Consider the following 232244-nt stretch of genomic DNA (forward strand, 5'->3'; position numbering starts at 1 on the left):
TCGATCAGCCACTTCAATCATCAGAATCCGGCTCGAATTGGTAAGTTACAATAGATACCATCTTTTCTATGTATTGACCAGTCTCCAAGGCTGTCGTTCCGTTATGGCAATGGGCGTTTCGTTTCCTACATGTGCTGTACGCGGTAGACCAATCACAAAGGACAGCGCCAGGGATCTACCAGGGTGGCATGGGGTGGCAACTACCACCCTAAGAAAAAGCTGTGCCACCCCACCTGCCACCCCAGAATTATCACAGAATAAAATATAAATGTAAGCAGTGTTTCATGTGCTACTTTTCAGCTGCGGCGATGACAGCGCGCGATGGTTGCACGCGCACGCAGCGCGCCCAGCGTAGTCGGCTTCATTATCAAATGACTCTTATGAACTGGTTCTTTTTGAGTCAAAAATACAAAGCGCAGCCCATTCACTAACGAATTGTTTGTACATTTGTTCGTGAATCAGATACTGCTTCTCGGTTTATTCAGAAGTCCTCTGATAAATCTAATCCCGACCGGATATGTCTGATATTCATCCCGTAATTGTTTGGTGATCGATTCTCCGACCGCACACTCCACTTTCATCAGATATAGAGGCCTTTCCGCCATATCGGACGAAACAATAACACAAGTCGATCACGAAAACTAATAGCAGAGTTAGGTAAGAAGAATCTTGTATTGCAGTTTTCTCTATTGTTAATTTAATACAGTATAAGTGATTTTAGTTGGCCCATTTTCCCAAACCATTAATTCAGTTCTCAAAACAAAGACACATTTCTCAAAAAGTTTAACAATGAGATTAGGCAGCAAAACTGATGACACCAATCAGAATCTCTGCATCCTAACAACTGAGAGAGGAGAGAGCTGAACGAATAATATACATGGGTTCCTCTTCAGGAACTCGAGCTGCGTCCAAGAACGCTAGGGGAACACCTCCAGCGTGACCGCGCTCTGATACAAATGTAATCTGTCCAAAGGATGGGCGAGACGTCACGGGCGGGTGACGTAACGGCCAGGAAGCATAAAAGCACGTGCGGTGGAACCGGCGTCAGCTTTTGTCATTCAGCAACCGCTACACTGTGTGTGTCTGTCGATCTGTGTTGTGAGTCTTATTTAGTGTTGTTTGTCACTTGAAATAAGCTCCACAATGTCTAAAGTGCACAGAAAACTAGCACTTGGGCGAGAGCAGATCGCATTACAGGCTGTGTGTTTTTCACTAACAGTCCGTGTGTGGTCTGCTTGAGAGCAGAGCACGCAGAAGTCAGCTCTCAAGGGAGCTGACTGCCCGCTTGTGAGCGTTTGTCGCTGCGTATGCTTACTCTCAGAGGGTTCTCTTTGAGGAGGGAGTTTTCACCTGCGTTCCTTGCGTTACCGGCCCGCTTTCGCCGAGGCGGAGCAGCGGCTGCGCTAGTGGGGATCGCATTTGGATCAGGTGGAGGGAATGAAGACGGGCGATCCCCTATCTTCTTCCTTCCCATCAGATCCAGCGCCCACTCTCTGGGTTCGGAAGCCCCGCGGGTTCTTCCCCCCAGAGAGAGGGCGTGAAGCTCCGCCTGTCTTTCTCTGAGGAGGTGGACGTGAAGGGCATCGATGAGCTTTGTAAAATCGCAGTGTTTGCATGAGCATTGCTTGCACAAGCTTATTATGAACGAGGTTGTCATTATAGCAGTGTCTCTGCATAGGAACGGAGTTCGCGCTGTCAGCTCGAAAAAAAGAAAAAAAGTGGCTGATCGTGCTTCTCCCCGCTATATGATCTTGCGGTTCCGGTCCACCACTGCTGAGGCACGGCGGCGAATGAGATCGTGGGGATCGCACATAGATCTGGCGGACGGGTTGGAGATGGGTTCGCCCTCTCTCCACCTGCAATCCCCAGATCTAGCGCTCTTGCTCGGGGCTGGAAGCCCGCGGTGCGGTTCTTCACCCTTTGAGTGAGAGCTCACTGCTGTAACGCGTGCATTATGTCATTCTCGTTCGTTTCATGAATCCTTGTCATATCAGACCGTGTTTACTTGTCTGGTTGTTTTTCTTCATTTAATTTTGAGGAATTAAATGATCTATTTCATCTAACTAGGAGCAGCCCCAACTGTGTTCCAGCTCCTCATATAGGGAGCGTCACTTCTCGTACTCCCCAGTATGTTAGAATCTGCGCACCGTCACTCTCGCTGGATAGTATTTGGCTAAAACATCCTGCTGCCTATGGCCCAGGACTTCTGAGGGCCAGCCCCTCTGGGGAAGAGCGGCATACACTGTGCCCGTCTCTCCTCAGTGCCCTCAGGAGATAGGTCTGCCAACCCTGCCACGTACGGTGTTCCAGGGTGCAGCGATCTCCAGCGAGCACACATCTCAGTTTCTTCCGCCCGGAAACGTAGCGGAGCTGGGATGCTCGCCACCCCTTCGGGGGTCTCTAGAGCAGCTAGTTTGGCTTTCTCCTGCCGGTGTGCCGGACACCAGCACCGAGCCGCCCTGGTTATACCAGAGGCCAGTCTTGAGAGACTGGTTCCCTTAGTAGACTATTTGGCAGCGTGAAAACTACTGCCAAATGTGTCTCCATGGGACCTGCATACTGTAGAGAGAGGCTACAGAATCCAGTTTGGTTCTCCTCCGCCTCGTTTCAATGGGGTGAATCCCACTCTGGTGGGCCCCGAGCAGGTTCTGGTAATGGAACGAGAAGTAGAGTACTCTCTTGAGGAAGGAGGCCATCGAGGTGGTCCCTCCTCACGAAAGAGATTCCGGGTTTTACAGCCAGTACTTCATAGTTCCCAGGAAGGATGGAGGGTTGGCGTCCCATTTTAGATCTGCATCAGTTGAACCGCTCAGTCAGCAGACTGAAGTTCAAGATGCTCAAACAGGTCGTGTCTCAGATCAGGTCCGAGGACGGGTTTGTCACGATCAATCTAAAAGACGCATACTTCCATATCTCCATCCTTCTCACTCACAGGGAGTTCCTGAGGTTTGCTTTCAAGGGCGAAGGTCACCAATATCGGGTTCTTCCCTTCAGCCTAGCACTCACCCTGCACTTTAACAAAGTGTGTGGATGCCGCGTTAGCTCCGTTGTGGCTACAAGGCATCCGCATATCCACAATTGGTTGATTCTCGCTCAATCAGAGCAGATGGCGGCTCAACATCGAGATGTTGTTCTTGCTCACATGAAAGTGTTGGGGTTAAGACTGAACGCCAGGAAGAGTGTGCTTTCTCCATTACAGAGAACCACTTATCTTGGTGTGGTGTGGGATTCGACCACGATGCAGGCACGTGTGTCCCCTGCTCGGATCGAGTCGATCCTCACGGCAGTCAGGAGAGTGAAAGAAGGCCAGTCACTCACTGTCAAGCAGTTTCAGAGACTACTGGGTCTGATTGCAGCTGCATCCAACGTGATACCTCTTGGCCTGCTGTACATGAGATCCTACAGTGGTGGCTCAAGACCAAGGGGAAACCCACTTCGCATGATCAAGGTCACGCGGCAGTACCTACGTGCCTTAGACATGTGGAGACATCCTTGGTTCTTGTCTCAGGGCCCGGTGCTGGGAGCTCCGTGTCGCTGCGTACGCTAGCGACGGACGCATCCCTCACCCTGCCCGCGGTCTGTGGAGTACTCGCCGTCTCATGTGGCACATCAACTGCCTGGAGATGCTGGCGGTGTTTCACCGAAACACTTTCTCCCAGACCTAAGAGATCGCTTGGTGCGATAGCACCGACAACACAGCGGTGGTCTCTTACATTAACTACCGAGGAGGTCTGCGTTCACGCCCCCTGTACAGGCTGGCGTACCAGATCCTTGGGTGGTCCCAGGACAAACTCCTCTCGCTGAGAGCAGTTCACATGCCTGGGCATCTCAGTGTGGGAGCAGACATCACGTTGAGGCAGGGGCTGAGGCCCGGGGAATGGTTGCTTCACCCCGAGGGGGTGAGAGAGTGTTTGGAGAGTTTTTGGCCAGGCTCAGGTGGACCTCTTCGCTACTCAGGTAAGTGCACAGCGCATGTCCCCTCTGGTACTCTCTAAATTCATCCAGCTCCACTGGGGCTGGTTGCCATGGTACAGATGTGGCCGAGGCTTCATCTGTACGTTTTTTCCCCGATCGCTCTGCTCTGCTCGGGAGTTCTGGCGAGAGTGCGCTGGGACGAGGTCAGTCTACTTCTGGTAGCACCGTTCTGGCCGGGCCGAGCAGGGTTCTCGGACCTGATTTCTCTCCTCGACGGCTCTCCATGGGAGATTCCCGTCAGGAGGGATCTCCTCTCACAAGCGGGGGTCTGTCACCCCCACCCGGAGCTTTGGAAGTTGTAGGTGTGGCCCCTGAGGGGGCACAGCCCATAGCTTCCGGTCTCCCAACCGAGGTTGTTGAGACCTTCCTCCAATCCAGAGCTCCCTCAACGAGGAAACTGTACGCCTTGAAGTGGGACTTTTCACTTCTTGGTGAGGAGACCGCCAGATCGATCCAGTCAACTGCCCGATTGGTACAGTTCTGGAGTTCATGCGGGCCTGTTCCTCCGCAGGGTTAACCCACTCCACCCTGAGGGTTTACGTGGCGGCTATACTGGCCTACCGCGCCCTTCTCGGTGGCCTCTCAGTGGGTAGGCACCCCTTAGTTACATGTTTTCTCCACAACACAAGGGACTTGTACACCCTGAAGTGAAGTGTTACTTCATGCTGCAGAGGTTGCCAGCTCGACCCAGCCAACTGCCCGATTGGTACAGTTCTGGAGTTTGTGCGGGCCTGTTCCTCCGAGGGTTAACCCACTCCACCCTGAGGGTTTACGTGGCGGCTATACTGGCCTACCGCGCCTTTCTCGGTGGCCTCTCAGTGGGTAGGCACCCCTTAGTTACATGTTTTCTCCACAACACAAGGGACTTGTACACCCTGAAGTGAAGTGTTACTTCATGCTGCAGAGGTTGCCAGCTCGACCCAGCCAACTGCCCGATTGGTACAGTTCTGGAGTTTGTGCGGGCCTGTTCCTCCGCAGGGTTAACCCACTCCACCCTGAGGGTTTACGTGGCGGCTATACTGGCCTACCGCGCCTTTCTCGGTGGCCTTTCAGTGGGTAGACGCCCCCTAGTACATGTTTCCTCCAGAGGCTGAGGCCTCCGGCCAGAGAGCGTTTGCTATGTGGTGGATCAGGATGCTATTCCATAGCCTCGAGTCCTCTGCTCTCCCCTCTTGGGGATCAAGACTCACTCTTCAGAAGTTGGCCTTCGGGACGCAGGCCCCGCTCACCTTAGCCACCTGTGGCCTTTTTTCTCTCACCCTAGCTGTGCTCCTCCACACTAGGCAGGAATTTGTCAGTCTGGCGGCGTGGGGATCTCGTTCCCCTAGCGTTCTTGGACGCAGCTCGAGTTCGTGAAGAGGAACGTCTTAGGTTACGTATGTAACCCCAGTTCCTCGAGGAACGAGACGCCGCGCTCGGCCATACTTCCGGCATCCCTACGAGCGGATGCTTCATTCCTGAAGCTGACGCCGGTTCCACCGCACGTGCTTTTATGCTTCCTGGCCGTTACGTCACCCGCCCGTGACGTCTCGCCCATCCTTTGGACAGATTACATTTGTATCAGAGCGTGGTCACGCTGGAGGCGTTCCCCTAGCGTTCTTGGACGCAGCGTCTCGTTCCCTCGAGGAACTGGGGTTACATACGTAACCTAAGACGTTTTATACTTTCACATTCAGTATAATTACAGTACAGTACCAGTACATGATGGAAATTTCACTATTCTATATGTACAGTAAACTGTAGAACATGTTGTACACCTTCAAACGTGTGACTGTCGAATTTTATCTGTAACCATCTTTTATGTGTACTGCATGTTTGCAGAACTGAGAAATGACTGCCTAGAGATATAGTCTTGTGTCAGGAGACCAGGAAACCGCTATAGTACTGTACACTGTAATGAAATTTGACCAAATGCGCAGAGGATGCTGAATTTACTTTTTTTAATTTAATTTTGTACTGTACTGTATTATGGTGCATACCAAGTTCATATACAATTCTTTGGTATTTGAACTTTTTTAGTGTTTTTCATCTACTGCAAGATTACTTTCCAGTAGTAAAATGAAAATGATCTGTTCCCAAAAGTTCATTGCTGAATTATTATTATTATCTGTAATTTAATTTATGTTGTATACTGTAATAGACATGATTAAGCTGCAAAAATAATTCCTGAATCCTAATAAGAGCTTTTTGTTAAGTTTTATTGATCTCATGAGTGTTCACCGGGCAGGAAAGTCACCTGTGTATTTAAATTGTAAGCATTTAAGAATACCTGTAATATTCTAACTAGATTGAAAAGTTTGAAAGACAATTTTATGCTGGCTTGTCTTAAAGTCTTGTTTAAGAAACATAAATAGTTTGGTCAGGTAGATGTTCTAGATGTTTGCTAAAGTGTTGCTAGGATATTCTGGATGGTTGCTAGGCTTTTGCTATGCAGTTGCTGGGGTGTTGCTAGACTATTGATAGTGTTCTGGGTGATTACAGACATTCCCACCTCTGGTAATAACAGAATGTCTTCTTTAATGATACAAGCTCAGAAACATTTATAACCTCTTGAAGTTTTTAATATTGTGTATTGACTTGGTGCCATGATGGATATTGAAATGTTGTTATTTATTTTTCATTTTAAACAGTATAGATGATTACTTAATGGTAATGCAATATTTGTGAACATAACTGTGCATGTCAGACAATAAATCCCCAAAATCTATGCATGCTTGCTTTGGTGTTGCCATCCCTCATAGACCCCATGCCACCCCTTCGCCACCCTAAATATTATTTTCTAGATCCGCCCCTGGACAGCGCCATCTGACCAATCACAGTAGTGAGGGCTCACGGAAAGGAGGGGTTTAGAAAGACTTATTCTTTTAACTGCTTCGCACGAGTCGTTTACGAATCATTTAGAAATTAGGTCAAATTAAATTGATTTTTTGAGAAAACTAAAGTGTTTTTTGACCTGGATGCATGTAAACCTGTTTTAGGAGACTCATAAAACAATATTAGCAACCTTAAAAATGGCATAATGGGGGCACCTTAAAACAAACTCCAAACAAACCTTTTATTGTTCGACAAACCAGTTCATTCTTTGATTTTGCTTTAAGTATACTGGAGCATTTATAGTCCAACCCATGTATTAAAAAACCTTTTCTGTAAATAAATTCATGAGTGGGCATAATTTATATTTGTCTCACATCCAACACCCGCACCATCAGCACTGGAGCTCCTCAGGGCTGCGTTCTCTCCCCACTACTCTTCTCCCTCTACACAAATGACTGCACCTCTAAAGACCCCTCTGTCAAACTCCTGAAGTTTGCAGATGACACTACAGTCATCGGCCTCATCCAGGACGGTGACGAGTCTGCTTACAGACAGGAGGTTAAGGAGCTGGCTGTCTGGTGCAGTCACAACAACCTGGAGCTAAACATGCTCAAAACTGTGGAGATGATCGTGGACTTCAGGAGAAACCCCTCTGCTCTCCCCCCACTCACCATCATGAACAGCACTGTGGCTGCAGTGGAGTCATTCAGGTTCCTGGGCACCACCATCTCTCAGGACCTGAAGTGGGACAATCACATTGACTCCATCGTGAAAAAGGCCCAGCAGAGGTTGTACTTCCTTCGTCAGCTAAAAAAGTTCAACCTGCCACAGGAGCTGCTGAAACCGTTGTACTCAGCTGTTATTGAGTCAGTTCTGTGCTCCTCTATATCTGTCTGGTTTGGGTCAGCCAGCAAATCAGATTTAAAAAGACTTCAGCGGACTGTTAGGACAGCAGAAAAGATCATTGGTGTGCACCTGCCCAGCCTTCAGGACTTGTACAACTCCAGAGTGAAGAAACGGGCAGGTAACATCATAAAAGACCCCTCTCACCCTGGACACAACCTGTTTGCACTTCTCCCTTCAGGCAGACACTACAGATCTCTGTGCACTAGAATATCTAGGCATAAAAACATTTTTTTTCCCCCATGCCATCTCCAGCTTAAATAGCTAACACATGGATCATTACCTGTGTTCTGTAATTCATTCTGTAATTCATTCTCCATCTTTAATTATTGCCTCTTTCTCAAGTATTATGTATGTACAGTATATAGAGTAAATAATGCACAAATCTGTACATAAATCTACTGTTCCAGACTCATACTTATTATTATTATTATCTATTGTTAAGTCTTACTATTTAAATGTTTTTTCTGTTCTCATGTCAGATGTGTGTGTATGTATGTATGTACAGGTGCTGGTCATATAATTAGAATATCATCAAAAAGTTGATTTATTTCACTAATTCCATTCAAAAAGTGAAACTTGTATATTATATTCATTCATTACACACAGACTGGTATATTTCAAATGTTTATTTCTTTTAATTTTGATAATTAGAGCTTACAGCTCATGAAAGTCAAAAATCAGCATCTCAAAATATTAGAATATTTACATTTGAGTTTCAATAAATGACCATCCCTACAGTATAAATTCCGGGTATCCCTTGTTCTTTGAAACCACAATAATGGAGAAGACTGCTGCCTTGGCAATGATCCAGAAGACGAACATTGACGCCCTCCACAAAGAGGGTAAGTCACAGAGGGTCATTACTGAAAGGTGTGGCTGTTTACAGAGTGCTGTATCAAAGCATATTAAATGCAAAGTTGACTGGAAGGAAGAATTTGGGTAGGAAAAGGTGCACAAGCAACAGGGATGACTGCAAGCTTGAGAATACTGTCAAGCAAAGCTGATTCAAACACTTGGGAGAGATTCACAAGGAGAGAACTGAAGCTGGAGTCAGTGCATCAAGAGTCACCACGCTCAGACGTCTTCAGGAAAAGGGCTACCAAGCCACTTCTGAACCAGAGACAGCGTCTTACCTGGGCTGTGGAGAAAAAGAACTGGACTGTTGTTCAGTGGTCCAAAGTCCTCTTTTCAGATGAAAGTAAATTTTGCATTTAATTTGGAAATCAAGGTCCCAGAGTCTGAAGGAAGAGTGGAGAGGCACAGAATCCATGTTGCTTGAAGTCCAGTGTGAAGTTTCCACAGTCAGTGATGATTTGGGCTGCCATGTCATCTGCTGGTGTTGGTCCACTGTGTTTTCTGAAGTCCACAGTCAACGCAGCCATCTACCAGGAAGTTTTAGAGCACATCATGCTTCCTTCTGTTGACAAGCTTTTTAAAGATGCTGATTTCATTTTCCAGCAGGACTTGGCACCTGCCCACACTGCCAAAGGTACCAAAAGCTGGTTCAATTACCATAGTGTTACTGTGCTTGATTGGCCAGCAAACTCGCCTGACCTGAACCCCATAGAAAATCTATGGGGTATTGTCAAGAGGAAGATGAGAGACACCAGACCCAACAATGCAGATGACCTGAAGGCCACTGTCAAAGAAACCTGGGCTTCCATACCACCTCAGCAGTGCCACAAACTGATCACCTCCATGCCACGCCGAATTGAGGCAGTAATTCAGGCAAAAGGAGTCCCAACTAAGTATTGAGTGCTGTACATGCTCATACTTTTCATGTTCATACTTTTCAGTTGGCCAAGATTTCTAAAAATCCTTTCTTTGTATTGGTCTTAAGTAATGTTCTAATTTTCTGAGATACTGAATTTGGGATTTTCCTTAGTTGTCAGTTATAATCATCAAAATTAAAAGAAATAAACATTTGAAATATATCAGTCTGTGTGTAATGAATGAATATAATATACAAGTTTCACTTTTTGAATGGAATTAGTGAAATATATCAACTTTTTGATGATATTCTAATTATATGACCAGCACCTGTATGTATGTACCAGGAGCACCTTAAAAAAAAACACAACAAATTCCTTGTGTGTTTGCGCACACCTGGCGAATAAAGCTAATTCTGATTCTAAAAAACTAATTTCAAGCATTTAAGCATAAGCCTTTTAGATCAAAGCGTTTTTATGATCATGAGAAGCATAAATTTAATCGAGTGGGTCCAAATTTTCACTGGTAATGTAAGTCATTGGTGGTAATAGTAATAAATGATGTTTTATATGTTCTCCTCATCTCCTTCTCTCTCTGGCATAAGATTAAGTCAAGTTAACAAGCACTATCAGTGCAGATCAGGGTGAATGATTAGCTAACTCTTAATTTTCTCTCCTCTAATGATCTTTCATCCCACCTCTCTCTCACACACACACTTTCTCTCAATCAGGCCAGCATGCCATACTCACACACTCACAATTTAATGAATGGTGAGCGGAACCACTTCCAAAACTTCAATTAGTGTACAAATAATTCAAACATTTGGAAATTTATCAGCATACAGAAAGTGTCCAGTTTCATTCTTCACATAAAGGTTTTCCTTCAGTTTCAGGCACTCAATTATTTTTCATTTAACATTTGAAGGTCACGGTAAAACTGATTTGGAAACTAGGCATAACTAAACTGTACTGCAGCTGTGCTGTTAGTTAACACGCAACCCCAAACAAGAACAAATATGTTCATATTCTAAATGTAGATGTTACACACACTGTATACATAAGAGGTATTTATAGCTTTTCATATGTTTTAAGGTAAAGTAAAATGAATTTTAAAAGGGCATATTTTCAGTCTAGGATGTGGAAGGAAATTTTTTTTTAACATGACAGCACCAAAGAGTTCAATCTGTTCGATTCTAGTGACTTCAGCGGCAGCATTTTCTTCAGTACTATTGTGTATCATGAATGTAACAATGGGGTACAAAGACCTCACATGACAAAGCACTAGCTGAACTTTCTCAAAATTACTTTTCAAAAAGTTGCCTACTGTGACAGTGCCATATACACTATAGTGGTAGAGATGGTATCAGATGGTAATACTACTACTGCATACTCTGATATATATATACTCAATCGGAACTGAATGATTACACTAGCCTTATCAGGACTCAAAAATAAGGATTTTTTCCCCCAACCTTTATTTGCCCCACCACAAAAAAAGTAATCTTTTGCTGGGAAAGGGTGGCACAGGAGACAAAACATTACAGATTGGTTTGTCATGATGTTTTAAAGACTATTGCAAGCAATTTCATGTTTTATAAAACTTAATCTATATTAGCTACCTAAATAACGTTATCAGCTGAAGTAGCGATATCAAAGAACATAATATTTTCAATGCAATTAACGATCCACTGGCCAAAAATGTTACAGTTCTGTCATTTGACCAAGATGAAACTCTTACACCAAGCCATGCATCAAGACATCCTTAATATTGAGCCAATCACATATCGCTGTATTTACAGAACATTGTACTCAATATACCTGTCCGAAAGTGCTCTACGTGCATTCTTGTATTTGTGTTTTGATTGTAAATGGCCTTTACCTTCATTACAGAGTTCACAGCCTTCGCATGCAGTTGTTGTAAATAATAACAATGGTTTTTTGATTGTATGTAAATTTTCCACTTCCTTCTGCGCTTTTGTTGTTTTCTTTATTCCAAAGCATTTTGCAGACACGTTTTGGGTTCCACTGCGCTGTGTAAACATCCATTTCTCAATGCAAACATGCGATAAATTGACGTCTTTTTAAGACACAATGTCTAGTTAAAATAAGTTCACACTTTTCAAATGTGACTAGAAAAAGCAGGCAGCACAAGATCTGTGTGAACAAAGAATTTTGCAGCTAATAAAGCTTTCTCAAAAGTAACTTTTATGGCCAATGAGACAACAGAGATATGTGATGCGTAAAGAACATCAAAGTAAATATTTATCCAAATCCTAGTTAAGTAAGTTTTCATTCCATTCCATTTCATTCCAAAAATGTCATCCTCATCACGGTGTGCTGTTAAACACAAAACATAATTTCAGAAATGGAAATGACTGTGTTGGAAATGTTCGCAATGTTTCAGAAAAATTAGCCTACAGTATACACTGATGGATGTTGTTAGTGGATAAATTAAACAAACTAGTGAAAGTTTGAGAGTTTATTTTTCTAAAAGTCCACAAGGCCAAAAGTGCCCACAGAAGAAACACCAATAAACAACCTGTGTCTAATTAGCCAGCTGGTAAAAGTAGGCCTTAGATTTGAGCAATTTGTGAATTATTTATTTGTGCTAATAATAAATATACTTCCAAGCCACTTGCAAAAATAGATTTCTCAGTGCTTTTTATCAACTGTTTATCAAATGCAGAGGCATAGCATGGGCTGTAACATGGAAAGGCATGTCGAAGTTCAATGTGTGTCTTTCAGCAAATCAGTACTGGGTGAGCCTCACATCCCTTTATTAATATTTATGAGCAAATCTGATGAAACCTGTTGTGAGTTTACTGTATTATTTTACACAAAAGGTTTGTAAGTGTTTTTTCTCCTCGTTTCAATTCCCTGAGTTTGTTTGTGCTTCAATACATCCTACAAAAGAGCACAAAATTGAGGCTCTGTGTGGACAGTAATAAAATCAGTGGATTTTGAGTTCAACTTATGTACCTGGGAACTTTTCCAGAGTTCAAAGCACTGGAGGAGGTGATGAAAACATTACTAACCCAGATAATGATGAGTAATATTTTCAGCGGCTGCACGTCCCCATGTGTGCAAATAGCCTCAGGTTGATAGCCGATTTTGGACACAAAGTTCAAGATGTTATTGAATATATAACTAATTTTGTGTATTGCACACTATTTTTTACAAGCTGCCCTGTGGATATGAAGTGCAATATGAACATTTTCTAAAAGCATTTGTCAACCGTGACACAGATCTGCTGATTAATAACATTTTGCATTAAGCACCAAACTGTGATTTTCAGATTCCAGATATTAAAGATTATTCTAGAACATAAAAACGGATAACAACTCCAGAGTAGGCTACTACAGTAATGCAAAACTCCAACTATGTAAAGTCGTGACTTTAGCATGCCAGATGAACAGTTTATTCCGACTGAATATGTTGTGTGTCTCTCGTTAACAATCATGACCATATTCTACATTTGAAAAAGCACTGAGAAGCTTCCACTCCAGTCTGCTTCTTGCAAATGCTAGTTGCCTAGCAATGCAATTGCTGATTTTATGGTCTGTGAAGTTCGCAAGAGCCAGAGAGAAAGACACAGACTGAGAGAGAGAGATATCGAGAGATAGCAAAAAGAGAGAGAGACTAAATGGATAAAGAAAGACAGAGAGAGACGGGGGTGGGAAAGCATTTGAATATTATTTCAAGCGATTTTCTTTCAAATCTGATACTGATAAATCCAGAGAACACAGTATGACGATGACTGTATGATATGGGAAACATGTAACATATTGATCTGTTTATTTGCACATATGGAGATAAGGTATGCTGCGGGAGCCGATCCGTCTTCATCTATAGGCTACATCAGGCTATAATATACGCGCTACCGGTTTAGATGATTATGAGACACACATGATTTAATAGAGAGATCTAGAATCTGCTGCGTTCCAGGTCTGAGTTTTTGTCTTTACAACACATGAGACCTTACATTTCTTCTTTCTGCACATACTCAGAGTGAGTGAGAGACAGCCAGGGCTCATCTTAGATCCTAATCTCCCAAGGCTCGCCTCCACGAGGAAGTTCTCTTTAACCATCCTGCGATTTTCCTCTCTTATCATTTCAGCCTCCCTGTACCACCTCAGAGAAGAGCCAAGTTCAAAGCGCCATTCAAAAGCCGCCGCTGTAAAAGAGGAGCAGGAAATCTAATTAGTATGAGCGACAAAGAAATTAAAATAACCTGAGCTGTATTCGTGGCACTGAGGTTATGAACATCGTCACGCTGCAGGCTGAATATTAAAACAGGCCTTTTCTGTATGTGACAGAAGAGTTCTGACTCAGGTGACAGAAATCACGGCCAGTGGTTTGTCCAAAAGGGCTGTATCATTCATCTTTCATTTAGTTTAATGAAGTACTATAACCCAGGGCTTATTACATAGAGGAATAATGAGGAATCTTGGCTTTGGTTATGTAGTTATTAGACTATGAGCTGGTTTCTTACCAGGACACAACTGTTTTGCAATTTACACTGCTCATACACTTTACCTGGGTTAACAATTAATCCTTAGTATTCATTAACTGACGTTTCACTTTGTACATTCATAAATCCTTGATGTTCTTATTTGCATATTTGTCAGTGTCACTGATTGGTCGAATGCGGGACCTGGCTCTAGCACTGAATGGACTTTTCGGTGGACTATATATGCAAGAATAAAACAGACTCTTCTTCACTTCAATTCCCATTTTCCGTCATCATTTGGCATTTTTCCCCTCAAATGCTTATTTTCTACAAACAAATTATGTTGCTGCAAGCTCAAACCAAATATACTCTGTGCCATCTTATTTGAAACATAAATGTAAGTCCAAATTTACACTTGTTTTCTCTGCTGATTCTGTGAGTCGTTTGTTTGTGAATTATTGACGTTTCCTTTTTGACAGCCCACAATTTCCAGTCAGCACTTAGTGAGACTGTAAAATCTCAGCAAGTACTGGAACAACCACTCCAACACTTCAGTTACAGACTCTCTAGGATCTCCTCAAATGCACAAGCAGTGATGAGTTTTCTGAGTTACAAAAAATGTTGTGAAATTCCAACAATATTTAAAAAAATACAAAAAAAAAAAAGTTTAGTCTCATGTGAAAAATTTGAAACGTGTAGCATGTATTTGGGGTTTTGCATAAATGTATGCCTGGTAACATTCTTCTTATGAGATCAGGTTTACAAATATGTCAGCAAGCAAGCAAAGATGAGAAGAGAAGGGGCTCTCATGTCACATGACCTCATAGGTGTTTTGAGCAAAAGTGGCTGGCAAAAGTGGGATGTTGTTCATTTCCATATTTAATTTGCATCCTTTTTCTTCCTTAGACTCGGGCTGGAAGAAAACATCAAAATAAACGAACAATGCTGCCACATTACAGGCTCGCACACAGCAGGAGTGTCATACACGCATGAATGCGTTTACAAAACTGAACAGTAATTTGAGAACTGCTACCATAGTCAAGAGAGATTCAAGAGACTGAGCAATTAAAAATGAAGGAATGAAAAAAAATAAACTTCCATTTGGACTCCTGTCTTATCTCACTTTCCTCCTCCACTCTTACCTTGTCTCACTCTTTATCTCCATTGCTGTCATGTCTCCATCTCCCTCCCCACTTTTGTCCAGTTTCACTGTCCTTCTTCACTCTTGCCAAGTCTCATTCTCATCCTGCGCTCAACACGCCTTTTCACTATTTATGACAAACGACAGACAAAATCATGCATTTTCAATGAGTTCTAACCCACTGTGGTTGTCAGATCAAAAGTGAATCAGTCATTTTGGATAGAAGCATCTGCCAAATGCATAAATATAATAGATCCAGTTTGACTACAAGAATTGCACCATCCTCCAAGTTTTGAGATAGAAATTAATAAATATATTTAAAAATATATATATTTTGATCCTAAACACTCAATACTTACTTAGAATGGACAGTTATGAATTGGTAAGCCATAAATATTGATTTATATTGTTAAACACTTTACTCACTGTAGGATATCCCATCATAGTCATACACTATAGGAAAAAAAAGGTACGAAAGCTGTCACTGGGGCTTTGCCCACTACTAAAATTTACCGTTTGGGTACTATGTACCATCTATGTGTAAATTAGGTACAAATAGTGTACCTTTTGTAAATCAAGAATTTGGTGGGCATTTGTTCTGTAATCATCTAACCATGATCATTTATGTTTTTTAGCCATTTAGAGGATTTTATTTATTTATTTATTTTTCCAAAGCAACCCAATAAATATAGGGCAAATGCTCTTTGTTTTAATCCTTTACTGAAGGCATAAACAGAATCATGGCAGCTTCACAGCAAAACGTTCATAAGACTGCCACTAGGGGGCGAATTGCAACAGCTGTTTTCAGGGGTCATAAATCGTGAAAAAGTGACTTCACAATCCCACTTCAATCTTGTCCTGTCTAACTTCCCTTAACAAGATTCTGCACTGATTCACCATCCCTTTCAAACCCTCTTTCCAACTCTGTTTTACTGCTTGAGCACAAACAGAAAGCTAAAATTAGCAACTGCAAAGCAAATCTGCAAAAAGCAACCTTTTAAAGATTGCATCCAGTAAAGTTAAATCATTAACCACCTAGTTCAGGATGGCGTGATGATATTTAAATCATAAGATTTGCTTTTAATAAAATGTATCATGTAAAAGTGAAACCCGACAATGAAGGTTTCTCAGTGGCAAAGGAAAAACTGCAGCTATCAGCTGTGATTTATTTCTGTCACAAGATTAAACACTGCACTTTGAAAAAGTGTGTCATTGCCAGCTGGTGATTTCAGACTGATCTGCAGTTTAGATGGTGCATTAGTCACCTATGACCTTCACACACCATCTAACATCTTCAGATCAACAAGTGTTCTTTGGTGGCTGATTCCATCTTTCTGTCTGCGTTTGCCTGAGGTTTTTTTCTATATATGCAGCAGACTGAAGTATACTCAGGGAAACACAGTACTACTTATCAATCAGAGAATGTGAACAAACTCAATCTCCTGAACATCAAAACATAGCACACGCACCTGTGTTTGATCTTTTCTGGCATCCTGATGTTGCTCAAATCATTTCATGTCTAACAAGAAAGATCAAGTCTGACATTCAAAAATCTTTTTAACACACATTTATGATGTGTAACATAAAAAAATTTGCATTTAAGGTTTTGTCTTTGAAAAGTTAATTGATGGCAAAAAGCATCAACAATGAGAAGCATTTTGTCAGCTGTAAAAAAGCATTTGACACCATTCAACATTTAATAGCAGGAAGACCCAGAAGACCCCAAAGTTTCTTTCCAAAGCACAATATTTCTGTAATGAATTTGTGAGCAGTCTGCCGAACCCCAGCTAAGAGGATGTGGGACATGAATGTTTTATCGTCGTGAGCTTGAAATCACATCACATGCCAGCGATGCGTGCCGCCACTTTGGAGAATTACATAAATGCAGTAAAAACATCTTCATGCTAGCAAGTGCAGGATGAAGCAAAAATGAAGAACATTTCACCAAAATGTAGTCTCTGCTCTGTAATGACATGTTCCCGTCTGAGTGGGTCATTATATATTTAAAACGCAGGGAGCTGTTTTTTCTTCATCTTGCTTATTTTTAGGGGAGGTTCTCGTCCTAATGACATTTCGAGGTGGGTTAGGAGCTGTTAAATTCTAATCCTGTGAACTGGAGCAGATTAAGACATCCTACAGATTGCCAAAGCGAACAAACACTATTGGTTTTAGCAATTAAGGATCGCAAGGATGCTTGTTGTCATGGATATAAATGGGAATGAAGTCAATGTTCCTCCAGGAAGGATACATAATAGCATTAGCATTATTACAACAGGTTCCAGGCAAAGCTTCACTTAGATAACTTTATGAAACCCTGTCACTGTCAGCACAAATAACGTGGAGCTGCCAGTTTGCAATCCTGTTGACTGTTCTTTGATCCTCAACACCTGGAAGTCATTGTTATTCGGATGTTACACCTGTGACACATTCTGTCTGGTTCAAATAGATGTGTTGTAACACAAAAGTTGGAGTGAGCCCTTCTCCGTCACATCAGCAGTTGCCATGGTGACAGTGCACCTGCAGGTTGAGGGTGAATCTGAGGCCTTTACATGTGTCGTTTTCTCTTACAGAACATGTAAGTGATTGGTCAAAAGAGGCTTACAGCTGACCTCAGACGTTCTCATAGACTTTCTAGCAGTGTTGTGGGAATTATGACGTCACTGGGATTTACTAGAATCTTCCGCAGATGTTACAATGCCAGGAAAGCAGCAAGGCAAAGGCGATTTTTGCTGTAACTGCATCCAGACATCATCAACTTCATTGTTTTTCTCAGACTCATCTGTGGCAGATGTTCTACAGAATCCGATGTGGAACGAGTCTCAGACGACATGCACACGGACCACCAACTGTCTGTTCGCTCACTGTCTGATGCATATGGAACACAAAAGTGGCAAGTGCTGACTAAAATATCTGTTTGGCTGGCTTTCCATTTCAGATTTTATTACTTAGTTATATATTGCTATATAAATATTATTACCATTTAAAATAACTGTTTTCTACCTCAATATATTTTAAAATGTAATGTATTTCTGTGAAGAAACATTTTATATTATCATCACAGTTGAAAACAGTGCCGTGTAATATTTTTGTGGAAACCTTGATACATTTTTCTTTCATGAATAGAAAATTTAAAAGAACAGGATTTATTTAAAATAGAATTGATTTGTAACCAAGTAAGAATCTTAACTGAATAAAAGGAAAGAATCTTAACTGAAATCCTTGCTGAATAAATAAAAATAAAAAATAAAAAAAGTTTGAACCCTGAAAAACTGTTTTCAAACTCTATTCAAATGATCCACACTGTATATTATTTATTATTAATAATTCTTTATAGATTTTTATATTTAATATTATATTCATTTTAGTATTTGTATTACTAAATAGTATCATTTTTGATTGGTCGCTGTATTTCTGTCAAACTTAAAATTAATTAGTCAATAAACAGAAATAAGTAAAAGTCTGGCTATTCATTTGTATAAGAATAAATGGTACCCATCTGAATCCACTGCTTTTAATAAGATTTTGATTAGAAATGGGTGAGATTCATACCTGAATTTCACATATGGGCCCCGAGGCTTAGCATGTCAGAGCACATGTTAACTGCCAGAGCCAAACACTGACATTTGAATCCATCTTGATTGGAATTCTCAGAACTGAAGTCAAGCTTTTCAGGTTGTGCTTCACTGTCACACCACATTAAAATTACATAGGAGAGTTTAATTATTTTCCTGAATTTTTAAAACTAGCTGTCATATTGTATTACTGGGCCTTATTATATTCATGTTATAGTGTAACATATATAATTCACAGGTATTCACTGAGGTCCTAGACTCCACTTACAGCGAGTTACATATCAGACATCACCAGAATCAAAGCTGGCAATATCAAAATGGGTCAGCCAATCATAAATTACCTCTCCAGTAGAGCTCCTGAAGCTTTTCCGTTACAGGTGTATCTGAGGAAACCGTATGGGCCTCAAAATATGTTCCTTAATGATGTGTTGGAAAATCCACAAGAGGAAATGGTTTGTGTTGAGTGTAGAAATGGGAATTGGGAAGAATGATTTTGGTTCCAATTATTCGGTTCCATAATTGTAGAGTAGAGTAGTAAAGCAGGCTACCTGCAATTACAGAAATGCAATTTCATTGTTACAATAACATTAATGTATGTTTTATTACAAATGACAAAACCATAATCTACATTTTTATATGCATATGTTGTCATATGAACAACCAGTCAAACCTGGCTCAGTTGGAGTGTTGATTTCGGAACTTGGCGCGTTTTCTTCCTTCGTTTTCTTTCCCTGCACCTAAATAATTAGCCCGAGATCGCCTGAACAAGGTGGTCTCAGCCAGATTGAAAACAAACTCTGGAGCGTTTCGATTGTGGTGAGAAAGCAATCCAGCCCAACGGACCAACAAATCAAGCTGTATCATAATCCATAATGGGAAATGTGTTACGTAAAATGCTGCAGTGTTTGATTCTGTGGGTGAGCACATTAGTTATCGCAGTTGAAATCCAAAGAGAGCCTCTTCATCTTAAACTGTTGTGTAATTACTCTTCTCCGAAACAGGTGCATTACAAGAATGTTGTCCCGAAGAAGCCTTGTTTCCTGCTCTAGCTGGTTAGTCAGTTAGAGCGGGAATAAAGACTTTGTCAGGACAGCATTCTTGTAATGATGCCTACATTCACAATAAGCCCACAGAGCTAACTTCTTGATGGATGAAGCTATGAAGAACAGGTGTACTCTGACCAATTGAGAGCACAGTTTTATTCATATGCAAGATGCATCTTAATAATAATCAGTTCCAAACCCTACTCAAAATAACTATTTTTGGTTATTCTTTTATGAAGACTAATTAACACAGGTAAATAGGATACAATTTGTAACATCAATAATACTTTTCCATATTTCTTTCACATTTCCTATACCTATATGCAGAGGTGTGTGATGAGAAGCGAGTGAGAAGACAAGACAATTTATCACTGTTCATTATACCTCAGTACCTTTTTTAGTACAGAAAAATTTGGATAGACTGAAAAGTTGGACTTAACTTTAGAAATCTGGGTTATTTAGATTTAGCGTTGTTTTCCACTTTGAAAGTAACATTTGGAAACGTATTTATGTCAATTTAATTTCTTCTTAAATTCCATCATTCATTCTTAGTGAATCCCCCCTGAAAGATGAATGTACTAATCTGCCAATTTCTGCAAATAAATATAGAAAAGCAATAAAATTGTCAGGGTTTGTAAGAGCCTTTTCCTCTTAATCCAAATGCTTACATTCTTCTTTACATTGTATATTCTGTCTGTTGCTCTCTTTCTTTGTCTCTAGATCCAGTGACCTAAAAAAAATTAAGGGCAAACGGGACAGATCGATAGTGTTTTATGTGTTTTCACCTCAGCAGGACACCCCACGGTGTAGAAAATACTTTTTCTAATTAGACTTAGACCCTTAATGGCTCTGATTTTGGCCTGAGAAAAGAAAAAGCGATGCCAGTCTAATTGTCTGGTGATGCAATGTTTTAATTAGATAAGTTAACAGGCAGGCAGTATTCTCCACTGGCGTCCCCGTCATTAACTATATTCATTATCCCTACGGCTGTAGTAGCGATTGATCATGACAGATCACACGGCAGAGACTCAGGCCGGAATCCAATAAGATCCAACGTCCTGAACCAGAGGAGCAGAATTAAACGACTGTTAGAGCAGACGAAGGAAGACTGATAATGCACAACAGCCAGCGACCCCAGATAAACTGAGCTCGGTTTAACAGATTTACATGATATCCCATCTAAATACTTCTGCGGCTCTGAGATGCTATCATCCCATCAAAATATTTTATGCCAAAATATTTTATCTGCAGGGGAAAAGATCAAAGCTCTTAATCATAATGTCAGTATTTAAAGGATAAAAAAAATGGTGTTGTTTTTGTTTATTTATGTACTTTTGAAGTATGCAAAAATCGAAATGTAACTTTCCTCTCAGGCAAACCCATACATCTTTTGATCTGTAAATCATAAGAACTCTATTTTAATTATGCATCATGAGTAATGCTGATAAAAGACAACATAATCAGCTTCAATGTATTATTTTTATGATGGATGTCTGGATTCAGTGCTGGGGTCAATACAGCCACTTCACTTTGGATTGTGGGTAAATTGTGTTTCTAACGAGCCCAATAAACCAATTAGGAGATTTCATGCTAAAGCACACACGTGTCAATAAGCAATTAATGAAGACAGAGGAGGAGAAAGAAACAAAGCAACAGGTGCCACATAAAATATTACCAATTCTTCAGTTCTTTCAAAAGGAACTGGCTTAAAGTCTTTAAGCGTTAGTACTTATACTCAAAAAGTCTACAAGCTGCCATATTTGCTCATGACACTCATGTTCTACATCTAAGTTTCACCTGAGCTAGAAATGACATGTCACTAATCAGTCTGGAGAAAGCAGAGAAAAAATAAAAAAAATAAAATAAATCGCAAAACATACTGTAATAAAAAATAATTAATTATTTGATATTATTTTAAATTAATATTTCAATAATTATTTTGAGTTTTTGCAACTCAGATAACTGAGACATGCTATTCTGCAAAACTTGTTTCTTCCACAAAAAAAATAATAAAGTACTTCTCTCGCAATTTGGGAGGGGGGGGCAGAATGGTGAGATATTGTATAAACTCAGAATTGCAAGATATAAACTCACAATTTATTTAGAAATAATAAGTGCAAGATGGTTACTTGCACCTGCAAAATATAGATTTGCACCAAAAAAGGCAGAACTGTGAGTTCAGCAATAACTGGTTTTATTTTTTTATTCTGTGGCAGAAACTGACCTCTTGCACTACAAAACTATTTGCTTCCTGCAAAAAAAACAAATAGTTATCGTTAAAAATAATAAAATCTATAATAGCATGTCCCCTCGTTAACAACTCAATTAACAACCATTCTATATTTAATGTTATGTGTCAGACTCTATGAAATGATACCATGCATTTAGATGAGTGTTCTGAATCACAGATCCTAGCCTGATGTTGACAGTTACTGATGTTGTTGTTGCAGTTCTCAGTGTTCTGGATGGTGCCTTTAATGTTCTTGTTAAAACCTTGCTTGTTTTTAAATGTGGTAGAGAATGCTTGTCTGTGTTAAAGATAAAAATACAGAGGGGGTCAGGTAAGGGAAAAGATTAAAGGTAATTGTTTTCAGTTTGACGAAAGATGTATATATATAATCAACCGAATCAATGGAAGCTCCAGGCTCCTGGTTACTCTAAAGTATTGGCCAAATGAATCGATGGGAACTGCTTATGCACAGCATTGAGATTTAATCAGGCTGTCCAGCGGTATTCAATATTCACTGCTAATAAAAATGCTGCAGATGAATCTCTGTGACAGAAAAGTATTAACAAGGTTGGACATACAGTAATATTGAAGGAACAGAGCTGTTACGTTTTTTGTAATTATAAAAATTATTTTGGCCTGATTGAAGCATTTAGCCATCATTTCTCACCCTTGTGTAATTCTGAACTTGACCATTTTTGTCTGTGGAACACAAATAGATTTTTTTAATAATGTACTGTTTTTTTATTATGCAGTCACAATTATTGGTGACTGGAGCTTCTCAAGCTTCCAAAGGTATTCCAAAAGTATCCTAAAAAGTATCAAATTAGTTCACAGTGATTTGTGCAAAAATTCACCTTTTTTGTTGCACAGAAGAAATAAATCATATGGAATTGAGACGACATGAGGGAGAGTAAATAATGACAGAAGTTTGATTTTTGAGTGAACTTTTCATTTAAATGATCTGCCACAGTCTTTACTCGTAATCTTCCTTCCCACTATAGAGTCTTTTCACAAATTGCTGTGTCAATAAAACTGACTGTATCTTGGAAAGAGACTGTAACAGACTCATTAAATTGCAGAAAAGCAGAGCAAGACGGTGCTACGTGACCAGAAATGTCTGATGTGAGTCAGTGGGTCGGTATATGCACACATTTCATACTTTGTTCATTTCTTGTTCTGAATATGCATGTGATCGCAAGCTGTCACAGAAATGTATGAAACAGATCATTGGCATTCATCAAGCAGAAATGAACAGTGTTAATAAATGTTCAACAGTGTGAGCATCTCTACTTTTCATGGTTTGTAACCGCTTCCATAGTGTAACCATCTTTGCCTGTCAACATTAATCAATGTTTTGTAGGCTTTTTGAAAATATCTATAAAAAATATTCAGTAATGAGGGCAACTGTTTATTTTCTCGGCAGAGTAAATGATGTTTTTTAGTGTTTGACAGTTTTGTTTTTACATGGTATTAGGAGAAAAAGCTATCAAAATATAATATTCATACATCTAAGGGTTATTATAGTTTACTATAAAACTAAAACCATTAAACCATTTTATTTCATGAAATATTATTAACATTATTATGGAGGGCCAAATTATTCAAAATGAAATAATTAAATAAATGTTGAAATATATAAATAAATCGTTAAATACATAATGAAATAATTAAATACATAAATAAATGCAGAAATAAATATATAAATATTTATTGATTCATTCATTTATTTATTTATGTATTTATTTATTTATTCGTTCGTTCATTTATTTATTTATTTTATTTGTTCATTTATTTATTTATTCATTCATTCATTTATTTCCTCCCTCCACATTTTAATTTCAGGGTTACGGTTGTCGGCACGTCACTCAGTGGGCGGCGTCACCTTTCAAATTCGATTTCTTTGGTCTTTTTAATTTAGGCGCCTTTTTCTTGTTTTTCGCATCAGCTATGGCTGAGTATGGTACAGTAAAAGATCTGTTGTTGACTCTTGCAGATTAAGTTGTCAATCAAAACGTTGACTACACTGTAAAAAATGACTGATTTTAACGGTAAAAAACTGAGAAAATGCTACAGTGAATGGTTAACGGTAAGTTCCTGTAAAATTTACAGGGAAAAACCATAAACTGACGTTCACAGAATTCCCTGCATTGCATTTCAAATTTTGTTTGAATTTGATGTTTTTTCTTTGAAATAACTGTTTCTTCTTAGTTTTTTCTTAGCAGTTATGTTTCTGGTATTTAACATCTAATGTTGTTAAATTAATGTTTATTGCATATTTCAGTTTAATGAGTCTCACCATGATGGTGTTTAGAGTTTGTGTGAATGACACTGTGCACCATCTATATATGTTATTATTTAAAAGCTGCTTGTGATGGGCTTTGGTTCATCATGTGACTTTCTCATCACCACCACCAAATGTAGGTGGTGGTGACTTTCTCATCACCACCTGCATTTGGTGGTTATCAGTGTATTACAAAGGTACAAAACAGATTTCAGTACTTTACATCAGTTAATGAAATTACGGTATTTAACTGTAAATTTAAGTCAAAACTGTAAAACCTAAAGTGTTGTTACCGTATTTTTTACGGTAGAATTCCGGCAACCACAGCTGCCGGTTTTTTACCGTAAATTTTACAGATTTCTTTTTACAGTGTATGACTTTTAATTCAAGTAGAAAATATCCGGGAGATGTTGGCTGCACGTTTACAGTGTAAGCAGCGCGTATATTTTTTCGGCGCCCACATGCGTGTGCAGAGTATTACTCTACTAATTAGAGTAATTACTCTACTAGAGTATTACTACAATACTCTGCAGAGTATTCACACCGCACGCAGAGGCAGAGCAGAAGCGGCAGTGCCGCGATCGATTCAACGCTGAGTCTATTTTTGCTGCACCGCTTAGGCTGAATTAAAGCCACAGTGTATTGTTCTTGATCAAAATTGACCTGATTAACTTGAAAAATAACACATTTTCATGTAATAAATACATTTGTGATGCACAATCACCATATGAAAAAATAAAATGCATGAAAACACATCACTTCCAGGAGGTTTTGCCCAAACTTCAAAGGCCTGTTTAAATTAATGAAACTAGAAGCATTTGTTACTTGTACTTTTTATCATGTAAACTACCTATATGAAGCATGTTATTTACATATGTGTGTGGGACAGAGGGTAGGGTGACCATACGTGCCATTTTTCCACGTCTATGTCAGGATTAGTTTTGGCTTTGTTTTCATGCTTGCTGAAGGTAATGATCGAAAAGTAGTTTGACCAATAGCATGCAAGCATTGTACATAATTGACCAGTCATGGTGTGTGTGTGTATGTGTGCATCTAAGGCAGGCATCCTCAAATCTGGCCCACTCCTGCAGAGTTTAGCTCTAACCCTAATCAAAACACACTGAGCATGCTAATCAGAGTCTTCAAGATCATTAGAAAATCACAGGTAGGTGAGTTTGATCAGGGTTGGAGCTAAACTCTGCAGCAGATTGGCCCTCCAGGGAAAGATTTGAGGAACCCTGATCTACGGTCAAAGCGATGCAAATACGCGTACATATTAAACTGTGTTTGACTTAAAGCGGCGTGGCTCAGACCGATCAGTGTTTGACATCAAAGTACCTCAAGAGCGTTTTGAAAGCATAAGGAACCATATGGTACTTTGATGTCATACACCGATGGGTCTGCACATGCAAAAAAAAGCCCAAACTTAGATATTTTAGGCAGTGGCGCAAATTATTAAATAAAACGTCATGAATAATCAAAAGCTTAGTTGTTAAAAATAATGTAATGAAACATTTTTATTCAACGTTTTTTTGCATTTTTAATGAGTTCAAAAATGTGTTTATTATAAACTAATTAAGACGCGGAACCGCCATATCTCTTTACGACCACAACAAACGGGAGATTTTTCTGACGCGCACTTCCGCTTGCCCTCAGCACCAGGCGCGAGTAAAACGAGCGCGGAAAAGGTACAGGTGCCAAATGAGCTTCATTAGAACAACAGTGAACTGCGGTCTGATGAGATGTTGTTACGTCAGTAAAACAAACTTTCCTGTTCTGTCAGAGGTTTTACTGTGCTCACGGCGCACGCTCTTCACTGTACGCGAATATGAGGCGCACGCTCTCAATTTATCATAAATAACCAGCACAAGAAACTATACGAGCATACATCGTCAATTAAGTCATGAAATTACCAAAATTGCAATTAAAGCTGCAAAACTGTGCATGCATGTATATATGATGCATCACATTTAAGAAAGTCTCTCAAATGCATGTAGCTACTGAAATATTCTGCAATTCGAGATCACAATAGGGCGCAAGATAATAGCCTATGTAATTTCTTTTTTTTTTTTGTAATTTAATGCACAGGTTGGCTAAATATGAGCACAGTGCAGTTGTACTTTGTAATTTGTAAAGTACGAAAATGAAATGATATTTAAATGCCTAAAATAAACATTTTACATTCTGACATTTATGTGCCCTTTTTCACATTATTGCAGATGGGGAACTTTTTTATTTTCCTTTGTACAGAGCTCGATTTAGGTTTGACAAAACTGTTGCAATGAATTCATTTTGACAACTAATAGTGTTAAACAATGACTGTTTTTTTTTCAAAGTTCATTGATTATATAAAATTCAGTGAAGGTTGACTAAACTTTGAACTATCTTGTCTTATCCATGAATAGGCCTGTGCAATGATGGAGGACAAGCTTTTGGGGTGTTGAGACCCAGAACCAAGCTGACTGAACAATAAATCTATAGTGAGCCCTTTTATTAAAATAAATACCTGGAGGTAATACAAAAATTGTCATATTCACTCAATTACCTGATCTAATTCACAACTCCACAAATTCTCAATTACAATTACGTACAAATTAATTGTATTCAGTTGTGCGATTTGGCTAGGAACTATACTCTCATTCCGGCGTAATAATCAAGGAACTTTGCTGCCGTACCCCCTCACTGCAGAACAAAGATCCAGGGGGCGGGGTTGGATCCACATCCAGGGGGTGGAGATTGGTATGTTTAGGGGTGGGGACAGGTAGGTTTAGGGGTGGGGATGGGTGGGTTTAGGGATCAGGGGGTGGAGACGGGTAGGTTTAGGTAAATGTAAGGTGGGAGGAGTTGGATCTAGATCCAACCACACCCCCTGGATCTTGTGTTCTGCAGTGAGGACCATCTCGCCGTACCTGGCTGCAGCAGGCGCAATGATATTACGCAGCGCCTGAATGAGAGTATAGTTCCTAGCCAAATCGGCCTAGAAAATCACAACTTTTCATTTTCCGTCAGTCTTAGTTAACGATGTAACTACAGAAGAGTCAAGCTTTAAATAGGAAAAATATCAAAACTCTTTGGTCATTTTTGAGCGAGATGCTAATGGTCTAATCAGATTGTTTTCAGATTTCAGACTCAGATAGCCAAAGAAAAAACATTAAATATAAATCTCACTCTAGCGCTCTCTCAGCGGTTTCATATTAGCGGTCGGCAGCGCGGCAAAAACATTCCCTTCATATTATTGATACTAAAATGAATATAGCAAAACTCTTGCTTAATTCAAATTCAATTAATATTCGATTGTATGAAATGCAAGTGCATATATTATAAAGACTATCTTAAAGAGACTTTGATATTACGTGACCAAAACTTCACTGGTTCTAGCATGCACATTTGAGCTTACTGTATCACACCTGTATGTGAGTTGATCAGTTGTAAATAAAAGTTCAAATTAAATCTGAATTTATGAATGATGCACTCACCTGTCGATCTCTTAATAAGATCAGGATGAGCAAGCGACAAATGCTTAAAAAGGCTTCCTGTGGCAACACATGTTCCCTTTCAGTCGGTCAGTCCGAGTCACGTCGAATTGGGATCTCGCTTAGAGAGACCAATCCACTTCGAGTGTAACTAAACGAGCCAATGCACATTGGCATGCGATTATTGCATCCAGCTGCCGCTGATCACAGCGTGAGTATAAGTAGGCAGCAGGTGCAGCGCATTTTCAGCTTTTCGCTTCGGAGCCGAGCGGTTACATCGTTCTGCTCCTGACTTCTGCTGACAAGTGAATTCAACAAGTTGAGCACGCTCTTTGGAAGACTCTTGTGTTGGCGGTACGGCGCTACAGCGGCGGTGGTTCTTCCCGTGTCGAGTGGATTGCACACATCAGGTTGCACTACCCCTGTTTGTGTTGCAGGCGACCATCTCTCCTGTGTGCTTCGGCACACTAAAAGAGCTTTTTCCCTAAAAGAGCATTCAAGGGTGCGTCTTTTTAAAGACGACGTCGCATCTGGCAAACTTGACATTACGTCTTTGTAAAGACGAGTTGGGTCTTGCTACAGACAACGTGTCATCCGTGCGTTTCTGGATGCGGTTGTTACCTGGCAGTAAGCACACTGAGGTGGCGTTCGTGGATGAGTCATCTTCTCATTGGGAAGGTGATCATCTCGGAGTTGCAGGCCAGGCTCCGTTACCTTGACAAAGGGGTGGAGCCCTGTTGCCTCTGCCTCGATCTAGCTCTCGTTCTGGCTGCAGACAGGCGAGGACTACTTCAGGCGGTGGCACGGGTGGTCTGAGGATTACAGTGGTGGCAAACCCTCCAGGGAACCAACCCTCGAGGGACCATCGCTCCTCTTGCGCTCTGAAACCAGTGAGCTGCTAATGGAACATGCTGGCGGAGCGTACCAGCAGTATCCTTGGCGCTCCTTCCGACGACCGGATGTCGATCGCTACATCGGAGGGTGAGCTGGAGCTTCCTGGGGAATAAGATTCGGTTGCGCAGCTTCTCCGGCAGTGGCAATGCCTGAATCAAACCCGGAAACGACGCTATGCTTTCCCGGGCTGCTGAGAAGGTAGGGCTCGAGTGGAGACCTCCACCGTGTCCCGAGCCCTCGAGGTTGGACGACTGGTTCTCGGGGTAGCTTGTCCTGGTTCTCAGCACCCTGCCCCTCTCTTCCCGGAGGTGCATGGGGAGCTTACCAGGTCGTGAATGGCAACTTTTACTGCCAGAAACCGACCTGTTAGATCCTCCTCCCTCACCACCCTCGATGGGGGTGCAGCTAGGGGGTATATGGGGTCCACTCGGTGGAGCGGTTGGTTGCGATGCAGTTGTGTCCTAATATCGCTTCCACCCAGCAGGGCAAACCGTGCCTCCTCTTCCGGGCCTGTAGGTATTCGTCTGGTCTGTCCGGCGATGCTTATGTGGCCTGTGGAGAAGCTGCCTCCACCTTACGCTACGGCGTTACTGCAGGTTCTTCAGGCTAAAAGCACTGAGGGACATGCACGAGGGTGGAAACTATCTGGAAGTTCTGAAAGAGCTTTGTACCGCTACTGACCTCGCGTTACGAGCGATGAAGGTCACTGCACGGTCTCTGGGTCATGCGATGTCCACACTTGTGGTCCAGGAGCGCCACCTCTGGCTGTGTCTGGTTGACATAGGGACGCAGACAAAGTTCGGTTCCTCAAGGTACCTGTGTCCCAGACTGGCCTCTTCGGCGACGCAGTCGAGAACGTGGCCCAGCAGTTCTCGGCTGCACAGGAGCAGACTGAGGCGATCCAACATGTCCTGCCCCGGCAGCTGCTGCTGCCTTCACCTGTCCACCGGCTGCAGCGCCCCAGCCTGCTCGTCGCCGAGGGCGGCCCCCTGCGTCAGCCTCCGCTCCCGCACCGCATCCGTAGCAGCCTCGAGAAGCGGCACCGTGGAGCTTGGCGTAGGCAGGCCGCCCTGGACCCCGTCAAACCTGGCGATGCTCTGAAGAGCAAGAGGCCCGGGACGGGCGACCCAGAGAGAGGAACTGCTTCGGGAGATGGTGGATGCACCTCTCCCTCCCCCGAAGGAGGGACGGGTGGAGAAATCTTTTGTTTCAAAAAAAAAAAAAAGACAAACCTCGACAAGAGGCATTTGTCTCTGTTTCTGGGTCCCAAAAGGGCATGGAGAGTTATGGACGGACCAACACCGTACCACACTCATCCCACTCTCTCGCCAGAGAGCAGCTGTGGGCAGTTCGAGAGTGCGACCAATCGTACTACTCACGCACCCTCTGCCAGAACGCAGGTTGGTGTTGCACACACACTGACCCCGCTTCGGACCGGCAACTAGATGCCTGGGCCGGGTCCCTGCGTTCCCCTCGCTGCCCCACCGCGGGTACGTTGGTGGCTCCGTCGGTGCCACTTGTGCGGTTTCTGGGAGCCTGGCTAGCGCTTCCCAGTCCGTCTCGTTGGCTCCATCAGACCATCAGACTTGGCTATGCGAATCAGTTCGCCCGGCGTCCTCCCAAGTTCAGGGGCGTCCACTTCACTTCAGTGAAGGCGGCAGATGCTCCTGTCTTGCGTGCAGAGATCGCAGTCCTATTGGCAAAGGATGCGATAGAGCCGGTCCCTCCAGCCGATATCAGGACGGGGTTTTACAGCCCTTACTTCATTGTACCCAAGAAAGGCGGTGGGTTGAGACCAATCTTGGATCTGCGCGTCTTGAACAGGGCCCTTCACAAACTTCCGTTCAAGATGCTCACGCAGAAACGCATCTTCGGGTGCGTCCATCCCAGAGATTGGTTTGCAGCGATCGACCTGAAGGACGCGTACTTCCATGTGTCGATCCTTCCGCGCCACAGGCCATTCCTGCGGTTTGCGTTCAAGGGACAGGCATATCAGTACAAGGTCCTGCCCTTCGGGCTGTCCCTGTCGCCCCATGTCTTCACGAAATTTACGGAGGCAGCCCTTGTTCCCCTGAGAGAACAGGGCGTTCGCATTCTCAACTACCTCGACGACTGGCTCATACTGGCTCAGTCTCAGGACCAGTGCGAACACAGGGACTTGGTGCTCTGGCACCTCAGCCAGTTGGGCCTTCGGGTCAACTGGGAAAAGAGCAAACTCTCCCCGACGCAGAGGATCTCTTTTCTCGGTATGGAATTGGATTCGCTCAACCACACAGGAACGTGCTCAGTCGGTGTTGAACTGCTTGAATACGTTCAAGAGCAGGACGGCGGTCCCACTGAAACAATTTCAGAGGCTCCTGGGGCATATGGCAGCTGCAGCCACACCGCTGGGGCTGCTTCATATGAGACCGCTTCAACACTGGCTCCATGGCCGAGTCCCGAGGTAGGCGTGGCAACGCGGCACTCACCGGGTCCGAGTCACACCGGCCTGCCGCCAAACCTTCACCCTGTGGTCAGACCTCTCGTTTCTCCGGGCAGGAGTGCCCCTGGAACAGGTCTCCAGGCATGATATGGTTTACATGGATGCCTCCACCACCGGCTGGGGGGCCACGTTCGATGGGCATGCAGTGTCGGGGGTTTGGACGGGCCCCCAACTGCACTGGCACATCAATTGCCTAGAGTTGCTGGCAGTACGCCTGGCCTTGAATCATCTCAAGAGGCGCTTACGAGGCAAGCACGTGCTCGTTCACTTGGACAACACTGCGACCGTTGCGTACATCAACCGACAAGGTGGTCTGCGCTCCCGTCGCATGTCGCAACTCGCCCGCCACCTCCTCCTCTGGAGTCAGAAGCATCTGAGGTCGCTTCGGGCCATTCACATTCCGGGCTTGCTCAACCGGGCAGCCGACGAGCTGTCACAAGCTGCGCTCCCCGGAGAGTGGAGACTCCATCCCCAGACGGTCCAGCTGATTTGGAGACGCTCAGGTAGACCTGTTTGCTTCTCTAGAGACCTCTCATTGCCAGTTGTTTTACTCCCTGACCGAGGGAACACTCGGCACGGACGCACTGGCACACAGCTGGCCGCGGGGGCCTTCGCAAGTATGCGTTTCCCCCAGTGAGCCTTCTCGCACAGACACTGTGCAATATCAGGGAGGACGAGGAGCAGGTCCTGCTAGTGGCGCCATACTGGCCCACTCTGACTTGGTTCCCGGAAATGATGCTCCTCGTGACAGCCCCTCCTTGGCAGATTCCTCTGAGGAAGGATCTACTGACTCAGAGACGGGGCACCTTATGGCACCCGCGTCCAGACCTCTGGAAACTTCATGTCTGGTCCCTGGACAGGACGCAGAGGTTCTAGGTGACCTACCCCAGGAGGTAGTTGACACCATCACTTCGGCGAGAGCGCCGTCTACAAGACATGTTTACGCCTTGAAGTGGAACCTGTTCGTCAAATGGTGTTCTTCTCACCAAGAAGACCCCCGGAAGTGCCCGATCAGAGTCGTGCTGTCCTTCTTGCAGCAAGGGTTGGAGCGAAGGCTGTCTCCCTCCACCCTTAAAGTCTATGTGGCTGCGATTGCTGCCAACCACGACCCCGTGGAAGGGAAGTCGGTGGGGAAGCATGACTTGGTCATCAGGTTCCTTAGGGGGGCGAGAAGGTTAAATCCCCCACGGCCCCCCTCTATACCCTCTTGGGACCTGTCTCTAGTGCTCAGAGCACTACAGCAGGGCCCATTTGAGCCTTTGCAGACAGTCGAGCTGAAGTTTCTTTCAATGAAGACTCTGCTTCTGCTTGCATTGGCCTCCATCAAGAGGATAGGGGACCTGCACGCATTTTCGGTCGATGATTCGTGCCTAGAGTTTGGGCCAGCGTACGCCCAGGTAACCCTGAGGCCCCGGCCTGGCTATGTGCCCAAGGTTCCCACTACTCCCTTCAGGGACCAGGTGGCGAGCCTGCAAGCGCTGCCCTCGGAGGAGGCAGACCCAGCCCTAGCTTTACTTTGTCCCGTCCGGGCATTGAGATGCTACGTTGACAAGACGCAAAGCTTCAGGACCTCAGACCAGCTCTTTGTTTGTCACGGAGGTCGGCAGAAGGGGAATGCCGTCTCTAAGCAGAGGATGGCCCACTGCATAGTGGACGCCATCACCCTGGCTTATCAGGCACAGGGTGTGCCCTGCCCGTTCAGGTTGAGAGCTCACTCTACTAGAGGTGTTGCATCCTCCTGGGTGCTGGCTCGTGGCGCCTCGCTGGCAGACATTTGTAGAGCTGCGGGCTGGGCGACCCCTAACACGTTCGCTAGATTCTATGGCCTCCGTGTGGAACCGGTTTCCTCCTCTGTTCTCACCTCAAACGGGTAGAAGCACTGAGAGGCCCCGGTTTTGGGTCGGCTTGCTAAAACTGCTCCAGAGAGTCCGTTGGTAGACCCTGTCGAGCTCCTCCGTCCCCTCGGTAGAATCTCGATGAATCCGTGAGAACCGGTAGAGGGCTGGGTTCCATATGTAGAGACCTAATCGGATCCCATATGTGTAAGTCCACGGTATAGCCTCAGAGCCTGTGTTTCCCCGGCAGACTTCCTGCCATTACCCAAGAGGCTACAGTCACCTCTAATCTTCCATATTCACCTAAACGGTTGTTATATGTGTAAGTGCTTCTGAACCTCCTTGGGAAGGTTGGGCTTCCATAGCGTTCCTGTTCGAGTGGAGCAGTGCGTTTTCCCAGTGTTATCCAGTCTTACTGAGAGGGTAGTGCCATAGCAACAGTAGCTGGTCTTCTTATGGTGAGCCCTAACCTACGCCAAAAAGTAGGGGCGCAGGAGGCTTCCACAAGACACTGGAAGGGGCAGTATCCGTGGCCCTTTGGTAGGGATCCCAGTTCGTCGGTCACCCGACGTGACTCGGAGTGACCGACTGAAAGGGAACGTCTCGGTTACGTATGTAACCCTCGTTCCCTGAAGGAGGGAACGGAGACGTCCCGTCCCGTCGCCACGGCTGCTGTGCGGCCAGGTCACCGGCTCGGCTCCTCAGCGAAAACCTGAATGTGCGCTGCACCTGCTGCCTACTTATACTCACGCTGTGATCAGCGGCAGCTGGATGCAATAATCGCATGCCAATGTGCATTGGCTCGTTTAGTTACACTCGAAGTGGATTCATCTCTCTAAGCGAGATCCCAATTCGTCGGTCACCCGACGTGACGTCTCCGTTCCCTCCTTCAGGGAACGAGGGTTACATACGTAACCGAGACGATTTATAGCAGCACTTGCATACAGGTGCAGTAAGGTCAGTTCGTTCACCTTTGTCATCTGTTTTGTATGCAGAGTAATGCCATATTTCACTTCTACTGTTCTCTTTATTTATTAATTTCGGGTGCGTTGATAAGAGTTTCATCTGTTTGATCCATAGACTGTAAAAAAAGATGGACAACGTGTCTCCGCTTCCTTCCACTATAGAAAAGTGAAGCGAATACATCTCAGTATGGCCGCTGCCATCTTGAGTAAATGACATCATTTGGAGCCCGAGTGGAGCCGCGGAATTAAACTCCCGCAAACCCAATCAACCATAACGACACGTCCCGTTTTTATAGCATCAAATTACTAGCTAAAATCAAACATATCACAAAAACGAACAATTGAACATATATCAGTGTGATAACAACTACCTTAAATGACCAAAAGCATATTTCGGAATATTGTATTAGAAGTGTAATTACATTTTTTATTTTGACTGAAGTCCCATTCGTTTACATGGAGAAGGTGGGGTTTATGACCTGTACTGCAGCCAGCCCCCAGGGGGCGATCTAAGAGCCCGCAGCTTCACTTTTAAGGACAAGTGAGACACACCCGGTTTGATCCATAGACTGTAAAAAAGATGGACGACGCATCTCCGCTTCCTTCCATTATAGAAAAGTGAAGCGAATACATCTCGGTATGGCCGCTGCCATCTTGAGTAAATGACGTCATTTGGAGCCCGAGTCTGCGCAGTAGAGATTCGTTTGGAGCCCGAGTCTGCGCAGTAGAGTCGTGAGGTGGAGCCGCGGAATCAAACTCCTGCAGACCCAATCAACCATAACGACACGCCCCATTTTTATAGCATCAAATTACTAGCTAAAATCAAACTTATCACAAAAACGAACAATTGAACATATATCAGCGTGATAACAACTACCTTAAATTACTAAAACCATATTTCGGAAAATTGTATTGGAAGTGTAATTTATTTTTTTATTTTGACTGAAGTCCCATTCGTTTACATGAGAGGGCGGGGTTTATGTCCTGTACTGCAGCCAGCCACCAGGGGGCGATCAAAGAGCCCGCAGCTTCACTTTTAAGGACGAGTGAGACACACCCGGTTTGATCCATCGCCTTGTTCTGTTGTCACATTTACCGGTTGCGCAGCAATTTGGGAAGCACTGCCACCTACAGGTGCACTTCCCAACAGCAGCGTATGAAATACCGAATCGAGCAAAATTATGATATCGTACCGTTTGAAATATAATATATACCGGTATTTTTCCAGTAACGGTATACCGCGCATCCCTAATAGGCTACATTATGCTTCGCATGATCGTTCATATCTAGCCTATAAATACACTACTTTAGCGACAAGACAAAGGGATGTAGTTGTTGTGAGAACAGAATTGACAGCAGCAATGGTTGTTCCCTTCACCATGTTTAAAGTTTATGACCCGCCCAACTCGGAAACTCTGGTATCAAAATCATTTCCGAATTTCCCAGTAGTAAATACAACTTGAGAGGCCGTTCACGTCCAATTTCCGATTAGCAAACTCGTATTTACGATAATTCCAATACCACGTGAAGGCAGCATAAGTCATTATTACGAGAAATCTTCTCATTATTACGAGAAACTAAGTCATTACTATGAGAAACTAAGTCATTATTACAAGGAAGTTTCTCATTATTACGAGAAACTATACTGTAAAAAGTGATAAGTTAACTTAACTTAAAAAAATTGAGGAAACCTGTTGCCTTAAAATTAAGTAAATGATAATTAAAAAAAATAAGTTAAGGGAATTGTCAACTTTTTTTTTTTTCAACGGGTTTCCTCAATTTTTTTAAGTTAAGTTAACTTATCACTTTTTACAGTGCATTATTACGAGATATAATATAACGAGATACTAAGTCACAATTATGAGAAAGTTCCTCATTATTACGAGAAAGGCTACTAAGTCATAATTATGATAAAGTATCTCATTATTATGACTTACAGAATTATATTTTTTCTCAAGGTGGCGGAAATGGGCTTCCATAAATATTACTAAAACCTAAAATTAACTAAAATTAAAATGAAAACTGGAAATATAAACTATAATAGTATCTCAGTGATTTTTAAAATGAGTAGATGCATAAATCAGTTATGCAAGTCAATGCAGCTGATCAGGGTTATATTTCAGTATCATTTTTTTAGATTAGTTTTTTTTATATATACACTGTAAAAAGTGACAAGTTGACCTAACTTAAAAGTGAAACCCGTTACAAGTAAATGATCATTAAAAAAATAAGTTAATTGAATTGTCAAGTTCACTTAACTTTTTTTATTTTTTATTATTATTATGTACTTAATAATTTTAAGGCAACGGGTTTCCTAAATTTTTTTAAGTTAAGTCAACTTTCACTTTTTACAGTGTATATATTAGTTATTATTAGTTTTATATTTTAGTTTTAATTTCAGTTAAAATGTTTGTATTTTTGAAGTGTGTTTGTTATTTTTATTAGTTTTTGTATTTTAAATTTGTATGCATATTTGTCATTAATTTTTATTTCAAGTTTTTGTTTTAATTATTTTAGAGGTCACACTTTATTTCTCGCAATTAACAAACCATTAACTACAACTTTTGCCTCAATAAACTCCTAATTTGCTTCTTATTAATAGTTAGTAATGTAGTTGCTAAGTTTAGGTATTGGGTAGGGCTAGGGATGTAGTATATGTGCTTTTTAAGTACTAATAAACAGCCAATATGTTAATAATATAGGCATGCTAATAAGCAATAGTTAATAGTGAGAATTGGTGCCTAAAGTGTTACCATTTTAGTACATAAAAATAAACTAAATAAAATACTTCAGTTAAAGTTTATTTGAAGTACCACAAATTGTTTTATGGTTTTAGTTTTAGTTTAGTAACCCTGCAGCTGACTGTACATTATCTCTTGCATGATTCCAAATGTTATTAGGCTAATTATTATTTCTACCTCATCTTGTTTGGCCCGTACCTTAAAAACCTCCATTTCAGTGCTTCCTCATAATCCAAACACTTCCAGATCAGCATGTTTGATATTATATATTGGCATTGTCCCCTATCACCTCTAAAACGGAGAAGTGCCAGATCATATGTTTTGATGAGCTGGGACTGATTTAGAAGGAAGATATAATAATTATCTGTCTGTCAACAGAAAAAGAAATATTTTAAAACCCAATTTTCTCACTTTCAATTACCGGCCCATGAAGGGGAGGCAGAGAGGGGTTTGAAGAAATGAGCCGTGTGACTTCAGTCCACTGCAGAACTGTCTGAGTGAGTGAATGAGGTACTTAGCCTCAGTGAGCCTCCCATTCTCGTGGCTCATTTTCAGCATTCTTTTATGTTGACGAATGATGGCTTCATGAATATTTATATTTGATCTATTTAGCCAAAAATGAGCAGTAGGCTAATTTATTGCAAATGCACACATTTTATAAATTTCTATCTTAACTGTTCAATACATAAGTACCACAAAAGTCATTTCACATGGAGAGTAGATTGTGAAAAATTATGCTTAATATTCAGTTGCCATGCAAAATGTGATTGCGGCTATAAGTGATGGGGTTTTAAAGATTTTTGAAAATTTAAAATGAGTATTCCATTATTAAAATTTCTTTTGAGGTCTGGTTTTGCCAAAGGCAGATTGCAAATGTTCGTGAGCAATCATAAACTCAAATCCATCTGTGACATCACATCCTTTCTGTGTGGGCCTTTATCAGGTGCTTGGCTTTGCTGTCAGTTATCAGTTTTCTATAAGCCTGTATGTTTTTTCTGTTTTTTTTCTTTCATTTGGGTCTGTTTCCTCTCCTCCTCATCTTTCGAGTTTACATAATGGCATAATGTAGGACACTGGCCGCCAGAAGCAATATCTCTCCTTGGAACACTTGCAAGTGTGAATGGGGAGGATCTATTTCAGGAAGTGGGTTAATGGTAAAAGGAAGTAGATTAATTTTTATGAATAAACAGTATTATTTGTGTCATAAGCTGTGTCCAAATTCCTGTACTGAATTCGATGGTTCTCGACCGCTGATGAAGTACCTTCGTTCTGCAGGTGTGTAGAATAAATACTTTCCTGGATATACTACATTTGCCATATTGCCAATCAGTGTCCTTTGACAGTCTATGTCTTTTTACCTATGATTGACCAACGGCAAAAAAATTTATATACTTGAAAGATATTTGATAAAAAAGCTGCTTACCTGATTTTTCAGCTTTCATATCTGTTGTCTCCTCAGCTTGTCTCTGTTGATTACTTCAGAATCTCAGCGTATACACACTGTAAAAAAGATTTTTTTGAAGTTGTGAAACTGAACTGTTTTACAAAAAAATACAAGTCTTTACACTTAAAGTGTCATGTTTAATTCAATGTGTCACTTGCCATTTCATTGCAATTGTTTTTTAAATTTACTAGTAATTTCTGAGTGAAAGCCTTACACCCATTTTGTTTGTTTTTTTATCCCCAGTGGGTTATCAGGTATTTTTGCATGCTGTTGATAGTGTTGCCTACAGGTGAGAAAACCACAATAAGGAAATTTATAATTTTATTTATATCTAAAAATGACAGAAATACTTTCACCATGATTCATATAATAGCTGAGGGCCTTGATTTTTTATTTACTCATTTATTTATTTATTTATTACCCCAAAGTGATTTTTTTTATTACGTGTGCAATATTTAAAAGATCTTTTCCCAGCGGGATCTACTAGAGAAGCAAATACCAACACATTTAATCGCAATCTCCTGCCCCTGATACAAATGTCATCCTTATTTTTCATGGCTGAAAATCCAATTATCAAACCAGCTGAAGTTATCCTACAAAGTTCATCCTGGCAACACAACAACTTGTCTGGGTCAGAGCGAGAATGGGATTTTTCAACATGCTGCTCATAATTGAATTTGCTCCTCTGATTGTCGGCTCGGGAGATCTCATCCCACTTTCGAGCCCAGAGTTGTTTGAATTTATGGAAAAACAAGTGTGACTGTTAGCGTGCGTGTGAACTGCATGATGAATTGGTAATGGTGGAGGGACACCGGGAGCATCTGAATGTCTTTATCAGATTGTCTTGGGTGTGACTTGAAAATGCATAACTGAATTATATTATGCAGCTCAAATGAAGTTATAGTCATGCTGTAAATGTTGATTTTGAAATAAGAAAAATATGTTTTGTTATTTTTTTAATTTGTGGTTCAGCCTCTTATCACTCATTAGCAGTTTTTCCATTCCATAATTTTTCACATTATTTTCCCAATAAATATGCACTTTTTTTCTAAGTAAATTAAAGATCAGCTTAAAAATTTTTGCTAATTAAAAAGCACATGAAAAATCAAACAGCAATTTTGGAAAATATGAATACAATTACAGAGTGAGTGCAAATAGCCTGCCTTGTTGGCAGAGGCTATTTGCACTAAGTCCACCCACCAACATGTGGCTGGGCTGGACAACATTACAAATGACGGCTGTCAATCAATGGCTTCAGGGAAGTAGATGATAAACAGCATGATATATTCTTTGTGAAGAGAGCAACCAGAGTTCGAATCCGCCTTTTGCCGAACTCATTCTTCTACCTTTACACATCTCTTATCACATCAGAAAGGCATTTGTTTTCATTAAATATGAAGAAAATGATCAAAAAGTTTAAAATAGTATCAGTTAGGGTAGGTGTAGGGAGGGCTATATTGTCCCAATAAGGCAGCATCCATTTAATAATTTTAATAAAAACAATCATTTACACTCAATACATTATTTATGCATACGGTTTTACAATGTACTACAATACTGAGGTGCAGATATTTGCAATTAGTAGTATAAATAGCAGAAAATACTGCTATGTTTATATAGTGTAAATAAAATCTGTCGCTATTTGCAGTTTTTGTAAATAGAATCCATCGCTATTTGCACTTAACGTTAGTGTAAATAGCATCTATCGCTAATGCAAATAGCCGCTGCTATAAAATTATGTACACTCACCTGAGATGAAGAATCCAGCCACGTCATAAATTAATATTAACAACAGAAATATATTTACCTCGTATCACTTTTAGAATAAATACAGGGACATCAAGCACCGAACACGGACACAAAATGTTGCAATGATGGCAATCCAATCATGTTTCCAGACACACGAAAAATGCATGAAAATGTATTATGATTGAATCCAAGAATGTCCATTTTGTTGATGTTTCTGAGACAGAGAAAAACAAAAATGAACAAAAACATTTAGTATACAACTTTGGAGACAGCAGTTCACAAACAAATCTCATACATCCATGACAATAGGTGTCGCTATCAAGTCCAAATCACTGGAATGAAGAACAGCCTCATTTAAAGAAAATAGTTTGACATTATTTTGAATTTTTTTTTTTTTTATGGTGAGTTTCTGATGTTAAAGTTTTGATGCTGATACATATCTTCCAATTACTTTTTCCATTTATGGGAAAACCACATCAGAAAGTCACCACAGGTCATGAGAAAGCAGTACCGGCAAAGATAAAAGCAAATGAGCAGCGACTTTGAAGTGGTAGTTTGGGGGATGAGGCTATTCTGATTATGCTCTTTGGTAAGTCACTGTTCTGTATAATTCATGTTACACCTTTAAAATGAAAATGCAATTTAAAGGCTTTCTGTCAGAATCAGTAATGATCAGATGGCTAGATAGAGGAAAAGGTCTGTTTTTGCACTAGAAAACTGGCCAGATTTACATACTGTACAGTCAACTGACAGGAATGGAAATATGAGTTTGTTGAGCAGGGAGACTCCAGTATTCCGTAAAAGATTTGTTTCTTGCTTCTTTGACTTTCTTGTCAGACTTGACAGGGTCAGGCTATCTCAGAAAAGCTGCTTGCATACAATGTGAAGGCTGAGTTTAAAGATAAATAACCTTACCTATACAATTTTGTGCTGTTGTTTTCCCTCACTTTCAACCAAGCAAATTTCAGGGTACAAATATAGATAGCCTGCAGAAGCGATGTGGCCTCGATATATTTCCTGTAATCTTGTGAAAGTGTAACTTTTTCAAAGTTTGTTTTAAATATTTAAAGGCACTTACAGATGATCTTTAGTCTGAAAAATTGACCACAATCTTTTACCAAGCAGCTATGGTATCGACAGAATATTTTTTCTGTGATCTAACAACCTATTCTGATACCCTGGTATGCATCTCATATATGTGTATTTGTGTGCATAATGCTATTATTGATTCCCTATTTGTATAGTTTGTGTAGTTCTGTAAATTCACACAGGCGAGCGGTGCTTATTAATGCACCACATGTACTTCTGAGAGCTCAGATTCAGGCCTGCCACAGATATTTCCACTCGTTTCTGGAAGCGGAATGTTTTTAAAGTCAAATTATCACACACATCTTCCTGTTTGCCAGTGAAGATGTTTGAACTCAGTGTGCAAGTTTGTGTGTGTGTGTGTGTGTGTGTGTGTGTATGTGTGTGTGTGTGTGTGTGTGTGTGTGTGTAAGAGAGAGAGAGAGAACGCACATATATATATATATATATATCTCAAGCTGCACTCCTTCCTTAAGAAAACTCCAGAGCGCTGCTCACAGATAGCTTCATCCCCGACTCGACACCCCTGAAAAGGCTTCAGTAAGCCCTTCCGCACTCAGTCTGAGACTGACTGACTGACTCTGTCTGGAGGCAGGGTGCAGGGTGCAGATAACACTTCCTCTCTCGGTATAGGAGCTGAACATACTCTGTAACTCTTGAGAAGAGGAAATGAAGCTGTTTCCAACTGGATTCTCAGTGTGACAGACTCAACCACAATCAGGGGTTAAACTGAGAAAATCTGACTAATTAATGCAACTAATGAATCATATTTATATGATATATATTACAGCGTTCAAAAGTTTGGGACCGGTATGATTTTAAATTTTTTTTAGCATAAATTTTTAACTTTTGATCATTTTACAATTTGATCATAAATACAGTAAAAACTTTATTGTGAAATATTATTACCATTAAAATAACTTCTCTTTTGTAATATATATTTAAAGTGTGATTTATTCCTGTCATGTGAAAGCTGAATTTTCATCAGCTATGGCTCCGGTCTTCAGTGTCAAATGATCATTCTAATATTTCTTCTTATCACAGTTGAAAGATGCGCAAATATTTTTGTGGAAAGCTTGATGCATTTTTTCACCATTCTTTGATTAAAGTTCAAAAGAACATTTGAAATAGAAATCTTTTGTAACGTAAATGTCTTTACTGTCACTTTTGATTAATTCAATGCATCCTTGCTGAATAAAAGCATTAATTTCTTAAAAAAAAAACTGAAATCAAACTTTTGAATGTTATATATGAATATTTATATATACACCACGCACTGCATGCTATTGTAATTACAGCTAACAGGGAACATTGTTTAGAAATTTAGCTAATGTTCTGGCAAGGTAGCTATGCACAAAAAGTTCTTTGTCGGTAAATGTTATGTGGTGTTTTAAAAATGTTCTCAAAACAGCACAAAAGTATTATTTATACACTGTTCATGGAATGCTCTTTTTGAAACCTTTTAGCTGGACGTTTGACATGATTCAAAACATTCAAAACTAACTTTTTCATAACTTGATGGGAACGTTAGCAAAATATTCTTAGAATATATTTTTGTTAACTGTGCTATTGCACTGTAAAAAAAAAAAAAAGTTGAGCCAACTTACAATTTTAAGGCAACCAGCTTCAGCAGATTTTTGAGTTTGCTCAACTTATTTTTGTGGGAGATTCTCAAATTTTTGTTGTATAAACTTAAAATGACAAGTTGAGAAAACTCAAAAATCTGCTGAAACTGGTTGCCTTAAAAATTTGAAGTTGGCTCAACTTTTCTTTTTTTTTTTTTTTTTTTACAGTGTGCTTGAGGGAAATAAAAGAGCAGATCGTTTAGTTTCTAAATCCAACATAAAGTGCAGTGTGTTTCATTTCACAAAAGCACACATTCAGCATACAAGTCACTGTCAACAACTCCAAACTCTCTCTGTGATGGACAGAGTGGATGAGCAATTACACAAATGAATCACAGGATATTACGCTCCACTGTGCCACTTTGGCTCAAATTAAAACCCTCTCTGCCCTCTTTCGCCTCCAGAACTGATGCAAATAAGCCGAGTATAATGGATCCAACAAGTAAATGTGTCAAACTTATTTCTAGAATCAGTGTTCGGGCTCTTAATACACATACAGAGAGAAGTTGTTCACAGTAGACTACCGCAGCTACAGAATATGAGGTTTATCATTATGAACTGTGTTTTCTGTCATCTCATGACAGAATGGCGTCTCATTCTTATGATTGCATGTAAAGCATTGCTAAATATATTTTGTCAATTATGGTGACAAATTTCTCAGCGGGTATGTCACAAAGTCATCTCATCATTATTCTTGGATGATCTTATTGAAGCGTCATCAGGTTGATGACTTCAATAAGCTCTGTGTTTTCTGAGTAATTCATGTGAAAAGATTCAGAAAAATGTCCACCCACGAGTCTGCCCTCTACCCGGAAATTATAGACCTTAGACACATGAGCTTGAGCCATGAAAACGTGTGGAAAGACTGTGGGAGTTTTGGGGAAATGCTTTATGCTGAATGTGAAAGTGCATGCCCGGAGCAAAATTGCTCATGGATGTTCATTCATATATCAGGAGACTTAAATGACCTCTCAATTTTCATATCAATCAAAAAATAAAGGGTGTTGGGAGCGACCTCCACTGGTACTTTTGATGAGAGTTCATATTGAAATCTCTGACTGATGATTGCAGACTTTGATATCTAAAACTCTAGAGGACACTCGTGCAAAGTCACTGGGGTATTTTACTCAAGAGAAAAATCTGAGAAGCAGGAGAATTAAGTTCATGCGTTTTATCTTATGGCTGTCTAAAGGAGATTGAGACATTAATTTTTTTATTATTGATGAATTCCGCATGCAACCGTTGAATGATCTTGACATTGATAGCAATTTGCAGTGGCAAAACAACCAGAAACATATTCTCAATGAAAATAGAAATTCCAAAATGTTGATTTTTAGTAACGAGCTTGATTTGTTGTCAAAAAAGAATGATAATTTTATTTAATTTTTTTACATTATAATCATTCTAATTTTATTTTAAAAAAAGCAGCAAGCTGTTAAAATGTTCTGATTGAGTAAGTGCTGTTTACAACATTTCTGCATCACATGCTCCTTCACATATGTGGATATTTTATAAGGCGTAAGACAATTTCAACATGGTTGAATCAGAAATAGTATTTCAAAGTAGACTTTTGGATCACACTTTATATTAGGTGGCCTTAACTACTATGTACTTACATAAAAAAAATTTTTTTTTGCTGCTATTGCGGTGGGATACAGGTATAAGGTTAGGGACAGGTTTGGTAGTATGGGAAGGTTTAAGGGTGGGTTAAGATGTAAGGGATGGGTCAACAGTGTAATTATAAATGTAATTACAGAAATTAATTACAGATGTAATTACATATAGGTATTTTTAAAAATATAAGTACAATGTAAAAACATGTATGTACACTAAGTACCAAATGATTAATTTAAATGTACGTACATAGTAGTTAAGGCCACCTAATATAAAGTGGGACCGACTTTTTTTTTGTATTAATGATTTATTTTGGAAAGTTAAAGCAGTTTTAATTTATGAGGTGGTCTTCTGAAGCTCTGGATTTCACCTTCATCTTTCTAAGAAGCCACATTGACACAGCAGCAGAATACAGTTGTAAAAACGTGCTCATAGGAACGGTCTGTTTATAGCCTGTTAAATATGGTTGTCAATCCCACACACAGACTGCATGAACATAGCCAGAGTCAAAGTTTTCTGTTTAAAAAAACGGGTATTTTTATTTTATTTAAAATCTGTTAATTGTTAGCCGTGGCAGCGGGTGAGTGCAGTGCAGTGGGTGAGCAGCAGAGGGGGCGGAAAAAGAGAGTTAATGCCGTCATATGTTGAATCATCTGATAAAAGCCCCAGGGAAAGTGATGGACAGCTCATGATGTATGAGCCTTAAATTATGCAAAATACACGTGTGATGACTGCAGACGATTTAGATCAGCTCGAGGGGGGAAATAGGCAGAAAGTTGAATTTGATTTTATACGAGAGAAATAAATGTATTTTATAAATGTACTACAAAACAGTGGCATTTACTGTCAGATTCCTTATAGATTGTAATGTATAGCTGTCACATTGCACCACTCTGGTGCTTTGTGCTCCCTGTCGCTAACATGCAGCTTCAATCATTTATAAATACGCCATAAAATAGTTCAAGTTAAGTGCTATTACTCTATATCTTGGTAAAAAGGACTGACAGTAACAAGAGCTGATCAAATTTCTTAGCACAGATGGAGTTTTGAGGCAGCGAGTGGATGTTTAAGGCCTGTTTCACATTGACAGCACAATGTGAGCCTGCTGTTGCAGTTCCAAGCCACGTTTTTCACATATGTGCTGCTTATGTATGCGTTGTGAATTAGAGGAAAAGTTAGTCATGTGATTCTTGTCAAGTGTTGTTCTACAGGTATGCACCTGTTCATTTAAAGTTAGTCATTACTTGAGAATATGTGTTTTAAAGGAAAGAATATTAAGATACAAGTATTTATGTGTGAGTTTGTGTGTTTTCTCTATTTGTTCACCCAAAATGAAAATACTGTCATCATTTACTCACTCTAATGTGATTCCATCCAAACTTGTATGACTTTCTCCTGCAGAACACAAAAATGATATTTTGTCCATACAGTGGAAGTTTACAGGGTTTTGAATGTTGTTTGAGCTCCATTTCATAAGGTGCACAAATGTGTTAAAACATCCATCAAAATATCTTCTTTTGTGTCCTGAAAAAGAAAGTTATGAGGAAAGTTTTGAGGGTGTTTAAATTATCCATTTTACGTTTCTTAAATATTCTATCTTGAACCTTTCCGAACCTTTCCAAACTGGAAATCCCTGCATACTTTCCTGTCTGAACCTTTTCATACCTTTTGAACAAAAAGGAACTTTCTTCCATTTTGGATCTGAACCTTTCCAAACCATTCATAGCTGCACACTTTCCTTTTCTCCTCTCTTCTCTTCTGTCTATCTAGGGCAGGTCGTTGTTTAACCGTTTGATCAGCTGACTGCATGTCTCCTCCCACGAGTTCAAATCTCATTAAAGCATGCAGTTCATCTCTCTCCTCCAACAATCTGCTCTTCACTCTCCTTTACCTTTTTCTTTTTCCTTTTCTCACTCTCTCGCGTTCTCCATCCTGGCTGTATCCAGCACATTACAGTATCCACAGAGCATGCGATTTTGGGTAGAGGACTTTGAAAATGAGAATGTGCATTTTGGGAACCCGAGGGGTGGCAGGAAAAGATGCAGGACAGTTTCATTGTGTTACGTTGTTCTCAGGGGACTTTTAATTGTTTCTGATTTATTTTAATGGAGAGCCGACTACAGATAGAGAGAGAGAGAGAGAGAAAACACAAGAAAGACTGTTGCCCTGTTTTTGTCTGGTTCTTTTGTCACAGGCACTGTCAGCCATCACAGGAATGAAAGATTTTGTGACAGAACAGCGCTAATGACAGAGCTCTCTTTGAGGTGTTTCCCTCTCTGTCTTCCTCTATTCACGTCTGTCAGGTTTCTTTCTCTCTTTTAGTTTGGCCAGCTATCTGAGAGCTTGTCAAAACAAACAATAATCATGACGTTACATGATATGTGTTTTTACTCTTACTGATATCATAATTAACTGCCATTCTAATAAACCACATATGTGTTTCCTGATTTTAATCGCATGATTGACAGGAGCCGTGTATTCCAATCTCACAGATTTTTTAGCATGCTATTTTGGTCTTCATGACAGTACTTCAATCAAACATGTCACCGTCAAAAAGATTCAAGAGTTCTGAGCAAGAAGGAAAGCTTGAACTTTGAGTAATGAGACAGCCGTGGACAGATCCTTCACAAACATCAGGAAGCACTCAGGAACTGATTTGTTACCTATTGATCTGATGTTAGATGCTAAAATGTCACAGGTTGTGGTGTGTGCGGAGGGTGTGCGTCAGGGTACAGTTGAAGAGGCGTCGTGATCTCCAGAGCAATTTCCGAATTTCATCAGAGCTGTACCTGCCCCTTACATTGAGTTTGTTCACACTACCATCTGCTGGCCTCAAGTGGTACAGCAGCTGCTACCAATTGTTCTGTCCATGCTGGTGGTCAGATTTTGAAATAATACAATTTCAGAATCTAAAGCTTTGAATCTAATTGACAAGAATAAATTTTGAGTAAGTTTAAACTTCCAAAACTTTTAACCATACAAGGCACTTTTTTTACATTCTGTAATTTAAGACAGATTGATAGGTAGACTGAGACAGACATACAGGTAGATAGATAGATAGATAGATAGATAGATAGATAGATAGATAGATAGATAGATAGATAGATAGATAGATAGATAGATAGATAGATAGATACAGTAGAAAGACAGACAGACAGATAGACAGAGGAAAGATAGATATACAGAAAGACAGACAGACTGATAGATAAAGACAGACAGACAGCTAGACAGAGGAAAGATAGATATACAGACAGACTGATAGATACAGACAGACAGACCGATAGATAGACAGACAGACAGACAGACAGAGTAAAGAAAGAAATACAGAAAGACAGACAGACTGATAGATAAAGACAGACAGACAGCTAGACAGAGGAAAGATAGATATACAGACAGACCGATAGATAGACAGACAGACAGACAGAGGAAAGAAAGATATACAGACTGATAGATAAAGACAGACAGAGAGAAAGAGGAAAGATAGATATGCAGAAAGACAGACTGATAGATAAAGACAGACAGACAGATAGACAGAGGAAAGATAGATAGACAGACAGACTGATAGACAGATAGAAAGAGGAAAGATAGATATGCAGAAAGACAGACAAACTGATAGATACAGTAGACAGCCAGATAGATAGATAGTATTTTCAGTAAGTGTAAATCTAATCTATTCCAGACAGCTGGATTCCATCAGTCCATTCTGAGTGTTCATGAGAAGGGTCACATGACTCAGTTCTGCTCCCTGGATTGCTCTGCTCAAAGTGGACAACACAGATCCTGTAGACCTCCAGCAAAACAATGAGAATGTTCTTGCATGTGAAGAAGATCATCAGCTGGTTCAGAACATTCTCACGTATCATGAGGTACAGACGGTAAATCAGGAATGGTCCATCCTGCAGACCCACCGTTAGCAGAAGGCTCCAGACTTCACTAGAGCAACAGGAAACGGTCCAGCCAGCTCGCCCAGGCTGGGCGGTCTCTGACTGATCCTCCACCTGGAGCTTGGGATGGCTGGTTTGGGTAAGAACAAGAGGAAATTGCATCAAGGCCCACGAGAACAAACTTAGTCCAACAATGATCACGGCCTGCTTGGTCTTCACTTGTGGCTCCTTAAACGTGTCAAAGATGTCCAGGATATCAGCTCCAAGCCCCACGTAAACCATGAGGAGCTGGGATAGCTGGTCACGTGACATGTCGCCCTTCGGCATCAGCCAGCGGCCCAGAACCAAAACAATCAACATGGTCTGCTCCAGAGCCTCCACCCAGTTCTCAGGATCAAGTTCTGCCAATCCCTGTCTCACACACACACAAATAGGCTAATCACCATGGTAACAGACCAGACAGTGAGAGCACACAGCAAGACTGTGATCATTTGAATGGATGAATCAAAATTGTTGTTAAGATGTTATTATTGTAGAACCAGATTAAAAAGGTTCAAACAGTTTATACAGAAAAATGATTGCTTTGACTCATTGGAGTGCCTGAACAAAAGATCCATTGGAGGATTAACTTAATGAAAGAAGACAACTGAGATGATATGGTTTCAAAAAAGCTTTTCAGTAAAGTCACTGATTAGCTTTTGCAGCATATTCTTACAAAATACTCAGCGTTCCTCCCACACAAAGTCACGACAAAAAACAATTATCACAGTCATCAATATTTAAAATTCTGAATATTCAGATACAAAGCTGTCAGAAGAAGAAGGTAAAGTCTAAACCTTTAAAAACCCCAGACAGGATCAAGTTACAATGTGTAACCATTTTATGTAACTATATAAAAACACCGGAGCTTGGATATAAATCTAAAGGAATAGTTCAGCCAAAAATTGACGTTTTGTCATCATTTACTCACCCTCATATTGTTCCAAACCTGTATAAGTTTCTGCCTTATGTTGAACACAAAAAAAATATATTTTGCATAATTTGGAAGAACCAAACATTTGTTGGTCCCCATTGACTTCCCCATAGTAGGAAAAGAAATACTATGGAAGTCATGGGGACCACCAACTATTTGATTACCAGCATTCTTCGACGTTCAACATAAGAAAAAAACTCATACGTGTTTGGAATGACATGAGGGTGAGTAAATGATGACAAAATTTTCATTTTTGGGTGAACTACTGTACCTCTAAACTTAAGAAGTTACTAATATTTTGTATTTCCAAATATACTTCTTAAGAATGTTCTTAGTATTTTTCTTAAGATTGTTTAATAGAAAAACTTTAATTAATTTAATTAAAATTTGTGGGGGGGGAAATGTCAGTTAAAATTATATTAAATTTAAACCAATTTATTGTTAAGATTTACCAGTGTTTAAGTAGAATTAGTTGTATTAGACAACTTTTAGTTAGACAACATTAAAGCCTGTCATTTTATTCTTAAGACAAAAGAGAAGATAAAATTAAGAAAATATTTGAGAACTTCATTCTTAATGAAATTTTTAATGCTAAGAAATGTCTTAATTTTTTTCTTAAAAAGATTATAATCTGGTCTAATTTTTAGAGGAAACTATTGGACATTTTTCCGTATTTTTATTGTCAAATTTTGCAATAAAGGCTTCTATGCCTGAATCTACAGGCCCTGATAACTGCTGTAGACGTTGGGCAGTGTTACAGGAAACCGGCATGTTCCGATCCATGGTGCTGTGATTATTAGTGTGTGGGTTTGTGCTTTTTGTAAAAGGCCCACGGGTCAAAGGTGAACCTGAGCTTTCTACCACTCCTAATCTATTAATCTTCCATATTCATTTTTTCCCAGAATTGCAGACATTTTACAGAAACCAGTCTGCTTTCTATGCATTCATCAATTTCCATCTGAGCATTTTATGTTTATTGCTTTCCCAGAAATATGAGTACTAAAACACCCAACACAGCAAAGAGAGACAGAGATCCTGAGTGATTTTGTTCAAAGCTGAACTTCTTTTTTCTGGTCAAGTCAGAGTTTTATTGTTAACGATTGTTTTCCACCCACCATTGTTAGCGGGATCCGGGAGAAGAATTGTTGGTCAGAGTTTGTGCTCGAGTTGACGGGCAGATTGGATTGTAGGAGGTTCAGTTCCAGGAACCAGACCGAGGGAATCACAGTGCTCAGATATAGAAACACCATAGGTGAGAACCTGCAGAAGAGTGGAACATCACATTAACGGATGGATGGATGGATGGATGAGCATGCCTATACTTTACTTTCTACTTGGTAAAGCCACTAAACTGTGTATGTGTGTCAGATTCTTCTGATTGGGTGGTAAAGCTGGATCACACCACAGAGTCCGGTGCTGCAGGCACATCAGCCCAACGCAGACTGCAAATTACTCCCATTAGCTATGCAAATCCCCACTGACACAGGCAAGCCTCTCTAAAGAGCACAGAGACTTCAAAGTGTAGAGTGCAGGAGAGAGATAGTATGCATAGAAAGGTTCAGATGGAGATCATGGTAGAGCAGAGGCAAGGAGGATGTTCTCGGCAGGTCCTCTGTCCATGTCAGTGGGAGGGCAGAGTCTCATTAATAAATTTCCTAGCACAGCGATCTCGATGTACATACCTTTTTAAAGTCTGACTGAATGTGATGATGTGCTGCTCTGTGTGAATGCAAAGGTTGTTTTTTCTGTGTCGAGAGAAGGGGTTATTATTATCACCCGTCCCCGCAAGACAGACTGAAGTGTTGAGCTTGAAGAAAAGAGTGTAATTTCCCACATTCTCGTTAGCGTTAATCATTATTATGGCACCCTGCTTCTGAGCCCTACATCTTTTTGTACCAGAACGTTTGGAGTAACTTAGTAAAGTTATTTTAAAAAGGTAAAACGGATTCTCTTTTTTCTGAGACTGTTGAGAAAATTGGTAAAGCTATTTTTGCCAAACACAACACGTCCTACACAGTCAGTGAAAACAGTCCTTATTAGTTCACCAAAAAAGGAAAATTCTGCCATTGTTTACTCACCCACTTGTCATTCCAAACTAATATTATATTCTTTACAAAAGAATTACAAATTGTAATAATATTTCACAATATTACTGTTTTTACTTTATTTTTGATCAAATAAATGCAGGCTTGGTAAGCATAAGAGACTTCTTTGAAAAACATTTTAAAAAATCGGTTACACTTTATTTTAAGGACCAACTCTCACTATTATCTAGTTGTTTATTAGCATGTATGCTACTAGCACATTGACCATTTATTAGTTCTTATGAAGTACATATTAATGATTTATTCTGCATGACTGTATTATAACCCTTAATCCGACTCCATACCTAAATTTAACAACTACCTTACTAACTAATTATCACGACTTCAAGGAGAGGAGCGAGGAATGAGGAGTAAACTCAAACGGCAGTCTTTGATAAACAAAAATGGAAACACAACTCAGAAACACATTCACATAGACATTAGAGACCCGACAAGGAAACATGGGGCAGACTACACTTTAAATACAGTGAAACGACGGAAATTGACGAGACACACCTGGATTCAATGAACACAATCAACACGAGGGAAACTAGGTCACGGGAGCACATGGGGAGCAAAACACACACAGATGCCTTGTCCAAAAACCCACACTTGCAGTCGCACGTGCGCAAGACTGTTGAAGGGATAGTTCACCCAAAAATGAAAATTCTGTCATCGTTTACTCACCCTCAAGTAGTTCCAAACCTGTACAAATGTATTTGTTCTGCTGAACACAAAGGAAGATATTTTGAAGAATGTGGGAAACAGAGCAGTTTTGGGGCACCATTGACTTCCATGGTATTTTTTTCCTACTATGGAAGTCAATGGTGCCCCAAAACAGCCTGGTTACAAACTTTCTTCAAAATATCTTCCTTTGTGTTCGGCAGAACGAAGACATTCATACAGGTTTGGAACTACTTGACAGTGAGTAAACGATGACAGAATTTTCATTTTTGGGTGAACTATCCCTTTAAGTTCCAAAGTGCAGTGCTCTTAATGGTTACTGAACCTACACTATCTAGAATACCGCTTCGGAGCGGTATTCGAGGCTTAGTGTATCCCATCATGCATCATGTTCTGGAAATAAATCATGAGACTTTTTGCCGAGATCTCGCGAGAGGTCACGGAAACCTTTCCAATGTAAGTTAAATATTAACATAATAATTAGATATTACATATAATTTGGTAGAAAAACAGTGTTTTTACGTTTTATTGGTGCAAAGAAGAGTAGTGGTAATATCTATTTTGTACAACATTTGCAACTGTTTTTTATCACTTAATTAGAAGCACCACAAATTAACTTGTCATGTTATAGGCTACTGAACAGACATTTAGAAGTAAAATAAAGCTATGCAAACACTTGCATTTTTACAACACTATAAGTGTGTCCCATCAGGTAATGAAAAGTTGGACACACACTTGTGGCCTTCATCCTCACTTGAACACTTGGGCCAAATACAGGAAATGTGAGTCATGTATATAAGTTGTGAAGTAGTCAAGTGCAAAGACCGCAAGTGTGAGTATTTGGACAAGGCAAGAGACTCCATATTCCTGACATTAATAAGCAACAAATTAGGAGTTAATTGAGGGAAATCTCCTAGTTAATAGGTGTTCCCTATTCTAAAGTGTTATCAAAAAATCTGGTAACACTTTAGAATAGGGAACACATATTCACTATTAACTACGACTTTTCCCTCAATAAATTCCTAATTTTCTGCATATTAATAGTTAGTAAGGTAGTTGTTAAGTTTAGGTATTGGGTAGGATTAGGGATGAAGAATAAGGTCATGTAGAATAAGGCCTTAATATGTGCTTAATTAGTACTAATAAATGGCTAATATTCTAGTAATATGCATGCTAATAAGCAACTAGTTAAGAGACCCTAAAATAAAGTGTTACCAAAAATCTTAACATCCCCAGACTTTTAAACTGTAGTGTGCTATATATCTGGACTCCATGATAAAAATATCTATTTTATAAGAGTTCTATATTATTATTATTTTTTATATTATTAGAGAATACAATTTTGCAACAGACAGGATTCATTTACAGCACTATGCACTACTTTTATGTATAATTCAGTGAGTCGGGGTCTAATATTTATGTTTATGATAGCATAGCCTCACCATTTCCATTCAGCGTTGCGTGTGTATTTGATAGTGATGGCCATCTCCACCCCCAGCAGTGCCACACCCGTCAGCAGCAGCCAATAGCAGGGCTGGCCTGTCACCTCCACCACACGCCACACCGTCAGAATGCCATGCACCGCAAACAGGAAGCGACTCAGAAGAGCCAACAGGATGTTCATAACCCGGCACATTGTCCAATTAACGCAGTCTGACAAACAGAACTGAAGGGCAAAGAAAAATTTGGGTTTTTTAATACAATGCATTTGTTTTTGTTTATAAATTGAGTATTTAAAATACTACACATGCATGTCCACCTAAAACATAGCTTAAAGTAACAGATCAATAAATACATAATCCACACTATTAATCATTGGATAAATAGTTCATAAAACAATGCAAATATATGCTGTCTTATTTAATAAATAAAATACTCATCTGATAGTCTCCTATGAAAGATTAAAACTTGATAAACAAATGCTTAGTAGCCTATTATACTCGTGAGACTCTACCGCTAAGACAACTTACTTAGAATTTCCTTAAATCTCAATACAACAGTATAAATTTATACCAGACTTACTTTCAGTGGGTTCAGCCAAAGGATCCAGATTCAAATACTCAAGTGACTGTTATAAAATATATTCCACTTGTTTTCATAGATTAACAAAACAAAAGCTTCTACCATATCCACAACCCTCTGTCTACCCCTGAGTTGGAGACAGTCCTTTTTAACTGCAAACACAACTTATCCCCCCTGAGATTTCAGGGACTGCTTCTGGATATGAATGGGTGTGTGTGTCTTGTGTAGATAAAAAGCAGTCTTTTGAGAAAGAGTAGGATGGAGTGTGTGTGTGTGTGTGCATTTGAGGTTATTGTGACTGAACATGTCACAGATAACACTTCCTGCTGCCGTATGATCATCCATTATGATGTCATCCTTAAGGGCCCAAAGAACAAAGTTATCTGCAAAGAGGAGCCAGTCTTTCAGACGGCATTTTCAGACACATTTTACACATACACACCCTGATTCCACCGTGCCACAGTAGTACCACCCAGAAACATGGGCCTTGATAAGACACCACCACAGAAAAACACAGGCAATGCAACCTCTACAGCTGACATGGGATCATATGCTATTAAAAATACAATTCAGAATCGGTGCTTTTGATTTTCGTTATAGGTTCTCGGACATGACAAGAAAAAAAAAATCATTAAAAAATGAATCAACACTGTCGAAATTGGCAGTCTTGTAATGTTTTGCACTGTTTAACTCACATTTATACTATAGGTATAAAACATGCTTTTTTAATGGTCGCAAAGCCAGTTGGAAAGCCAACGTACTTTGCCTATATCATGTATACGATTTAGAAAGTAGCAACAGATTTACCCACATTTTGAATGATTCTGTTGAGTAAACGATTCAGTGAGAGTAACTTGTTTCATTAATGAATGAATCGCCTATCGGCAAAATGATGCGCAGAAAGATTCACAGAAAAATCCCCACCGCTAATGCACAGACTGACTCTATATCAGTACTCTGATGAAGAGACACATAGAATCATAATGAAATTACATAATTATGAAATGTTATAAACCATATGAAATCTTTTGGCAAAAGAGATAAAAATCCCTAATCTCAAATGTGAATTAATGCAAGTGTACCCAAATGTGAATAAATGCTACCACAATTCACAACCCCTGATAACACACGTACATCATGGAGACGTCTATTTGACGTATTTTTTAGAATGTTTGCTCATCTGCAATACATCTATAGGACGTCTCCTATCTGATGTCAAATGGACGTCTATTAGATGTCTTTAAGATGTTTATGGTTTAGAAGAATGTATGTAAAACTGACATCTTACAGACATCTGTCAGATGTTAGTACACAGCAGATGCTGTCCAGATCAAATGACCTTTAACAGACATCTTACAGACGTACGTGTGCTATCTGGGAAATGATTTAGATCAGGGGTGTCAAACTCAGTTCCTGGAGGGCCGCAGCCCTGCAGAGTTTAGCTCCAACCCTGCTCCAACACACAAACCATGTAGTCTTCAATTTAGCCTGAAGGACTTGATTGACTGGATCAGGTGTGTTTAATTAGGGTTGGAGCTAAACTCTGCAGGGCTGTGGCCCTCCAGGAATTGAGTTTGACACCCCTGATTTAGATGGTTCTTTTTAATTAATCACAAACATGCAGCACAACCACTGATCTATAATAGAGAACATTTATATAGTTCAGTGAGCACAACCAGTAGTCCAATTCCCTAATGAATGACTCCTATGAGCCGATTCTCTTTAGTGAATTTTAGTGAATCAAAAAATGCAGTGTACCTTGATTCCCGATGAACTGGGACTTTCTAGTAAATCGGAGCTGTTTATGAAATAATTTGACTCACAGTTATTACTTTTACATTACGTCCAACTCTAAATGAACCAAAAAATGTGCCATATGTGTAGCAAGATGTGCTTGAGGCTCGTGACACAAAGCAGAATTGGCACTGGTGGAGTGAATGACTGAAATATATAACACGTTTAGAATCCAAAATCAAACGTATTCAGTAGAATTAATATGAAGTAGAATAAATTACATTCACTTTTCAGAGTTTTTCACATTAAGAGTGTCAGTGACATCTATGTGTTACTGTATATGGCGCCACCTGCAGGAATGATACGTCTATGACAGACTAACTCCACACCGCACAATAAATCTAGAGTGTGGCACACTACATCAGAAGTGAACATTTGTTTAGGGAGGACAGGCTGTCAGAGGGGAATTCAGGTGAAGACAAACTGTGTTTGTGGATGGATTGAGTGGCCATTTATTTTGGTCATTAAGGAATCTATCCCTACTCCTAGCTAGGCCCATCAACCTCACTACCCACTGCTATTTATGGACCCTCTCAGAGTGCTTTTGTCATTCTCCTTCATGAAATCATCAGCATTTTCATGAGAGGATAGGATGGGAAAATGCCTACACTTCCCGATATCTCTCAGGGGAGCGCCAGATATCTGTGAATGATAGAATAGCTTTTGATGAAATGGTCCATCAGCACTCAGTTGCCTTTATAGTCTCCTCAGCAGAGGCTATCTGTGATGTAGGATGCTGTCAGTGTCTTTATATAGGCTATGCGATAAAAACATCAGACGTTAGACTTTTGGGTGTACATGAATGTATGAATGCACAGAACACCCAGTCAATGAAACACAGCCAACAATGGATAACAATGACAAAAACAGATGATGCCTTATAATATCATTTTTCCAGTGCTTAACCTACCCTGACTTGACCAAAAAGTAACAGTAAATATATTTATAATGTTGCAAAATCTTTCTATTTCTGCTAATTTTCTATTCATCAAAGCATACTGAAAAAAATATTTTGACATTGATAATAATAAATGCTTCTTGAGCTGCAAATCAGCATATTAGAATGACTTCTGAAGGATCATGTGATACTGAAGACTGGAGTAATGATGCTGAAGATTCAGCTTTGCCATCAGAGGAATAAATTGCATTTAAAATTATATTTAAATAGAAAACGGTTATTTTAAAGTGTAAAAAAAATGTATAAAATAAAAATTACAGTATTACAGTTTTTGATGTATTTTGAATCAAATAAATGCAGCCTTGGCGAGCAGAACAGACTTCTTTTAAAAACATTTTAAAATCCTACTGATTTAAAACATTTAAATGTGCAAACACGTACAGTGACCTCAAAAACTACATTTAAGTGAGCCTTAAAATACATAAACTGCTCTGCAATTGTAGGGAAATCAAACTGTTAACCATTTAGTCCCAAGATAAACTATAAAGTCTCACTATATTTGACACTATTATTGTGCTTTTTGGGCCACTGTATTTACAGTTACAGGCATCAAACTCTGTAATACCAGCTGATAATGCAATACCAACATTTTGCCACAGGGAAGCAGTCTCTAATCGAAGGAGACAGTTTGGGGAGCATAGCATAGCTTGTACTATTTGAATTACCATGAACAAAGAATTGGACCCTGTTTCAATAATTGAACTGATTTTTCTCTCTTGATCTTCTAATGGGCTGGATTGATGCCAGTCTGAATGGAGCAGATGCCAGCTGGAATTCATCCACCCACTTCATATAGTGATCAACACAAATGAGGAAGATGAGGATCATTTCAAATATTACGTGGGGCCACTGGTATTTTGCTGATAATCTGATTCTACGTTCAAAGAAAAAAAGTCAACAAATATAGATAATGTAAATTGGGTACTTCAGATGGATTCATGTGATCCTATCTGCTTGTATAATGAAATTTAATGATCACTTCCAGGAGCCTTCCTTTATTGAAAACTGTCCATTATGTTGTTCTATTCTCCTCTTCCCACAACAAGCAAACAGAGTTGTGTGACAGTAATTCAGACAAAACGATGAGGAGAGACTTAGCCTTGATGCCTGTCTACACAGCACTGAGTGTATTTAATTAACGTAATACATCACCGTTTTTTCTGAATCTCTACCCTGTTGTCAGATGGCTCTGTAAATGAGGAACAGATGTGAGGAACAAAAAGCACTAAGGTAATTCTTCCTTAGAAAAGAGACTATGTGTGGAGAACAGTTGGGAAATGATCCCACACAATGGATTAATGTAGAATCCGAAGGCATGTTTGTTGTTAAACACCAGATTTTTGCACTCTTTCATATAACGGAACAGGAATAATACCTCAGATATTGTGTCTTTAAAATGAGAAATGTAGTGATTTACTGGTGGTGACATATTGATATAATTGCAAACCACCATATAGTTGCCAATGTTGAGTGATATAAATATTAATTAAATGTATCTTTAATGAAACTCAGGTTTGTTACACTGGAATCTGGAAGTGGGTGCAGACTAGCTGAGGACATACTGCTTGGTTTGTATGGCTGTGCATAAGCTACAGTATCTCACAGAAGTGAGTACACCCCTCACATTTTTGTAAATATTTTATTATATCTTTTCATGTGACAACACTGAAGAAATGACACTTTGTTATACAAGCTGCACACTCACTACTTTACAATTGTAGCAGTGTAAATCTGCTGTCCCCTCAAAATAACTCAACACACAGCCATTAATGTCTAAACTGCTGGCCACAAAAGTGAGTACACCCCTAAGTGAAAATGTCCAAATTGGGCCCAAAGTGTCATTATTTAGTGTGGCTACCATTATTTTCCAGCACTGCCTTAACCCTCTTGGGCATGGAGTTCACCAGAGCTTCACAGGTTGCCACCGGAGTCCTCTTCCACTCCTCCATGTTGACATCACGGAGCTGGTGGATGTTAGAGACCTTGCGTTCCACCATCTTCCGTTTGAGGATGCCCCACAGATGCTCAATAGGGTTTAGGTCTGGAGACATGCTTGGCCAGTCCATCACCTTTACCCTCAGCTTCTTTAGCAAGGCAGTGGTCGTCTTGGAGGTGTGTTTGGGGTCGTTATCATTTTGGAATAGAAGGGAGAGGGATCATGCTCTGCTTCAGTATGTCACAGTGCATGTTGGCATTCATGGTTCCCTCAATGAACTGTAGCTCCCCAGTGCCAGCAGCACTCATGCAGCCCCAGACCATGACACTCCCACCACCATGCTTGACTGTAGGCAAGACACACTTGTCTTTGTACTCCTCACCTGGCTGCCGCCACACACGCGCGACACCATCTGAACCAAATAAGTTTATCTTGGTCTCATCAGACCACAGGACATGGTTCCAGTAATCCATGTCCTTAGTCTGCTTGTCTTCAGCAAACTGTTTGCGGGCTTTCTTGTGCATCATCTTTAGAAGAGGCTTCCTTCTGGGACGACAGCCATGCAGACCAATTTGATGCAGTGTGCGGCATATGGTCTGAGCACTGACAGGCTGACCCCCCCCCACGTGCACTCAACTTTTTTGGTCGACCATGGCGAGGCCTATTCTGAGTGGAACCTGTCCTGTTAAAACGCTGTATGGTCTTGGCCACTGTGCTGCAGCTCAGTCTCGGGGTCTTGGCAATCTTCTTATAGCCTACGCCATCTTTATGTAGAGCAACAATTATTTTTTACAGATCCTCAGAGAGTTCTTTGCCATGAGGTGCCATGTTGAACTTGAACTATGAGAGAGTGAGAGCGATAACACCAAATTTAACACACCTGCTCCCCATTCACACCTGAGTCCTTGTAACACTAACGACTCACATGACACCGGGGAGAGAAAATGGCTAATTGGGCCCAATTTGGACATTTTCACTTAGGGTGTACTTACTTTTGTGGCCAGCGGTTTAGACATTAATGGCTGTGTGTTGAGTTATTTTGAGGGGACAGCAAATTTACACTGTTATACAAGCTGTACACTCACTACTTTACGTTGTAGCAAAGTGTCATTTCTTCAGTGTTGTCACATGAAAAGATATAATAAAATATTTACAAAAATGTGAGGGGTGTACTCTCTTCTGTGAGATACTGTATGTGTTTGTATTTATACAACAGCTCAATAAACAATAAGTTAATATTGAGTAAATTATATTTTAGACACTTGTCTGTTTTTCCTCTGTCAACGAAAAGTGTCAAAGCAACAGCAATCCTTACTTGTCTCTTTCACCACACAGTAAATGTGTTTACTTCCTGAATGAATTAGCATTTTTGAACCAGAATGATTTAATGACTCGCTCATAAACACAGGCATGTTTTAGTCAGGGATTAATCTGCATTTTTGAACGAATCGGTTGAGGAAATGATTCGGTGGCTCACTCATAAAGGCAGCGGTTACTTATTTCGTTCATGAATGAATTCATGTTTGTGAATGAATCGGTCAAATGAATAATTCAAATGACTCACTCATAAAAACAGTTACAGTCACTTCTAACGAAATATAACCTGCAGAAAGATTATTTATATATATATATATATATATATATATATATATATATATGAAGAGTTCAGATGCAAAAGCCTGTGAGTGCCGTTTGAAAATTCTTCTAAAATTAGCATTTTATCAGGCTCCTATGTGTAGGTTCAGAACTTTTACTTAAATGGCAATGAATAGGTTATTTTCATATATATAGGTTCTTTATATATATATAGAAAGAGAGAGAGAATGAGAGAGAGATATTTATATGATATATATATAATGAAATGACAAGAATTAAGAAATATTATAACATTTATTATTATTATTATTTTAACATAATTCAACACGCTCTTTAGTTGTGTTCATGTCAGTGGGCCTCAGTGAGCAGAGGGTGTTGGGAGCTCTCGGGAGCTTGCAGAGGATTGGCCAAATCAGAGACCATTGAACAGATCTGCTGTTTCTGCCCCATTTCTTTCTTTAGATTATCCAGATCACTCTCTCTCCTTTTCAGTCTCATCTGTGAGGTCCGTTTCTTCACTGCTGGGGTCTACAAACACACACACAGTAAAAAATAGGGCTGTCAATAGGGCTCATTTCAATCAAATTAATTATGCATGACATATCAATTTATTTAATGAATATTTGCTAAGAAAAGGCCCTGAATGAAGATAATTCAAATTCATAACATTATTGTGGCAGACGAAAGTATTAAAAAGATGCATTCTTGTATTTTGTCTGTGCTGTTTTTTAATAGGTCTAACATCAAACGAACAGGAACAGATTCATGCTCCATTTATAGCAGTGAGATTACGAGCTCAGAAAAGAACAAATTTGGTGGTGCTGCTGAAAAATCTATTAATTGCACAGTGTGGAGTTTCTCTGTAAAACCCCAGGCAGCCTGTGGCAGACAGCATGGATTTAGACCTTACATATGTTCTGAAGATCAAACACACACACTCTTGCATCGGGGCACTGATTCAAAACCAAACCACTGTTGCCACTGCCACGTACCTTTTCATAGCTTTCATTTGGTATACAGTTATGATGGCCCACTCTTCCACTCTTTCTGTCCGTTCTCTCCGTACTAAGGCTCTGTAGAGAAAGTGTTTATTATAGACGGCACTGGGTGAATTACGATCCCTATGAAGGTAGCTCTCTATAGAGAGACAGGAGACAGTATGTCTGAAATGTTAAAAATGCTGACTTATCATGTCTTTAAATAGCCAAAGAAATCAGTTAATTTGTGAGTAAAAGCATCATGGTTCTATAGACTTTCGTAACTGGCGATGTATTTTGCCCGATTTTTTGTTTTTACCAACTAAGGGACAAGTCAGAATTGTTTGTCTGCAAGTCAGAATTGCAAGCCACATGCAAGTTTGTTCATGGAAAGTTTGTTCATGTTTTATTTTTTCTCTCTATCACAAAGTTGGTGTCAGTCAGACTTTCTCACTTTCTACGTGAGCTTGTATGTGTGATACCCTATTATTTCTGTTGGTAACACTGCGTTCCTGCTGGTTTCTCTGCAGCTGGTTGATGCTATCCTGTAGAGCCTGCTGAAGCTGTTCTGTCTCTTGTCTCTGAGTCTCCAGTTCTGCCTTCACACTCTCAAACTCGGCCTGCATCTGGAACCCCAGCACCTGGCTCTCTCTTAAAGATAGTTGTTAGATAGTTGTCATCATCAATAAAATATCATATCATATCATATAATGCAATGCAATACAATATAATATAATATGCATTATTTGTTATTTTTTTGAACATGTAACAATAAAAATATTATAATATAAAATAATAATTGTATGCTATATTATTATACTGTTAAAACTCTAAAATTGTATTGAACATGTACAATAAATATAATATAATATATTAACATGCATTGTTTTTAACAGCAAACACTAAAAATGTATTGAAAATCCACTGAATACTGAGAAAGAGAGGTAGTATTTTTCTTAGTATCTTATTAACATTATAATATAAAATAATATTATGCATCATTTTATGTTATATTATTGTTAATTTAACATAATACAACTATAAAAATGTATATACAAATGTATATTAAATATAATATGCATACTTTTTTGACATGAAACACTCTAAATAGGAAGAGATGCAGTTTATAGTGTCTTTTCTTAATATCTTAATATAAAATTATGAAACATTGAGAAAGAGGAATGGAATTATTTGTCATGAGTGTGTGCTTTTTTTTTTGTTGTTTGCACCTGAGTTTGTGTATCTCTCTCTGGTTCTCCTGCAGCAGTAGTTCTTGTTGTTGGCTTTGTCTGTTCTGTAGATCAAGGCGGGTTCTCACAAACTCCAGGTCTGTTTGTCTCATAGAGACTATGTGCTGTCTCTCGTCAGGAGGTAGGTGTTTTAAACTAGCACAGCCTGACAGCTCACCATCGCTGAGCTCCAGAGCCTCATGCAGCACTCGCGCTAGCTTCAGGTACTAAACCAAAGACCAAAAATAATGATTCATTAATGATTCACTAAAACAGACTCAAAATAGAGCACAATCTCAGGGCCACAGATGCATGTTTCACTCAATTTATTTTGAGTGCGTACTGCACTTACTGTTCTTTCGCTGAGCTCCAGAGCATCAGACATGTCCAGTCTGGCTGTACGCTCTCGTGCTGCCTCGGTCAGAGCTTCAGGGAACGCAAAACCACTCTGTGTGAATCGAATAAGCACATGAATAACACACTTCACAGTACAAAAGTCTGAGACCATTTATATATTTATAAGTTTATGAAACATTTGATAATGTTCTTGTTCTTGCTCTTCAGTGCTTTTCTTTATGGTTTCACGAAAGATATAAAGAATATTTTTTCCTCTGCTGTCATAAGTGTTAACCGATACGTTTATTCTAATTTTGCAATAAGATATTCTTATTCAGTATGTAAATCTGAATGTGTAAAGCGAATACCACAGAACTGACGGATTCTCTCCGAGCTGCAGATCTCTGAAGTCTCTGAGTCTTCATCTGACCCTGTTTCTCTGGCTCCCCCTGCTGGGACAGACGCTCTGTAAACAGTACAAAAGAAAAGTGATAATGTAGGTTAATGTTGGCCTGAATTTGATCACATGAGGATCGCCAGATTCAAAGGTTTGATCATTAGTTATAAGGGATTATAAGACTCACTGCTAGGCCACTTCTGTTCAAGAGCTCTGATTCGCTCTCGCATGTCACGCAAACCTTCCTGCTGTTGAAGAATTGCTTCGTCGCGGCGATGACCTTTGTGTTTTGACCCCTGATTGATGACATCATTAGGAGCTGTCATGAGTGCCACATCCTGAGAAAACAACATTCATATAACAGTTAGCAAAGTGTCCGCTTGTAATTTTTGAGTGTGTGTGTTTGTGTGACTCCTTGCTTTCTTTGCTGTCCATTTTTTCTTATGAATGTACACTACTGTTCAAAAAATTGGGGGTCGGTATGACTTAAGACTTTTTTTGTTTGTTTTTGAGAGAAGCTACTTACAAAGGCTACATTTTTTTAAGCAAAAACAGCAATATTGTGGAATATTATTACTATTTAGAATGACTGTTTTCTATTTTAATACTGTATATTCTAAACTGTAATTTATTCCTGTGATGGCAAAGCTCAGTTTTCAGCATCATTACTCCAGTCTTCAGTCACATGATCCTTCAGAAATCATTCAGATATGCTGATTTTGGTGCTCATGTTTCTTATGATTCATGATGAAAAAAGTTGTGCTGGTAAATATTATTTTCAGGATTCTTTGATCAATAGAAATTTCAAAAAAGCTAATATCAGGCACATTTTGTGCCTCAATGGGACTCAATCAGCGAATATGTTTCAATATCCTGTTATCATTCAAAAAACAAAAAAAGTGTATCCATCCTCTACATGTCAAAAGTGATAAATCATTTAGATAAATGACTGTCCGGTTTGGTGGCAAACTCACTTTAGTGTTTCTTGAGATTTGAAGTGGAACAAGGCTTGTGTTCTCCATCTCTCTGTATACTGCTGCTTTACTTTTCAAATCCTCTTCAGTTTGTCTAACAAAAATAATTTCATGCATTAATTTATGTCAGTTTTTTTGTGAGCCCATTGCACTGTGTCATACCTCAGTTTTTCTCCCAATTTCTTTGTCTCTTCATCTTTCTGTTGCACTAGTTGTGACATCATGGTTAGCTTCTGTGTGAGCATGCTCAGTTGAATCTTCTGGTCTACCACCAAAGCTTTATGACTTTCCAACTCTAACTTCTGCTGTTCACTAAGTTCTCCTACACAGAGAGGCACACACTCAGAAACACAAAAACTACAACATATTGATCTCGTATTGTGTTAATTGTGCAGCACCTGTCATATCAGAGAGCCGAGCATGAACCTGGGCCAAGTCACGACTTAGAGCATTGATGATCCCACTCTGACTGGCCACTTCCTGTTGGGATGAGACTAGAGATGCCCTGCAGGACCAATTAAAACATTCTTATTCTGAATACAGTAGATTCGGATTTTGAGTATGGTATAGATTGTTTAATGAAAGTAATGACATTCATGAACACTCTGGACAATTTTTAATTAAAAATATCACTAAATGAATAATTTAAAAAAGCATGTATACATTGTCTGTGGTTATCATTATAATTTAGATTTTAGCATTTTGACAGTAATTGTATAGTAAAAATGAAAGGAAGTAGAAAAAGAGACATATTTGCATCTACAATTTAACAGTGCCTGATCTATGAGATGACTTAAAGAGAGAGACATGGACTGTGTAATTAGTTATTAAGCAAGAGGTTCATAAATAATGCATGAATAAATAATGAAGCTCATGCATTATTCATTAACAAGAGCACAGTGTATGGATATTATACTTCTCACAGTGAATGTAATGACAGAGTAAGGGAATCGGTTTACACAGTAACTTATGCAATATATAAATCGCTAAGCTACAATCTTATATATGCCAAGAGCTGTTGCAACTGGTTTCCGAAGCAGGCCCACTGGCTAAATGGGTGAAATATTTACCATAAAAATATATAACATAGATTTTGAATGATGGGTAATGCAGTGATGGTATTCATGAGAGCTTTATTATACCGGAGGGATGTTAAGGTTTCATCCGGTTCCTGTTGTTTTTCTGATGTGTAGGATGTGCTGTTGCTTTCAAAGCCCTCCAGCCTAACAAGTGCCTCTGTGGGACAAGTACAACAAGTACAACAAGGATAAACATGATAATGAACATAGAACACATGTAGGACACATACTATCTGTTGCACAAATTAGTTTTAATTAGGAACCTAAGGCTGTTGAGAAGCTGCCCTCAACAGGTAACATATGAAACTGCAGTATAAAAAAAAAAGTAAAACTGGTTTCTATATAAGCTAATTTCTTATATTTCTTGTATAAGCTAATACTTCTTCGTTTTAAATCATAATGTTTCTTTGTTTTAAATTTATTTATTTAAATTTAGTTATTTTTGGACGTTTATGAGAGGCTGTGCTCACCTTTGAGTTGCTTCTTCAATGAGTCTCTCTCCTCCTCCATCTCTTTCCATCTTTCCTCACTCTGCTGAGCTTTGTTTATTCGTGTCTCCATGGCAACAATGGTGTATGCATGTTGTCGCACCTGCTCCCTGTACTCCTCTACCTCAACCCTGTGTTTCTTTCTCTCCTCTTCAGCTCCTCTCTGAAGGGCCTTGGCCTCTCTTTCTTCACACTGCTTCATCTTCTCGCTCCTCTCGTCCTCTTTGAGATGTAATTCACGCAGTGTTTCTTTCAGCTCTGCCTCTCGTATCTTGGCTTCTTCCATCTTGGTTTGCCACTCAGTCTTGCGTGTCTCAATCTCCCTGCGCAAGGCACTCTTGGAAGGTAATAAAGTGACAGTCATGGAATTGAACGACTTACATTGTGTGGTTCTGTATCCTATGGAAGCCCATTTCCACCACATAAGAAAAAACACATCATGCTTTGGTAAATCATAATTATGAGATAAAATGTCAAAATTGTGACATAAAAAGAAATCATTAGTTACTATTAGTTACTATATATTTATGAAAAAATATATATAATTAGAACACAAAAAAGACAAATTTTGTTATGACTTATCTCATAATTAAGACTTTTTATGCCATAATTTGACTTTTATCTCATAATATCAGATATAACCAATATGGCCATGTGCTGGAAACTGGGAAAAAAGTAAAAATTATGAGATAAAAATTTTAATTTACACAAACGTCATAATTATGATATAAAAGTCACAAAAATGAGATAACTGTCTTTAAAAGTCATATTTATTATATAAAATGTGACTTTTATGTCATAATTATGACTATGTCTTAGTCAACTTATTTTGTCATCATTATGATTCACCAAACCATTTTTTTCATATGTGGCAGAAATGGACTTTCTAATGTGTCAAAAGGGTAGAAGCAAATAAACAATATGGTTATGTGCTGGGAACTAACACATATGGGTAAATACTTGGCAACTAGGACCTTAGAAACCAGATCGAATATAGATATGGAGCATGTGTTGTGAGTTGAGGTCAACTGTATTTCATTTAAGAAGATAAATTCAATTCTTAGTTTTAACTCGCCTCAGTTTGTCTCACTGACTGTAGATCAGCCATGACCTCTTCCAGCTGTCGCGTTAGTGTGTTTTTCATCTCTCTCTGTCCCTCTGCTGCCTGAATCAATAACAGGTCAAAGGTCAGGAGAAACTTTAGTGAAACAAAATTTTATAGTGAGCTCAATTCATGAAATGAATCTAGTCCATCAGCTTGGAATCAGTTCTCTGAAATACTTTCATTAATATACAAATTTCCATCAGAACTAGAATGAGTTATATCTATAATTATAAAAACTGAAAAAGCTAAATGACAATCTAATTGAGACCATCCCTCAAGAGGTCTATTCCTCAGAGACTAAATGAAATGAGTTTAATTTGACTTGGTGTTTTTTAGAAAGACAACAGCACCTGAAGTTTCTCCAACTCAAACTGCTTTTGCATGAACTCCAGCCTGCTGTGAAGATCTCTGCTCTGAATCACTGTCTCCTGAACCTTCTCCCTCTCTGACTTCAGTGCAGGAAAGAAAGACATGTTTCTTTAGAATCACTTTCTGATTCTTCAACTGATATTGAAATACTTTGCTGCAATACCTTTAGTTTTCTTAGCTCAGATTGGACATCCATGTGGTCTTGGCACAAAATCTGTAAGGCACCTGATAATCCTAGACAAAACAAATAATAACAATAATTCAGACTACTTTTCTGTAAAATGCGCTGAAATTTAATAACATTTCAACTTAATTTGTAATCCTGTACTACTGAAAGCAGTATCACTTCTATTTCTTGTCAAACCCAGTTCTCCTAAATCTCTCTAAACTTTCTATTTCTTACCTCCAGTCTTCAATGACACATCAACCCCTGCTGTCTGTAAGCTCTGAGCAGCATTCTGCAGTACTCTGTACAGGAGGTTCAGTATAGAAAGTGAATGCTCCTGAATCCAGCTGAGTGCAGGACTCAATTTCATGTCCTGCAGCCCAGATATTTCCATCAGAACTTTGTCTGCAATGCATGCATCTTGTACTCGTCTCTATATACAAATGGAAACAGATATTGTATAGCTGTGCAACATGCTGTGCAATGCTGAAACACAAACATACGACGACATTACATGGCATAATCAATGATTCCACCTACTAATACCTGACATTCTTGCAGTCTGGCTCTAAATGTCTGGGTCTCATCCAACATTTCCCTCTGTGTGTGAGCTTCCGTTTTGAGTTTCATTTCAAAGTTATGCACTTTTGTTTTGTACATCTCCATCTGTTCCATTACCTCAGTTAAACAGTCCAACACCTGCAAAATAAAAACAAATATAAAAAAGTACATCCAACAATTACATTTTGGCAGTTTTCTCACCAGCACGTCTGTCCAAACCAGTGAATTTTTGAATATCCTGGCAACTCTTTTCAATATAATGACAGAATATGGACTGAAGCTGGCAAGCTATAAAATGACAAAAGAAAAGCACCACAAAGATATCATAAATGTGGTCCACCTGACTATATCTAATTGTCGAGTTCAAGTTAAGTCACATTCATTTATGTAACACTTTATACAACACAGATGTTCAAAGCAGCTTCACATTAATAAAACTAATTATTTCAAAGCAGCAACATTAATCAAACAGGAAAATAACAGCTAATGCTGTAAAATTCTTCAATCAAGAAATGAATTTAAATGAAGCTGTAAAGCAGCTCTACAGAAGATAACAGTGTCATTATTCAGCTCAAGTCGGTTTAATGCTGATTTAATTCAGTTCAGTAACAGTTTTGATTTTGTAAAGCTAGTGTCATTATCTAGCTCAATTATGTTCAAATTTTGTTCTCATCTGATAGTGTCAGTGCCATTAATATTAAAGATCTTCAGGTGACAGTAAAGGAGAAAAAAATCTTTGGAGAAACAAGGCTCAGTCTGCGTTTAGTGGTGCTTAAAACGTGCTTCCAAACTAGTTTTCCGCAACATATAATTTGTCTAAATTTAAATGAAAAAGATTTTGTTGACACTTGTAACAATGTATTGAGAATTATCATTTCCATCACCTATACTGTAAACACATTGACACCTTTTTTGCAAAACAATCCCTGGATGTAAACTTGGCCTCTGATTGGCTTGAAATATTTTCTTACCTTTTGGTCTGATTCTTTGTCAGAAACATGCACAGTCTTGACAATCCGGTCACGAAAACTGTCAAACTTTGAAGAAATTTCAGATACGTTAGCGTAATAGATACCAGAGTAGTCATCTTACCAGACTGTTGTTGCTGTCTTGTGCTCACTCACCCTTGACTGGGTGTGTTTGAGTTCTTCTTGAACTCTCTGTTCTTTCTGCTGCGTCTGCTGATGAAGCTGCTTCAGTCTGTCTGTCTCTGTCAGCAGAGAAGCCTGTTCCTACAGCACACATCGCACATGAAGAACAGACACATGACACCAGATTTCATAAGCTGCATTTGCCTGGCCCAGTGGCCTAATGGATAAGGCATCAGCCTCCGGAGCTGGGGATTGTGGGTTCAAGTCCCACCTGGGTCGTGGTGTCTAAGAGGCCGTATGTTTATTAAATCATGTGGAGATCAGGACAAAACATACTCACTTTCTTGAGCGATTCTACTTCACTCTGTCTGGCAAGTAGCTCATTCTGATGCTTCTGGGTGTCCTTCAGCTTTTTAAACAACACCAAACAAAAGGAATAGTTATCTTTTATTGATAAAACATTTTAAAACCGCATCATTAAAACATTACAGAGCTCAACAGCTGTAGAAAGAGAGGGATGCTGGAACCTTGTCCACCATGCTTGTGAGCTTGGCATCTTTGTGTCTGACATCTTGTCTGAGCTTGTCCACCTCAGCAGCTAGTTTAAGAGCTTGTTTCTCTCGAGCAGACACATCTTTCTTCAAACTGCCAACCAACGCTAAATAAAGAAAAAAATAAAATAAAACACGAAATAACTAACTGCTCAGATCTAAAAGGATGGTGCCAGTATGCAATATGCTATTGATAATCCCACTACAACAATATAATAATTCATCTCAATATTACACAAATTATCAAAAGTTTGGAGCAGGTAAGTTTTTTTTTTACTATTTTTGAAAGAACTCACCAAGGCTACATTTATTTGATCATAAATACAGTAAAACAGTAATATTGAGAAATGTTATTTCAATTTAAAATAACTATTTTAAATCCTGGATGATAAAGCTGAATTTTCAACAGCCATTACTCCAGTCTTCAGTGCCACATGATCCTTCAGAAATCTTTCTAATATGCTGATTTGGTGTGCAAGAAACTGTTGATTTTTTCCCCGCAAAAATGTGGTGTTTTTTTTTTTTTAGAATTATTTGATGAATATAAAGCTAAATTAATAAGTTAATATAATAAATTATATTATATTATATTATACATTTTGATTAATTTTGATTAATATAATGCATTCTTGCTGTGTAGCATTCTTTTTTTTAATAAAAAATCTTACACACTCCAAACGTTTGAACTGTATATTAAAGGAAGTATAAAAATAATACTATAGGCCTATATGCTTAAAATTGTACTTTTATACAAACGTATACATAATAATATCATATTATATCTCAAAGTAAATTATCAATATAATTTATCATTTTTCTAAATTACAGTAATGTGAATAACATCTCTCTCTCTCTCTCTCTCTCTCTCTATAGATAGATAGATAGATATTATCATCCTCATACCTGCAGATGAATTCTTTTCATTCCTTAATTTATCCATCTGTTCTAAAAGATTGCTGATCTTCTGATCTCTCTCTGTCACAGCCTGTCCGAGCATCTCTCCAGAACATCTCTGAAGTTCCAGCATCTACATCCATTAAAGAGACAAAGTAGTTATGGTATTAATTCATTAGCATGTGAAAGATTTCCAAAGAATTTCCAAGAGAGAAGAAACATCATCAAAATAAATAATGAAACTTTAATCACTGTGCTACTTTTCCATCAACTTTTTAAAAATATGTCTCTATACCTTGCATTTTTTCCCCGTTACACATTTTGCATAAACGGCCCCTAAGACTTCAGCCTGTAGCACTCTAGATTGTGAGTCCAAGTCCTACCTGAGCCATTGCAGTATGTAAATGAAATTTTGTTTCTTTTCTGAGATGGAGACAACACATTGTTTCTTCATCACAGATTTACCATATGTAAATTTATACTGTGCTGCAATATGAACTATGTTGTAAAAATACAACAAAAAAAAATTGCAAGAAAAAGTGCACTTTATTTGGGTTGTATCATGAAATCAGACCTGCAACTTTAGTATTTGTGCATGACAATAAATCTGCTGCTAGCACAAGGTTGCAGAAGGTCTCTTCATACACCCCTTCAAGATGACCCAGGTAGGACTTGAAGCTACAGTCTTCAGCTCCTGAGGCTGTTTCCTTACCCATCACAGTCACCAAACTGTAAATAATGTAAAATGTAAAGTAACAAAGGAGACTGTAATACCACACCTGCTCCTTTAGCTGTTGTATCTGATCTTTCTTCTCTTTGATGTCATTCTCCAGGCAGCGAAGTCTATGTGTGACATCTGGATCACCCTGCTTCTTCTGAGACAGCTGGAGCCTGAGAGCTGACACTTCCTCCTTCAGGGCCACGATCGCGTCATCCTTCCTTTGGGACTCATCCTCAAAGCACACAGACACACGAAGGTGTCCATCTCCTAGCCGATGCAACCTCTCCTCCTGAGAAAGAACACAGTTGTTAGTGTATTGTTTAAACCTTTTAGCTCTACAAGATGGCATAACAATAGCATGAATGGTCCAGCAAAGGGAGACTAGGGTGTTTTTAACAGGATGTTGAACTCACCTCCTCCACTGGCAAGACGTGAATGCTTTGAGAATTGTTAGGTTGAGTCTTATTTCTAAGATAACATGCTCTCCCTGTGTTACCACTCCAGCTTCCTGCAAAAAATAAAAATTCACAAAAATAATTTAAAATCAATTATATTATATTATTATATATTATTCACTTTCCCATCAGTTTGGTACAGTGTTATTTTAGAATTAGCAATATATTGAACTATTATAGCTTTTCTTAATATTTTGAGCTTTTATTTGAATATAATGCAAGGATATTATAGTTTTGAATTTTTAAATTAGTTTTTATTTTGATATCGTTTTCAAATTTCCTATAATTTCAGTTTAGTTTTAGTTAGTTTCATTAATGGTTTTGTTAGTTTTAGTTTAGTTTTTATTTTGTGAACGCATTTCTATTTAGTTTTTATATATTTTAGTTTTAGTAATTATAGTTTAACAGAGTTAATGGAACACTTTTCCAGTGTAGACCAAACCAACACATTTAATTTTAGCAAAGTTGAATGTTTGCAGTTTACAGTTAACTCGTACAAACCTCTTAATAATGAAAATAAAATAATTATTTTCAATTCAACAAAAAACTAAAATATGCAACTTATATGTATACAATTTATTAATTCATATTCATGTTCATATTCCATATTAAAGATGTAATCTTGTTTAATATGCCAATAGTTTACAAACAACAAGCTAATCAAGGTTTTCAGAGTTACTAGACATCATCAGGCAGTTGAGTATTTATCAGGGTTGGAGCTAAATTCTGCAGATCAATGGCCCTCCAGTGCTGGATTTGAGGAAACATGCCCTGCGTCCCAATGTGCATACTATCCACCCTATCTGCCCTAAATAATGTTAAAAATGACTAATATCACATAGAATTTAGCATGGACAGTGTGCACATTGGGAAGCAGGCTTGTTCTTTGCAATCGTCATTGAAACTCTGTAAACTTTATTTTTGTCCATTTGTGTTTTCAATGCATTTTTTGCACATATATGAGCCACCGGTGCACACTACTGTGTGTCCCGTCTCCCTCTATGAACGTACACAATAAGAAGAAACAATCTAAAATGCTTTGAAACCTCATACTACTCAAAAATGAATGCGATATGGTGATTTAAATGATGTTTGCACTTTACTTTGACGAGCCGCACCAGCGCGCACGCGCTTCAGATGAGGAACGCAATCAATCCCAGTTCTAAAGCCCCTTTTACACAGAAACACAGCGCGGCTATCGCTTTCTCTCATTTCGGATGCGTTTTATACAGTCGAGGCGGTGCTCGTGTCATGGACTAGAGGCGGACGTTACCATAGTAATCGCAAAGCGTGACAAAATGACTATTCACTAAAGTCAGCTCATCCAAAACTTTTAATTCTGTGTCTGTTAACTCACATGTTGTACTCATGTTGTTCTCTCACGTCAAGCACGCTTTTAAACGTTCGTGCGCTGTAAAGTGTGCATTATTATTATTTCCCATTTCATATTTTATAGTTATTTCCTATTTCATAGCCCGCGTCTTGTTTTTTAAATGCGAAAACGCATTCTCTGTGAAATAGCCGCTTAGGACGCAGCTCACGTGCATGAAGCGTCAGCTATTTCCCTAAACCACCACAGGTCCGATTTTCTGGCACAGAATGAGAGCTTATTAAATAACGAACACGATTATTTATTTTTGCTAATTATTATTTTATTTTCGTTAGTTTTTCAGTTACTGTTGTTAGTTTCATTTAGTTTTAGTTTTTCATTTATTTAGAAATTTAAATTTTATTTCAGTTTATGTTTTTTGACCAATAGTTTTAGTCTTAGTTTCAGTTTTCGTTTACGAAAATAACCTTGATATAATGAGCTTTTATTTTTATATTTACATTTTTTATTTACTTTTCATTTCATTTAATGTATTTTTTAATATAAAAGTTTTATTTCCGTTTTAGTTTGTATTTATTGTCAGTTAATCACCTTAGTGTTTCATCCTAACATTTTTTCAGTTACAAGACAACATTTCTCATTTTTGTTTACAGTATGTTTTTGTATGTTTTGTTTTATTTCAGTTTTACTTCTGTTAACGAAATTATTTGAAAAGTTTTTGTTAAAGATAACCTTGTTTGGGATTTCTCTAATAAATCTAATAAACTTTTCAAAACCTGCATTTTTTTCATGGTTTATTTTGCCCATTTTCTTTCTACTGGGATAATAAAAAAAGGTAATAATGAGGTAATATTCAATTTTGACTGACTAAAAAAAAAATTGTGTGCTGAAAAAGTCTTTACCAGGTCTGTAAGATTGGGTTTTGCGATCAGGTGCATTTGGCCCCCGTTTAGATCCGGCACTCATGGGGCGAGGTCTGGTGGGAGGATGGGGTGAAACAGAAGGGGTCCGAGCTCGTACCCAGGCCTGGGGAATGGGAGACTGGGCAGCCAGAAGAGGAAACTGTTTGGGAGTGAGACAAAACCTTTTGTATATTTTATATAAAGGTTAGATTGATCATCTGAAATGGTCTACAGAGGATAATATCATATAATTTCATATCAATTTGAATCTGTGCATTGCAGGTCTCATTTATGATAATTAATTACCATATTTTCTGTGTCTTTGAACTTAAGTCAATAAAAAAATGCTACTGAAAAAATATCAACGAATAGACACAATATCATTTATCTGTTGCAACACATTTTACTGATTTCTCGCTGTCAATGCAGAGCTCATAGGTTGATCCTCCGTAGCCAAAGTGAAGCTGGTCTCCCGGAGAGAGACGCACAGTGGCATTGTGTATCCGGCAGTCATTGACGTAGGTCCCGTGGGCAGAGTTTAAGTCACAGATAACATAGCAGCCGTCTGCTTCACACCAGTCAATAGTAGCGTGACATTCATCCACCCCACTATTCTGAGCAGATGAGATGAGAAACACAATGAATGTGTGAAACACTTGTGTGAATGTCATCTCTAGTGACATGTCTAGTAGGAGTCCATATGGCATAGGCTACTCAGTATAAGATCATCATCTCATCATGATGAATAACTAAAAGTTGAATCAATAACTGAGTACATAATGAGTGGACACACTGGGAAGGAATAAGGCTTAATACCTGTAGACAGAGGTCAGAGTCTTTGTGTCTTCCTACAGTGGTGCTTTTAGGCTGGAGTTTAAATACCCAGTTTAAAGTTTTGAGGAAACCCCTCATTTCAACCTGCTGACAAAATACAAATTGTAATCTGGTAAATAATAGGCTATATATAGCGCTGAATGTAAGGACACTGACGCTTTCTGTTAAATTGGCAGTCATGTCGCCATATTCGTGTCTTTTTTATAACCTTAAGTGCAAGAAATATAATAGGTACCAGCATATTTATAGATTGCGATGATTTTCTTGACAACTCACCAGTATGAGTTTTCATCTGTCTGAACTGTGTACAACCCGGCTGCTCATAGGCATGTTACTTGCTGTCTACATAGGTTGTGTACAAGTGTCATGGTAACGTCAAGGAACTTGCAAGCACCGCCTTCAACCCACAGCGTGCAGTCCGTTCTGTCTGGGTGAACAGACGTCAATCTCCCGCCGTGGAAACCTGGCTCGCGGCGCGTTGTCAAAATAAATGAAAGAATTCAAGTTCTCTATTTAAAATAGGCAGTTTCAGCACTTATTATTTGATCTCGTTCAATTAAAAAAACTTTTTTCGAGAGGAATTTCTGTCAATAATTTTCTGTCGCCCGAAAGTCAGTGTATTTTGGTGGTGCGCGGTAACACCCTTACGAAAATTAACCGTTTTTACCAGAAATTAAACCAAAAATTCATGCTTAAGCTACTATAGTTAAACTGTGGTTTTGCTATAGTTTAACCATGCATATTTGTAGTAAAACAGTGCTTATACAAATGGTAATCAATACGCCAAAAAGCATGGTTATTAGACTTTTACTGTTGTAAAACCATGGTTAATTTTTGTAAGGGTAGTTTTAAACACAATGGGCCTCATTTATCAATCCAACATAGAAACGAGCGCAGATCCGAGAGCACAAATCAATTTACGACAGAGCTCACATGTGATTTATGAAACATTCGTATGCCGCCAATCTCATCGTACGAAAGATCGCACGTTGATAAATGTGGCGGAAGAAAACAATCGTCGTTTGAATATCACGCCCCTAAAGACCGTATATTATGGCCGTTTCTCAAACGGAAGGCTGCATCCTCCGGAGGTCGCATTTGTAGGCTGCATACGCCATCAAGCCTGGTTTATTTCAGTTAACTGAGCATTACATTTGCGAGTCAAAAGCATATTACAACAATTTACACTTAACTAAGAATAATGGTCAAATTTAGAACTGTTAATATACTCACAACCGGCGCAACGTCATAGAATGTCTCTGAACAGGTTCACGCCCACTTTTGGGGGAAAACAAACCGCCATACAGCATCGGATGGAGGAAGTGGACTAACCTTACAATATGCCAAAGAGTTGTTGTGTGGTTGGGTGCACCAATAATGTTTGTAAAAACCCAAATTTAGCCCAGGCTACCTGCCACCATCATCCATATCTTGCTGTTATGGAAATATTATGTATTACGGATGATGCTATCGAAAGCGAAGCCAGGCTAGTTGTATGGCTGGACAGAAAAGTGCACTCAGTACTCTAAATATAAGGACATAATATATACATTTAAAGATGTTTACTTTCAAATGAAGTAAAATCATTCACTGGTTTACCTGGTGATTAGATTAGGTATGAGTAAATGTCCGGCAAGACACCTCTGGCCACTGGGTGGGGTTGTTACACCAATTTGACGCTGGGATAATGAGTTTTTAAATTGCCCAAATTAAGTTTATGGATGTATCTTTCACGCTCTATGGCAGGCAGGGTGGACATATAATTACTTGACATGATTAATCCTAGTGATTACTTAAGTTATTCACGTCTGTCGGCTGTGTATGGACTTTGCTTTTTGCCGCTATTTTGTATTGAAGCCTATGGGAAGTCTAGTTTGTTTTCCCCCAAAAAGGGGCGGTAACGAAATTGACAGTTAAGTTCCCGGATGTGCCGGTAGTGCGTATTCTAAGATAAGATCTTCTTTATGACGTATGCAGCCTACAAATGCGACCTCCGGAGGATGCAACCTTTCCGTTTGAGAAACGGCCTATGTCTATGCTAAAGACACCCCGGTTTAGAAGCCTCGCCCCTAGAGTTTACGACACGGAGAAACGTAACCCGGCCAAAAGGAGGAAGTAATCTCATGAAAGATAAATTGATTTTAACACCCGTTTGTAATTGCAAACAATGGCATATGTATATTAAATACCAGTAAATATAAGGAAACATTTATAAACACTATAGATTATTTAGTTCTGCCTAATCCACAACAAACCCTTCAAATTTAACGGTATTACAGAACAACAATGAAAAAATGAGTAGCTATAAAATGTTATAGCTATTAAACTATGAAGTAAAGCACAAATTAGGCTATAGTGGCATTCGTTATAAACAGAATACAACGTCAAGCTAAATTTAATTTATTAAAGTGAAACTAAACGGCATCGGGCTCACAAGCCTCTCTCATTCGACATCCAAATGTTTCCATTTTTGCCATGTAACATTTGGTTGCTAAACTATTATCGTACTTCACTTGTGTTGCGATAACATCATCCTTCACATGCGCAATAAATGTTTGTTTCGGCGCTGCACGCTGATTTTACAGTGGACCTTGTAAATTGTGCAGTGTAACTTTTATGTTTGGTTGACTGCATTTTAGTTTGATTAATGGCTGAAATGAAAGTGGCCTATACTTAAAGCACTGTTGTTGTTGTTGGGTTTTTTTTTTCAGATATTCAGCATAAAAGAACTGTCTAAAATAGATATAATTGGGAAAATATCTAAACAAATGATAATACAAACACAACCATAACAAAAAGTGGAAAAATAATGCTTTTTAATGTTTTTTTTCTTTTAGGCCAAGAGCAGACAAAAATAGTTGTTGAATAAATTTGTTTATTGATTCCACATTTATTTTGTTGTTGTTGTTGTTGTTGATTTTGAGGTAACCACACCTTTCACACTTTAATAAGAGGTCATCACCTGAAAAAGAAGAGGCTTGTTTAAATATCTGAATATGTCTTAAATTTATGTCAACAGGATATGTGAAAAGATGGCATGTGTTCAGAAAAATACCAACAGGTTTATAAAGTATACTCACATTGTTGATCCAGGAGATGTAGCCGGACACACGGGTGAAGACGGAGGGCTTCTTGGGGTAGTTGCAGCCCATGCTGGAGCCAAAACTCACAATACCGTGAACATCCCAGGTGCCGTCACTTCTCTGGCAGTTCAGAGGGCCACCAGAATCACCCTGTACAAGTGAGGTAACATCATTAGTGTGCATTTTCACACATACTGGTTATTAATAATGGAATATCAAAATATAAACACTTATAAGTAAAAAGCATGCATCAAACCCACATTGCAGCTGGACACGACTCCGTCTCCACCAGCGCACACCATGAGGTTGGTCACAAGGTTGCCCCACCAGTCAGACCTAGTGCAGGTATTGTAATCCACAACAGGGAGCAGAGCCTGCTGCATGATATCAGCAATGGGGCCATTGGCTGAGGAGAGAGAAAGACAAAAGGGACCACTTTAAGAAAAAATATTTTTTGCTTGAAAATATGTAAATAGCAGTGGAAAGGCACCTACTCCAGAGGCGTCCCCAGCCAGTGACGTAACAGGAGAAGTTGTGAGGCAGAATATTTCCGGAATTAGGCAGGCAAGCAGGTGAAATCTTGTCAGTGAAAGTCACTGGACTCGACAACTTGATCAGGGCAATGTCATTGCTGGAAAATACACAAATATATCAAAAACACACTCTCAGATTAGACTTTTTGTTCCTCTACATTGAAATGAGATGAGAACCAACCGGATATTGTAGGAATCCCAGTTCTCATGCACTATAATCCTGGAAGGAGAGATGGCGAGAGAGCCGGACTCGCTGCTGAGTTCCAGGTTGTGCTTGCCCAGGTAGACTCTGTAAGTGCGGCTGCTGCTTGGCAGAAGATTAAGACATAGTTTGAGTCCATCTCATAATGTAGATCAACTTATGGAAACATTCATTGCATTCTTTTGATTATTTTGACTGTACCCAATGCAGTGAGCAGCAGTCAAAACCCACTGCTTATCGATCAGGGTGCCACCACAAGTGTGGTAAAAGCTGGAGCCGCTCTGGTACTGGAGAGACACCTGAAATTGAGAAGGTGGAGAGTGTTGAATTGAAGCTCCTTTCAGTGCATTTAGTAATACAGTCGAAATGATTTCAGAATTGTCATTACATATTTCTGTTTGCAAGACAAAATGGTGTAGACAGAGTTTTCACTCAGAAATTGCTAGTAAATTTCACAATTATTTACAATAATTGTAACATATTCACAATACCTGCCATGGCCAGCTGTTTGGTCTAACATCAGTTCCACCCACCACCCTTGAGGCGATAGGTTTATTGGTGGGCCGCCCACAACCGTAGGCTGTTTCAAGACAACAAACATGCAGACACAATGATAAATTATATGTCTATGTGAAATATATTCCTGCTCATTCCACAGCTTAGGAGCCAAAGTATAAGAAAACGGCTCTTTTTAGAGTTTGAAGTAGACAAATGTTCATCTTACCGCCAGCAATGAACAGAGCCAAGATCACAAATTTCATGATGCCTGATTGCAGTGGTTTCAGGCAAACACCTGTCATTTATATAACTAACCTGGACAGCAACACAGACCAGTTACATTTCCTAAAACACTGATAGCATTCCCAGTATCATTTAGCCTTGTAGATAAACATCCCAAAATATCAGTTATCTTAGAGGTTTTATTATGCAGCCTGTGAAATGCACAGATGACATGCTGATATGAAGAGTAATCTCTTGCCAAAGCCAGATGGCTTTTTGTGCTTCTGCATATTTGATGTTTATATTTTTTTTAGGGTTGTGAAGTTTCAGGATTTAAATAAATTTGTGAAAGAAAAAACTAAAAATGTAGAGTGCCATGTAGTACATGTGAATGTACACACTTTAATCATAATTTTCAAAAAAGTATTAAATATATTTTTCAAGGTAACAAGCATTTTTATTAAATATAAGGAACTATTAATAAAATTTTCATTTTTTAAAAAAGGGTTTTTTCTTCACTATTGAAGGATCATGAGGATCCTCAAATGCAAACTGTGTGTTTTGCTTCAAGAGAGCAACCATATATTTGTGTTGTTTTACTTTCATTTATAATCATTTTATTATAAGGACAGTTGTATCAACCTGATATTTTTGAGTTTGACTCTTTGATTTTTTAACCAAAAAATACTCAAATGAGCTTTAATACAAAAATAAAAATGCTCATCATAGTATATATATATATATATATATATATATATATATATATATATATATATATATATATATATATATATATATATATATATATATATATATATATATATATATATATATATATATATATATACACACACACACACACACACACACACAGTGGGGCAAAAACTATTTAGTCAGCCACCAATTGTGTAAGTTCTCCCACTTAAAAAGATGAGAGAGGCCTGTAATTTTCATCATAGGTATACCTCAACTATGAGAGACAAAATGAGAAAAAAATCCAGAAAATCACATTGTAGGATTTTTAAAGAATTAATTGGTAAATTCCTCGGTAAAATAAGTATTTGGTCACCTACAAACAAGCAAGATTTCTGGCTCTCACAGACCTGTAACTTCTTCTTTAAGAGGCTCCTCTGTCCTCCACTCGTTACCTGTATTAATGGCATCTGTTTGAACTCGTTATCAGTATAAAAGACACCTGTCCACAACCTCAAACAGTCCAACTCCAAACTCCACCATGGCCAAGACCAAAGAGCTGTCAAAGGACACCAGAAACAAAATTGTAGACCTGCACCAGGCTGGGAAGACTGAATCTGCAATAGGTAAGCAGCTTGGTGTGAAGAAATCAACTGTGGGAGCAATTATTAGAAAATGGAAGACATACAAGACCACTGATAATCTCCCTCGATCTGGGGCTCCACCCAAGATCTCACCCCGTGGGGTCAAAATGATCACAAGAACTGTGAGCAAAATCCCAGAACCACACGGGGGACCTAGTGAATGACCTGCAGAGAGCTGGGACCAAAGTAACAAAGGCTACCATCAGTAACACACTGCGCCGCCAGGGACTCAAATCCTGCAGTGCCAGGCGTGTCCCCTGCTTAAGCCAGTACATGTCCGGCCCGTCTGAAGTTTGCTAGAGAGCATTTGGATGATCCAGAAGAGGATTGGGAGAATGTCATATGGTCAGATGAAACCAAAATAGAACTTTTTGGTAAAAACTCAAAGAATGCTGAGTTGCATCCAAAGAACACCATACCTACTGTGAAGCATGGGGTGGAAACATCATGCTTTGGGGCTGTTTTCTGCAAAGGGACCAGGACGACTGATCCGTGTAAGCGAAAGAATGAATGGGGCCATATATTGTGAGATTTTGAGTGAAAACCTCCTTCCATCAGCAAGGGCATTGAATATGAAACGTGACTGGGTCTTTCAGCATGACAATGATCACAAACACACCGCCCGGGCAACGAAGGAGTGGCTTCGTAAGAAGCATTTTAAGGTCCTGGAGTGGCCTAGCCAGTCTCCAGATCTCAACCTCATCAAAAATCTTTGGAGGGAGTGTTGCCCAGCGACAGCCCCAAAACATTACTGCTCTAGAGGAGATCTGCATGGAGGAATGGGCCAAAATACCAGCAACAGTGTGTGAAAACCTTGTGAAGACTTACAGAAAACGTTTGACCTCTGTCATTGCCAACAAAGGGTATATAACAAAGTATTGAGATGAAATTTTGTTATTGACCAAATACTTATTTTCCACCATAATTTGCAAATAAATTCTTTAAAAATCCTACAATGTGATTTTTCTGGATTTTTTTTTTCTCATTTTGTCTCTCATAGTTGAGGTATACCTATGATGAAAATTACAGGCCTCTCTCATCTTTTTAAGTGGGAGAACTTGCACAATTGATGGCTGACTAAATACTTTTTTGCCCCACTGTGTGTGTGCATATATATATATATATATATATATATATATATATATATATATATATATATATATATATATATATATATATATATATATATATATATATATTTTTTTTTTTTTTTTTTTTACCTCAGCTTATGGATGTGGGCAGCCCACCTATCCTACTGTTCTATCGAGGGTCATGGGGAGTAAGGATGCACGCCCACACAGCTGGCCCTAGCTAGGTAGATGCACATGTATTATTTTAAATGGTGTACAATAACTGTGTAACTATTAGCCCACCTGCAAAAAAAAAGCAGTACAGAAGTGTACCACCATTGCAGTGGCACCCTCATTTCCAAAGAGTGGGTTTTGACTGCTGCTCACTGCCTCTAAGTCTTGCTTTGTGGGTTAGGGTGACTTAATTTGTCTGATGCACTTTAAGAGTTGACTAAAGATCAGTTTACCGAGGAAATTCTCTACTGGAAAACTACTTTAGAGATGTTAAGGTATATGCTGAGGATCTTAAAAGGAAGCTATAGTTAAAAATAAAATAATACTATGGTATTCTTTTAAGTACCTTACCGTGCCATGTAAATATGTATGATATATACCAAAGTACCATGGTGTTATGAGTTTTTTAAGATTACTACACATTGGGCCCACCGCAGTACTTTTGTCAATGACTTGTTGATACTTGCTTGGTTTGTCTTTCCTGCAGTAATTTCCTAAATTACAGAATGCATCTGGGAAAACATAACATGTATGAGGAAGAGAGTGGATCTATCATCATCTACATTAGCAAGATTGTTCTCCATCCTGGCTGGAATTCTAAAAATTTACAGTGTGGAGAATAGTACTTAACCAGGGGTGTAGAAATCATTTCACAAGTGAGAAGGTTGCAGGGTTACATATATAAATAATATTAATTAAACTATAATTGTCTGCGTTCGCTCAAAATGATTTTCTGAAATCAAAACAGGGACGATAATAGGTGAGCGCCAGCCAATGAGATTGTCGTTTCCGCATTAGCTCCGCCCACTTTCAGAGAACCCAGCAGTTCTTAAAAGCTGAAGAATTCCAAAGGAACTCCGTTATTTTGACAGGAAAATACAAGAAAGAATATCGTTTACATGTAGCGCGTCAATTCTGCATGTTATGAAAGACTCTCTTGCTCTGTATCTTTCTTTGCGTGCGTGTATGTAAGAGAAAGCGACGGCGAGCCGTGCGCTTCACACCAGAGTTTATGGCATGTCAAATACAGCTACACTGCGCATCCATTCAGATGAACTGAAAAATTAAATTCTAATAATATAATATAGTAACGCCACATTTTATTGTCAGTAACGGTAACGGCGTTGTAACGGGGGAAACAGTAATTCGTTTGATTACTCGTTACTGAAAAAAATAACGCCATTAGTAACGCCGTTTATTTATAACGCCGTTATTCCCATCACTGCTTTTAAGTACAAAATTAGTGCGCGAAAATAGAGCACTTTAAGTACATTATGGAAGTGTACTTGTTTTTCACCTGGGAATTACAGTCCACGCTGACGTTTTTTATTGCTGGAAACTATTTTGTATACATCTTCAGTTAAACCAAAGGTTATGTAATTTCTAGTAAACTCAGATACCAAATGAACTAAAATCTCAATCTTTGACCACTTTATTGAACATCTGAATTTACACACACACACACACACACACACACACACACACACACACACACACACAATGGTCTAATTAAACACAAAACGTAAATATATATTTGTTTCATGAAAAGTGCATGGGATGAATATTAGTCTTGTGGGAGGAAGACCCATGTCTTGAAAATTTTGTGCAAAGAATGTACTTCACTATGTATTCACCATCAGCCCTGCATGTCTTCCTCCAGATGGGCATGTTCTGCCCCACAATGCTCCCTGTTATGTCACTGGTTGGGGATGTCAGAACAGTAAGTAATGCTGATGGTTGTGGATAACATTTTTTAGAGAGCAACTCTTCTTAGAATATTTCTCGCCCTCTTTTCCAATATCATTAACTAGCCAGTGGTCCCATTTCTGGTGCACTGCAGCAGGCTGTCCTACGTGTGGTGGATAACACTTGACTCGAGTGGTGGGGCTCTCAGGTCACACAAAAAATGATCTGCGCTGGTGGAGATGGTTATGTTTCAGGAGGTATTCTTATGTTTCAGAACTAATCAGTCGGCCAACACTGAATGTTTTCAAAAGGAAAATGTTTGATAAGTGTTTTATTTCCACTAATGGAGTCCTCTGTAAACCATTTTCAATTATATTTCTGTTATGTAATTCCATAATGGTAAATTGTTTACTTTGTATTGACAAATGAATAATGTAAATCTCTGACCCTCTATGTCACACAAAACAGGTTGACAATGGTGGCCCCCTAAATTGCGCTGGTAGCAACGGTATCTGGGAAATGTTTTATCCCATATGAGTCCAAATACCTGCTTAATACTCAAGAGGCCCAACATTTTCACTCATGTGAGCGCCTATATTGACTGGATCGGCAGCGTAAGTGTTTTATGACAGCAAACATGCAGACAAATTACGCTACATGTCCTTTTGGACAGTGTTTATCATTATAGAAACTAATACTAATATTTTCCATTTGTTATCTTTTACAGAGCATGGCCAGCTATTAAAAATCAAATAGAAATAGGAGTTCTTATTAAGGGTCACAAAGTTTCCGGCTGTTCAAAAATTGTTACATTGCTTTCCATGCAGTTTGCCAAAAAGTCAGAAAACCTTTATTGTAGCTTGTCAAACACTAAAATATGAAATACATGAGAATTCTAAAACTCAAAGTTTATTCGAAATTGAGCTTTATCTAGTGGAGTTTTACAGTTAAAAAAGTCTGTCAAAGGTTGTTTTTGCTTGTTAGTTTCTTGTTTGTTATCTTTACTAGACTGTTACACTAAATACAAATACTGTACGATATTATTTACACTACCTAAGTGTGCAAATAGCCACTACAAGTAGTCATTGCAAAAAACATCAATTTTTTTTAGTGTGTGTCTATACAACTAATTTAGAAGAAAAATATATGGGTCAAATTGATCCGTAACTCAACAGAAAATATAAGGAAATTCTTACTACATTAGAGTTTTTATGTCCTTACATGAATCTTTAGCATTTTTCATATATCTGATTTTTAGAAACTTGGGTGGAAACCAATGTGGGTAAATTTGACCCCCAACAGAGAAGCTGTACCCAGTTTTTAAACACAACAAAAGGGTTAACATAATAGATACACAGTTCAAATGCATGTATGTCCTTTGTGATTTAGTTCTTTGAACACAATGGGGTTTTTTTTAAATGGTATTTGATACAAAATTCATAACATTGATCATGTGTCGGTGAGGTCTTATAGCTCAATGACATTTCCATTACAGCCCAGTGGGCGGCAGTGTGGTGTTTTATTTAGAGAGGGGTCACATTTTTCAGGTTCCTCAAGACAACTTCACATGCCAAGTCAGATTTTAGAAACGTAGCTATTATTGGAAATACTGCTAAACGAATTAAACGTGCACTCAGAAATGTACAATAACTATAAAAATATAAACACAAACAATGGCAAAGACTACAGATTATAAACAACAAGTGTGCATTAAACCCACATTGCAGAGGAACGTTCACACATTAAGGACATTGTTAAACAATGTGGAGGAATCTCTGCTAACAGTCAACAAAACAGCAAAAAGCAAAGCCAAAAATACAAGTTTCATGATACATGATTTAAGTGGCCCACCATTTATAAAACTAACCTGGACAGCACTACAAACCTGCTACAATTCATGTAGCAATCCACCAACATTATTCTCACTACCTTTGTACTGAATAAATGAATACTAAATAAACAAATAATAAAGTTATGTCAGTGACCAGAGCATTACATGCAGCCTGTGAAATGCACAGATGACATGCTGATATGAACAGAAACAACCTTGTGCACAAAGCCATGCTATAAAAAAACAACAACAACTATATATTTCATAATATCAGATTTTTTTAGCTGAGTTTTGTGAGGGGAAATGAGCAATTATGAATATATTCATAGCTATTATGAAAATATATATTAAAAAAATATTTTTAAAAAAAGCCTTTTTAATATGATCTTCATTTGAATACACTTATCCAAAGTTTTGGTGCAAATAAAAAGGAGAAACTGTATAATAGGTGTTTTTTAATTAAATTAAATGTGAGAACACAACAAATGTTCAGGTACAAATTACATTAAAATGATTAGATTGTGAATTAGCCTGTGAACTATCAAAGTCAAAGTGTACCCAAAGAACCACCAAGGGGCTATTTTATTTGTTTTTCCTAAAGCAGTCAAGGACATTCGTTCCAAACGATTGCTTAACAGTGGTCATACATTACACTGCAAGTGAATTGGCCTTGGCCAGTATATAAACCCCAGAAGAGAGAGCCAACTTTGAAGATACAACCATGATGAAGTTTGTGGTCCTGGCTGTTCTGTTTGTTGGAGGTAAGAGGCCTTTAAAGACTGATAATATACTGTAGTACTGACTATTTTTTAAAGTCTAAAAATGACATGCAGGAGATGGAGCATCAATCTTCTTTAGTATTTTTAAACAATTATATTACTTTTAAAATGTGTTATGTTTCACCTCAGCTTACGGATGTGGGATTCCCACCAACCCTCCTATTATATCGAGGGTTGTGGGGGGTGTGGATGTCCGTCCAAACAGCTGGCCCTGGCAGGTACATGCACATTACATTATTTTTATTAAAACATACTGTCCTGTTAATCTTAATTTCTGCCCTTGTTCAAAAACATTTTCCACTTGTAAGCTATGTTAACCCTGTGAAGCCTTGAGAAATCAATGAGATCATTATGACAGTATTATAATAATTAGACAATTGTATAATTATTATTATTATTAAAATACAAATAAATATCAGTTGTACATTGTCTATATATCTCCCAATAGTATGTCTTAGTAAGATGATATTTAAATGTGTAATTTTTATTTTAATGTGTTATTTCTTGGCAAAATATATAGCCTAATGCAATGCAATACAAAGATGATTGAAAGATTTACAAATAAACATTCCTCAAAAGCCTGATGTGTCATATTTGATACTCAAATTTTGGCATTTTTCTAAAAAATGATGTATGGATAATCAAGTAAACCTAAGTTGCTTCAGTCCAGTATGTGTTCATCTCGAAATATATAATATAATATAATATAATATAATATAATAATATAATATAATATAATATAATATAATATAATATAATATAATATAATATAATAATATAATATAATATAATAGTTATTCTTACTTTCACTTTACAAAAATCATCAAGATTATTAAATTGTTATATTTTTAAAATATATATTTGAAGAGGGATGTTTTTAGAATTACACTAAAAGGCCTTCAAAAAGTAATATTTGCTGGCTTATAAACAAAAAGACATAAGAAAGACAACTGACCCCTGTTGTATTCTTCTCCCAGATCTCCCTTCAGTACAAAAGCGGCAGCAGCTGGTACCACACTTGCGGTGGAACCCTTATTTCCAATCAGTGGGTTCTGACTGCTGCTCACTGCATCAGGTTAGTCTGAGGAATAGGCTGAGGAATTAGAAGTAAAAAAATACCATTTTAGTATATCATATTTAGTACCATGGTATACATCAAAGTAACATGATATTATTCACCATTTGTGAGTGTTTCTGAACTGCTTTGTCCTCCTCTTGTGGCCCTGCAGCAGTAGCAGAACTTACAGGGTGTTTCTGGGAAAACATAACCTGAAGGAGGAGGAGAATGGATCTGTGGCCATCAGCGCTGGAAAGATCATTGTCCACGAGGGCTGGAACTCCTTCACTATCCGGTACAGGGGCCAAAAGTCTCCTCAGAAACAAAAGAGATGCATATCTTGAATAACTTGTGCAATGAATTTAATGTTTCATGTTGTGTCTGGGCCACAGTAATGACATTGCCCTGATCAAACTGGAGAGTGCCATCACTCCAAGTAGCACTGTCACTCCTACTTGTCTGCCTGCTGATGGGAATGTTCTGCCCCACAATGCTCCCTGCTATGTCACTGGTTGGGGACGTCTCTACAGTAAGTAATGTTGATGGTTATGGATGAAGTTGTGCTGTTAAACTCAACCGACTAGAGCATGATTAGGAGATATCCACATTTTAGAATTTTTTTTTTTTTTTGGCATTTCTTCTCACCTACCTTTTTTCCACTGTCAATAACTAGCCAATGGACCCATTGCTGATATCCTGCAGCAGGCTCTCCTGCCTGTGGTGGATTACGCCACCTGCTCTAAGTCTGACTGGTGGGGCTCTCAGGTCACACAAAACATGGTCTGCGCTGGTGGAGATGGTGTTGTTGCTGGATGTAATGTAAGGAGTTATCGATAGACTATTTATTTTTCATCAATCATTATTTGTAATCTGTGATTACAATTAAATGTAGCAATAAGGGGCCATTCACACAGAACACTGTTTTCTATTCTACTACGCTACTTTTTCCATTGTTTTTCTATGGAAAAGAACACGTCTCTCGAGACCTTAAGATTTTACCCGCAAACCACTGTCCACATTTAGTGTTTTTAAAAGCAAAATTGCATTCTGTGTGAATGGCCCTTGAGTCTGTAAACAAATACTTAACGCAGATCAACTTCAGATCAATAAGCAGGAATACACTTTGAATTTGAAAACACGAGAAATCATACACTTGCCGACTTTGTACATGGTTACAGAGAGAAACCGGAAATCAACCGAACGCAACCAATTCACACAACTCAAATCTGCAGACTGGCTCTGCCTTTTGGCAACTAGTGTCTGGCCCAGACTTTAAATCTTGGCAAAATTTGTGCAGTGTGTTCCAGCCTTTAGGTAGACTAAACTTAGATGTCATATAAAGTGAATACATAACAAATTATTTACTAAATTTAAATGATATTTAAGTCAAAAACTATAACTGAAACAACAGCTATTAACACTGCCCCGTCACACAACACAGGGCGACTCTGGTGGCCCCCTGAACTGTGCTGGTAGCAACGGCGCTTGGGAGGTCCATGGTATTGTGAGCTTTGGTTCAGGACTGAGCTGCAATTATAACAAGAAGCCCACCGTTTTTACTCGTGTGAGCGCCTACATTGACTGGATCAGCAAGGTAAGTGTTTTATAGCAAACATGTTGTAATAACATGCAAATTAAGCTTCATGACAGTGTTTGTTATGGAAACCTCTTTAATACTAGTGATTTTTCCCTTAATCTCGTACAGAACATGGCCAGCTACTAAAGAGCAAACAGAAAATGGGTTTTGTATCATCGATGCCTTGAACAATAAAAATATTAAACGGCACATAAAGTTGTGTATGTATTTGCTCTATACATTACTATAATAAATTATTATAAACACCTGGTTTAAATTCACTTATGACCTATATGATTTAGTAACTTTAATAGCCTACAAAGTTGCTGTTAGTGGTATTTAAAATGATAAGATCTCATAGCTCAGTACGTGACACTTCCATTAAGCTCCGGCAGGTGGCAGTGTGGTCTTTTAATTGAAAGGGGCCCGTCCAAGACAATGTTATGTGCAAAGACACATTTCACTATAGTTTTGTTGGTGTTTTGTATTAAAATTTTCCCCCAAGTTAAAATATATCAGATTCAGAGTACAAATATTACTTCTGGTTTTGTTGGTATTTTTAACCAAGTGGTTATAATGAGTTATCAGGGGCATTTTGTTGTAACTGACCATATTTATTGAATTTTTTACATTCATCAATTTGAGGTCAAATGGTCCAAAACAGGAAGACGGCATGTGGCATAGTTTCAGTGTAAGCTGTTATTAAATATACTCTTGCATGCATACATATACATACAATAATAGAAAACTACCAAAAAGTGCCCGTGTGCAGGTTTGTCGTCATGCAGAGGGGACACACAGTTAATGTAGAATTTAGCCAAAGTCTCAATAATTAAAGTAGTACATTTATACGAATATGTGAAAACAAATTATCATTAAGAGTCACAGCAAACAATACAGAAACACTATTATATCACACATTGCCACAAACAGCGCTTTAAATTAAGGACATTTTGAGCACCCTCTACATTTATTTTACCATAAAAATATTCTGGAGTCAATCTAATCTGATAAAACAGATCTTCATCTTGGTCTGCTGATACTGACTCACTGTGCAGCCACAGTGATGTATCTCGGCTCCATGTTCCCAAAGTAGGACTTCTCCCACTCGCTCATGAGGTCAAAATAAAGAGGCCGATCACAGAAGGTGCAGGAGGCCATAGCTGGTCCATTCAGCGGTAGTCCAACCTCCTGCCAGACTTCCAACAGTTTCTCTGTCCAACATAAAATATTATTAAAAATTCAGATTCAAATCATTACCAGTTTAAAATGAAGAGTTCATTTGTAAAAACAGATAACTCAGCTTTTAACAATTTTCAAAATTCATTGTTTTTCATTGTGCATTCCAATTAATCTCAATCAAACTGCAGTTGGGTTATTTTGATTAGGTTAAAAAATAACTAAAAAAAATACAGCTAACTAACAAAAACAGTTACTAACTAATAAACTAATAAAACAGTTATCTGTTTTTGCAAATAAACTCTTTAAATGTAACCAATCTCATTTTCTCAAATCTGGATACATCCCTACAACAATGGCAAATGTCAGAGTGTTGCAGAAAATTAAATTGCTAGCAGTACAGAAATGAAACTCTTCACCTTTAAACTGCAAAGAAATAGGGTTTACCCAATTGCATGACCACACACCTACAAAGTAGTTCATCATAATGGGATTGTGGAAAGGAGAAGGAGCCAACCGCAACAGCTCTTCTCCACGAGGCACTGTTGGGTAATTTATGGCCTGCACATAGATGTTGTGTTTCTCCAACAGAATATCACACACCTGAGAGTTTTTTGCTGCATTTCCAACCTGTAATACCAGATTTAAGGTGTAAACATTTATATCTGAGCAGACAAATTGCATCCAAAATATATATAATATGTATCTTCATATTTAATAACTAGAGTGAACGGTTCACCCCAAAATGAAAATCATCATCATTTATTCACCCTTATGGTCGCTAGAATCCCATAAGACTTTTTAAGATATCAGATATCAATATTTAAGATATTAGATCCCATAAGATATTTTTAATGAAGCTGTGAGATTTCTGTCCCTAGGTTGAAAGTCCAGGTAACCAAAACTTAGAAGACACAAAAAGGTCATAAAGGCATTCTAAAACAATTCCATATGGATCGAGTAGTTTGGAATGGCATGAGGGTGAGTAAATGATGACAAAATTTTCATTTTTGCGTGAAATATTCAATTAAGGATGTAATGGTTTTTGCAAACACTGACCCGAATGGGAATGATGTGGCTAGGGCAGTTGACCACAGGCAGTCCAGCGTCCAGCAGCAGCTGTCTCATGTGTTTGACGTTTCTCTGATGGGCTCTGCGCAAAGCTTGGCCTTCTGGGCTCTTCAGCACACGCACTGATTCCAGAGCCCCCGCCAGCACCATGGGAGGCAAGGAGGTAGTGAAGATGAAACCGGCGGCGTAGGAGCGCACAGTGTCCACCAGGGCGGCAGAGCTGGCTATGTAACCACCCACACAGCCAAATGCCTTACCTACAGATATTTCAAACAATATCAGCAAAGTTGAAAGGCAAAAACACAGATGAAAATACAGGACAGAATCATGCACTTGATATTGACTGTATCTGTCTTACCCAGAGTTCCAGAGACAATATCGATCTTGTGCATGACGTTGTCTCTCTCTCCTACACCTGCTCCGTGAGCCCCATACAGTCCGACAGCATGGACCTCATCCACAAAAGTCAGAGCTCCATATTTATGTGCTACATCACATAGCTCTTCTAGAGGGCAAATTGCACCTGAGAAACAAGTTATTTTTCAGTTAAAGATGAAGTGTAGAAATGCACTATTATCAGTTGACAATGATTAATTTATTCCACAAGCCAAAGTGTCTGATAAAAGGGTGGTTGCGAAGATAAGGCGAGTAGTATTTGGCTGGGCGTGTAATTTAAAAAAGAAAATGGACACCCAATAAGGTGACCCACTCCACATAAAAAAACAACAACATATATTTGGCTATTGATATGACTGAGTCGTCATTTCATTTGTGTTTTATGTTTTTTGACTTAATACTTCTTTGCATTGTTTAATAAGGAGAAAGTGAGTGCACTTTTTTTCCCTTAATGTATTTTTTAGTGCACTTAGAAACATTTTTGCACTAGTTAATAATATAAAGTAACTAGTTTTTTATATAAAGGTAGGTGCTTCATTTTACATGTATGCATTTGGCAAATGGTTTTATTTAAAGTGACTAAAACTGCATTAACAATACTAAGAAACAATCTTGTTTGAGTCAGTTATGTGATAGCTCCTTCTACTTACCATCCATTGAATGAACGGTCTCAAAAGCCACGATTTTTGGTGTGAGTGGATCCGAGCGGCTGAGCAGTTCCTCCAGATGACTGGCATCATTGTGTCGGAAAATTAAGCGTTTGGCCCCACTGTTCCTGATGCCCTGGATCATGGAGGCATGATTACCCATGTCTGAGTAAATCTCACAGCCTTTGGAGAGAGATGTTTTAGAGGAATTTCAGAAAATACATCACCGTTCAGTTGGGGTCAGTGAGTTGTTGTTGTTTGTTTTTTTTTTTTAAATACATTTAAGCAAGAATGCATTAAATTGGTCAAAAGTGACAATAAAGACATTTATAATGTTACAAAACATTTCAGATAAATGCTGTTTTTTTCTTTGTATTCATCAAATAATCTTGAAAAAATGTCAGGCAGTTGCAACAAATATATTAAAGGTGCCATAGAATGCATTGATACAATATTTTAAATTGTTCTCTGATATCTACATAGAAGGTATGTGGCTTAGGTAAGGGCAAAAAATCTCCAGAAACGGTTTTACATGTGCATTTACAACCCTAGGATTTCTCCCTAGAATGAAATGGTCTGTTATTGGCTTATTTGGAAGGGTCATGAATAATAATGTTGAGCTCTGCTCTGATTGGCTGTTTCACAGTGCAGCTCATTTCAGTAGCTCACACAGCAGGAAGGAAACACAAGGAAAATATGTATTTCAATACTTTCTCTCGCAGTTATATCGTCGGGTAATTATACTGTATATAAAATGCGGGCATCAGGGAGCCGCTATTAATATGAGGGGCACTGAAACTGATTTCAAATGCACGATCGCTTTTTACTTTCACCTTCGCTTTCAAGATTCATGATAGCACAAACTCTGTTTATACTATGGAGCGGCAGTACTTACCACACATTTTACAAGATCAGATGCTTGTCAGTGGTGCTCAAGATCTGTAAATAATTCGCCATCATCCTCAGTCATCTCTCCTTACTCTGTTTATGTGGTAAGTGAAATCTTATGTACTGTAATGTAACAGGCTACAGCTAGCAAGGAGCTAACCGTGTCCCTTTAGTGGCTCACGTTATTTTATTTAGAACGCGGTATTTGCTTTCCGTGCCTTTCTAAATACAGACACCAACCCATCCCTGCACTTCACATCCCCTGCACAGCCTGAAACATAACATTTATTTCCAGGATCTGCCATTTTCGCTATTATCCTCGCTTGTTTCTTCATAATACCTGCAGAACTTCTGATGGTTCGGCTGGCGGCTGGCATAGAACATGGGCGGATATATGCAAATGTTGGGGGCGTAACTATTAGTGATCTAGACTGTTAAGTCACAGTCGGTGTTATGTCCTGATTCGCCTATTTTTCAGTGGTCTTTTTATTCACGAGATTTACATAAGGAGGAAACTATGGTGTTTGAGGCTCACTGTATGTCATTTCCAAGTACAGAACTCTTATTATTCAACTATGCCAAGGTAAATACAGTTTTCCATTATATGGCACCTTTAAGCAGTGCAATATTTTTAAATTAGAAAACATTTATTTTAATATTTTATAATAATTTTTAGTGTATTTTTGATCAAATAATTCTTTCAAAACCATTACAAATTGAACCGACCCCAGACTTTTGAACAGTACTGCATATTGAAATCTTTTTTCATTTAATAGCAGTATAGTAAATTTCATATATTCATTAATTCACACATTCATTAAGCACAGGCGGGTCATTGTGTTTTGTTGGATACCTGGGAGCATTTTAGCCAAAGTAAAGAGAGTGGAATCATTGGCTACAAAGCAGGAAGAAAAGACCAGAGCTCCATCTTTCTGGTGTAGATGGGCCAGTTCACTCTCCAGGGCCACATGATAGTTACTTGTCCCAGAGATATTTCGGGTGCCACCTGCACCTGCACCATGCTTCTGCAAAGCCTCTCTAAGAAATGTTAAAAGGTTGTGATTACTCAGTTAGTTTGTTTTAGCAGCTATGTATATCCAAAGTCAAACAATAAGAAACTTAAAAGCATACTGTTTTATCATATTATGAAATACACATACAGAATTTAATAAGACTTAAAAGTTAGTGTATTTTGCTGCACCTTCATTTGTTCTTCTCTATGTATAATAAAAAATGATGGCAAACATTTATTTCATTGTCTGTTTTATGTACTGACCCTATGGCATTAACAACGTGGGGATGTCGACTCATGCCCAGGTAATCATTACTGCACCATACAGACACCTGGGAGCCCAAGCGTCCAGGGATGGAATAGTCCTCAGCAAAAGGGAAAACCTCTGCAAAACGGTTCACTGTCTTAAAGATACGGTAGGTATGGTCATTCCTCTTTTCCACAATCTTCTGAGTGAAGAAGTCATCGTAGTTGAAACTGGGTCTGGCTGAATTATTTTAAAAAAACAGATGGGCAATGATCAGTCAATAAGTGAGGAAGAAAGACAGGGATGAAAGAAGACAGGCACTACTTAAGTGCTGCAGATACAGTGAACACTACATTAACAAAACCAAACAGTCTTGGATCAATTCAATAATAACCTACCTTATACTCAAAGTCCATTATTCCTCATTATTCCATTAGTTCACACAGATATTTTCAAAAATGAAAAAAAAATGTTGTACCTTTTGACCGTCTAATCAAATAATAAGTAAAAAAAACAGATGTTCAATATGCATACTACGCACAGTGTACATAATACCCCAAGGTGCAAAAGCTACAATTCTGTGTACCTTATTTACCCCTAAATGGTACTATAGCAAATATGTAAATGTCATGTTAGTACACTAAAAGGTACATATTGGTGCCTAAATTGTATATATTGTATTAGTACCTTTTGAAATGGTACTGCTCCAGTGACAGTTTGGTATTTGCTGAGAATGTATAGTTTATACTACTGTAAATCTTAAAGAAAAATGCAGTTAAACTCACTAAAGTTGTCTTTAAGAAGGTGTTTAGGACCGGTTGACTGATGACTTTGCAAGCCACTGAAAAGCGAACTCATCAAGCCTGGAGAAAGAGAGCATCAATGTGACAGAAATTCATCAAACAAACACAAAATTCAAGATTTTCGCTTTGTTTCAGTGTGAAAAAAAAAAAAAAACAGAACGAAAATCGAAGTGTTTTGTATTTAATGCCATTGTTTAACTCATATATTTTCTTTAAATTACAGACTACGCACATTAACTGTCAAACCATAATAAAACCCCAAAACTACAATTTTCCATTTAGATGTTATTTTCTAGTACACATGCGACTTTGTAAAATTTAATCTGTAATGTGATTGTCTAAAGACTGGCTTTTGTTACATCAGCAGTCTGAGTCATCATCAGCTTACTATTCACAGCTGAGAAGTCTCTCAAATTGGAGTTAAATGGTGCAAATTGCAGAGAGGAGAATGTCCTTCAAACTGGGTGTTATTATGTAAAATGCATCCAACCTCTGCATGATACACTGCTCAGACAAAAGAGACTCTTCAGCAGTAAAGTAATTATACTGTGGTGGTAAAAAAACAAAAAAAACAGAGACAACTGCTGCAACACATCAGCCAGTCAGCTAGATAATATCTGCTTCTGAAGCAATATAAACATTACATTTCCACAGTCCATGAATCTATCACACTGAGAGGGATTGTTTTACCAGAGGCGTCTTGATTCTCAAGATTGGGCTGGACATCCTCCTGCACTTGTGGACTGGCTTTAACTAGTCCAATCTTAGAGGAAACAAAGGGACAGCTCTGGGACATGGAGATCGCCACCTGAGTGGCTGTGGTCGCCAAATGCCGCTTTGGCTCCTTATGAGGGAGGAGGCCTGAACACAATAAGCACATGAATATAAGCAATATATGAAGATAATCTGAGCTACTGATTTACAATATTTGGTGTCAATGAGATTTTAATTATAAAAATATGGATTTTTTTTTTTTTTTTGTCATATTGTCCCTAGTATAGAAAACCTTACAGTAGTATGGAAAATACAAAAATAACAGCATTACCTTTTTCCTCAGAGGACTGGGTGGCTTTTACAGAGATCTGGCGAACAATGATCGGACATCGGTCAGCCAATCCAAAGTACGCTGCCACATTCCTTAGAGAAGGGCCTGGAGTGGACTTCAAGAAGGGGCAATGATGCAGAAAAGCAGACATGATTTTAACAGCTGTAAACAATGGGAAAGATGGTCAGTGGGGTAAGAATTACGCTATATGTGGAAAAAAATAGGCTTTTCCATAATGTAACAACATTGTCAAGTATAGATTTATGAGAAAGATGCCCAACTAAATTAATCATTAGGTTACATAATATCAATAATTAAGTACTTAAAGAGCCTCTAAAGTGACCCTAATCTTAATTTTGAGCAGTGGGTTTCAGGGTGCGGGGCACCTGGGTGCGGCCAATACCGCGCTTTATCTGGAGCCCGCAGACTCCCGCTTTCCTCAGCACTCCGTTCTCAAAGTTAAAACACTGACGTCACTTACATTGATAAAGGCTAGATTATACTTACCGAAAACCTATAAGGTATCAACCTTATAAAATTTATAAACGTAAAAAGTAGCCTATTATTTATGGCCAACAAAAACGTTGCGAAGTGAATTTTCGAAAGAGTAAACTGCAAGTAAAGCTACAGTAGCCTGAAGATGACATTGTTGTTAATATAACAACAACAACAACAAACTATTATAGGCCTGTATTGTAATAATATATTAGATTATAATATTTTATTATATATTGGAATAGGCTATATAATAGCCTAAATACACACACAAGGTCTAGCAAGATGTGGTTTTCCTATTCAAGTGGTTTGAGGTTCATTAAACTTCACTTATCAGCATCAAAAAATAAACACTTCTATATTTCTATAAAACAAATATAACAAATGACTTTAGCCTTATTTCTGAGATCTTCTGTCTGTTGGAATAAAGTGGCTAATTTACATAACAATTCCCATTTCCATAGTGAATTTTTACCCGTATTAGCCTTCAGCCCATTCGCTGTAAATTTATTTGACACACATTGTTCAAATGTAAATGTTGTGTTAATATAATGAAAAACATTAGCCTACCTGTTGACCTGCACTGAGGACGAACTTCTGAACGGCACCCGACGCTCAAACGAACACTGAAGGAATTGATCCCGTCAGTCACTCCGCTCACACAGTTACACTAATACTGTGAAGTGTGCGTGACAGAGGGACGTAATCTGACACAAGATAAATCAATGGACGTTCACGCGACTGTTTACTTCGTTTCATTGGGAAGATATCATTTATTTTGTTTTGAAATGAATAAAAAGTCATTGTAATGTTTCAAATTAAACAAATTTCTATTGATTTTATAACATTTTATTATAGTACTATTGTAGTAACGTGACTCATTCGTTTCTCTTACTGTCTTTTAATGTTCAATAATATAAGACGTCAAATATCCAAATGTTTTATTTGGTACTTTCTGTGTAAAGTTGGTGAGGCACTTCATATCAACATATTAGCAATAAATTGATGATTATTTGATGTTATGAATGGCCGTTATTAACGAAGCCAAAATATAAGTATGTTCCAGCATTCTTCTTGTGGTCTAAAAAATGCAACTGACTTACAACTTAGTCCTGGTCGCACAATAAATAATTAAATAGACACATACATAGATCTACATGCATTATGTCTATTAAAACCACAATCAGCATGTCCTCACTTACGACTGTATTTTTACGATAAGATAAACAAGGAACATGTTAGTTTCCTGAGCAAAAGTTCTGTTCTTTTTTAGTCATTTTTAGGCACTTTGACTTTTAAATTAAATTGTATGAACTTTAAACACACTTCTATACATTATGCCATTTATACTTCCCCAGATTCAACCCTAGTGACATGTTAGCGTCTCCTAGTTCATCATAAGACTGGTCATGATATTCCCCTTCATGTTTCCCAAATCATCTCACAATCATATCAAGCCAGTGCATCATGACTATCCCTATAATTACCGCATGTACAACCTCATCAGTGCACATTAAAACAAACCATCCGACTGTATTAACCTACAATTACTCACTAAAACACATCAGCTTTACTTACAGCAATGCTACATTTATCCATACATCCAGCAAGAGCTTTGAAAAGAAGCTTTCAAATATCTTAACCAAAAACTACTTAGAAAAATAAAAATAAAACAATTACATACTTTAAATATATAAAATTTGTGCATAAAACCATTCTGGTAATCAAAGGCCCCTCAAAGAATGACTATTTAGTCAGTAGTGCTTTTGTAGGAGTGTAGATCCAATCTGTCTATCCATTGAACGCAACTTTTCCACAGTGGGGAGTACACCAGCATCACATTATTGCTTCTATAAAGTCAATGCAAGGTTAGCTGGAGAAATTAGGTCTTGATGACCTGAAGATTTCCTCCAGCAGCACTAGGAGGCATAGGCATCCCAGCGTTTGAGCCAGACTGAACATCCACAAAACCCATCCTCTGCCTTCTCTTCCTCTGCTCGGTCATCTAAATGAACAAATAGACAACTGGCATTTTAGTCTAAAATCTGAGAAACTAATTCATTTTAATGTACCAACATTATTAATGCTGGACAAACAGAGCTGACATTGATAAATGTACCTGTTCTTTCAGCTCTGTTAACTGGCTTGTGAGTTGTGTGACCACTTTCATGGTGGAGGTGAGACGATCCTGCAGGTTCCTCATCTCATTCTGTTCTCCATCTCCCTCAGTTACAACCAGAGACATGGCCTGCATGCGTGGGAACCAATCCAGGTTCTTGTTCTAACAAGAGGCGACAACAAGACTGAATCAAAACCCATTGCAAGGTGAACCAAGAATGAATTCATTAAATAAAAGTGAAATAGAAATAGAAAAAAATAATAGCAATAATAATAATAATAATAATAATAACAATGACCAAACAAAATAACTAAATAACTAAAAATTCATTCAAATACAATGAAAGCTGAAAATACAAAAAAGCCTATTCAAAGTATTAATCAATAATATAAACGCATATAAATATTGAAATAACATTGGTAATTGCTGTTAATATAGAATGTGACCGGTATCCAAACAGCTGGAATTGTTCATTTTTATTAATTTACCTTTATCATATGGGCTACGTAGCTCTCTGGGCCAGTGTAATCTGTCTTGTTTTTCTCCCGTACCAGCACAATGAAATAGAGGTAGTGCCAGATGTTATGCTCAAATTTAATGTGTTCCTCGAATGATACAGTCTTATTATCAAACTTGTCCCTCTCGAGACCTGTTGAAATACAAATAAAGATCAATTCCTTTCTGTAATGTTCTCTGATGATTTATATTTGACTGTCATAAAGTCTGTTAAGAAATACTAGGGTCATTTTTTTACCCACAATAAATAAATTAAGAAATTATATTTTGCAAAAATAAAATTAAGCCAATATTAAGGAATGTTAAAAATTATGTCTTTTTCAAAATTACAGTAATAAGAATATCATATCATTGCATTGCAGTAAACAGTGTTGGAAATGTGCTTAATTGTCAAAAATAAATCAATGCAAATTCAAAAGTTTGGGCTCAGTAAGATAAAAAAACAATACTTTTATTCTGCAAGGATGCATTATCAAAAGTGACAGTAAAGGCATTAATATTGTTACAAAAATAATGTATTTCAAATAAATGCCTTTTATAAATTTCTGATTTACTTTCTATCTATAAAAAAAGTTTCCACAAAATGTTAAGCACCACACTGATAAAAAAAATCATAAGAAATGTTTCTTGAGCAGCAAGTCAGCATGTTAGAATGATTTCTGAAGGATCATGTGACACTGAAGACTGGAGTAATGATGCTGAAAATTCAGTTTTGCCATAACATGAATAAACACTTTAAAATATATTTAATTTAATGATATATCTAATTTCGTACCACAAATGAAACAGGTGGTCTTCAGTATCTCCTCTTTCTTTTGTTTTTCACTACGCAGGTCAGCAAAGGTGTCAATAATCACACCAAAAATCAAGTTGAGAACAATGATGATGACAATGAAGTAGAAGAGAAGGTCGTACACCACACGAGCAGGGAACAAAGGCTCCTGTAAGTTGAACAACATTGTATCAGTTTGGTTAGGTTTTGTATTCCTACATGTGCACATTTCTATATGGCTGTGGGTCTCCATACATTCTTAGAGGGTTTGCGCAGGACATCTCCCACACCGCCTCCATTCCTCAGCCCATGATTCAGCACCGTAACGATACACATTAGAAGAGTGTCACACGCTCTCTCTGTGTTGTCCTCTTCTTCTGCAAAGACATTGAAAAACATCCACAGCTGAGTTCTGATGCCAACACATTCAATCTCTCGTAGAAACAAGCGCAGATCCGAGAGCACAAATCAATTTACGACAGAGTTCACGTGTGATTCATGAAACATTCGTATGCCGCCAACCTCATCGTACGAAAGATCGCACGTTGATAAATGTGGCGGAAGAAAACAATCGTCATTTTAATATCACGCCCCTAAAAACACCCCAGTTTAGAAGCCTCGCCCCTAGAGTTTACGACACGGAGAAATGAAACCCGGCCAAAAAGAGGAAGTAATCTCATGAAAGAGAAATTTATCTTACTCCGTTAACCTTGTAATTGCAAACAATTAGGCTACATTCATTTAAATATAAACATTATAGCCTATTTAGTTCCCCTCACTCTACAACAAATATATAACGGTATTCAGAACAGAACAAGAATGAAAAATAAGTATAAAATTATATTAAACTATAAAATAAAACAAATTAGGCTATATTGGCATTCATTATAAACAGCATACAAATGTCAAGCAAAGCTGAAATGGCATTGGGCTCACGAGCCTGTCTCATACCACAAGAATCCAAATGTGTCCATTTTTGCAACATTTGGTTGCTTAACTATTATTCATTATGTAGCCTAAACAAGGCTTTATAGGTAGCCTACTTCACTCATGTTCTAATATGTAAAATCCTTCACATGCGCAAAAATTTTTGTTTGGGTGCTGCACGCTGATTTTACAGCAGACCTTTTAAAATAAACTGTGTAACTTCTATGATTGGTTGGCATTTTAGTTTGATGAATGGCTGAAATGTCAGCCAATGCTGGAACTAATGTTGTGTGTGCGTGAGGCGCCTGTGCGATCAGATGGATTAAATCAAATAAAGATAAAAAGAAAATAAATCAAATGCATTAAGGGTGTCACAAATAAAATGCATTAAGAGTGTCACAAAAACGAGCATAGCCTATACTTGATGCACAGTTTTTTTCTTCCTTTTTTAATTTATTAATTATATTATAGCCTATTATATATTTTGTGTGGTCCTATTTATTCCTTTTATAGACTTCATTTCTGTTTTTCTCTGTTTACAGAAGCGCTGCAGGTGCGTGATGCGAGGTTGTGTGAATCGTGGTCTGTTGTTTATGCTGCTATTCGCGCATATAAAGCTAACGCCCTGTATAAAACAAAAAAACAACAACAACAAAAAAAGACATTCTAATCTTACTGGTTAACGATTGACTAATGAGCTTCGTTTGACAGTCAGGAAAATAACCTAAATGAACAAAATGCTGTCATTCTACAATTCTCCACCAGATTTACTATGCTGCGCGCAAGTTCACGTAACTCAGAAATGTGTGTACACGAGCTGAGACCAGACGTGAGATTTGGTCGTAGCCACCGCTCGTCCACATTGATAAATTCGAAGTTTTGCATTGAAATGACCGCACGCCCAATTTTCTGTCATACGTTCGTTTTGTAAATGAAGCCCATTAAATAAAGTGCCCCTATTATGGATTTTGAAAATGACCTTTCATGCAGTGTGCAACACAGCTCTAAGTGAATGAAAACATCCTGCAAAGTTTTAAATCTGAAAGTGGACCGTGTATAAAGTTATTGTCAAAAAAAAAAAAAGAGTCGACTCTGAATCATTGAAATGAGTCGTTTTTAAAACAAATCCCAAGCCGTTTCATGTTAACGTCAACATGAAACATTAGCATATTGCCTGCCCACTTGTTGCATGCGCAGACCTGGGAATACTTGACCATCAGTCAATTTTCGCGTTGGTCTGGATGAAAATGCAAATTCATTATTTGCCACTAGATCCCGCTTTTGGAGTGGTAAAGAGCTGTTTCCACAGCAACGGCTGTACACAAAGCAGCACTGCGCTCACAATCCTGCTTTATCAGGCATGATGAAATGAAAATGAGACCAATTGGACCAATCACCGCAGATTAGCGTCACGCAATGGAGGGGTTTGGAAAAATGAAATGTTGAACGAATCGTTTAGGAGTTGTTGAGCAAGTAAGGTAAAAATAAATGCATACTAAGACAATGAAAATGTTTTTTGACCTTGCATGCATGTCAACCTGTTGTTGGGGACTCCCAAAACCAAAACATGAACCTTTCATAACCCATAATAGGGGCACTTTAAATATTGTCTTTAATGCTAAACTCACCTTCTGATGGTGCAACCAACCCAGTTTCCTCTGTACACTCCACTCCATCTGCACTGCAGCTGCTCATAGAGTTATCTGTACCTGCTTATAGGACAAGAAACGCCATTAAGCCTGTGGCATCAATAAATAATAAATTGTATGTTGTAATTCAAATTTATCATGAACACTGGATTTGATTAGCCTGGTAATACCAAACTCTGCTACTTCGCTTTGCTTCGTAGACAGAGTCTAGAAGGGCATAATTGACAAGCATTTGCTTTCACGTGGGGGGCACTTGTCTGAAGTTTAAAATCATTGGTATACCAGTAAGCCAATCACATAACGTTTGGTTATGACATATGTTATGCGCCGGCTCAGCCGCCTCGAACTTCTACGCATCCACAATTATAGCCTTGCCGGACTTTGGCCTCCCCAGTTTCTCGCTGCCGATCGGTAACAGTTGATAAATTAAACTTTTCCCAAAACCTGTCGAGAGTAGGGCCACAACATCACCTCCATTCAAAATGTGAACCAAACACTCTTCTTGTTCGGGCTTCAGTTGGCAAATGCCAGGAATATTCTCCACAACAGAGCGAATAGCATCCCGTGTCTCCATGTCCGCTGTCGTTTTAGATTTCCCTCACCTAAACTACAATCTTAAATTCGGCGCTTAGCGTCTACGTCACGGCTCTCAGCCCGCCCTCTGTTCGTTGGTTGAACGGCTGGTGTGGAGCAGGAGATAATCTGGGAGCTGGTTTGCTATATCAGACTGAGTACAGAAGCGAACTGAAATTGAGCGGAAGTACGAAGTCTGATGCACTCAGGCTAGGATTTGATGCCAAATCTGCAAAAAACTATTCAGATGGCCTTGTGACACACCAGCAAAGATGAACAGAGGTGTATGAAATTTACCTGTGTCTAGGCTAGCAAGCCGGTCCACTTCCATGATGAAGTCATTCCTGAGGAAGAGAAAGCCTACGATGGAGAACAAGTAGACCAGGATGATGGCCAAGACAGCAGTGAGGAGAATAGAGCGGCCGTTACGGGTCACACTCTTGATGACATTAAAGAGCGTCTCCTCACGGTAGATCAGATCAAACAGCTAAAGGAGGTAAAAGAGAAGTGAGTAATGATTAGCAGAATATGTATGTCTTTTTCAATCATACAAAATCATGTCAGTTTCTCAATACATTTAAACCTATTATATTTTCATTGGTGAGTACAGTATCTCAGTTTTATTCACCAAAAATCATTTTAATGGCATTTGGTGCTTGGCAAACGTTTTGTGACATATTTACAATATTGAGGAGTAAAACATTGCAGAAATGTAAAAAGTAAACAATTAAAAAAAGCTCCAGTATACAGGAGCCCCGACCAAGTATTGAGTGCATAAATGAACATACTGTGAACTTTTCTGTTTCGCAAATCCTTTTTGTGATTGATCTTAGGAAATATTCTAATATTTTGAGATACTGGATTTTTGACTTTCATGAGCTGTAAGTTCTAATCATTAAAATTAAAACAAAAAAAAACTTTTTAAATGTTTTACTTTACAAGTAATGAATCTAGAATAAATGAAATAAGTTACAAAATGTTCCTGTATTAAATTTTCTTTTTCTATTTTAATATATTTTTAAAAAAGCTGAATTTAAAGTCACATTATTCTTCAAATGTTCTAATATGCTGATTTGGTACTCAAGAAATTTGTATTACTAAAATGTTGAATGTAAAGTAAAATCAATGTAAAAACAGTTGTACTGCTTAATATTTTGGTGTAAATTGCATTTTTTCAGGATATTTTATGCATAGAAATTTCAAAAGAACAGCATTTATTTGAAATGTTAAACAGCATTTAATTGAAATTTGATCAATGTAATGCACCCTTGATGAATTAAAGTATTTATTTCTTTGAAAAAAATCAGAAAACAAAAAAAATAAGTTTAATCGTTAGGTAGTGTGAGACTGAGTGATTAAATAATTTTTTTAACACTCACCAATATGCTGTAGAAGAGCTCGTGGACAAAAAGCCCCAGCGTGCTGGTTAACACATAGGCCAAATGGTACAGGAACTCCACGTCCATCACCATGGCTTTATAGCCCATGATGAAGGTGCCATTGTTTCCCACAAAGCTCACCACAAACACAATCTTATTAATCAGCTGGTTAAAAAGAGAAATTTTGAATTAAATCCATTCGTTTTTATTTAAGTAAACATATAGTATTATGGTATGTAAGACTTACATTGAGAGCCCCCAGCAGGATGAGAGTTGGCCCGATGCCAAAGTGATAGATGCAGCGCAGGGTGATGGCAACAGTGAGGGACTGGAACCCATAGCGCTTGGATAACAGGCCCAATACAGCCAGTCCAGCAAAACACCAGAACAGCATAAGCAGCAACGAAGTGTCTATGCTACCTGGAAGCACAAGAGACTGTTAAAACTACATGAAAAATCATATTTAGAAAGCCAAATGTTGGCCCATAATTGTGTGCTTTAAAATTGTTAAATGTAGCATTTATACAATGAATACACTAAAGTTACCAACAGATAACGCACACATAAACTTACCAGAATGACCAGAGTCATGTGGGTAGAACAAAGCGATGATAAGATTGATAAACACAGCCAGATTGAATGATATGGTGCCCCAGAGAGACATTCGACGAGAGAACCAGTACAGCACTGGCATGCCTAAAACACACAAACATCACAATAAACCTGTGTTAAGAATAATTTGTAGCAGTTTGAACTCACTAAGCCACAGGCTAAGCCCAATACTTACTTCGAAGTTTTTTCTGCCATTCCATTTCATTGTGCAGGAAAGAGGTCTGATCGAAGAAGTGTGTGACCTTGCTGCCCTGCTCGTCCTGCTCTGTGGTGTTAAACACACGGACCTTTGATTCCTCCGTCAGGAACTCACAGATGGGGTGAACAGGAAACACTATCTGCTCCATGCTACGGTCCTCCCGCACAATCTGCATGTGACATGCCAACAGAAATCATTTCACAACTTCTCATAATTACGAATGAATTTTAATCACATTAGCCACAACATTTAATTTACAGGTGCATCTCAATAAATTAGAATGTCGTGGAAAAGTTAATTTATTTCAGTAATTTAACTCAAATTGTGAAACTTGTGTATTAAATAAATTAAATGCACACAGACTGAAGTAGTTTAAGTCTTTGGTTCTTTTAATTGTGATGATTTAGGCTCACATTGAACAAAAACCCACCAATTCACTATCTCAACAAATTAGAATACTTCATAAGACCAATAAAAAAAAAACATTTTTAGTGAATTGTTGGCCTTCTGGAAAGTATATTCATTTACTGTATATGTACTCAATACTTGGTAGGGGCTCCTTTTGCTTTAATTACTGCCTCAATTCGGCGTGGCACGGAGGTGATCAGTTTGTGGCACTGCTGAGGTGATATGGAAGCCCAGGTTTCTTTGACAGTGGCCTTCAGCTCATCTGCATTGTTGGGTCTGGTGTCTCTCATCTTCCTCTTGACAATACCCCATAGATTCTCTATGGGGTTCAGGTCAGGCGAGTTTGCTGGCCAATCAAGCACAGTAACACTATGGTCATTAAACCAGCTTTTGGTACCTTTGGCAGTGTGGGCAGGTGCCAAGTCCTGCTGGAAAATTAAATCAGCATCTCCATAAAGCTTGTCAGCAGAAGGAAGCATGAAGTGCTCTAAAATTTCCTGGTAGATGGCTGCGTTGACTGTGGACTTCAGAAAACACAGTGGACCAACACCAGCAGATGACATGGCAGCCCAAATCATCACTGACTGTGGAAACTTCACATTTGACTTCAAGCAACATTGATTCTGTGCCTCTCCACTCTTCCTCCAGACTCTGGGACCTTGATTTTGCAAATGAAATGCAAAATTTACTTTCATCTGAAAAGAGGACTTTGGACCACTGAGCAACAGTCCAGTTCTTTTCTCCACAGCCCAGGTAAGACACTTCTGATGTTGTCTCGTCTTCAGGAATTTGGGCTACCAAAGCCACTTCTGAAGCAATCTGAGCGTGGTGACTCTGGATGCACTGACTCCAGCTTCAGTTCTCTCCTTGTGAAGCTCTCACAAGTGTTTGAATCAGCTTTGCTTGACAGTATTCTCAAGCTTACAGTCATCCCTGTTGCTTGTGCACCTTTTCCTACCCAACTTATTCCTTCCAGTCAACTTTGCATTTAATATGCTTTGATACAGCACTCTGTAAACAGCCACACCTTTCAGTATTGACCCTCTGTGACTTACCCTCTTTGTGGAGGGCGTCAATGTTCATCTTCTGGATCATTGCCAAGTCAGCAGTCTTCTCCATTATTGTGGTTTCAAAGAACAAGCGATACCAGAATTTATACTGTAGGGATGGCCATTTATTGAAATTCAAATGTAAATATTCCAATATTTTGAGATACTGATTTTTGACTTTCATGAGCTGTAAGCTCTAATCATCAAATTTAAAACAAAAAAAACTTTTGAAATGTTTTACTTTACATGCAATGAATCTAAAATATATGAAAGTTTCACTTTTTTAAATAACTTACAAGAAAAACTGAACTTTTTCACGACATTCTAATTTATTGAGATGCACCTGTATATTCTGTTTGGAGACATTAGTAGAGCAGAAATTACAATAAGAGCATATATTACAACTAGGGATGGGTATATATATATATAAAATAACATTTTTGAAAATGGGGAGAATTCCCCTCTTAGGTGACTCGTGTGTGTTGGGTTAGACATTTTTGTCAAAAATACATCATTCTCTCACCTAAATGTTTGATCATTCAGTGCATTTTTTTTTTACAATAAGGCAATTGTTGCACAAAATAGCTTACACACAGCACAAGCCTGATTTCGTGAGCTGTATGTGAGGCAGCCTTGTGTGTGTGCGCTTCGAGGGTGCATGAGCACACAGTCTCTAAGAGAACACTTGAGTGCTGAATGGTTTAAAAATACTGGCAAAACTTAAAAAGGAATGCAAATTACAAACTTAAGTGATGATGTGTGTCAACTGTGACAATTCCTGTGTCAGCATTACAGCGTGCAGCTCGCTTGTAGTGCAGACGCAATGTGGTGATTTAAAGCCATTTGCGCATTTTGAGAGGAAAAGACAGAGTGTCATTTCCATACCTAAAATACATATTTTACAGTCACTGTTATGCAGACTGATCATAAACGCAGTTAAAAGGCTTCTTACCAGTGAAACTTACATCTACCACAGTTTATCATGGGTAAAATGGAAAATGTTTCAATGTATTTCAGTCAAATGTAATTTATGCAATATTTCAAACCTTAATTCCAATTCCATGGGGGGGAAAAAAACTCAGACTTGGCAACCCTGCATCCAACACGAGCTGCGGGAGTCAGATTTAATTTAACTGATCATGGGTCAAGATTAAGGAGAGATGACTGATAGACCATGCCTATCCTTAGCTACCGTTCCATATTGGAGCTAATTCTCTTTAGCATGTAAATTAATGATTTACCCATGGTGTGACAACAATGTAATATCATAATGTATGCTGATGATACAGTCATTTTCACGCATGGTAAAATGCAGAAGAGGTTGCAAATAAGTTGACAGATGTTCTGCCAAAAATCATATCCTGGCTCAATCAGTGTTATCTGAAAGTAAACGTATCAAAAACAGCCTGCATGTTCTTTCCTAAAGGACATAGTGTTGAATATAAAACAGGATATTTTCATTTCGGCAGAGAGATTACAGGTTGTTTCAGAATATAAATACTTAGGGGTTCATTTCAGGGTTTCCAGGTTTTCACAACAAAACCTGCCCAATTGCTACTCAAAACTAGCCCAATCGCGTTTCGAGGGGGGGTTCCCTGGTAAAAATCGCGTTCCAGGGGGTTAAATACACGTTTTTTGGTAGTGTTCCCCTGGTAAAATTCGCATTCCAGGGGCTAAATATCACGTTATTGGGGGCACTTCAACCCACGGACATGAAAAACAATCTGTGGCAAAGTAGCCCAATTCGCAGACTTGGCAACACTGGTTCATTTGGATTCAGGTCTTGGTTTTAAAATGCATATAAAAAAGGTATGTAAAAAGGTATAATTTTATTTTGTTAATTTTCGGTTTATTATCAAATAAGGCTGCAAAGGTATATTTTCATTCTATGATTCTTTCTCATATTACTTATTGTCTGACAAGTTGGTCTAATACACATTCTATATTTCTAAAACCATTGGAATTAAGGTACAAACAAGCACTTAATTTTAGCTAAAAACAATTTAGTTTTCACCATTGTTATATTTTAAATACGTATAACCTGCTCAGCTGGGAAAATATCATTGATTTTAAAAATGTTTGTTTAGTTTACAAGATTATGCATGGTTTAGCTCCTCCTCCTCTGGTTGATTTTATTAAATTTAAATCTATTGAAAACAGAGTAACTAGAGGTGCAGCTAAAGCTGACTGCATAATTCCACATAGAAATACCTCGCTTGGTCAAGCTGTTTTTTCATTCAGAGCAACACATCAGTGGAATTCAATACCACAATCAATTAGAGAATGTACATCATTTAACTCATTTAAGCATCATTTTAAGAAATAGCTTCTTCATAACCAACAATGTGAACATTAATGTTGTTTATCTTGATAAACTGCTTTTTATATATTTTTTTAATTACTGATTTCTTTTACTCAATTTTATTTTTTTTATTGTAATTTTGTATAATTTGTTGTTTAACTGTATTTTAGAGAATTATTTATAATTTTTTGGTAAAATTTCGTTGTTATTCTTTTTCTATTTTGTTTCTTTTCTTTCTCTAGTTTTTTGGCCTAATAACATCTGGCAAAGGGACTACCAATGAAAACTAGCCTTCGGGCTAATTTGGGTACATTTACATTCATGAATGTTGATTAATGTACACTGTCCTTTTTTGTGAAATAAATAAATAAATAAAATCTGATCTTGTAAGATATGCTCCCTTTACACAGAGTGTGTGCAATCACCAAATTGAAAAAGTGAACAGCGAGCGCTCATTCAAAAGAGATTTAAATACTCTGCATATTGATAGCGGCTCCCTAATGCGCGAAAATTATATGCAATATTAGAATGTTTGGTAATGGTCAGAATTTCAGCGTGAGCAAGATTAAGGATACAGTCCTGCACAAAACGCACACAATGAACAAGAGGACATGTCCGGGAAAAAGAGGATGTATGGTAGCCCTACCTGAAGCTTATTGGTAGTCCAGTATTGACCCAATTACGTACTGGTCCAAAAAAAATAGTTCTCGGTACCCATCGCCAATTACAACACACAAAGAAAAAATAATATATTTTTTGTATTACCTCAATCTGAGCCGTTTGACGATCATAATACTCTAATGGATCCTCCTGTAGCTCCTCCTGCTGCTTGTTCAAGGTGAGCTGCAATAAACACAAGCATAAAAAACAGAAAATGTCTTACATACTGAATGCATGTTCTAGGAAATAGTGAAAATATGCTTCTAGTGCTTAAAGTAAAATTCACAAGTTACCATAGAAGAGATGCTTTCCTCTCCTTCCTCATTTGTCTTCTTTTGTGGTTTAAGCAGTGTGATGAGCATTTTGTTGTGCCGGGTAAGCTTCAAAAAAAAAAAAAAAGAGAGAGAAAACTGAAACTTGATGGTCTTTTTTAATAATAATAATAATGACAATAACAATATGCATATGTTTTCATTGTTGTAGTCTATTGGTTGTTTATTGATTGTTGTGTTCGAATGCAATTAAAAATCATCTCTACATGGTATCTACAATACATCAGGTATTGGACACAAAATAAGGCAAAATAAAAATAATCAGTAGCAGTCATAAAAACAATTCTCCAAAATATATCTTTATGATGCAGTGGTCCACCTGTAATGCCAGGATGTAGATGTTGTGTCCAACTTCCCGTGGTGAAACTTCTCCCTCCTCATTTTCAGCCTCTTGCTGGTAAGCCTTTTTTATCACCTCCACCTGAAGACATACAATACAGTACTCAGTAATGTTAAAACACTCCTGTTACACTTCATACACATAATACACAAGACAGAGCAAAACTGACCAGTTCCCGGGGTCGAAGGTTAAACAGGATTCTCTCTGCATTCTCACTGTCATGGCGACTCTCCATCAAAGCAAGCAAGAGCTTAGAGGCGTTGTCCTGATAATAATCACATATAGTTGAAAATAACGATGAACATCATTTATTTATGATTAAAGTAGAGCCTCTGTTTTTGTGTCAGGACTGTATCCTCACCTTGAGCTGCAGCACCAGCTCCATACGGTAACGACAGAGAGGACTGATGTCATTCAGAATCAAGGCCGTGATGATGTCAATGCCATTGCATTCATGAGAGACAATGCATGTCTTCAGAGAGACAAAAATCAATTTCATGAATGACATTTTTTCTGAATTAAAAAAACAACAACTTAATTTGTCTTTGTCAAAAGGAAACACTTTGTTTTTAGAATAAACATCAGCTTGTGTGCTTTATAATAATTGGTAAGTGAAGCTCTTTCTGAATCTGGTGTTTTCTGATTCTCTGTTTCTGAATCTCCTAAGGATTAATTTAGTACTTAAAGTAAATTCTCAGCCATGGATTAAAAGCATCTATGGCCAAAAATAATTTATTTAAAATAATACCAGTAGTAGAAATCTCACCTGGTTCTCTTGGCATGGTCCTTGGCAGTACTCTGTGAGGGTCTCCAGGGTCTGTGTGATCAGCTCCACATTGTTCTCATTGATGTAAAGGCCCAGCAGACCAAGCCCTCCTGTCGTGCTGCCGCACATGATGTCCAGAAACTGGAGTGTCTCACAAACCAGGTTATAATTTGTTTTATTGCTCTGAGAGCGAAGGAAATTCTAAAGACAAAGAACATGAAATGTATTAAATGAACAGACAATAATATAATAAATACTATAATAAATTATCATTTTAATTAATTCTCAGAAGAGAAGACTTCATATCTTCAACTTGCATCTCCAATAAATGTATCCTGATTTAGGACTTCTTATATATTTGTATTGGAAAACAAGACAATAATACTGAAGAAGACTTTCTACTCTGATTTAAGACTTTTAATAATAATAATAATAATAATGCATTTTACTTATAGGCACCTTTCTTGACACTCAAGGTGTCATTAACAAGACAATCACAATATTTAAAATAAATAAATAAACAAAAGACAATGATATACAATACAATTTTTAAAAAACCCAATGCATTTGTGAACAGAGGGAGTAAGCTATTCTAAACAGATGGGTTTTGAGTTTGGATTTAAAATGTGGGAAAAAGTTGTTATGAAGGTCAGGAGGACTGAGTTCCAGAGCTGGGGAGCAGAGTGGCTGAAAGCTCTGCTCCCCATAATAACAAGGCACGCAGGGGGAACAGTGAGATGGATGGAGGAAGAGGATGTGGCAATATAGAGGAGGTCAAAAAGATATGGAGGGGTGAGATTATGAATGGCTTTAAAAGTGAGGAGAAGTATTTTGTAGTTAATGGAGTAAGTGATGGGGAGCCAATGAAGCTGTTGTAAAATGGGTGTGATGTGATGAATAGAGGGGGTGCAAGTGATAATACGAGCACCTGAGTTTTGGACCAGTTGTATTTTATGGAGGGTTTTATGCGGGAGGCCAAACATAAGGGAATTTCAGTAGTTTAAACGAGAGGTGTCTAAGCTGTGAATGAGAATGGCAGTGGAGTGAGGGGTGAGGGAAGGACGTAGACGGTTGATGTTTCGAAGGTGGAAGTAAGCAAACCAGGTAACATTATTAACGTGGGAGGTGAAAGAGAGGGTGCTGTCAAAGATGACACCCAGACTCTTAACCTGAGGGGAGGGGGAGATGAAGGAATTATCAATGGGAATAGAGAAATTATGGAGTTTGTTTAACGTTGATCTTGTGCCTATAAGAAGTTGTTCTGTTTTCTTGCCATTTAATTTGAGGAAATTTGAAGTGAACCAGGATTTTATGTCAAGGAGGCAATTGGTGAGGGTGGATGATGGGCGTTTTTGGAGTTGAAGCTGGATGTCATCTGCGTAGCAATGAAAGTGAATCTGATGTTTGCGGAAGATATAACCGAGGGGGAGAAGGTAAAGCATAAACAGCAGGGGCCCCAGGACAGAGCCCTGGGGCACACCTGTGTTGACAGGGACTGCATGAGAAGTAAATGATTTTAACTGAATGAACTGAGTGGGGCCTGAAAAGTATGAATGGAACCAGTTGAGGGGTGTGTTAGAGATACCAATAAAGGAGAGTCTGTCCAGGAGGAGTGGTATGTGAAATTGTGTTGAAGGTCGCACTCAAATCAAGCAGGAGAAGAATGGATAGTAAACCAGAGTCAGCCACTAAGAGGAGGTCATTAGTGATTTTAAGGAGTGCTGTTTCTGTGCTATGGAGGGGACGGGAACCAGACTGAAATTGTTCATGTAAATTATTGCAGGAGAGATGGGCAACTATACAGCAACTATTTTTTCAAGAATTTTGGAGATGAATGGAAGATTTGAAATAGGATGAAAATTATTAAGGTTGTTGGGATCTGAACCAGGTTTCTTCAGAATTGGAGTTACAACAGCTGTTTTGAGAGAAGAATGAACAATTCCAGTAGTAAGGGAAGAGTGAATGATGTCTGTGATAACAGGGGAGAGAGAGGGAAGGGTGGCATTTACAAGAACAGTAGGAAACCATTCTCAAAGCATGCTAGATCATCATAGCTGATTCTAAACTAATTGTTAATCTGGGGTTTTTCAGACCTGAAGGTCCTGATTGTGGTTCTCACAGAGCAGCTGTAAAAAGCGCAGGATGGGTTTCATGATGGTGACAGAGGGGCCCATTTCTGCATCTACTTCCTGCTGCTCAGGTTGAGGTGGCTGCTCAGGTTGGCCAAAGGAAGGCCCTGCACCTATAGAAAACCATTGTTAGAGTCAGCAATGAATGTAGATTCAACCGTTTCATTTATTAGAAATGTATACTAAAAATAAGATGTAGCATAACTTTATTAACTAACTTAATAACAGAATAATTTTGACCCTTTCCTCTCACAATGTCTGCACTTCATACACTTTTTTTTTTTCAAATTACCTGTCTCTATATCTTTGTCATCTTTGGCTTTATTGCTCATTTCCCCCACGTTGACGGAGATGGTAGATTTGATGTCCAGCTGTGCATTCTTCATGCGGTCATTTAGTACTTTAAAAAACCTCTCTGATTTGTTGTCTCCCATCATGAGTTTGTAGAAGGAGTTCTGTTATAAACAGGAACCGATTTATATATAATAATGGGTACTTTTCCTTGAAAATGCAACATTTTTTTTTTTTTTTTAAATCAAAGCTATATTTTTACTGAAGCTGCTTTCCCACCTGGATCTCTGTGTTGCCTCCTTCCAGCAGACAGATGGCGAGCTGAATGCTCTCCTGAAAGATCTTCTCATTCTTAGAACTGGTTATGAGGTCTATGAAGAGTTTGGTGCCACCTTCTTTGTCCAGACGACACTGTAATGCTGCAACTGCCAGCCAGTCTCTCTCTGCCTCTCCACCTGCACATACACACACCACTATTTTACACAAGACATCCACAAAAATGTTTTGTACTGATCTGGTTAACAATTACAAAACCAGTCAAAATTAAGCACTCTTGTTTGTGTGATATTACTTAATTATTCTATGATTTTTCATCAGTAAATTACAAATTACCTCCTCCATGTTCAACAAGCTCTGCTTTGATGTTCTTTTTGTTGTTGTAGAGGTAGTTCTGGAGCAACACCTTTCTTAAGGCAAAGCCCTGCAAAAGACAGCACTTTTACTGTTAAATTAAATCAACTGCAATGACCCAGAACCCAAACTAACCCACCCAAAATAAAACTTTTGGCATTAAAAGACATTTCCAGAAGTCCTGTTTTACTCTGGAAATAACACCAAGCAATATTCTAGGCTAAATACAACTGTCCACAGCATCTGTGAGACACTATAAATTCATTTCAACTCATTCTCAATTTGTAAAAACACAGGATAAACTTCAGGTTATGCAATTCCCACGAATGAAGTTATCCATGTGAAAAGTAACAATTTAATGTTTCTAAAATGTTTCTGATTATTTAAGAATATACCTTAGAACAGAATGTCCCTTGTATTGTAAATATGATATTCACATAAAATATTTAATAATTAGAATATACGTTTAGAATATTAGGTTAAACTAAGAATATATTTTTGAATTTTTAAAATGGAAAGCTAAATGATTAGAAAGCATAAAAAAAATTAACTTCACCCAGTTAATATGTTAAGTTAATCATTTACATTTGAATGAGAAATTGTTTGATTATGTGTTGATCTTATTAATATTATTATCTAATCTCACCTTCTCATCGAAGTCCAGCTCACGAATGAGCATTTCCTGTAGAGTTCTGAGCACTTTGATACAGAGCTTCTCATCTGAATTCATGAGGGCCTTTGTGTGCTGGATCAGTCTGTACAAAGTTAAAAAGAGTAAGGTGATGATGACGCACCCTCACAAATAGTAAAACAGTATTATGCAACATAAATTCTGTGTTTATTTGACTGAACCACAACATGCATGCTAAAAGTTTTATGGTAAAAGTCCCAGTTTAGACAGAAGTGACACACTTAGATATGAAGCCTCCTGATTCACAGCGTGATCGAGCATCTGTGCCTTCCAAGAACAACAGCTCGGGCTGGTGCAGCACATCCACCAGCACTGACAGCTCTGCATTAACCAACGGCATCACACGCTCCTCCAGTGTGTTGATGATATCCTAACAGTGTTACAGAAACATTTACAGTATGCATTATTATTGATAGAAATATGACTCAAACAAACTAGTTAAGTCTGTATTGTGTCATATGCATTATAGTCCAGGAGTGTCATGCACAAGTTATGTAAGACAGTCACAGTATTTTTGACAAACACCTTTTTTAATAATAATCACTTGACTTCAAAATCTAAAAGGAGATTAAGTAGGCACACATGCATATAGGCACCTGCAGTTTCTCAATGATGTTTTTGTAGTCCCAGGGGTTGGTGGGAGCAGCAGGCCGTGTGAGGCGTGACAGGTTTTTGTTACTGTGGCTGGAGCGAGACAGTGTGAGGGCATTACTGTGACTCAACATCATATTGACATGAGCCTCCAACTCTATCGGCAGAGGGATGGAGCGACTCTTTGCTGTGGAAACAGTCAGATAAACAAATAAGTTGTCTGGTCATATTCCAAAAACCTTTACTACAGTGGAGGAAAAAATTATTTGATCCCCTGTTGATTTTGTAGTTTTGCCCACTGACAAAGAAATGATCAGTCTATAATTTTAATGGTAGGTTTATTTGAACAGTGAGAGACAGAACAACAACAAAATCCAGAAAAATGCATTTCAAAAAAGTTATAAATTGATTTGCATTTTAATGAGTCAAATAAGTATTTGACCCCTTCGCAAAACATGACTTAGTACTTGGTGGCAAAACCCTTGTTGGCAATCACAGAGGTCAGACGTTTCTTGTAGTTGGCCACCAGGTTTGCACACATCTCAGGAGGGATTTTGTCCCACTCCTCTTTGCAGATCCTCTCAAAGTCATTAAGGTTTCAAGGCTGACGTTTGGTTTTTCTGGATTTAGTTTGTTGTTATTCTGTCTCTCACTGTTCAAATAAACCTTCCATTAAAATTATAGACTGATCATTTCTTTGTCAGTGGGCAAATGTACAAAATCAGCAGGGGATCAAATAATTTATTTCCCCCCACTGTATATATATGAGAACTGAAACTCCACATTTTAGGCCTGTAAAATATTTTTTTTTTTACTTTTCTTTTTTCTTTTTGTACACCTTAGAATACGTCTACTCTCTTAGAAAGCAAGTTGACCTACTTGTCACTGCCAGAGTTCGGATGCAGGACTCTACTTGGACTTTTTGTTGTGGCTGTAGCCAGGGACAATCTAACAGACGCATAGTAGACTGCAGCAGCTGCTTAACAATGTTGTGATGAACCTGAATGAGACAAAAGAAAGAGAAAATGAGAGAGAGGAAGAGAAACCTGGAGAATTAAATGTGAATTTTAACTTAATACATTTATTCAGCAATGGCATTAAATTGATCAAAAGTAAAAGTAAAGGCTTTTACGTTGTTGCAAATTTCTTTTTTTAAATAAATGCTGTTATTTGAACGTTGTTAATCAAAAATGTACCACGATTTTGACAAAAATATTAAGCAGCACAACTGTATTAAACATTGATAATAATAAATGTTTCTTGAGCACCAAATCAGCATATTAGAAAGATTTCTGAAGGATCATGTGACACTGGAGTTATGAGTACTGAAATGCTGAATAAATTTCATTTGTGACCCTAGACCACAAAACCAGTCTTAAGTGTCAATTTTCCAAAATTGAGATTTATACATTATCTGAAAGCTGAATAAATAAGCTTTCCATTGATGTGTAGTTTGTTAGGATCGGACAATATTTGGTCTATTTGAAAATCTGGAATCTGAGGGTGCAAAAAAATCTAAATATTGAGAAAATCGCCTTTATAGTTGTCCAAATGAAGTTATTAGCAATGCATATTACTAATCAAAAAGGAAGTTTTTATACATTTACGGTAAGAAATTCACAAAATATCTTCATGGAACATGATCTTTACTTACTACCTGGAACATATTTAATTAAATGTGAATAGTGTTGAATCAAGATTTTTTGGGCAATTCCTTTGACTAAAATTCTAGTTTTGGTAGTTTTGTTTCACTAAATTTCTAAAATGCATCAAATAATTGTTTAAAGCATGACAGAAACTTCAATCAAAAATAAAACAAATCTGTCGTTTTCACAATGAATAAAGGCTGATGTGGCAGAGAGCAGAAATATGACAACTGATGCCTCACCTCTGTGCTGGTGCTGTTCTCTGAGAAGGGAGAGCTGAAGAAGGCGTTTATAGTGTCTAAAACCACTTGAATCACATACTTCTCCAGCACAGGGTCTGACATGCGTTTCTCACGGTTGGAGCACACCTGAAATTCCAATTAAACCAAGTTAATGAAACTCTTTATTCTTACACACATCTTATCTAGCATCAGTGGACTCACCCTAGCCATATCTACAGTGAAGTTGTCAAACAGCTTCCAGATGTGGTTGCTGGTGTAGATCTCTTTCATCTCCACTTCTGTGTCTACATAGCAGTGGTTCACAAAGTTTACATATGCAATTTTCACCTGCATGACACAGAGGAAATTCCTAAATTTTCTGATACATCATATGCAGCAGGCTTTTCTTTTTTTCCCCAAACATGTTAATTGTAATTACATATTACATAATGTAATTTAATCATTTAACTGGCTCTTGTAACAAACAAGTGGTAAAAAAAAAAAGAACATGACATGTTGTTTAAGAATAAGTGCTTCCATTTCTTGTTTACCATCATCTGATTACCTCTGTGATACAGTCTTCATGTGTGATTACTTTCACCATGTCCTCCAGGGGCAGCAGAGATGTGCACTTGATCTCAGTGTAGACGTTTTTGCCCTCGGCACATGCAGCCAGCAGCTCTACCAGAGAAATATGGTAGCGCAGAGGGCTGTCGTCCTTCACCCCTTCCCGAGACTGTGTCATCAGTTCCACCATGGTGTCAAATGACGTGCCATCGTTGTAGAAGACAACCACATCATCGCCCGCACTTGTAAGCTAATGGAGAAAAAAAGACACGTTATCAATCGAATGGACATTTCCTTGAATTCATTATATATTGACCAATAATACAATGCAAAAACATCTCAAAATGAATATTATAAAATGCTAAAAAAAAAAAAATATTACACCAAACAAATATATCCCAAAATCTCAATTCAGTACAAAAAAGTAGTTTTAATTAAAGTAGTTACACACAGTTTCTTAAAATGATTACAAATGGTTGTAACTCAAGGTTACTTTATTTCAATCACAGTAACAAACCTCAGTCATGATCATGTCTTGACATTTCTTCACATATTTCCCCTCTGCCTTAATGATGGTGTGCAGAAAGTTGAGGTACTGAATGTGGCGGCCATGTGTGGCCAGGCAATGTATGAAATGATGCAGCACAGACTCGCTGATCTCAGAACAGAGCTGGTAATTGTTACTGAAAATGTGCTGCATTGTTTCTGCCTCAAGGAGCTGAGAGAGACAACACAAAAGCCAGAAAAGAGAACACAATGAAAACATGATAAGCATCTTAAGCTATTTTAAGCACCATGCTTTGCACTCACCCCAGGTGTGAGAAAGAGGTTGAGGTGTTTATGGAGGAGGTTTTGGTTCTCCAGGTTCCCTGTGCAGAACTTCTGTAAGAACAGGTGCGTGTACTTGATGATCTCCAGCATTTTGGTGTCATTCTGTAAAAAAAAAAAATAAAATAATCACGTGTTAAGTGAGAGACAAGCCCAAGACCATGCTTCACATCGACCACAGATTTTATCTGCTTTAAAAAGACCACAAACCCGATCATAGGAGATCTGCAGCAGGTCAAGCATAACTTTGTGGGCACCCATGTTCTTCAATAGCCGTTGTTGTTTCTTAAATACACCTGAACTGCACATTTTATTCAACCGCTCTAAAATCTGGAGATCAGAGAAAAGATTTCATTATTGCAAAAAGTACTGGTTTGTTCATTTACCAAGTTTCCATCCGTCTATACTGAACACAAAATATAAAAACTGCATATATGTGCATACAAAAAAGTAATAACTTTAATTATGATAATATACTGTTCAAATGTTTGAGGTCAGTAAGATTTTTACGTTAGGCCTTTTACGTTCACCAAGGCAAGTATTTAATCAAAATACAGTAAAAACAGTATTATTGTGAAACATTATTACAATTCAAAATAACTTTTCTATTTTAATACGAATTTAAGCAGAATTTTTAGCAGCCTTTACCTTAATCTTCAGTGTCACATGATCCTTCAAAAAAAATTATTCTAATTTGCTTATTCGTATAATTACTATTGATGTTGAAAACAGTTGTACCACTTAATATTTTTGTGGAAACCATGATCATTTTTTTTACAGGATTCTGTGATGAACAGAAAGTTCAAAAGCATCTATTTGCAACATTATATATGTCTACTGTCACTTTTGATCAGTTTAATACATTCTTGCTGAATTAAAATATTAATTTCTTTAAAGAAAAAATCTTACTGTCCCCAATCTTTTGAACAGTAGTGCAATATACTATCTCAGACTTTTAGACTCCACTGTAATTAATCTAATATATTATTGATCAACAAACAAATACACTAAGAACATATGCAAAAACATCACCTCTTTGACATTCTGGTAGCTTTCGTTGCTCTTTTCAACCTTCTGCTTCTTTGTATCGGTCTCCTCCTCTGGAGATACCTGCATGAAAAAGAAAATTAAAATAAGCTTATTTCACCTATTTATCCTGTTATACATAATCCCACATGCATGACTCACTGGCGCAGCCTCTTTTTGTCTTTTTGTCCTTCTTGTCTTTCTTCCCGTCTCCCCCCGAGCTACTTTTTTTTATGACCCAAAGCTCAGACTTCTCCACCATGGTGCGCAGAAGATCCAGATCTCGTTTTATGTGTTTGTAGTTGTCCACATCCTGAGCTGAAATGAGAAGCTGGACCTGAGAAGAACAAACATTTCAACCACTTGAAAGAGTACTTTTTCATTTTGTGCCACAGGAACTGTGATTTGCTGCATGCAAATGAGCAATAAAATGTAAATTGTATAGTCAGCACATTTTGCATGTCTAGGGATGTGCTTTACCTGCAGATGTTTTACCTGGAGGTGTCTAGACACACCTTTTTACCAATAAAAGCAATTTGTTTGTATATGTTTAAATGGGCTGTATGTTCTACCTGTTTAAAGGTGTGGAGGACTTCTTGTCTTTGACTGAAGTGCTTGAAGAGCAACTGCAAGGCCCCAGAAATCAGCGGAGGGTAGTCGTGCATGATAAGGTGGATCAGAACACGCAGAAACATTCGTCCCCCTTCATCATCCACTTCCAGAATGCTGTTTCCTTTACTGTATGGTCAGAGTAAAGTCAAAGACAGGTCATATCTCACAAGGGTACACACATGATGAACAGTCATGTGGAAATAGAATTAATTGTTCATTAACATACCCAATTCCAAACATGGCCTCTGCCTGCTCTCCAATGTGCTGGAGGTTGATGGAAGCTGTTTAAAATATTAATAAATAAATAAATAACACAAATGTACAATCAGGAAACAAATTCAAGCATGACTACTTCTACTTCTAACCTAATTTTAATTCGATTTAAAATGGTCATCCATTAAAGTTGAAGTGTGTAATTTCAGAGTCACCAGCGGCATCAAATGAAACTGCAGAAATCAAACTGTTTTTTTTTTTCAATGTAAAAATTACTTACTAATAGTTGCTTTGCATATTCAGCATATATTTAGTGATCGGAGAAAGTATTTTATCATCAAAAATTACACACTACACCTTTAAGGAATTAATTTTAAGAATCAAGAAATGATGAAACATTGCCACTCTCACCAGAACGAGGCTCTGAGACAAACACAAAACGAAGATGAAAAATAGAGTAGAGGGATTAGTACATGGAAGAATGAAAGAATTGTTATGTTGTTATTTGAACATAATGCAATTTTAGAGATTGTTAATTGATTATATTAGTATTGTAAATGTTATTTGATTAGTAGTCAGGTTGTGACACTTACAAGAGTTTCATTTTGAATATTTATCTAAACATCATTACCCTCGTGCTCCGTATGATGCGTTGCATCTGCATCACCCATAGGATAGACATCCACAAACTCCTTCTTGAAGACGGAGAGCAGGAAGGAAAGCCGATAGTCCAGGCGTACACTGAGGATGAACTGCACAAAACCATTAGGAGTTTTAGATATCGCCAGAACTGACAGCATGAAGCTGTTGCCATCTTCGACAGCATCTACCTGTAATATCTCCAGGATCTTCAGTTTGGTGTCCATGACAGTGATGTCCTGTGTGTCAATGCTATCTTTACTGCCAGCCTGGCTGTCTAGAGCACCAGGGCGACCAGGGCCGGAGAACAGGGATGGCTTGCGGTTTAGCACCATGGTGGACATCATCTGCCCCATGCCATGAATGGATCGCCTGACGTTCTTTCCTAGGAAGATAAAATGGTTTTACTGGTCATTTTGGACACTGGGATTCTAGGAGGTTTATTTATGTCACTCAGCCTGTTTTTGAACACTAACCACTGCCATCATCGCTAAACATTGGGTTGATGTTAGCATTACTCGGAGTGCAGTCTATGATTCCCAGGAGAGTGCGAGTCAACCTCAGAAGCTCAAAAAAACTGTAGAACCCAAAGTAGATGAGATGTCTCGCCAAGCTAACCACCTACACACCATGTAAATAAAGCAAATATGTGAATGTCATTTAGGAATATTAATGTTAACATTTACATATGTATTTACACGTTAAAGCGTGTCGTCTAGACATTTCATTTTAATATATAACTGTACCTCATATGTAAGCTTGTTTTTCTCCTCATTGGCAAAAGGTAGGTCATCAATGAGAACGTTGTTGAGGTACTCCTCCATAAAAGCCATCGTATTGGCAAACTTGTTCTTTTTATTGTCTCGTGAATAGTCCAAGTGAGAGTCATAACTATAACAGAAAACATAATTACACCTTTCATTGTTTAAACAGGGATTGAATACTGCAATATAAAAAGTTTAATTAACTTGCTGAAAATTCAGCTTCACCATCACAGGAATAAATCACATTTCAAAATATATTAAAATAAAAAAAACATCACAATACTACTCTTTTGATCAAACAAATGCAGTTTGGTGAGTTTAAGAGACTATAAAAATCCTACCGTCACCAAACTTTTCAATTGTAGTGTAGCTGAGTATGCTTTTTTTAATTAATATTAAGTCATATATGAGGTGATTGCATGGGTATATGAACACACTCTTTGATGCTGATCGAAGTGGGGATCTCCGTCCACAAACGAGCAAACTTGATGGGTGTCACAAGCTCCTGAGGGTCACGGTCAACGTGTGCATGTAGCATGAGTCTACAGAAAGACGCCCGCAGGTCAAAGGGAAGAGTCTCATCCATCATGCAGAGGGAAATCAGCTCCACATCCAGCTGCTTTGAGATCTCATCTATGGCCAGATACTGGCGATCAAAACACATTCGTGCATATAGTTTGAGCTGGTACCTGGAAAAAAAAAACAATATATTCGTGCACTAAATTAACATGTTAAACTGACAGCACAAATAGATTATTTAATTATTGCAGCATGCCATTTGGCTTTTTTTATGATAATAATTTAATAAAGGGTTTAATCAACTGACAGGCCTGGTTATTTCTCCTTTTCATTACCTGTAATATGTCAGCACATTTTCATCATGCACGTTTCCTTGCCGGGCCTCTTGGGCAAGCTGTCGAATGCTCTTCTCATGGGTCTCATTCTCCTTCTCAGACCAGATCAGCCAAACTTCATCCTCCTCTCCAAACTCTTCCAAATACTCAGAGGTGTGCTGTGTGTCTTTAGCAGCTCGCCGCCTTCACAAACACACACAGAACTCACATGAGCACATAACCCAAGACAGACACACTACGCAATTTTTTCATAGACTTACTCAGTTTTCATGAGAATATCCTGGTTTTTGGCATCCAGCACACATTTACAGATCAGCTCTTGAGTTACTGGGATCGCAACATTATTGGACACACACAAGTCTGATAGATAGTCCAGGAACCTGGAAATCAAAACATAAACAAGGAATAAGCATTTATCAACACAGGCCTGAAAAGAAGGAAAACCTGTTTTTTCCACCCCCAATACGACTGTTATTATTATTCAATAATAATAATAATAATAATAATAATAATTTACAGAACAACAGTAAATAAAAATTACAATACTAATTTTTTGGGCTGTCAAACTTTTTGATTTCAAATGTTGAACCATAAGGTTTTATTTTAGCAGAATCCACAGGGAGATCTTAAAGGGATAATTCATCCAAAAATTAAAATTCTGTCATTAATTACTCACCCTCATGTCGTTCCAAACCTTGTTAGACCTTCGTTCTCCTTCGGAACACAAATTAAGATATTTTTGATGAATTCCGAGAGCTCTCTGACCCTCCCATAGATGTCACATGGATTATTTTAACGATGTCCTTACTACGTCTCTGTACGTTGATTGTGTTAGGATCCTTGCTGTCTATGGGAGGGTCAGAGAGCTCTCGGAATTCATCAAAAATATTTTAATTTATGAGTAATTCATGACAGATTTTTGAGTGAACTATCCCTTTAACGCTTCTCTTTTATTGACAGGAGATTTATAAATGATTCTCATTACAAATTTGCAAAGATGGCTGTGCATGTTGCGTTTTCAAATGCACATTATAAGCAACTTAAGCTCTATCCATGCATGAAATAAACATTAATATTTAAACAATATTTATTCCGTATGTGCAGTGTAAAAACAAAAATAAAAATCTCTGCATTTTTTAGACACGGCAAAAGAAATAATGCAGGAAATAGGGAGGAGCTTCAAAATTTACCAATTAATTAATTACCAAGCAATTACTTTTCAAGCCAATTAAATTTTTAAATGAGCATTTTTAACCCTAGCAAAATAAATGTCTATAACTTTAAAGATTGTATTAATTTCCACTACTTTTTCAGACCTGTAAACCACAATTTTAAAATTCATAATTTTAAGGTTCATCTGATGGAAACACAAACCTGGGCTCCCTGTTCTTACGAACCAGACTGACGAAAGTCTCCACCTCGGTTTTAGTGATGTGTTTCTCCAGCAGTTTGCGGTTGTTGTGTAGCAGGGCTGTGATGGTGTCCTCAGCCAGAATATCATAGCCGATCTGAGACTGCATCATTCCAAACTGCTTGGCTATGTGTTCCTGTAAGACAAATCCCCATCTCTGAATGCTGTCTTGTGGCTCTTTCTAGTGTGACAGGAAGTCTGAATGCCATTCATAAAATTTACCATTCTTGAGCACCTGTGTTAGTATGGATTGGAGTACCTGATTCTTACGGTAGTCTTCTTGTGAATGACGCAGCACCCTGTAGCACAGTCTGAGCATGTATTGATAGGGGGCGTATTTCTGGTCAGACAGCTCTTCCAATGTTAGCAGAGCTGGATCAGTGCCCCTCTGTTTAAATGGGGCTTTAATGATCCCAAATATCTAAGCAGAAATAGAGACAGCAAGATCATTCACTAGATCATTCACCAATAATGATGTTTCAACTGTAGACAACAGTATAATTTTCCAATTGACCTGTTTGAGAATGTTCTGCTCTCTCATCAGTTTCTGTCTCTCTCGGTTTGGCTTGTTCATCGTCACCTCCAGGGCTGGCTGGCCATTGTTTAACTGATCGACGACAAAGAAAACCACATCCTCCAGCAGTTTAATGGCATACCTGTGCATAGAAAGTGCATGAAGCTCTGACACAATATATTATACAATAGGTTTACTTTACAAATATTTACAAAGTAAAAACCACAGCTATTTAGGGCCTAAAACCTTGGGCTGAGACTTTGGTGCTTGTGTGTCGTGTCAACTCTACCTTCTATCATTAGGATTGAGGAAACCGAAGTTGAACTTGTCGACGACGGTGCTCAACATAAGGCTGGCATCATTTGCAAAGTCTAGATCTCTAATCTCCATGACCGGCACAGAGACAATGGCAAAGGCTTCCTTGTCCTCTTTGGTGGGGCAGGTGCCCAGCTGGCAGAAGAAGAGAAGGGAAAAAATGAATACTAAAATAAATATATATAAAAATATCTTTAGAACTGTATTCTATTCATCAAAGAATCTTGAAATAAATATATCTAATTTACACAAAAAAATTCATTAATAAATTCAGCTTTGCCATCACATGTATAAATTACATTTTAAAATATATTAAAATAAATATAATAACATAAAATAAAAAATATTACATAAAACATAATATATTAAGACAGATATACCAAAACACAAAATTTTGTGTTATATTTCACAAAAGTATTATTTTTACTGTAAGGTTACAAATAAATGTAGCCTTGGCATAAGAAATGTCTTTCAAAAACATTTTTAAAATATTACCGACCCCAAACTTTTGAACGATAGTGTAATAAAATTCATTAAATTATTTTCAATTATTAAATTATGTGATATACAACACTTAACAATGCAGAGTAAGTAAATAAATAAATGCTGCAGTAAAACATACAACTTATGTTTTAAAATTTACCTGGTATAAAATTAAGTAAGGATTACATTTTTCAGACATAAATATATACAGAATTCTCAACATTAAAAAATGACGGTTAGAAAGACAGACAGTACAGAGAAAGTTCTTTACCATCAACCGAATTGGCCTCTCCTCATCAATGTCGATGGGAATGTTGGTGCTTTGGATCCAAGTGTTTGTGCACAGGTGACGGAATCGAACATAAGAATTTCTGTTGGAAATTGAGAAGATGAATATGCAGCAGGAATCCTTTAATCAAGTTTTTAATCAAACAAATTCCTTTATCCCACAGAATGCAGCAAAACAAATACAGAGAGAGTAAAGCATAGAATTGAATACCGTGGCACAAATGAATCAGTCTTCTGCAGTGTGGTGGGGTCCAGCTCAAATAGAGAGGCGATGTCATTCCCATGAGGCACTGCAGCTAGTTTGTATTTTATCCGCTCTCCTAGGCTTCTCTTGATACGGCTACTATCCACCTATGGACAAAGTACAAGTAAGAGACTTTTTTGAGTGAAAAGGTCTTTTCAGAACACATAAGATAGGAGCAGTCTTTGCATCTAATTTTTAACATCTCATGAACTCCTGATCCAAGTCTTACAGTCAGATGTCTACCAGAAAGTTTTTCCATTGGTTACCATGCCATATAGCAATACAGAAGTCATACAGAACATGTAATTTTACCTACCTCTATATCATTGCTGTTTTCTTTATAACCTGGGTTCTCCTGCAACACAAATAAATAATGTAAAAAAGTCCTTCTAATATTATCAAACCATTTATGAGATTACTATAAATGCAGAGAGTTTTACTTCAGCAGCAAGATAGTTCCCTGTGGCCAAGTGTTTGAATCGGTACAGGCTGTTCCAATGTCCTGCTCCTCCACGGCACGGATCATGGTGAACCACCTACAACAAACAAGCAAACATTATGTCACTACAGAGGCACCTTACCACCTCCAAATAGTAAAAAGGACCTTAAAAATGTATTCTTAAAAGTTAAAATTTATAACTTTCTCTCTCATGATTGCAACTTCACATCACATAAAAAGAATCAGGTAACAGGAAAAGCTAATTCATGCATTCATGACCTCTAGACTGGACCATTGTAATGCACTGCTAGCTGGTTGTCCTGCATCTTCAATAAACAAGCTACAGATAGTCCAAAATGCAGCGGCTAGAGTCCTTACCAGGTCAAGAAAATATGATCATATTACCCCAATTTTACAGTCTCTGCACTGGCAACCTATTAAGTACCGTATCAGTTACAAAATAGTATTACTTGCCTATAAGGCCCTAAATGGTTTATCTCCTGCGTACCTAACTAGTCTTCTACCACGCTACAATCCAACCCACTCCCTAAGGTCGCAAAACTCTGGACTTTTGGTAGTACCTAGGATAGCAAAGTCCACTAAAGGTGGTAGAGCTTTTTCACATTTGGCTCCCAAACTCTAGAATAGCCTTCCTGATATTGTTTGGGGGTTCAGACACATTCTCTCTGTTTAAATCTAGATTAAAGACACATCTCTTTAGCCAAGCATTCACATAATGCATCATATAATCTTGTACTGCAGTTATATCTGATCAAACACACATTATTATTCTTTAGCTTGGGTTGAACAAATCATTTTTGCTTGGATGGAACAGCAGCTACGCTAATTATGTCTCTATTTGTTTCTCTGTTTCTGTAACTAGGAATTACAGAAGCTTCAGGCTGAATCCTACCCTTAAAAGATCTGAGATGACCAAACACCTGAGAAGAGATGATGCCAACCCCTCAGAGGACGCCAACCCTCAGACAACATACAGAATTACCAAATTTTGCCATAAGTTAAATATATTAAGTTTCTACACTTAATTTCCTGTAAAGACACTTTGCAACGAATTGTATCGTAAAAAGCGCTATACAAATAAACTTGAATTGAAAACTTGAATTGAACAGGCTTCTAAAACTACTACATGATATAATATGTCAATCAAAAATAAAAACAGCTAATATACTAACATTAACCTATTTTGAATACATTTCTAGTTGTAATACAATTTCATTCAGTCCCACACACATCTGAATCTAAATCCTACCAGGACTTAGCAGGAAATCTGCTAAATCAATCTTACCTCAACCTCCCATAATGCATTGGAGCTGGTGGCTGAAGTAGCAGACTGACGCAGAGTTGTGCGCAGGAACACATGTAGCTTAGACTTGTACTCATCACAGGTCAGAAACTTCTCCTGTTCTGCGTGGAAAAGCCTCACCACATCTCCCTATGCATGAATAGCATGAATATGACTTTTATTATGAGATAGCACCATAACTGGCTTGGCTTTGGATATATATTATAAAATTGGTTTGAAAATGTGGCTATGGTGTATGCAAAAGCTGAAAACATGCAATATGGCTTAGCATTTATTTTAAAAACAGCAAGAGAATGACATGGACTTGTTGGTATGAACTATAACAGGTTTGTAATAATGAATTATGCATGTGCTCGTTGCACTTACTCCCTTAAGGACTTCATCTTTATGGTCACTGAACATCATAAACAGACTGATCTTCCAGCTGGTGTTGCTGTTGACTGAATTGATCTGTAGGGGGCAGTCTTACATTATTAGAAGACAGTGGCACATAGAACTTATTTCAGCTTTTTTGCTGACTTTCCTTCACAGAACCATTACTTATCTCAGAAAACATGTACATTTTGGAGAAATGACAACAACTAGTTCACAGTCTCGAGTTACGGCACAAGTACATATGTCTATTGGGCTGCGTGCAATCAGCCACAATCTGTCTGCTTCACAGGCATGTTGACAAAGAACTTCAAGGCAAACTGATCATGTCTTTTCAAACAGGCCCACCTCTTTGCACCCTGGGTGATCGGGAAGCTCGTAATTACTGGCATGGAGAGGCTGTCCAGCATTCACAGGATTCATGATCACCTTATCTCCAACTACCACCTGAAATGGAGTACAAACGATTCAGTCACAGACTCACAGCCACAGATATCTAAAAAGCAAATATGTACATCTCTATCAGTTTACACACGGGAGAAGCAATCTACAAACATTTAAAGTCGGATTAGCTCAGCAAACCTGTTCATATGTGTATAGAGTCATTTGCATGCATTTTACCTAACTTTGCGAGTGTGTATGTGGGCTGTGTGTGCGCTGAGTATGTGTGTCTATATTTGTATAGACTATGATATGTAATTATAAGGTGTGCAGGTAAATGTATGGCGTTAAAAAAAACATAGGTGCATGTGTATACAGGTACATAGTGAATATAGGTATAAAGGTGAATCTCATAAAAGCATGCAAGGTTATACTGCAGCCCAAAACCAAAAGAAAAATATGTAAAAAGCATTTTACATACAGAAAACGGAGCTTGTTTAAAAAATTGATTTTCTACATTGTGACATAAAAGCCATTCGGATGTTATTTTCTATGATTTTCATTTATTTATCTTTAATAGAGCATTTAAAAAATATATATTACAGTAAAAACATTACAGTAATAAATGTAATAAATTCAGAATAAATGAAACAAATACTGCATAATGTAAATGCTTGATTTAAGTAATTTATATTTTACAATTGTACATAATTTGTAAAAAATTTATTTTTACATTAGTCACAAAAGCTATGGGAGGGAAGCAGTGTTATTTTAGTATCATAGCAATCCTAATATAGTTTTTATTAATATTTTGTGTTTTTATTTTTGTATTTCCTATTTTCTTTTTAAATTTGATTAAAGTTTCAGTAATTTTGTTGGGTATTTTATTTCATGTCAATATAGCTTTTTATATCAGTTTTAGTTTTAGTTATTTTATTATATAAAGTTAAACAAAATTAAAATGGAAATAAAAAATAACAAATATATATATATATTATTTCAGATAACATTTATTTTAAGTAACAAAATGTTTTTTCAGTGGTTTTAATTTTAGTTTCAGTTGTAACTAACCACAATAATGAATTAATGGATCTAAAACTGGCTTCAACTTTATGCAAATTTATTGAGTTTAATCTGATCTTAGCATAAAAAACATGACTCATGACTTTCATACAATTTACCCTTATAAGCTTGTTTTGAGTTTCTTGTGCGCTTGCATATGCGTGCGTGAATTACATTGTCTCCATTGGCTCTGAGCTTCCAGAAAGGTTGGATGAAAAGCCAGGATCCCTCATTCCCCGTCCCATCAAGAGTGACACGCATTGCGTTCTTCTCCAGCAATGCTGGAAGACGCTTATTCACCGTCAAATACTTGTTGCTCTTCATGTGCAGTAGCTGAAAACACATCGACATTTATTAGAATAAAAACTTCTAGTCTGTAAACTCCTTCTTACAGATAAAAAGGAAAGTTTAGGTTCTATAATAGGTTGCATGAGCCACACACATTTTATTACCTGGCGGCAGAACTGTTATGATTTTAATTAATAAATTGAATTATTAGCTGAACATTTGTGTGTTAAATCATATTGTTGCTGACTTTTTATACATGCAAGTCACTCGAGACCATCATGCCAACAACACCCTCTCACTTCACCATACAGCCTTTGTGGTTTATTGCTTTTTTCCACAGCGCTGCACCTACTACAGAGCTTATTAGAAAGAAAGTACTTCCTTTTTTCTAAAAAAAGACCTTGCAAATATCTTGAATGTGTACATTATAACATGGTTGCACCTCCTCTGCCACTGTGTGTCTGCTGAATGGAAGTAAACAGAGCTGATCACTTTAAACTATTCAACAATTCCTAAAGACTACAACGTTATTTCAATGAAAAAATAAATAAATAAAAATGAAAAAAAAAAACATGTTGGCTGGTTTATTAAGAAACAGCTTTAACCCAATGGAATCACTGGATATGGGAAGCTCTTTTTTATTTTAGGATACGCTATAGTAACAGGAAAAGGCACCATTTCCTATAGTGTGGCATTGCTGTAGGCAATTATCTGTAACTGACGTCACTAACAGGGAGGAAACACATTTCTTTCTTGCCTTTCTGACTCAGATAAAGATATGCGGGATAGTTGTGACCCCATTAACAAACTCTGCATGTCTACATAAGTCAACATAAAATCAAAAGAGACTTTGTTTAGTTTATTAATATACATACTGTGCAAGATTCATTGATGCAGGTTATTCCAATGAAACAAAATATTTGTCTGTGTTATCTTTCATCAAAATGGCTTTTATTTCATTCATTGCTAATATTACTAACCCAGCTCCAAATGTCATATACAGACCTTGTCCAGCCAATTACATTGATCTATTTTGAAAATGTCAATTCCCAATGTCCCCATATTACAGAAGCATCTTTTTTTTTAACAGCTAAAAGTCATATAATAACTCTTTTTAGAGTCCATAGTTGGTGTTGCACCTTGAATCTTGAATGAAATGCATGATTACATTGGGTGACTAGGATAACTCTTAATCTTTTGTTTCTAGAAACAAGGTTTACGTGACAGAACTGCACATTTCTACTCCACTATATAAGGGATTAAATGGTTTTACACTTAGGGAATAGACAGCTGTTTGATAGAGCTTTACATAACCTTTATTTTGTAAGTTTTAACAGAATTATTAAATGGAGTAATGATTTCCTGAAGAAATGTAGTGGGAAACTTTTCTAATTTGAAATATAAAAAAACAAACAAACAAACAATCAGCAAAGATGTATTTATAGAGAAACAATCCGTAAAAAAACCATCAGATCACATTGACTGCATTAGCAAATAATTAACAGGTGTCATTTTACTAAATGCAGATTCTCACCTGAATGACACTGCCGTATTTTACCACATCCCCATGGACCTTTTTGTTCTCGGCCTCATTCTGCTTTTGTTCCAAATTAGCTGCATGCTTTGGTACGAAAACAAAAAAGAAAAAAAACAAACAAATGAGTAACTAAGGACTGCAAGCAGCTCAAATGTCAATCATCATATGAAATGTGTCCCAGCAAACATATTAAATACATCAGATTCCTCTTTGCTCACAGCTGTAATTAAAAACCAAAGGTGGATTATGCTGATGATTTAAATTCAGTAGAATTGTTCGTGACTTACTTGCAATTTCTGAAGAAGCACCATGTCTCCAATCTTATCCTTCTCATGTTTTGCCTGTTTAGCCTTCCAGAACTGTTTTTGGGCAGAATATCGGTTCATGGGATAAACCTTAAAGAGGCAGTCTAGATTCACAAAATAAAAAAATAACATTTGTATCAGCTGTTTGTGTGTCTGTTTTTGGAAAAAGTAATTCAATTGAAAAAATAAATAAATACATTTAAAACAATTGTAGACACTGTTCTTGAGAGATCAACTTTGAGAAAAAAGCTGAATTTTGGGAAAGAATAAAATAAATATTTAAAATTTGCTTTGGACTTTCACAGGAAAAACTAATTTTGTATTCGCTCACATTTGATCTCAACTAAACTTTTGTATCATCTGCATATCAGATCTGATCTTAATGGGTTGGGGGGTTTATGGTTTGAGGTTACTTAACTGCATTGTTGACCCAGTTAGTTACCAACAAACCAACACTAACGTAAATAGCAGCTTGCTCAACAGGACTAAAGTAAATATAACCTAGCAATACCAGGTAACTCAAAACCAGCCATACGTATTTTACATGCTACTTTTCACTTTTTCACATTTGTGAAATGACTGACTGTACCACTGTTGTTAATGTTAGCTGAAACCCATAAAAAAATTATAAAATTAAAATAAAGCTGAAATAAAATCAAAATATAATATTAGGCTAAAAACATAAATTAAACTCAAATAAAAATCAAATACTGCATATTATATTGCTTCTTACCAAATAATTTGATATACTGTGTGGACATGAAATAGATTTGTACTGAAAAAATGTATTACATTTAGAAAACAATTGGCCTCGCAACCAGACATGATTATGATTAATCTGCAATCCAAGTTATTATTCAGATTAGTTAGGTTGCATATTTAACTAAAATATGACAGGTCTTCTTATTTTTAATTTCTCTCTGGGGACCGCAAAGGTTGTAAGCACCACTTACCAATCAGAATCAAGACTTCCAAAGAGCTACATTATGTAATAATCATTCTGGAACTACATTTAGCTGTGTGAAAGATTATTTTAAAAACTATAAAATACCTCTGAATTTTTTGGGCGGGTTGTCTAGATCTCCACCTGCTGGCTCCACGACACAACGATCATCCACCAGCCTGGGAAGGTAAACACAGAGTCATCTCAATAAAACGATTCTTCAAAAGCCTTCAAGAGGCACACTGTGGCATATCAGTGGTCATAAAGAGTTACGAGTCATGAACAAGAGCTTCAGTCCTGGCCTGGAACATGAATTTCTTAGTTTCTACAGACTTCTGGTGGACATCCTGCTAAATACTTTAAATCGTAAGGTCCATGCTCTGCCAAAGTGTCTTTAAGGTCTAATTATGTTATATTATATATCCCGTCCTACTCAATAATACCCCTAGAGTAGCCTACAACTGCAAACAGCCTTTGAGGGCTTCTAAGAAACAGGCTAAAATGTGTTTATAGGTTACCACACCATTACAATAAGACACCCGTTGAGCCTGAATGGCTGAAATAGCCCAAGGAAAAACCCTGGACACTTCTGAATGCCATTTCAGAGAGCCATTCCGGCAAAACATTGGCTTTTTAAGATGACTGTCTCCATCTTTTTGTTCTTGCATCTGGCCTGGATCCAAAACAAGGGTGGTGTTTCCTCCTGACATTAAAACAACAGTAAGGTTTGGGCTGAAAAGTTCATACAGTGCGAATAACGCTAAAAAGGTCTCTCACTTTCAATGACTATAGGCTTCATTGTAAATGTAAACTCAAGATGAAGCTGTTTGAATGGATTTTTCTTAAGTTCTGTATAAAACCCAAAGAGTTTATGTGATGTCCTGACTATATATATATAAAATATGCATAATATACACATACATGGACATATTTACAGTACATATAATTGTCTGACAGTCTGCCTATCAATCAAAATGTGAATCAAATTATGATTCTAGGCAGTTAACTGCACTGTAACATAACTGCACACCTGTGTGCAGCTCTCGATATTTTTGCAAACCATAAACTCAAACACATCAAAGCTCAGAGTAAAGGAAAGCCACAGTACACCCAACTAGCAAAGAAAAAGAACAAAGCTTGAGTTCTCAAGACTAGAATGCCAATAATTTCATTTAAAAATAAACTCAACTGATGAGAAATTAAATTACACAATGATGGCTATGATTTACTGCGTTTTAAATGAACATAAAACTGTATTTTGTGCAGAGTCTTGGGCTGAGGTGAAGGCAGGCAGGAAGACAGAAAAGTCAATGAAAGAAGACACTTACCCCAGTGTGCTTATAAAGCCATTGACAGTTCCTTCTGCATACAGGGAGACAATATCCCCTATATGCAGAAAACTGGACGCTGAATCAGACATCTTTGCTATTTACAGCACGCAGGAGTCTGGACGCTTCAGTCTGATCTTGAGAAGCCCGGACACTTTTCTTACAAACTCTTCCTGATATAAAGCGGGTGTAGGCATGCGCTTCACCCACAGTTGAAGTATAAATGCATCCCGGTAGAGTTGGAAAACGTGCAAAGGAAAGAAAACCTACAAAAGTTAATCCCCGGCTGGATGTGCAGCTGGGAATGTAAAGCGCAGAGGTCCGAGAAGCAGAAGTGACTCGTCGTTGGAGTTTTGCGGCTTAGCCTACCTGAGGTCATAGTGCTTCAAACCAGGAAGCACGCGTAACTTTGTCAAGTCAAAACACGCCTGTAGGGGAGGCACCGCGTGGAAGAATACAGATGAGACTCGCTACCACTCTCTCCACACTGCAACAGAGAGCCCTGACAGAAAGAGAAACCTGAAACAATCAATGACACTTCTGGACAGACAGCTCTTTTTGTTAGAATATGAGCCGTTTGGCGCGATTATTTTAAAAGTACATAGGCCCACCTGTGTACCGTTTGTTATACTTGATATATTTGTGTAAAAATGTTTCATATAGTTGAATCTAATAAATAATCTGACTAGCGTTATAGTACAACAACAAAATTTAATTTTAAGGGTCACAGGATGAGGCGGTTCCTCTATGAGAAAGCTGTACAGGCTTCTATAAAAACAGACCCACCCAACCATTCATTTTATAAACTTGGACAAAATTTCCTGCTTTAGTTCACAAGACAAAACATGATATTCAGCAAGACAATACAAGGGGCTTTTGTTGTTATCGTTTTGACAGGCCAGTTCAGCTTCAGCAACCATGTTTTTTAGTCATATCAATCTGATCCACCAAGTGTCCATAATGGCAATAATGAAGACTTAGCAGCTCTATATTTTTGAATGTAGTACACAGTTACTACAGCAAGAGTTTCACACTTTGATGTGTTGTGGTTTATGCTGAGAGATTCACAGTTGAGAAAGGTGCAATCTATCTTTCCATTCATTTATGTATAAAAAGGTCACAGTATGTCAAGTTGGTATATAAAATGATTATTCACAATAACGAGCCATGGAAACACCACCATCAGCAAGAAAAGATACCTACGCACAAATCTGTGACATGCAAAATCACATCTGTGCTTGCTCTGAATGTTGAGCTGTGTTTCCACGTATTCAAAATGGATGTCCAGGCAAATTTGCATTCAAATCAAGCTTCAAGAGAGATGGGATGTAATTGTGGCTGGATTTGCATTGTTGGCTGGCGCTGAAAGTAAATTAGAAGTTTATTACGACTTCCCACTGTTTCTGCAACCCCATGTTTTTGATTAAAATGTGAAAACTCTAGTTGAGTAATTACTTGCATATTTTGGGAATGTAGGCGCACAACACAAGCGAGACATGTTGCTGAAGTCTGAGCAACACCTTCTCAGATCTGGAGTCCTAAAATTACATTAAAACCACTTTGTACATTAGCAAAGCTTTTAACCTTACAGTTATTATTTAATACACAATAACTAAAGTGCTGGCTTTTCTAAATGCTGACTCTTTTCTAATTAGCGCTTCAGTCTGTGAATGCATCACATGCAACCACAACAACATTTCTGACACCATAGAAGGTTTTTTTTCCTAGCCTTAGCTATGGCCTCATTTGGAAATATTTTTATATTCACATAATCTCCAAGCCCAGTATTTTACAGGTTCTTTGCTACCCTCCGTTGGCTCGTTAAATCTCACTTTTAGCTCAGATCTCCCTATAAGGGCAAGGTCATACACAGATTTTGGCTGACTGCATATTAATGACTCTTAACAGACAGTCAGGTGAGACTGACGAAAACTTGCATGAGTCGTAAATGACTACATAATTCAAACATTCAAAAGTAATCACTTCAAAAATGAGCCAAATAACAACTGAGAGTCGGAAAGACAAAAAAAAAAAAGTGTTAAGTGTGTGTGCATGCTATGCTCACTTAAGCCACATGACCAAAGGATCCTCCAGCTTTACCTAGTTTGTTCCTCATATCCTTATTGACACAGGGAGATGTCTACAATGCCTCAGCCCACTTATCAAACAGGAGAAAAACTATATTACCACAAAAAAAAAAAAAAAAAAGTTCTCTGTCAGTTTTAAAACATCAGTTTGCTGAGTTAATTTGTTAAGTTCAGAAACGCTGTCATTTTAATGAAAAATCGAAATGCCTTTAGCATCAGCATATTTCCTAGATATGAAACATACATTTCCTGTAATGGAGCAGAGTAAAACCCAGAAAAAGTCTCTCTCAGAGTAACCACTAATGATGCCCTCATTAGTATTAGATGACATTTCCTGTTGGTATCAGATATCATCATAAAGCACTTAGATTTGATATGTTATGGTTTTGCAGTCCCTGCACCAAAACGTTATAATGTTTTGTGATGTAATTGCATATCATTATAATGATAGGATTAATATTTAAAATAATAGTTCAACCAAAAATGAAACTTGCAGCTTTTCACTTAACAAAACGTTAATTGATGGACTGGAGTGGTGTGGATTACTTGTGTATTGTTGTGATGTTTTTATCAGCTGTTTGTACTCTCATTCTGACGGCACCCATTCACTGCAGAGGATCAATTGGTGAGCAAGTGATGTAAGGCTAAATTTATCCAACTCTTCTCCAATGAAGAAACAAATTTGTCTAGGACAGCCTGAGGGTGGGTCAATTTTACTACACATTTCATTTTCAACTATTCAATTTTAAATATATAGTATCCAAATATTATGACAATATAAATCCAGTACATGCATATATATAATATTTATATATATTTTTTTTATCTTAATTGATAGTAGGATGGTTTATGTGCACACATAACTCTTTCTGACTGATGTGGATTGGATGCTAATATTTAGGAAATGATTTGTTGTAAATTTTAGATGCTCTCTGCATGCATGTGAGTGTAGAGCCGAGAGATAATATCATCCATACAGATAATCTATCCACCACCCATACCCACAAAATGTGTAAATGTTCCACTCCTTCCTGTTTCGTAACATTACTGCCCATGAAGCATCAAATTTCAGATTTTAGCATCCATGTATGCTGTGACTCTTCAGCAAACAACTGTGTGATGACACTTATGCAGAGTATTTTACATTTTAATGTATATACTATACAATCAATTAACTACAGTCACACACGCAACTGTTACATTAGCAATTTCCATGAGAACCATTGGCTGAGCAGCCATCAAGAACAAATATCAGAGAATAATATTAGTGACATCAGCTTATCTTAAGTCATATACTGCAGGCCTATCTAGAGCAAATAATCTTGAGCTAACAAACGTAGCTTTCTGCATGTGAATATCATTGGTTAACTAATGGATTTTTAGTATTAGGCATATTTAAAAATTAATGAATGATGTCATGCAAATACATTATGCACAACCCAAAAGGGAAGAGAAGGAAGACATTTCTGAATCACTAGCAGCATGTCACACTTATGTTGTTAGTGTTGCTTTACTAAGCATTATACACATGCAGACTGTTAACTCCAAGAGAAGGATTTTGAAAGCATGTAGCTGACACATTTTGGCACACACAGTGCATTTGACTGTGGTCATTTAACATGCATTACACATTTTAATACTCGTGGTGTGTGAAGGGCCATTGCCATCTTTGTTGTTTCGAAAACTGCGGCCTCCCCAGACCAAGGCAGGAACTGCAGCAAAAAAAAAAAAAAAAAAACGCATTTTCAGTCAAAGGTAATATATTCATACAAGACAGAGAGTTTGTATCGCAAACTCTGCTTAACATATATAATGCTGATTGAAATTAAACACAGAGATAGAGATGTATTTCTTTACACATGCATGTTTTCTTTTTCCATTCTAATCTAACGCAATCTAATCTTTTCTGGAAGCAATCCAATTTTCTAACCCATTCTAATCTAGATTCCTAGAAGTTCAGACATGATAACTTTAGTCATGTCATCTTTAAAGGATTGTCTAACCAGCTTTTTAACCTGTCTGTCAGGCTGCATCACTGTAAACAAAAATACCGTTCAGCTGTTTCCAAAAAAACAACAAAAAAAATGCAGCAAAAATGTATTAAGAATTATTACCAAATTGGCATATTAGAATGATTTCTGAAGAATCATATGACTCTTGGAGTAATGGAATAAATTGCAGTTTAAAAGATATTAAAGCCTTGGTGAGCATAAGAGATTTGTTTCAAAAACATTTTTAAAAAAAAATCTCAATTATTCCAAACTTCTGTCTGGTTGTATGTGTATTTATGCATTTAGTTTCATCTCTTTAATTCGCCACAGCTTGAAAACTAGTTTTATTTCTTTCACTTTAATAGTCATGTTAAAAACTCTCAGGTCAGTAAATTATAGTGCTTTAAAACAGCATTCTAGTGCCAGCAGAGGGCAATCACACCCATCAGTCAGTGAGGGAGAGCAGCAAAAGGGGGTGTGACTCCATAGACCCCTATTGAGAGGGAGCAGCCATCCATAGCTTTGATAAGAGAGCTGCTCTCTGGTCTACAGGACTGCAGAAAACAGAGCCTTTTGGCACAAGGGATCCCAAACTGCAGCAGTGCCTTAACCAGGGTCTTTACCTCAGCCTCTGCTGTCTGTATTTAGTTACTGGTTTTGAAGCAATTTCCTTTGATTGTATATTACTGGACTTTGCCTTGAAGATGGGGATACAAGATTACAAATTGATTTATCTTATGACACTGGCTTTGCTTCTGAGTGCTTGTGCTTCAGAAGCAAAAATAGGAAATCAAGACACGACACCTGTCGAGGAGGATAGTTTTAATCAACATGATTCACAAGAAAGCACACAGCAAGAAGTGCTCGATGTGGAAGATGAAGATAAAGGATCCATGGACACACAAACTACAAGTCCTTTGCCCTTCACAGAGATGGCCAATTCCTCACTGGCTGAAAATGGAAACAGCACTGATGTGACTGGTGAACAGATTCCTAATAGCCATCCAACAAAAAGGAGCATCACAAAAATCCACAATCCTTTGTTTCCCATTACTGACAGCTCTTACAGCGCTTATGGGATTCTCTTTCTGGCTTTTGTGGTGTTTGCCTTTGGCGTCGTGGGTAATCTGGCAGTAATGTGCATTGTGTGGCAAAATTACTTCATGAGGAGCGCATGGAACTACTTTCTTGCAAGTTTGGCTTTTTGGGATTTTCTGGTGCTTTGCTTCTGTCTGCCTGTGGTGGTCTTTAACGAACTCACCAATAAGAGGCTGCTGGGAGATTTCTCCTGCAGAGTTGTGCCTTACATAGAGGTGAGGCCCTTCTAAGGCATAGTGTCAAGTTTACATTTAATCTTGATCAATTTCTCATGGCCTAATTTACCTGAAAATTATATTGAAAATGTGGCCAAAGTTTAGATAGTGCCAATATTTCTTTAACAGAAACTTTTAAATTCAGACTGACACGATATTCTGGATTTCAAAACACTACAGACCATGTAACATAACCTTTTCATTTTAATGTTAATGTTTTCATAAAACACACAGAATTAACAATTATAAATACCCACTACAATTCTATATTTAAATCTATGATTACTATTTATGACAATCAAGAGGGACGCACAATGTATCGGCACCATATTGGTTATATATTATTTGCCAATGTTACCAATTATTGATTTATCATTATTGATCAATTTAATTGTGCATTTCCCCTTATTTTAAAATACTGATTATCTTTGTCATCATCTAATGTGCACTAAATGTTTATCTAGTAATATTAACTTCGAGTGAGTAGTAACATTTTCAAATGTAAAATAATCTAATAGCAATATTAAATTTTTATCATGTCAACAAGGTAAATTTTTCATACTTTATATTATACTGTTCTGATTCCTAAATTCACTTGTAGCATTTATTTTTTTTAGTTTTCTTTTTTGTAACTGAATCTTTATTGTAAAAGATTGTATTGTATTGTAAAAGATTCAAAAAATAAAACTAATAAAATAAATGCTACATTAAGTGCAATGTCTATTTTGACCACAATTTTAGTATGGATTCATCCCGAATCTAATCATTTATTTGTACTGTAACTCATGAAAAAACATCATAAAAAAACACTAACATATATTTTAGCAATACTGATTTTTTTTTGCACACCCTCCAGGTAACCTCTCTTGGCGTGACAACCTTCAGTCTGTGTGCTTTGGGCATTGACCGCTTCCATGCTGCCACAAGCTCCATGCCAAAGGCCCGACGAGTTGAGCGCTGTCAGAAGGTCCTGGCAAAGCTGGCGGTGGTGTGGATTGGCTCCATGGTGTTGGCGGCTCCTGAGCTGCTCCTGTGGCAGCTGCATCAGGTGACACCACCTGGTCTGGGTGACCAAGTGGACACCTGCATCATGAGTCCATATCCAGATCTCCCCGAATCCATCTATTCTCTCGTTATCAACTACCATGACGCACGCATGTGGTGGTACTTCGGCTGTTACTTCTGTCTACCCGTTGTCTTCACCCTGCTCTGTCAGCTGGCCACCTGTCATGTATCCGGCGGGAGCGGAAGTTCTCCCAAGCGGCCCGAGGAGCGATCTCCATCCAAAAAACAAAAGCTTCAGCACGCTCAGCAAATCGAACGGCAGCTCAACTGCACGGTCATGGCTCTAGCGGTGGTCTATGGTGTCTGCACGCTGCCGGAGAATGTTTGCAACCTGACTTTGGCGTACGCTCCCATCCAGGTGTCTGAGGAGGTGACTTCTCTTCTGGCCCTCATAAACCAGTTCTTTCTGTTCTTTAAGTCATCCGTGACACCAGTGCTGCTGCTTTGCTTGTGCAAGTCTCTGGGCCAGGCCTTCATGGACTGTTGCTGCTGCTGCTGTGAAGAATGCCAACCGAGCAACTCTTCATCCACCCAAAACGTCGCTGAAGGCAAGCTCAAGACCACCAATGATGTGTCCTCCATTTTTTTTGACAAAGCCAAGGACAGTTCAACCATCTTGTCCATTGGCAGCTGAGTAGGCGGATCCCGTCCCCAAGTGATAACATCATGAGATGACATGGAACCTACAACCTACCTTCTTCCCATTATCCACAAGCGGCCATCATTACATTAGCAGTTCTTACTGTTATGTTGGAGCAAGTTAGCATTGTTCAACAAATCTGAGGCCAAATTGCAATTTTGGTTTTGGTACAAACTTAGTGAGAAAAAACTAAAGTTGTAAGTTTGGCATAAATCTGAAGATTCATTCCGTAATATCTCAGGATGGCTCAATGTACCTATAAAATCTTAAAAGGATAATTCACCCAATAATTTACTTACCCTCGTGTCATTTCAAACCATTGACTCTTTGTAATCTATAGAACACAAAAGAAGATATTTTGTCTCCATGTTTATGTCCATACAATGGAAGCCAAGTGGGGTCCTGTGTTGTTTTGGACCCCATTGACTTTCATTGTATGGACAAAACAATTCTTCATTATATCCTCTTTTGTGTTCCGCAGAAGAAAGGAAGTCATACAAAGTTGGAACAACATTAGGGGGAGTAAATTATGCCAGAATGTTGATTTTTGCGTGAACTATCCCTTTAATATATCAACCAGGGTCTCCACTCAAGTCACTGTAATTTGGACTTCAAATGTCCCACATTCATAGTTCTACCTTTTTGTACAGACAGTTATGAATTTTACACATAGCTCAGAGTGTATAAATATTTAGCTGAACACTCTGTGAGATCAGAAATGCAGTGAATACTACCAGATCACAAATAACACATCATCTTGTTCATATAATAGGAAAACTTGCGAAACAAAAATGTAAGGAGTATTTGTCTGTTACTCAGGCAAATGTTATTTATCACTAATTTTAATTAATGCCACTTTTTTCATAACCACTGAACATTCATCTACACCGTTGATTGTCAACTTCTGTATATAAGCACTGTATTAGAATGTAAATAGATCATTTTTGAAAGCAAAATCCATGAGCAAACTAGCTTTTTGAGCCCCTTCATGTAGTACGGTAGAACAAAAAGACAGAAATTTGAATGGTGTACCTCCTCAAGGGACTATTGTAACTTTTGCACATAGTTGCTTTCATAAGCAAATTCTTTTAAAAGTCCATAAACAGTTGATAAAACTCTATTCAATAAATGCCTTTAAATAATTTATGTTGTCTCATTCATCTGTGAAATTGCGAGAAATAGTGTCAAGGGTTGTACTAATCTCTCAAATGTCCATCAGGGCCTGAGGGAGAAGATTTGTCCTCACCGACTTGGTTTCTTCATTCCCATAAGGTTTCTATTGTTCTGAAAAGGAGATGGAAGCTTCTACTGTGAATATCAATAGCCAGACTACGGCTGAGTTGCCAAGACACCGTCTAAAAATTCACGTGTTTTTCCAGAATGGCCAAGTGTGAACAAAAACCCACTTGGATTTGCCACCTTTTCTTGTCAATGTAGGAATCAAAGAATTTGTCAATAGTACAACGTTTGTACGCTTGTCATGTCTGTCGTTGTGCTGACCAGTGTGTATGGAAGCTATTTTAGACACTGAAAGGAGTCATTAGTCACATAAAAGATGCATTTTTCCAGATGGGCTCTCGAAAAACTCATCTTCAAATTGATCATCTAACATTCAGCAGACCGTGAAACATAATAAACTAATTCAAAGATACAAATGTTTGGGTTAGACTGACATGTGTGTTGCTGCAGGGTTTGTTGGGAAGGGGCTGGACCTCTTCTGTCTTGTGGTTTTGGCTTGCACTCAGAGCCTGTCAGAGATTCAGAAGACAAGTGAGAGAGGTAGAGAATGGCCTCATTAGAGAATTGAGCAGGGCTTTAAGAGAGAGCTCCACTGGCTATAATGACTGAAGGAGAACAGACGAGGCTCTGTTCCCTGTAATGAAGTTTGTGCCACAAATCAACAAATCTCTTCACAACACTCAATGCCAATAGGACAGGAAGCATTATACTACAGTAAATCATGGAATTAAAACAAAACAAAACATTAAGATAGGTAGCTAGTTCTGACGTTCATATCTGTATTTGGAAAGTACAATTGTGATTTAATTCAATTGCATTCAAATTTACTCTATTTCATTGTCCAATTAAGCAAGACAGCTCGCATTAGTTGTTCAATGTCATGAGTTCTTTTTGAGGTCACGTCCAGGACAATGTCCTTTTGAACAAGAGATAGATCAGTAGACAAGCATATATTTGACATCGTCGTGCTCCAAAACTCTTTAGATCTTCGACCGAGAAAAGTTTGGTTGTGATTAATTGGTCAGCACAAAGCACCTAATAGTTTTGGAATTGAATGCGATACATTTATTATAAACCCATTTAAACGCCAGACATAAAAAAAAAAAATAATTTTGCTCGCAACGCTCATCGCGCGCTCAGATTGCGTCAGCATGCGCTGCGTTTTTCTGAACTAAAGAAACAAGCTCTAATTTAAAAAAAAAAAAAAATGTAGGCTACTTCCAGACGAAGAAATTATTTGCAACTTAGCATTACTGTGTTCAGAATTCACGGTTGAAAATCATTCGTCACTGTATCGCAAACAAACAAACCACGGAGTTATTAAATAGCAACATTGAGTTTTAACACCGTTATACACTGCAGTTCGTTTCAGTTCATTAGTAGAGCATCGAATGAGCATTTTTATCAGGCTCCTATGAAAATAACATTGGACATTTTTGAGCATATCATTTCAATAACTGACTAATAACCATTTCATTACCATTAAAGTGAAATTACTGAGCATAGGAGCCTGATAAAATGCTCATTTAAAAAAAGAAAAGAAAAGAAAAAAAACCTCAGATGAGGTTTTTGCATCTGAAGCAATTGCATCTTATATATGTATATGTATGTAATATAATAATTAATAATATAATAATAAATGACTCAAATAATATTATTATTTATGGGATGGATAGATGGATACACCTTTTTGCAGGGGCAAACACCACACATTTTCTTCAGAAAATGTAAAATATGTAGCATATCAATGTCAAAACAAACCAATGATTTTGCAAATTCCCCTCAAAATGTGATTTTATCTGAATGTATACTAATAGGCTACATCACACAACATCTCGCATCAAACAGGAAATCCCAAGATTAATGTTGAGAAACAATAAAAAGGCAAGAAGTTTATATAATTGCATTGTTTGACTAGTGATGTTGATCTGTGCTCCCTTGAGAGTCGGAGTTTATTGACAGACGAAAGACAGATTTAGGGCCCAAGACAAGACAAGACAAGACAGACCCTATGCCTCAGAACTCTAACCTTCTTCCTTTCTGAAGGATGTACTCAACAAATATTTGTGTACACCTTTAAAAGCTATTTTGGCATGGGTGAGATGACAGTCTGGTGAGGTGATTCCAGGGCTTCCCGTTTCAAGTCACCCTCAGCAGACGTGAGAAAGCGGAGAGTGTCCTGTATGTGGGGACTCTCTTATTCTCAGACTAAACTCAATGAGGAAGGACTAATATGACCTGAATGTCCCGCACTTCTGAACAGAACGCTGTCTCTCCGCGCCTTGTTAAGGGACAATGTTTGTTTTGTTTCACAGAGTTCTGAGAGGGGAGGCTGAGAGAGGGTGGAAGGGGACGGGGGGTCCGTGAGAGATTCAACACAGTTGCTGTGGCAACTAGTTTTGGCCCCTTGAGTACACTAACATACAAATCAGGGTCTGGACTGAGGTCCTGGGCACAAAAAACAACGCAACCGGAGCCATGGACCACCACGAACAGAGAACAGGAAACGCTGAGTTTCATTCTGATTCACTAAATCACGATGCCAGTTTAAGGATGGCAAAAAAAGTTTTCCATTGCATTTTTTGTCATACTTGTGTATTCAAGGCACATGGCAAACTAAAAACAAGAATAGGTGCTGCAATGGCTCCCGGAGAGGCCAAATTTCCCTGCTTTTTGAGGGCCCAGGACATCTCAACCCTTTTCCCCCCTTTATGTTGTGTGCCAAGCCTCTGATAGAGAACAAAATTGGGCTGTGTGAATGAAACTGACAGTCCCCACAGACTCTGACAATGAGAAACGGAATACAAAACAGAAACAATGCTGAATTTAAATTTATAAGATATTTTATTGCTCAGTTTTCTTTATTTTTATCAGGTTCTCTTACTTTTTTGGTCAAATGACCTACTAAAGTTAGCAAACTTCATTACATTCACAGAACAGCAATAGCAGTTGCTGCTTGAGAAAAACAGAGAGGGAAAAGGCTTAAATCTCGTTTTCATCACTTTCTTTGTGTTATTAGAAAAACTAAACAAACAAATTCTCAAAAACTGTGTGGAATCTTGTATAAACACAGCTATCTATGCACGGGACAAACCCACGCAATGCCCAATTAATTTTTATAAGCATCAACCACGCCCTCCAGCGGTCGCAGATACTCATTGCATCCCCCACAAAAGTGGCTTACTTTTACCGTAAGATGTTCAGAGTTACTATATGGAGGACGAAACCTGCAAAAATTACAAATAAATAATGTAACAAAAAAAAAAAAAAAATAACGAAGGATTTAGATTTTTTGATACAGCAATTCTAATTGAATATCACTAATTTCTGTATTGTTCCCTTTTATTATTTTTCACTTTTTAATGATTTATTTTTATGATCAATATATATATATATATATATATATTTATTTTGTCCTGTATAATCTGGTCAGACACATACACAAAAAAAGACTCGGAAAAACAAATCCAGTTTCAATCTGATTTACTTTTACAACTGTTTACAGACTTGAAGGACAAGACTTGACGCCACATTTATTTCACAGAAAGGAAATAAAAACAAAATTCAAACAAATGAACAATTCAAATGGGGAGAAAAAAGAAATGGTTCATTTCGCTGTGACAAAAAAAAAAAAAAACTATAATAGCACAGAGATATTACAGTCAAAAAGCACTGAGGTTTCTACAATTGTCATATCATAACATTCACATTAGAACTGAACACTTCTCCTGGTCGACAAAAGCAATACGGATGTCACGGTGTCAAAGCAGATCCAGCTATACAAATACAAATTCAGACCCAATAGTTTTTGTCCAGTTCAGTGAGAGGCTGCCAGATCACCATGATAAAAAAAACCATACATGAACTCAAGGGCCCATATCTTTATATACATGGTCTAGTTATGCACAATAGTTGTCATTAGTGCATCTGTGTTTGTGATACTGTAAACATTGTTGTGGATTTATCAGAAGTCTTCAGTTATTGTGGCTGATATTTGTTAGTACCAAAGAAAAAAATTTTTTTTTTTTTTTTAAAGAATGAGATTTTTCTTCAGATAACACATATTCCCAAATTGATACTTTAATTTGATTTAACAAAGAGGCTTATATTTGTATAAGAAAACCAACAGCTAAATTAAATTATATTTGGTCAGTTGGGGCATTTGGTATAAAGCATTTGTGGCCAAATATTTTCAGAATCCTAATTATCATCACAATGAGAAAAAAAAGTGATTATTAGTCAATGTTTTGCGTATTTATGGAATGTCAGTCAATGTAAAAATGTGATGTTAAGATTAATACTGTCAGATGATGCTTTTGCTTTACCTGAACATGCACAAACAGATGAATTAAAAAAAAAAAAAAAATGCATGTATAATCTGCTAAGAAGTCTTAAGGGTCAGATGGATGTCTTCATTTCCAAAAATTTCCTTCCTAAAGATCTGTAAAGCTTTATTTCATAGATGTACTGTAGTGATCAATGTTGATCTAGGAAAATGTTCTTTTCCAGTGTCATTTCCTGGCTTTGGCAGAGTTTAGGTTGGCGTTTTTATCAGTGTTTAAGGCCTGACCATGAAGATCAGCTGTCTGTGTGTGTCTGCCAAGCATGACATTGAAGAAGATACTGTAGGTAATCTACAGATGCATTTAATGGGCCATTGTAGCCCATTTAAAAACATTCAAGAACCGCATTCCACCGCAGCTCTGTCCCTGATAAAATTTACAAATGGGTTCAAGGTTAAAAACATGAATTTAAAATCAGTTAAGCAATATAATTTTACGTAGATGTTTTTAAAATCTAGCAATCTTTAAACCCTATTTTAAAATGTCAGCTCTGCTGGTATTTAATATTTATGGATTTTCTAAGTAAACACTAATACATTGAACTGGCAAAGAACGAAACACCAATATATAAAATATACCTGTATAAATTTTTCTGTTTACAAAAAGTGGCACGTACACCACTCTACCGAGAATCAGTGAAATTGTACAATGAGAAAATGTCAGAGAAAAATGTACAAAAGTGTTGTGTGATGGTTGTAGTTTGTGGTTCCAACCTATGGCTGTTGCTGGTGCCAACCAAACTGTAAAAATCCTCGCAAAATCCTTGCTGCAATGAGTGTACAATGAAGCTCAGCTTTATCATGCTTAGTAAAAGCTGATAAATATATCCCACTTGGTATGGTTCACTTGACAGTAAATAAAACCCTAACCTGTGCAATGATGGGCAAAAGAGAAAGAGGTGTACCAAGGAAAAATCTTTTTGTCTTTTTTTGAAAATCGTTTGTCTGTCAATGGATGTGAAATCATTAACTTCAACTCCTGAATTTCATTAAATGATAAAAAAAAAATCTCAGTTAATATTCATATCACCTGAACATGTAAGAAAAGGAAAAAGAGATGGGAAAAACAGAAGAAAAAACTAAAAATAAAATAAATCCCCAAACATGAGTTGTTTATAGGAAACCAGATTTAAAGTCAGTCCTCTTCAGACTGCATCATGTTTTGAATGTTCTTCTCAGTGCAATGATATGTCCATTGTCCATCTAACTCTTCTGGAAAAAGAACAGAAAAATGTCAATCTTAAATACAATGTATGATTTCTTAACATTTATACATCAAGGATTGAAGCGAGTTATATTTACCATGCTCGATTGGTTCCCGCTAATAGCATGAACTGACGTGACCTCTGCAATTTGCCGTTGTAACTTGTGAGAGGTGGAGAGGGTGTCATCTTCACTGTCAAGATCTCGTTCCGACTCTCGCTCCCTTTTACCTGTCACACTTCCTCCTGAGTGCAGCAGATGTCCTGCTGAACACCACACAGAATATTGTAAATACAGAAAACAATAGGTATATATTAAAACACTTCTAATTATTTAAACTTGTGTTGTGTTTAACTGTATGATACTCATGTAACATGCAGTACACATTTCCATGTCTGTTACCTGAATGTTGTGGACCTGCCATGTCGTGTGAGACATTACATTTGTAAAGTCGACTGCTGTGCCCTGTGTCAGGCATGTGGTGGTATCCTGGAAAACAAGAACTGCATGAGAAAGTAGATCTTATGCTTCTAATTTTGCAATTAACAATCATTTACAGCGGCAAATCTATTAGTGTATTGAAGTGTGAAAGGTGACACCTAATTGCTGCTGCTGCTGTTGTTGTTGTTGTTGTTGTTGATGAATTCCACTTGGTCCCTGATGCTCTTCACTGTCAAAGTTCAGCAGAATACTTCCACTCCTGTTACCACTGGAACTGGCTGATACAGCTGGTGCTTTTGGGATGTCAAAAAGTCAATTTATGTCACATCAGTATAAAAATTGAATTGCTTTTAAATGAGACCAAAAAGTTAACCTTTATTTATTAGCCTTCTTAAAACATTTAAGAAAAGAAAAAAAAAAAAGAAAAAAAAAAAAAAAAAAATTATATTATATATATATATATATATATATATATATATATATATATATATATATATATATATATATATATATATATATATATAAAAACACTAATAGGCTTAAAGTAATAATTGTTGTCATTTCTTTGTCTGCAATCTCAAAAGAAGAGGGGAAAAAATATTATATTCACTTGGTGTATTGGTCCCGGACTGCTGTTCCCCTGGGGAGTACGCCATCCCATTCCCATTCCCGTTGTGTGTGGATGGTACGGAGGCCAGAAGTCCTGGTACAATAGAATGTAGAATTATCTTCTACTGCTACAGTGTACCGTTTAAGCATTTGCTACAACTTCCAACAATTTTACTCTTTATCAGCTGCATGTGAGGCTTCTTTTCACTGCTAAATATGATTGCATGTAAGTTGCTTGCTAAAAGAAGAGTGAAATTCTTGCCAAGTCCTCTGTAGCGTGAAAGCTGTTGGTAGATCTGCTTCATCCTCTCGATGTTGAGACGGCTCGCTTCAGCGTGGTTCACCATGGGTTTGGGGTAGTGGACACCGATGATGCACTTGGCAGCGGCCTGCACAGAGTCTGGGGCGTTCCATGGGTCGTAGATATATTTGGCAGGGAAACCTCGGAGAATAGGTAAATATCGTCTGAAAGTACAAAGAGAGATTAAACCAGAGTCTCATCATAAACATGTGGAAGGTTATGCGAGATGGTTATTGGGTTCCCATGTTTGAACAAGCAGGTACAAGAAGAACGACAGTTTCTCGGATTACAACAAGCAGCTTGCGTTAATGATTAATTTACAGGCATCTCAAAATGGTATTTTCACACATTTAACTGTGTAATATCATAATTGTGAATGTATAGGTATGTGCCAACTCATACTACAAATAAAACAGTCAGCACACCACCATACAGTAACGACAACAAAATAACAAACGGAAAAGAACTGAAAAATTCAAGCTCTACTGAAATCTGGACTTGCGTCTCTCCTCCAGGTCCCAGGGACAGAAAAGGCCACCTACCTAAGGTGCTCCACCTTACCAGAGCGTGAGGACGGAGGGCTGCAGGAGGCACGGCTCGCAGACAGGCGGACGCAGTTTAAACAGGACAACAGGTCCCGCCAGTGCAGAGACACTACGGAGATTCCTACTACAACACGCATTAGAAAGCAGAGGCAGTGACCAGGCCCTCCCAATCCCTCCAGATCCAATGACACAGCACCCTCCCACAACCCCATCCCACCCGCTTCAACAAATCGAAACTCAGGGCTGAGTGAGAGGTTCAGGTTCACTCCCTGCCCCTCGCACTGCCACTGATCGCTTTTAAGACGACAGTGATCCCAAGCCAAGGCAGAGAAACCTGCTAGCCGCCAAAGGAGAAACGCAGTATACTGTCCTCCGCTGCTGGGTGGCCCCCTCGTTTTGCCAAAAGAGACCAGAACCCTTTTGCCAGGAAGAGTCACATCCTGCCTGAGCAAGCAAATGGCCAGAAACAGAAGCAGATTTGAGAAATTACTAGATGACCTATGAACCGTGAGTGACTTTGTTGGAACAGGGGTACGCTGAAGGCCAGGACTCTCATTCTCTTGCACAGGCAGGGCTGCATTCAACACCTAGAGGACCGCTAAACATTTCAAAAAGAGTCTGATAAGGAGGAGTTGTCCATAGCTAGACTGAAGTCATTGGCTCTGGCTTTGGGCCCCACCTCCCATCATGCTCTCTGGGAAATGCAATGTGGCTCTCTATCCATTGAAAACAGGCCAGGCTTCGTATGCATTTCCCTACCAAGCGGTTAAAACCCCTTTTGATGAAACAAGATGCTACCAAGCTACAGAACAGGCTACTGCATTTCCCGCTGATAAAGCATCAAGCTTCAACCACATTCACAGCTAACAGGTTTCCAAATGCTTTGGCTAAGAATGGCTTTCGTCTTAAAAGCAATCAACCACAATTCACAAAGGGGAAAGGGAAAGCTGAACTTTTCACCCAATCCGTGAGACGACCACACAGAAACACAAATACATACAAGCTTTGGGCAAACGTGCGTATGAGCTATGGCAAATACGATGACAGCAATGTTTACAAGCAGACATATGTTTCTTGAAGGGGCTTATAATAAGGACAATGTGTTGGCAAAGTACCAAAATCCTTGAACAACCAAATTCTGGAACTGGAAGGCCTTAGATGGAAAAGTTAGAACACAAAGAGACTATCTGGGACAGACTTGCTTTCTTGACTATTTCATGTTGGAATTCATGTCTAGACCTCAACTGATACTTTTCTGCATCTCAGTCACATACATATATATATATATAAACATGCTGCCCTGTAGTACAATAAAAGTTATGCATATGACCCCAACTCTCTAAAATCTACATGAATGTATGAATTACCCTTCCAAACGACCCCAAAATTCTTTACATTCCACTAATGGATTTTTGTTTCTTTAAAAATGTTTCCTCATTCTATCAAACTGTCCTTCTGTTTAGTTCATCTTTAATGCATTCTAGGTTTTAAACAAGAGCCTTTTAGTGAAAGCAGGATATTCAGCCTGGAATTGGTGTGCATTTTTAGTAATGTTACCAACCTAATGAAATCGCCGTTAGGGTCGGTGCGCCTGCCGAAACCCACTGGACAGTAGCAATGAAAGAACTGTTGAAAGAAAGAGCTACAGGAGAGCCACATCCAGCTGCCTGCATTTACACTCCAGTCAGCATCCAATAGGAGCTCCTCGAACACCTGTCAATCATAACTACCATTATTCTCCATCCAATCAGAGATGGTGGTTATTAAGCAGTCATTTAGAACTATTAAAAAAAGACCTTTACACTACAGTTTTAAAGTTGGGGTCAGTCCGTAATTTTTTTTTTCGTGACATGGAAATTAAATACCTCTACAACCACGACTGATGAAAAGTAGGTCACTCTATTGTCATTAATAGTGTGACCTAAACAAGATCTCAAGGTCTCAAATCCATCAAGCATATTTTTATATTCCTTTATAACAGAGGCCAGCAAAATTTCTGATATGAAGTGCCATTTTTAAATTCACCCTTCAAAAATCCATATACAATCCTTACTAAACATGCTCTTCATGTATTCAAAGTATTGTTCTGAGAACAAAAAGCAGACCACGCTGCATCACCGCCATTAGCAGGAGTGATACTATGTAATTTAATTGATCCATGCAGAGCAACCCACTGAAAGTGCAGCACAGATCAACCTGTTTTGACTCAAATTGGTGTGGCTGCATCTAGTATCACTGGAATAGGTTGCACATGTAAATGGATCCGCTCTGTGCTATTCAGTTAATAAAAGAGGTTGTAAGAAGTATTTGTCATTCAGATTGGCAACATTTGTAATATTATATTTATAATAATATTTTTTTCCCTCAAATTCTTATATATCCTGGGGCTCCCTAAACCCCAGTTTTAAAATCACAGCTCTATCAAAAAAAAAAAAACATTTTATCTCCCATGTGTTAGAGATGCACCTTCATGCCCTCCTCCCAACTGATCCACAGGTCTCCACGAGTGAGAAAACAAGCGACAGCATGACGGGCCAGGTGGTGGATCCAGCCCTCCTGCCTCAGCTGGGTCATTATGGCATCAATCCATGGAAAACCTGTCTTGGCTTCAGCCCATTTAGCCAAAGCCTCTGGGTTCTTGTCCCAAGGGATGCGCACACAGATTGGGTTGCCTTCCATCTTATCAAATCGTGGGTTGGTGGTAGCAGCAGTGTAGAAAAATTCCCTCCACAGCAGCTGACCATAGAGGGAGAGTGGAGGAGTGCTGTGTTTCTTTACCTGTAAGAAGAATTTCACATAAATCTAGATATTTGTTTATACTAAATAAAAATCGACCAGAAATCCCAGCAAAAATGAACTGTATAATTATACAAGATGCAATATATACCATTATTGCCCAACCCTAATTGATACACCATCATTAAAAAGTGAAACAATGCAAGTGTACTAGGTTTATACACAGATGGATAGTGTAGAATCATGTCTGTACCTTCCTATAGAGGTCTGTGAGTTTGAAATAGAAGAGGCGGCAGGAGAGGCAGCCAAAACGGAGGTAGGGACTCAGGCCAGTCGGACTGGCTAGCAAAGAGTTGGCATTCATTCTGGGTCTTTCAAAATTTGCAACCCAAGCCTGTAAAAACATTTAGGAGAAAAAGGTCAAGTTTGGTTTGCCATTAATGAGCACAAGAAGCAGTACATGTTGGACTAACAATTTTACAATTTAATGCTTTAAATTTTCACTTTCAATCTGTCCTTTTATTTCTTATAGTTTTAAAGATTTATATACATTAACTTATTGTATCTGCAAAAGGTCTATAAATTCATCAATAACTGCAAAACTGGGCACAGTATAAAGTAAAAATCATGGTTGTAAAAACACTTTGTGTTGTATTTGTTTTAGCTGTTAAACACCACCAGGCATACGGCTGCATCTATATATGATCACACCTTTCGCTCCAGATGCCTTTCAATCCTTGTTAATGCTTCTGTTTCACCTCCTGGCCAGACAGCAGAAGGTAGTCCCTCGATGTCAAATCCTGAGTCAAGATAATGAAGGTTAAAAAACTATGCTTACCTTACATAACTTGATGGGTTCTTGTATTGCAGTTTACGAAACTCATGCATTTGTTTTAGGTCACAGGAAATGGATACAGTGATGTTATCGTTCAGGTCAAGTCTACTTCATTTTAACAAGTGTCATTTACTCACCCTCACGTTGTTCAAAACCTGTATAGGTTTCTTCTGCTGAACACAAAAGATGATATTTTGAAAAATGTTGGTAACCAACTTCCACAGTATGGAAAAAAAATATTATGGAAGTCAATAGCTACCAGCTACTGATTGGTTACCAACATTCTTCAACATATTTTCTTTTGTGTTTAAATTTATACAGGTTTGGGACAATAGAGTAAATGATAAAAAAGTGAACTATCCCTTTAAACTCAATGGACAAAGCTCTTTTCAGCTCACCTAATTCCTCCAGCGATGGCACACCATATTTGTCCCCATGGTCTTCAGAGACAGGTGTGACACAGCAGCCCATAATAGTGTTGGAGAGGGTTTCCGCTGGCATCTCTGGTGGATCCATTCGGCTGATCAGAGTCTGGAACCGTTTGTAAGTGAGGGGAGGCTGACCACCATTTAGTTCAATGATCCTGAAATGATGTGGAGGGTAGAGTGTCAGTGTCTTCCTGTTTGCCACCATCCTTCCCACATGTACAGTTCACTAGCTTTAAAACTCTTATTTGAGATAGTAAGGAGACAGCAATTTCTAGATGTTCTTTCAAGAACTTAATGTAAAGAATAGCAATGCTAATGGTGCAGCTGACATTAGATATTAAACAAGTGAAGATCATTAAAGCTGAAGTGTGTCATTTTTAAACATAAATATCAAACATGCTTCCTGAAGTCTCCTCAAGTGTCGTTCAGTTGAACAAAAGTTGGATGCTAGAATGTTCACACTTTTTAGGGAAATCAACCTATAAATGGATTACGTATAGTTGCACATTCAGCAGGTATAGGAAAAGGTATTTAAAATTTAACTTTTTAAATTTAAGGAAATTAGTTCTTACTTATCAAGGTTGTATAGGGTGTGTGAGATCTTGACTATGACTTCAACCCCAGCCTCCATCGCAAGCTTTTTAATAGCTGCATCCCGCTCCTTCCCAAACGGTTCTGAGTCATACTCGAAGGTCAACCTGGATATTTTCCATTCCTGCAGGAAAAGATCACAAACACTATAGTTACTCAAAACCGTCGATGCACTGGATTAAACTAAATCGGAATGTGTGGCTTTCAGAACGACATGAAATTGGACAAATCAATGAAATTCTTTTGCGATTCCATATTGATAGAGATGTTTTGAATAATTCTACCTTGAAAAGGCGTGGAAAAACATTGGCTGGTTGGCCTCGGATGACAAAAAGGCGGGAATTGAGTTTTCTTAGATTGGAATCAAGATCATCCAGGCACTGCAGGAGAAATCTGTCAGGAATAAATTTAAAATTTAACATTAATTCTACAGTAAAAAGGTAAGGTAAAGTCTTGTAAAACATTGATAAAAAAAAAGGTAAAAAGTCTAAACAGAGATACCCGAACATAAATTTCTAAAAAATTTAAAAAAGAGGTTAATTTGAGCTTCACCTAAAAAGCGTTACTGACCAATCCTAGGAACTATTGCCATACACCACTTTTATCAGAAAACTTATTAGAAAAGTCATGTACAGGTATTTTTGTATTTTCTTTCCACCATAAAGGCACATCCACATCAAATGGACTGATTCTAATAAGAGTCAAATATACCAATAAGCACATTTGTTTATAAAGTGTTTTATTTGACATTTTAAGATTGTCTACACTGTCTCAGATTCCGAATAGGGATGTCCTGATTTGACTTGACCAGGTACGTGGCCTGAAAGGTTTGAGAACTACTTATCTAAAGCAAAGCCCTGAGGCTTTGCCTGTTCTGCAAGCTGTCCCTCAAACTTGCAGATGCTCTTTTCCATTCTACAGATGCTCTTTTGCAAAGTTTCCATTCACAAATCTGTTCATTCATGACCTGTTTAAAACATTAGGAGCTTAACTGCTATTTCCTCTCTACACATCTGCCTTACCAGCCAAAGGGACATTAAGTACTACAGCCTTTACTGAGAAACACTGCTGCATGAATAAACCAGCACATGACACTTGTTGCATTTGAATAAAGAGGTCAGATCATTTTTGTTTTCACATAAAAATAAATTTTTTAAAAAAGTCACAAGTACGGTATTTAGTTAAAATAAGATAATTGTTTTTTATCTTAGATTTTATTTTTTTTTTTTGGATACTGCAATATTTAACTTTTTACATAGAGTACATTTTGGTATTGTGACAGTCCTTGTTGCAACAAACAAAAGTGATGTTTTAACTTTAACTGTGCAAAGTCTTTTTTTTAAGTGTACTTGCTCCCCCCCACGACATTCAGAAACTTTCTCTGTAAAAAAGCATAAACCTTTGCGCCAGATCAGTAACTACGAGTTGGCCATCATGCCAAAAAAACAGTAGACAATTTTGAATGTAAAATATGTGTAAAGAGCAGCCAGGACAGAAGTTTCCAACAATCCACTGTCACGGTAGGCTTCCTGTACAGAACATTTTGTTCTTTCATTAATGAGGTTATAGTATTTATCTGTAAGGCCCGTCCGACCTTCTACCTGTGTCTGTTATTTGGTCCTAGAGTCCTGACTGAGCCCAAAGTCGGACTGTCTGCTACCAAAGCCCTGATTAGAGACCAGACAGGGACAAAGCTCCCTATGCTCCAGATACTGGTTGTCCGGTCGACACACTCTCACACATAACTGCATAAACTCCACTAGCACACACATATAAACACACACACACACAGTCACCTCCATTGAAATCCAAAAGAATGAGACCGAACACAAAAACTAATAGCTATTGGGGAAAATCAAACCTAATTTTCAGAACTCTGCCCTGTCATACATTATTCCTTATGTAACTGGCCTGGCCTAGATTTGCAGCGCGCATGCTCTCCACCACTGGAGGGCATAAAATTAGCCCAGTGACCTCTTTTCAACCGCAACAGCACTCTCTCAGCACCTAGACTGAGAAAAAAAAGCACACTTATCCTTGTATTCCCTTTCCCCGGATCACATGAAAACAGCTGTGAGACAGTAAAAGGTTCAGTCTTTTAAAATAAAGTCTAGAACTCTAGAATTGCTGGCCATGACAACTAGTGAAAAACTATTTGTCCAGCTTCTAGGAAACCAAGATAAGTTACGGACTACAGTTCATGTTATCAGTTACTACACAAAATGGTTAACTAACTAGGTACACGTGACTCATCCGTTAAGGTAGATAAAATGCTGAAGTTCAGCAAAAGCAAACAAATTAGATCTGTTTCACACATCCTGCAGAGTGTAAATAAGACAGTAACATTCCTTTGTCATGGTCATGGGTTCAATTACTAGATGAATTACTACATGAACTGATTAAATGTATACTTTGAATACAACTGAAAAGTCAAAAATACAGTAAAAACAGTAACAATGCATTTAAAATAACTGTTTTCTAGTTTAATATATTTAAAATGTAATTTGTTTTGTGATGGCAAAGCTGAACTTTCAGCAGCCATTACTCTAGTCTTCAGTGTCACATGATCCTTCAGAAATCATAATATGCTGATTTGGTGCTTATGCGCAAGTAATATTTCTTATTATTATCAATGAAGAAAAAAGTTGTGCTGCTAACATTTTTGTGGAAACCATAAAAAAACAATTCTCAGGATAATTTATTGAATAGAACGTTTACTTGATATAGAAATTATTATAAATGTCTTTACTGTCACTTTTGGTCAATTTAGTGTATCCTGGCTAAATGTAAGTAATTATTTCTTACTGACAAATCTATGAACAGTAGTGTAAAAGTAACACAACTGCTGCTTTACACTGAAAATAATATGATGTTATGAAATATAATATATGCTATAACATATATGCTATAAGATTGGATCGATAGATAGATAGACAGAAAGTTTACATTTACAAATATTCATTTTGCCATTAATTGTAATAATCCAGTGAGATTTTTGTTTGCACAAGGAGTCTGACAACAGCCAGTGCTCCACACAGAGATCTGATCTGATCATCATTCAGTCTGTCTGGAATGACGTGAAGAAACAGAACAAACTGAGACTAAATCCAGAAGAACTGTGGCAACGTCTCCAAGATGCTTCACGAGACCTGCCTGCAAAGCTACAGTACTGTTAAGTTTTAGGCACTTGTGTAAAAATGCTGTAAAATGAGGATGCTGTCAAAAATAAATGTCATAAATAGATTTTCTTGATCAATTAACTAAATTAAATCAACATTTGGTGTGACCATCCTTTGCATTTAAAGCAGCTTTTTCCCTAGATGCACTTGCACATAGTTTTTCAGGTAGCTTTGCAGGTAGGTCTCTTGAAGCATCTTGGTGATGTTGCCACAGTTCTTCTGGATTTAGTCTGTCTCAGTTTGTTCCGTTTCTTTACGACTTACATTTGTGTTATGTGAATGCCATTCCCATCCCAGAGCATGATAACGTGAACCAATAACAACTAGTTATCATTAACTTAATCAGTTCTATCTGTGTCAATGCATATCAGTTTATTGAGTGACTGATTATTGTCTACTGCATGACATCAAGCATATTTTTGACATTGTGCACTGACATGAAGTAACATGTCTCTCTTGAGGATGTAATGATGTAGTGCAGCGTGCATTACAGAAGTAAAGACAAAAAATCCTAACAGCAGCTTACTCATTTACTATTTTTAAAGGCGATTTAGAGCAGACAACACAGTGTGACCTGCAATCTCCCTGCATTAAAGTACCTAAACTTGGTGCTCAACAGGTGTTTTAAGCAAGACTTGCATAGGCCATCTGAACACTACAGCTGACAATGACAAATCCAGTCACAGGTGCTTCGTCTTTTAATCTGGTGAATTAGCTCTTTTTAACATTCAGTCAGATCACACTGTATCCATTCAGTAGGAGGAGAGCTGAATGACAAGCTCTGTGACCAGACTGTCTGATTGTCTTCTGAAAGCAAAGCATCTGCTGGTTGGGGACTTGGCCTACTTTCCTCTTGACTGACTGTTATGGCACTGGATCGACTTTGATCAGATTACCTCATGTGTGGGTATTCACTGGTTTAAAATAGAAACGCATAGACATATTTGACTGCTCAGTGCTCACATCCCATTGTAATGAAAATTTAAAGTCCTTTTAGTGAAAGCAACAGAACTCAAATGAAGCGTTTCTTAATTTTAACCACTGTGTAAATCAGCAGTTCTCAACTGGTTTTGCTACAGGACCCCAAATTTACATTAGGCATCAAATTGTCACCCAACACAGTACTAAAATTATTTGTAACATTACCAAAAACTTCATAAACCCAGCAATACACAATATGCTGTCTACAATAACTCATATTTACAATCCATTTTGGGCCATCACCCAACATTTAAGAGATCATAAGAGAATATGATATTTCTACATGTATAAAAATGCAGCTGCATCAGCTCATAACAAGACTGCACCTTTATGATCACTGCAGGCAGGATGTGACTGTAAAATGATGCAGAAATTTTACAACACGGTAATCAAATCTTTTAACCTTTATTAATGCAACATGTCATGACTTTGCCCTGCCTTCTTTTACAGTTGGAACAAACTGCAATAGTATTCAATAGACTACTTATGTGGTCATCAAATTGTGTCAACTCGTATTTCAGGTTTACGCAACAATAGGGCTCGGTTTCATCAGAACAGAATGTACACAAATCTAAAAATGCTGATTTTTTTTCAACAACATGACCTCAATATCAGTTTCTGACCCTCATTCAAATGTAAACAACAAAGTGACATAAGATGGGAGATCAGTTGTAGTTGTTATATATGTCAAGGCTACTCAGCATTTTAAAGTTGCATAACAATCACACAATAAAACCTAGATAGGGCTAGTTTTTATTGTTGCAACCACATTTGTTTGTACTGTGTAGTGGTCCTATTAAAAATGTGCATAAAGGCACTGCATTTGATGTCTCAATGGCATATTTTGTTCATATCAGGCACTTCAATGAGTACACAATGTCTTTCACTCATTTGTGGATACTCATAACAAACAGAGATGAAATATGGGATGAAATTATGCTTTCTTATCATTTAAAACATCTGCACCCACCTCCACCTGTTGACCCCAAGGTTGGAGGACCCAGCGAACCAGGGATCCAGGAAGTAGACACATCGAACAGTGTCTGCCCCACGTACTGCCTCCTGAAGTGCAGGGTTGTCATGGAGACGGAGGCCCTTCCGGAACCAGTGGATGGAATTTGGGGCCATGTTCACTGAGTCACCCTTCAAAAAGAGAAGAAAAAGAAAAAAGGTAATCAGGACAAATACATTCATTCTAGAGTCTGCTAATTAATTGAGGATGTCATTGGCAGCAGTTGGCAAACATATAAAAACATATAGAAATTATATAAATATATAAATTATACACTTTTTCAATAGTATGCTAATGTTGCCGTCATAATTAAACAGCAAATTATTGACCATCTCCAGCACATCACCACCATATAACAGAAATGCAATTAAATTACATACTGATGACTTTGTCTGTGAGACTTTTCCATTCTTATTTTACACACATTAGCATCCTAATATCCGACAATGAGGCAGTAAAAATGGATCGTCATTTTTAACTTTTGCTCAGAGACCATTTGGTATAGATTTGAGTCTTTTTTTGCCCTCTTTCCCCTTCATGACAGAGGAATCCTCCAAATCTGGACTTAAAACCTGGCCATCTGAGCACTCATTCTGTGACTCAGGATGTGTGACGTGTGCAGTGGACTGAATCCGTCATATATGTCAAAGCCATACGGTCTCTTGTGAGTGATATGACACTCGGAGAAGCCTACCTGTCAAACATGGACATGTTTTTAAACCTTGCTCAAAAACAACCATCATACAAATGCAAAGAAAACTGGTCTTAAGGGGGCAGAGGATTTATCCTGATTTATCTACTACTGTATATGCAAGGTTAAGCCTCTGTCTCTGAGGCAACTTATCGGTTGTCTATGCCCTGGGAATTACAGTAGGCCACCTCTACCTGGAATTGATCCAGTCACTTGTACTGGCAGCCCATCTGCTAAAACTGTCCTGCATGTGCACAAAATTGTTAAAGGTGGCCTACTCATCACTATTTTTCCAAAAAGAGTTTAGCCAACAAACCCACATTGATAATATCTGGAAGTACTAAAAGGACAAACACTCATACTTATGCATACTGGGAAACAGAGCACTAATGTTAAGCAAATGTGTAAAATAAAAATTTGCTGAACAATAACAAAAACTATACAGTACATGGTTTTCATCTATATATTACAGTATACTGTACCACTACATTTTAATTTCCATGCAATATCAGTTTATTACACATTACCTAAAACTGTGTCCTATACTCCAGCCACTATTAGACTGTCAAAGCAGGCTTTGTTTAAGGCAAGACACTAAAGGCAAAACCATTGTTTTTTTTATGCATTTTTCAATTTTGAGATATTTGGGCTATTTTGCTTCCATAACATTAGTGGACAGAAAAAAATCCAAAATACACATTTAAGTGTTTATTACAATTTTATCTATTTGTGTCTGTAGATTTCAAATACAATACATATATTTAAAAGCTTTTTATCATGAGTCAGAAAACTCCACTTATACCAAATTTCTTTTGAAAAAAGAAAAATTCTTTTTAGAATATGGTTTGTTTTTGTATAATTTTCCTGTTTTATAGAACATTTTATTCCTTAAAAAAAATAGGTCAGTTTTTTTTCCTGGCTTTTTTGTTTCCATTTTTTGCAATTTCCAAATTATTATTAGATTTTACACAAATGTATGCAAATTATTAGTGCCTAATAAATTAGACAATGCAGCATGTGTATATTTAAACAAAATATTTCAGAAAACCTGTAATACAAAATACAGTACTTGTCTTAATGTACTAAGTCTATTACTTAAAAGATAATATATATTATTTTTTTATTGTGATATCTTGTCTAAAGAATCTATTTAAAAAAACAACTTTACATTTACATTTATCAGACGCTTTTATCCAAAGCGACTTACATTGCATTCAAGTTACAGTTTTTACATTTTATCAGCTCTTGCTTTCCCTGGGAATCGGACCCATGATCTTGGCGTTGCTAGCGCCATGCTCTACTATTTGAGCTACAGGAAAGAACTTTACTTGATGGTGTATTGCAAATCTGACCTACCCATTTAAGATAGTCTACCAGTAGTATACTGGTAACTGTCAATTACAACATAGATAGGACATCTCAGAAAAAAGTCAGAAAAAAATAAGGATGCATTACCAACTGTACCCACAAACAAACAAGGATGCGGTGGGTAGGATTAGGTCAGATTTTCATAATTGTACTCCAATTGCCATTCATGACAAAGACACCACAAAGACTGGTACATATAATAACAGTAAGCAAAACAAATACATTATAGACAAAAATATTGCATAAATCATTTGTTTTACACTAAAACACCCTTTACAGCGTCGCGCGTCATTGCTCCACAGACACACTAAAAGCATACTGGAGCAGAAATTAGGTCAATTCCAAGTAGGTGAAACTGGCGAGACATTGCACTTAGACTTAATGTATACATTCAGGTTCCCCACTACGTTCTCGAAAACTAAAATGAGATATTAAAATGAACAACATAGAGAAATAGAAGGAAAACATTTGAAAAACATCGATAGGAAAACAAACGTGGGAAATGGGGTCACCAGCTCACGTTATGTAACGCGTTTTTTTTACAAGGCAATAAAAAGCCTACAAGAACAAAAAATACGCTGTTTAAATGCATTACCTTTAACCGTTATGTCAGTCCCGAAGACAGGATCATCTCTTCCCACGATATAGCGATATTCTCACAGCTGAGAAACCCAATTCGGTCCGGCGCACAGACGGCCAAGATGACTTCTTAAGCCGCTCGTGCACCGCGCCTGCTCCGTTCGGCTCTCTGCTTCTGTGTTCTCAATATGGATATCCTAGTGAGCGCAATGGCGCTTCTGATTGGTCGAGACGAGGTCACGGGGTGCGCGGACGCTCACGTTTGGGAAGCATGGAATAATGAGAGACGAGGTTGAGCTGATGGTGAGGATGAGTTGATCTGTGTTTACGCGACAGATAAGCAGTTTGCAATATCGAAAATAAGAATTTGTACATTACAGACTGTTTGCTGATTTGTTTGAAAATACGAATATTTGTGTTTATATATATATATTGACTCCCTTTTGTTTGTTTGTTTTGCTTCATACCATCCTAAACATTGCGTGCTGTCGATTATTTATATTTTACTGGTTTGTTATGTTATGTTATATTGATTGGCTAATTTAATAGTATGACAACAAACTCTTCATCACACAAATGATGTTTTATATTCTATACACCTGTATTTGTGGTCACAGGTGTTACCTTTTAATATACATGTCTACAAATATATCAACAGACTGAAACAGGTAATTTTGCAGTATTTCCATGAATTCTTGACATCTCTGTTAAAGCAACATACCCCTACATTTGTAGTGCATTCTTATTTTTGTTCTTAAATTTTTTTTTAAGTTAAACACTATAAATACACTACTTAAAAGTCTATTTCTACTTAAGTAGTGCTTTAGTGCAATTGCAAAAGCATACTAATATATACTAAAAGTAGGCTATACTAATAGTATACTAACACTGATATTTAAACTGATTTTTAGAACATTGAAATAAAGTGTACTACCGCAAAAATATACAAAGGACTTTTATTAGTATATTTCTTAAAAGTGCTTTGAATGATTTAAAATTATTTCAATGTTAGTACACTTTTATATAGTTATACTAAGTTTAAATTAAATTGATTTGATTTATAATATATTAGTAATGTAATAGTTATAAGTACATGTTCCCAACTGTGCTACTTAAGTACACTTAATATAAATACAGTAATTAGCACTAACACTAAAATTTGTTTTTAAGTGTAGTCAGATAAAGTACCAGAAGTGTTTTATAATTGCATTGCTTCAAAGTGTGCTACAATCGCTTTACATAAAATTTTAGTGGATTTTATATATACTATCACTGAGTTCTTTTTGGATTTTCATGAATATTACTTTACTTAAGTAAAACCCTATTGTCACACCATCACAACTTTTTTTGAACTTTGCACCGTTTTCACTGTTTAGTGAGTTGTCATGGTTTGTGATTTGTTGAGTCTTGTCTATGTTACATGCGTTACAAGCCTAACCTCTGTCTGGATTTACCTTCCGTGGATTTATTAAAGACTGTTTATCTTCTTCATGTGTGTTTAACAACACAGTGACCATGACACCTATAGGTTACTGTGCTTAGGCTACTATAAATGCGCTAATAGCACATGATAGAATTATTCTTTCATATGTGTTTAGATGTGTACCAAAATTCACAATTTAACAGTAAGTACTTTTAGCATAGAGTACTAAAAGTGCTACTAATGACATAGTAATAATGTACTTGATTGTACTATTTAAAGATGTTAAGTAGGCTATATCATATAAAGGGAATGTTAACATAATTACAATACATTTGAAATGAATTATTTAATCTATCAAAATATATGGGCAGTACATTATAAATACATTTTGTTTATATCCGTTATGTATTAATATAGAATTAAGTGTATTTTCTATGTATGATGAGTATATTTATGAAAAATGGTTTCAATTGTACTTCAAGTGGCAACTAAATACAGAGAAAGGATGTTAATAGCACATTTTAGTACATAATCATGTTCTTAAGATTATCTTAAGAAGTACTAAAGAATAAGTTTTAGTATATTAAGTACAAAATTAGTGCGTGAAAATAGAGCACTTTAAGTATATTATGGAAGTGTACTTAAATAAAGTGTATTTTACTGCACTTTTTTCACCTGGGATATTCTATCCATGGTATGTAGCTGAAGGTGCACCACTCTATTTCTCATCTACTTCTACTCAACTAAATATTTTCTTAAAAAGTTATAGTCAGGGGTGTCATGCATCTAGTTTTTTGAACAGGCACCCATGACAGTTCTTTCTTCTTTTCCTAAGACTGTCATGATAGTCTAGTCAGTGGGTTAATTTTGTATGCATGTCATATAAATGTTTCATAATGAACCAAGCAAAATTACAATTGAAATTGACTGCTGGTGGTGGCCCTGCTTTAAATTAGCAGGTATCCCTGCATCAGTTCAGTTTTCTGTAGCTTATAAATTAATTTAACAAAAGTCATTTTACAAATGGCTGACATGTAAATGGATAAATAATATATATATTATTTAATGTTAAAACTCTTTGGCTGTGTTGACAAATTAAAATTTTGGATGGATTCCTTCCACCAACCATCATGCAAAAACTCATCAATCACATAGGCTAAATTACATAAGTTGGCAATGACTTTAAGCATTATTAACTATGAATCATGGAATTTAATTATCAAATGTAAAAATATTTATTGTTTCTCTTTTGGAAGTTGATCCATCTGGCTCAAACATCTTGAGGAGGCACGTAAAGAGTTTGGATGGGCCTGATGCCTCTGGTCAGTGATCTGGTCCGTCTCCTGCTCAAAGTTTGAAGCCCCTTAAACCTGTGGGACTGGGATGTCCAAATATGTGAATGTAATTTTATACTCTTTCCCTAAAACGTGTTTCTTTCATTTGATCTTTAACATGCTCTTTAGACTTTACAGCTATTTTTAAGATTCACAATGTTTATGATAATGATTTCTCTCTGGAAATATGATGTTTTACTGACTGACATGCTAATTGTGAGACAACTGCATCCTCAAAATACAGACATATTATTGTCTTGTGAATGGCTACACAAGAAGTCTTGTTTCTAGCTATTACTTTAATCTGCCACACATTCGGCTATGTGGAAAACTGACCACAGCATAAACTGTGTATAAAATCAAACCTAAAACAGCTATCCTGCCAATTAACTGTCCAGTGAAAAAATATATATTTCATTCATATATATCAGGGGTGGCAAACTCCTGGAGAGCCGCAGCCCTGCAGAGTTCAGCTCCAACCCTAGTTAAAACTCACCTGCCTGTAGCTTTCTAGTAACCCTTCAGACCTTGATTAGCTTGTTCAGGTGTGTTTGATTAGGGTTGAAACAAAACTCTGCAGGGCTGCGGCTCTCCAGGACCGACGTTCACCACCCCTGATATATATATATATATATATATATATATATATATGAAGAGTTCAGATGCAAAAGCCTCTGAGTGCCATCTGAAATTTTCTTCTAAAATGATCTTTTTCTCAGTCTCCTATATTTATATTTAGTTATTTCACTTTAACGGCAATGAAAAGAATCTATTCATTCCCCTTAAAGTGAAATTACAGAACCTTTTTTTTTATTATTATTTAGAAAATTCACAATTATACGGTACACACACATATACACACAGCAGTGCATAGTTTCATACACCTATGCCAAATCCAAATATTAGTTATATTTTGTGCTCATAATGATTAAAAACACAATTAAAATCTGACTTCATAATTCCTTGTTTTTTCCTTTATTTTCAATTTACATTAATTAAAATCGTAACAAAACCAGAACCAAAAAGAGAGAACAAACAAAAAAAGACCAAGATCATAATAATATTAATTATAACAAAAATATACACACCCTCACACACACACACATCCTGTTCAGTGATACGGCGATCCTTTGGGAGCAAAATTCCGGCATTGCCAAAAGAGTCCCTCTGTCTTTTGATCATCCCGTATAGTTCCGCATCCTCTGAGCAGGCTGTGTGTGTTGAATGAGGCTAGTTAGGGAGTGGGATGGTCTGGGAATTGTGGGAAATACTGACTGATAGATCAATACTAATAGCACCTTCTGAAGATGGACCGAGCTGTGCCGGGGGGGTCTTCCTGACGCCTCTCGAACCCCAAGCTGCTTTCGTTCACATCCAGATTTTAACTTTTTCCTGTGTGAGGTAGCTTTTCTTGAAAAATGAAGATCATGCAAATAAACAAAAAATAGAAATGGTTTCCAAATTTATTAGATTTTTTTTTCTTTTTCTGCTGTTATGTTAAGGGACCAAAACTTCCTAGTTTGGGCAATCATGGGAAAAAAAAAAAAGATTTACACAAAACAAACAAACAAACAAAAAAGAAATGGAACTGCACTTTCCCCAAAATATTGTCGGTGTGTATAGGCACATGCTCACACACACAAACACATATAATTGTGAAAATATATAGATCTGGCTGTTTCAGTACAGACTGAATCAAGATTTTTTTTGTTACTATACACAGTAAATATTAACTTATTCCCTCCTCAGGTTTAACATTCCACAAAATCTTGCATAATGTGATGTTTTCTTCTGAGTCACAGTCAAGAGGCAGAGGGAAGGGTGAAGTGGGACTGGGCATGGCCTTCTTTCTTCTTTAGTGGGAGGGACAACTGTGGTATCCAGCCATGACGCTGTACAGCATCACCCAACCACCCACCCCCTGCAGGATGTGATGACATCAAGCCATGTTTCTGTCTTTCGTTGAATCTCTGAATCTTTTGATTGCGCTCGCTCATTCTGTCCCCCTCTTGGCTCCCGGCAGGAGGAGGCGCTGCACTGAAGGCTTGTGGGAAACATGGCTGGATTTCAGAGGGAGAGACTATTTGGGGCAATCCCATTTAGCGCTGGTTTTTCTTGCACACTAAACATGGACAGCACGACTTTTTGTGTTTTAGAGAAAAAAAACTTTCGTCAATTTTCAGATTTCTTTTCTTTTCTTCCATATTTCGTTACTTGGAGAGTGTATTGCATCCTCACAGTTATTGCTCGTCATTGGTATTTTTCCATGTCTTATTTCATAATCCACATATGTTTTATTTTTTTTACAAGAAGCAGACTGCACCAATGTCCACTCCAAACTCCTGATCTGCTCCTCCGATGTCCATGGGAGCAATGTCCACAATGGGCAGCCTGGATGTCTTCTGAGTTTTGTACTCAATCACAGTCTTGGCCCACTGACCTGTGTGCTTCTGTAAGACAGCAAAAAAGCCATGTAAGTGGATATGTGTATAAAAAAGAAATATAAATGAAATAAAAATAAGCATATATGAATAAATATTTGATTATTTTTATTTATTTAGTAAGATTTTTAATGTTTTTAAAAGAAATCTCTTATTGCTCACCAAGACTGCAGTTATTTGATAAAAAAAATATATATATTATTACAATTTAAAATAAATATTTATTCCTGTGATGGCAAAGCTGAATTTTCAGCAGTCATTACTTCGGTCTTCAGTGTCACATGATCTTTCAGAAATCATTCTAATATGCTGATTTTGGTGCTCAAGAAAGATTATCTTATTAACAAAGTTGAAATCAGTTGTGCTGTTTAATATTTCTGTGGAAACCATATTTTTTTTTAGGATTTATTTTATAAAATTCTGAATGTATTTACTAATCTTTGCTGAGTAAAAGCATTCATTTCATTTAAAAATTTAAAAAAAAATCATACTGACCCCAAACCTTTGAATGGAAGTGTATATAAATGTCATTTATTTTAGTAAAATGTACTAAAAAATTTATTAAATTATTTTTAATTCATTTTCAATTCATTCATTTTATAACTATAGCCGGTATGTTTGAAAATGATATTTTATTGAGTGACTCACCTTGCAGCCATCCTCAAGTACTCCATATGTAAAGCGGCTGTTGCCCTCTGCTCTGATCTCCACATCATTGGAACCCTGCAGCAGAACGGCCTTCTTCAGATTTCCTGTGGCTTGGTCCATGTAAGCAACGCTGTTCTTGCAGTGGTAGGTGATGGTCTGAGTGGCCTCAGTAGACAGCAGTCTCAGGAAGTTCAGCTGGATGCTGGTAGTACTAGGAGTCTGGCTGCTATCAGCATAGCTGAACTGTTAGAGAAAGAGAAAATATCTTTAATATCTTTAAAATATGGCCGTTAATATTACTGAAAGAAAATCGAGCTGATTAAATGTAAGACAAGATAGTGACACAAGGGGAAGGAGAGAGTATTTCAGCACAGCTCCTTGTCCCCTGCTGGTTTACGATTGGATGTTACAAATATTTTCAGCACCATGGACCAACAGAAATTCAGAACCGTGAACAGCTCCCCAAACCAGCTGTGGGAATTTACAGACACTCTGGCTGAGAATAAAACAGCTGTTCATAATCACTTCCACTTTTATGGTACTGTCAACTTTTCAAAACTTTTTTATGATTTGCTTTGAGGTTTGTTGTGCTTGTGGTCATTTTACTAAAATTTCAAGTGCACATCTCCAAAATGTAAGGATTATACTCACGTGGAATCCACCATTCATGCTCTCTCCAAACCACACGTGCTTCTGCATCTTGCTCTTGCTGCTCCACCAGTTCTTGCGTGGGATTTTAGGAGTGCTGGGCTTCACACAGGTCTCTCCGGTCTCCATGTTGCAGAAAACTTTGATGGCATCAGCCATGCTACCAAGGTTAGGATCCACCCAGTAGTCACCTGTGGATAGGGATCAAACATGTTGAAGTGAGTAATAGCGAGTATCATACACATAAGTGTGCTTGACTAAACATTTTCTATTGTTAGATTGTCTCTGAATCTCTCACCGCTCTTCCATTCAGGGTGGCAGAGTTTCAGGTCTCGGCAGGAGCGTGCAGGGTTCTTGCGGGAGCCATCTGGACTGCGGATGTCCTCAATCTGGCTGTTGATTGACTTCAGTGTGGCATCCACCTCCACATCATGTTGTCTAAGAGAGCTGGAGGCCTCGTCGGCACGCATGTAACGCAGAGGATCGGGTCCCTTCTCGGGCTGAGACAACCCAGCGAAGGCAGACATGTCAATGCCAGGGCCAGGGGGACCAGGAGGACCAGGGGGTCCAGGGTTACCAGGTGGACCCTAATGAGAGCAGATAGGAAGACAAAATGAATCAGAAATGTTATTTTCATGTCGATAGACCTGATGTCAGTGAATATTTCAGGTTTTATGTGCACTCACACTTGGGCCAGACTCTCCAGAGCGTCCACGAGGTCCAGGTGGTCCAATAGGTCCAGGCTGACCATTAGAACCATCCTTACCAGCTGGTCCAACAGGTCCTGCAGGTCCCTATTGCAAGCAATATGAGTTACACAGAACATCAGAAATCCATCCGAGCATTAAAGGAAGTTTCTAAATTGTCTGTTGTCTCAATTTAACTAGCTGAGAACCACACTCACTTTAGCGCCACTCGGTCCACCAGGTCCAGCAGCACCCTGGTCTCCAGGAGCACCCTTTTTTGGGGAGGCACAACAGAAATGTAAGCATATCTAATATCTCTACTTTACCACTAAATTGTTTATAAAAAATTAAGACTTGTAAAAGAGACTCACAGGAGGTCCAGGCAGACCCTGCAGACCGGTGAATCCTCTGTGTCCCTTCTGACCTCTTTCTCCAGCTTCTCCTGCCTCACCCTTATCACCACGAGGCCCTTGGGGTCCCTGATACAGAGAAATGGAAAAAGTCCATCAACCTGTGAGCAGCTATAAAGTAAAGTAAAATACAGTAAAGCCACAAAAATGACCTGATGTGACTTTATTTTTTATGAAATATTATTGAAATATTATTATTATTAAATATTATTAAAAATAAACCAGTTAAATAAGATGTTACCACATCAAGGGCAATTTTTGTAATTATAACTAAATGGAGTTTAGGTGCAAGAAACCCCTCTTAAGTCATCTGGTCAATTTACTGGATTTTCTTAATAGCCATATATTGTATGAGTAAAATGTTTTGATACTGGCTATTTCAAGAGTTTTAAAGCCTGATGTGTGTTTTCCGTGTTCTGTTTTGTTCCACACACTTCATAAAATGTACTTACAACCATGCCTCTAGCTCCAGCGGGTCCAGGGGGTCCACCAGGTCCTTGTGGGCCCTTTAGAAAGGAAAGAAGATGGTACATAATAAATAAAAACACTTCATGTAATGTAAGTGGTGAACACTGCAAAAACATTTGATCTTCATAAGGATGGTCTTTTTGATGGTGATTTGTGATTTGTAAGTTGATGAACTTACATTCTCTCCTCTGTCTCCCTGTTTGCCAACTGGACCAACAGAACCAGGAGCACCAGGTGCACCAGGAGCTCCAGGAGCACCAATTGGGCCAGTGTTACCACGCTCACCCTAGAAAACAACAAGTAAACCACATTCTATATTACAGCTGGTTGGAAATTCATCTGTGCATGGACTAACCAACATTTTAGTCCAAACTTTTAAACAGAGAAATTACATAAAAAGAATAAGAAATATTTAACATAACCAAATTATGTCATTCGGAAGTTCGTGATTTATTTTCAGTAAAATTATGTTGATAATACAAAATAATTAAAACGGAAGTAATTTCAAAATAGTAATGCAAAAAAACTAGAGACTTTTGAGACTCTCAGACTTTTGGACCTCAGTGTATGTGTCAAATAGTAATATATTGTTTACTTGTATGGAATTAAGATTGTCTGATTAAGTTGGACTGTTTTTTATTTTACAAAGACCAGAGGACAACAAAAGGATATTATATGAGTTTGTTTTACTTCCTTACCTTCACACCAGGAGCACCATCTCTACCAGGTGGACCATCAGATCCAGGATTACCCTGAGGACAAACAGAATGGATGAGTGAGATCTGGTCTTGATATGGTTGTATAATACATATAGGAAGAAAATGTTTAATAAAGTGTTAACTGACTTCACTTCAGATCTGTATCTTTGTGAGGTACAGATTTTTTCATGTTATTCATGTATGTGATCTTTACCTCACGTCCAGTCTCTCCAGAAGGTCCAGTCAATCCAGGAGGTCCAACAGGGCCAGGGGGTCCACGGTCACCAGAAGAGCCAGGACCTCCCTGTTTGCCAGGCTCACCCTGTGGTACAAATCATTTTAGGCAGAAGGTTAGTGTCAGATTAGGGACACTGCATCAGTATCAAATTTTCTGTGCAAAAGATATCCTTGCGTGATAAAATAAAATTCATTTTAAGAAAAAAATATGTTAATATTAAATAATATATTAAAATATATTAATACTTGATATTAATCACTTTCTTGATCAGATAAATAAAACACAAAAATCTATGCTATATTTTAACATGAATTTAAACAGTATTTGAATGAAGATGAGATGTTTTCATATAGAAATGATGTTGCCGGTGGGTTCGTTTACTTACAGAGGGTCCTGGAAGTCCTGGGAAACCTCTTTCACCACGCTGACCAGGCAAACCAACAATACCACGCTGACCAGCAAGACCAGCAGGGCCAGAAGGACCATCAGGACCCTACAAAGGAAATATTGAGAGAAGAAATATTAAGAATACAGTAAAGAAACAATAAACCTGTACAGAACACACCTGTGCTAAAATATGTATGTATTAATGAATCTGAGCCTTACAGCAGGACCATCCTCTCCAGGCTCTCCCTTCTCTCCAGGAGCACCAGGAGCTCCACGCAGTCCAGCATCTCCTGCTCTGCCTGGGAGACCGGCATCACCACGAACTCCCTTAGGACCATCTTTACCAGCAGCCCCTGCAGGGCCAGGAGGACCAGGGTTACCCTGGGAAAGAATAATTAAAAAAAGTTTCGGATCAGGAAAAGTTTATGATAATACAGTCAGTCAGTTTGAGTAAAATATGGAGGAACTGCAGAGATGTGTCTGTGATATTCAGGGGCTTACATTGGGGCCAGGTGATCCAACTCTTCCTGCAGCACCTGGGAAACCAGTGGCACCCTACAACGGGGAAATATTGTTTATTAAGAAACAATACCGGTCAAATATCTTTACTGTCAAAGTAACTGGTAAATACTTAAAAATGAATTGAAAATGATTACTTATGACTAATTGACTTATTAAGTAACTCACAGGGGCTCCTTGGGCTCCACGTGCTCCCTTAGGTCCTGTAACACCAGTTGGGCCCTGAAATCAAGCAGTGAACCAAATATAATCATGAGCTAAATATAATCATTTAATCCACGCAGAGACAGCACAAGGTTGCTGTATGATGCAAAACTCTTAATTTATGTAGACAATAGCAAAGACTTTAAAGATGTCAAGTGGCAATAACCAAAACCAAGCTGCTTTCTAAAAGCTGCCTTTTTTAACCACATATCAGTTTAAAACTGATTCACAAAATGCCTTAAATTATCAATAGGTAGTGAGGCAGAAATGCTTACCACTGGGCCGGGTGCTCCTGATGGTCCTTGGGGTCCAAGGGATCCAGCCTCACCTTTCTGTCCTGACTCACCCTGCTCTCCCTTAATTCCAGGCTGACCATCAGCACCCTAAAGAGTGACAGTGCCAAAAGATAGTAATCAGAGCTTCCTTATGACTAAATGCTTCAAGATCATTCCAAGTTTAATACTAAAGACACTCCCTAATCGATTATTTCACCACACCCTTTTTACATTGTAGCAACAGAGAACTGTACATTTTTTAAAGTGTAACTATAGGGTCATGTAGCATATCTATTCGGTTTCAAATATATGTGAAAATGATTACATTAATTGACACAATGTTTTGCTAATCATTTTATTGACAATCTTTAAAATGCCAAAATCCTGAAATATTTCACTTATAAGAATATTCCATTTTAAAACTGAATACCTAATGTATAATGGTGTTAGTGCCCATATTTGTATTGTAGAATACCCCTTTACATTCACAATATTATCGACTGGTTGTTTTTTACTGCTTTTTTTAAGTTCAATCGAGTCGTCTGTCAACAGAATTGCTAAGCCATTATAGTAATGTTGCCTTATTGAAAGTCATTTTTATTTTTGAGTTAGAAAAGATCTTTTATAATGTTATCACTGCAGTAAAATGGAGGCTTTTGGTAACTGCGTTTCTACTTACAGGAGGTCCAGCAAAGCCAGCAGGTCCGGGTGCACCAATCTCACCACGATCGCCCTAACAGGATGTCGAAACAATAATGAATTAGAAGAAGTCTAAAGATAACCTTTAAAACTTATGACAAAACCACAAACTCCATTCTTTCTTCTGTTTGCTGTCTAGTTGTAATACATGAATGTTTTGCTTACAGGGGCACCACGAGCACCAGGAGCACCAATTGAGCCAATGGGACCAGTTTCACCCTGTGAGAAAAGAAAAAGAGTAATTAAACAAAACAAAACAAAATACTTTTAGCATGCAACCATTGGATGAGACATTCACCTTAGCGCCATTGGGACCAGAAGGACCAGGTGGACCAATTGGACCAGTTAAACCCTGGAGGAAAAAAATTACAGAAACATCATTGCTTATGATAAGCAAGAAAAAAGCGAGCAATTTGCCTACATCTGCTGTCTTTATAGCACTTACTCTTGCACCATCTTTGCCAGAAGCACCTTCAGGTCCTTTCTCTCCGCTGTCTCCCTAATAAAATGAGACAGTCAGTAAGTCAGTCTCAGTCATTCAGTAGATTAACACCATGAAATTAGGTTGATGTGATCACTGAGTACCATTTTTAAAGACACTTACTCTGTCACCTTTAGCTCCAGGGATTCCAACAGTTCCTCTCTCACCAGGCATGCCCTGCAGACCAGGAGGGCCCTGAGATCCAGCAGCACCAGCTGGTCCAATTGCACCCTGTTGGAAATCAATTTTAAAGTAATTAATACAGTGCAGGATGCATTAAATCGATCAAAAGTGACAGTAAAGACTTTTATATTGTTACAAAATATCTATTTCAAATAAATGCTGAACTTTCTATTCATCAAAGAATCTTTAAAAATGTATCACAGTTGCCACAGAAAATATTGAGCAGCACAACTGTTCAACAACAACAATAATAATAAGAACTGAAATCCAAATCAGCATATTAGAATGATTTCTAAAAGACTGCATGACAGTGAAGACTGGAGTAATGGCTGCTAAAAATTCAGCTTTATCAACATAGGAAAAAAATACATTATAATATTTCACTATACTGCTGTTTTACTGTACTTCTGATCAAATAAATGCAGTTTTGGTGAGATGTCTTTCAAAAACATTTAAAAAACTTACCAACCACAAACTTTTGAACAATTAGGTATTCATTTATTTGACTATTTAAGTAGCTTAAGAATGAAGAATGGACAGATTTGATATGTAATAGTAGAGCATGATCTCAGTCAGATGTGATCTCACCTTAGGTCCATCAGTACCGGGAGTTCCTGGAAGTCCTCTTGGTCCCTGGAGACCCTGAGGGCCAGAGCTTCCTCTCTCACCAGGGAAACCACGTTCACCCTAAGAGAAGCACAGGCAAGAGTTATTTTTGAGTAATGTCACATTACTGCTGATTTCCAGTAGTAATTGGGAGTCTTGTTAATTAAAGATAGGAACTCACTCTTGGTCCAGTGGGACCAGCAGCACCACCCTCTCCAGCAACACCCTATAGAGAGAAAGGAGAGAAATTCAGCATAATTGGGATAGTTAAAGTCACTAATTACAACTCAAATGGAGAATTAAAATAAATATCGTAAGTGATCCTCACCTGGTCACCAGGTTTACCAGGCTCTCCAGGGGCTCCAGTAGGTCCTGGAAGACCCTGTGCAAAAACAGAGTAATTCTTAGAAAACCCTGATCCCATGAAACTTACATTTAAATAATTACTCCTTGTTCGGCTTCAGTAATTTAAAAAGAGTGCAGTTTTCTCTTTCACAATTGAATAATATAGTAGAATATTAATTTGAATGTACCTGGAAGCCAGATGGACCAGGTTGACCCTGCTCTCCTCTCTCACCAGCTGGACCCTAAAAGCACATTGAAATCATGATTTAGTCTTCAAGGAAGTGTTTCAGACCATGGTCATTTATTGGCTGACTGAAAGAATTGAGGTCATAAGACACTGTGGCTAATGTGATGTAAAACTCACAGCAGGACCAGGTGAACCAGCAGATCCAGTCTCTCCATCTTTACCAGGCAAACCCTAACAGAAGAAATAATAAAGAGAGAAAGAATACATTTGTACATTTTCTTGGTGCTTGTCTGTACAAAAACTCTGCTAGGTGTTGTGGGTTGTTTCCAAGGTGTTGATATATGGTTGCTAAGTTTAGTCTAGTTAGATCTGATGCTTACTGACATACAAGGCCAAGTAATCTGGACATTGGAACATGACTTACTCTAAGACCAGTGCGTCCAAGAAGTCCTTTCTCTCCAGGTTTTCCAGGTTCACCCTGTGAGAGAGAGATACAATCCAATGAGGTACAACACACACACTTTCCAAACAATTTTATGGACCTAAATATGAACACTAGTAGCTGAAAAGCAGAAACACTCCAATGGTCTCACATTGGCACCCTTAGGTCCAGGGAATCCCATCACTCCAGGCTGACCACGAGCTCCCAGAGGCCCAGGAGGACCAGGGCGTCCATCTTCACCAGGGGAACCCTATAATGAATAAATCATGTTTAGTATTGAAGTTTGCCCTGAACTGTGATGAGATGCAGCATTTATTATCTCAAAATGGTTTGTACCCAGTAGATGCGGAGTCTCTTTTTGGGTAAAACATATAGTGTTCAGTTTGGGGTTGGTAGATTTTTTTTACGTTTTTGAAAGAAATCTCTTATGCTCACCATGGCTGCATTATTTAATCAAAAATACAGTAACAACAGTTATATTGTGATTAATGTTAAAAATAACTCTTTTCTATTTTAATATATTTTAAAATGTAATTTATTCCTGTGATGGTAAAGCTGAATATTCAGCATCATTACTCCAGTCTTCAATGTCACATGGTCCTTCAGAAAGCATTCTATGCTGATTTTGTGCTCGAGAAACATTTCTTTTTTATACTATATTTCTGGCATTTATCTGAAATAGAAATCTATTTTAACATTAAAATTGTCTTTACTGACATTTTTGATCAATTTAATGCATCCTTGCTGGATGAAAATATTAATTTATTTAAAAAAAATCTTACTGAGCCCAAACTTTTGAACAGTAGTGTATATATTTTTGCAGGCTGTAACTATTTACTGTTGAAGCAAACTAAAAGTGCTTTAAATTTCATAGATACTCACAGTTGGTCCAACTTTTCCTTGCGGTCCAGCATCACCAGGGCGCCCAGTGAGACCCTGTTAGAAGAGGAAGCAGATGAATGGTGAAAAATGCTATGAGCCTTTAAATCAACGATTATAAACGCTGATTTTAGATTGTAATGTCTGTTATCTGCAGTTATGATGATCTAAATTGCCCTGAATAATCAGTTTTCAGGTAAGTCCCAGAAATACCGCAATCACTCACTCTGGCTCCAGGAAGACCAGACTCGCCTGTGCGACCAGGATCTCCAGTTGCTCCTTTTGGGCCAGTCACACCAGGAACACCACGATCACCGGGTGCGCCCTATCATTGTACAGAACATTTGAGTACAGAGGAAATAAATGGGTTGATTAGATGAGTAACCAACTATTAGTCTAAATCACCAACCTTTGCTCCTGCTAGACCATCCTGACCAGGGAATCCACGGTTACCTGGAGCTCCCTAGCAAAAAACAACACATATGGACTTATTAGTGTGGTTCTTTATCATTCAGTGAATCAGTAAAAATAATTAAGCTAATATACACACTCTTTCTCCAGGAGGTCCGAGAGGTCCGGCAGAACCAGGCTCTCCTCTTGGTCCTCTCTTGCCTTCCTCTCCAGATGGCCCAGGGGCACCCTGAGGTCCTGCAACACCCTGTGCAATTAGGAAAAAAAATATGACTGATTAGTTTGCTACAATATTTCATATGATTGTGATTGATACAATAGAACAGACGACTGATGATAAGTATAATGTGGGTTACTTACACGCTCTCCCTTGGGTCCAGCCTCGCCTTTAAATCCTGGGATACCAGGGTCTCCCTGTATAAACACAAGAGTGTTTTCAATTAGTGCAATGGCGAACCTCAAATGGCAGAATAATCAGTAACCTGTGCAATTCACCAATATGAAATTATTAATTGATGTCTGGGAGACACTGAAAGCTTTTTAAATAGTTCAGGGCATGATTACTTACAGATTGTCCTTTAGGCCCAAGAGGTCCAGTAGCTCCCTGAGGTCCTGGCGGGCCACGGGGTCCTGGGAAACCAGGGGCACCAGCAATACCAGGACCACCCTGTAAAAGAGAAAAATGTTTACAATAGATTCACTGCAACAGTGTGACCAGACTAAAAATTATTTTAAAATATACAGAGAAATGAGTGAAGGAGAACGATAAATTATATGGATATACTCACAGCAGATCCTTTGGCACCAGGAATACCATCAGTACCAGGGTTACCCTGCAGAATGTGAACATTTAATTTCAAAATACTATATATATTGTTTACACCGATAAAGCAAATGAAATCATATTTTGCTTGTTATAACATCTGTAATTTTACTCACAGATGCACCGGCGGGTCCAGGTGATCCAGGTGTACCGGCCTCTCCACGGGGTCCTTGTGCGCCCTCAGGTCCACGAGCTCCAGTAGGACCAGCTTCACCCTGCAGGAGTGAACATCACATCTCATTATCAAGGATAATGTTAATCTGTGCAAATTAAAAATGCTTAAAATTGAGAATAGATTAAGAATTGACAGTGAAGTGCTGTCTGGTACCATGACTGGTATTTTACCTTAGCACCAGGGGATCCTGGGAAACCTGGAGCACCAGCAGGACCAACAGGGCCCTGAGGATAGAAACATCAACAAATGATCAAAGAGGCTTGCTTACTTCCTCATGCACTTTAAACATCCCTATAATGTTATTCTGTGATTTGTAAACGGGTGATGCAAATGATAAGTATTGTATGAATATTGTATGAATTTATTTGCTATGATTAAGTTAAATATATATATCTGCATTATATCGATAATCGTCCACCTTGATATCTCTAGGCATCCCATATGGGTTTACCATTAGTTAGCAACAGCATAAGCACAAGTCAAAGTAGAATGGGAACCATAATTTAACATTACATAGACTTCCTGCACTGTGAGGAAATGCACTTACAGGAGGACCAGCAGGACCAGGCAGACCATCATTACCACGGGCACCCTGTGGACAGACATAAGTAGATCATTTACAGTCTGAAGCCACCCTTGCTGCTGCAATTTTGATCATATACAGTATTCTTTGTTAGGCCAGTTGTCTGAGTGTTCACTTACAGCAGAACCAGAAGGTCCAGGACGACCTCTCTCACCGGGAAGGCCACGTGGACCCTGATAGACAAAAAAAGAGGAAAACAGGATGGAGAACGTTAGATTTCAGCATCAGAAAACTACAGCTAAATGAATCATCAGGACATTTCTGACTCTAGGTACTGACCATTGGTCCAGGAGCACCGTTCTCACCATTAGCACCAGATTCACCCTGAAAGAAGAGAAAGGAGACTGATTAGATCTGATAGTTGTATAATACTAGGTCAAATCAATTTTATTATTAAAATGAATTAGCACATTTTGCATTTGGTAATACATGTAAATATATATTCATCAAGGTTCTGGTATCTTTATAGTTTAGAATACTTTTATCTGTATAAATTAAATTATTGTTTAATAATTGTTTAATAATATATATTTTTCCAAAGCAGATAAATGTGTTATAATTCTGATGCCCTGTGAAATTTATGATTTTTTGTCAAATATCAGTACAGACAGTCTGATAGGATGACTTTTGAATAGTTACTGGTACGGTTGGGTGAAAATTAGCAGGTAGTGCATATTATTATTATATACTCTGTTTGTCAAAGGTCTGGTGTTTTTATAGGAGTATTTATAGTTTAAAATATCTTTCTAATTTAAAATATCTGTGGATATTAAATCAAATTCAATTATTCAATAATATATATTTTTCCAAAGCAGATTTTGGAAACAATAATACCATAAATTGGATAAATATATGATAGAATTCTGAAGCCCTGTGAAACTTGTTTGCAGTTTCTTCTTATATGCTGCCAGATATGATTATAGACACTGTGTTAGGATGAATTTTACATAGTTTATCTGTCAGAGTTGGGTGTTTTGGCTCACAGTTTTTATGTTGCTGTACCTTAACACCTGCAGCACCGGCCTCTCCTTTAGCTCCATCAAGACCTGGGTGTCCCTACAAACACATTCAAAGATGTATTATAAATGCATGTATTTCTACAGAAATAAACATGCAGAAAAACAATTAATTCCAATTGAAACTCACTCTGTGTCCCTTGATGCCAGGAAGGCCAGGGGTTCCGGGGAATCCACGGGCTCCCTGTCATATACATAAGAAACATATTTAGTAATTATGTTGCATCTTTGTAACAAATTGATTATATTAGATTATATGACCATTGTGACTGAAACAGGTCTTTATTTGTGTATGTTGTTTACCTGAGGCCCTGTGGGTCCACGCTCACCAGACTTTCCAGGTTTGCCAGCCTCACCCTGGAAGAAGAGCAGGTAGAGACATTGTAGTTAGTATCTGTCAAGCATTCAGCATTTGGAAAAGGTTGAATATCAAGCCAGTGGCAAAAACTACTCACATCACTTCCGGGTTTTCCAGGGGGTCCAGATGGGCCACGGGGTCCAAGAGGACCCTATAGTAAAACAATTGTTGTAAACTGATTTAACTGACCTAGTAAGGCTGTCTCTATGTGTCATCTGTGCGGGCCATGTAATATGTGGGTTAATAAAATGTCATATGTGTGTGTACGTAGGCAAGGTTTTGGACACTCACAGCAGGGCCAGGTTCACCAGCCTCTCCAGGGTTGCCTTGGAAACCTTGTGGGCCCTGGAAATGAAACAAATGACAGTGAGAGCTTAGGCGTTGGCGTTGGTGGGTGCTAACATATTTCTCATATCTGTCTCATCAATGGTAGCTTCGGCTGAGAATATAATCAGCATTATGTTGTATTTTTCAATTAACTGGGAATATAAAAGAATTATGAATGATGTGTTTTTACTTACAGGTGCTCCAGTGGGGCCAGGAGGACCACGGGGACCCATTGGACCCTGTAGATAAAACAGATGAAATTGAAATACAGCATGGCAGCGCTGGCCCAGATAAATATAAATAGCATGACTGTTGAATTTCCTTTCATTTATAGATCATATTTCAAAGCAAGCTGAAATTTAATTAGAAGAATTATTTGTTTCATTGTGTGTGATTTATTTTTAGTAACCCCATGTATTGTAAGTATATGTTCATGTTACAAGCTTAGAATCCATGAATCACTGTAACTTTTTTGAGAACAGGTGGAATTTGAAAATGCTATTGTGACAAAATCAGTCAGTAGGGGGTACTAAATATCAGAAAACAGGTAACAGTATTTAATTCTTGAGATATTATTCTTTATGATGCAGAGTTCAATCATTTACTTAAAGAAAACCTTTTTGGCACTGGATTTATTCAGTGTTTGGACATCTTAAAGTACAATTATAAAGCATTTAATGCATTTTATTAATTAATGCATGTAGTTTTTGCTTTTTATGTTATATTAAAAAATGCTTGGCCCACACGGATGTAAAATATCTGTCATGCAGACTAAAACTGAACAAATGAAACTACAGCTTGAAATGAAATGTCATTCCAGAGCATTCTGCAAGACCTTACAAACTTTTCATATAACAGTTTCTGAATTACAGAACTAAATACTATAATAACTATTATTATTTGTATTATTCTGACAGATCCATATTAGCCAAACTGAGTACTTTAAAATATTGACTTGATGAGAGATTCTTTCAAAAAGGGTTGCAGTTTAAAACTGAAAAATGTATTTCACACAATTTTAAAAGATATTTAATATACATATAGATATGTCTGTGAACACTGTTTTTTCTCACCATTGGACCCTGCATCACACCCATCTGAGCACCTCCTGCCTTCTCGTCAAAACCACCAGCCATCTGAGCAGCAAAGTTCTGCACACACATAGAAAAACACACTTACAGTAACCCCACGATTGGGAGACACACATTTAGTGAGTAGATGAAAGGAGAGGAGAAACATACTCCTCCGAGTCCAGGGGGACCATTAGGTCCTGGTGGTCCAGGGGGTCCTGGGTTTCCAGGTGTACCAGGCTCGCCATCTCTCCCTCTTGGGCCGGTATTTCCCTAAAGGGTGGGAGAAAAATAACGGAGCATATGAGCGGAAAAGAAAAGAGATTAACTAAAGCCTTTTCACATGACAGCGTCCTGCAGAGTGTGTCCACTGCCGCCTTAATGTACCCGGATAACTGCTAATAAGATCTGACATCACTTTACCTAACAATTCTGAGAAAAAAAAGTTTGAAAAGGCAAAATGTCTTACCTTTTCACCCTTAAGTCCTCTCTCACCACGTGGTCCCTGCTCTCCTGGGGGTCCCTAAAATCACAAAAAGACAAATATAAATAATAAAAAAAAGTCAAAAAGTAAAGTTGAGGTGTCAGAAATTAAAGGGACAGCAGTATATTCAAATAAACGTTCTGGAGAGCCCCCTAGTGGAGAAAAGCAATGATGTGTGGCAAATTATTCAGAAACCAACTACCAAAGTGTTTATGATTCATCTCACCATTGGGCCAGCAGGTCCTCTCGGTCCTACAACCTACAGAAACAAACAAATAAATATTATTTTCCAACTCTAGTTTTCAAAATTTGGTAAAATCAGTCTAAAACCCAAAGCTGTTTACTGGTGAAATGACTTACATCTGCAATATCGCCTGGTTCTCCTTTCTGTCCCTGTGTAGAGTAAGAAAGAACATATTTAAGACTTACTATACAATTTATAATATTAATTCTACCTTAAGAACATTATCCATTTCTTAAATAAAGACATGATAAATAAGTCAAGGTCTCACCTTTGCACCAAGTGACACTGTTGAATCGTCACAGGATGAAGGGAAGATAAAGATTGACAGTTAGACACAGGAGAAAGTAGTTTTGCATGTATTATATCAATTAGCAAACATACAAAATCAATCAATGTTGCAGAATAACAGTCTGTCTGGAGTCAGACATCTGAATCGTTCATTCATAATAATACTGCTGGCTCATCATAAAAAACTAGAGGTCACCAAAGGGTCAAGGAAAAACGGGCCGTGAACGAAGTAATCAGCTAATACTGACTCATAATGAGGACGGTAAACTAGTCAGACACTGTCAGAACTAATGAACTGCTATTCCCTGCTGAAACTACATAGCTGAAAAGACCAAATCAGCGGCACCCCACAAGGCCGTGTACCAAAACAGCATCATTCTCTTCCCAATCTGCTTTGGTTAAATTGTTAAAGGCAGAATATGAAGGTGCAAGCTCATGATCAGTTTGAAACATGATTATGTGCATTATGCTTTACATTAGAAGCAATATTAGGCCATATGCTGCTCAGCAAATTAGCTAAAAGTAAATCAATAAAATAAATAGAGAAAACTCATTCTGTATCAGTGCCATGAGCTGATTACAGTGAGAAGCAATACATTAAAGTGCTTAGGAAAACATTTCTGCATATTTTGATAACTATGTTCATCTTATTGTGTGTATCTGTGCAGGAACAACACACAAAATTTTGAAAATGAACAGTATCAGCTGTCAAGGCTGACTGAACATGAAGTGAATTAAAAAAGTTGAAAGAACACTTCTAAATTTTTTGTTAATTAGGATGTTTGAATGAGGTTGTGCCATGACCTCCCATTCAAAGACTCATTGTCTTGTTTTTCAGCTTTTTCCAAACAAAACCAGTCTATGGCCAAGGCGAGTCCACTCTCAAGAGATTTATTGCATCTTTTTTGTGTTAAAAACTGAATATCTATCTGTTTTAAACTATGTATGTCCCTCAATGAAAGTATAATATAATATAATACACTCATTCTTTTACCTAAACAAGTCAAATCATCCTCAGAATTAAACATTATGGGATGGAAGTATAAGTTAGCTCAAAACTTATGACCACTATACAATTGTAATTATTTTTTACAATTTACAATTATACTAAATATCTTGTCTAAAAATAATGGATTTCACAGCAAACTAGTGTTAAGTTTGTGCACTTTCTATATTAAAAAAAAAAAAAAAAAGTGGACACATTTCAGCCATAGCAGTCTTTAACTGAAAAACATAATTTGCACTATAATGCAAATGTAAAACTTAAAAGTGTTGCTTTCTTCCCTTTAAATGTTTGCTTTGAGTTCTGAACACAATCACATGACCATCTAGAGTAGTCTAGTGGTATGTGACACTTGTCATAGTTACAGAACTCAGAGCAGACAGCTAGCAGGACAGGTATGATAAGCAAAGAGAGGTGTATGAGCAGAGAGCGGACCGATAGGTTCGTCGGTGTCAGCTGGGCAGATGGGACAGCACTCTCCAGGTGGAATGATGGGATTGGCACAGTCTCTCAGGTCCTCACAGATGACCTCGTCACATAGCACTGCCCCTGCATCGCACACACAGACACGGCACGCTTCTGGCTTCCATACTGCACGGTCTGCATACTGCTGGCCATCTTGGATGCAGCCGCCATAGTCTTCCTCTGCAGCCACCAGAAGGGGGCGACAGAAAGGAGTGCATCGGGGTAAGAAACAGGTGAGCGACATAAAAATATCAACCTCTTCCTGAAAAAGCAAGCTATACGGGTCTCATAATAATTTAGAAAATAATAATTTAGAAATATTTGAGAATATATATATATATATATATATATATATATATATATACATATATAATTCACACATATATATATATATATATATATATTTTAGTATATTTAATATATTTCATAATATATTCTAAATTACACACACATACACACATATATATATATATGTATATATATATATATATATATATATATATATATATATATATATATATATATGCATAAACAAAATTCTCATTTCTGTTCACCTGGTGGCTGGCATCTGGTTACATTTTGATTATACATTCACTACAACACTGGCTAGTAATATTTGCAGGGTGCATATATGGCACCCCGGTGTAAAATGTGGGCTCCTGTAGTCTGCGTATTTGTAACTGAACCCCAAATCTACTAAACTAGCCATGAATGGGGCTTTCTCAAACACAGACAGGGCTGCATTGACAGCCTGGTGCCTTATGCAAACACACCCCTCTCGAAAGCTCCATCTGGATCTAATGGTCTCACTTACCACCAGGGCAAACACACCCTCATGGGTCGGAAAGGACAGCCCTCACACACATAGAACCCCTTGATGTGTTTGCTTTTCAGATATTCATATGAAAGTGTAATTTGACTTTAGCTTCCAGCCCTAGTGCATATGAATGCGCCAATTATAGCTGTTTAACTCTGAACTGTAAATACGGAAAATCCACTTTTCTTGGATGCAAATATAGGCCGGCCTAAGCAAGCGTTCCGCGTGATTAATATTTCCTTGTTTATTGAGGAGTGAAAAATTTAATAAGTACAGTGAGAACACAAGGAGATCATCATCTGGGTCATTATTCTTCTATTGCTTCACAGTTTACCAAATATCTCACATGACACTCTTCCAAGATGCTTGTGCCTCATTAAGGTTGCCAGTCTGATGTTTTGGCGTTTCAAGCAACATTCCACAGACCCCCTCCCTATCCACCCACCAAACCTAGTTCCCCAAATCTCCTTCTAATCAACGTAAAATCCCCTGAACTAAACCCGAAATAAACCCTTTGCACATGTGCTAATGGTGCACCGTTTGAACCCTTGCAGGAACCTTTGCTCCTAATCTTGAGTGAAACAGTGCTCACACTACCACTAGTGGATGTATTAATAGTCTATATATGGAGATCAGTCATTATAATGTTGAAATGGTTACACATAGCCTAAACCCTTATCTTTACAAAACTTGAGGCATTGGTTCACCACACTCGCTTAAAAGTTCCTCTGAGAACTCTAAAGATCGTCAATATTTTCTGCAGGTATCCCATTATAAAGAAAAGGAGCATTTTAAATAGACTACTTAATGAAAATTGCCAGGAAATGTAAAAGCAAAAACTTAAAAGTTTGTTTTATCATCTTGGAACTTTTTCCTACGTTAAACGAACTAGGAAATAATACATCTAATAATTCAATGACTCTTGGGAAGCTTGTTTTTTTTCTGTCAGTAATTTTGTGGTGTCGCACAACTCACTACTAGCACAATTAGCCATCAGTCAACTATTTTAAAACATTAAATGTATATTAAAGTGATAAATAATGAGAGAAAGATACATGTTTTGTCACTATACCGTGATACTGATCCTATCCAGCTCAAAGTGCTCGAACAGCGTACTGTTGCTATAGTAACCTCCTCAGGAGAAAGTTACTTGGGGAGCATCATTTTTGCGCACTGATTAACTTGCATTCTAACTTTTGTGGTTGCTGAACCGATGTTGAGAAACGTTAATGCACAATGAATACGTAGCTACTTTAGCTGTTTTGTTCTTTACCTTTTAGCTAACTTTAGAAATCTAATACACAAGAGTCTGAGCGCGTTTCGCGCAACCTCAGCATCTGTCATTCTGTCTTTACGACGAGCGAAAACCAGAATGTTCAAATCAATTTAGACTGCAATCAAACTTTGGATATCTGCAGACTTAGATCTAAAAGACAAGTATGCGGTCTCATATATATATATATATATATATTTTTTTTTTAAATGAGCCAAGACATTCCACAGTCCAGAGGTGAAACGCGCAACACAAACTGATCCATTCCAAACTTTCCTCTCCTGTCACCATGGCAACACCGTACAATTTTGTATTTTTTTGGAGGAATACTTTGAATTTCAATGTAAAAAAAACTCCAACTTACGGTCATCTTCTTGTTGACATCTTACAAGGGATAGCAAAACGCAATGCGTTGCTACAAGTAGCAGGAGAGTCCGTGAATCCACTAATCTGAACATGTCTAAAGATTAGACATGCAGGTCCTCAGGGGTCAAAGTCGCCGAAGAACCGGCGGAGCGGCAGCTCTGTGCTCACGGGGAGTGTGAAAGTGGATGTGGATGTATTTGGGAGGATCCGACGGCAGGCACACACAGACAGAACCCACCGCGTCAGTCAGAGCTCCGCGGTTTTATGTCCACTGGCGCATTTATGAATCTTAGTATATCCCAAAAAGTGAGTCCAACCCCGACCCCCATGAGCGCTGAAATACGAGCCATATCAGCCCCCCAGCCCACCCCATTGGGAAAGAAGAGGGGGGAAAAAACTCCGCCACTCCTCTGTCTCAAGAACAATTCCATCCAAACCCATCCACCCCCTCCCCTCATTGCCCTTTCCTGGCAAGTGGTGGGCTTTCTCTCTGTGCTTTTGTATAAAAGTGCATCAGAATGGCCTTTGCTCAGAAAAGAGACTTGGAGAACCAAAATACTTTCATTGTTTCAAAGATTTTGACCCACTAGGTTGCACATGACCATAAAACCTCAAGATAATGTCATGAAGTATCAAAATACTGTGAGTATGCGAACCATGGGTGCTCATAAATATAATGTGAACATTATCAGTCCTGATGTATCAGATATATTTGCAGTTTGCATTTTCAATAATACTTCAACATTCTTGCAAGGCCAAAAATGATGTTACTTGTGGTATTGAAATGTCCCACAATTCACTGTGAATAAGATAAACAACATCATACAGCATTTTGTCTTTTTGATTCAACAATTCCAACTTACTAAACTTGAATCAAGTTTATCAACTAACAAAAAACTAGCCTTCAATACTTGGCACAACCGGACTAAATTTAAACATAGTTTCTCTGGTAGAGTGCCAGCTGCTTCACAGAAGTTGTTATTACAGTACAAATAAATATCCTGTTCTGACAAAGCAGTAACTTAACAGCAGCTTTTTGTTTCACAAGCAATTTTGTTATTGTTAAAAGTAAAACTAAATCTAAAATAAAACCAAAGCTAAAACTATTAACAATCACGTTCATTAATTGAAATGAAAAATGATGCCATGACAGCTAACTGAAATAGCTACGTTTTCCAGTTGACGTAATAAAATTACTACAACTGAAACAATTTGAAAAATAAAGCTAAATAGAAATAAAATATATTAAAAAAAATAATTAAAAAATCACAAAATCATATAAAAATTACTAAAGTAAAAATAAAATTAAAAGCTGAAAATAGAACAATAAATGACTATTTAAAATATTAATAAATATTATAATAACACAAAAAAATAACAGTTACTGTGTATTTTTGTCCTCATATGTTTCACATCTTTTGAAGAAAAACTGATCTTTTGAATATCTAACTGTAAAGTGGTTAGCTTTTAAATGGGGACTTATTTTGTTTCTAAAACTATTTTAAAAAATCTCCATCAGCATTTTTGTTGTGTCTTCCCCAGTGTAGCTGGCAATTTATACAAGTTTATTTCTTTTATATAACTGTTCCACAATCCAATCACAATAAAACATCTACCATATCATCTGTGGGAACAGAGGAGGAGAGAAAATTTGTAATGCTCAAGGGATTAAAAGATCAAACTGCAAAAAGCGAGTGGATGTATAAAAGAAGGAATACGGATACTGGAATCTCGGCCTCGGTGTGAGACATCCTGTGTATGCAGATGAGTGTGTATACAGTGTGCACATATGAAAATCAGTGTGTGCATTTGTGGTCGTGTGCGCCCATGAATGCATGTCTATTAGTTTTATGAAGGAATATGTGTATGTGTGTGTACTCATCGGTGCGACTGTGCACACACCCTGTTGGATGTGTGTGTGTCCGAAATGAGCCCTGACTGTGTGCTCTGTAAGACACACACACAATGCGGCTCTGTGTGCAGACCTGAGGAATGTGAGAGAGCACCGGGCAGTGGGGGAGAAGAGAGCCGCGGGTGTGGATGGAGGGAGGGTGCGGAAAGGTAGAGGGATGAGGAGAGGAGAAGAGCGGTGGCAGGAACACGGCGAGGCTCCAGGGGTGTGTAGGGTGGCTGGGTTGCTGTGGATCAGATGAAGTGGGGCCTGCCGATTGGCACGAGGACCCGTGTCAGGAGCAAAACACTGACTGTGATTGGCATCAGGCATCAGAAGGCTGATACGTGCCTGAAGATTAAGCACCCACCAGGCTTTCTTCTAAATATGGGGCTTTTTCAGCATTCTTTGAAAGCTAAAGGCAAATAAAGCTGAATTAAAGGGATGGTCCAACCAAAAAAGATAATTCATTTACTCATTATCTTGATGCATTGCTTTGATATTTTGAAGAATGTGTTGGTTCCCATTGACTACCATTATATTTTTTGTCCTTACAGTAAAAGTCAATGTTGGAACCTAATGGGAACCTAAAATGTTAACAGCATTCTTCAAAATATTCGACAGAAGTCATACTTGTCATACTTCAAAGTTTGGAACAACACGAGGGTGGGTAAACTGATGCCATCATTTTCTATCCCTTTAAAAGTGGATAAAATCAACTAGATGGCATGCAAGACCCTGAAACATTCACTTTATAAAATGTTCTGATCCATGTGCCAAGATAAGATGCCCAACGGACTCACATGAGTGAACAATTGTGTCGTTTTTGTCGACACTACACCGTAATTAAAGTGCTGCACAATTGTTCTTTCAATACTCTCCCAGACAGGATATTTGACCTCTCATATTTGTAAGAGAGTGTTTTAAAATAACATTTTCGTTTTTTTCACCTAATCAGACTGTGACGACCGTGGGAAACCGTACTGTTCTGTTTGATATTACAGTCCACATGGGGGGCCTTAAGTGGGGGAAGGATTCGTTCTGTCTTTGTTTGGTCTCATAAAGCTTTCTATTTATTCTCATAACTTCTGAGATAAGCTATGGCAAACACTGTGGCTGGTGTCCTGGGACGGAGGATTTTCTGAATGAAGGGGCTTAATACATACAGGACACCACTGTCTGGGTTTAACAGCTCCCCTTTGACTTTATCCAAAACTTAATGTGCTTTATCTCTGATCCAGCATTCACTATTTGATTTAATCAAAACTCTTGATAAGGGGTTTTCAAACGGTAGTCCAGGGGCCCCCAGGGGGCCGCAAGGGGGTGCTAGGGAGTCCACGGGAAATTTAAGGAAAAAGTGTAAATGCATCAAAAAATCTACGGTAACACTTTATTTAAAGCATTTATAAAGGGTTATTAAAGGGTATAATGCATTATAATTTTTCATAATGTGCGTTGTAATACAGTATATCTTGTCGTAAATTATTATAACCAAATTTAAAATGCATAGTGTATCAATGAATTGATAAGTGTTATAATGTATTAACTGTGGTTACAATTATTGATGAGATTGTACAATGCATTATAAGGTGCATTACAAAGCATAATTAATGCATTAAAACTACTTTTACAATGCATTATACATAAAGGCTTTAATTAAAGTTTCCAAATCCACTAACTTCTTTTCAGATTTATACATCTAACAGTACTTTAACAGTGGGCAGAAACAGACTCACAATTTAAATATTTTCCAGATAAAATTAATTATTCATAATATTCATATTCATTATATCCATTATTTTTTCTCACAGAGTAAAAATAGAAACTTTTGTATTACATTACATTACATTACATTACATTATATTAGCCTATATTATATTTTAGGATCCTAGGCATCAAAAAGTCTTGCAACTGATAACTGAGAATATTTCCTCAAGTATGATTTTAGCTCTGTGCAAAGCCAGCGCTTCATGCAGTCTACTTTCAGTGGAACCAATAGTGTTTACTAACGCTGTATCTTAGAACAAACACATGCACACACACACAACGATTACTTAAACAAAACAAACAGTTCACCGCAGAGACTCTGCATTCTTAGCAGCTCCCTGGTACACATTCGAGGGTGAGAGTTAAGTCCTGTGAACTGGCCTGAGAAACTGACCCTGTTTGTGGACACTGCAATCCAAGAGCTTCACCAGGTTCTCAAAGCATCCAGGTGGCATGTGGATGCTTATTCTTATAAAGACACAAATAATGCATTCATTACAGAAAACCAACACCATAAAGTCAAAAAGAATTAATGTACAGAGTGATCAACAATGAGAATCTTCAATGCCAGACATTAATTATTAATATAATTACATATAATATATAGTTCTGAAGAAAACTACAGAATAAATACAGAATTTAATCAAACTCACCTCTGTTCAAATGTTTGGGGTCAACAAGACTTAATTTTGTTTCAAATAAATTAATACTTTTATTCATCGAAGATGTATTAAATTGATCAAAAATAACAGTAAAGATATTTACAAGGCTACAAATAAATCATTTCAAATAAATGGTGTTCTTCTGAACTTTCTATTGATCAAAGAATCTTCAAAGAAAAAAATGTTACAGTTTCCACAAAAATATAAATAAGTAGCACAACTGTTTTCAACTGTAATAGTGTAATAATAGGAAATTTTTCTTGAACACCAAATCAGCATATTAGACTGATTTCTAAAGGATCATGTGACACAGAAAACTGGAGTAATGGCTGCTGAAAATTCAGCTTTGCCATCACAGGAAGAAATTACATTTTAAAATATATTAAAAACAAAAACTGTTCTTTTAAATTGTAATAATATTTCACAATATCTCTGTTTTTACTGCATTTTTGATCAAATACGCCTTGGTGAGCATAAGAGACTCCCTCAAAACAACTGAACCAACCCCAAACTTTTAAATGTACACTGTAAGTGCAATGTGTATTTTTGATCACAAATGAATACTTGCTTAATGAATAATTATGTTTGTCAGAATGTTTATTTGGAATTCTTGATTTCCTAATTTCCTCAATTTCTCAGATTTGAGTGTCACCATACACACATAGCAGTTCTGGCCTGTACAGAGATCAGAGAATGTTGGGAGAGGCAGAAAGGAGGACGATGGAGGGAGGAGAGGGGGGCTTAAGATGGAGCAGGTAGACAAAGCCAGCATTCATTGACACGGTGAAGGAATGAAAAACATTCTCCACCAAGAGACGCATGGTCATCAGTAGGGCATGGGTTAGGGTGTGCGTGTACGTGAACGTGTGCATGGATGTATGTGTGCCAACACGAAAGGATATGATATGAGGGGAAGGGATGTTTGATCTAATGATAAGTGGGTGTAATTTTACTCCAGACTCTGCTTAAAAGGAGCCTTGCTTCAATATCTAGCTGCAGTGGAGCTGGTAGAGGAAGAGTGGGGAGAAAGTCAAATTGCACACACTCTCAGAAAATAAGGTGCTACAGCTGTCACTAGGGTGGTACCTTTTCAATAGGTGCTTCTTTGTACCTTATTTATCCCAAAAAAAAGTGCATAGTGGTACCTTAAATGCACATATTAGTACCAAAATGGTGCCATTTTGAAAAGCTGCCACACCACTGACAGCTATTGTACTAAGGTATAAAGTATAAAGTTCAATTTCTTAGTGTGAGTATGTGTGTGTGCCAGTAAGTGTGTGACAGGTCCCCAAAGACAACAGTACAATGGCCCACACAGCCGCTCTGGAATGCATTCAATCAGAGTTCACAGGCAATTCTCTCAGTGTAGAGCTCAAAAAAGAACACAGCTTATTTTATGCTCTTCCACAAACTGAACAAATTGAGACTGTAAATAAACCCCCAGTGTAAGTGAAAGGATAATGTCTCAACTGACATTTGGCTGTGGAAAGGTGAGGTTAGTCGGTATGTTGGTGCTGAACTCGATTGATTCTCCGTGTCCGTTTAGAGGTGCGCTCTGCCCTCTACAGGCAAAAAGGGGTACTAACAGCGCTCCTGTTGGATACAGAACGCAAAGGTGGTTACTGCCAGCTGCCACATTATCCTCATTTGATTCTAGTCAGGTTATATGGATGTTATGTGCCATAAAATTTAAATGAATACATAAAAAATTCACAAATATTATAAACATGTTTTAGACGGACACACCTGTGCATCAGAGTTGGGCTTAAACTTTGTAGCTACACCAATATCCACCAGGGGGTGCTCGAATCGAGCAAGCCGATTCAGTCGATCTTTTGGACGCAGAAACCTATGACTTTTAGGATACATGAGCTCGTGAAATGGTTGTGGGCTATTGCAAAGACTCAAATGTGCAAACCCCAATGAGCGAGTTAATTGGATACAGTGACACCTGGTACCAGAGTAAAGGGGTCACACTGGACATGGTAACTTTGACCCAAAGCCAAGGTTGACTCTGAGCCAGAAATGACTTCCCAGAGTGTCTAGAATGTTTGATCAGGGCCATCATGAGATGAAAACAACCTGGAATGTTGTCTCAGCTCCGTTGATGAGGCGAGCTGACTAATGTCCTCTGTAATATAATCTAGCCTACTTGTCAGGCATAGCAAAGTTTCACAACTTAAAATTTTGTTCCACAACTTATGACCTCAAGTAACCATTCTGTGATATGAGTATGACAGTGATGGAAACTTTTTCTACCCAGCAAAAAAATTTCAATAACTTTGCAGGAGTAGTGATGCACTAGTTGTGTAAATATAATAATAATAATATAAAAAAAGAAGAAGAAAATAAATTACTCATAAAAACAACATTTTGTGACATTCACAAAATTCTTAATTGTGAAAAGGGAAGCATCGACATTAATATAATTTTGTGAGGTTATAGGAAAGTATTTTGGGAAAAATATAAATACTGGACAATGCATTACATAATCTCAAAGCAAATCTTCCAGCTGTAACAGGATCAGTCCAGTTTCCTCAGCCACTCAAAACCGCCTCATCTTTCAGGGAGACCCCACTGACCTTACCATCTAAAAGTGAGAGAGCATTGCTTTTTTATTTCTAACTGTTAAAATTTTATATGTGCAACCCTTATAACACATTATTTAATTTTCTGACTGAAGATTCTTCTAGATTTTCTTCTCTTTTTTTTCAATGTAATTTTCAGGTATACCTAGCTGTGTATTCCTTTCTGTATATTCAAGGTTCATCCTTGCAGTGTTTTATAGCTATTGTTACAGCAATGAGATGTAAAAAGTGTAGTACCTATTTAAATTTATAGTTATACCTATATTCATTTGTATTTACACATTTATATAAATTGTTATGTGATCCAGTTATGTGATCACGTGTATTTTACTCTTTGGATAGCCCAATGAAAAGCTTTCCCGACTTTTCTGCAATTTATGGAAAAAGGGAAATGATCATACAAATCAAATGTATTTTGAAATTTTATATATATATATATATATATATATATGTATATATATACGAAGAGTTCATTTGCAAAAAAAAAAAAAACAGTTTTTAACAATTTTCAAAAATCATATTTTTTCATTGTGCATTCCAGTTAATCTCAATCAAACTGCAGTTGGGTTATTTTGATTAGGTAAAAAATAACTAAAAAATACAGCTAACTAACACACACACACACACACACACACACACACACACAAAACAGAGTTATCTGTTTTTGCAAATAAACTCTTCATATACAATTTTAATAAATTAATGAATGTGAATAAATCAGTTACTAATTCATAATGTTTTCCCACTGGTCACAAATGGTCAGCATTTTCATTTATTTTTTTATGCTTTATAGAGCCTTCAAGCTCAAAAGTAAATTTTGGTCCCAAATTTTACTGGTGGGATTAAATGGGCACTTATTATGTCTGATTTTGTGTCAAAAACTTTTAAGCAGCAAAAGGCCCAAGTTCAGTAAGTCTGTCCTAAGTTGCATAGTTACTACTATTGAGCCATATAAGTCTGTTCTGGGATCCACCAATTATCCCTCTCCTTTTTTTCTCTCACCATCACGCCCCTAACATCCGCCAGAGGGCGTGTCCTCACCTGCCTATGATTCCTCGGTTACCGGCTAAATTTGTCAACAGAAGTCACTCCCATGCCTCGTGGGACGATCTGACACTAACTAGAAAGAACACGATTCATAAGTATAAGACACACGCTGTTTATTCACACTGGTTTAGAGCTCCTATAGGTAGCTGATTTAGAAATACAAACTTTGGGCATTGATTATGCATTGTGTTAAGACCCTACGGGCGTCCGGAGCTGGCGTTTTGCTCATTAGGAACGCTGGAAATTGTGTGAGAGTTGCGGGGAATTTGGACAGAAGACGCTCACCTGCTCGGCCGCTGCACACGAGCGCATCTCCAGGCCAGCATCCGCGCCATCAGCACGTGATCACAGAGACGGACGCCGCGATGTACAGGTAAAATCCTCAGAGAGGCGTTACCTGCTGGGTGTGTTGCCATAGAGATAATATGAAGGGCTTTTAAAATTTGGTTATAGAGGAGTTAATATCTTTCTAAAATGAGATGTTTTGGGTCAAACGTGTTTTCTGTATTGTTTTGTGTTTTAAGCAGTAATAAGGTGGTTGCTGGGTTGGAGGACCTGTTGTTCTACACTATCACCCAGGGAGAAGAGAAAATCTCAGTGGCGCGTTTCCTGGCTGTGAGTTGCACTAATTGTCACAGAGTGCATGTGTGTTTGATTTAGTCAGCATGTACTGTAGTGAGAGGGAAAGGGAATAACATACATAAGCATATATGTAAACATCACATACCCACATTCTTTCCATTTAGTATTATTCAAAAATTATTAGACACTTTTATTCTTACATAATAATCATACATCTTTGGTGTTATGTAATGGTACTATAAATAGAATTAATGTGTGGGCCAAGTGGCTAGCTCCATTAAAGCCCGTAATAAATATACCTATTCCTAAACATGTGGTTCCATATTTGGATGTTTGAGTTTATATTACAGGAAGGAATACATACAATTATGGACTGTTTTAACTCATTAATCTCTGTATTATTGTGTGTGTGTGTGTGTGTGTGTGTGTGCGTGCGTACTTCAGTACACATGCCACCCAGAAATAGACACCCATTAAAGTGTTAAGAAGTATATTGCTATAATTTATGTGCATGGGGTTGTTTTGTCTATATATGATGGTCATCTCCATCATAGCTGCAATTTAACAGCTGAAATGCTATATATCATTGACTGAAGAAAACATGTTCATGCCAAATGACCGATGGTGAACTCTTGGACTAATGTAAACAGTGTTGCACTGTACTATAGGAGCTTTATATATTTAGCCTTTAATCAAAGACATCCATATATGTCACAATCATTGCAAATATATAAGGGACACGTCATAGTTCTCAGCATTTCCTTATTTTAATATACTAACAGCTGAATATCACAGTGCCATACAGTTTAGTTTCAGTTTATGAAGTAAACATAAAATTAAAATGTACTTTATTTACTGTTTTAATATTTAATATCTCATATCTTTCTGGTCTTATTGTTAACAATCCATCCATATTATTCCAATAAAGCTTATCTTATTCTGTTTAATAATATCCTGTTTCAGTCGCAAGTACCCTACTGTTCAAATGTTTGAGATCAGTAATGTTTTTAAATGTATTAGAAAGAAATCTCTTATATTATGAAATATTCTTACAATTTTAAATATGTTTTTTATTTTTATTTTATTTAAAAATGTCACTTATTTCTGTGATGGCAAAGCTGAATTTTCAGCAGTCATTGCTTTAGTTTTCAGTGTCACCTGATCCTTCAGAAATCATTCAGATGTGCTGATTTGATGTTCACAAAACATTTCTTATTATCAATTTTGAGAACAGTTGTGCTGTCAGTTTCGATCAATTTAATGTGTCCTTGATAAATAATATTATCATTAAACTAGTATTTCTGTCAAAAAAACAACAACATGCTGACTCCAAGCTTTTGATCAGTGGTGTAAATCAACTTAAAATATAAAATCACTTATATTACGTTATAGCTTCCTGAACCAGTAGTTTAACTTTGAATGTGTGCTAAAATTTTCAAGCAATAATTGTTCACTGAACAATTTAGCAATTCAACAATTCAATATTTGAAATATGAACAGTATTGCAATATGTGTTCTGTTTTTTCTTAGGCACTCAGAAGCACAGGCTTGCTGACCTCTGACCCCCGGTTGAGGGACTGCATGCGGCAGATCCACCAAGCTGTCCAAGAGTCTGTTGGAACTGCAATGATGGACCAAGAACTGTTCAGAAAGTGAGTAGAGAATTGATTCAGCAATGCAAAGAGTGAGAGTATGTGTGTATGCGTGTTTTGTGATATGCCATGGCATCACTTATAGTTTATGACCTGCAGCTGTTATGATATATGCACACACTCATGCCACTTACAGGTAAATGATATCTCAATATTCTTGGATGTCTGGAAATACAAGCAATCAGTTCATCATGCACACACACGCACATATCATCACATACAAATTCTTGACCTGACTTTCTGTTCTCCAGCAGAGGTAAATACAACTCACCACCTGTTGTGTTTATATGTGCGTGTTCATGTGTTCTGTGAAGCTCGTGTGAAGCTAAGCCATGTTAAGCAGCGATAACGTGTTTGTTACTCCTGTGAGGCACCGCTTAAGTTGCTTTTGAACCAGCTCAGTCGGTGTTAATAAACTTGGATCAAATTTCATTTTCAGTCATTTAAAACTCTCTTAGCACATTACAGATCACAGGTGGCTGTTGAGTCAAAGTTGTGTCACATGGGCATATGTGTGTTTCTGTTTCTAGATGTGTTGGCGGTAACATAGTCCTCCTGACTCAAGCTTTCCAAAGGAAGTTCATCATTCCAGACTTTGAGTCCTTTACTTCCCTCATAAACCATCTGTATTGTAACGCACAGGCTCAGAAAGGAGGGAAAGTAAGACATTGATTTCCCTTATCGCTGTTTCTGAATCATCTTTACAAACATATATATCAACCTCTCATCTCTATATTTGTCTATGTGTGGTTGCGCAGGTTTCAAACTACATCCCTCAGTTAGCTAAGTTCAGTCCGGACCTGTGGGGAGTTTCTCTGTGCACAGTGGATGGTCAGAGGTAAAATATACTTTTAGACTTAAAGTCTTTACGCACATCGTAATTATGAGAGAACTTTATGGTCCACATGTACATACATGTATATCTGTGTTTAAAATAATTTGTTTGACCATAAATGCATTACCGTTGAAAATGTTTTGATTTTTTTTTTTAAATGGTGTTGTTCAGCAAGGATGCAATAAATTGATCAAAAGTGACAGTGAAATATATAATACATAATGTAGTATTTCATTTTACAAAATTGTCTGTTTCTGTTTTTTAACTTTCATTTTATCAAAATCATCATTATGAGAGTCTGAAAATTCCACAAAAATTTAAAGCAGCATAACCATTTTCAGTGTCGATAATAATAATAATAATTTTCCACATGCACATACATGTATATCTGTGTTTAAAATAATTTTTTTGACCATAAATACATTACCGTTCAAAATGTTTTGAATTAAAAAAAACAATTGTATTGTTCAGCAAGGATGCAATAAACTGATCAAAAGTGACAGTGAAATATATAATACATAATGTAGTACTTAATTTTACAAAATTGTCTGTTTCATTTTTTTAACAAAAATTTAAAGCAGCATAACCATTTTCAGTGTTGATAATAATAATAATTTTTACTTGAGCATTAATAGCTGCTGAAAATTCAGCTTTGCCATCACAGTAATAAATGGCATTTTAAAATAAATTTAAATTTAAAAAAGTTTTTTTTTTTTTAAATTGTAATAATAGTTCACAAAATTACTGTATTTTTGATCAAATGAATGCAGCCTTGGTTAGCATAAGAGACTTCTTTCAAAAATCTTTCCAAATTTTACCAATAGTAATAGTAATTTTGTTTTCTTACCCTTTCCCCTCTCACTCACTGTATCTTACATTTGATCTCTTCCTATTTACATAGGCATGCTATTGGAGACACCAATATGCCATTCTGTCTGCAGTCATGTGTGAAGCCTCTGGAGTATGCGCTGGCTGTGCACGAGACTGGCACTGAACTTTTACACAGATATGTGGGGAAAGAACCAAGTGGCCTCAAATTCAACAAACTCTATTTAGATGAAGATGGTGAGAATCCATCACAATCTGTTTTATTTCTCTTGTTGATGCTGTCACTCAAAGATACGGCCATATAAATTGGTCTCAAATAGTATTTGGACACTTAAAATGACACATTGTCAGCATCCTTGTTGTGTTTTATAATCTTTCTCTTGTTTGCCCTTGATGAAATGCCAGAAGTTCAAACCAATGGCATGACCCTAAATTAGTGATATCACAAGCTCATTGTGTTCTATTGCAACATGAAGTCTGGGTGTGAGAGGAAGCTGTAAAACAGTTGTCAGTTACCCGACGTCCTTTCAGTATTAATCTTATCAATGGATTTCCTCACCTCTGAGGAACATTGCATCTGCAGACTTTATTACTGAATCTGATACGGAAACATTCCCAGTCAGCATGATGCCCCTTGGACACTGAGTTTTTGACAATTTGTAAACTTTTGTTTGCCAGATAAACCCCATAATCCCATGGTAAATGCAGGAGCCATTGTAATCAGCTCTCTCCTAAAGGTAAGATATTACAATACAATTACATTACAATACAAACTAAAATTTCAATCTTAACAGCCATGACACATACATTTTTTATTTTATTTTATTTTTCCCCAGCCTTTACAGGGACACAAGCCTTGAATAGTTACTTTAAATTCAACAGCATTGCTGTATTGCATTGATATCAGAAATTATTGCTATGATAGACAAACTACTTTTAATTGGACAAAATTGTATTTCTGTCCTTTCCTTTTGACATGGTTTTAAACAGCTGACAAGGTGTGCGTTTGTGTGTAATAGGGGGAGTAGGTGGTCCTTATTGGAATGACATAATAAGAGCAGCTAGTGGTCAAGAGGTGTGTCTAAACAGCCAATCAGAAGATTTGCTGAGAAATACATCTTTAAGCATGCTTAAATAGGGTCAGATTTTCTACATGTTCAAAATTACTTGCAGGTCTAAGACTGCAATAGAAGATTAAAGGCTTCAGTGCAAATGAACTGTTATAAAAACAATACCTAATTATATGTATAATTATTAAGGGACTCCCCACTTTAATTTCAAGTTCAAAAGTGTACAAGTTTCTAGTTTGACCTATGCCATTAAACATGTTACACAACATCAGTGAGCACAGACACACAGGAGTACTTTTTAAGACGAAGACATCTCACAGCTGTGATCGCATTGCGCTGACCTTTTGCACATGGAACTCCCTTTCGGACCTCGTGGAACTGGTCATCTTAACATCACACCTTAGTACATATGAAACTCAATATGTGGGGTACTTTTCCCTGATACCAGTTAGGGACTAGCAGCTCATGTTGAATCAGTTGGCTTTATATTTGTTATAGTTGGCTTCATGTTCTGTCATTTAACTTCATGTTCACTGCAACTGTGCAATGAAAAACATGACCGATCTTGATCATGGCCACATTTGCAAAATCTTTTCTTTGAAAATAAGATTTAGTCTCCTTTATGATGCTGTATGGTTTCACATCAATAACACATATTCACTGAACTCATAACCTTTATAGAATTGTATGCCTTTTTATAAGACAGTTATCATACAATATCATATCATATACCACATTTTTACTGCACACGTTTGTGCACACTGCCACCAAGTGTCTAAATACTGCACTGTACTAATGTTTGCAGAGGAATCTTTGGATCAGTCCCAAAGTAAACTGTGTCACTGGAATCACTGTTAGCTATTTTTTGCTTGCCAACAGAAACTATTTTTATTTATATGTAGTTCATTTATAGCACATTGACTAAATTAGAGTGGACGTTGTGAATGTTGAATGTGTTTCACATCTGACTCTTTCCTTCTGGATCTTTCTGTAGAGCTGTTCAGTTTGTTGTCTTAAAAAGGATTAGCATTAGCCATGGATTAGCACTCAGAAATTTCTAATAAGTTTTTGACATTTTTGAATAAAGCCACTATAGATAAACTACATATAACACAAGAATGTAAGTGGCTGGACTTCCCTTGTGAAAAAGTGATCTTAAATTGAATGTGTGAAACTGTACTTACAGATAGTATAATATTGAAATAAAAGGCAACTTAAGTGTACTTAAAGAAAGACTTTCTTAACACACTTTTAAAAAGTGCACTTTGTAATCATGTCAAATTAAAAGTTTTGCTTTAAAGTTTTAAATCATGTTTTAATAATCTATTGACTGACTAGCATACTAAACCACACATAAAGTACTTGATTTGATATTACATTTTAAGTTTGTATATTTCAAATGCACTAAATTGCAACTTTATCGAGGTTCAATAGAAATTACATTGAAATATATTTTAATTTACCATTACATTTTTTTTTTTTTACTTTTAATTAGAAATTAAGTGTCTGAAACATTTCATTTTTTTGTCTCTATTACAGCCTGGTTCCAACAAGGCAGAGAAGTTTGACTTTGTGAGTAAATTGCAACATCTCCACCATGTGAGCTATACCAGGTGTTTGCTGTTATCTCGCGTGTTATAAATATTGATTTCTGTTTATGTGTCAGATGATGGATTATCTGAAGAGAATGGCTGGCAGAGAATATGTTGGGTTCAGTAATGCCACGTGAGTTTTAAATACAACCTCATTATTTCTATCAAATTACACTCTCTTAGAGGTGAACCTACAGTTTATAATGTAATCTGTACCGGTGATAACATTTTCTGTTGATGACAAATGTCTGGTGATATTTAAAGTTTCCAGTCAGAGAAAGAGACCGGTGACAGGAACTATGCGATTGGCTATTATCTCAAAGAGAAAAAAGTGAGTCTTTATTTGGTCACTGTCATTTTCATAAGCTTATTGACAGGATTTTTATTGCTTTCTCACCTGCTACTCTGCATTTTTTTTTTCCTATAGTGTTTTCCCAGTGGAGCTGACATGATGGCAGCCCTTGACTTCTACTTTCAGGTAAATCAGCTGTCATTCTGACACATAATTGACTTTAACAGTGGTACTTGCTATTATTGCTCATATTAAACTTTTTTTAATGACTTTAATGTCTTTCTTTCATTTCCAGCTGTGCTCTATCGAGGTGACATGTGAGTCTGGAAGCGTCATGGCAGCCACATTAGCTAATGGAGGGATCTGTCCAATCACAGGCGAGCGTGTGCTCAGTGCCGAGGCCGTCCGCAACACTCTCAGTCTCATGCACTCGTGTGGCATGTACGACTTCTCCGGCCAGTTTGCCTTTCACGTGAGTCACACACACACACAGCCGACTGATTGCTTGCTGAATTCCCCAGTGTGATGAAGTACACAGACATAGTGGACTTTACAGCTAGATATAACAATTTCAGTCATTTGCTTTAAACCTCAGCTAATTGCTTGTTATTGTTTGTGTTTCTCTTCCTCAGGTGGGTTTGCCTGCTAAATCTGGGGTGTCTGGAGCCGTGCTGCTCGTGGTTCCTAATATCATGGGGGTTATGTGCTGGTCTCCAGCTATTGACCGTGTTGGCAATAGCATCCGAGGCATCCACTTCTGCCAGGTACTTTTTCATGAGCTTTGCTTTTGTCTCTCTCTTTTTATTTCTTTATTTTTCTCTGAGACCATTAACTGAATTTGCTTGTCTTTTAGGAGCTAGTCTCCCTTTTTAACTTCCACAACTATGACAATCTGAGGCACTTTACAAAGAAGTTAGACCCTCGCAGACAGACAGGCCATGAGAGGGTGAGACCACAGACCCAAGTTCAGTCACACAGTGCGAGCAAATTAAAGCTAAAAGCTAGAAGCTTGCCCAGAGTTGTGATAAATCATTATATTTATATTACAGAACAAGTCTGTGGTGGATCTGATGTTTGCTGCTTACAGTGGTGATGTTTCAGCTCTCAGGAGGTAAAATCTTCTTTCTTTTATTGCAAATAAATATACATTCAAAGATTTTTTTATGAGAATTGTCATGAGCATCAGTAAGATATTAATTTGTTTCACAGAATCGCTCTGTCTGCGGTTAATATGGAATTGACTGACTATGACACCCGTACCGCTCTACATGTGTCCTCAGCAGAAGGTAATGAGGCCATTTTGGGATTTCTTTGATGTATTTACACAACTGTTCAAATGTTTAGGGTCAGAAATTAATACTTTTATTGAGCAAGGATGTATTAAATTGTTCAAAAGTGACTGCTCCCCGTTGTGTGTGTGTTCACTGCTGTGTGTGTGCACTTAGGATGGGTTAAATCACGTCACTTTCATTTTCAAGGTTTCTGTTTTAACTAAATGCTGTTCTTTTTTACCTTTTTATTCACTGAAGAATCCTGGGGGGGAAAAAACTATTTCCACAGATTCCACAAAAATAGCACAGTTGTTTTTAACATAAGACATGTTTCTTGAGCAGCAAATCAGCATTAGAATGATTTCTGAAGGATCATGTGAAACCGAAAACTGAATAGCTTTGCCATCACATTTTAAAATATATTAACAAAACAGTTATTTTAGATTATGTTTCACAATACTCCAATTTTTTTGGTGAAAATGAATAAGTCATTTACTTATCTAAAACTCTGATTTCAGGGCAGTTGGATGCAGTCAAGTTTTTAACACATACCTGCAAAGTCAACCCATATGCAAAGGACAGGTACGGCAGAACTCCCTACTCTTGCACTTTTTCTGGTCTGTTTTTGTCTTATTTCTCTCATTAAAATGCATCTGTTTTTCAGATGGGGGAACACACCTCTTGATGACGCTTTGCAGTTTGGGCACAGCGCCGTGGTTAAGGTACTACAAGAGTACCAGAGCATTTACACACACACACTAATGCCAGAAGAGCTCAGTCCAAATGCATGTCCTGATTCCACCATGGACGCAGATGAACTGAAGAGTATGGAGTCTCTGGAGGGTTTAGTATGAGCGAGAACTACCATGAACATCCCAAACTTTGGTCTCTCATGACTAAAGTTATGATAAAGCTCGTGTAAGGACATGCTGAGCAGGTGTACGCAGGTGTTACCGAGATAGTGCTTCAAACCCAAAGCTCTGCTACATGTAGACCTCAGCTAGCTTCTGTTGATGGTTTAAGATGGTCATTGCTGTAGTCTCTCAGACCTCCATTCAGTCTACTGAGAGATTATGAAACTACCAGGTACTTCCAGGTAATTTCTGGTACAGCTCCTCAAGGACAGTTTGGCTTGTGCTTGGACCAATTTAGAAATGCAGACGCTTCCTTTTCCTTCACATTTATCACTGCAGAAGGATTTTTATATTAAAACACATCCTTAACTGGAAGGTTAGCCAGTAACTAGGAGCTGGATTCAGCTGGATTCAGGAGATGAATTTCTTTCCTTTTAAAATTCTTCTTAACTACTATTTATACTAGTAAACTAGTATACAATCATAAAATATAAAAGGCTGGCATTTTAAGAAATGCTGCTCTTGAAGACGATCCTAAGAAAATATTTGAGAACTTCTTAAGGACTATTCAGAAATTGCTCATACCATCTTTTAAACCTATTGGAATTTATCCTAAGCACTTTCTTGACTTCTTTCATAGGACGATTTTCGTGAATATGCCTTTAGTTTACTAAGTACAAAGTATAAATGTAAATTTAGCAGGCTGTCTGTCAAGTAAAGCATGCATGCACATTAAAAAGTAGTTTATTTATGACATAACCATACTGGAAATGTGTCATTACCTCATATTACCTTTAGGAGGTTAGCAAGCCAGTATAATGTGAACTTTGGCCCAGTTGTCCGTATGGCAAAGCTTTCCATGTCATTTAGGTTATTAATAATCTTTGGCTTAACATTATGAGCACATGTTTGTATATTTGTACTATTTTTAATTTCTTAAGCCTGTTTATAGATTTTTTTTTTGTAAGGTATTATATAATTTAAAAGATATCGTTTTAATGTAGGGCACAAAAGCTTTAACTGAACCGGCGTTGGAAGCATCTGGTGCGTATTTTGCCGGAAATGAATGTATTTAAAACTTGGTACGTGGACACACTTTATTGCTGGATACAAAACTGGACGTTTTGAGAAAAAAAAAGTTCATATAGTTAAAGGAGTGTATTTGTTCTATATTAAAGTGAAAAAGTGTAAGATGGACAGAATGACATGAAATGAGACGAAAAAATGGATGTATAAACTGTAAATAAAGAATATCATTGGTGAAGAATGTATTTTTATTGAAAAACTTATCTGAACACTGTACTTGGGCACCAATGCAAAATGAGAAATGACTTTTAAGCATATTAAGTATTTATGTTCATATTCATTAGTTCATCTGCATATCACAAATAGTACACAGAGGATGTTTTCACCAGCTGAACAGACAAATATTGCTCAAATCTGGTTTAATGGCAATAAAAAACAGCCATGTTCCCACTGACTTCCTTAGTCTTTTTATAAGGCCCCTACTTCTCCTTCTCTATCCATTAAGAGGCATGTAGCATCCATGTGTGAATGACCAAGAGTCACTAAAGCCCTGGTGGGATCTCCAGTCCAGAGTGTGTGAGCAACTCCCCATCCCAGAGTGCAACCGCAGGACAGATGGGCGAGCGGAACTGTGTTTTTATCGTGTACACCACTTCAGCTTTCTGGATATCCACCAGACTGAGCCGTCCAGCCTCGTAGTCCAGCAAGAGCCCGACCCGATCGGGTTTCCTACCAAAGGCACCGGGACCTGCTTGCCAGTGGTCATAGCAAACCATTTCCTCTGGACAAACGCGAACACCCAGGAACTGGAATTGGTGCCCACGCATTCATCACGTGATGTCAACACCTCAGCTACGCCCACCCGGAATTCATGGGACTTTTTAACCGTCACCTCCCAATAGTGCCGTCCAGAGTCAATGTGGGTGTCAGCGAGAACCACAGCCCAGTCCCGGAATCGGAGAGGGGTGTCCTGCACGAGAGTGGGGTCCACACCAAGCATTCGATAGATCACACCTGTGTCCTTCTTAAAAAGGTCCAGGCTGCTGTGGGCTGTCCGCTCATCAAGCTTAAACTGCAAATCTGTCATAAATAATCATTCAAATGGTGGTTATTATATTGATAAACTATTTCTGGTTTACCAAAACTTTCACAAAACATTCTGGAAAAATTTTATAACATGAGTTAACCAGATTTTTGTGCAATAATAAAATAATGGTAACACTTTACAATACATTTTCATTAATATTAGTTAGCTACATAAGTAAACGTGAACGAACAATGAACAATACTTCTAAAGCATTTGTTAATATTAGTTCATGTTAATACATTTTTAAAATCAAAAGCTGTACATGTTAACATTAGTTAATGAACTATGAACTAGAATTGTATTTTAACAAAGATTAATCATTTAAAAAATCTGAATCAGAAAGAGCTTTATTATCAAGTGTGCTTGCATACGCAAGCAATTTGGTAATGATGCTTACAGTGCACACATATAAATACAACAACAGCAACAAGACACATAACAATATTGTTTATTTTAAATAATATATTACCCATTATTAATGTTAGCTAATGCATTGACGAATGGGACCATATTGTAAATTGTTTCCAAAGTAATAAACCATGCTATTTTCATTTATTTTGACTGATACCATTGTAATTCCATGGTATTCTTGAAGTACAGTTTAGTGCCATGTAAATACCAAGTTAAATAAATAAGCTAATTATTCACTATCATTTTAGAAACCTACCTGCAAAGCTACAGTACTGTTAAAAGTTTTAGGCACTTGTGTAAAAATGCTGTAAAATGAGGATGCTCTCAAAAATAATGTCAAAGAGATTTTCTTTACCAATTAACTTCTTTTAACTAAACAAAATCAACATTTGGTGTGACCATCCTTTGTGTTTAAAGCAGCTCGGTGCACTTGCACATAGTTTTGCAGGTAGGTTTCTTGAAGCATCTTGGAGACATTGCCACAGTTCTTCTGGATTTAGTCTCAGTTTGTTCTGTTTCTTCACGTCATTCCAGACAGACTGAATGATGATCAGATCTCTGTGTGGAGCACTGGCTGTTGTTAAAATCACAATTAATGGCTAAATGAACGTTTGGGATTGTAAACTGATATTTCCTACTGACACACTACAGCAAAAGATAAAACAACTGATTAAAAAATGTATTAATTTAAAGTGGTCAGTAGTCTATTGGCTGGTTTTATTACACCTCTTACGTTTTGTAAATGTTATAAAAATTCCAGAAATATTCTGAAAGCTTATAACTGTATGAAGGAGATACCATATTAATTAATAATCCCAGCCATAATCAGAACAGTAATAGCTAAATGTGATATTTCTCTGGTATCATGAAGAACTGTAATTTGGGAAAGGATAAAGACGAATTGATGTGAGAGAACATGATGTTCCCGTTGGCAATTTATCGAGATCACGATGATGTGGCAGCATCGCACTGAGGTAACATGGACATTTACACTGTTATTTACACTGACCTGCGGTACTATCACGAGCTTTTATTCTTAGCTCGCGCCACGTGACTCTATCGCATGCTGTTTTGAAATGTTTTGCATTTCACATTGTTGAGATTCAGTACAACATCAGGTGATAATATTTAATAAAAAGAGTGATATTTGGCGTGAAATTATAGCCTCAATTCCTCTGACCCCCCCGGTTTGACTGGAGTCAACACTGAGGTGCGTGGAAAGCATGCGTTTACTCACTGTTTCCTGCACTGGCACTAATATACCATCTCCGAGCTGTGAGAGTTTTTCCACGGCCGTGACCGAGTAGGGTCCCTAAAGATCTGCTCGTTAAACGGCAAAAGAGTGACATGCCCGAGGACATCGCCATGTTGTCCCATTCGTAGTGGGTTTTGCTTCAGTTTCTGTCGCAAGGTTGCGTTGTCCAAATGCTTGCGCGCTGCTGCCCCCTACTGTAAAGACAAAACGCTGCGCACATGTATGACAAGGTTGTGTACATGGAAAAATTGGGAGAAAATGACAAAATTGAATGTTTTATTATCAAGAGTTTGGCAGTCAGACATACACAATGCAGTCAAAATCATCAGTGTAATTTGAACTCTTTATTTAATATTCATTAATAAAAGTATTCGGGATGGATTCACAACAGGGTGATTCAGTAGAAAATGTGTTGCGTGTTAAATGTCTAAACACGATAAATAAAATGAAAAGTAATATAAGAACATACCTGTAATTAATCAGCTATTAATGATTATTGTTCTGTTTGGCACTAAAAAACAATCCATAATTCATTGTGATGATGGTGATAAATAGCTATTTACTACCAAACAGCAATAATATGATGGCAAAGATTACACACTATCTGTATGCTTTAACGTTTCCCTTTTGTTGTTAATACATTTTTTAAAAGTTTAAATATAAGAACAAGCAAACACTACTAATACTATCTCATTTGAGTGTCTCAACCCAGAGAATTACTGTCACTATTTCATATACAATTCATACAAAATAGAGGATGTCGACTTTATCATGTTTATTCAGAGCCCTATGAGGAGGTTTTATGGCAGGGGTCACCAAACTCGGTCCTGGAGGGCCAGTGTCCTGCAGAGTTTAGCTCCAACTTGCCTCAACACACCTGCCTGGAACTTTCAAGTATACATAAGAAGAAGAATAGCTTGTTCAGGTGTGTTTGATTAGGGTTGGAGCTAAACTCTGCAGGATACTGGCCCTCCAGGAATGGGTTTGGTGACCTCTGTTTTGTGGCATGTTTGTTGTACATGACAACTGTAATGAGCAAAATCCGATTGTGAATCACAGCATGATATGTGCTTTAGTGAATAAGCATGAGTATTAGTCGTTATTACATTTGGGAGTGGGAAAAAAAACAGAACAAACGCAACAAACCAAACTTGATTTGTGCAATTTGAGCTTCTGAAACAAGCACTGAAAATATTGACCTTCTTTTCTGACTAAGAAGTAATTATCCTAAAAACCATCAAACAAAACCAACTACAACTACAAGATCTACAAGTCATCAAAATCTTGATCAATCTATTAACAATGGCTATATGAATATCAAGTAAATGTTCACACTTACTGAGGATTGCTGTTTTTTTTAAGTCTTGATGCTTCTTTACTTTAGGTACTTTAGAAAACTTCCAGAGAAAATATCCAATGGTCCAATGGTGTCGATCAGTATTACCTGTACGTTAGTTTTTCCTGGATTTGAGGACTCATCCAGAGTTCACAGTGATGCCATAAATGGCCACGACTCCTCTATAGTAAAACCATATAAAATATGCAATCACAGTTATTGCTATCCTCTCCCCATCTCTCCTCGTCTATGTAGGTCTCAGTGTTTATAGAATAAGGCGATACAAGACCCAAAGGCCAAAGGTCAACCAGTGGCTTGTCCAGCTGAGCTGTGTCCATTTCTCAATGGTGTGGCTGGCCATGCCATCCTGCAGACAAAATAAAATAATTTAAGTCATGTAACAAATATAAATAATAACTTACACAGAAGGCAGGGGCCATAAGATTTCAGAAAAAGTCAGTTGTACCTCATCAGAATCCATGTCATCTGTGCTGGAGCCAAAAATTGAGCCCAGGTATGTTAAATGTAGTACTGCTAACATGCTAAAAGTCCCATTAATTAAATATACCCAAAATTCCTAGAGGAAAAAAAGAGAGAAAGTTACATTTTTAAAGAAATTTCTAAGATTTAAAATAGTCAAATATTTAACAAGTTAATAATTTAGTAAAGGCTTATCAAAAGATGTTTTTTTTTTTTTTATCATTTAAATTTTTAATGGTCTTTTTTGCCTTTGTTTAAGATATTCACACAAGTTCTTCTAGAGCCATAATGATGCATACAGCACCTTTTTATGTCTGTGTTTGCAGTCAGATGGGCATCTCTTGGAGAGGACACATGCATTTAAAATGCCTGACAATCTTTTCCTAAGCACTAAAACACAGAATAAAGACACAGTCCATTAAACACACAACCAAGATCCAAGCTGAAAGGTGATTAATACTGTGAAAAGATGCATTAGTCAGCTGAGCTCCTAAACCTAATGCTTTTGAACTGATTAAAACATTTGAAAGAATTATTAGATTTACAGATAATACCTGAACAGATACTCACCGTGTTCAATATATGTTATGAAGCCTAATGTAAACAATACTGCCCCAATGTGGAAGCTTAAACCCTGTAGGCACAGAAATACAATATTGTACTTAAGCCGAAAAATGCAGTCAATTCAAATGAAATAATCAATATAATGACAAATGAACAATAAGCAAAAATGCACTTACATGTAGCAGGGAGCTTGCTGTGTATGTCAAGATAATAGCTGTAAAGCTCCCATATTTGAGAGCCTTCCTGAACACATCTTAAAAAAATTAGGTGGAGAATGTGACTTATCCAAATATTTGGAGGTAAAAGAAAATACACAAATGTCTGCTCTAATTAAAATGTTATCATTTAAGTCTTTTGGGAGGTAAAATACATTTAATTAATTTCGGAGTCTATTAAAACCAATACAACACTATACACAAAATCAAATAACATAATCAAACAAACAAACACATACAGGTGTTAAGCCAGCGGGACATGGGCAGGTTCCAGGAAGTCACCACTTCAACCATAGACCTGGGAAACTCTACATTTAGCGGCTTTGCTATTGTCAAGTCCCTGAAATAACGGAAATGGCATTAAAAAAAGAGCGTTTGAGAGATAGAAATGAGGGAAGATTAGGAAAAATTGACTAATTCTGAATTTGCCAGCAAAAGTAAAGGCCAATTATATACTTTCACTGATATTAATCATAGTGATGTCCGAAATAACAACTACAAACATTTGTATTACCAAAATATTAATAATTAAATTGATATTTAAAATGAATATTTTATTAACAATATTTGCACCCTATAATTAATTTTAAAGGTGTTTTTAAATAAAATAAACAGTCTCAAAATTGGTGCTTTAATTGAATCAATATAAAATGATCAGTAAGTCACATCAGTGTCTTCAGAGCCGACTAAAACCATACTAAACTAAACTTTAAGTCTATTTAATTAGACTACCAGATATATGAAAAAAAGGAATTGATCATTAGGCATGTTTGTCACATTTAGTGACATTTTTGCCACAGGTACAGTGGTGTGAAAAAGTGTTGGCCCCCTTCCTGATTTTTAAATTTTTTTGCATGTTTGTCACACTTTAATGTTTCAGATCATCAAACAAATTTAAATATTAATCAAAGATAACACAAGTATATACAATATGCAGTTTTTAAATGAAGTTTTTTATTATGAAGGGAAAACAAAATCCAAACCCACATGGCCCTGTGTGAAAAAGTGCTTGCCCCCTCCTATTAAATCATGAAAGAACTGTGATTAACCACATTATTTTAGAAAGCTGAGTTAAATTTCACTAGCCAAACCCAGGCCTGATTAATGCCAGACCTGTTGAATCAAGAAATCACTTAAATAGAACCTGTCTGACAAAGTGAAGCATGTTTAAAGAGCAACACATCATTCCACGATCTTAAGAAATTCATAAACAGATGAGAAACAATATAGTTTACATGTATCAGTCTGGAAAGGGTTATAAAGCCATTTCTAAGGCTTTGGGACTCCAGCAAACCACGGTCAGAGCCATTATCCACAAATGGAGAAAACTTGGAACAGTGGTGAACCTTCCCAGGAGTGGCCAGACTACCAAAATTACTCCAAGAGCACAAAGACGACTCATCAAGGAGGTCATAAAAGAACCCAGAACAACATCTAAAGAACTGAATGCCTCACTTGCCTCAATTAAGGTCAGTGTTCATGATTCAATAAGAAAGAGACTGGGCAAAAACAGCATCCATGGGAGAGTTCCCAGGCAAAAGCCATTATTGACCAAAAAGAACACAAAGGCTCGTCTCACATTTGCCAAAAAATATCTTGATTATACCCAAGACTTTTGGGCAAATATTCTGTGGACTGATGCGGCAAAAGTTGAACTTTTTGGAAGGTGTGTGTCCCGTTACATCTGGTGTAAAACCAACACAGCATTTCATAAAAAGAACATCATACCAACAGTCAAACATGGTGGTGGTAGTGTGATGGTCTGAGGCTGCTTTGCAGCTTCAGAACCTGGATGACTTGCCATAATTGATGGAACCATGTATTCTGCACTCTATCAGAAAATCCTGAAGGAGAATGTCTGGCCATCTGTTCGTGACCTCAAGCTCAAGTGCACTTGGGTTCTGCAGCAGGACAATGATTCCAAACACAGCAGCAAGTCCACCTCTGAATGTCTCAAGAAAAACAAAATGAAGGTTTTGGAGTGGCCAAATCAAAGTCTGGACTTAAATCCAATTGAAATGCTGTGGCATGACCTTAAACAGTCCATTCATGCTCGAAAACCCTCCAATGTGGCTGAATTAAAACAATTCTACAAAGAAGAGTGGGCCAAAATTCCTCCACAGCGATGTGAAAGACTCATTGCCAGTTATCACAAACGCTTGATTGCAGTTGTTGCTGCAAAGGGTGGCACAACCAGTTATTAGGTTTAGGGGGCAAGCACTTTTTCACACAGGGCCATGTGGGTTTGGATTTTGTTTTCCCTTCATAATAAAAACTTCATTTAAAAACTGCATGTTGTGCTTACTTGTGTTATCTTTGATTAATATTTAAATTTGTTTGATGATCTGAAACATTAAAGTGTGACAAAAATGCAAATAAAAAAAAAATTAGGAAGAAGGCCAACACTTTTTCACACCACTGTATGTCCTCTATTTAATTTCTGAGACTGACAGTGTTTAAATCTGTATCATTTATACAAACCACTTAAGATTGTCCTTCTCCTCTGTGAAACCAGCACCTGCCAGTGTGGTGGTCGTCTCACCAAGGTAACTCACAAAGTAATTACTGAAATGGAAGGACAGGGTGTTCTCATAGGCCTGTAGCCACCTGATGAGGACAATCACAAAGCTGAAGGTTATCACAGATCAGAGACACAACCACAGAGACATGAAACTATTGAAGTTTAACACTGTGCATTGCCTACCTTTTAATAGAGCCCCTGCATTGAAATACAAAATAAAAAGCATTAATAAACTCAATCCAAAATGTATATTTAATAAATAGAAAGAAGCAGATAAAAATAAAAATCAATTTATACAGAATTCATTGTTTTAATTATTTTTACAAGTAAATTTAGCGGAAGCATGTTTTATGTTTGCATTAATTTGTCTTTATTCCTTATAATTAAAGTTTACATAATATAAGTAGGACAATACCTCATCTTTCGTTTCTTGCTGAGGAAAAAAATATGAAAACAAATCAGTCAAAAATGTAGAAGACTGAAGTAGAAGAATCAATCCATACTTTACATCTCATTGCTCACTGAATTACTACATAATTTTACTCAACTCAAACTTATACTCACTTGCGGAGCAGCTTGTCTCCAAAGACCGGGATGAAATAGGGAAAGAGATAGGGTGCAATACAGTTGGAAATTACCAGACAGAGCTGGCTCTTCACACAGCTGAAGACCGACTTCAAAAACCAGGAGACACTCTGAAAAAGATCATATAGATACGGTAAAGTGCTGGTGGAAGCACCCGTAATGCTCTTAAACCCCCCTTAATTCCTATTTGTATTAGAACGAAATTTGAGACTCACAAGTTTTCGACTCTCTACTGCATCCATGTAGCTACTGAAACTGATCCAAGGCCCAAAAATGACCGTCCCCACAAAGTAAATGTAGCCCATAAACTCCACTGGAGAGGGAAATCTCTCCACTATGCCTTTGTCCAAATCAAAGGCAAGAGAAACTGCCTTCATGGCCACTACCATCTGGGAACCTACATGACCACAACAAGTATTTTATTTTAAATTTACTCACAATAAGAAACATCTATACAGTCCTGGTCTAATGGTCACTGATGTCCGGTAATAAAACAGCATCAAAGGCTGACCTCTCATTTTATGCCAAGTTGCTGTATCCATCATATGCAGTTCTCTGAAACAGAAAGAACAGAATCTTAACACTGTATCTCTGACTCACCAGGCTCTATGTCCTTTTAAAAAATGTAACAAAAATACAATTAGTAAAGGCATCTATAATATATTGATAACAATAACAAATGTTTTTTGAATACCAAATCAGCGTATTTGAATGATGTCTGAAGGATCATGTGACACTGTATGTACAGTGTATATATATATATATATATATATATATATATATATATATATATATATATATATGACTACCAGTTTTGAGGAGTAACTAGTTACATGTACTGTGTATTTAACCTCAGAACGATCTCAAAGTAAAAAGAGGAGGTAAAGTCTGATTTTGTGGTGGCTTTGTTGTAAAATAAAAAATTATAATCTTGATTCAAGAATGAAGAATTTTGAAAGTCCGACATGAATCATTCTTTTGAGTACTACTGAAAGGTTAACCCTTCCTGCTTTAAATGTTTGAAAATTATTAACAGTTATTTATTAACAGAAAATTATTAACAAATATTCCGTTAGAAATTTAGAAAAGTAATCAAATGTAATCAGCTACATTACTTTAATAAAGCAACTGAAATAGGCACACTATTTATTACATTTTAAATAGGGTAACATGTAATCTGTAACCTATTAATTTTTCAAAGTAACCTTCCCAACGCTGTTGGCAAAATGCAAAAATGAAGAAACAGATGAGCGTGAGAGGATGTATCTACATACCCCAGAAGGAGGTAGATGAGGATAGTGATGGACAGGAAGGGTCCTCGGCTGCTCGAATGGCGGCACAGGAAGAGGATGAGGTAGCAGAGGAGGCTGAGAAGCACCACCCAAACCATGTGCAGCTCGAAGAACAGGTAAAGAGTATAAAAACCACCTGCCACCGTACTCAGGTGTTTCAAGAAAGAGGGAAGACCTGAGAGACATAACATCATTTAATTACCTATTATTTTAATTGTACTTCAGTATTAGAAGTAGTTCCCACAATCATGACAATTCTATAATTTTTTTTTTTTTGTATATTTTCCTCTTTCCATGCAACAAAAAGTAAGTTATTTATAGAAGAATCTCCAAAGAGTTTTATCACACAATGAAAGTGAATGGTGATCGTAGCTGTCAAGAAAGATGTTCCTCACACAAAGCTATCATACGGCTTCAAAAGACTTGAGATATTGTACATTGTACATGACCGACTTGCTACTTTAATAGTATTTTTGTGCTTTTTGGTGCTTTAAACATCTGGCCACTATTCCCTTTCACGAGTGGCACAGAGAAAAGGAAGTGTTTGGAATGAGGGAGAGCAAATCATTTTCATTTTATAAGAACTGTTCCTTTAATTGCATTTAAAGATTACAGTACATGTCATGTGTCATGTATAAACCATCTTACCCAATCTCCACAGCAGCCTACACACTAGGCAGATGAGTAGCAGCTGCCATACTTGTTCCAGACCATGCTGGACAGTCGGAAGCAAGCAACCGGATCCCAGTTCCTGGAAGAACTGCTGTTTGCTTAGAGCTCCCATTGCTTTGACTGTTAGACACTGAAAAATAAAATAACATGAATTAGATGTTGTACCTTAAATAATCAAATCAATAATGTCCGGGCATTTAGTCTAAATAATGACAGATGCTGTGGGCAAGCCTCAAAGGTAAAGATAAGGTCAAGGCTGAATTGAGGTCAGAAGATAGTGTTTGTAAAATTAATCTCAGGGTTAATACTGAATCCCATCACACATATTGTGATGATTGCAACAGCTTTTAGAAATAGATGTAATGTTTTTAGGATTCCATTACAGAAATCTATTTTCATCAGGAAGGAGAAGAAAATCATCCTGGTTGGTACTCTTCATATATTTATTGTGATACCTTAATGCTGTGCTGTGTAGGCATGCAGTGTCCAAATAATCTTACCTCTGCAAGATGTTAAATACCCTCACACTGCAATGCAGACAGCATGCACGGTCTGAACGGCCGAGTAATATCGACGACAGGTGTTTTACGCTCTAAATGAGAATTATAATAGCTGAAATGCACAATTCGTTACAGAGCGCTTCACCCCCACTATCAACTCACACAGCGATGAACCGCAGCAGGAATAACGTTACGCCTGTGCGTCCCTAAAATGTGAAGTTTTGTACACATTCTCTTATATTACTTAGTTCAATTTTAATTTAGAATAAATCTACATAAATTCGACCAGGTTCTAAACGAAATATGGAGAATTATGTCGCGCTTCCAGCACAATCGGTCCAGATGATGCTGGCAATGCGCCTGATGGCTGATTCCCATTGATGCTGTCCGTCGTTCATGATTACAGCTTCCCAAAGGAACATCCGATGACCAATCATCTTCCTGCGCATCTGTGGCTGAACCAATCATATGAAAGGATCAGCACAAAAAGGCGGAGCTTGTGGTTTCACGCTTTGATAGCCTCGTACGTGTTTGAATGTGTTCAAAATATATGGAAATGTAATAAATCTTCGAAATGTAAGGAGTTAGAATATTTGTTTTGAAAAAGTTAATTTAATTAAATAAAGTTTTAATTTAATTTACTTCTGGGGAACTTTCTTATTTTGTGTTGTTTAAATAATTAACACATAATGAAAAATGCAATTGAATTTCTTCATCAGCCTACATATGTTTTGTATACAAATATGTCCTATTTATATATATTGGACTTTTATTTTGAAAAAAGTGATGGTTGGTGAGGCGGAAGTAATGAATCAAATATTAAAATCGGAAATTTTGTTGTGAATTGTGTCTCCTTGTTAAGCAGCTATTAAAAATTATCTTAGGAAACCCTTTTTTACGATTGTTGAGATTTTTTTTTTCTAAATAGAAAGGTAAGAGAAGACAGGTAGCTAATTATTGTTGGCCGTACCGAGAGACAGGTCAGACACACTGCATTCATTTAGTGGATTAGCAGCTTGCAGAACTATTACACAGAAGTTTTGAAATTGAAGTTGAGCTTTAAGAAAAATACGCAGATCATAACTCCTTAAATTACAAGTTGTATGATGGCAAGTTTGGTCTCTACGCAATATAATTCAACACTGAGTAAATTCAAACTGTTAAGGAATAACCCTGCCCTGTCAGTTCTAACGAGCACTCGGCGTAAATACAGCAGTAAGGATGGAGCTGGGATCGAGTATTTACACAAAAGTGTCGTACCGACCATGCACTACCAGAAGAGTTTACCAAGGTAGGAGAATGGCATACAATCACACACATGATATATCATTTAGCTGTGTTTTGATATTGAATCTGATTTTAGCTGGAAATCTATTATTATTATTATTTGTCTATGACAGTTTTAGGTCATATTAGAGAATGTAGGTGAAAGTGCAAAGTCTATGCTTAGGTTGCAAGGGGGATGGGGACACGGTGTTACACGTAAATATACCCCCTTGCCTTAAATTTAGTTCCCTCACTATTGTTCCGTGGTAAGCAGTAGACTAGAGGAAGATTTACATTCAAGCAATCTAAAATAGAATAAAATGTAATAATCTTAGATTAAAATGTAGTGTAATTTTTTTGGTTTGTGATGTTGTGTATACTACCACCTAAAAGCTTTTAAATGTTTTTGAAAAAAGTCTCTTATGTCTGAAATACAGTAAAAACAGGAATATTGTGAAATATTATATTATATATATATATATATATATATATATAATATATTTTAAAATGGTGCTGGTGAAAGCAAAGCTGAATTTTCAGAATCATTACTCCAGTCTTCTTCAGTGTCAGATGATCCTTCAGAAATCATTCTAATATGTTGCTTTGGTGTTGATGAAACTAACATGAATATTGAAAATGCTTAATATTTTTATGAAAATGTGATACATTTGTAGTGTACATACACTAACATTGTTAAAAATCATTATTTAAATAAAATCAGTAAATAATTATACCATGTAAAACATCTCACAATAAAATTTATAATAATTCTAATTCTAATGGATATGTATCCCAAAACATATAAATTTTACATGTTCTTTATAGATTACCAGTCCCAAAATTGGAAGATACAATACGGAGGTATCTGGCAGCTCAAAGACCCCTGTTGAATGATGAACAGTACAGGTAAGCCAAAAGTATCTATATCAATTTATTCATTTCATTTTCTAATTACTCTTTAATGTTTTTCTGTCTACTTCTGCTCCCTTGAAATCCATCAGTAATACAGAGAAAGTAGCAAATGATTTCCAGAGTGGTGTAGGCAAGCAGTTACATGAAGAACTTGCAGCCTTAGACAAAAACAACAAGCACACCAGCTATATATCAGGTAGGAGATGTAGTAATAAAAAGAACAATTGAATATTATTAGTTTTAATTGTAGCATCATTAATGAATTTCTCCCATTTGCCTTGCAGCTCCATGGTTTGACATGTACTTGTCTGCTCGGGAGTCTGTTGTGCTCAACTTCAACCCCTTCATGTCCTTTAACCCTGACCCCAAACCCGAGTACAACGACCAGCTTGTGCGAGCCACCAACATGGTGTGCTCTGCCGTCCGGTTCATGAAGACTCTTCGTGCTGGTCTACTCGAGCCAGAGGTGTTTCATCTAAACCCTGCCAAGAGTGACACCGATAGTTTCAAGAGGTTGATCCGATGGGTGCCCCCCTCTATCTCGTGGTTTGGAGCCTACATGGTGAACGCATATCCTCTGGATATGTCCCAATACTTCCGCCTCTTCAACTCCACACGTATACCCAAGTACAAGCGCGACGAGCTCCTCACAGACAACAAGGGCCGCCACCTGCTTATAGTAAGGCGAGGCAACCTGTATGTGTTTGATGCTCTAGATCGGGACGGCAACCTGATAAAGCCTGCCGAGGTGCAAGCTCATTTGAATTACATCCTATCTGACCCCACACAAGCTCCTTCATTCCCCTTGGGCGTTCTAACCAGTGAGAATAGAGACACCTGGGCAGGGTTAAGACAGAAACTACTGGACGCTGGAAATGGAGAAGCTCTGCATTTAGTAGACAGTGCTTTGTTCTGCCTCTGCCTGGATGAGGAGGTGATGAGAGACTATATTCACATTTCCCACAACATGCTTCATGGAGACGGCTGCAACCGCTGGTACGACAAGTCCTTCAGTATCATCTTGGCTAAAGACGGACAGGCGGCCATCAATTTTGAGCACTCTTGGGGTGACGGCGTGGCCGTTCTTCGCTTCCAGAATGAGGTTTTCAAGGACACCACAGAGAAGCCTTTGGTCGGGCCTGGATCCAAGCCTGCAGCGGTGGACTCTTCCTCTGCGGTGCACCGATTAGAGTTTAAACTCACTGATGAGTTAAAAGCTGGAATCACAAAAGCAAAAGAGAACTTCCAGGCTGCCGTATCAAAGCTCACCATCGACGCCATGGAGTTCAAGAAAGGTGGAAAGGAGCAACTTAAGAAGAAGAAGCTCAGTCCAGATGCCATCTCTCAGCTGGCTTTCCAGATGGGCTTCCTACGGCAATACGGCCAGACGGTCGCCACATACGAGTCGTGTAGCACTGCGGCCTTTAAACATGGGCGCACAGAAACCATCCGTCCTGCTACCATCCACACAAAGCGCTGTGCCAAGGCATTCATTGAGCAGCCTGGACAGCACACTGTGGAGCAGTTACAGGGGCTGTTGAATGAATGCTCCAAATACCATGGGCAGCTCACTAAAGAGGCAGCAATGGGTTAGTGCATATTCATGAGGTGTCTTGTCATTTGAGGGGGTGGGGTGGACTGATGTTTATCTTAGCAAGGCATCTTTTTTAATCAGTATTGAGCAAGAAAAAAGGGACAGTTTGCCTAAAAATTACAATTCTGTCATCATTTACTTATTGTCAGGTTGTTCCAAACTGGTATGACTTACTTTTGTTCTGTGGATCACAAAAGAAGATTTTTTTTGTCAAATATAATGAGTTATTGTGGTCCAAAACAGCATTAGACCCCACTAATTGTCATTATGTAGACAAAAAATATATATATTTTTTTAAAAGTCAAACAGGTTTGACAGGGTGATGACAGAATTTCCATCCTTTTACATTTTTGGGGGAGGGTGGGCATCAAATTATATCTTTAGTTCACTCTCAACTTGTGTTTTTCATCATTGTCCTTTTTTTGTGCATTTTCATCTAGGTCAAGGATTTGATCGCCATCTCTTTGCCATGCGCTACCTGGCTAATTCAAAAGGAATGGCCCTGCACAGTTTCTACCAGGATCCAGCATATGCTGCCATAAACCACAACATTCTCTCCACCAGTACTCTTACCAGCCCCGCGGTCAGTCTGGGCGGATTTGCTCCTGTGGTGCCTGATGGTTTCGGAGTGGGCTATGGTGTCCATGATGAATGGATCGGGTGCAATGTGTCCAGCTACCCTGCCAGAAATGTTCATGAGTTCCTTAAGTGTGTTCACAAGTCCTTGGAAGATATTTTTACAGTACTTGATGGAAAACCCATTAATTGAAAGTAGACTTAATGTGTTGAAGTTCAGTGAAGCACTTGGTAGGTGGAGTAGTCTGAATTTAGAGCATTTATGTTTTACTTCTATTAGATCAGGACTCCAGTGTATCATGTTTATCATTAAAGGCTAAAGATAGAAGTAATAAGCTTTGCATTGTGTGGATAGACAACTGTGACTGCTTGGTATTGAACTCTGAAATGATTGATCCAGAAGCAAAACTTAGTAATAGTATTGGGTAAATCTGTGAAATGCTGATGTCCTGACATGTATTGTATTTGAAATATTTGCAGTGTATTTCCCCCCAGGTTCAACAGGCAGCTTTAATCCACCTATACTTTCAATGGTCAATCATCTTTGACTCAATGCAACATGAACACAATGTATTTCCATACACTGCAAAATTCTGCATTGTTTAATTATGTACAATAATTGAAAGACCTGTCCTGTGCCTTATAAGATGTAAGAACATGGATAACTATGAATACTCTGATTGTAAATACTGTAACAATCTTAATTAAATAATAAAATATTTAATATCTGATTGAAAAATGTGTACATTTGTGAGGATTGTTTTCCACAAAAATATTAAGCAACACAACCGTTTCCAACATTGATAAGAAATGTTTCATGTGACACTGAAGACTAGAAATTTAGCAGTGCCAATACAGGAATAAATTACGTTTGAAGATATTAAATTGTTTTAGAATAATTATTCTTACTGAATTTTTGATTTAAAAAAATCATCCTTGGTGACCATAAGAGATGTTCAAAAACAGTAAAAAGTCCTTACCAACCCCAAACTGTAAACATTATACATTCTATTTGAAAGTATCTATTTGGACTCCAAATTTTGGAGTGTGCAAATATTGATATCACCATTAAGGTTTTGAAAAGATTTTGCAGCTTAAAAGGTTTTGAAATGGAAAGTGAAGCAAATCAACAGTTGAACAAGTTTTTATTTAAAAAAAAAAAAAAGAGAGAAAAGCAAAACCACCAAGCAATATACAAATGTTGAAAATAGCTCAAACAATAACTAAAATATGACTTTCATCCAGAATAAAAGCATCTGGGTAGTTAGATGGGCTTGATTTTGAAGTGGAGGCCGATGAGACTGAATACAAGGCATTTGAGATCCTGGACCAGGTAGTAGAAAACTCTGAGTCCTTCTGGATCCCTGAGGAGCAAGAACACAAATGTTACCACTCTTATAATACAGAGAACACACAGTGGAACTGCAGAGTGCTTCATTGCTTGAGAGTAGCAATGGGAAAGCAATAGATTGCATGCCAACACTGAATAAATGCAGCAGAAAAGAACAGTACAGTAAATCATTTAGCAGATGCTTTTATCTTAAGTGATTTACAAATAAGATGCATCACATGCAATTTATCATACAAGAGTCAATAATATTTGTGGTACTGTAATGCCAGGTTTTAAGAATGAGACAGTAGTGTGAAAAAGCAGTGAAGCAGAGAGAACAAGAACTAAAAAAAAATCAATTTATGAAATACGCTTACTTGGACTGGTTGACATCAATTAAAGATCCAATTTTGGAAGTTGTGAATGAAATGTGCTCATCACCGATGACGATCTCCAGTTCCTATGAAGCACAAAGAAGAGCAATTATGACACAGAGTATAACAAACCACATGGTGACCAGAGCAAGGGTAAAATAAAAGCAAAAATATATATTCCTACAAACCTGTCGCCCGACTCTGTCTGGAGGAGGCCACAAGGCATCGTCTTCTTTTGTGATCTCGCTGTCATCAATGATTCTCTTCAACTCTTCCATCACGCTTTTATGAACATAAGCCTGAAAGAGGGGAAATATCTCATAAGCTTACTGACCTCATACTGGATGTATGTGACGTCACCACGCAGCAGACTTTACCTCTTTTCGGATCATGACGTCGTTCTTGTAGTTGCTGTTGTTTGCATATCTCAGTTTGCCTGGATGAAAACAAAAGGATCCATAAAAATTATATGCAAGCTACTTATGAGAATATTCCACAGTCACTGGAATATTATATCAGAAAAACAACAATTTCTTAACAGAAATATTATTTATCAAGTTAAATAACTTAAGATATTAAAGTGGCAGTTTTAAGCAATTCAGACGTTAGCTAACATGTTAATTTGTTTTTCTACACAAACAGCCCCTCTACTTCACAATTACTAAACAAATTAACCAGTAATTAAAGTTCAAACAGCTTTAGAAAAACGTTTTGGCCTAGTAAAAAAAAGCAAGCACAGATATCAATAGAAAGGCTGTTAGCATATTAGCAAGCTAAGTTGGCGCCTGACTTACCGTCGGGTCTGAATTCAAATTCCAGAAATTCGTGGCCGAATTTACCTTTGTGGCCCACATAGTACCTCAAATAAAAGTCACTCGTGGACATATCTGTGCACGATATTTAAGTAAGACTCTAAATCACCGCACGAACACTCTTCTTCAATGAATCGCTTGAGGAACGACCAATATGGAATCGCGTGCGTACTGCTGGTCGCGGTGTGACGTCAGACACCGGTCGCACAATAATGATGCTGCAACTAGGCCTACCAAAGCAGCACATCCTGACCTCCATGAACCTGTTTTGCGTTGTTGTATGCTTTCATGTTATCTTTGTTCTAATCTAAACCATTGTGTAATTCTGTCCAGCTTGCAATAAAGTTCTTAAAAGAGAGGGATTTACTCTTTAAAGTTTTTTTTTTCTGATGCAAGCAAATGTGATTACAACACTCAGGTATCCAGGAGGCAACGGACATGAGGAGTACAAAAACTTTTATTTAACTAAGCTTTGCGGTCAGTCACTTTGTTATACAACTTTCTGCAATTCTTTACACATGTACATGATGATACAGTTATCATGGATTTATTAAACCACAGAAACACTTAAAAAAAAAAAAAGAAAGAAAGAAAAGCCAATCCCCAGCTTCAAGAGTAACAGTTGAAGATAAAGTGTTATTATTAATATTCATTGCAGTGTCACAGAAATGCTGTTTTAAAGCCTTGCAACTGTAGTTTGTTTGGTCCAACAACACAAGCATGCAACCTTTTCTGATTTTAATATAGTTTTGGCTTTCTTTGCATTTTGCACCCCTTTTGCAAGCACCAAAACTCAAAGGCATCAATAATTGAACATATAATTATACATCATGCAGAATACCATACTTTTGAAATCCTCTCCAAAGCCACCCCTCTTTGCAACAACACAATCTGTTCCAGACTGGGATTTCTAATATCAACATAAATGCATTAAGGTTGTCACATATTCTGGTAAAATCAATATTTGCTATATAATTACAGAAATTAGTGTGGGAGTCAAACTAATCGATTGCACATTAAACAATGCCAACAGCTTAAATCTTTGGAATCCCACAAATTTCAATAAAAACAATGTACAGTATTTGCATCATTTTCAGTCAAGTAGGATTACACACTGGGTGTGCAAGTTGGTAAAATCATGAAATCATGGTTTTATTCAGGGCTGAACTGTGTGATTGTGGGGGATTGTTTGTAATGTGTACTGCATTTTAAAAGCTGGTGTTTAAATCTGTGCTAATATATCAAAACCCTTTAATGAGAGGTATGAATATCTTCGACATGTATGTTCGACAGCCTGGATGTTAGAGTAACCAAGTGTTGTTTAGAAAAGTAATATTTACAATATTTAGCTGATGTAACATTGAAGGGAAGTCAACATGAAAAAAAAGGAACAGTCTGTAAGTTCACATACAAAAACTTTATGATGGCACAAAATTTGTTGCAGTGGTTTTAAACTGGTTTAAGAATTTTAAAATGAATCTATGAACATACTGATCGAATCACACATTTAATACCCAAACGAAACCAAGGACCAGACGTCAACAAAAGATTTATAATAATTTATGCAATTTTGGCCAAATAAACAGCCCAGGGGTAAGAATGCCTTTGATAACCAAATAAATATTCAAGTCACAAAATGTTTTTTTTTTTTTTATCTGGCCCAAATATAAATAATGACGACAAAATGGCATTATCCTCAAAACGATCGTATTCAATCAAATAAATATTCACATCATTCAATAATAATTTAGAATTTTTACATAGGATAGTAAATGAGTCACCCTGTATCATAGCAGCAATGCGAATGAAGCCAACCAGAAAATAAAATATAGCAATATTACAAACAATGTTAAATAAGAACAAATCATAAATCAATGATTAACCAATTTTAAGTTAAAGATTTATGGATCAAAGGGAAGATATATGGGGTCATTTTACAGTCAGGGTCAAGTTTAAAGGTTGGATTGTTCAGTTTCACATCCCTGAATGATTTCAGAGTGCCTTAAAAGGCTTCTCTCTGGCTCTAAGATGCAGGAAAACCGAGCTACAAGGGAAAATATGTACTGTGTATGGAAATTACACAGCTCGGACTACAAAAACATCTGTTGAAGAAAACTAAATTAACTCTTTGGTGAGTTTTTTCAAAGACTTACCAAAGTGGCATCATGGTGTATATATTAAATCACAACGCTAGTAAAATAATGGGTTAAAAAAAATAAAAATAAAAAACCTTCGTAAAGGATGAAGAGACTCTGAGAATTCATTTCAAGTAAGCATCTCCATTTGTCTAAATGCCTTACACAAGTCTAATTAACGAATCATAAACTGAGTGTCAAATTGCATTATTAGAGTCAAGGGTACAGTGCATAGTATATGAACATAAATCTCTTGACAAATAGATCACTGTTTGCAAACACTCCACAGCAATGCTGCACAATCAACCACTGGGCTTTGTTTTAAAGCACATGACCATGTTTAATGAGGATCACATGGCATCTCCATAAATATTCTAGAAGTACAAGGTTTGAAATTCGGTACCGAGTATCAGTATGTACAACAAATTTACTTCTGCTTAATTAGCCAGATTAGCGCCCTTTCTATCTTAGAGGTGTGGTCTGTGATGTCTTCAGTATAGACGTCTCGTTCCTTTTAGGACAAAAGAGAGTTATTGTTTTCATTTGTAGTAACTACACCCTGAGAGGCCTGTTGTGACGTAGTAACACTGCCTGAATTGTTCAAGTGAAAAGGAGGAATAAATGTTTATCCTTCTGCAAGAAACACTGATCATAGAGGGACATCATATAAATAATGCCAGAATACTAAAACCTTATTCCATCACTGTCAACCAAAAAGAAAAAAATATTGGCTTTTAAAACAACTGTTTTTGGACTCTATCCAGTGAAGAGGTTCTTTAAACAAATACATTTGCAAATGTAGTCCTTTCTGATAGGAAAAAAAAAAAAGGATCAGAGGTAAAAAATAATAATAATTTTAAAAATATATATTCAATCCTCATTACCATGGAATCATGTAACATTTAAATTATCTGCATTCCCACTTTTAGTCAACAAACATACTCTTAAAGAAGTAGTACAAAAAATAAAATAAAAATGCTAAAATAAATAGAGGAACTATCCATTTTGACCTTTAACAATCCCAGAACTAGAAGTTCAATTTATCTTTCTTACTCCTAAAACATCAAGTGTAGCCAGTCCAAAAAACAAAAAGAAGGAAGCAGAATGAAATAAAAGGCAGTCTTTGAAATTCTTGAATTTTTTCATGATTCTTTTTGTCTTAAACAGTGTTGCTAATTAACAGAATGCACAAGCAATCCTTCTTTTCTCTTGCATCCATCCTTCACACATTCATTCTCTCCTGATTGAGGGCTGGTCAATGCGGCCTGCTGCTGGACTCTGAAGGATGCCGTTTACGAGGCGTGTTGTGGCCGTTGAGGTATCCGTTCAAGCGTTTGGTTAAACCACCATTTAGAATATCCTGGATGTGTTGCACTATCAAATTTATGGCAACTAGAGAGAGAGAGAGAGAGAAAAAATAAATAAACATGGAAGAACAAAAATCATGTCAAGTTGATTTACAAGTCTTACCAGTCTTTGTTTAGTAAATACTTTTTTCAGTGCAGGTTTAGCACTACTTTCACTTGCTTGGTTTTGTAGTTAAAGAATCAGTAGTACTTTAAGTAGGGAAAAGACTAAACATGCTGGAATGCTCACGATATCAAGACTAGAAGTGTGGCCTTGCTTAAAACTATTATTTTCAAAACAATGTATGCATATCATAAACTGTTCCAAAACATTTCCACATCAAAATATTTGTGTCTTCTCTCTTCCATGGTAAAGTCTAACACATTTGGATAAACATTTCAACTCTCACCCAGATTATCAGCTCCCCTTGGAATGATCACATCAGCATACTTTTTTGTCTGAAAGTAAAACAGATAAAAAAAATTAAAAAAAAAGATGATAATCAACAACAACATTTCAGCACCTGCTGCTTCTTGAAAAAAATGCCAGGAACATGTTCTCTTGTAAACTGAAAGACTAATACTGGCTCTGCATTTTAATAAATGGTCTATATATATATATATATATTCATTCTATATAATTAAATATTTACATTTATATAAAAGATAAAAGGACCGTTTATAATATAGTCGCCAAACAGCACAACAGAGAAATTGACATGGAAAAACAAAAACCACATCAAGTTGTTTTACAACTTTTTTTAGTACTTACACTGTAAAAAGTGATGAGTTGACTTAACTTAAAAAAATTGAAGAAACCCGTTTCCTTAAAATTGTTAAGTAAATGATAATTAAAAAATAAGTTAAGTGAGTTGTCAAGTTCACTTTTTTTTTATTATTATTATTATTTACTTAATTTTAAGGCAACAGGGTTCCTCAATTTTTTTAAGTTAAGTCAACTCATCACTTTTTACAGTGTAGATTTACTAAACAAAATGTTTGTATCATCAAGTAAAATTGTGTCAGTGTTGTTCATAATAATGAAAGTGTAAGAATTTGCCCACGTTCAAAAGTCTGAGCGTAAAAGTGTAAAACTCACTGGCAGACAGAACTCCTCAAAGGCAGGCTTAACAAATGTTATGTATTGGCTTAGCACTTGCTCTAGGTCACGGCCTCTCTCACTGATGTCTCTCAGGACTATGAGCAGAGGGGAAGGAGATGACATGAATCAAATTGCACTGAAATACATCATTCTATCACTACCAATTATGAATATTTGTTGAGATCCATTGATGAAGTCCACACACACCTCTGCGTGACAGACGTGTATCTGCATCCGTATCCACAAACAGCTTCATTTGAAACAGATCTCGGATTTCTTGCGAATAAAACATAAGAATGCCTTCAAATAAAACTACATCCGCTGGATAAACAGTGACCGTCTCTTCTTTCCTGCAAAAGGTAAGGAAAACAGAAGCGTATCAGGATGCAGGAAATTCCTGCACAAACAGATTATGTGACACAAATCAAGATAAGGCTTGTTTGAAACCCTATGCTCAAGTAGCATGTAAGCAAATCAACAGCAGTTACATTCTGGCCTGCGTTTCTGATACTTCCCTGCAGACGCTGAATATGGGCTCCAAAATAAATATGTGCTGCTTACACACTGCTTTTGTGTGTGGTTTGAAACTTGAATAAATACAAAGATATCCACACACAGAAGTAATGCAATGATAATAAGTTAAAGGGATCATTCACCCAGAAATAAAAACTACGCACCCTCATGTCGTTCCAAACCCATATCACTTTAGTTAATCTTCAAAACAAAATTAAGATATTTTTAATGAAAACCAAGAGGTTTCTGTCCCTCCTTTTTTTAAAAACGTACAGGTAACCAAAACTTAGAAGATTCAAAAAGGTATGCATCAAGTGGTCTTGAATCAATCAGTCAATCAGAAATACAATCGCTTTAAACGATGAACAGATTTAATTTAGTCTGTATGTGCTTTGAGTCTTATGGGTTTCGAATTACATGATGGTGAGTAAACGATGGCAGAATGTTCATTTTTTGCTGAACTATTCCTTTAAGTTTATGTTATTCAAAATGTGGTCTGAACGGACCTTGAGTGGGTAACGAAGTCGTAGACAGGAATCTGGACAGTTCTTCCCTCCATGATATCACAAAGGGTTTTGACTATCAACTCATTATCAAACGCATCTGTGGGACACAGTAAAAGAGGATCAGATAGAAAGCACAGAATTTGTTCTAACGTTTCTTGATCCACAGGATGTGGGAAATCAAGAACAAGCAAAAAGGTGAAAAGCCACTTGTGCTGCTGCAGAATGGGTGTGTGTGTGAGGGTGGCTGAGTCAGGCAAACACTCACTCCGACACACACACACACACACACACACACTCACAAAGAGCTGCCAAAGTATACAGACTGCATCAACGCTCATAGTCTGAGTTGTATTCTGCTCATAATAACACACTGCAATAGGCAGGGGTGTTTGGCTATACAAAAGCACACATAAAGAACTATTAATCAGGTCAACAAAAATAAGTCTAAATAAAAAAAATTATATTAACATAAAAATGAGATTTTACCCGGGTGGTCAAAGTTAAATTGTCCTTTCAGAGCCTTGGTCTTCTGTTCAGAGGTCAGTACCCTGTAGAAACTATCCTGACTGAGGATGGCCACCTGCCTCTGATGATGGTCGATTTTATTCTGGCCAAGAAGCTCCATAATCTTCCCACAAACTGATGACTGAAAAGAAAATAATAATAAAAACAGGATTGTAGTTACATATATGCTCTAAAAGCAAGTTTCAGTGAGTAATCTAAATTCAAACTGTGAAATAATAACAAAATGGCTGATGATTTAAGGTCAAGTGTATCATGTCTGTGGGTGGCCACTATACTCGGGTTGGGAACCAAAAGCTGGTCCTTAAAAAAAACAAAAACAAAAAAACAGATTTGATTGATTTTAATGGCATCTGGTTCTGTTCAGGTGTGCTATGCACTTCATTTTTTTGAGACTGACAGTTTTGGCACTTCTTCCAAAGACTGAGTCATGATAGACTAGTGACGTCATTTAAAAGTTTTCATGAGGGCTGTATTCAAATATATAATATGATTTTTTTATGCCATCAGCATTGAACACAATAAGGCTAAACAGCACCATATCTCTGTGTTTGGTTAGATTCACTAGTGTTGACAATTTTCACAAAAGGCTGACATTTAATCGAATATGTAATACAAAACTCATTACATGCTAAAACTCTCATTGGTTGTGTCATCAAATAAATTTTTTTTTTTTTTTTTACAATTTTGGATGGATTAAACCACCACCCGCATGCAAATACTCCATTAAAAAATTATATAATTCAGATTCTTGAGTGAATGATTCTTAAGTGTGATTTTTTTTTTTTTTTATTAAACACCACCAGATTATATTTAACTCACATTATTTACAACATTAACTGCTAAAAATGTCACATTTCAGTAGGCCATACTTTTAAAACATTACATGCATTCCGTGCTTTTTGTTTTTAGTTTGTTCCAAAAGGTTTATGTAAAGTCATTTATAAAATATAAGAAGTTCAGTTTGCAACAAATCGGTTGGATTAATCTAACACACTTACTGATCCACACATCATTCATTTCATCATGACAAACAAAGAATGAACCAAGAACTTATATGGTTTTATGCTGAAAAGTACTAGTAGGCTATAAACACATAGAGCTATGTTATGAGTATTGTCAATGGCATTTTATAAAAAATAAAAAAGGCGACATAAAACAACGACATACATAAAATACAAATAGGCCCCATCACTAAACGTGTCTAAAAGAGAGCCTGTCCCTAAAAGACTCCTTTTAGTGAAAATCTAAATTACACCTCCCCCACTTGAGGCATAAACACAGAACTTTACATAACAGAACTGGCTCTGTGATCATACAACAGGACATACAACAGTGTCTCTTCAATCCCTAAACACCTTGTTTCATAGTTACAATAAATATGCCTATTAAAAACAAAACAAAGAACAAGGAGTACACTCACAGGTGGCACACCCTGTACAAAAAAACCCACAAACCATGAGCAGTTATGAAGAACATAAGCAGGTGTTTGCTCACATTGTCATGGAAAGATTTCTGCTCCTCTCTGCAGCTTGACAATGTCTGGTACACTGACTTCCTTCATAAAACTGATATATTTTCCAAAGACAGTCTACTAATGGGCCAAAAAAAAAAAACACCCTCAATATTCTGTAATAGCTGACCAATATGTAGGATGGAGGCACATCCTGATGAGAGAGAAACAGCACTAAAATGTCTATGGTCTATGGTGTACCTTATAACTGACCCAATCATGATGATATGACAAATATGAATACTTTGTATAGGAATCATTTCTGTGCTAAAGTCCAAAAAAAATGAATAAACTTACTTTCACAATCACTTGATGTATGATATATAAACAGCCTAGTAAAAGCTACTATTATGGAAGAATATCTCCACAAAACAACACTGAAAACCACATGTGATGAGTTCAGATCATGTTAAGAGTCAACCACATGCCAATAAAGAGCGGAGCACAAGACAGGCCGCAGTGCAGGGATCTGCAACTGAATCCTGCAGAGTCTGATGAAACCCTGCTGTATCTAACCTATGTGTGTGCTTAATAATGTCTTACAAAGCTTTCCTTCACCAGCTGCAATGCTGCCTGCCAGTCGCTCAATCCATTTAAAGCATAATCCACAAACAGTCCAAGCTGTCCCAGACCCTTATAAGCTACACACATATACACAAAGCATATGGTAAGCAAAAACAACCAGTGGTTTGCTTCAAGGCCTGTAATATTTTTCGAAACACAATTCATTTCTCACATAAGAGTTACAGAAATAATACTGTCTTCTGTCACACACAAAATAATCACAGCCCAAATACAAGGATTGCATGAAGTTTGTTACATATAGTTTTTACATGCTCCACAATAATGTATAACAGCCAAAAAACAACACAAAACAATGTTTTTATAATACCTGCACCAAGTTTTACACAAAGTTACACCAATTTGACATATTGGGTCCTTAATCCATAATGACGGTGACACTCAACCACATATTTAAATATAATGGTGCACTTTTAGTTAACACCAAGTCACCAACTGATGTGCAAGTCAAATGGACTTGCCAGCATGTTGAACAATGAACAGTAAAGCAGTATTTTGCATGATTTACTGGTAACACTTTACAATAAAGTCCCATTTATTAATATTAGATTAGTCAACATGAATTAGCAATAATTCTAAAGCATTTATTAGTAAATGTAAATTTTATTTACTAATGCATTACTAAAACTGTATCTATTAATATTATTTAATAGACCTGAGCTGACGTAAACTAACAGTGAACAGCTGTATTTTTAAAATAATATTAAATGAAATTAATAAGTACTGTAAAAATTAATCTCTCATTGTTAATTTTAGTTAATGTTTTGACTAATAGAACCTTATTGTAAAGTTTTACCAATTTATTCATGCCCCAATGCATGCTGAGATCTAGAGTGCATTTCAACTTGGCGCAATTTACACTGGCTTCACCAAAACAAACTAATTTATATTATATAATCATTACATGTTTTTCTACTGTGCCTAAGCCTTGCAGAAAGAAGAAAAAAAAAAAAGATAGCTCAAACACCTCTTCGACATTTGTTGGTACAGTCTGTGCCCAAGATCTGTCAACCTCCAGCCAAAGTAACCACTAATCCTGTTCACATGCTAAATGGCCTACAGGCATAGAAAGACAATCAGTTACCTTTGAATCATCAGGAGGATGCTGAGAGAGTTGTAAAACTCATAACAGCCAACAGCAGGAAGGAGGAAACTATTGTCCCCAGTAGTAAGTGATCTGCAGTGAGTTGGGCATCTCTCCTAGCCTGGCCTGGCCTGTCACCGGCCCCTAAACTAACCTTGCAGGACAGCCAAAAACCAGCTTCTGCAGTTGCTGACTAAACATTCCCCTGATTAATTCCCAAGTATTTTTTGTGTACCCAACAAGCTAAGCTGCTGTTTAGAAAAATATAATGCGAATGCTACCTAAAGTGCACCTAGTGGGTTGGGTTGTGATGTATGTTATCAATGCAAAAGTGTTTCTGGCTGCATTAAACTTAGAAAGGAAACACTTGCTTCAATTATCTGCTTTGGTTGAGCAGTTTCAGGATGTAAACAAACTGGTGTCCTTAAACCGAGAGCACACCGAGAGTATAACATTAGCACTGGACAAAACATTTGAGTGTCTACAGGCCCAAAGGAATGATAACATACTGCTTGAGAAAGTCTAGTCAAAGCATTTTCACTGAGAAAACAGATAACACGTTTCTTCCAAGCAATGGGGTAGAGAGAGAAACTTGCACACCTGACAGCTGGGAGATATAGCAGTCATAACATAAGCAAACGGAAACAGAAAGGAACAGACAACTTATGTACAGAGACATTTTAAATAATGACTAAACAGAGTGGTCAGTAAAATGTAAACTGAAAGATTAAAAAAATGCAATAGTATTGCACATGATGACTTAAACTTTATCATAATTGGCCTTTCCAGCAATTATGGCCAATAATAACAAACATAATAAATAATATAAATATAAAGAATCTTGTACAAACACTAATACTATAAATATATGCCAAATATAAAATTAAAACATTGTTTTCATTGTTTAAATATTTCTAGTTATATATATATATATATATATATATATATGTGTGTGTGTGTGTGTGTGTGTGTGTGTGTGTGTGTGTGTGATATATTAAATATTATTAAATATATAAATATTAAAATAATAATTTTACAACATTTTACCAGGTATGGCGTGGTAACTTTACTTAAGTTTATTTTTTTAACAGTACACTATTTATTTCCCCACTCTAAATAAACTACACAAACATATCTATAAATATTTCAATAACAACCATTGCAAATCAAAACCAGGCTTCACTGAAGGAGCCGTCTTGACGCATCATTGCGAACGCGGATACGCACGCACGTACGCAGCCTTTACGCACGTAAATGAGGTAAGATGTGACAC

General features: G+C 37.6%; 15 protein-coding genes, 4 long non-coding RNA genes and 1 other non-coding gene across 40 annotated transcripts in view; 8 read left to right on the forward strand and 12 right to left on the reverse strand.

Moving 5' to 3' along the window:
* Positions 1–12700: 12700 nt before the first annotated feature.
* Positions 12701–39991, reverse strand: LOC131545894 (uncharacterized). The gene is made up of 5 exons (XR_009272518.1): positions 39763–39991; positions 37935–38011; positions 18909–19115; positions 14997–15122; positions 12701–13578 (listed from the first exon to the last, which is right to left on the reverse strand). It is a non-coding gene; the product is annotated as an uncharacterized LOC131545894 (long non-coding RNA).
* Positions 39992–47238: 7247 nt separating this feature from the next.
* On the reverse strand, positions 47239–53290 carry LOC131545893 (transmembrane protein 26). The gene is made up of 3 exons (XM_058785107.1): positions 53097–53290; positions 50002–50146; positions 47239–48324 (listed from the first exon to the last, which is right to left on the reverse strand). The coding sequence occupies exons 1-3, from the start codon at positions 53288–53290 to the stop codon at positions 47695–47697; spliced, it is 969 nt and encodes a 322-aa protein (XP_058641090.1). The 3' UTR covers positions 47239–47694.
* A 7001-nt stretch (positions 53291–60291) lies between these two features.
* On the reverse strand, positions 60292–75668 carry fhad1 (forkhead-associated (FHA) phosphopeptide binding domain 1). 6 transcript variants are annotated; one of them, XM_058785097.1, is made up of 29 exons: positions 75653–75668; positions 74696–74882; positions 74402–74506; positions 73993–74199; positions 73586–73745; positions 71312–71406; positions 70957–71187; positions 70187–70310; positions 69260–69390; positions 69073–69141; positions 68766–68873; positions 68613–68678; positions 67627–67779; positions 67318–67513; positions 67078–67148; positions 66896–66994; positions 66516–66605; positions 65423–65777; positions 65016–65109; positions 64272–64378; positions 64036–64195; positions 63874–63967; positions 63087–63237; positions 62871–62968; positions 62519–62614; positions 62167–62393; positions 61420–61588; positions 60953–61033; positions 60292–60488 (listed from the first exon to the last, which is right to left on the reverse strand). In XM_058785097.1, the coding sequence occupies exons 3-29, from the start codon at positions 74495–74497 to the stop codon at positions 60309–60311; spliced, it is 3708 nt and encodes a 1235-aa protein (XP_058641080.1). In that variant the 5' UTR covers positions 74498–74506; positions 74696–74882; positions 75653–75668; the 3' UTR covers positions 60292–60308. The 6 variants fall into 6 exon arrangements, with proteins under 6 accessions (XP_058641080.1, XP_058641082.1, XP_058641081.1 ...); XM_058785099.1 differs by lacking the exon at positions 75653–75668 and having other exon boundaries at positions 62883–62968; positions 74696–75301; XM_058785098.1 differs by lacking the exon at positions 75653–75668 and having other exon boundaries at positions 74402–74503; positions 74696–75300.
* Positions 68939–69011, forward strand: trnar-ccg (transfer RNA arginine (anticodon CCG)). Its single transcript has one exon. It is a non-coding gene; the product is annotated as a tRNA-Arg (tRNA).
* Positions 75669–76438: 770 nt separating the features above from the next.
* Positions 76439–88982, forward strand: ela2l (elastase 2 like). Of its 9 annotated transcripts, none has more exons than XM_058785840.1 (11): positions 76439–76534; positions 77513–77665; positions 77770–77807; positions 83753–85876; positions 86024–86112; positions 86872–86969; positions 87124–87246; positions 87344–87480; positions 87625–87770; positions 88393–88545; positions 88657–88982. In XM_058785840.1, the coding sequence occupies exons 4-11, from the start codon at positions 85837–85839 to the stop codon at positions 88672–88674; spliced, it is 804 nt and encodes a 267-aa protein (XP_058641823.1). In that variant the 5' UTR covers positions 76439–76534; positions 77513–77665; positions 77770–77807; positions 83753–85836; the 3' UTR covers positions 88675–88982. The 9 variants fall into 9 exon arrangements, with proteins under 9 accessions (XP_058641823.1, XP_058641826.1, XP_058641825.1 ...); XM_058785842.1 differs by lacking the exon at positions 76439–76534 and adding an exon at positions 76543–76689; XM_058785844.1 differs by lacking the exons at positions 76439–76534; positions 77513–77665; positions 77770–77807 and adding exons at positions 81520–82969; positions 83259–83318; positions 83439–83541.
* ela2 (elastase 2) lies at positions 77277–79653 on the reverse strand. The gene is made up of 8 exons (XM_058785837.1): positions 78962–79653; positions 78729–78817; positions 78439–78536; positions 78217–78339; positions 77997–78133; positions 77763–77908; positions 77500–77652; positions 77277–77381 (listed from the first exon to the last, which is right to left on the reverse strand). Exons 1-8 carry the CDS (start codon positions 79035–79037, stop codon positions 77364–77366), a joined length of 840 nt encoding a protein of 279 aa, XP_058641820.1. The 5' UTR covers positions 79038–79653; the 3' UTR covers positions 77277–77363.
* A 138-nt stretch (positions 88983–89120) lies between the features above and the next one.
* Positions 89121–97024, reverse strand: alas2 (aminolevulinate, delta-, synthase 2). Its single transcript, XM_058785836.1, has 11 exons — positions 96881–97024; positions 95816–95977; positions 95461–95631; positions 94753–94830; positions 93985–94207; positions 93562–93746; positions 91824–92003; positions 91136–91300; positions 90766–91034; positions 90174–90336; positions 89121–89741 (listed from the first exon to the last, which is right to left on the reverse strand). The coding sequence occupies exons 2-11, from the start codon at positions 95964–95966 to the stop codon at positions 89575–89577; spliced, it is 1752 nt and encodes a 583-aa protein (XP_058641819.1). The 5' UTR covers positions 95967–95977; positions 96881–97024; the 3' UTR covers positions 89121–89574.
* A 30-nt stretch (positions 97025–97054) lies between these two features.
* On the reverse strand, positions 97055–134376 carry itpr3 (inositol 1,4,5-trisphosphate receptor, type 3). Its single transcript, XM_058785848.1, has 58 exons — positions 133850–134376; positions 132630–132700; positions 131561–131682; positions 131271–131357; positions 129623–129781; positions 128354–128452; positions 128000–128083; positions 127616–127762; positions 126311–126406; positions 126187–126225; positions 125838–125977; positions 125610–125709; positions 124830–124990; positions 124541–124682; positions 124286–124447; positions 123990–124162; positions 122876–122995; positions 122616–122798; positions 122199–122450; positions 121744–121888; positions 121474–121618; positions 121189–121382; positions 120990–121110; positions 120372–120426; positions 120106–120271; positions 119700–119870; positions 119540–119617; positions 118718–118837; positions 118490–118612; positions 118197–118397; positions 117678–117929; positions 117335–117460; positions 117134–117259; positions 116125–116245; positions 115251–115432; positions 114876–115024; positions 114610–114718; positions 113946–114033; positions 113613–113788; positions 113335–113497; positions 113007–113155; positions 110914–111114; positions 110509–110619; positions 110317–110412; positions 110127–110228; positions 109769–109855; positions 109581–109658; positions 105033–105225; positions 104819–104941; positions 104493–104665; positions 104246–104410; positions 103164–103353; positions 102273–102356; positions 99973–100094; positions 99721–99886; positions 98918–99078; positions 98430–98591; positions 97055–98315 (listed from the first exon to the last, which is right to left on the reverse strand). Exons 1-58 carry the CDS (start codon positions 133939–133941, stop codon positions 98193–98195), a joined length of 7926 nt encoding a protein of 2641 aa, XP_058641831.1. The 5' UTR covers positions 133942–134376; the 3' UTR covers positions 97055–98192.
* A 4060-nt stretch (positions 134377–138436) lies between these two features.
* On the forward strand, positions 138437–142087 carry gpr37l1b (G protein-coupled receptor 37 like 1b). Its single transcript, XM_058785176.1, has 2 exons — positions 138437–139240; positions 140097–142087. Exons 1-2 carry the CDS (start codon positions 138632–138634, stop codon positions 140937–140939), a joined length of 1452 nt encoding a protein of 483 aa, XP_058641159.1. The 5' UTR covers positions 138437–138631; the 3' UTR covers positions 140940–142087.
* A 3563-nt stretch (positions 142088–145650) lies between these two features.
* On the reverse strand, positions 145651–162202 carry cry3a (cryptochrome circadian regulator 3a). 3 transcript variants are annotated; one of them, XM_058784695.1, is made up of 15 exons: positions 162042–162202; positions 159346–159518; positions 154500–154608; positions 154197–154339; positions 153595–153779; positions 153073–153161; positions 152615–152755; positions 152092–152403; positions 151187–151338; positions 149042–149244; positions 148781–148873; positions 148329–148463; positions 148132–148218; positions 147829–147992; positions 145651–147738 (listed from the first exon to the last, which is right to left on the reverse strand). In XM_058784695.1, exons 2-15 carry the CDS (start codon positions 159501–159503, stop codon positions 147730–147732), a joined length of 1980 nt encoding a protein of 659 aa, XP_058640678.1. In that variant the 5' UTR covers positions 159504–159518; positions 162042–162202; the 3' UTR covers positions 145651–147729. The 3 variants fall into 3 exon arrangements, with proteins under 3 accessions (XP_058640678.1, XP_058640680.1, XP_058640677.1); XM_058784697.1 differs by having other exon boundaries at positions 145651–147735; positions 147829–147995; XM_058784694.1 differs by having other exon boundaries at positions 147829–147995.
* Positions 162203–162279: 77 nt separating this feature from the next.
* Positions 162280–167227, forward strand: LOC131545961 (uncharacterized). 2 transcript variants are annotated; one of them, XR_009272541.1, is made up of 3 exons: positions 162280–162328; positions 164705–164849; positions 167096–167227. It is a non-coding gene; the product is annotated as an uncharacterized LOC131545961 (long non-coding RNA). The 2 variants fall into 2 exon arrangements; XR_009272542.1 differs by lacking the exon at positions 162280–162328 and adding an exon at positions 162331–162693.
* On the reverse strand, positions 166228–190051 carry col2a1a (collagen, type II, alpha 1a). Of its 2 annotated transcripts, none has more exons than XM_058785216.1 (54): positions 189982–190051; positions 183444–183653; positions 181986–182002; positions 181834–181866; positions 181700–181732; positions 181459–181512; positions 181161–181262; positions 180993–181070; positions 180114–180158; positions 179884–179937; positions 179690–179743; positions 179538–179591; positions 179365–179418; positions 179221–179274; positions 178498–178542; positions 178338–178391; positions 178183–178227; positions 177806–177859; positions 177577–177675; positions 177426–177470; positions 177206–177304; positions 176998–177051; positions 176777–176884; positions 176636–176689; positions 176453–176551; positions 176230–176283; positions 175499–175597; positions 175330–175383; positions 175083–175136; positions 174907–174960; positions 174702–174755; positions 174555–174599; positions 174356–174454; positions 173708–173815; positions 173549–173602; positions 173402–173455; positions 173269–173322; positions 173084–173137; positions 172405–172512; positions 172094–172147; positions 171908–171961; positions 171626–171787; positions 171405–171512; positions 170996–171103; positions 170782–170835; positions 170262–170369; positions 170068–170121; positions 169577–169684; positions 169424–169477; positions 169206–169313; positions 168818–169106; positions 168523–168710; positions 167872–168114; positions 166228–167232 (listed from the first exon to the last, which is right to left on the reverse strand). In XM_058785216.1, exons 1-54 carry the CDS (start codon positions 190040–190042, stop codon positions 167086–167088), a joined length of 4443 nt encoding a protein of 1480 aa, XP_058641199.1. In that variant the 5' UTR covers positions 190043–190051; the 3' UTR covers positions 166228–167085. The 2 variants fall into 2 exon arrangements, with proteins under 2 accessions (XP_058641199.1, XP_058641198.1); XM_058785215.1 differs by lacking the exon at positions 189982–190051 and adding an exon at positions 185928–186186.
* Positions 168995–171772, forward strand: LOC131545959 (uncharacterized). Of its 3 annotated transcripts, none has more exons than XR_009272537.1 (10): positions 168995–169099; positions 169189–169309; positions 169407–169503; positions 169642–169733; positions 170082–170173; positions 170303–170383; positions 170793–170858; positions 171007–171131; positions 171407–171552; positions 171646–171772. It is a non-coding gene; the product is annotated as an uncharacterized LOC131545959 (long non-coding RNA). The 3 variants fall into 3 exon arrangements; XR_009272536.1 differs by having other exon boundaries at positions 169642–169718; XR_009272538.1 differs by having other exon boundaries at positions 169189–169300; positions 169642–169718.
* LOC131545960 (uncharacterized) lies at positions 173498–174499 on the forward strand. Its single transcript, XR_009272539.1, has 3 exons — positions 173498–173622; positions 173722–173836; positions 174361–174499. It is a non-coding gene; the product is annotated as an uncharacterized LOC131545960 (long non-coding RNA).
* Positions 190052–193891: 3840 nt separating the features above from the next.
* Positions 193892–203962, forward strand: gls2a (glutaminase 2a (liver, mitochondrial)). 2 transcript variants are annotated; one of them, XM_058784818.1, is made up of 18 exons: positions 193892–194257; positions 194409–194499; positions 195997–196118; positions 196649–196778; positions 196877–196956; positions 197855–198018; positions 198460–198518; positions 200391–200423; positions 200518–200576; positions 200708–200774; positions 200871–200921; positions 201031–201207; positions 201368–201499; positions 201589–201681; positions 201785–201846; positions 201945–202021; positions 202525–202588; positions 202671–203962. In XM_058784818.1, the coding sequence occupies exons 1-18, from the start codon at positions 194064–194066 to the stop codon at positions 202858–202860; spliced, it is 1845 nt and encodes a 614-aa protein (XP_058640801.1). In that variant the 5' UTR covers positions 193892–194063; the 3' UTR covers positions 202861–203962. The 2 variants fall into 2 exon arrangements, with proteins under 2 accessions (XP_058640801.1, XP_058640802.1); XM_058784819.1 differs by having other exon boundaries at positions 194412–194499.
* Positions 203963–204115: 153 nt separating this feature from the next.
* On the reverse strand, positions 204116–206823 carry spryd4 (SPRY domain containing 4). Its single transcript, XM_058784822.1, is given in 3 exon segments — positions 204116–204613; positions 204616–204966; positions 206622–206823. Coding segments are annotated over 3 exon segments (666 nt in total). The 5' UTR covers positions 206752–206823; the 3' UTR covers positions 204116–204428.
* A 37-nt stretch (positions 206824–206860) lies between these two features.
* porcn (porcupine O-acyltransferase) lies at positions 206861–215209 on the reverse strand. The gene is made up of 15 exons (XM_058784820.1): positions 214805–215209; positions 214281–214434; positions 213615–213807; positions 212852–212895; positions 212556–212737; positions 212320–212450; positions 212171–212188; positions 211939–211953; positions 211716–211841; positions 209474–209574; positions 209196–209272; positions 209026–209089; positions 208760–208845; positions 208442–208552; positions 206861–208342 (listed from the first exon to the last, which is right to left on the reverse strand). The coding sequence occupies exons 2-15, from the start codon at positions 214414–214416 to the stop codon at positions 208241–208243; spliced, it is 1386 nt and encodes a 461-aa protein (XP_058640803.1). The 5' UTR covers positions 214417–214434; positions 214805–215209; the 3' UTR covers positions 206861–208240.
* A 404-nt stretch (positions 215210–215613) lies between these two features.
* Positions 215614–219865, forward strand: cpt2 (carnitine palmitoyltransferase 2). The gene is made up of 5 exons (XM_058784773.1): positions 215614–216095; positions 216896–216976; positions 217072–217178; positions 217267–218571; positions 219017–219865. The coding sequence occupies exons 1-5, from the start codon at positions 215908–215910 to the stop codon at positions 219343–219345; spliced, it is 2010 nt and encodes a 669-aa protein (XP_058640756.1). The 5' UTR covers positions 215614–215907; the 3' UTR covers positions 219346–219865.
* A 415-nt stretch (positions 219866–220280) lies between these two features.
* magoh (mago homolog, exon junction complex subunit) lies at positions 220281–221888 on the reverse strand. The gene is made up of 5 exons (XM_058784775.1): positions 221651–221888; positions 221234–221292; positions 221045–221155; positions 220860–220942; positions 220281–220516 (listed from the first exon to the last, which is right to left on the reverse strand). Exons 1-5 carry the CDS (start codon positions 221739–221741, stop codon positions 220417–220419), a joined length of 444 nt encoding a protein of 147 aa, XP_058640758.1. The 5' UTR covers positions 221742–221888; the 3' UTR covers positions 220281–220416.
* Positions 221889–223066: 1178 nt separating this feature from the next.
* uck2a (uridine-cytidine kinase 2a) overlaps positions 223067–232244 on the reverse strand; it is a 10368-nt gene continuing 1190 nt past the window's right edge. Inside the window, exons 2-7 of the mRNA XM_058784774.1 lie at positions 227757–227916; positions 227271–227367; positions 226459–226601; positions 226249–226346; positions 225560–225608; positions 223067–225195 (exon numbers count right to left, since the gene is read on the reverse strand). Of these exons, the coding sequence (XP_058640757.1) occupies positions 225059–225195; positions 225560–225608; positions 226249–226346; positions 226459–226601; positions 227271–227367; positions 227757–227916 (684 nt within the window). The 3' untranslated portion in view covers positions 223067–225058. The remainder of the gene's footprint in view (positions 225196–225559; positions 225609–226248; positions 226347–226458; positions 226602–227270; positions 227368–227756; positions 227917–232244) is intronic.

The sequence above is a fragment of the Onychostoma macrolepis genome, chromosome 08 (assembly GCF_012432095.1).
Source record: "Onychostoma macrolepis isolate SWU-2019 chromosome 08, ASM1243209v1, whole genome shotgun sequence".
Classification (NCBI taxonomy): Eukaryota; Metazoa; Chordata; class Actinopteri; order Cypriniformes; family Cyprinidae; genus Onychostoma; species Onychostoma macrolepis.

Excerpts from the sequence above, each read along its gene's own strand:
- LOC131545893 (XM_058785107.1), bottom strand. The coding sequence starts at position 53,290 with ATGTGCCGGGTTATGAACATCCTGTTGGCTCTTCTGAGTCGCTTCCTG. Across the intron at positions 50,147-53,096 it reads CGCAACGCTGAATGGAAATG|GTTCTCACCTATGGTGTTTC; the intron begins GTGAGGCTATGC and ends ACTCTTCTGCAG. Across the intron at positions 48,325-50,001 it reads CCCGGATCCCGCTAACAATG|GGATTGGCAGAACTTGATCC; the intron begins GTGGGTGGAAAA and ends TGTGTGAGACAG.
- fhad1 (XM_058785097.1), bottom strand. The coding sequence starts at position 74,497 with ATGAGGGGTTTCCTCAAAACTTTAAACTGGGTATTTAAACTCCAGCCT. Across the intron at positions 68,679-68,765 it reads TCAAACACACCCAGTCAAGG|TTTGACAGTTTTCGTGACCG; the intron begins GTGAGTGAGCAC and ends ATTTCTTCAAAG. Across the intron at positions 60,489-60,952 it reads CAAATGAAAGCTATGAAAAG|ACCCCAGCAGTGAAGAAACG; the intron begins GTACGTGGCAGT and ends GTGTGTTTGTAG.
- ela2 (XM_058785837.1), bottom strand. The coding sequence starts at position 79,037 with ATGACAGGTGTTTGCCTGAAACCACTGCAATCAGGCATCATGAAATTT. Across the intron at positions 78,340-78,438 it reads ACTGCTGCTCACTGCATTGG|CAGCCGCACTTACAGAGTCT; the intron begins GTACAGTCAAAA and ends TCTGCCAAGCAG. Across the intron at positions 77,909-77,996 it reads TGGCTGGGGACGCCTCTGGA|CCAATGGCCCCATTGCTGAT; the intron begins GTAGGTGCCTTT and ends CTCTCTCCTCAG.
- ela2l (XM_058785840.1), top strand. The coding sequence starts at position 85,837 with ATGATGAAGTTTGTGGTCCTGGCTGTTCTGTTTGTTGGAG. Across the intron at positions 85,877-86,023 it reads GGCTGTTCTGTTTGTTGGAG|CTTACGGATGTGGGATTCCC; the intron begins GTAAGAGGCCTT and ends GTTTCACCTCAG. Across the intron at positions 87,771-88,392 it reads GTGTTGTTGCTGGATGTAAT|GGCGACTCTGGTGGCCCCCT; the intron begins GTAAGGAGTTAT and ends CACACAACACAG.
- alas2 (XM_058785836.1), bottom strand. The coding sequence starts at position 95,966 with ATGTCTGCTTTTCTGCATCATTGCCCCTTCTTGAAGTCCACTCCAGGC. Across the intron at positions 95,632-95,815 it reads CCAGTCCTCTGAGGAAAAAG|GCCTCCTCCCTCATAAGGAG; the intron begins GTAATGCTGTTA and ends TATTGTGTTCAG. Across the intron at positions 91,035-91,135 it reads TATTGTCTCTGGAACTCTGG|GTAAGGCATTTGGCTGTGTG; the intron begins GTAAGACAGATA and ends AAATATCTGTAG.
- itpr3 (XM_058785848.1), bottom strand. The coding sequence starts at position 133,941 with ATGTCTGATTCAGCGTCCAGTTTTCTGCATATAGGGGATATTGTCTCC. Across the intron at positions 124,163-124,285 it reads AAGACTACCGTAAGAATCAG|GAACACATAGCCAAGCAGTT; the intron begins GTACTCCAATCC and ends TTTGTCTTACAG. Across the intron at positions 121,619-121,743 it reads AAAACAAGCTTACATATGAG|GTGGTTAGCTTGGCGAGACA; the intron begins GTACAGTTATAT and ends CATGGTGTGTAG.
- gpr37l1b (XM_058785176.1), top strand. The coding sequence starts at position 138,632 with ATGGGGATACAAGATTACAAATTGATTTATCTTATGACACTGGCTTTG. Across the intron at positions 139,241-140,096 it reads GAGTTGTGCCTTACATAGAG|GTAACCTCTCTTGGCGTGAC; the intron begins GTGAGGCCCTTC and ends CACACCCTCCAG.
- cry3a (XM_058784694.1), bottom strand. The coding sequence starts at position 159,503 with ATGGCCCCAAATTCCATCCACTGGTTCCGGAAGGGCCTCCGTCTCCAT. Across the intron at positions 152,756-153,072 it reads AAAGGCATCTGGAGCGAAAG|GCTTGGGTTGCAAATTTTGA; the intron begins GTGTGATCATAT and ends ATGTTTTTACAG. Across the intron at positions 148,464-148,780 it reads GTCCGGGACCAATACACCAA|CACCAGCTGTATCAGCCAGT; the intron begins GTGAATATAATA and ends ACATCCCAAAAG.
- col2a1a (XM_058785215.1), bottom strand. The coding sequence starts at position 186,021 with ATGTTCAGATTAGTGGATTCACGGACTCTCCTGCTACTTGTAGCAACG. Across the intron at positions 169,685-170,067 it reads CTGGAGCTAGAGGCATGGTT|GGACCCCAAGGGCCTCGTGG; the intron begins GTAAGTACATTT and ends TCTCTGTATCAG. Across the intron at positions 168,711-168,817 it reads CCACCCTGAATGGAAGAGCG|GTGACTACTGGGTGGATCCT; the intron begins GTGAGAGATTCA and ends CCCTATCCACAG.
- gls2a (XM_058784818.1), top strand. The coding sequence starts at position 194,064 with ATGCATTGTGTTAAGACCCTACGGGCGTCCGGAGCTGGCGTTTTGCTC. Across the intron at positions 196,119-196,648 it reads GACCAAGAACTGTTCAGAAA|ATGTGTTGGCGGTAACATAG; the intron begins GTGAGTAGAGAA and ends TTCTGTTTCTAG. Across the intron at positions 200,922-201,030 it reads CCCTTGACTTCTACTTTCAG|CTGTGCTCTATCGAGGTGAC; the intron begins GTAAATCAGCTG and ends TTTCATTTCCAG.
- porcn (XM_058784820.1), bottom strand. The coding sequence starts at position 214,416 with ATGGGAGCTCTAAGCAAACAGCAGTTCTTCCAGGAACTGGGATCCGGT. Across the intron at positions 213,808-214,280 it reads TAGGCTGCTGTGGAGATTGG|GTCTTCCCTCTTTCTTGAAA; the intron begins GTAAGATGGTTT and ends TATGTCTCTCAG. Across the intron at positions 208,553-208,759 it reads GCAAACACAGACATAAAAAG|GAATTTTGGGTATATTTAAT; the intron begins GTGCTGTATGCA and ends TTTTTCCTCTAG.
- cpt2 (XM_058784773.1), top strand. The coding sequence starts at position 215,908 with ATGATGGCAAGTTTGGTCTCTACGCAATATAATTCAACACTGAGTAAA. Across the intron at positions 216,096-216,895 it reads TACCAGAAGAGTTTACCAAG|ATTACCAGTCCCAAAATTGG; the intron begins GTAGGAGAATGG and ends TGTTCTTTATAG. Across the intron at positions 216,977-217,071 it reads TTGAATGATGAACAGTACAG|TAATACAGAGAAAGTAGCAA; the intron begins GTAAGCCAAAAG and ends GAAATCCATCAG.
- magoh (XM_058784775.1), bottom strand. The coding sequence starts at position 221,741 with ATGTCCACGAGTGACTTTTATTTGAGGTACTATGTGGGCCACAAAGGT. Across the intron at positions 221,293-221,650 it reads ATTTGAATTCAGACCCGACG|GCAAACTGAGATATGCAAAC; the intron begins GTAAGTCAGGCG and ends GTTTTCATCCAG. Across the intron at positions 221,156-221,233 it reads ACGTCATGATCCGAAAAGAG|GCTTATGTTCATAAAAGCGT; the intron begins GTAAAGTCTGCT and ends CCCCTCTTTCAG.